This window comes from Triturus cristatus, chromosome 6 (assembly GCF_964204655.1).
Source record: "Triturus cristatus chromosome 6, aTriCri1.1, whole genome shotgun sequence".
Taxonomy (NCBI): domain Eukaryota; kingdom Metazoa; phylum Chordata; class Amphibia; order Caudata; family Salamandridae; genus Triturus; species Triturus cristatus.
Window position 1 is genome coordinate 374,372,915 of NC_140589.1, and position 288,358 is coordinate 374,661,272.

The following is a 288,358-nucleotide window of genomic DNA, read 5'->3' on the forward strand; positions in this document are numbered from 1 at the left end:
AAAAAACAGCCCCAAGAACCGCCACAGCAAAGCCTCAGGCAGAAGGACCTCTCAACAACACCCAGTAGCGAACCAGGAACATAAGCAGGGAGGACCAGGAAGCGGCCCACAGGGATTCCCAGTAGAGATCTCCTTGAACAAGGCCCAGGAGACAGACAGTGTTGTGTAGTTCCTATAAACCTATATAGGATATGCGTGTTTAGACCACATGCACTGCAGAATTGGTGTCCAGACTGATTCTAGACACCCCTACCGGGTATGTTAGCCTGTATACCAACTAGCTAACAGTGCCACTAGAAACCCATCTTACCAAGAAATGAATAGTTCTTGGCAACAATCAAACATGAGAACCCTCATCCCTCTGGACCGTGGAAACAGTGCTACTTGTTGCTCAGTCACTCGTGCTCACTTTGTCTCAGAGAGATACACAGAATAAACGGTGGGGACGTTTCTCAATAAGCATTTATTGTACCAGCGTCATTCTAGTGTAAAATAGGTGGGCTGAAACAACCATTAGACAGTAACAGAAATGAATGATTATAAGCACTAACAGAGTAAAAGGATGGTAGATTTCTACCGATTGTGCTAAAACAATGAATACAGGCAAGTATATAAAATACATGACAGTAAAATGCGTACTCCTATGATGCGACCCTAACTAGATGTACCTATTTGTACCTAGCATGTATATAGGTGTATAGCCAAGAATCCCTCTAGGTAAAGTTGACCCCATTACCTGAAGTGAGAGACTGTGGGAAACCGTCTTGGTCTCGAGATACACACCCCGCAAGGGATGTCAGACCAGTGCAAGCTGGATTGTCTGCATGCAGTAGCCTCAGCCTCTTGCGTCAATGTGTGGGAATGGAAGTCCTTTTTCTCATCTGACTATCTCAGCAAGATATGGTGTATATATACCCAAAATGCTACCCCCTGGGGATATACCTTGCTGTGTCATATTGGTCTAAGTTGACGGAAGGAATGACCCTTGTACATAGTTATTATGCAGGAGATGTTAGGCCTGCTGTGATTCCAAGAATCCTCATGCATAATGAATGAGGCTTAAGCTTTTTGGAGAAAACCCCATGCCATCTTTGCATTACCCAAACTAGGTAAAAGGTCCATACTAAGAACCGCTATGCAGTGTAATGGTAGGGGAGAATATAGGTGAAAGGTTAGGTGACTACCTGAGCCTATATTGGGGTACCTATATGGAACATAACACCCAGTCCTCATCCGACTAGATGACATACTGAAAATTCGAAAGTACGGCTAAATGTGGTATACAAAATAAGTCCATTAAAAATAGTACTTAAAAACATAAAATGTTCTAAAAAAAATACAAAAATTATTGCATGTGATAGAAGTCTGTACTAAATATGTTCGTATATAGAGTTCGAACAATGAGTGACTGAAAGCCATGCAGTTTAGAAAAAGTGTCTATTGTTTAAAATTCCAATTTTGTTTGTTTTTGAAAAAGGCCGAATTTTCCCAGCACACGATGAGCCAAAAGTTTGTGTCCTGGCTGGGAGATGCAACATCACCGTTCCTTGCAATCGCAGACGACGGTCCCTGCAACACCTCGCAGATCAGGTCAATCGAGCACCAATGTTCCTCCGTATTCACCACAGCCGTTGCTGGGAATGTACTAGTGTCTTTCAAGGCCTGAGTATTTGGTGAGGAGCCGGTATCCTTCCTGACAGGAGCTGAAGCATCCTATGGTGGCTCTAAGAATGCAGACATCGACATTGGGATACTGAGGACACTGCAGAACATGGGCCATTATCAGGTCCAGTAAAGCATCAATGTCCAGTGGCGCCATTGTTGGAAGTGTTAGACAGAGATCCAACACACATTCTTGTCCGCAGAACAGGCATCGGAGGGCATGCAGAATACAGTTGATCCAGACTGGTCTAAATGACAAGAACCAAGACTTGCTCAGTTCTCGAAGACGAGGTGTGCCCAGATGGATTACCATGCGATCACGGTATCGGCGCTCCAAAAGCGTTCTTTCCATATCCTTGGTGACTGGGACGTCCTTTGCGTAGCAGAAAAATGACAATCAGGATACTTGCTGTTAGAAACCGGATCAGCGGAAACCCTCCAAAAATGTTTCCGAATACAGAGTGTATGAAGTTGGGAATGACTCCGAGGATTGTCTGAAAGGTGCTTAACAGTCCTAATCTATGGTCTTAAATAGGTGGACAAAACACGTTGTATCAGACATGTTAAAGATACGTTGTACCATTTCTGTGAGATGGAAAGGGCAGTTTGTTCGTACTAGTGCCTGTATCTCAGCCGAGGACCTTGCAACCTGGCGCTCATAAGTTTCTCGGGCGGAAGTTTAAGGCACGGTTTGATGTAGAAGCATGGCTTTCATTTGGCTCAGAGTATCATACCGTATAAAGGAAATATTCAACGAAGGCCATAACGGGTCTTTCCTGACTGTATGGGTCGGTGGAAACAATACTTGCACACAGCAAGTAACCCTGGAGCTTACAGTGACAAGATATGCAATGCCCTGGAGCATCCCACAACAACCTTGATCATTCAGCATTAAGTAACTCCCATTTGAAAGCAGCTTGAACACCGGATTTATCACGGCATCTGGGGATCCTTTCAAGTGACAGAATAAGTTAGCAACTGAACCATTACAGGCCCGTGAAGCATGATATCCTGGCATATGAGAGATCCGCTTAAGCAATTCTCGCAGTTGGTACCGCTAAGGAACACTTCCATGTCCCTATTCTGACACTGAAATCTATATCGTAATTCCCAAGATTCCTTGATGAATTCCCTACCCATCGCATTATATCTACCTGCCTGTTCTTGTTCTAGTCAATATTGAAACTGGAAAGTTGTGACTGGTAGTGTTATATGGCCATGGATTAACCATTCTGTGGATGGTGATTCTGCCACAGTAAAAGGTAATTTGTCAAGTTTTTCGGTACACAGCATTGTATATTTTGCTCCCCTTTGTGCCATGGTAGTCTGTTTTTCAGTTCGATTGTATGCTGAAAATAGAGATGTACTGTTGATAAATCGCCAAGACACATAACCAGCACGCAATGATTGCAGCGTCCAGCTTAATAACATAATAGAACATAGTTGAGATTGTCCGTGTTGTAGTATGGATAAGTCCTGTTCTAGATATCAATAGCAGAAGATACAATGTTGCCCAGTGAATAAATCCTGGATCTTGATGTAGTCATACCATTGTCAACTACAGCTAATGCCTTTTCTAGGTTAATTCTATCTATTTCACAAAGTCTCTCTGCAGCGTCTTGTTGGGAGAGTTTCCAGAGTTCATTATTGACAGCCTAATAGAAACGTTTCTGATGTGACTTTCAGGGACCTAGTAAAAAAATCCCTTAAATCCACCTCATCTGAGAGTAAGGATAAGTGCTTTTTCACCTGGGACAGCATCAAGGTTTTTAGCCAATCCAGGCACAACTTCCCAACACTGTAGGATGTCACTACCCCCGGATATTCTCTTTGTACATATCGTGGGTCTGGCCTATGGACACTAAACCCTTCAGTTGTACCCCTGAATTTGATTGACATCTGTTTGGGCCAGTGGGCCAAACTAACCATCCCTTTCAATTGGGTTCTGAAGTATTGTACTGCATGATGTCATTTATTGTATCCCCGCCACATGATGTAAAATTGATGTGTGAAGGTGTAGGAATCCGAGGTGTGTTCAAATTATTGTTCTTGGCTAGTCCAAGACAGGCAGACTTGCACCTTTTTATTCAGATCTATTATTTGTTGCGGACTGAGACCCGCTCTAAATAGTGCTTCTGTTCCCTGAACTTGCCCTTCCTTTGAACCACAGACTGATTTTGTGTCTATAGTGTCCTTCCATAAGTCAAAACCCTGTTCAGACAGTTGGGCAATACAAAATAAATCTGTTTGGTGTTAGCATATTTTTCTGTGCAGGTGTAGGTGCAACCTTATAGTAATATGAGGTCGGGTCAGAAGTGTTAAGCCCTGAAAAATATGAACATTTCTGTGCAAATGTTTTCAAACTAGCTTTTGGTGGTGTCGGGCAATGTTCCCATTGGTGGTATCTGAAGATATTACGTGGGATACTGGATTTGTGTAAAAAGTGATGACCATAATGTTGATAACAGTACATGCTATCAAAGTCAGATGTTTCCTCTAACATTTCATTGTTTTAAAATACAGCGGATTGTTCCATATCAAACAACATATTATTTACAGTTTCAAAATCCCAATCATCAGAAAATTTACTGGAGTTTATGATTTAATTTAGAGAAATTTAAAATAAATGTGGTATTTTCAAAAAGTTCAGTGGGGCCAAATACATCATAATCAACCTTGTCCCGAACTGTACCATCAGGAATTGGAACAGCTGTAATGTTCAAGTGAAACAAGTCTCTTTGTTCACGGAGAGATGACCTATGAGGTTTCAGGACCAAGTTTGCATTGGATGCTGCAGAGCGTTCTGGGAGAGAATTTCCATTCACGAGTAAGCAAAAAACAGTCACTAGTCCAATCCAGAACAGAAAAAACAATATTCCAGTTATGATCCAGAGCTGGAGCCAGGGTGATACTAAGTAAGTCTTTTTCAGAAAAGTGTGGCATTCACAAATGTGTTGCTTACGGGAAACTGGAGCTGGCGTTGTCTCAGGTTCACTGGGATCAAGAGAGAAGGTATAAAAATCGAAGAAGTAGCCAGATGCAGTTCGATCTATCTTTGGTAGCTCAGCAGGTTGTGTTGAACTGGTAGGTGTCTCTTGTTGAGGCATATTGATGTAGACATCGGTATTAGGTTGAATTGATATTTGTCTTGCATAAGTAGTTTGAGGTTCTGGTTCCAGAGGATCGAGTTCCATTTTCATTGTTGGAAATTCCATCATTTCTTATTGTTGATTCTTCAAATGTTATGAGTTTGTCTGTCTGAACTTCCGGTATGGTATCGAGAGGAGAGAGTCGGCTACCCAGGAGCCCAGGAGGCCTACTATTGAGTTTCGGCCACATAGTGTGGTTTTGTAGGAGAGTAGGATCTGCACTTATGTTGCCCCCACTTTTTTTCTGATGTTAACACTGGTTTCTGGCTATAGTCTGGCTGGGACCCTGCTAATCAGGGTCCCATCCTCTCTGTTCTCTCTAAACAACTTGGAGTGCATATTAGATGCACTAGTGATTGGATACTGTGGTACCTTATGAGCCCCTAGTATATGGTACCTTAGGTACCAAGGGCATAGGTACTTCACAGGCCTACCAGGGGCTGAAACATGTATTATGCCACCCCTGGGAAGCAGACTAAATCTGACACCACACGCCTGCTACTGCAGCCTGGGTGAGGTAGTGTTAGCACTCCTCGCTGAGATATAGGTTCCCTATATCTCTCCTTACACACACATATAATCCTATCAGTCACCCCTAAGGCAGGCCCTATCAATCCTGAGGGCAGGGTGCTTGGTTTCCATGTGAGGGGGTGCCTCTGCCTGAGCAGGGCCCCTCTGTAGCTCTCAGAGTCCATTCTCTGTGGCTGTTTGTGATGCGGTTAAACCATATACTCTTAAGTGCATTATAACCTCGCGGTAAATGCTAACTCTGGGATGGCTGCATCAAAACATGTCGTGTTTGGTGTCAAACGCTTTGGAATCATACCCCCACACCAGTAACTGGTGTGGGAGTATGATCCCACCCTTCTAGAGGGATAGACATGTACCCACTGTGGAAACACGGTAGAATCCTGAAGAGCCCTGGCATCACAAAAGGGATACCACCAGTCACAGACACTGGGTTGCCCTCCTGCTGCTGACTGAAACTCGCAGTAGAGGAGGCCCAACAATAGGCATCCTGTCACAGGGAGGTGTAACCACCTCCCAGACAGGATTTAGTGTATTGGGGCTGGGTGGGTGCACTTCTAAAATGCTTTGAAGTCCTGCACTGGGGGAGCAGTAGGCTCCTCTGTGCATATGCCAGCTCAAACCGGTTCAGGGGTTACCTGCCCCTGCTCTGGCGCAAAACTGGACAAAGGGAAGTGGGTGTAGCCACCCACTCCCCTGACCCTCCCATAGGAGGGGTCATAGAGCTAGCCCCTCCCTTCCTTGTAGTATAAGTTAGGGAACCCTTGCCATTGCAAACTAGATATCCCTGGACGACGCTCTGAAGAAGAATCCTGGACCTTCGACGTTCCACTACCTCTGGAAGACTGAAGAATCTCCCTTGGAGTCAAGGAGTTGTTAAATGATAGCGGCAGTTTCAGTCGATAACCTTTCAAGTATTGCCTGGCGGTAATCGCCTCTCATACCACTCGATAATTTACCAATGAAAGAGGCAGGCGCCGGAGACTGGAAGGCAGGAAACAAAGTTTTATTCCGTCGGAGCCGAACACATCAGATCAGACAGCAAGGTATCGTCACGAGGTGCTCTAACTGCATCTCTGAGGCCTGGCCTCTTATACACACGTTTATGACTTTATTGCAGGTTTATCATACATGGCACATTCTTGAGATTGCTTTGGAACACGAAAGAACATCCCCGGAATCCCCACTTCGAGCTCGTTCCCACACATATCTACAGTGGAAGTCCCCACCCCATCTACAGTAGGAGATGGCTATCACACAGCTGGACATTCCGCCAATTCCCGGGGGTGTGTGCAACCGGCCGGGTCTCAGGGGGTAGGGGCTTTGATCCACTGTAATCCCTTTGATGTGGGGTGTTTCCCTTACAGTAGGGGCAATAAACTGCATCCGCAGGGCTAGGTGTTGGCCTGGGATCGGTTCGGACAATGGGGCGCGGAGGAAGGGGGTTATCAAAGAGATGCATGACCATGTATGGGATGTCGGTCAGGCGTGGGATGTGGTTCCATGGCAGGGTCGCGTAGAAGGAGAGGGTTTATGGCCTATGCATGAGAGAGCGGGGGTAGCCGGCGCGCGGGGGATGCTTGCAGCATCAGGGGAGCGCGCTGGCGATCGACAATGAGCGGGGGAGAGAGTGGGGTGCCTAAAATGGCGGCCGTGCGTTCGCTGTGCGTGGCGCTGGGGAGAGGCAAGATGGCGCAGATAATGTTTAGTTACAAGCTAAATTTTCACAGTCCTCCCTTTTAACATATCTCGCCAGCTTGTCTAGTTCGGATCTATCCCCATAATACTACGAATTTCCACCTCATACAGAGCTTTCATTCGCTCTGTTTCAAAGTTCAAAGTCTTAGGGCAGATGCAGTTCGTAAAAAGCGAACATAAAGGTGGCAGACACTGAATCCCCAAGCAACATCCACATAGTATCACAATTGGTATTAGGATAAATGAAAACAGCCTCCATCCCCAACTTTTAATAGTGTCCCAAAACCAGCTTCCAAGGGACCATCCCTCTTGCTCCTGATGAATCTCTGCGGAAAGTCTGTGGAGGTGTTCAATTGCTTTGTAGACTGAGGGTGAGTTATCCGGTACATAGGTACAGCAGCTGGACCCAATGATGCGGCATGCTCCTCCACGATCAGCCAGAACCACATCTAGAACGAGGCGGTTCTGAAGAGCCACCAGGCGGACGGCCTGAAGCTCAACAGTGTTGTTGGCGAGGATGCCAGCCGTAATGTTCATCGCCGTTTCGACTGCTTGGGTTAAGTGGCGGATGGCACGACTGTTTGCCATTGGACCCCAGAGCGGAACAAGACCTTTTACTGCGTCCATGAACTGCGCTCCGGTGGAGTCGGCTTGCACAATGTCTTTGGCACGTTTCTGTCGGTGATGGTTTGCTGGAGCTGTGGTAAATAATTTAATTACCGGAACTTAATTTGATGCGGAAAATCTATAACAATAGCTCAGTAAAATAAGAGGCAGAATCCGTGGTATTAGAGGTTCGGAACGGGCTTTATTCCAAAATCAATTTAAATTGATGAGCTCCATATTCCATCACCACGAAGGTTCAGGAAGTGAAGACCAACACTTTATTGATAAGTAATCACTTTTATACAATAGGCATTACAGTGAAGCAAATGCAGGAGGCGTAACAATTGATAGTAAAGATAAAACATACATGGGTAGCAAAAGTGGGCGTAACTGGGTGTAACTAAAGAACGTCATCAGGTATGATATCATAATAGGGTGGTTCCATGAAAGAATTTCGCAATGTCAGCAGAAATACTTGGCAGAAATGCGCGAGCAGCAGCATGACGTGTGATTGACGTGCAACTAGGGGGTGAAGGGGACTTGACATTTAGCTCTACATGTGGCGACAGAAGTCTGGAGGGTCAAGTCAACCTAATCCCAAATCATATCTAACATCCTATGTTTAAAGAACTGTGTTATCCAAAAGAGAGGTCTCTTAGAGTAGAATCTTATTCTATACTGACTATACTGACTATTAGTGCGTGTACAAGCGTCTAAGTGTCTACACAATATGCGGGGGCAGAAATCGTCCATAGTAACAGGGCTCTGAATTACTTGCATAAAGACAGAGAAGCCGGGCCTTTTGCTCGGTAGCTGGCAGAATGTTTACTTAAACTACTAGACAGGAATGCATTGGGCAGGGAGCGGAGCAGATAATTTCGAAGGTGAAATACAGTTTTTGGCAGGCAACAGGCTGATGTCAGGCACCGTTAGCTGCGCAGAGAATGAGGACAAAGTTCATGGATACAGATGCGAGCTCAGACTGGAGCTTTCAGAGGCAGAAGGCAAGAAAAGCTTGATGGCAGAATCAGGGCCTACTTGCCTGGACTGTAAAATGGCATAAGTGAACCATATAAAGCCGGTGGCCTTTCATACTTAGGAATGGAATATCCGGCCCATTCATGGCGGATCTGAAAGAGGACATGTTGACGGTGGACGCACATGTATTTGCGTCTTCATAACTGGAACTGGAGGGAACATACATGTACTTGTGATTTATACATGAAACCGTTGGGGTCCAAGATAGGGGACATAACTGATCATAAAAATCCATATTTCCACATTCCCTCCTTGTCCCCTACTTGCCCGTCAAGAGATATCAATCTTCATCAATCCGTTGATCTGTTCATATAGCATCATTTGTTCTTCTTTTTTCTTCTGGGATGAACGAAATCTTGGTGGTGGAATACACGATGTGGCACACAGACCACAGATCGCTGGTCCACATTGTAGGCATAGACAGCAACTGAATAATATGAGGAAGCCAATACCTAGGAAGGATAGGACCTTCCATCCAAAGGTAGATAATACACTCCAAAACCAACCGGACCAAGTCCAGGTGCCTGGATTCTGGTGTATCTGGCTTACAATCTTATGAAGGCGAGTTATAGCTTTATATACAGATGGCAAATTTTCTGGTATGAAAATGCAACAACTTGATCCGATGACCCTACAAGCTCCGCCCCTATCGGCCAGGATGACGTCAAGGACAAGACGATTTTGAAGCACAACAATCCGCATAGCAGACTGCTCTTCTGTTAAATTGCCTAAGGCGGAAATAGTTTCGTTCACTACTGCTTCAAGGGTTCTGGTTAATCTACGTATCAGCTTACTATTGGTAACTGTACCTATATAGGGAAAGAGACCTTTATTGAAATCTGTGTATTTTTCCCATGCGGTCTCAGTGTAATCGACTATTGGGAGATCTCTCCTTTCTCTATTGTGTACTAAATGAGTATTTCTGTGATAATCAGGAGGAGCTAGGAAAACAGGTGGCAAAAGGAATCCAATGTAGCAGGTACCATCCCAATCTAGAGGCAAACGTATATATGCCGTCTGACCACATATGAAGTAGGAATGGCGGGAAGCTCTAAATGTAGACTTGCCTTGATCACTAAATTCTATTACAGCGGTGCATCTACTATGGCCCATATGTATGGAACCATTCTTTCTTACACATAATTCACCTTTTACTGGAAATACTGACATGGCGGGCAAAATTGGAGTAGCTTCGGATTCGACATTTAGGATCATAAGATTAAGCGTAAAATTACCTAATCCATATACTTCATTTTCTAGATCAGTTCCTGTTCTTTTGGGAAGTCCCTCCTTGTTAGGGTAGCAGACTTTAAGTAAAACTAAGTTCAAATTTCCCCATACCCAGTTGTCTTGATAAACTGCAGAATTCGAATCTAGGGAATTAATTAAACTAAACCATGCTCCACAGGATCCATTGTGTGTGAACGGGTATGGAAAGAGAGGTAGTATTCCTTTATAGTTCTGATAGGGAGGGAGTCGACCACATATCCAACAATTTGTAGCATTGCTAACCTGATGGGAATGATGTAACATACTAATAAACGTGTTATTGCGCAGCGCAAATCTATAAGACAACTCATGCGGAGGTAATTCACTAAAAGAATGTTCAGCAGTAATATTATAAACATGTCTAGAAATAGGATAATATATGTGCAACAATATACTTGCAGTAATTATTAAAAGACTTAAGAAAAACAAAATTAATAACGTCACTGTGCAATGACTACGCAGTGATTTACAGTACGCATGTCGTTTCAGCTTTATCCTTCTGTTTCTTTCTCTACACAGGTCTAAGGAGTACATGTCAGAGACAAATTCGACCGATTCACCTTGGAGAGGACTTAAACAATCAAATTGCCTGACTTGTTAGACCTAAGTTTTAGTTTATAGAGTTCATGGTTACTCAGTTCAACCAAAGGAAGTTTTGAGTCAATCGGTGAAGACACGCAAGGTGTGTCGTTTACGTCTGACGGTAGTCCATGAAATTTCTTGATATGACTTGAATGTATCCAGCCTTTGCGACCTTCGATCTTCACGGCTGTCCTCGTCGTTAACAATACGAGTTGAGGCGACTTCCACCTAGGATCCAGTTGAGACTTCCGATCAAAGTTCCTCACTAAAACCAAATCCCCTGGAATTACGTCATGGGGTTTCACCTCGGTGTTGTCGGGAAAGGCTGCAGCTACCTGTGAACGACAAGATTGTAGTGCAGACATCAAGGAAGCCAAGTAATCTGTCAGCATATTACAGTCAATATCAGTTATTTTGCGTGGTATAGGCGTCCCCCACATATTTGGTGGTCTACCGAAGATCACCTCATAAGGGGATAGCCCTGTTCGAGAGTGTGCTACCATTCTCATGTAAAAGAGTGCAACGGGTAAGGCTACTACCCAGTCGACACCTTTCTCTCTACAAATTTTGGACAATCTAATTTTCAGGGTCTGATTATGTCTTTCCACGAGACCTGCTGCCTCGGGGTGTCGGACACAGTGAAATTTCCACTGATAGCCTAACAAAAGTGAAACGTGTTTCATTAGTTCGGATGAGAACGGCTGGCCGTTATCTGAGTAGACAACACGTGGTAAACCGTACCGTGGGAAGAATTCTCGAACTAACTGTTTGGCAGTAGTCGGGGCAGTGTAATCTGAAACCGGGTATGCCTCTGTCCAACGGGAAAGAGCACAGACAACTACGAGAACATATTTGAATCCTCGACATCGTTCCATCTGGATATAATCCATCTGGAGGACTTCAAAAGGGTGATCAGGAGGCTGAAATCCACCCTGTTCTACGGGAATGCTTTTTCCTGGGTTAAACTGACAACAGATCATACAGGTACGAACTTTTTGTTTAGCTGCTGCTCGTAAATGTTTGTTGAACCAAATGTGTTGAATGCTGTCTAGCATAGCTTTTTCTCCTAGATGCGCTGGACTATGTACAGTGTTAATAACGACTTGGACCATTGAATCAGGAAGGAACCACACAGATTTTTCCTTCGTCATCCATCCTTGATCCGTTTGGATCCCTCCTAATTCAGTCCATTTCTTTATTTCGTCTGGTGTAGCATGTGTCTGTATGTCGATTACGTCAAGAGCGGGATCCTTAACCGTCATACAATGTGTTGGCGTCGGGACTATTGTCTTTGTCATGTCGGATGTTCGAGTTTGAGCAGTCTGTTTAGCTGTTCTGTCAGCTAGATCATTGCCTTGAGAAATGATATCAGTAACTTTCGTATGAGCTTTACATTTCATAATTGATATTGCAGTGGGTAGATGTATTGCATCTAATAAGGCATGAATGAGGGGTCCGTGCTGAATGTGGGCACCGTGAGAAGTTAAATAACCTCTCTCTCGCCACAGCACGCCGAAGTCATGTACAACTCCGAATGCATAACGTGAATCAGTGTATATGTTGACTTTTTTATTTGCGGCTTGAATACAGGCTTGTGTCAGAGCGATGAGCTCTGCGGCTTGAGCTGACAAGGTATTTATGCAATTTGTTTCAACGATTTCAGTGTCTGTTGTGACTGCGTAAGCGGCCACTAGCTCTCCTGTACCTGTTCTCATACATGAACCATCTACATACAACGTCAGGTCTGGGTCTGACAATGGGACGTCTGTCAAATCTTGTCTGGGTTTCGTCGTGATAGTGATAACTTCAATACAATCATGTGCTAGTGGGTCTGTTCCATCTACAGGTAACAGTGTGGCAGGATTCAATGTACTACAACGTCTGATTTCTATATGTGGCTGAAACAATGTTAATTCGTAACCAGTAAGTCGTGCTATAGTCAAGTGTTGTGTTTGTGTGCGGTTCAAGAGAACCTCTACTGCATGTGGTACTTGTACTGTCAATGGATGTCCTAATACTATGGCATCGCTTTGTCTGATTGCTAAAGCTGTTGCTGCCACTGATTTCAGGCACGCAGGCAAAGCCTGAGCTACGGGATCTAATGTACTAGAAAAATAAGCACATGGTTTGTGTGATCCTGCTTGTTCCTGTGTGAGTACTGACAAGGCAGTACCTTCGCGTTCTGTAACGAAGAGTATAAACTGTTTATTGTAACATGGTGTTGCTAAAACAGGTGCTTGGCATAAGGCTTTCTTTAGGCTTTCAAAAGCCTGTGTATGTTCCTGAGTCCAAGGGAGAACAGTCGATGTGGCTGCCTCCTGTGTTGTCAATTGAATGAGTGGTTTTGCTAGAAATGCATACTGAGGGATCCACTGCCTACAATATGAAGTGAGGCCTATGAAAGCCCGCACCTCCTTTTGTGTCTTGGGTACTGGCATATTAGCAATTAGCTGGATGCGATCTGGTGTAAGCTGCCTTCCCTCCTTGGACAGCGAGTGACCAAGGTAAACAACTCGCTGGACACAGAATTGCAGCTTAGAAGGGGACACCTTGTGCCCCTTTTCGGCCAAAAATTGTAAAACCGTCAGTGAGGCTTTTTCACATTCAGGTTCGCTTCTAGCGGTGATCAGCAGATCATCGACATATTGAAGCAGGGCAGTGTTGACTGGCATGTGGATACTGTCGAGTTCTCGTTTCAGTGCTTGGCTATAGATGCTGGGGCTTTCGGTAAAACCTTGAGGTGCGCGTGTGAATTTAAAGCTACGTCCATTTAAACTAAATCCGAACAAGTATTGGCTTTCCGGATCTATTGGGACGCTGAAGAAGGCATTCTTGAGATCAATTACAGTAAAGAATGTTGCTTCGGAATCAATAGCTGTCAGTAATGAAGAAATGTCTGGGACTACGGGGTATTGTGGTACTATGCATTTATTTAATTCGCGCAGATCAATAACCAATCGATATACTGGCGGGGCTGTTGGATCGGTTCGTTTAAGAATCGGAATTATCGGTGAATTACATATATTGGAGTCAGTTTCCACAACCACTCCTTGGGTAATAAGCTTGTCAATAATTTGCCTCAAAGCCACTACAGCATCTGGGGGTAACTTGTATTGTCGCATTCGTGGAAGTACCACTCCTGCCTTTAGTGTGACTCGATATGGTGTAATGTTCATGCAACCAACATCTGTAGGGCCTTGTGCCCATAAATGTGTCGGTAAAGTCTGTAATCGGTGATCCATGTCTCGGGACACGTAGTGCCCTTTGAAATCACGTAAAAACAATCTTACTCCTTCCGGAGAACAACATATTATAGCTCCTAGAGCTTTCAAAGTTTTTATGCCTAACAAGTTTTCTGGACATGATTTAGTAAGCAATAAATCTGTAGTTCGTGTCAAGGGACCGATCGTAAGTGGAAGAGGCTGTGTTACTTCGTTAATGATAGGTTTTCCTGAAAAGCCAAGGGAAATATTCTGTGTGCCTGAGAGGGGTGCCCCTGGAACTTCACTACGTTTTATTGTTGTTCGGCTTGCCCCTGTATCAAGTAAGAATTTTCTATCTTGACCTAACAGTTCACTGTGTACATAAGGTCCTTCTTGATCTACAGGGACCTCAATAAGGGGTAAGCCAACTTCCCTCTCTAGGCTGTTTCATGAGTATCGTTGATAATCAGGATAGTCATACTGTGCGGTCTGATACATCTGTCGGGTCGTTGTTTGTGTGGCAGCAATAGGCTGCGGTGGTGGAGCTGGCATAGACTGTTGCGGAGCTGGCATGGACTGTGCATGCTGCGGGGCTCCTTGTTGGTTCTGATCCTGTCTAATTGGTCGTGGTCTTTCTTTTGCGTTACCTATGGCAATATTATGTTTTAAAACTGGACAATCGTGTACATAATGACCTGGCTGTTTACAATAGTTGCACGTCTCTTTTACAGGACCTGTTGAAACACTGGACTGTGTTATACCCTTCTTATGACCGTCGGCTGGCACTGTCTGGGAAACTAGCATTTTCATTTTCGTGTCTTTCATGCGTCTGTGTTCATGTTCTTGTTCTTCTCTAATTCTATTGTGATGGTACTGTAGCATTTGTAACATTTGTGACGGAGTGTTACCTTGCCAGGTACTCTCGAACTTCAATATTCTATTCTTAACTTGGGGCAAGGCATTTTCAACTAACTTTGTCACAAACAGATGTGGATACGACTCGCTACTTGCTTTTATTCCACTATTTATACCAAAACATTTCTCAAATCGGGAATAGAAATCACTAGTGTCTTCATCTGATTTTTGTTTACAGGCTGAGATTGCACCCCAATCTTCCTTTTTCGTAGTTAATAAACGTGGCAATACCTGTACTAGTAAACCTGGTAGTGCTTTGGTCTTGTCCCCGAGCCCTGAACCTGGACCTCGAGCTTTTTCTTCGTTTTCTAATGCTGTCCAATCTATCTTCTGGTCTCCCACCTCCCAATCCTTTTCCTTGAGTTTTTCGTAAATGCCCGCAGGCATTAATACCTTCAATATTGTCATAATGTCGGGGTAGGTATATTCTCCCATGAGTAACATATCTTTAATTTCACGGTGGAAACCCGCTGGGTCTTTGTCATGACTGGGTACCACTTTCTTCATTTCTAATAGTTCTATTTTGGATATGGGTATGTATACAAACACACGTTTAAACTCATTGTCATCACCCTTTATCGGGTGCACTTCTCGTAAGGGATTTTGTCTATCCATGTAATACGTCGTTCTTTCCTTGATGGGCAGTGAGACATGTTCAGGACATACAAAAAGAATGTACTGCCTTCTAGATTCTAGTATTTCTCTAATTAACTTAGTACCGGAACCTCTCCATTTATTCGTGAGTAATTCAGTCAATATATCTAGTAAGGGACCAGGATCGGAGTGTTGGCTTTTATATAATATAAGGAGTTGTTGAATCATATAGATACCAGCTAAACGCTGTTCATCTGGGGCGAGGTTCAAAAACGTATGCGCTAGTGTATCATCACCATATTTTCCAGGACTATCAACCCAGTGTACGGCTGACCTGGCTAATTCTTGTTCGTCCATAGAATCGAGTATATGATAACCCCTTCGTTCTCGGAGTAATTTGTCAGCGGCTTGGAATGAATGTTCGGGGGACCTTATATTTATTATGGGGGTTTGGAATTTTCTGTTATTATCTGGACGTATCGGACATATCGGATCAGTAAAGCATCTAGTATTATTGCAAGATCTTCCTCTACCTACATAGGCCATGGTTTCTAACTGTCCTGTTGGCAGTTCTACTTCTTCCTCATCCTCGGTTTGTTCAGGTTCGTCTACTGCTAATCTTTCTTCGTGTATTCGTTCTATTTCTTTGCGGATCTTTCGGCTCATAGCTACTATACATGATCGTTTATCGTGTCTCCCCTCTGATATATTCTTACCCCAAGTGGTAAGAATTTGCATTTCTTCCGGACTTACCCCTGGTTGATCTTGATTTCTGATCACACAGTTTATGAGGAAACGTAACAGTTCCCCCTGTATTTCCACTTTTTGGTACTCCATGGCTCTATTAATACTCTCAGGGTCTCGCCCTGACTGAACAAAATGATATATATTTTCTAAATGTGCAGTCATTCCTGGTAGCTTCCCTAAGTATATTGCAGCTCGTCGGATACGTAATGATGCCAGCATCATTTCGTCCCCTTTTCCGGGTACAGGGTCATATCTACAATCTATTAGGAGTTCCTTGAGCGTGTTGGGAGTTACTAGTTTGGGTGTACGTTGATGGGCTAATTCTTGAAAGGAAAGTTTATTTGTTCTGGGTGACGTAGAATAAATGCTTGATGCACCTCCGGTAGCACCACCTGGGGTGCTGGATGTGAAAGGATTCGTTGAACGGGATATAGCAACCATAGGTGTGGATGCAGATGTAGAAACAGATGTGCTTGCCGGAACTTGTGTTGGAGTGTGCTGTTGCGGAGGTACAGACGAAGGAGGGTCTTGGCGTTGAACCCCCTCGGCAGACGGTCTATGTGGCGCAGCGTTAGCATACTCGGGAGCTGCGTCGTCTAACTAAGAGGAAAGAAAAACATCTTCTGCGGATCTGGGATGCCCTTTGGGATGTACTTTTATCGGAAACAATGGGGGTGGCAAGTCTTTTGGTATCTCCGGAGTAGCCTTAGGTAACCCTTCGGCCAGAAGAGGATACATACCATTCACAAGGGCATTTCTTTGTCTGTCCGTTTGTTCTGACTTTACTCGATTACCTTCTTCAATTAATACACTTTCTCGAACTTTATTTGAATTCTCCTTTCTTTTCTCTTCCTGTCTGAGCGCTTTTTCTGTACGTCTATATGATTCTTTACGCCATAATTCAATGGCATCTTTCTGTGACTGTCTAGCTTTCTTCTTCCACAATTCTTCTTCTACTTTCATAATGCAATCTGCATCCCAGGTCCCAGCTGCGGGCCACCTCTGACTTTCTGGTAATTCCTTGGTGTAGTCTACCCATAGATCAAGAAATAATATGGCGTCTAGGCCATGTTTATGATACATGAAGTACCCTGGAGTGTCCCTAGGAGGAATGGGAACAGCTTCTTCGAGTACCCCTTTTCTAGTTGTGATCTGTCTTAATTTCGAAAAGAGCGGCATATTGAGAACTGATCTGATACCTAAGTTTTGAACACGTTTAATACCATAAAACACAATAATGAACAGTCATTCACACCACAGTATACAGAACGTATTTAAAACACTTTAACATTTAACATTTAAATGAAATAGACAATGATGGCCATTTAGGGAACTAGTCACTAAGCGTAATACTCGATACTAACTAGGTAATTCTGAATTATATACTAGACATACTTGATATACTGCTAAACAGTACAGATACACTGCTGAAACAGTGCAGACCGGATTTGTGTACCCAAACCCGTCTTGACCGGCACAACCTATGTGCACGTCAGAACGCCTCCCCGATAATGGTACTCACCGGGTAGCTCGGAACGGAAGGCCTCGGAACTGAACTGAACTTGAACCGGACTGGACTCGACTCGGAACTTCGGAAACTTCGGAAACTGGTGGGCCTCTGTATACCTCGGATCTTGCTCTCTCAGCTAGGCTCTGGTCGGGATACTTCGCACTTCTCACCGCCTCGTCTGGGTGTTGATCGCAGCCTCAGTTACCCCCGCTCGGCAGGAGGGAGATACAGGAAATCCTGTGGGTACGCATTGTTGTCCGTCCAGCTGTGACAGGAGACCGGGCCTGCAACGCACCGCCGGCGCGTGAGATGAGAAAGTGTCCCTGTTCGGGCGCCATTTATGTGGTAAATAATTTAATTACCGGAACTTAATTTGATGCGGAAAATCTATAACAATAGCTCAGTAAAATAAGAGGCAGAATCCGTGGTATTAGAGGTTCGGAACGGGCTTTATTCCAAAATCAATTTAAATTGATGAGCTCCATATTCCATCACCACGACGGTTCAGGAAGTGAAGACCAACACTTTATTGATAAGTAATCACTTTTATACAATAGGCATTACAGTGAAGCAAATGCAGGAGGCGTAACAATTGATAGTAAAGATAAAACATACATGCGTAGCAAAAGTGGGCGTAACTGGGTGTAACTAAAGAACGTCATCAGGTATGATATCATAATAGGGTGGTTCCATGAAAGAATTTCGCAATGTCAGCAGAAATACTTGGCAGAAATGCGCGCGCAGCAGCATGACGTGTGATTGACGTGCAACTAGGGGGTGAAGGGGACTTGACATTTAGCTCTACATGTGGCGACAGAAGTCTGGAGGGTCAAGTCAACCTAATCCCAAATCATATCTAACATCCTATGTTTAAAGAACTGTGTTATCCAAAAGAGAGGTCTCTTAGAGTAGAATCTTATTCTATACTGACTATACTGACTATTAGTGCGTGTACAAGCGTCTAAGTGTCTACACAATATGCGGGGGCAGAAATCGTCCATAGTAACAGGGCTATGAATTACTTGCATAAAGACAGAAAAGCCGGGCCTTTTGCTCGGTAGCTGGCAGAATGTTTACTTAAACTACTAGACAGGAATGCATTGGGCAGGGAGCGGAGCAGATAATTTCGAAGGTGAAATACAGTTTTTGGCAGGCAACAGGCTGATGTCAGGCACCGTTAGCTGCGCAGAGAATGAGGACAAAGTTCATGGATACAGATGCGAGCTCAGACTGGAGCTTTCAGAGGCAGAAGGCAAGAAAAGCTTGATGGCAGAATCAGGGCCTACTTGCCTGGACTGTAAAATGGCATAAGTGAACCATATAAAGCCGGTGGCCTTTCATACTTAGGAATGGAATATCGGGCCCATTCATGGCGGATCTGAAAGAGGACATGTTGACGGTGGACGCACATGTATTTGCGTCTTCATAACTGGAACTGGAGGGAACATACATGTACTTGTGATTTATACATGAAACCGTTGGGGTCCAAGATAGGGGACATAACTGATCATAAAAATCCATATTTCCACAGAGCCACATATGTCGGAGGAAGGACAAAAGCGATGTAGCAGGTGCCTCCCCAACCTTTCGGGAGCCAGGTGTAGGCCTTAGTACCACAGATGAAGTACATATTCAGGGAGGCAACAAAGGAGGGTGGATCAACCGAGTCCAATGTTTGGGTGATGAGGCAGGAGCTGTGGCCCACCAGCTGCGTTCCCAGGCCTTCGAGGCACACAAATCCAGTGATGTTGATGACGGATAGGGCCACTGTTAGGGTGGCGGCCGTCCGTTTCCGGAGGTAAGAGAAAGTGGGTCTGGCTGGGTTGTTGAACACTTGCATTTCAACTCGTTCTTTGGCAGGGATGTCCATGTGAAAGGAAGTGTTTGATCTCAGAGGACAGAAGGGGGCAGAAGTTCTTCCAGTTTTCTTCAGCCAGAACCCATGGTAGAAGTGTGACATAGTTCTGCCGGAAGTGGCATTGTCCTTGTAGCTTTCCTGCAGGAGGATTAGCCAGGCGAGGCAGGAGCCATGGACAGAAAAAGGTGAAAGGATGAAAGGGATAGAGTGTCCAGTGGCATGCGGTAGCAATCCACAGATCCAGCAATTAGTGGCGTTGGCAGCAAGATTGTGTTGGTGGAGCAACTGCACAAAAGAGTTATTCCAGAACTCCTTACGCCTTTCTCGGAGTTGGGGTGAAAGTGAGATCAGATGGTGTTCTTTCATGGTGGTAGGTTGAACGGTGGTCAGCAATGTCTTATGAGCGGGTGTACTCTCCTCCATGATCCAGAAGGTGACCACGAGGAGAAGGCAAAAGAGAAGGGTAATGAAAAGTGCAATAGTCTTTGAGCTGTGCATTCTGTCAGTCTTTGGATTTTTGTAGTGGATCTTCGGACGTCCGGTTGCTTCCATCATCTTCATGTTGGGCGCTTCCATCACCTTCGAGAGACTCGGTAGCGGGCAGAACCACAGACTTTGTTTAGTTTCTCTCCTGGTGGCCTTTGAGGTGACTAGGCTACCGCTCTGAGATTTCCACTTAGCTTGTGGTCTGCTTAGCCGAAGTTCTCTCCTTTCGTCGCAAGTTATACCCTTCCTTGGATGGCACGGTGGGATCGGGATATTTCACTAACTCAAGTGTCTCTGTATCCGGGTAGCGGCTCAGGGATGGTCGATCTTTGTCCAGAAGTTCTTCCTGGGCGGTGATGTTGTCCGTGGTCGTCAGGGTCGGTGATACCTTCTTGCAGTGGTGTGCATGCAGCCAATTGCGTTTCCCCTCCACTCGAAGAGCTGTTCGGGTGGTGATCAGGACTTGCAGGGGGCCCGTCCACCGGGGCTCCAGACTCTTGGTGCGCTGGAAGTTACGCACTAAGACAAAGTCGCCGGGTTGGATGTCGTGTCCGGGGCCCCTGGAAACATCGGGAATGGCTTGCAGCACCTGCTGATGGATAACAGACAACGTTTTAGTTAGGTTATACAAATAGTCAGACATGAGGACGTCCGGGACGTCGTGGATGGATGTTGGCTTTGGTGCAGCCCAAAGGTTCATGAGCCGCCCGAAAACAACCTCGTAGGGGGTCAAGTGGTGTTTAGTGGGGGTGGAACGCATTGATAGCAATGCTAGCGGGAGAGCGTCTGGCCATCTCAGTCCTGTGGTGGCGACTATTTTTGCTATCTTAAGCTTTAATGTGGCATTGTGTCGCTCAACCAAGCCTGCAGATTGGGGATGGAAGACCGCATGGAATTTCTGTTTTACACCCAACCCCTTTAAGATGAGTTGGATAACTTTGGCTACGAAGTGGGGGCCGTTATCGCTCCACAAAATTCGACAAAGGCCGTATCGGGGGAAGAATTCCTTCAGTAGTACTTTTGCGGTAGTCATAGCGGTGTTGTCATGGGTTGGGTAGGCTTCCACCCACTTGCTGAAGGCACACACAACGACAAGTACGTACTTCAAACCTTGGCACCTTTCTAACTGGACATAGTCCATTTGTAGGACTTCAAAGGGGTGATTGGGGACCCCAAACCCTCCCCGGGGTACAGCAGTTCCTTTCCCAGGGTTGTGTTGGAGGCATACTAGGCATTGTTGGACCAGACGTTTGGCTGAGTCTGGGATTTTGTCGTTGTGCCAGACTTTGGAGATGAGTTCAATCATGGGGGCAGACCCTATGTGCGCGGGGGAGTGTGCCATGGTCAGCATGGGGATCAAGTATGAGTCTGGTAGCAACCATTTGTTCAAGTCTTTAGTTCGCCAGCAACCGTCATCGTCCTTCAATCCCACCCGGGCCCATTCAGTTAATTCGTGTGGTGTGCTGGCTAGTTGGATATCCCTAATCGTTTCCCTAGCGTCCTTCCATTTCTCAGTTTGTGACCTGGTCACGTGCATACGGGTCGTGGACCTATTCTCGGCTGTGGTTCGGGCAGTAATGTCAGCTAGTGCATTTCCCTGTCCTACAATGTCTGTCACCTTCTTGTGTGCCTGGCATTTGATCACAGCCAGCCGTGTGGGGAGGAGGACTGCTTCGGTCAGGGCAGAGACTAGATCTCCATGCAGGATGGGTGTGCCATGGGAAGTCAAGAGTCCCCTCTCTTTCCATAAGAGCCCAAAGTGGTGAACTACCCCGAAGGCATACTGACTGTCTGTGTAAATGTTTGCGGTTGTCCCTGCTGCCAGGATGCAGGCTCGTGTGAGAGCAATTAGTTCCGCCGCCTGTGCGGATCGCTGTGTGATGCGGGCTGTCTCAACAACTGTTCGGGCTGTGGTGACTGCATAGGCAGCTGAGGTGGTGCCATCGGGGAGCTTGATGCATGAGCCATCCACCCATAGTTCTCCATCAGGGTCCGGGAAGGCAGTATCCCGGAGGTCAACCCTACTCTTGGTCTGTTCGTCGGTGAGGGTCATGCAGTCATGTATAGGGGACGCATTGGGGTCAGCGTCAGGGAGAGGTAGTAGAGTAGCTGGATTCAGAGTGGTGCATCGTTTCAATGTTATGTGGGGTGCAAGCAGAGTCTGTTCGTAACCAGTCAGTCGTGCGCTAGTCAGGTGTTGAGTCTTGGTTTGGTTCAGGAGGGTGTCAACCGCATGGGGTACCAATACTGTGAGGGGGTTCGAGAGCACGATCCCCTCACTTTGCTGGATAGAGACAGCAGCGGCGGCTACTGCTCGAAGGCAGGCGGGCAAAGCTCTGGCTACAGGGTCAAGAGTGGCAGAGAAGTAGGCACAAGGGCGTTGTTTAGGGCCTATGGACTGGGTTAGGACAGACAACGCGCATCCCTCCCTTTCGTGGGTGTAGAGGGAGAAAGGTTTAGTGTAGTCTGGGGTTCCTAGGACTGGGGCCGAGCAGAGGGCGTCTCGTAATTCTTTGAAGGAGGATTGACATTCGGATGTCCAGGGGAGGGGGAAGGGGACATCTTTAGCCAGCAGGGAAAGCAGAGGTTTTACGATAAGACTGAAATTTGGCAACCATTGTCGACAAAAGGAGGTGAGGCCTACTAGGGACCGCACTTGCTTCTGAGTTTTGGGAACAGGGGTTTCTAGGATGGTCTGAATTCGGTCAGGGGTAAGTTTTCTCCCGTCTTTGGATAGTAGATGGCCTAGATATGTTACTTGGGGTTGGCAGAATTGCAATTTCTTCCTGGAGACCTTGTGACCGTTCTCCGCGAGGAAGTGGAGAAGGTGAATGGTGGCTGTGACGGCAAGTGGAGTGGTGTCGGCCGCCAAAAGAATGTCATCGACATACTGTATTAACACCACTCCATCAGGTAGTTGGACTGCATCTAGTTGTCTCTTGAGGGCTTGGCTACTGGGACTCTCAGTGTAGCCTTGGGGTGCCCTACAGAATCTGTACGAACGGGCTTTTAAAGTGAAGCCGAACAGGTAGCGGCTGTCTGGGTGGATGGGGATGGAAAAGAATGCGTTCTTGAGATCAATAACGGTAAAGGTGGTGGCAGTGGATGGAATCAGGGTGAGGATGGTGGTGATGTCTGAGACCACGGGGTACTGAGGTATGACTACTTTGTTAACTTCTCGCAAGTCAACAATGAAACAGTATGCTTTCTCATCTCCCTCGCCTTGCTTCTTTACAATGGGTAGGATAGGGCTGTTACAAACATTACTGACTACTTCTTCTACCACTCCTGCATCGACTAGGGACTCGATGATTTCCACCAATGCCTTCTCGCCTTCGGGCGATATCCGATACTGTGGAAGCTTTGGGAGCACTGCGTCCGGTCGGACAGTTATGTGTACCGGGTCGATCACCATGCGCCCTACATCTGAGTCAGTTCTAGCCCATAGATGTGAAGGTAATGTGTCGAGTAGGGACGTGTCAGCATCGGTTATAGAGAGCATACGCCGTGTGTGACAGGGTCTGGACAGATCTGGGTTATCGTGCAGGATGACTCGAACTCCGTCTGGGGAGCATCTGATGGTAGCTCGAAAATGCTTTAGCAAATCAAGTCCCATAATAGCATCGGGGGTGTTGGAGGAGAGCAGAAAGGTCGTGTCAGTGGTGTTATCTTCTAAGTCAAAGGAGATTGGTGCTGATAAGGGGTTAGTGGAGGGCGTTCCATCGAAGCCTATTGAGGTTACGTGTGAGCCAGACAAGGGTGCCCTAGGAATCAGTCGTTTAGATAACGCACCACGTGTCGCCCCAGTATCTACCAGGAATGGAGATTTTGTGCCCAAGACCTTAGCAGTGACGTAAGGACCTTGCTGGTCAACACGGAGTTCGACTGGATCCCTCCCTTGCCCCTGGCGGTCCTATGCGAAGTCATGGGTGCTTTCATAGTCGGACTGTTGACACTGGTTTTGTCGGGGGCGATCAAAGGTGTTTGGTCTGCCTGGCCTGTCGTTGATGGCGTCGTTCGTGTATCCCCGTCCCTGTCCTCTATTTCTGGGGTCAGGTGCTGTGTCTCTGGGGTCCCTATTTTTGTTCAATTCCAGAAGGACCGGGCACTGGGATTTCCAGTGTCCAAATCCTCTACAGAACGCACATTGGTTCCCATTTAAGTCTCTCCGTCCGTTGTAAGGGGCAGGTGTATGGTCTCTAGGAGGTAGCTTTCTAGGGGCGATTGGTTGGTAATTCCCTTTGGGGGTTCCCTTCCTATGGTCACCCCTTGCAACTGTGCTATCATTACCCTCTCCTTCAGTTCCTTTTTCTTCCTCTCTGACGCCCTGTCGTTCTCGTTCTTTTGGTTTTCGTAGTATTGGGCCATCTGGAGGATTGCTGCGGGCTTTGAGGCTGCCCAACTACTCTCGCTGGTCTGTAGCTTCTGGGAGACTTCTTGTGACAGACCTTTCACATAGTTTTGGACAAAGAGGTGATGTCCGGTTGCAGTGGTCATGTCTTGGCCACTGTAATCGGAAAACACAGTCTCGAACCGAGAGAAGTATTCAGACACATCCTCCTGGGGTTTCTGGCGGCAAGCCGTCACTATCGACCAGTCTACCTTTCTTTCTGGGATTAGAGTCTTCAGCTTCTGTACAATCTTGTCTGGGAGCTCTAATATGGCTTTCGGGGGTTTCTGTCCTGGTTCTCGCTGTTTATCTATGGTATCGAGTTGTACCCAGGTATATCCGAACGGCTCAGCGTGGTCAACTTTTCGGATTTGTTTTCACACATCAGCCGGCAGACATAATCCGAAGAACAAGTCGATATCTGCTAAAGTCATTATTGTTGAGCCTAAGGCCGTACCTAGTTCGGTGTAGAAGGCAGTCGGGTTCTTTCTTAAGTCGGGTAGAGTTTTTCTAAAGGTCAAAATATCTTGTCGGTCCCATGGCTGGTAGACCCAATTATATACAACCCTCCCCTTCGCATCTTGGTGGTTGATGTCGTCATGTGTTCCCTGACCTCGTGGGGGGACCCAGTAGGGGGCAGCCTCTTTGATGGGCATCATGGTATCAGCCCTTCCTTCCTGTGGCTTTGTCGTTATGGGGGTTTCTGCTTTGGTTGTCTGTCCGTGTTCCTTAAGGTATCGATAGACCTCGAGTGTACGAGTGAAGAGGTTCGTCACATCGCCCTCTCCTTCTTCCCCAATGTCTACCTTCCTATATAGGGCCGCTAAGCCTTCGGGACCTTTATCGTGGTACCTATCCTCATATGCATTCAGGGCGTGATAACAAAGTCGTACGACAAAGTGTCGTCTGCGGCTGTCTGCATACGAGTTATATACGTCTGTTATATACTCCTCACTTTTCTTACGCTCCACTAGTGTCTTTACTATCTTGTCGATTCCTGCTCGTTCGTCCTTTGTTAGTCGATTCATTCTGGTGGAATCTTTCTTTCTTATCTCAGGGTCATCCAATGTCATTGCCGACGTTGTGTTCAGTACAAGAGGCTCGGCCGGCGCGGAGGCCGTGAGGGCCGAGGCCCCTGTACTGCTTTCGCTCGTGTTTGGGGGTTGTGGGTGTTGCACTACCGATTGGGAGGGTGCGTATGGAGGGGGCATGTAAATGATTGGGGGACCTAATAATAATTCGTCATTCGTTCGTTGCTTAGAGGACAACTCAGGGTAGAGCATAGAGGGGGTCCTAACAGCGTACTGGCCTGAGGTTTCGGGCTCCTGTCTTAGTTTAGTTTCCCTTCTCTCCTTTATTTCTTCTTCTAACTTTCTAGCGGCAAGGTGAGCTGCCCTTCGTAATTCCTTTTCTGCTTTTACTTCTTCCCTCTTTTTCCGTTGTGTTGCTTCTTTGCGCCACATGCCGATACTGTCAAGCATAGTAGGCGTCGTTTTATTGTTACGCAGAGCCATTTCTAGCACTTCTATCTTATGGTCGTCGAAGGATCCCATCAGTGGCCACTGACTCTCGGGGTCCTTCCTTGTGTATTTATGCCATAGCTTGCTATAAGCTACGGCGACTAGTCCATATTTGGTGAACATGTCCTTATTAGGGGTGCCTTCCAGTGGAGCCGGATGGTCCACCTCTAATAAGCGGTCCGGGCAGAACCAACTACCAATCAGTAGGGAGAAGATAGGCATGACGGGTTTCAACGGGGACAAAAGTCAGCACTACCTATCTTTTCACTGCTTGCAAAGACTAGACAGAATATCTCTATTCCGCGTTATTTGTAAGCAGAGAATACCTCCAAAGAACCAATACCGAACAACTAGTGTTCGGACAATCAATCAATCAATCAATGGGGAGATAAAGATAGGCACGACGGGTTACAACGGGGACAAAAGTCTGCGTTACCTACCCTTCACTATTTGCAAAGACTAGACAGAATATTCCTATTCTACGTTATTTGCAAACAGAGAATATCTCAAAGAGCACTATTCTTCAAAACAATCAATGTTCGGACAATCAATCAGTGGGGAGATAAAGATAGGCACGACGGGTTACAACGGGGACAAAAGTCTGCGTTACCTACCCTTCACTATCTGCAAAGGGAGAGAGAGAGTATTTCTACTCCTCCCCGTTTGTAGACAGCGAATATCTCAAAGAGAACAATCAATGAGCAATACTAGTATTTCAGACAATCAATCAATTATTTCGCAATTTGTCGTGTTTCACGACCTTACCCGGACCGCGTGGACAGTTTCTCGTCTTCCGCCTCCAGCGCCCGATCGTCCTCTACCCTCCGTATTTGCCGCGGCACTCCTGATGGTTCCCAGTCAGGACCGTAGATCACTCGAGAGAGGTCTGCTCGGAACCAGTGAAGTTCGGATGATCGGCTGCCAGACGAGGGTCTATCGGGCAGGAGCTCTCCCGATCGTTGCAGTCGTTCACTCTGTCGTCAGGACCTCTCCCACTGGATCCACGTGTCGCTGATGGGCCCCACGCTTGGGACGCCAATTGTTAAATGGTAGCGGCAGTTTCAGTCGATAACCTTTCAAGTATTGCCCGGCGGTAATCGCCTCTCATACCACTCGATAATTTACCAATGAAAGAGGCAGGCGCCGGAGACTGGAAGGCAGGAAACAAAGTTTTATTCCGTCGGAGCAGAACACATCAGATCAGACAGCAAGGTATCGTCACGAGGTGCTCTAACTGCATCTCTGAGGCCTGGCCTCTTATACACACGTTTATGACTTTATTGCAGGTTTATCATACATGGCACATTCTTGAGATTGCTTTGGAACACGAAAGAACATCCCCGGAATCCCCACTTCGAGCTCGTTCCCACACATATCTACAGTGGAAGTCCCCACCCCATCTACAGTAGGAGATGGCTATCACACAGCTGGACATTCCGCCAATTCCCGGGGGTGTGTGCAACCGGCCGGGTCTCAGGGGGTAGGGGCTTTGATCCACTGTAATCCCTTTGATGTGGGGTGTTTCCCTTACAGTAGGGGCAATAAACTGCATCCGCAGGGCTAGGTGTTGGCCTGGGATCGGTTCGGACAATGGGGCGCGGAGGAAGGGGGTTATCAAAGAGATGCATGACCATGTATGGGATGTCGGTCAGGCGTGGGATGTGGTTCCATGGCAGGGTCGCGTAGAAGGAGAGGGTTTATGGCCTATGCATGAGAGAGCGGGGGTAGCCGGCGCGTGGGGGATGCTTGCAGCATTAGGGGAGCGCGCTGGCGATCGACAATGAGCGGGGGAGAGAGTGGGGTGCCTAAAATGGCGGCCGTGCGTTCGCTGTGCGTGGCGCTGGGGAGAGGCAAGATGGCGCAGATAATGTTTAGTTACAAGCTAAATTTCCACAGAGTGACTCCTCTGCTTGGCAGGCACCAAAACTTTGAATCAACGGTCGCAAACTTTCCCACTCCCGCCGGAGTCTGAAGTCCCTGCAGCCCCAGAAGTGGATTTCCTGACTTCTCCAAAGCCATCGTGAGTCCCCAGCGACGCTGAGGCAAGTGGACCCCACAAGTGACGAGGAACTGCAATACCCTGGTACCTTGCACTATTTTCGAGTGCAATCCCTTCACGACGTTCTACGAACTTGTGCAATGGGCCACGTGTGGTCCAAACCTCTAGCAGGGTTTCCACCGAAGATCAGAGGCCTACCTCGTCCCGAGTGACCATGGGCTCCTGGTAAGTGAATCCTCCCGAGGCCTCTTCGCGATCCCTTGCCGGCTGGCTTGTAGGTCCCCAGAAAACTTTTCTTCAAATCCAAAGGGCTCCCCTGGTTGCTCCAGGGCTGCCCTGACTTACCCTCGTTGGGTGAGTCCCTCAGACCTTGCTGGTCTGCACCGCTGACTTTTTCCACCTTCCACGAGACTTGCTGTTACCAAGGCTTGTTGGCTCCAATCTGGTCATCGACACCGCAGTAAGCTACAGACTTCGTGGGACACGCCGAATAAAGCTCCTGGTTGCCGTCGACGCCTCCTGGACCTCGTGGCTGAAGAGTCAAGACACCCTTGATCACCTGAAATCACCCGACGACTGTGGGCATCCAGCTTCCTTGCCCCGGGTCACTGCCCAGTGACTTTGAACACTGTCTCCTCTGCTTTCAGGTCTTCTTTCTCCTGAATCCAGCCTTGGTTTCCAACGGACACTTCTCCTGTCTTCACAAGCAGCAAGTCTTCTTTGGCTCCCATTGAAAACGATGCCGCGACCCGACACCAAAAGACACCTATGCACCCGGCTTCTCTGGGTGAGGTAACTCCAACACTACGGTGCTCCTGTGTGTGTTGGCTCTAGAACTACTTACTCTGTAAGTGACTTGCATGTAGACTCTCTCGAAGTATCCTAAAAGGTTAAAATTCCAACCGCGACTTGCTCCATTGGAGTCTTTTGGGATCCGCAGCTGTGTTCTCACACTGCATGCGTCTCCCGTGGGTCCTTTACTTACCTGCCTTGGGTGGATTAGGGAGGCCCCAGCGCTTCTGAAGGCCCTAGGCATTGTCCCTTCTCAAGTCGATATTCCTAAACCTCTTTTTTAGTATATGGTCTGGCACGCCCCTAGGGCCCCAGCCATATGTCTGCTAAATTTGTTGTGAAATGTTGATTTGTGCATATGTCCTTGACTTCTAATCTCATAAAGAGATTAGCAGAGAGTTGTTAGTAATAAATACATATATATTTTATATATATACCTGTGTGGTGTCCTTTCATTTAGTAATTCAAGAGATTATAAGGTAAACAAGCTGCTTTACATTCCTCTAAAGACTTAGCCTGAAGGCTGCTCTCCACAGCTACCACTAGGATAGCTTTCTGTAAAAGGTTGTCTTAAACCTATCTACCATAAGAGTCGAATTGTACTGGTGCAAGGTGGCCACTTTAACTAGTGACCAGCATATACCAGGCCAACTTTTCACATTGGTGGGCAGCGTGTGGAATTCCAGCTTGCCATTGTTTTACCAGAAAATCTCTATTTGAATTACTAACTGAAAACCACTATAGGTACTCAAGGTACATATAAAGTCAAGCTTAGTATCAACAAGTTCTACTGAACTTAGAGCTGTGTGTCATGGGATAGCACACTCTTTCTACAGCTCAAGCTAGGATCAGTAGGCCACAAACTAGTGTAGGTAGTACAACACTGCACAACACTAGAATGTCCTTAAAGGGTGGAGCCAGTGGGTCCACTCAGCCTCAGTATAAGGACATTACTTTCTTTTACTTGAAAGCCATGTGTGCTGCAAGGCACCTGAAGCTAGGACAGAGTCCCTCCACACTACACCTCATAGATCTGCTGACAGCAGATGATCTTAGATTAGCTCTAGGAGCTAATAGGTCTGAATCAGGGGGTGGGTCAATTACAGTCTCTGGGTCAGATGATGAAAATCAAGATGACCTGGACTCTGTGGTTGAATGGCCAGATCCACAAGGATCTGAAAAGGACAGAGGAATGCTCCCTAAGAGAACTGACAGAGTGGAGGAGAGGCCTAGGTCCCCTTCTAGGGAGTCTGACCACTCCTATCACTCTGGCAGAGAATCTGTCCAGTAGAGGAACTCATACTTTAGTAGAAGAGAGACCTCCTCTGAAAGAATGTACAAACTGCTGTAGTATGAGGAAGCAAGATTTGCCCTCAAAACAAAGCAGTTGGCATTAGATAAAGAAGCCTTTGAGCTCCAGAGAGCTTCTAGAAGAGAGGGTTTGGAAACCCCTGGTGGCAGCAACAGTGTCCCTAGAGTCAGAGAATACATTCCAGACCATAGGAACCTGTCCAAGGTTGTTGCTCCCTACCAGAGTGGAGATGATATCCATAAATGGATAACTGCTATGGAAAGGGCCTGTAGAGTACAACAGTTCCCCTAAAAGCAGTGGGCAGCAATCTTGTGGCTCTCCTTTTTAGATAAAGGTAGAGACAACCTCCTCACTGTTAGAGAAGAGGATGCTGATGATTATGAAGTCCTGAAGAGTGCACTGATAGATGGGTTTGGCTTTACCACTGAGCAGTACAGGTTGAAGTTCAGAGACACCCAGAAATCACAGACTCAGGACTGGACTGACTTTGTAGATTGTGTAACCAAGGCTCTAGAGGGTTGGCTGGTTGGTAGTGGAGTTACTGATTTTAAGGTATTGTATAATCTTATGATGAGAGAACAGATCCTTAACAATTGCCGAAACCAGTTGTTGCATCAGTACCTGGTGGACTCTGATCTGACCTCTCCCCAAGAATTGGGAAAGAAGGCAGACAAATTGGTCAGAACCAGGGTGAGGCAGAAAACCCAGAACCAAGGGGGTGACACCAAGAAGCAAGATCCCAAAGGCTCTGAGAAAGGTGGGGAAAAGTCAAAAGACCAGAAGTCTTCACAAGGGCCCCAAAAATCTGCATCTGGTGGGGATTCACAGTCTAACAAGGGAAAAGGTCAAAAGAAGCCCTGTTGCAAATTCTGTAAACAGAAAGGGCACTGGACTTCTGACTGTAACAAGCCCAAAGACCAAACCACCACCACTCCTGCCCCTAAGGCATCTGTTCCCCCTAGTTCAGCAACTGGTGGAGGTGGTACTCAGAATAAGGGTGTAGTAGGGTTGACCCTGGGTTCTGAAGTGGACTCTGGCCTAGTCAGAGTACCCACTCAGGCATTGCTGATTTGTGATGGAGACATTGATATGTCCTTCCTAGTGAGCCCCAGTAATCTGAGCAAATACAAACAGCAGCCTGTAATAAATGGCAAACAGGCTTTGGCATTTAGGGACACAGGTGCTAGTGTCTCCATGGTGGCAGAGGATCTTGTGGACCCAGGACAGATCATCCTGGGCGAAATGTATCAGGTTACCAATGCAAGCAATGTCAGGACCAACCATAGTCTGGCAGTTGTGAATTTCTCCTGGGGAGGGGTAACTGGCCTCAAGAAGGTAGTAGTCAGTGCAGACCTCCAGGTCGAATGTCTATTGGGCAATGATCTAGAGACTTCAGCCTGGTCTGAAGTAGAGTTATGGACTCATGCTGAGATGTTGGGCAAACCTGCAGAGGTATTTGCTGTGACCAGGTCACAGACCAAAATGCATCAAACTGAGCCAGCTCTGGATGTTACCCAAGAAGAGGAGCAGTAGGGTTAAGGCAGCGCCTTCCCCTCTGTCTCAGATCACAGATTCACCTCTTGAGGGAGGAGAAGCAGATCCTGAAGAAGGAACTGCCCCAGAGGGACTTGAGCCTAATCAGGGTGAGTTCTTGGGGGCAGGGGGACCTTCTAGGGAAGATCTGAGTAAGGAGCAACAGTGCTGCCTCTCTCTTGAACCCCTCAGACAGCAGGCTGCTGCTGAGGCTGCTGGGAGTGCTAGTGGGTCCCATGAAGTTTTTTGGGTTGAGGGACTCCTATATTCTGAGGCTAGAGATCCAACCCCTGGAGCAACTAAGAGGTTGGTAATACCTCAGAAGTTTAGGGGGTTCTCTTGACCCAAGCACATGACATCCCTTTAGCAGGACACTTGGGCCAAAACTAGACCTGGGATAGGCTTGTTCCACATTTTCATTGGCCACATATATCAGAGGACACCAAGGAGGGTTGTCGCTCCTGTGTCACTTGCCAAGCCAGTGGCAAGTCAAGTGGCACAACAAAGGCCCCCGATACCACTACCTGTGGTGAGGGTACCCTTTGAAAGGGTAGGGATTGACATTGTTGGTTCCCTTGACCCTCCAACAGCATCTGGGCACAGATTTATCCTGGTGGTTGTGGATCATGCCACCAGGTACCCAGAGGCAATTCCCCTGAGGACCACCACAGCCCCTGTGGTGGCAAGAGCCCTCATTGGAGTTTTCTCCAGAGTGGGTTTCCCAAAGGAGGTCTTATCTGACAGAGGTACCAACTTCATGTCAGGATATCTAAAAGCAATGTGGAAGGAGTGTGGTGTAACTTATAAATTCACTACTCCCTATCACCCACAATGCAATGGGTTAGTTGAACGTTTCAACAAAACCCTAAAGGGAATGATTAAAGGCCTCCCAGAAAAGCTTAGGCGAAAATGGGACCTTTTACTTCCCTGCCTTCTGTTTGCATACAGAGAGGTTCCACAGAAAGGGGTTGGCTACAGCCCATTTGAACTTCTGTTTGGGCATCCTGTAAGAGGTCCATTATGTTTGGTGAAGGAGGGCTGGGAGTTACCTCTCAAACCTCCCAAACAGGATGTGATGGACTATGTACTTGGTCTCCGCTCCAGGATGGCCGAATACATGAAGAAGGCAACTAAAAACCTGGAGGCCAGCCAAGAACTACAAAAAACTTGGTATGACCAAACGGCTGTGCTGACTGTGTACCAGCCAGGACAGAAAGTGTGGGTGTTGGAGCCTGTGGCCCCAGCAGCCCTCCAAGACAAATGGAGTGGCCCCCATACAATTGTTGAGCAAAAGGGAGAAGTCACCTACCTGGTGAATCTTGGAGCTCCCAGGAGCCCCCTTAGGTTGCTCCATGTCAACAGATTGAAACCATATGTTGACAGGGCTGACATGGGCTTGCTCATGGCAACTGATGAGGAACAGGAGGAGGAGAGTGAACCTCTCCCTGACCTGCTTTCACAGAACCCTGATGATGGTCAGTAGATGGTGTTGCTTGGGCAAGCAGCCTCACTGACCATCAGCAAACTGAATGCAGACAAGTTCTGCAACAGTACAGACATATGTTTAGCCTGACCCCATGTTAGACTACCTGGTGCACCCATGAGGTGGACACTGGGGTCAGTCTGCCTGTTAAGAATAAAATCTACAGGCAACCTGACCATGTCAGGGACTGTATCAGGACTGAAGTCCAGAAAATGTTGGAGTTAGGCGTGATTGAGCCTTCAGATAGCCCTTGGGCTAGTACAGTAGTCCTTGTGCCCAAACCTCATACCCAGGGTGGTAAGAAATAAATGAGGTTTTGTGTAGACTACAGAGGCCTCAATGCAGTCACCAGGACTGATGCCTACCCAATTCCCAGGGCAGATGAACTGATTGATACTTTGACCTAACAGGTGGCTACTGGCAGATCAGGTTAGCTGAGGATGCCAAGGCCAAAACAACATTTTCGACCCCTAGTGGGCAATACCACTTTGTGGTGATGCCCTTTGGTTTGAAGAATGCACCTGCCACTTTTCAGAGTTTGGTGAACAAAGTTCTGGCAGGGATGGAAACTTATTGCTCAGCTTATCTAGATGATATTGCTGTCTTTAGTTTCTCCTGGCAGGATCACCTGGTCCACCTCAGAAATGTTTTGGAGGCCCTGCAAAAAGCAGGCCTCACTATCAAGGCCACTAAGTGCCAGATAGGGCAGAGTCAGGCTGTGTACCTGGGCCACCTTGTAGGTGGAGGCCAGGTTCAGCCTTTACAGAGCAAAATCCAAACCATCAGGGAATGGGTCGCTCCAACCACCCAGACACAGGTGAGAGCCTTTTTAGGCCTGACTGGGTACTATAGGAGGTTTGTTAAGGGATATGGATCTATATTGACCCCCTTAAATGATCTTACCTCAAAGAAAATGCCAAAAAAGGTTCAGTGGACAGCTAGCTGTAAGAAGGCATTTGAAGACCTAAAGCAGGCCATGTGCACTGCCCCCATCTTACAGAGTCCAGACTACACCAAAAAGTTCATTGTCCAAACAGATGCTTCTGAGCTGAGTGTGGGAGCTGTACTGTCTCAACTGAATGATGAATGTCAAGACCAGCCAGTAGCTGTTATAAGCAGAAGGCTGACCCCTAGAGAGAAACGTTGGTCAGCTATAGAGAGGGAGGCCTTTGCTGTGGTGTGGGCCCTGAAGAAGCTGAGGCCATACTTGTTAGGCAGTCACTTCATAGTTCAGACTGACCACAAGCCCCTCCTGTGGCTCAAACAGATGAAAGGTGAAAACCCAAAACTTTTAAGGTGGTCCATTTTCCTACAGGGGATGGACTATACAGTGGAACATAGACCTTGGACCCAACATGCCAATGCAGATGGACTCTCAAGGTATTTCCACTTAGAACACAAAGACTCAACTGGTCAAGGTTAGTTTAGTGTCCCTGCGTTTAGGGGGGTGGGGTTGTGTAGGAGAGTAGGATTTGTACTTATGTTGACCCCACTTTATTTCTGATGTTAACACTGGTTTCTAGCTATAGTTTGTCTGGGACCCTGATAATAAGGGCCCCAGCCTCTCTGTTCTCTCTAAACAACTTGGAGTGCATATTAGATGCACTAGTGATTGGATACTGTGGTGCCTTATGAGCCCCTAGTATATGGTACCTTAGGTACCAAGGGCATAGGTACTTCACAGGCCTACCAGGGGCTGAAGCATGTATTATGCCACCCCTGGGAAGCAGACTAAATCTGACACCATAGGTCTGCTACTGCAGCCTGGGTGAGGTAGTGTTAGCACTCCTCGCTGAGATATAGGTTCCCTATATCTCTCCTTACACACACATATAAACCTATCAGTCACCCCTAAGGCAGGCCCTATCAATCCTGAGGGCAGGGTGCTTGGTTTCCATGTGAGGGGGTGCCTCTGCCTGAGCAAGGCCCCTCTGCAGCTCTCAGAGTCCATTCTCTGTGGCTGTTTGTGGATGCGGTTAAACCATATACTCTTAAGTGCATTATAACCACGCTTTGGAATCATACCCCCACACCAGTAACTGGTGTGGGAGTATGATCCCAGCCTTCTAGAAGGATAGACATGTACCCACTGTGGAAACACAGTAGAATCCTGAAGAGCCCTGGCATCACAAAATGGATGCCACCAGTCACAGACACTGGGCTGCCCTCCTGCTGGTGACCGAAACTTGTAGTGGAGGAGGCCCAACAATAGGCATCCAGTCACAGGGAGGTGTAACCACCTCCCAGACAGGATTTAGTGTATTGGGGCTGGGTGGGTGTACTCCTAGAGTGCTTTGAAGTCCTGCACTGGGGGAGCAATAGGCTCCTCTGTGCATATGCCAGCTCAAACCGGTTCAGGGGCTACCTGCCCCTGCTCTGGCGCCAAACTGGACAAAGGGAAGTGGGTGTAGCCACCCACTCCCCTGACCCTCCCATAGGAGGGGTCATAGAGCTAGTCCCTCTCTTCCTTGTAGTATAAGTTAGGGAATCCTTGCCATTACAAACTAGATATCCCTGGACGATGCTCTGAAGAAGAATCCTGGACCTTCGACGTTCCACTACCTCTGGAAGACTGAAGAATCTCCCTTGGAGTCAAGGAGTGACTCCCCTGCTTGGCAGGCACCAAAACTTTGAATCAATGGTCGCAAACTTTCCCGCTCCCGCTGAAGTCCAAAGTCCTTGCAGCCCTGGAAGTGGATTTCCTGACTTCTCCAAGGCCATCATGAGTCCCCAGCGACGCTGAGGCAAGTGGACCTCACGAGTGACGAGGATCAGCAATACCTGGGCACCGTGCACTATTTTCGAGTGCAATCCCTTCACGACGTTCTACGAACTTGTGCATTGGACCACGTGTGGTCCAAGCCTCCAGCAGGATTTCCACCGAAGATCAGAGGCCTTCCTCGTCCCGAGTGACCGTGGGCTCCTGGTGAGTGAATCCTCCAGAGGCGTCTTCGCGATCCCTTGCCGGTTGGCTTTTGGCTCCCCAGAAGACTTTTTAACAAATCCAAAGGGCTCCCTTGGTTGTTCCAGGCCTGCCCTGACGTACCCTCGCTGGGTGAGTCCCTCAGACCTTGCTGGTCTGCAACACTGACTTTTTCCACCTTCCACAAGACTTGCTGTTACCAAGGCTTGTTGGCTCCAATCTGGTCACCGACACCGCAGTAAGCGGGACACATCGAATCCAGCTCCTGGTCGTCGTCGACGCCTCCTGGACCTTGTGGCTGAAGAGTCAAGACACCCGTGATTACCTGAAATCACCCGACGACTGTGGGCATCCAGCTTCCTTGTCCCGGGTCACTGCCCAATGACTTTGAACACTGTCTTCTCTGCTTTCAGGTCTTCTTTCTTCTGAATCCAGACTTGGATTCCACTGGACACTTCTCCTGTCTTCACAAGCAGCAAGTCTTCTTTGGCTCCCATTGAAAACGACGCCGCGACCCGACACCAAAATACACCTATGCACCCGGCTTCCCTGGGTAAGGTAACTCCAGCACTATGGTGCTCCTGTGTGTGTTGGCTCTAGAACTACTTACCCTGTAAGTGACTTGCTTGTAGACTCTCCCGAAGTATCCTAAAACTTTAAAATTCCAAAGGCAACTTGCTCCATTGAAGTCGATTGGGATCCGGTATTACTGCTAATGAAAGGATACCATGAGTTCTGGTATATATGGCAGCGAAAACTATACCCTAGGTGGTACAATGCTCTATCTGGGGAGCTATCCCCATTGGCAAGCAGATTGTTAGCATTCTGTGTTGTTCTTGAGGGCTTGTGTGTGGAAATACTGCCTCTAGCTGGTTTATTTTTTTAGCTATCTAGAATGGCATTTGCTCACGTTTAGTGGCCATTCTACCAATAACTGCGTATAGTGTTTGTGGTGTAATTTTAGTAGTAGATCCCTGAATTTGACTTGTTTGTGCAGCCCTTGTTGGCTGAAGTGTGAGTATTCTCATCACAAAGAGTTTTATTATTTCTTTGTGAAGCTACTGGCATTGTGTCAATGTCTGGATGTGGTGTGGAAGCCACAAGGACGGGCCAAGTGGCTCCATCTCTTCCGAGTGTCCCTAGTCTTACCTTGTCTTTTGTGTGGGGGAGGGTGCCTTTAAACCAGTTTATATTGCTCCTGGTAGGTGAGCGGAACTTCAGTGTCTTCATACGTACAGTTTTCATTTGGTGTTTCATTTTCAGTGTAAGAATGAAATGTATTTGATTGTGCATCTGCTTGTGGGAACTTAATCCATAAATAGAATAAATACCTCTGTTCTAGATGACTTGTGAGCCTCAATCACGAAGGTTACTGTCTAACCCCTAGCTGTGACTCCATATTTTGTTAACTTTTGAGTAAGGGCATTTCTAACATTTTCTGAAATGTTGATTTCATCTTCCTCTTCTTCCCTGACTATAGCAGGCTGTGCTCGCACAGCGGCATTTTTATCAGCCATTTGTTGACGAAGATTTCTCATGGAAGAGTTTGAAGGAAACTGAGATAAGGTTTTATGCTCAATAGGAACTGTTTGTCCTTTAAGCTTGATAAACCTGCAGCCAATACATAGGATATGCCTACTCAGCTGTGGCGGATTGTGCCCTTTCCACTCCAAACGTCACTGGGGAAATGTGAGTAGGGGTCTCTGAGAAAAGCATGACTGAACTACTCAGATTTGACTGTTAAATAAGTACCAAACCAACGTTAGCGGTGCCATGTCGTGTATTCCCTATAAACCTACATAGGATCTGCGCGTTTAGAAAACATACACTACAGGATTAGTGTCCAGACTGATTTTAGACACTCCTACCGGGTAGGTTAGCCTGTATACCAGCTAGCTCACAGTGCCACTAGATACCCCTCTTACCAAGGAGAGAATAGTTCTTGGCAGGGCACGAGTCAGGGGTACACACGGGTAAATAGCGTCCACCCACTATTTTCACAAGGTGAACGCCGTCCACCATGCCAAGAATTTGGGCCCCACTGACTAATGTACTGAACTCGTCCTGGTGTAATTTCTAAACATCGGGACACTTTCAGCAGTGCCTGCACGTTGTCTGCTTTCCATCTACAAGAAGCAACAACGTACAGACTGGGGCGGGGCTTTCTTATTTAAGACTCCTGCTGGGCCCATAACAATGGCACAATCTGAGGGGTCATCAGGCCTCCTTTTGTTCGAGTCTCTTGGCTGGGAGCAGTCAGGAGCCTCACACCTGATGCAAATGAAACAGAGGGGAAACAAAGGCTCACACCTTGTTAGCACTTCACACTTCCTAAGAGAGGCAGCTTTTCATTTTGTTCAGTCCCTGTTTAGGAGATATGCATGCACTGTAAGAATGTGAGATGTGTTGGTCTTTTCCAGTATTTACATACAGCAAGTTGCATTTATATAGAGCTTACTACACCTGAGGAGGCGTTGAAATAATTTAAGTACCACTATTTTTTCTTGTATAGCCTTTCTCATCCCAATGCAGGGTGTCAGAGTGCTTTACATCAATATGTGCATATTACATATACAATCAATTATCTAAGTTTGTAAATGAATGTACAGGATGTGTTACATAAAACTGGGGGATTGCAAGGTGTAGAAGTCACATATCATCTTCCATAGCTCACTGTGCTATTATCCTCACAATGCGCTCAAACTTACACATGATTGACCTGCTAAATATGTATGTGAGGGCTTTAGATCTGATGTCACTTCTTGTGATGCCACTTCCTGTAAAGTCGTAGCTTGTGATGCCACTTTCTATGATATCAATTCCTGTGATGCCATGTGTGATGTCATGCGCCGTAATGTCGTGCGCCGTGATGTCACTTGCATACTACCTAACTAGGTTAGTCCCCCCACTTCTTTTTTTAGGACTTGTGCCCTGGTTCTTGGCAACTATCGAACATGACAACCCTGATCCCTCAGGATCGTGGAAACAGTGCAACTTGTTGCTCAGTCACTTGTGCTCACCTTGTCTCATAAGGATACACAGAATAAACGCTGGGGACCTTTCTTAATAAGCATTTATTGAACAGCGTCATTCTAGTGTAAAATAGGTGTGCTGAAACAACCATTAGACAGTAACAGATATAAATGATTATAAGCACTAAAGAGTAAAAGGATGGTGGATTTCTGCAATTGTGCTAAAACAATGAATACAGGCAATTATATCAAATACATGACAGTAAAATGCGTACTCCTATGATGCGACCCTAACTAGATGTTCCTAGGTGTACCTGGCATGTATGTGGGTGTAAAGCCAAGAATCCCTCTTAAGATAAAGACGACCCCATTACCTGTAGTGGCAGACTGGGGGACCCCATCTTGGTCTCGAAATGGACACCCTGCCAAGGATGTCAGACCATTGCGAGCGGGAGTTTCTGCATGCAGGAGCCTCAGCGTCTAGTGTCAGTGTGTCGGCATAGAAGTCCTTTTTCTCCTCTGAGTATTTCAGCAAGATATGGTGTATATATACCCAAAGTGGTACCCCCTGGGATATACCTTGCTGTGTAATGTTGGACTAGGATGATAGAAGGAATGACCCTTGTACATAGTCATTATGCAGGCGATGTCAGGCCTGCTGTCCTGCTATGATTCCAAGAATCTTCATGCATAATGAATGAGGCTTAAGCTTTTCAGAGAAAACCTGTGTCATCTTTGCCTTACCCAAACTAGGTAAAAGGTCAGTACTAAGAACCATTAGGCAATGTAATATTAGGGGAGAATATAGGTGAAAGGTTAGGTGATTACCCAAGCCTATATTGGGGTACCTATATGGAACATAACAAAAGACCCATGGTAGACCGATCCGCGACCGGAGCAGTTTTGCATTTTGGAGCCGCTTCATCGAGTTTCACGCCACATGAACTTGCCGCATTAGGGGAGCGGGCGCCGGAGCTCAGGTAGCTGCGTTTAGTCATTTTCTTTGATGCCTTCTAAACTCTGATCCGTGCGCCGTGCTCCCCTCATAATTGTCGGCGGCGTGCCCGATATTTCCCCTCAACAAATATTTTTGCAGCGCGGGTCTGAACTCGTTCCACCTTTTAAAAATGGGCAAATTTTCTTCTTTTCTGCTTTGGGGACAACTACAAGCTTAAGGATAAGACCATACATGCTTCTTTTTGTCCTCTCAAGGCCTGTTTTCTATGGTCATTGTCCTCATGATTAACCTGTTGTTTTTCATCACCGGAATACTTTGCGCACTGCCCTTTATGAGCATTAACGCTCCCACGTCTGGCTACCTTCCTGATGTATATATTGAGGTGGATTATGCTAAGCTGAGCCTGTCATATCAGCCAACAGTAACTTTCTAGTGCATGCATGTCACCATTACAATTGGTCGCAGTTATTGACTCTGGCTTTCGTTTGGGCATTAGTGGTTTTTGATGCTGAGCCACTGCTGTGTGAGGTGATTTTCAGAGGAGCTGTATCCATTATTGCCTTTTGCTGCCTCTTTCAAGTGTATTATTCTGCCTTTATTTTATGCTCATCCTCTGGACACTTTTTTTGTATTTTTACTCCTTGCCATATGGATCCATCTTCTTCTTTTGGTCATAAAAACGCTGCATCTAGTATGTCTTCTCTTTGCATGGACTCAAACCCTGTGGCCCCTCCCAAACGACACCAGAAAGAACCTAGTTTGCCTACCAAGTCTCCATTACTCATCACTCTGAAAGATCTCATGGAGGAGAGTAAGCTGATTCAACCCTTTGTGATTGAAACCAACGCTACCCTTCAGAAGTTGAATGAGAAATGGTCTAATCTAGATTCTAGAGTATCAGAGATGGAGCAGAGAATTAGTGAGATCCAAGATCTGATCCCCCAGGTTGCTGCCATGGCTAAAGAGATTACCCTTCTCAAAAAGCAAATGGTGGATTTAGAAAACCGCAATAGGCGTAATAATCTTCAAATTTATGGCATTTCTGAGGGGGAGGAAGGGTCTGATATGATCGCCTTCTTAAAGACACATATTCCCAAAATTGTTGGTCTCAAGGAAAGTGTTAATCCTAATCTGCAGCGTGCTCATCGCATTGATCCTAAATCTGGAGGTTCTTCTTCTTCAGTGTCAACAAATCGTCCCAGAGGAATAATCATTTTATTTCTGGAATATACTGAACTGTTAATGATCCTTTCAGCTGCCAAACAAGGAAAACAGATGTTATGGTCTGGTCAGAAGGTCTTCTTCTCTCAAGATGTTGCCTGTGCCACAGCAATTCGTCGCAAGGAATTTCTTTCTCTCCGCCCGGCGCTTCGTTCCATGAATGCCAGATACGGTTTGATACATCCTTGCTAATTTAAAGTCACTTACAAAGAGAGGTCCTACTCTTTTAACCGTCCTGAAGATCTAGGACAATTTATTTCTCGTCATAAAGGGGATGAGATGGACTTTGGAGGGTCCTGATCAACTTGTTGTCTATATTATGTCTTATGTTCTCTGAGTTCATCTCTTTCTTCATATCTGTTTGTAGATGTTGAAATTTTCCCAAAGTTTGTTTGGTATATTGGTCGGTTTTAACTGTTATTGTTTTTCTTTGTCTTTTTCCACAGATGTTCTCACTTTATGTTTGGACCCATTCCCCAGTTGTTTCCCTCTTCCCTGCACTTTCATTTTAATCCTCATGTTCTTACTTACCCTTGCGTATGGTAAGTGTTGAGTAGTTTTTCTCAGATCTGATATGTGGTTAATCCCTTTCATTGTTTTTTTCTCACAATTGGTTCCTTATTTTTTTTAAATCTATTTCTCTAGTATTTGGCTCTGGTTGCTCTCGGTTGTCCTGGTTGGTATTCTGGTTATTTATCCTGCTTTTCTTGACTGAAGTCTTCGGGCTTCTTGTCAGCTTTTCTTTGTCTATCATTTATCTTTTCTATCTTCACTACCTCTTTACTCTCTACTTACTGTCCTCTGACAACTTTTCTTCCTCTTCTGTAACGCATTACGCTTACTTATCTCCATGTTCCTCACCTCCTTCTTCTTCATTTTACTATACATTGTTCTTCCTGCTTTTCAATATGTATTCCTTGTTGTTATATTCAATACATGCATTTCTGTGTTTATCATATGTTTACTCTTTTTTTTTCACTTGTATCAAATGTTCCAGATATCTCTGAAATGCTATATATTGCTTATCCTTTTGTTTAATTTTGCTTTTTCCTGGTTACCATGACTGAAAATGTTCGTATTGTTTCATGGAATGTTAAGGGATTACTCAATCCCGTTAAAATACAGAGGTTTCTCACCCATTTGTCTAGGTTGCAGTGTAAAATAGCAATGCTTCAAGAGACTCATCTTACAGATAATGAGATTAACTCTTTTAAAAAACAATGAGTTGGATATGCCTTTTGTTCCCTGTCCAAGGTTAGAAAAAATGGAGTGATTACTTTGAATCATAAATCACTTTCCCTTGTTGTGGAAAAGGAAGAGAGGAATGTAGATGGCTCCTTTTACACCTCATTCTAAACGGCTCCCCCATTTCCCTCCTTAACATCTATGGTCCTACTGGTGTTGACGTACAATTTTGGAAGAATATGTCACATACACTCCACTCCTGTCCCGATCTCAGTCTATTAGTGGGTGGGGACTGTAATCAAGTCATGGATCCCTTTACAGATAGGAAATCTGATCCTTTATGACTACAATTCATTCGAGGGGTTTGGTTGACGCTTAGAGAATATCCCATCCGGACACATTAGAATACTCTTTCTACTCCCCTACTCATAAATCTTCCTCTAGAATTGATTATATCTTTCTGAGTCCTCCTCTACTGCCTAATTTAATTCATGCAGATATTGGGTCTATTCTTATTTCCGATCATGCTCCAGTTCAGATCAATCTTGATCTCCCTTCTGAATCCCCCAAATCACGTAGATGGTGCTTTAATAATTATCTGCTCAAGGACCCTAAATTCCTGGAAAGTTTCAAAGAGTTCTTGCCTGATTTCTTCCTGAGGAACGTCTCTCCGGAACTTCCCTCTTCCACTATTTGGGATGCCTTTAATGCTATGGCCAGAGGTTCCATTATTGACTATGTTGCCACTAAAAAGAAGCAGAGCACCAAAGAATCTGCTTCTCTACTAGTCTCTATTAAGCATCTAGAACATGCCTACTTCACGTCCAATAATGAAGACAACTTCAAAAATCTAATTCAAGCTGAGATGTCCTTCAATAAAAAATTGACGGAGGAGGCTTCTGGCACCTTACTTAAGATCAACTCTAAATTCTACAGTGGTCGTAATAAAGCTGGTAAGTTATTAGCTAATTATTTAAAGATTAAATCTCAACGCTCTAAGGTGGTTAAAATTACCGATACTAGAGGCGTTGATCATTTCAAAGATGATGAAATATTAGGATGTTGTACAGATTTTTACTTGATGCTTTATACTGCAGAATCTTCCCCCTCTGAAGCAGCATTGGATTCTTTCTTTGATGCACCCCCACGCATTCCTCTGCTTCCTGGTTGTTCAATATTAGAAGAGGACCTCTACCTTCATGAAATCAAGTCTGCCTTAGCCTTACTTCCAAAGGATAAATCTCCCGGTCCAGACGGCTTCACTACCAAATTTTATTCCTGCTTTTCCCAATTCTTGCTTCCTCACCTTTTATCTTTATTTCAATACTTTTTGTCTTCCAAGGAATAGCGTGGATCTTTTCTGGAAGCCATGATCTGTCTCATCCCTAAGAAAGGCAAGGATCCTTCTTCCTGCGCTAATTATCGGCCTATTTCTTTAATCAATTTAGACTGCAAGATTTTCGCTAAAGTCCTTGCCCTTCGTATTAATAAGGTTATTCCTGATTTAATTGGCTATGAGCATACAGGTTTTGTTAAGGGAAGAACGATTGCGGATAATTCAAGGACTTTTTTGAACTTCATACATCTTGCTTCCAAAAGCTCAACCCCGTTGCCAGCTATCACCTTGGACGCGGAAAAAGCTTTAGATCGTGTTCACTGCTCTTTTTATGATGCGTGTCCTTAAGTGGCATGGATTTGGCCCTACCATTTCATCACTTATCAGTCTGTTGTATTCTTCTCCCACTACTTCAGTTTTTGTTAATGGCCTTCAATCTCAATATTTTTCTCTCCAACGAGATACTCATCAAAGTTGCCCCTTGTCTCCTTTACTGTTTATTCTTTCCCTTGAGCCTTTTCTTCATTCTCTTCGGAATTCTCTTTCCTTTCGTGGATTTACTCATAAAGCTAATGAAATCAAGTTCACTGCTTATGCCGATGATATTTTGTTATTTATTTCTAATCCTTTTACATCCTTGCCCGCTTTTGTTGATCTTCTGTCTTCATATGCTGCCATTTCTGGATATAAGTTGAATTTTTCCAAGTCTGAGATCCTTCCGCTTAATAAATATTGTCTTAGTAGTATGTTTGAAGGGATGGACTATAAATGGAATACTAACTGCATTACATGTTTAGGAATAATATATTCTGCTGCAATTGCTACAACTTTTCTATTGAACCTGGATGAGGTTTTATCTAAAATTTCTGCCATGTTGGAGAAATGGTCCCCTTTATATCTGTCCTGATGGGGTAGGCTGGATACCTCCAAGATGATGATGCTTCCGGTAGAGAATTTTTACCTTTCTTTGTTACCGATAAGGCTTCCTTTAAATATTTTTAAGAACCTTAATAGTATATTGAGTAAATTCCTCTGAAACAATCGGAAAGCTTGTATTTCTCTTTCTGCTCTCTCTGCTCCTAAGGACAGAGGTGGGGTTAACTTTCCCAACTTTCACCGATATCACTCCTTATTTCTACTTTGACAAGCCTTACCCTATCTTTCCTCATCAGATGGTCCTCCTTTAGCAGTATGGCATAAATTAGAGGAATCGATTATTCATCCATTTCCCTTCTCTTTGCTAGAGTACAATGCTCGTCCTCCCCATTCTTTTAAATCTCCCACTATTTTATATCTTATATCTACTCTTTATCCGATTCTTACCAAATCACGTTCTCCTCTGCAGGTATTTTTGGATTCCTCTATTTGGCATAATAACGTCATCAAACTTTCCAACCGCATTTTTTTCTGGAAAGACTGGATTTTAAAAGGTGTTTTACAGTTTAAACACCTATTACATAATAAGCAATTTCTTTCTCTCAAGGAATTTCAGTCTAGATACAACTTATCCAGTTAATCTTTTTCTAAGTTTGATTCTTTAAGACGGATTGTAACTATGCAACTCTCTCTTCTCTCGGACACTTCTTCTTTTCTTCCTGATTCCTCTATTCAACCGTTACCTTCTTCCTCATCTGTTCGAGCTTCTCACATTTACAAATAGCTATTTTTCCCTCTATCTACTCGTCCAAAAAGCAAGATTTTTTTTTTTTAAACTCCAAAAGTATGATTGAACTTTTATGGGAATCAGATCTGCAGCACACTTTCTCTGTACACACCTGGGACTCTATTTGGGTTCGTATTCACCACATATTATGCAATGCCAGCACTACTCAATCACTTAACTATTTTTATCAGAGATTATTTTTAACTTCATTGGCTGTTTCTAATTGTAGCCCTTCCCTCTCCCCTAACTGCTGGTCTTGCAAAAATACTCCCGGTACATATCTTCATTCCTTTTTTCTTTGCCCTAATATTTTAATTTTTTGGATAAAAGTATGCAAGACTATTGCCTCTCTTTGTTCAACCACTTTCCCTTTCGATGTTTTTGGGTAGTTCCTCAATGCGCTGGTTGGGTGCTCGCAAAATAGGCTCATTTATAAATTTATCTATTGCCATTGCGTTTCAGGTTATAACATTGAACTGGAAAGATGCCTCCAAAGTCTCCTTTTCTGCCTGGTGGAATCTTCTATGTTACCATCACAGGCTAGACAGAGCCTTTGTAACCACCTCCCAGCAACTTATTCATAAAGAGGCCTTTTGGTCTCCTCTCACTAACTGCATTTCTTCCTCTGCATTACATAACAACGACACTAATTTTGTTTTTCAACCGCCATGATTGCTCTGTTCATTTCTTTCTATTACGTGCTTATTACAGGATAGTTATACTGTTTATTGTATTTTGTTATTATATTGTCATTGGACAGTTCTACCAGTATTTAACATGTGATTGCTGATATCTGTTTCTTTCTTTCTTTTCCCTTCTTTCTCTTTCTTCCTTATTTCTTTTCTTTCCTTTTTCTGTCTTTCTATCTCATAAACAAAAAACAAAAATGCTATTTTTATTATGGTACTCTTTGACTTTGTTTTCCTTTCATATTGTTTTGTTCTTGTAATTAAGTATTTGCATCTATTGTTATCATTGGGATTAGTTTTTATTCTCTCTTTTATGTTTCTGTACTGTATTTTCTATATATATTTCAATAAAGCTTTCTAAACTCGAACTCTAAGATAGACAGATGTGTCCAACCACCCAGGGTGGAGAGAGAAGGCTAATGACCAGATCGGACAGGACCAACAGTGACAAACAAGACGTCACAGCAGCAAAAAGATGCAGTCTGTGCCAAATACAGCAACACCACACGTCGGACAACCAACGTCGAGAGAGTAGAATTCACCCCAGACCCAACAACCGGGGGTAAAGTAGGAAACACTACATTCCGGGACTGGAGGACAACCGAAGGCAGAAGCCCAGGATCCGAATGCAACACAATACGGACCGGCAGGACCCGGAAGAACGGAGGAGAGCACAGAAAGCACCCCAGCTCCCCAAACTGACCCGCAGAAACGAAGGCCACCAAAAATACTGCCTTCATAGTGAGGAACCAGAAGGCCACAGACCCAAGGGGCTCAAACTGACCCCCCATGGATGGGACCGCAACACCAATGGAAGAACCCCGGATGGCGCGAGGCAAACTGCCCTAGGACGCTGCAGGAAACTACCCAGAAGCAACCCGGCCACCAAGGATCCAAACCATTCAACAGAGGACTGCGGAACGCCCGCAAGGCCTCCCAATGAGCCCGAAGAGTAAAAGGGACCAGGCCCAAGGCAAAGCCATAAGAAAGGAAAGCTAACACCCCTCTCGGGCCACAGAAACAGAGGCAAACTCTCACAGAAACACACCAATGAGAAAAAAGAGGCCCCCATTGGTGCGAACAAGACAGAAGAGGAGCCTGGAGACAAGTGCCGGAAGCAACACCAAAACCATCACCCCTAGGGATTCACCCCTAGACAGCAGACTCAACAAAACCAGAGCCAGGCCTGAAGATGACACAGAACCCCCACAGGAAGTGGAGGGCCCCGCAAAGGGCTAGGAAGAACCGGGAATGCCCAGCACTCCAGGACTGCCAATTCCCTCAGCAGAGGAAACCAAGGGCGGTGAACCCAGCCGAGTACTACCAACAGAAGAAACACCCTGTCCAGGTGAATCACGCACATAACTCGCGCAAACAAAGGAAACAGAGAAAAAACGTAAAGCAGGGAGCCCGGCCAACGTAGCGACAGTGCATCCAGCCGCCACGCACCAGTGCACGAGAGGAGAGCGCAGAGGCAAGGGAAGTGAGCAGGGAACTTGAAAGCAAACAGAGCCACCGACTGGCACCCAAACCGAGCCTGCTACAGAAGGGACTTTGCTGCCTACAGGGATATGGAAGCCATGGGAGGAAAGACCCCGCCCAAGGGAACCGCCACGCAGGTTACCCTCCCCAGGAGAAAAACAGCCCAGAGCGACAACACCCCCACCCCTGCCCAGGACAGAAGCACCTGTGCAGGGAACCAAAGGGAGCGACCCCAGCAACCCCTCAGGGGAATGAGGCAGCCCATCACCACCTGAGTGACCGTCCAGTCAGAAACAGGACACCCCCAGAGGGTTGGGGCAAAGCCCAGACAAGCCAAAGGAACAACCTACATATCCCGGAAGCTGGACCAGCAATTTGCCTACAAACGATACTACCGACTCTGCACAGACCGGGAATCCAATGTCGCCCCCCTCAGCACTCAGGCTGGCAATGCACGTAACCACCCGGGAAGGGGACACTAGAAAAGGAAGACCTCAGAAGAGATTGGATATCACCAACCCAGAGTGTACCGAACCTGTGGAGACACAACCACCGGCAGAACGGAATCCACGGAACAAGGAAACAACTGGGACAAGAAAAGGTTCACCAGTGGGAACAGATGAAGACGTGCCCAAGGAAGCACACCAACAGCTGCAGCCATCAACCCTGCAACCGCAACCCCTGACGGACAGTGGTGGAAACCGAGGCCAGAAGACAACCCAGATCCCACCCCTCAAAGGCGTCCCCCACCCGTCAGGAAAGAACACCATTCCCTTGACCAAGTCAAGGGGACCCCCGATAAACACCAAGTCCTGGGTTAGAATCCAGATGGGCCAAATGTGGACGAACCGGAAACCATAACGGCCCAGAAACACATAGACCCTCCAGTTGGGAAGACCCCCCTTAGAGAAAGATGAGGCAGAGAACAGCCAGTCAACAAGGTATGGGAATACCCGAAACTCTTACCCGGTGGTGGACCCCGACCGGTGGGCCACCCCCATCGCAAAGACCCATGGGGTAGAAGACAAACCAAAGGGGAGTACCTGGAATCGGAAGAGCATGTCCCACACACAACTGGAGGTAACAGTGAGACGGAGGGGGGCAGGCACATGGAGGTAGGCAACCAGCAGGTCCCAGGAAGCCAACCCAACCCCCTGAACCAGGAAGGGAAGAATATCCTGCAAGAGAGAAACAAACGTACCCTCAGTAAATCCAACACTGGACGGAAGTCCCCAGAAAACGAACGGAGGACCCTACCAGCAAACAGGAACCGGACGATGGGTCCTGCTTGAGAAGATCCTGAATACCTGCCAACTGTGCCTCCCAAGTAGGCGTGGCAGAAGACAGGTGTGTCAAGGTAAACCTCCAGAGGGAGGGAGAAGAAAACAACCGGGAATGTCCTTTCCCAATCCGCTTAGCCTACAGCATCTGTAATTCCCAGGCAGTATCCCATCCAGGTACTAACCAGGCTTAACCATGCTTAACATCAGAGAACAGGTACATTCAGGGTGCTATGGCCGTAGGCAGAGCCCACGGATCAAAGACTTAGGCCATTCAGGTCGTGATGAGAGGCAACAGATGCCCCATTATCAGAGCTCTGACAACCGGAACCCGAGCATGAGCAGGTCCGCGGGGGCAAAAGCAGCCTGCCAAGACCGGGATTTGGCAGAGAACAGGGTGCCGCGGCCGTGAACCCCATCCATGAAAGTGCAAGCCCCTCTAGGAGCAGAAGTAGAAGCAAAAGCCCACATGGGACTGAAGAATCAGCCCAGGGAAGAATAGAATGGTGCCAACAGCCTCCTGCCCTCAGCAAACCTGAACACCATATCCTCCAAGGAGGAACCAAAGTCAGAAAAAGGGAACCCGCAATGCAGGGCCAAATATACCCAATAAATTCATAGACACGGCCCGTGATCTACAAAATCAAAGGTCATGCGACCAGCGCTACAAATGAAAACCATAAGTGCAGATACCCAGTACAGAGAGTACCTGTTTGCCCCCCAAAAATGCCAACGTTCTGCCAGAAATTGCATTGCAGCAGAGCCGAAGAGGGAAGGAAATCTCCATTACAACAATAATGAAGTGCATGTACTCAGTACCATACTAACTGCACAATGAAAACACTGATTGAGACCACAAAAGATCTTAGGCAAAGTACCAGACTCCCATCTGCAAGGTCTTACCGAAATACAAAAGGAGATTTAGTGAACCATTAGGAATATGAGCAAGTCAGAAGGTGGAGGGTACGGGTAGTCACCACCAACTCGCTATGCAAAACGAGAAGAAACAAAAGATATGTGTCCACAATCGTACATACCAAGCAAAGAAAAAATACCAGCACCCCACAGAGGGTGACAACCGAATCACAAAAGGAAAACCGTACAGGAACCAACAGTAACATATGGAGAGAAGCAGACTGTGGGCCGCAGGACCACCGCCCACCCCCCACTCCTCCATGCTCTCAACCCAGACAAAAAAAACACACCTTGTACTTTCCAGCTTGGGAAAGATATTGCAAAGGCAGTGGCACGCCATCCATGGAGGGAGACCATGCATACATTCCCCGTCAGTCTCAAAGGGTCACAATTGCCATTTGCCCAATAAATAACCAATAGGTAGGCCAGACTGCGAACCCCAGCACATGTGCAATGTGAGACATGCATACCGCAAAAAAAACACGACAGGGTTGCAAAACAAAATGCTGTAGTGCACTGGGCCCATCAGAGGCGCCACCCAGAATATCCTGCAAGAGAGAAACCCTGGAGGAAGGAAGATCGGAGATCGTAAGAACCACCGGTCGCCCAACCGCAACATCAGGAGACATGTTGGAGAGCGTCTTGCGCCCCATGACCCCTCAGAGAGACGGCACGAAGGCAGAAATGGGAATGACAAACATACCGGGAAAAAGCCGCGCCGGTCAGCAAACATAGCTGCATGCTCGCAACCACCATTGGAGCAGAGACGTGGGCAAACGGAGGTGAGCCCGCAAGTGCAGAGCCGCACAGAACGGCAGATTCCCATGCTGCCAGAGCCCGCTAGTGCACAGCAGAACAAAACAGCAGAGCCCAAAACTGCCGGAGCCCAATAAAGCAGGGTGGAAAGAAACAGTAGAGCCCCATACCGCCAGTGTCTGCTATTGCAGGGCAGCCACAGAAGCAAACAGCGCAAGGGGAGACACTCTTGACACCAGTTGGTAGCCATGAGGCGTGGGGGGAAGGGAGGGAAACCCAGAAAATGAGCCTGCTTGCGCAGGACCTCCTCCCCAGGGCCGTGGGATCGGCTAGAGCAGGACCTCGCCCTCACTTACCTGAAACGTGCTCTGGAAGAGTCTGCTGCGCAGAACATAAGAAACAGGTAGTGGGATGGGTCGACCCTCCCCTTATACTGCGTCAAGGGTAATGGTGGTTGGCCATGTGGGGAGGGAATTTGCTTTGGGGGGTACTGGGGTGGAGCTAAAGCTCACTACGTAACTCTTGTGGCGAGGAAGACTTACGAGGAGGTAATGCTGAATTTTCTACCAGCTTTTGTAAACGTGAATAAACTGCTGCCATTCAAACACCACATAAGTCTTGGTGTCCATAATTGAGAGGAAAGTGAAGGGCAGGGAGGGCCCATGGGATGCTTGCACACTGGGGAGGGAGAGGGGTTGTTAAGGGCTTCAGATCTCTGCTCTACCCACCTACTGTGCTGCAGCCCGAGCTGCAGCAGCTTCAGCTGGATTTGTAGCGGATGTGTGTGTGTGCATGACTACAGTACTTCACAGGTTATTCAAAGGCCTTTTAAAAGTAGAGGAGGCTTTGTTAGGTCTCGCCTAGGCAGCGCTTGCGCTGTCTCTTTGAGACAGCGTTATCTGGGATATGGGTTTGAAAAAACACCCATCTGTTTAATTGGTTTCTGTGCTGTACTTTTGAAATGATGAAAACACTGAGTAGTCCCTCTTTTTGGAATTTTGCATCCTGCCATCAGGAATGAACCTCTTACATGTGTTCTTACTGTTCAGGCTATTTATACTTTGAGAGAACTCTTTTCTTTGTTGGGCTGTGTCTTTGCCACTTAAGCGGTCTGTTTACTTGTGTAATGAAATGTACATGGCTTCATTTGCTTGCCCTCTGACCCTTGATCACCCCATGTCTCCGCCCTGTCATAACACTGCTCCAGGCCCCCACCACCATTGGAGGCCACTGCTGTTTTGGTCAGGACACTGCTTTTCTTCCCCGACACTGCTCCTGGCATCCACCACCCTTCGGAGGCCACTGCTATTTTACATTTAATTTTATATTTCTAGTTGGCCACTGCTATTTTAAATTTCAAGCTTTTATTTATATAGTGCTGGGGGGAGTTAAACAAGCTCCCCAGCTCTCACCACTGCACCATATGTTTTCCTTAGCTAGGTTGCAGGGTGCAGTACCATATCTGGCCAAAAGAGGTCTCACGGGACACCCAGTGACAGCCTGTGGTACTGCACCCTTACAGCACTGCTTGTTCAATCTGTGAGGAGCCAGAAATTCAAAACTGCATTTTGATTTGATTCTCTGCTGACGGGTTCTGAAATCTGGAAGCCATCGGCTCTTAAGAAAGGCCTTGTATGACCATTGCCAGTCCTTCACGTGGCACTGCAAGTGGTATCTGCACGGTGGCCCCTGTAAGTATTTAAGCACATGAGCATTTTTCTGTGTCTCACGAGTTGATACAGTGGAAGCGTTGGGGGATTTTTTGTCAGTTTATCTATCCACACCAATCACTATATCATATCAGAAGCGTACCTCTAATGACGGGTCCATAAGTCATTGTCACACAATTAGCAATATCAAAGGCCCTCCGATTAATCTTTGGTAGAGCTAAAAGGGACTAAATAATGAAAGACTGAATGCTATTTCTCCACGAGGACCTGTAATGAAGAAACACGCTAAACATTAGTCATTACAAACATCTCCAAATAAATCAGTAACTCAGTAATGAAGATAAACACTATTCTTTCTATTAGTTTTCTTGTTATTTCATAATATGAATGGTCAAGCACAAATACAAGTTAGAATGTCGTAATTCGGTTCACAATAATCACCACAGAAAATTTACAAAAACAGAATTCAGGTATAGAAGAGTGAGAGAGAGAAAACATCAGTGAGACAAAGATTCATTTGCAAGATGAAATACTAATGCACAGCGCGCAATTAGTCTGAAAAGCTAACTCCACGTCCGTTAGAGTATATCAAAGGCAGCATCACCAGCCGATGATATGCAAAGTCTTTAGGAAAGTGTCTTAGGTACCGCCGGATCTGCCAGCCAGAGGATCAAGAATCAGCGCAGCGTGCAACAGGACTGGTCACGAATCTTGTGAACGAGACGAGGAACACTTTCCTACAGAAACCTTTATAGTATGCTACTTCCTTTCTTCAACTAAAATGTTGCTTTCTCTCTCATCAGCAAGCCTCTTCATTGGTTTTTCACCATGGCCCGACCATCTTCTGACAGTGACTACTATTTTCTAAACACTCTTTGTCTAAAAATTGTACAGCTTCCAGGAGAGGAAGAAGGAATAACCTAGATACATTTGCATTACTAAATTTAGCAATAGTTACATTCATCATTCTACAACCCTCGCCTAGGCAGGAACGAAATCTTAAGTTTTATTCTGAAATAGGCTGAAAATTTGCATTCTAAGGAAGTATTTGAAACAATTTGGAGGACAGAAACTCTAAGGAAACACTTGATACATTTTGAGGGACGGGAGGCACGGAAGCACATCCCCTACCATTTCTTAAAGCCTACATTTATTTTAGCAAAAGAGAGCATTATTTCTAAACGCATACACTACTTTCACGAAGAATAAAAGCAGATTCTTTTGTCGTTTATTTTTCTCCAGTTAGGAAGACAGAATAACATTCAGTTAGCATTATTCTCATCATAAAATCAAATTATTGTGTCTGGTGCACATTTCATGTTGTACACTCTCATGCTATTGTTAATACTCCTGCGCATTTTAGTAACAAGCATTGGCATAGCCAATAGGTCTCGCCTTTGGGACCTTATGTGTTTAGCCAGAACTTTTGGCTAGGTTGTAGAGCATTGTGGCTGCTGTGCATCATGTTGAAAAGTTATAATAAAACGTGTTAAGCATTTTTGTTACCTTTATACAAACCAAGGCGATATTATATGCAACTGAACAACCTGATTAAAAATAGATTTTAACATAAAAAATGTGTTCTAGTTTTTTGGTACTTCCACTGCTGGCAACTTCTTCCTGCCTGTTCTCATGCTTGCTTGTTGTAATTGTTTTGTTATGGGGGAGCGGGACATAAATAACGGGGAGTGGAGGTTGGAAAACAGTAATTTAATTAGAACACGAGAAGCGGACAGACACTAGGGGAGAATCAACCGATTTCAGATTCCGAGGGCAGACTGACGTGATGCTTAGGTGATGTTTAGGTGATACTTAGGTGGTGCACTGATGCAAAATGGTGGTGGTGAGTGATGTTTGGTGCTCGGGTGGTGCCACTATATGGTGTGGATTGGAGGTACGTTGTGGATTGTGGAGTTGAAATATGTTTGGTGTGTAATTATGTGGTGTGTATTGGAAATGTGTGGAGTTGAATTGTGTGGCCTGGAACTGTGGTGTTGAGTGAAATTATGCTTAGTGAATTTGTGTCATGATGTGGAGTGCATTTATGTTGATTGGTGGTATGTGGCATAACGTGCATTTATGTAGTGTGTATTTATGTTGCATTGAGTAGAGTGCAATTATGTGGTGTGTAATTATGTGGCACTGAGTGGTATTATGTGGAGTGTATTTATGTTGCATTGAGTAGAGTGTAATTATGTGGCATGCAACTATGTCGCACGGAACCAGTATTTTGTGGAGTGTATGTTGCATTGAGTAGAGTGTAATAATGTGGCGTGTAATTATGTGGCACAGTGGTATTATGTTGAGAGTATTTATGCTGCATTGAATAGAGTGTAATTATGTGGTGTGTAATTATGTGGTACTGAGTGGTATTATGTTGAGTGTATTTATGTTGCATTGAGTAGACTGTAAATATTTGGCGTGCAATTATGTGGCACTGAATGGTATTATATGGAGTGCATTTATGTTGCATTGACTAAAGTGTAATTATGTGGCATGTAATTATGTGGCACTGAGTGGTAATATTGGGAGTGTATTTATGTTGCATTGAGTAGAGTGTAATTATGTGGTGTGTAATTATGTGGTACTGCTTGGTATGTGCAGTGTATTTATGTTGCATTCAGTAGAGTGTAATTATGTACCATATAAATAGGTGGCACTGAGTGGTATCATGTGAAGTGTATTTATGTTGCATTGAGAAGAGTAATTATGTGGCATGTAATTATGTGGTATTTTGTAGAGTGTATTTATGTTGCGTTGAGTAGAGTGTAATTATGTGGCATGTAATTATGTGGCACAGTGGTAATATGTGGAGTGTATTTATGTTACATTGAATAGAGTGTAATTATGTGACGTGTAATTAAGTGGTTCTGAGTGGTATTATGTTGAATGTATTTATAATGCATTGAGTAGAGTGTAAATATGTGGCATGTAATTATGTGGCACTGAGTGGTATTATATGGAGTGTATTTATGTTGCATTGAGTAGAGTGTAATTATGTGGTGTGTAATTATGTGGCACAGTGTTATTATGTGGAGTGTATTTACATTGCATTGAATAGAGTGTAATAATGTGATGTATGATTATGTGGTACTGAGTGGTATGTGGAGCTTATTTATGTTGCATTGAGTAGAGTGTAATTACGTGGTGTGTAATTATGAGGTACTGAGTGGTATGTACAGTGTATTTATGTTGCATTGACTAGAGTGTAATTATGTGGCATGTAACTATGTCACACTGAGTGTATTTGTTGTATTGAGTAGAGTGTAATTATGTGGCGTGTAATAATGTGTCACAGTGTTATTATGTGGAGTGTATTTATGTTGCATTGAATAGAGTGTAATCATGTGACATGTAATTATATGGTACTGAGTGGAATTATGTGGAGTGTATTTATGTTGCATTGAGTAGAATGTAATTGTATGGTGTGTAATTATGTGGCAGTGAGTGGTATTAAGTGGAGTGTATTTATATTGCATTGAATAGAGTGTAATAGTGACATGTCATTATGTGGTACTGATTGGTATTATGAGGAGTGTATTTATGTTGCATTGAGTAGAGAGTAATTACGTGGTGTGTAATTATGTGGTACTGAGTGGTATTATGTGGGGTGTATTTATATTGCATTGAGTAGAGTGTAATTATGTGGCTTGTTATTACGTGGCACTGAGTGGTATTATGTGGAGCGTAATTATGTTGCATTGAGTAGAGTGGTTATGTGGCATGTAATTATGTGGCACTAAGTGGTATTATGTTGACTGTATGCTGCATTCAGTAGAGTGTAATTATGTAGCATATAAATAGGTGGCACTGAGTGGTATTATGTGGAGTGTATTTATGTTGCATTGAGTAGAGTGTAATTATGTGGCGTGTTATTATGTGGTACTGAGTGGTATGTGGAGTGTATTTATGTTGCATTGAGCAGAGTGTAATTATGTGGCGTGTAACTATGTCGCACTGAGTGGTATTTTGTGGAGTGTATTTTTGTTGCGTTGAATAGAGTGTAATTATGTGGCATGTAATTATGTGGCACAGTGGTAATATGTAGAGTGTATTTATGTTACATTGAATAGAGTGTAATTATGTGACGTGTAACTAAGTGGTACTGAGTGGTATTATGTTGAATGTATTTATAATGCATTGAGTAGAGTGTAACTATGTGGCGTGTAATTATGTGGCACTGAGTGGTATTATATGGAGTGTATTTATGTTGCATTGAGTCCAGTGTAATTGGGACATGTGTATATGTGGTACTGAGTGGTATTATGTGGAGTGTATTTATATTGCATTGAGTAGAGTGTAATTATGTGGCATGTAATTATGTGGCACTGAGTGGTATTTGGAGTGTATGTTGTATTGAGTAGTGTAATTATGTGGCATGTAATTATGTGGCACTGAGTGGTATTATTTGGAGCGTATGTTGCATTGAGTGCAGTGTAATTATGTAGCATATACGTATGTGGCACAGTGGTATGTGGAGTGTTTTTATGCTGCATTGAGTAGAGTGTAAATATGTGGCTTATAATTATGTGGCACTGAGTGGTATTATATGGAGTGCATTTTTGTTGCATTGAGTAGAGTGTAATTATGTGGTACTGAGTGGTATTATGTCGAATGTATTTATGTTGCATTGAGTAGAGTAATTATGTGGCACGTAATTATGTGGCACAGTGGTATTATATGGTGTGTATTTATATTGCATTGAAAGTGTGCAATTATGTGACGTGTAATTATGTGGTACTTAGTGGTATTATGTTGATTGTATATATGTTGCATTGAGTAGAGTGTAAATATTTGGCGTGCAATTATGTGGCACTGAATGGTATTATATGGAGTGCATTTATGTTGCATTGAGTAGAGTGTAATTATGTGGCATTTAATTATGTGGCACTGAGTGGTATTATTGGGAGTGTATTTATGTTGCATTGAGTAGAGTGTAATTATGTGGTACTGAGTGATATGTGGAGTGTATTTATGTTGCATTGAGCAGAGTGTAATTATGTGGCGTGTAACTATGTTGCACTGAGTGGTATTTTGTGGAGTGTATTTATGTTGAGTTGAGTAGAGTGTAATTATGTGGCATGTAATTATGTGGCACAGTGGTAATATGTGGAGTGTATTTATGTTGCATTGAATAGAGTGTAATTATGTGACGTGTAATTAAGTGGTACTGAGTGGTATTATGTTGAATGTATTTATAATGCATTGAGTAGAGTGTAAATATGTGGCGTGTAATTATGTGGCACTGAGAGGTATTATATGGAGTGTACTTATGTTGCATTGAGTAGAGTGTAATTATGTGGTGTGTAATTATGTGGCACAGTGTTATACTGTGGAGTGTATTTACATTGCATTGAATAGATTGTAATAATGTGATGTATGATTATGTGGTGCTGAGTGGTATGTGGAGTGTATTTATGTTGCATTGAGTAGAGTGTAATTGGGATGTGTGATTATGAGGTACTGAGTGGCATTATGTGGAGTGTATTTATGTTGCATTGAGTAGAGTGTAATTATGTGGTGTGTAATTATGTGGTACTGAGTGGTATGTGCAATGTATTTAGGTTGCATTGACTAGAGTGTAATTATGTGGTATGTAACTATGTCACACTGAGTGTATTTATTGTATTGAGTAGAGTGCAATTATGTGTCACAGTGTTATTATGTGGAGTGTATTTATGTTGCATTGAATAGAGTGTAATAATGTGACGTGTAATTATATGGTACTGAGTGGTATTATGTGGATTGTATTTATGTTGCATTGAGTAGAGTGTAATTATGTGGTGTGTAATTATGTGGCACTGAGTGGTATTATGTGGAGTGTATTTATATTGCATTGAATAGAGTGTAATTGTAACGTGTCATTATGTGGTACTGATTGGTATTATGAGGAGTGTATTTATGTTGCATTGAGTAGAGAGTAATTACGTGGTGTGTAATTATGTGGTACTGAGTGGTATTATGTGGGTGTATTTATATTGCATTGAGTAGAGTGGTTATGTGGCATGTAATTATGTGGCACTGAGTGGTATTATGTTGACTGTATGTTGCATTCAGTAGAGTGTAATTATGTAGCACATAAATAGGTGGCACTGAGTGATATATTTTTTTAACTTTTTTTTATTATGTGGAGTGTATTTATGTTGCATTGAGTAATTATGTGGCGTGTAATTATGTGGTATGTGGAGTGTATTTATGTTGCATTGAGTAGAGTGTAATTATGTGGCGTGTCATTATGTGGTACTGAGTGGTATGTGGAGTGTATTCCTGTTGCATTGAGCAGAATGTAATTATGTGGCGTGTAACTATGTTGCACTGAGTGGTATTTTGTGGAGTGTATTTTTGTTGCGTTGAGTAGAGTGTAATTATGTGGCATGTAATTATGTGACACAGTGGTAATATGTGGATTGTCCTTATGTTGCATTGAATAGAGTGTAATTATGTGACGTGTAATTAAGTGGTACTGAGTGGTATTATGTTAAATGTATTTATAATGCATTGAGTAGAGTGTAAATATGTGGCGTGTAATTATGTGGCACTGAGAGGTTTTATATGGAGTGTACTTATGTTGCATTGAGTAGAGTGTAATTATGTGGTGTGTAATTATGTGGCACTGAGTGGTATTATTTTTAGTGTATTTATCTTGCTTTGAGTAGAGTGTACTTATGTGGCTTGTAATTATGTGGTACCGAGTGGTATGTGGGGTGTATTTATGTTGCATTGAGTAGAGTGTAATTAAGTGGCGTGTAACTATGTCGCACTGAGTGGTATTATGTGGAGTGTATTTATGATGCATTGAGTAGAGTGTAATTATGTGACGTGTAATTATGTGGAACTAAGTGGTATTATGTGGGGTGTATTTATATTGAATTGAGTACAGTGTAATTATGTGACGTGGCACTGACTGGTATTATGTGGAGTGTATTTATGTTGCATTACGTAGAGTGTGATTATGTGGCATGCAACTATGTTGCACTGAGTGGTATTTCGTGGAGTGTATTTATGTTGCATTTAGTAGAGTGTAATTATGTGGCTTGTAATTATGTGGCATGATGGTAATATGTGGAGTGTTTTTATGTTTCATTGCATAGAGTGTAATTATGTGACGTGTGATTATGTGGTACTGAGTGGTCTTATGTTGAATGTATTTATGTTGCATTGAGTAGAGTGTAAATGTGTGGCGTGTAATTATGTGGCACTGAGTGGTATTACATGGAGGGTATTTATGTTGCATTGAGTAGAGTAATTATGTGGCATGTAAGTATGTGGCACTGAGTGGTATTATTTTGAGTGTGTTTATCTTGCTTTGAGTAGAGTGCAATTAGGTGGCTTGTAATTATGTGGTACCGAGTGGTATGTGGGGTGTATTTATGTTGCATTGAGTAGAGTGTAATTATGTGATGTGTAATTATGTGGAACTAAGTGGTATTATGTGGGGTGTATTTATATTGAATTGAGTACAGTGTAATTATGTGGCGTGTTATTACGTGGCACTGAGTGGTATTATGTGGAGTGTATTTATGTTGCATTAAGTAGAGTGTGATTATGTGGCGTGCAACTATGTTGCACTGAGTGGTATTTCGTGGAGTGTATTTATGTTGCATTTAGTAGAGTGTAATTATGTGGCTTGTAATTATGTGGCATGGTGGTAATATGTGGAGTGTTTTTATGTTTCATTGAATAGAGTGTAATATTGTGACGTGTGATTATGTGGTACTGAGTGGTCTTATGTTGAATGAATTTATGTTGCATTGAGTAGAGTGTTAATATGTGGCATGTAAGTATGTGGCACTGAGTGGTATTATTTTGAGTGTATTTATCTTGCTTTGAGTAGAGTGTCATTATGTGGCGTGTAACTATGTCGCACTGAGTGGTATTATGTGGAGTGTATTTGTGTTGCATTAAGTAGAGTGTAATTATGTGAAGTGTAATTATGTGGAACGAAGTGGTATTATGTGGGGTGTATTTATATTGAATTGAGTGTAATTATGTGGCGTGTTATTATGTGGCACTGAGTGGTATTATTTGGAGTGTATTTATGTTGCATTGAGTAGAGTGTGATTATGTGGCGTGTAAATATGTGGCACTGAGTGGTATTATGTTGAGCGTATGTTGCATTCAGTAGAGTGTAATTATGTAGCATATAAATATGTGGCACTGAGTGGTATTATGTAGAGTGTATTTATGCTGCATTGAGTAGAGTAATTATGTGGCATGTAATTATGAGGCACAGTGGAATAATATGGAGTGTATTTATATTGCATTGAATAGTGTGTAATTATGTGACGTGTAATTATGTGATACTGAGTGGTATTATGTTGAGTGTATTTATGTTGCATTGAGTAGAGTGTAAATATGTGGCGTATAATTATGTGGCAGAGTGGTATTATGTCAGGTGTATTTACTTTGCATTGAATAGAGTGTAACAATGTGATGTATAATTATGTGGTACTGAGTGGTATGTGGAGTGTATGTTGCATTGAGTAGAGTGTAATTGGGACATGTGATCATGTGGTACTGACTGGTATTATGTGGAGCATTGAGTAGAGTAACTACGTGGTGTGTAAATATGTGGAGCTGAGTGGTGTTATGTGGAGTGTATTTATATTGCATCTAGTAGAGTGTAAATATGTGGCTTGTAATTATGTGGCACTGAGTGGTATTATATGGAGTGCATTTATGTTGCATTGAGTGGAGTGTAATTATGTGGTACTGAGTGGTATTATGTCGAATGTATTTATGTTGCATTGGGTAGAGTGTAATTATGTGGCTTTTAATTATGTGGCACAGTGGTAACGTGGAGTGTATTTATGTTGCATTGAAATGAGTATAATTATGTGACTTGTAATTATGTCGTACTGAGTGGTATTATGTTGAATGTATTTATGTTGCATTGAGTAGAGTGTAAATATGTGGGACTGAGTGACATTATGTGGAGTGTATTTATATTGCATTGAGTAGAGTGTAATTATGTGGTGTGTAACTATGTTGCACTGAGTGGTATTTGGAGTATATATTGCAATGAGTGCAGTGTAATTATGTAGCATATAATTATATGGCACTGAGTGGTATTATGTGGAGTGTATTTATGTTGCATTGAGTAGAGTGTAATTATGTGGCGTGTAACTATGTTGCACTGAGTGGTATTTCATGGAGTGTATTTATGTTGCATTTAGTAGAGTGTAATTATGTAGCTTGTAATTATGTGGCATGGTGGTAAGATGTGGATTGTTTTCATGTTTCATTGAATAGAGTGTAATTATGTGACGTGTAATTATGTGGTACTGAGTGGTATTATGTTGAATGTATTTATGTTGCATTGAGTAGAGTGTAAATATGTGGCGTGTAATTATGTGTCACTGAGTGGTATTATATGGATGGTATTTATGTTTCATTGAGTAGAGTAATCATGTGGCATGTAAGTATGTGGCACTGAGTTGTATTATTTTGAGTGTATTTATCTTGCTTTTAGTAGAGTGTAATTATGTGGCTTGTAATTATGTGGTACCGAGTGGTATGTGGGGTGTATTAATGTTGCATTGAGTAGAGTGTAATTAAGTGGTGTGTAACTATGTCGCACTGAGTGGTATTATGTGGTTTGTATTTATGTTGCATTGAGTAGAGTGTAATTATGTGACGTGTAATTATGTGGAACTAAGTGGTATTATGGGGGGTGTATTTATATTGAATTGAGTAGAGTGTAATTATGTGGCGTGTTATTACGTGGCACTGAGTGGTATTATGTGGAGGGTATTTATGTTGCATTGAGTAGAGTGTGATTATGTGGCGTGTAAATATGTGGCAATGAGTGGTATTATGTTGAGCGTATGTTGCATTCAGTAGAGTGTAATTATGTATCATATAAATATGTGGCACTGAGTGGAATTATGTGGAGTGTATTTATGCTGCATTGAGTAGAGTAATTATGTGGCACGTAATTATGTGGCACAGTGGTATTATATGGTGTGTATTTATATTGCATTGAAAGTGTGCAATTATGTGACGTGTAATTATGTGATACTGAGTGGTATTATGTTGAGTGTATTTATGTTGCATTGAGTAGAGTGTAAATATGTGGCGTATAATTATGTAGCAGAGTGTTATTATGTCAGGTGTATTTACTTTGCATTGAATAGAGTGTAACAATGTGATGTATAATTATGTGGTACTGAGTGGTATGTGGAGTGTATGTTGCATTGAGTAGAGTGTAATTGGGACATGTGATCATGTGGTACTGAGTGGTATTATGTGGAGCATTGAGTCGAGTAACTACGTGGTGTGTAATTATGTGGAGCTGAGTGGTGTTATGTGGAGTGTATTTATATTGCATTGAGTAGAGTGTAAATATGTGGCTTGTAATTATGTGGCACTGAGTGGTATTATATGGAGTGCATTTATGTTGCATTGAGTAGAGTGTAATTATGTGGTACTGAGTGGTATTATGTCGAATGTATTTATGTTGCATTGGGTAGAGTGTAATTGTGTGGCTTTTAATTATGTGGCAGAGTGGTAACGTGGAGTGTATTTATGTTGCATTGAAATGAGTATAATTATGTGACGTGAAATTATGTGGTACTGAGTGGTATTATGTTGAATGTATTTATGTTGCATTGAGTAGAGTGTAAATATGTGGGACTGAGTGGTATTATGTGGAGTGTATTTATATTGCATTGAGTAGAGTGTAATTATGTGGTGTGTAACTATGTTGCACTGAGTGGTATTTGGAGTATATATTGCAATGAGTGCAGTGTAATTATGTAGCATATAATTATATGGCACTGAGTGGTATTATGTGGAGTGTATTTATGTTGCATTGAGTAGAGTGTAATTATGTGGCGTGTAACTATGTTGCACTGAGTGATATTTCGTGGAGTGTATTTATGTTGCATTTAGTAGAGTGTAATTATGTAGCTTGTAATTATGTGGCATTGTGGTAATATGTGGATTGTTTTCATGTTTCATTGAATAGAGTGTAATTATGTGACGTGTAATTATGTGGTAATGAGTGGTATTATGTTGAATGTATTATGTTGCATTGAGTAGAGTGTAAATATGTGGCGTGTAATTATGTGTCACTGAGTGGTATTATATGGAGGGTATTTATGTTCCATTGAGTAGAGTAATCATGTGGTATGTAAGTATGTGGCACTGAGTGGTATTATTTTGAGTGTATTTATCTTGCTTTTAGTAGAGTGTAATTATGTGGCTTGTAATTATGTGGTACCGAGTGGTATGTGGGGTGTATTTATGTTGCATTGAGTAGAGTGTAATTATGTGGCGTGTAACTATGTCACACTGAGTGGTATTATGTGGAGTGTATTTATGTTGCATTGAGTAGAGTGTAATTATGTGATGTGTAATTATGTGGAACTAAGTGGTATTATGTGGGGTGTATTTATATTGAATTGAGTACAGTGTAATTATGTGGCGTGTTATTACGTGGCACTGAGTGGTATTATGTGGAGTGTATTTATGTTGCATTAAGTAGAGTGTGATTATGTGGCGTGCAACTATGTTGCACTGAGTGGTATTTCGTGGAGTGTATTTATGTTGCATTTAGTAGAGTGTAATTATGTGGCTTGTAATTATGTGGCATGGTGGTAATATGTGGAGTGTTTTTATGTTTCATTGAATAGAGTGTAATATTGTGACGTGTGATTATGTGGTACTGAGTGGTCTTATGTTGAATGAATTTATGTTGCATTGAGTAGAGTGTTAATATGTGGCATGTAAGTATGTGGCACTGAGTGGTATTATTTTGAGTGTATTTATCTTGCTTTGAGTAGAGTGTCATTATGTGGCGTGTAACTATGTCGCACTGAGTGGTATTATGTGGAGTGTATTTATGTTGCATTGAGTAGAGTGTAATTATGTGACGTGTAATTATGTTGCATTGAGTAGAGTGTGATTATGTGGCGTGTAAATATGTGGCACTGAGTGGTATTATGTTGAGCGTATGTTGCATTCAGTAGAGTGTAATTATGTAGCATATAAATATGTGGCACTGAGTGGTATTATGTGGAGTGTATTTATGCTGCATTGAGTAGAGTAATTATGTGGCATGTAAATATGTGGCACAGCAGTATTATACGTAGTATATTTATATTGCATTGAATAGTGTGTAATTATGTGATGTGTAATCATGTGATACTGAGTGGTATTATGTTGAGTGTATTTATGTTGCACTGAGTAGAGTGTAAATATGTGGCGTATAATTATGTGGCACAGTGTTATTATGTCAGCTGTATTTACTTCGCATTGTAACAATGTGATGTATAACTATGTGGTACTGAGTGGTATGTGGAGTGTATGTTGCATTGAGTAGAGTGTAATTGGGACATGTGATTATGTGGTACTGAGTGGTATTATGTGGAGCATTGAGTAGAGTAACTACGTGGTGTGTAATTATGTGGTACTGAGTGGTGTTATGTGGAGTGTATTTATATTGCATTGAGTAGAGTGTAATTATGTTGCATGTAATTATGTGGCACTGAGCAGTATTATTTGGAGTGTAGGTTGTATTGAGTAGTGTAATTATGTGGCATGTAATTATGTGGCACAGAGTGTTATTATGTGGAGTGTATGTTGCATTCAGTAGAGTGTAAATATGTGGCATGTAAATATGTGTCACTGAGTGGTATTATTTAGAGTGTATGTTGAATTGAGTGCAGTGTAATTATGTAGCATGTAATTATGTGGCACGGAGTAGTATTATGTGGAGTGTATTTATATTGCATTGAGTAGAGTGTAAATATGTGGCTTGTAATTATGTGGCACTGAGTGGTATTATATGGAGTGCATTTATGTTGCATTGAGTAGAGTGTAATTATGTGGTACTGAGTGGTATTATGTCGAATGTATTTATGTTGCATTGGGTAGAGTGTAATTGTGTGGCTTTTAATTATGTGGCAGAGTGGTAACGTGGAGTGTATTTATGTTGCATTGAAATGAGTATAATTATGTGACGTGAAATTATGTGGTACTGAGTGGTATTATGTTGAATGTATTTATGTTGCATTGAGTAGAGTGTAAATATGTGGGACTGAGTGGTATTATGTGGAGTGTATTTATATTGCATTGAGTAGAGTGTAATTATGTGGTGTGTAACTATGTTGCACTGAGTGGTATTTGGAGTATATATTGCAATGAGTGCAGTGTAATTATGTAGCATATAATTATATGGCACTGAGTGGTATTATGTGGAGTGTATTTATGTTGCATTGAGTAGAGTGTAATTATGTGGCGTGTAACTATGTTGCACTGAGTGATATTTCGTGGAGTGTATTTATGTTGCATTTAGTAGAGTGTAATTATGTAGCTTGTAATTATGTGGCATTGTGGTAATATGTGGATTGTTTTCATGTTTCATTGAATAGAGTGTAATTATGTGACGTGTAATTATGTGGTAATGAGTGGTATTATGTTGAATGTATTATGTTGCATTGAGTAGAGTGTAAATATGTGGCGTGTAATTATGTGTCACTGAGTGGTATTATATGGAGGGTATTTATGTTCCATTGAGTAGAGTAATCATGTGGTATGTAAGTATGTGGCACTGAGTGGTATTATTTTGAGTGTATTTATCTTGCTTTTAGTAGAGTGTAATTATGTGGCTTGTAATTATGTGGTACCGAGTGGTATGTGGGGTGTATTTATGTTGCATTGAGTAGAGTGTAATTATGTGGCGTGTAACTATGTCACACTGAGTGGTATTATGTGGAGTGTATTTATGTTGCATTGAGTAGAGTGTAATTATGTGATGTGTAATTATGTGGAACTAAGTGGTATTATGTGGGGTGTATTTATATTGAATTGAGTACAGTGTAATTATGTGGCGTGTTATTACGTGGCACTGAGTGGTATTATGTGGAGTGTATTTATGTTGCATTAAGTAGAGTGTGATTATGTGGCGTGCAACTATGTTGCACTGAGTGGTATTTCGTGGAGTGTATTTATGTTGCATTTAGTAGAGTGTAATTATGTGGCTTGTAATTATGTGGCATGGTGGTAATATGTGGAGTGTTTTTATGTTTCATTGAATAGAGTGTAATATTGTGACGTGTGATTATGTGGTACTGAGTGGTCTTATGTTGAATGAATTTATGTTGCATTGAGTAGAGTGTTAATATGTGGCATGTAAGTATGTGGCACTGAGTGGTATTATTTTGAGTGTATTTATCTTGCTTTGAGTAGAGTGTCATTATGTGGCGTGTAACTATGTCGCACTGAGTGGTATTATGTGGAGTGTATTTATGTTGCATTGAGTAGAGTGTAATTATGTGACGTGTAATTATGTTGCATTGAGTAGAGTGTGATTATGTGGCGTGTAAATATGTGGCACTGAGTGGTATTATGTTGAGCGTATGTTGCATTCAGTAGAGTGTAATTATGTAGCATATAAATATGTGGCACTGAGTGGTATTATGTGGAGTGTATTTATGCTGCATTGAGTAGAGTAATTATGTGGCATGTAAATATGTGGCACAGCAGTATTATACGTAGTATATTTATATTGCATTGAATAGTGTGTAATTATGTGATGTGTAATCATGTGATACTGAGTGGTATTATGTTGAGTGTATTTATGTTGCACTGAGTAGAGTGTAAATATGTGGCGTATAATTATGTGGCACAGTGTTATTATGTCAGCTGTATTTACTTCGCATTGTAACAATGTGATGTATAACTATGTGGTACTGAGTGGTATGTGGAGTGTATGTTGCATTGAGTAGAGTGTAATTGGGACATGTGATTATGTGGTACTGAGTGGTATTATGTGGAGCATTGAGTAGAGTAACTACGTGGTGTGTAATTATGTGGTACTGAGTGGTGTTATGTGGAGTGTATTTATATTGCATTGAGTAGAGTGTAATTATGTTGCATGTAATTATGTGGCACTGAGCAGTATTATTTGGAGTGTAGGTTGTATTGAGTAGTGTAATTATGTGGCATGTAATTATGTGGCACAGAGTGTTATTATGTGGAGTGTATGTTGCATTCAGTAGAGTGTAAATATGTGGCATGTAAATATGTGTCACTGAGTGGTATTATTTAGAGTGTATGTTGAATTGAGTGCAGTGTAATTATGTAGCATGTAATTATGTGGCACGGAGTAGTATTATGTGGAGTGTATTTATGTTGCATTGAGTAGAGTAATTATGTGGCATGTAACTAGATCACACTGAGTGGTATTTTATGGAGTGTATGTTGCATTGAGAAGTGTGTAAATATTTTGATGTGTAATTATGTGGCACAGTGGTATTATGTGGAGTGTATTTATGTTGCATTGAGTAGAGTGTAAATATGTGGTGTGTAATTATGTAGCACTTAGTGGTATTATATGAAGTGCATTTATGTTGCATTGAGTAGAGTGTAATTATGTGGTACTGAGTGGTATGTTGGGTGTATTTATGTTGCATTGAGTAGAGTAATTATGTGGTGTGTACCTATGTCACACTGAGTGGTATTATGTAAAATGTATTTATATTGCATTGAGTAGAGTGTAATTATATAGTGTGTAGTTATGTGGCACAGTGTTATTATGTGGAGTGTATTTGTGTTGCACTGAATAGAGTGTAATTATGTGGTGTGTAATTATGTGGTACTGAGTGGTATTATGTGGAGTGTATTTATATTGCATTGAGTAGAGTGTAATTATGTGGTGTGTTATGTGTCACTGAGTGGTATTATGTGGAGTGTATGTTGCATTGAGTAGAGTGTAATTATATGGCACTGAGTTGTATTTGGAGTGTATATTGCACTGAATGCAGTGTAATTATGTAGCATATAATTATATGGCACTGAGTGGTATTTTGTGGAGTTTATATATGTTGCATTGAATAGAGTGTAATTATGTGGCATGTAATTATGTGGCACAGTGGAAATATGTGGAGTGTATTTATGTTGCATTGAAGAGTGTAATTATGTGACGTGTAATTATGTGGTACTGAGTGATTTTATGTTGAATGTATTTATGTTGCATTGAGCAGTGTGTAAATATGTGGTGCATAACTATATGGCACTGAGTGTTTATATATGTAGTGTATTTATGTTGCATTGAGTAGAGTGTAATTATGTGGCGTGTAATTATGTGGCACAGAGTGGTATTATGTGGAGTGTATGTTGCATTGAGTTCAGTGTAATTATGTAGCATATAAATATATGGCCCTGAGTGGTATTATATGGAGTGTATTTATGTTGCATTGAGTAGAGTGTAATTATGTTCTGTGTAACTAGATCACACTGAGTGGTATTTTATGGAATGTATTTATGTTGCATAGAGTAGAGTGTAATTTTGTGGCCTGTAATTATGTGGGACAGATTATATTATGTGGAGTGTATTTATGTTGCATTGAGTAGAGTGTAAATATGTGGCGTGTAATTATGTAGCAGAGTGGTATTATATGGAGTGCATTTATGTTTCATTGAGTAGAGTGTAATTATGTGGTACTGAGTGGTATGTTGGGTGTATTTATGTTGCATTGAGTAGAGTAATTATGTGGCGTGTACCTATGTTACACTGAGTGGTATTATGTTAAATGTATTCATGTTGCATTGAGTAGAGTGTAATTATATGGTGTGTAATTATGTCGCACAGTGTTATTATGTGGAGTGTATTTGTGTTGCACCGAGTAGAGTGTAATTACGTGGTGTGTAATTATGTGGTACTGAGTGGTATTATGTGGAGTGTATTTATATTGCATTGAGTAGAGTGTAATTATGTGGCATGTAATTATGTGGCACCGTGGAAATATGTGGAGTGTATTTATGTTGCATTGCAGAGTGTAATTATGTGACGTGTAATTATGTGGTACTGAGTGGTTTTATGTTGAATGTATTTATGTTGCATTGAGCAGAGTGTAAATATGTGGTGCATAACTATTTGGCACTGAGTGTTTATATATGTAGTGTAGTTATGTTGCATTGAGTAGAGTGTAATTATGTGGCGTGTAATTATGTGGCACAGAGTGGTATTATGTGGAGTGTATTTACTTTGCAGTGAATAGAGTGTCATAATGTGATGTATAATTATTCGGTACTGAGTGGTATGTGGAGCGTATTTTGCATACAGTAGAGTGTAAATATGTGGCGTGTAACTATGTTGCACTGAGTGATATTTCGTGGAGTGTATTTATGTTGCATTTAGTAGAGTGTAATTATGTAGCTTGTAATTATGTGGCATGGTGGTAATATGTGGATTGTTTTCATGTTTCATTGAATAGAGTGTAATTATGTGACGTGTAATTATGTGGTACTGAGTGGTATTATGTTGAATGTATTTATGTTGCATTGAGTAGAGTGTAAATATGTGGCGTGTAATTATGTGTCACTGAGTGGTATTATATGGAGGGTATTTATGTTCCATTGAGTAGAGTAATCATGTGGCATGTAAGTATGTGGCACTGAGTGGTATTATTTTGAGTGTATTTATCTTGCTTTTAGTAGAGTGTAATTATGTGGCTTGTAATTATGTGGTACCGAGTGGTATGTGGGGTGTATTAATGTTGCATTGAGTAGAGTGTAATTAAGTGGTGTGTAACTATGTCGCTCTGAGTGGTATTATGTGGAGTGTATTTATGTTGCATTGAGTAGAGTGTAATTATGTGACGTGTAATTATGTGGACCTAAGTGGTATTATGTGGGGTGTATTTATATTGAATTGAATAGAGTGTAATTATGTGGCGTGTTATTACGTGGCACTGAGTGGTATTATGTGGAGAGTATTTATGTTGCATTGAGTAGAGTGTGATTATGTGGCGTGTAAATATGTGGCACTGAGTGGTATTATGTTGAGCGTAAATTGCATTCAGTAGAGTGTAATTATGTAGCATATAAATATGTGGCACTGAGTGGTATTATGTGGAGTGTATTTATGCTGCATTGAGTAGAGTAATTATGTGGCATGTAAATATGTGGCACAGCAGTATTATACGGAGTATATTTATATTGCATTGAATAGTGTGTAATTATGTGATGTGTAATCCTGTGATACTGAGTGGTATTATGTTGAGTGTATTTATGTTGCATTGAGTAGAGTGTAAATATGTGGCGTATAATTATGTGGCACAGTGTTATTATGTCAGCTGTATTTACTTCGCATTGAATAGAGTGTAACAATGTGATGTATAATTATGTGGTACTGAGTGGTATGTGGAGTGTATGTTGCATTGAGTAGAGTGTAATTGGGACATGTGATTATGTGGTACTGAGTGGTAGTATGTGGAGCATTGAGTAGAGTAACTACGTGGTGTGTAATTATGTGGTACTGAGTGGTGTTATGTGGAGTGTATTTATATTGCATTGAGTAGAGTGTAATTATGTTGCATGTAATTATGTGGCACTGAGCAGTATTATTTGGAGTGTAGGTTGTATTGAGTAGTGTAATTATGTGGCATATAATTATGTGGCACAGAGTGTTATTATGTGGAGTGTATGTTGCATTCAGTAGAGTGTAAATATGTGGCGTGTAAATATGTGTCACTGAGTGGTATTATTTGGAGTGTATGTTGAATTGAGTGTAGTGTAATTATGTAGCATATAATTATGTGGCACGGAGTGGTATTATGTGGAGTGTATTTATGTTGCATTGAGTAGAGTAATTATGTGGCATGTAACTAGATCACACTGAGTGGTATTTTATGGAGTGTATGTTGCATTGAGAAGTGTGTAAATATTTTGATGTGTAATTATGTGGCACAGTGGTATTATGTGGAGTGTATTTATGTTGCATTGAGTAGAGTGTAAATATGTGGTGTGTAATTATGTAGCACTTAGTGGTATTATATGAAGTGCATTTATGTTGCATTGAGTAGAGTGTAATTATGTGGTCCTGAGTGGTATGTTGGGTGTATTTATGTTGCATTGAGTAGAGTAATTATGTGGCGTGTACCTATGTCACACTGAGTGGTATTATGTCAAATGTATTTATATTGCATTGAGTAGAGTGTAATTATGTAGTGTGTAGTTATGTGGCACAGTGTTATTATGTGGCGTGTATTTGTGTTGCACTGAATGGAGTGTAATTACGTGGTGTGTAATTATGTGGTACTGAGTGGTATTATGTGGAGTGTATTTATATTGCATTGAGTAGAGTGTAATTATGTGGTGTGTTATGTGGGACTGAGTGGTATTATGTGGAGTGTATTTATGTTGCATTCAGTAGAGTGTAATTATGTGGTGTGTAATTATGTGGCACTGAGTGGTATTATGTGGAGTGTATGTTGCATTGAGTAGAGTGTAATTATATGGCACTGAGTTGTATTTGGAGTGTATATTGCACTGAATGCAGTGTAATTATGTAGCATATAATTATATGGCACTGAGTGGTATTTTGTGGAGTTTATATATGTTGCATTGAGTAGAGTGTAATTATGTGGCATGTAATTATGTGGCACAGTGGAAATATGTGGAGTGTATTTATGTTGCATTGAAGAGTGTAATTATGTGACATGTAATTATGTGGTACTGAGTGGTTTTATGTTGAATGTATTTATGTTGCATTGAGCAGAGTGTAAATATGTGGTGCATTACTATATGGCACTGAGTGTTTATATATGTAGTGTATTTATGTTGCATTGAGTAGAGTGTAATTATGTGGCGTGTAATTATGTGGCACAGAGTGGTATTATGTGGAGTGTATGTTGCATTGAGTTCAGTGTAATTATGTAGCATATAATTATATGGCACTGAGTGGTATTATATGGAGTGTATTTATGTTGCATTGAGTAGAGTGTAATTATGTTCTGTGTAACTAGATCACACTGAGTGGTATTTTATGGAATGTATTTATGTTGCATAGAGTAGAGTGTAATTTTGTGGCCTGTAATTATGTGGGACAGTGGTATTATGTGGAGTGTATTTATGTTGCATTGAGTAGAGTGTAATTATGTGCTGTGTAACTAGATCACACTGAGTTTTATTTTATGGAATGTATTTATGTTGCATAGAGTAGAGTGTAATTATGTGGCCTGTAATTAGGTGGGACAGTGGTATTATGTGGAGTGTATTTATGTTGCATTGAGTAGAGTGTAAATATGTGGCATGTAATTATGTGGCAGAGTGGCTTATATGGAGTGCATTTATGTTTCATTGAGTAGAGTGTAGTTATGTGGAACTGAGTGGTATGTTGGGTGTATTTATGTTGCATTGAGTAGAGTAATTATGTGGCGTGTACCTATGTCACACTGAGTTGTATTATGTCAAATGTGTTTATGTTGCATTGAGTAGAGTGTAATTATGTGGCGTGTAATTATGTGGCACAGTGTTATTATGTGGAGTGTATTTGTGTTGCACTGAATAGTGTGTAAATACGTGGTGTGTAATTATGTGGTACTGAGTGGTATTATGTGAATGTATTTATATTGCATTGAGTAGAGTGTAATTATGTGGCACTGAGTGGTATTATGTGGTGTATGTTGCATTCAGTAGAGTGTAATTATATGACACTGAGTGGTATTTGGAGTGTATATTGCATTGAGTGCAGTGTAATTAAGCATATAATTATATGGCACTGAGTGGCAATATGTGGCGTGTTTTATATTGCATTGAGTAGAGTGTAATTATGTGGCGTGTAACTATGTCGCACTGAGTGGTATTTTGTGGTGTGTATTTTGTTGCATTGAGTAGAGTGTAATTATGTGGCATATAATTATGTGGCACAGTGGTAATGTGTGGAGTGTATTTATGTTGCATTGCATAGTGTAATTATGTGACATGTAATTATGTGGTACTGAGTGGTATTATGTTGAATGTATTTATGTTGCATTGAGTAGAGTGTAAATATGTGGCATGTAATTATGTGGCACTGAGTGGTATTATGTGGAGTGTATCTATATTGCATTGAGTAGAGTGTAATTATGTGGCGTGTAATTATGTGGCACTGAGTGGTATTATGTGGTGTATGTTGCATTCAGTAGAGTGCAATTATATGGCACTGAGTGGTATTTGGAGTGTATATTGCATTGAGTGCAGTGTAATTATGAAGCATATAATTATATGGCACTGAGTGGCAATATGTGGAGTGTTTTTATATTGCATTAAGTTGAGTGTAATTATTTGGCATTGTTGGACCCGGCCTCGTGGCGTGGTCCTGACTTCCCGGGGGTTGGGCCCGTTCCCCGCCCTGGCCTCCACGGGCTACCCGTTCGGGCCGCACGAGGTCACCTACACCTCGGGGCTCCACCATTTTGTTGCCTGCCACGTGACCCTGCACACCAGTCCTCATGACTCCGCTCAACCCGGCCTCAGCCCCAGCAAGGCCCAGACATTGAGGCACCAAGAACTGGCCAGGGGGTATCACGTGAACACCTCATCGCCCTGGCGGAGGGCGGTATCGATGGGACCCCCAACCGTCCCCACACACCGAGGTGCGATCGGCCTCCATCTCTCCTGGGCCGGGCGCCTCTCCTGCTGGGCGTCTGGCCGCTCCCAACCCGGCCTCTCCGCCCCCCGGGCGCAAGGGTCCGGACATCAAAGGGCTCCAGACCTATATCTGGGGCGACTCCGCCACAGACCGGCAGTTGTATCCCGGAGTCGAGAGCCCTGCTGATTGAATCGCGGCCGACCCTACGGAGAAGAACTCTTGCTTGAAACCACCACGAGCCCTGCAGACTGCGTCGCGGCTCCTTCTTGCTGAAACCTTGAAGCCCCCCGGAACATCGGGGCCCTGCTGACGCTGTCGCGGCCCAACCTCGCTGAAACCTCCCTCGGAGCCCTGCTGACGACGTCGCGGCTCGAGCTGAGCAGAAACCATCTTGAGAGTCCCGCTGACCTGGTCGCGGCTCCCCACGAACTGAACGCCAGAGCCCTGCTGACGCCGTCGCGGCTCGACCCCTCCAAGACCCGGAGGTCCTCCAGCTTGAGGATAAGAACTGGGCCCCAGGTACCCTCGTACCAAGCTCCTGCCAAAGACTGTCCCGCTACCCCTTCCCTCCTAAAAGAGACACTGAGACTTTTGCGGATCCCTTGATCCCCTTTTTGTGTAAATATTGAACCCGTAACCTTTTTCGTGCTGATAAAGAATTGCTCGTCTTGAGACAACCTCCTTGAGTCCGGTGTGGTGGTGTTACTGTGCTAGTACATAATAGGAGAAGGATCTCCCAGGAGGCTTCTCCGCAGCACTCGGCTACTTCGTACAGTGTGGGGGCCCCCCCTGAGTGGTCTCGCCGACTCCTCGGGGCCCGCCTTCCAACATTTGGTGGCCAGCGACGGGATCCGAGCCGAACGCAGTACGTACCAGCCAGTAACCCACTAGCTACCCATCCAGACAAACAGAAGTCATGAGCAACCAAGAAAACAACGCGACCACGGAGTTCCAGCCCGAACGGTTGGAGGAATACACGCACAAAGAATTGAAACAGTTCTGCAAGGACAAGGGCATTGCAACCACCGGCCTAGGTACCAAAGAGGAGATGCAGAAAGCCCTGAGGACCTGGCTAGAGGCCGAGGCAGGCCCCTCCCAGGACGAAGGTCCCCTGCCCCTGACTGTGGCCACATCAACCGCACCGACTCCGGCAACCGGAGGAAGAAACAGCCTAGAAACCGGCCTCTCCGAAGAGGAGATACGAGAGCGGGAGAAGGTCCGGAACCACGAACTAGAGCTCGCACGACTGCGGCTGGACGGCGAACTCCAGCTGGCGGAAAAGAAACTGGCCCTAGAGCAGCTACGGCTACAAGAGGAAATAGAAGAGAAGAGACGGCATCGAGAGTTGGAGGAAAAAAGACTGACCCTTGAGCACGAGCGAAGTCTCAAAGAGCTCGAGATCAAGGCAAAGAAAGGGGGGACTGACACCCCCAGTAATAGAGACACCCTACCGCCTGCCGAAGCCAAGGTACATATCCCTAAAGATGTCGTCAAGGAGTACTATAAGAATGACGACATCCAACAATGGTTCAAGGCATACGAGGTGGCCATGACCTCCCATCGGGTGCCCCGAAAGGACTGGGGCGCCGGCCTGTGGGGTCGGTTCCTTAGTGAAGGTCGAGACACACTGCTCCAGCTGCCAGAGGAGGTGATGACCTCCTACGACCACATGAAGGAGGCCCTGCTCACCCGCTACGGGCTAACCGCGGAAATGTACCGCCAGCGGTTCAGAGACTGCAAGAAGATCCCGGGTACTACCTGGGTGGAATATGTGGACTTTTTCAGCCGGGCCCTAGAAGGATGGATCAAGGGTAGCAAAGTCACCACCTACGGGCAGCTGGTCGACCTCATTGTTTGGGAACATCTCTCCAACAATTGCTTCGTGGAGCTAAGGCAACACCTCCTCGACAGCAAGATGACCGACCCACGAAAACTCGCCGTCGAGGCCGATCGATGGGTCAACACCCGAGTCCCCCGGAACTCGATGGGGGAGTACCAGAGGAACCCCACCGGACCTCCCCGCCAACGCGGTGGAGGGGGAGGGCCGAACAGGAACCGGGACCCCCCCGCCGGGGCCCCCAGGAGCCCACCTCGAGGGCCGCCGCAGCAACACCTCTCCCCGAGCCTAGCCCGAAGAGGGGCGACCCCAGCCAGAACCGGACCACGGCCCCCAGTAACCTGCTACGGCTGCCAACAAACCGGACACTATGCCAGCGATCCGGTCTGCCCCCTGAACCGAAGAAGCGGGGCCGGCCCCTGCCCCGACAGCTGGCGGCCGCCGCCCTGGGGGAAGGAGAGGAAGAAGAAGAAACCCTCGACCGAGGAACCACCGAATGGGAGCCGGCGGCCATGTCCCTGGTCTGCCTGGGCAGCCGAGAAATGGTGCCCCGCACACCCATCCCAAGCAACACCCAGAAGTACCAGCAGCAGGTCACCATCAATGGACGACGGGCCGAAGCCCTTCGTGACACCGGCGCCAGTGTCACCGCTGTCCGCTGCCACCTGGTGACCCCCGAACAGATCCTACCCAATGTGCTGTGCCCCGTCCGGACGGCCGACAACAGCGAAAGCCTGTGCCAGATGGCCCTGGTCCCCTTCGAGTGGGGAGGGGTGACAGGCCTACTAAAAGTGACTGTCCGCGACGACGCACCAGTAGACTGCCTCCTGGGGAACGACCTAGAGAGTTCCCCCTGGGCTCAAGTGGAGCGACGAGAGCACCTCCGAATGCTGGGACTATCCGAATGGGCCTGCGCCATCACCCGGTCCATGGCCGCCCAGGCCCCCCGCTCGTCCCTGGCCCCCGGTGCCGCCCAGCCCGAGGGGCTCGCACCACCCCCCGCCTGCAGCGAGGGGGAGGCGGACACCGACACTGGACCTACTGAACCCTCCCCCGAAGAGATTGCTTCCCTCGGCGCCCTACCAGAACTTGCACAATGGCGCCACAAAGGGGGCCCCACCCGAGAGCAGTTCCAGCAAGAACAGCAGTCCTGTCCCTCTCTCGAAGGGGTCCGACAACAAGCGTCCGCACAAGCCAACGGGGACCAGACCGGCACCCACTGGGTCTACTGGGCCGAGGGCCTATTGTACAGTGAACAGAAAGTGGCAGAACTCGGGGCCAGCCGCGTGTTAGTGGTCCCCCTCCGCTTCCGGGAGTTCCTTCTCAACCTGGCACATGACGTGCCCCTCGCCGGACACCTAGGGCAAGACAAGACTTACAGCCGTCTGGTGACCCACTTCTACTGGCCCCGGATGCGGAGGGACGTGGACAACCACTGCCGGTCCTGTCAGACCTGCCAAGCCAGCGGGAAGACCGGGGGTCGGGTCAAGGCCCCCCTCCAGCCCTTTCCAGCCGTCAGCACCCCGTTCGAACGGGTCGGGATCGACATCGTGGGGCCCCTGGACCCCCGGACCGCCCTGGGCCACCGCTTCATCCTGGTCCTCGTGGACCACGCCACCAGGTACCCGGAGGCTGTCCCGCTAAGAACTGTAACGGCCCCCGTGGTGGGCCGGGCCTTAATGGGAATCTTCTCCAGAGTGGGATTTCCCCGCGAAGTGGTGAGCGACCGGGGCACAAACTTCATCTCCAAGTACATGCGGTCCCTGTGGCAGCAGTGCGGGGTCACGTACAAATTCACAACCCCCTATCACCCTCAGGGGAACGGGCTGGTCGAGCGCTTTAACAGAACCCTAAAGGGGATGATTCAGGGCTTGGAAGAGCCCCTCCGGCGGAGATGGGATGTCCTACTACCATGCCTCCTGTTCGCCTATCGGGAGGTCCCGCAGAAGTCCCTGGGGTTCAGCCCGTTTGAACTATTGTACGGACATCCGGTCCGCGGACCCCTCAGCCTGGTCAAGGAGGGCTGGGAGACGAAGCTCCAAGGCGCCCCTCCTGACGTCTACCGATATCTCCTGACCCTACGAAACAAGACCCGCAAGTTCCGAGCCATGGCCGAAGCCAACCTCGAGGCCAGCCAGGAGGACATGAAGCGGTGGTATGATCGGAACACCTCTACAATCGAGTTCGAGCCAGGCCAGCGAGTCTGGGTCATGGCCCCTGTTGAGCCCTGCGCCCTCCAGGACAAGTGGACCGGGCCCTTCAAGGTGGTGGAGAAGAAGAGCCCCGTCACCTACCTAGTCGACCTAGAGTCCCCCCGGAACCCCCTCCGGGTTCTACATGCTAACCGGCTCAAACCCCACTTTGCCCGGACCGAACTGAGCCTGCTGCTGGCGACCGACGAGGGGGGAGAGGACGACTCCGAGCCCCTACCCGACCTCTTGCAGAACGACGTCCACGACGGATCCATCAAAGGTGTCCAACTCGCCTCCTCCCTGACCCCGGAACAGCGTATCGACTGTCAACAACTGCTGCAGGACTACGCAGCCCTCTTCTCCCTCACCCCGGGGGTGACCCACTGGTGCGTCCACGACGTCGACACCGGGGACAGCCCCCCCGTGCGACACCGAGCCTACAGGGTACCCGACCGAGTACGGGCATGCATCCAGGCCGAAGTAGCGAAGATGTTGGCCCTCGGGGTCATCGAGCCCTCCGACAGCCCGTGGGCCAGCCCTGTCGTCCTGGTACCAAAGGCCGCAGCCCCAGGCCATCCCCCGGAGTTACGATTTTGTGTAGACTACCGAGCCCTGAATGCTGTGACCAAGACGGACGCCCATCCTATACCCCGGGCCGACGAACTCATCGACCGCTTGGGGTCCGCCCGCTACCTGAGCACGCTGGACCTCACCGCCGGGTACTGGCAGATCCAGCTCACCCCCGGCACCCGAGAAAGATCCGCCTTTTCTACCCCTGATGGGCATTACCACTTTCGGGTGATGCCCTTCGGCATGAAGAACGCCCGGCCACTTTTCAGAGACTCATAAACAAGGTTCTGGCCGGGCTCGAGGCCTTCAGCGCGGCCTATTTGGATGACATTGCTGTGTACAGCAACCACTGGGCTGAGCACCTAATTCACCTCAAAGCCGTCCTGGCCGCCCTCCAAAGGGCCGGGCTCACGATCAAGGCCAGCAAATGCCAGATCGGCCAAGGATCGGTGACCTACCTGGGCCATCAGGTGGGAAGCGGTCAGGTGGCCCCCCTCCAGCCAAAAGTCGATGCCATCCAGACATGGGAACCCCCCACTACCCAGACCGCTGTGCGGGCCTTCCTGGGCCTCACTGGATACTACCGGCGGTTCATCCGGGACTATGGGAGCATTGTTGGGCCTCTCACAGAGCTCACCTCGAAGAAACAGCCCAAGAAGGTGCACTGGACTCCCCGCTGCCAATCAGCTTTCGAGACTCTCAAGGCAGCGATGTGCACTGCCCCTGTGCTCCAGGCCCCTGACTACAGTAAAGAGTTTATCGTACAGACAGACGCCTCCGAATATGGGATCGGGGCCGTCCTGTCTCAGGTTGATGAGAAGGGACTCGACCGCCCAGTGGCCTTCATCAGCCGACGGCTGCTGCCCCGGGAGCAACGATGGAGCACCATCGAGCGCGAGGCCTTCGCCGTAGTGTGGGCCCTTAAGAAGCTCCGGCCCTATCTCTTCGGTACCCACTTTCGGGTCCAGACCGACCACCGGCCCTTGCGGTGGTTAATGCAAATGAGAGGCGAGAATCCCAAGCTGCTGCGGTGGTCCATTGCCCTGCAAGGGATGGACTTTTCGGTTGAGCACCGACCCGGCAATGACCACGCCAACGCTGACGGCCTGTCCCGCTTCTTCCGCCGTGACGAGGAGAATCCCCAAGAAGATGGGTGACTCTCCCTGCCTTCGGCTGGGGGGGACGCCTGTTGGACCCGGCCTCGTGGCGTGGTCCTGACTTCCCGGGGGTTGGGCCCGTTCCCCGCCCTGGCCTCCACAGGCTACCCGTTCGGGCCGCACGAGGTCACCTACACCTCGGGGCTCCACCATTTTGTTGCCTGCCACGTGACCCTGCACACCAGTCCTCATGACTCCGCTCAACCCGGCCTCCGCCCCAGCAAGGCCCAGACATTGAGGCACCAAGAACTGGCCAGGGGGTATCACGTGAACACCTCATCGCCCTGGCGGAGGGCGGTATCGATGGGACCCCCAACCGTCCCCACACACCGAGGTGCGATCGGCCTCCATCTCTCCTGGGCCGGGCGCCTCTCCTGCTGGGCGTCTGGCCGCTCCCAACCCGGCCTCTCCGCCCCCCGGGCGCAAGGGTCCGGACATCAAAGGGCTCCAGACCTATATCTGGGGCGACCCCGCCACAGACCGGCAGTTGTATCCCGGAGTCGAGAGCCCTGCTGATTGAATCGCGGCCGACCCTACGGAGAAGAACTCTTGCTTGAAACCACCACGAGCCCTGCAGACTGCGTTGCGGCTCCTTCTTGCTGAAACCTTGAAGCCCCCCGGAACATCGGGGCCCTGCTGACGCTGTCGCGGCCCAACCTCGCTGAAACCTCCCTCGGAGCCCTGCTGACGACGTCGCGGCTCGAGCTGAGCAGAAACCATCTTGAGAGTCCCGCTGACCTGGTCGCGGCTCCCCACGAACTGAACGCCAGAGCCCTGCTGACGCCGTTGCGGCTCGACCCCTCCGAGACCCGGAGGTCCTCCAGCTTGAGGATAAGAACTGGGCCCCAGGTACCCTCGTACCAAGCTCCTGCCAAAGACTGTCCCGCTACCCCTTCCCTCCTAAAAGAGACACTGAGACTTTTGCGGATCCCTTGATCCCCTTTTTGTGTAAATATTGAACCCGTAACCTTTTTCGTGCTGATAAAGAATTGCTCGTCTTGAGACAACCTCCTTGAGTCCGGTGTGGTGGTGTTACTGTGCTAGTACATAATAGGAGAAGGATCTCCCAGGAGGCTTCTCCGCAGCGCTCGGCTACTTCGTACAGTGTGGGGGCCCCCCCTGAGTGGTCTCGCCGACACCTCGGGGTCCGCCTTCCAACAGGCATGTAATTATGTGGTCCTGAGTGTTATGTGGAGTGTATTTATGTTGCGTGTAACTATGTCGCACTGAATGGTATTTTGTGGTGTGTATTTTGTTGCATTGAGTAGAGTGTATTTATGTGGCATATAATTATGTGGCACAGTGGTAATGTGTGGAGTGTATTTATGTTGCATTGCATAGTGTAATTATGTGACATGTAATTATGTGGTACTGAGTGGTATTATGTTGAATGTATTTATGTTGCATTGAGTAGAGTGTAAATATGTGCCATGTAATTATGTGGCACTGAGTGGTATTATATGGAGTGTATTTATGTTGCATTGAGTAGAGTGTAATTATGTGGCATGTAATTATGTGGCACTGAGTGGTATTATGTTGAGCGTATTTATCTTGCATTGAGTAGAGTGTAATTATGTGACCTGTAATTATGTGGTATGTGGGTTGCATTTATGTTGCATTGAGTAGAGTGTAATTAAGTGGCGTGTAACTATGTCGCACTGAGTGGTATTATGTGGAGTGCATTTTTGTTGTATTGAGTGGAGTTTCATTATGTGGCGTGTAAATATGTGCCACTGAGTGGTATTATATGGCTTGTATTTATGTTGCATTAAGTAGAGTGTAATTATGTGGCGTGTTATTACGTGGCACTGAGTGGTATTATGTGGAGTGTATGTCGCATTCAGTAGAGTGTAATTATATGGCACTGAGTGGTATTTGAAGTGTTTATTGCATTGAGTGCAGTGTAACTATGTAGCATATAATTATATGGCACTGAGTGGTATTATGTGGAGTGTATTTATGTTGCATTGAGTAGAGTGTAATTATGTGGCTTGTAACTATGTTGCTCTGAGTGGTATTTTGTGGAGTGTATTTATGTTGCGTGGAGTAGAGTGTAATTATGTGGCATGTAATTATGTGGCACAGTGGTACTATGTGGAGCGTATTTATGTTGCATTGAATAGAGTGTAATTATGTGACGTGTAATTATGTGGTACTGAGTGGTATTATGTAGAGTGTATTCATGTTGCATTTAAAAATGAATATCGCTCTAAATGGGTCTGTTTGCATTTGTAGCAAGCTTTCCATCCTTTCTCACATCTCCTTAACACTGTGCCTGACTTCTTGGAACCTGTGTTGCTTCTGAGGCGCAAAATAAATCTTTTAACAATTGGATTCTATGCCCGTTTCTTTACATTTAAGACTGTTGCACTTGTTGCACAGCTTTAAACACCGTTCTCCCCTAACATTAAACGTTTTAGTGTTTACTTTTTTTAAAGGGGCTTTTTGAACAGTTAGGAGCTCTAAGCAGCAAAAAGGGAGAAGAACAAAGTTAAAACAAGCGCGGCCTCGAAAGCGGCCATGCTTTGTTTAATTAGTAACATGAGCCAAGATAACGATAAGGGAGGAATGCAGCTGGCACAATGCTCGCCGCTGCTCGCTCCTGAGACCCCTAGTAAAATGTCAGAGGAAAGGCGGGCCATGCACCCGTCTTTGGCCATTTGCATGCTTGTATTATTGAAAGTCACTCACAAATGCCAATGAAATGTGTGGGAGGAGTCCGACCCACACGGAGAAGTCTCTGGGAAGTCTGGAGTGTTTCCAAGAGACCCACTCCTATACAGCGCATGCGCGCTGCGCTAGGCTCGGCCTAAGAAGCATGCATTTGGGTGGATTTCATCGAGCAGATTTTATTTACAAAAATCGTGCTCCATCACGAACCCATCAGCCTAAAGATGGGAGAGGCTTGGGCCACACCCCCTGTCATCAGCGCCTTCTAGAGCTCAGGGTTTGTGCCAGCAGATCACAGGTTTTAGCTTGACCTCCAGCGGACACCACACATTATGGATTGCAGAATACTTGCCACCACTTCTGGTCATAGGACTTTGGGGATTCTGAGGGCCGCTGTCTGCAGCCTGCACCTCATGAGTAGATGTGCTATGAAATTTGAAAAGATTAATGCCTGAGCGCCAGGTGCTCGTAGTGTGAGGGCATTTAAAATGATGTGTTTCTGGGGTTTGGAGGAACGAAGGACCCTGCCCTTCTAACAATTCCAATTCACTGTGTGTGCACTCTGCACAACAGGTTTATTTTCCTAGAAGATAGCTGAAATGATTTCTATTTGTGCTGCAAGCTGTATATGTGTATTTTATTGATATGTAAACATTGCGTGAATTGCCCAAATTCCCCTGTTGCGGACCCTTCTCACTAACACTGGAGCCTAGTCCTTAAGCAGACTAGTTATTTATTGTCGATGTTTTATATTGTTTTGGTCCTTGAGCTGCCCGTGGAACAATTATGTTGTTATATTGAAGCACCCTCAATCACCTGCAAGTAGAGTAGAGTGTAATTATGTTGCATGTAATTATGTGGCACTGAGCAGTATTATTTGGAGTGTAGGTTGTATTGAGTAGTGTAATTATGTGGCATGAGCCAAGATAACGATAAGGGAGGAATGCAGCTGGCACAATGCTCGCCGCTGCTCGCTCCTGAGACCCCTAGTAAAATGTCAGAGGAAAGGCGGGCCATGCACCCGTCTTTGGCCATTTGCATGCTTGTATTATTGAAAGTCACTCACAAATGCCAATGAAATGTGTGGGAGGAGTCCGACCCACACGGAGAAGTCTCTGGGAAGTCTGGAGTGTTTACAAGAGACCCACTCCTATACAGCGCATGCGCGCTGCGCTAGGCTCGGCCTAAGAAGCATGCATTTGGGTGGATTTCATCGAGCAGATTTTATTTACAAAAATCGTGCTCCATCACGAACCCATCAGCCTAAAGATGGGAGAGACTTGGGCCACACTCCCTGTCATCAGCGCCTTCTAGAGCTCAGGGTTTGTGCCAGCAGATCACAGGTTTTAGCTTGACCTCCAGCGGACACCACACATTATGGATTGCAGAATACTTGCCACCACTCCTGGTCATAGGACTTTGGGGATTCTGAGGGCCGCTGTCTGCAGCCTGCACCTCATGAGTAGATGTGCTATGAAATTTGAAAAGATTAATGCCTGAGCGCCAGGTGCTCGTAGTGTGAGGGCATTTAAAATGATGTGTTTCTGGGGTTTGGAGGAACAAAGGACCCTGCCCTTCTAACAATTCCAATTCACTGTGTGTGCACTCTGCACAACAGGTTTATTTTCCTAGAAGATAGCTGAAATGATTTCTATTTGTGCTGCAAGCTGTATATGTGTATTTTATTGATATGTAAACATTGCGTGAATTGCCCAAATTCCCCTGTTGCGGACCCTTCTCACTAACACTGGAGCCTAGTCCTTAAGCAGACTAGTTATTTATTGTCGATGTTTTATATTGTTTTGGTCCTTGAGCTGCCCGTGGAACAATTATGTTGTTATATTGAAGCACCCTCAATCACCTGCAAGGACAGAGGGGCTAGTGCAAAAAGTGCCAGTCCTTTTTATGGTGGGAGGGAATTCCTTTAGTTCTTTGGGCTATTTGCCGGGTCTCCGATACCGACTGTTACAGCTTATTTTGTTTTGAAAATATAGATTTTTGTGCGTGTACTAGCTTTATTTACTGTCCAGAGAAAACATTTAAAAAATATAGTTCACTCTCCTCCAGCCGTCATTGGAATAAACATAGTGCTATATGAAATAATCCCTACTTACCTGGAAGGACATAGCGGTTGGTGCGAATTGGGACAGTCCTTAATTATCCGCGCCGTTATTTTGTTTTGTTGTGATAATTTATAAACAGTTGTTAAAGGTTTCTCTCACCAGGCCACCACTAACGACTGGTTCCACTATTTTGCTGTAAAACAAACATCTGTGCGTGCGTTGGCTTTATTCTCTGTTCGGAAAAACATATGTATTATACATTTTACAGTTTTAAAATCCCAAAGTTGAAATTAATAAATGCAAAAATGAATGTGATATAAATTGCCCCAAATGGTAGCCTGATCTTGTTTTTTTAGCAGCTCCTCCCATTTGCTTCCGTGCAAAATAGAAGGCTGCTTTCCTTTCTATTTTTATTTATGTATTTATGTTTTGCACTGCATTTCTGTTTGGGCCATTAAGGTTATCTTTTTCCAGGTGTACGATCCCAACTGTTATAACCTATCTTTGTTTTGAGGACCAGCCTGGGCAGGTAGGGACTTGAAGCTCCCCCCACTCTCCGCTCATATTTTTTATTGGCTTGTGTTATTGGCCACTATAAACTATGGCTGTTCATTGGTCAAAAGTAGACCCTCCTTAGTACCGCCTTGTCTCATTTTGTAACCTTCCATGGCGACACCCCCTGTTACGTGTGTTGTTACTTGGTAGGCTTTAATTACAGCCTCCGATCACTATTTTCTCAAATAGCGTTGTCCTGTTTGCTTTTGCAGGTAGGACTCGCTCTCTGCTAATGCTTGATTTTTTATTTTTTTGGGCACACATTTGCAATGCAAAAGGTGTTGTATTTGCGAGAGTTTAAGCTATTGGCATTGTAAATGACAATGCCTTTTATTTATCTGTTTTAAAAACAACACATAAATAAAAGGCATTGTCATTTACAATGCCAATAGCTCAAATTCTCGTAAATGCGAGACCTATTGCATGGCAAATACTTGTTAAAATAGACTTCTGAGCGCGTGTTGGCTTTCTTAATAGTGTAAATAAAACATATACTTCACTTTTTTTATTTATAAAGTTAAAATAATTAAAAAGCAACCTGGCTGTGATATACATGGCCACACAGTTCCACGAAACACATCTCCAATACACACCACATAATTCCACAGCACACCACATACCTTCAATACACACCACAAATATCCACATCATACCACAAAAGTTAACAAACAGTACATTACATAAATCAACTACACAACATGTCACTGCAAAGCACACAATGCCATTCCACATTAACTCCATAACACACATTCTCACTCTGCATAATTCCAAAACACTTAATACCATTTATATAACATCCACATAATTTCACAGCACATCATGCCACATATTTCCACTACAGAACTTAACACCACACCACACAATTCCACAACAAACAATTACAATACAACACATTTCTCCCTTCCACTTTCACCAACCCTGTCATCTCTCCCCCACACACCCAATGCACCTCTCATTTTCCCCTTCACACTACCATTACCCCTTTTCATCTCGAAATCCCACTGCAACATCTCATCCCTCCCTCACACTCCCTGTCTCCTCTCTATACTGCCTGATCACACATCCTACCTTTCTGCACCTCCTCACACACTGATTAGTCCAGGTACCGCCCCGGATGCTCCTCCAATTGGTCCCACCATATCTCTCTCCCACCTCTCTCTAGCTCTCTCACGCACTATTCCCACCTCTCTCATATGGTTCACTTCAAGCTTCAGACACAATTTCTTTACCAAACCTTTTCAAGGCTCTCCTCCTCTTCTTAGTTATGCGTCTGTAGCCTGCTGTACCCTTCTTTCTCACTCTCGCACCATTTTCTGCTCCTCTGTCTGTAGTTCATTCACCACTTCCTCAACAAACTACCTAGCCTTCTCTATCTTCCCTTCTATCTATTCTGTGCAGCTCTCACCACTATGTAATCACCATCCCACATAATTCCACTACACACCACACAATTACACAACTAAAAATTCCAATTCAACTTACATACTTCCACTCAACGACACATACATCCATTCTAAAACACATGGGTAAACAACATTGTCATTTACAAGGCTAATAGCTGTAACTCTCATAAATGCGACACCTATTGCATTGTAAATGCTTGTTTTTTAATTGCTTCTTGTGCCCCTTGCTGTCTCGTGCTCTCTTCAGCCCTGCTTGCAAGGTGTCAATTAAAGCCTTGGTAGGGACAGAAAAACAGGGATGAATGGCTCCATTAGCATCTCTCTCCATTGACAGATACACTGCAGTAGTACCTTGTCACACTCTTAACTGCTACAAAGGAGATGCCATAAGAGTTTAAAAAAAATATATAAATGAGCAAGACTGTTACATAATAATATTATATTGGCATTTCTATAGTACTTCCCTAACCCTTGTGAGTCCCAAGTAGCTGTTACATCAATATTAATGAGATAATATAAATGATAATGGCTTTTTTTTTCTTAGCACCTTGAAACCATTCATAACATTAGGCACTATTTCAACAGAATCTTTAATGAAAAAAGTTATATTCAGTCGTCAGGTTCTAAAAATGATTTTTTTATTGGCCCAGCCCTCCACGTCCATCTGCCCTTAATGATTACAGGTAATTGTTGCGTTTAGCTAAGTGTATCGTGGTTGCTGTAGGCCCCTGTTCCTTTGTAAGGAGCATGTTGCCCTTTCCCTCTATGGAAGTTTTGAGGGGGATTGGATACATTTATGGGCCTTTTAACTGCCCAAACCACTGGATTTGCACCTCTGAAGGTTGGTACCCTTCATCTCATACCAAAATAGTTCAAACATAGGCCACAAGTCACTCACAGGCTTCTATCTATCCATACATTAGAATCAGTCAAGAGCAACCTGTCTCTCACTCCTTTTCATCTCAAATTGATGCATAAGAGCAGCAAAACCACACAATAGAAGCACATCTCTGATCGTCACATACAATATATATGCACCCTTTGGGCATTAAACAGGTACTAATGAGGTGCCCATAACAGTGTTAGGAGTTGTAACAAGCATGCAATGCAATCGGTCTCGCCTTTGGGACCTTATAAGTATTTAGCCATGCAGTACATCATACTGGGTACTGCAACATCTACTGTTCTTTAACATGGAATTCTTTCCAAAGTTGGGGGTTGCCTAAAGCAACATATTTAAGGGGAGAATGAAGAATGAAAAAGGTATTATTTTCTTTCACCTGCTCAAAATGTCGAGGGTCACTGGTGATGGGATTAATCAGATAGGGCAAGCTGAGAGTGTGCGTGAGAGAGCTTTAGCAAGAGTGTGTCTGTGTAGGTGAAACTGTGTGTGAGAGAAGGGAGGGGGTGTCTGAAAAGCATGTGCAAGACAAATGTGTGTGTGAGTATAAATTGGGTGCGTGTGTTTGAGAGAAAATGTGTGCATGAGAATTTGTTTGATAAACAACTTAAGAAGCATCATATTTCAGTCCCTTTAAAAGCCAAGTTTACTCTAAGAGAGACCTGAAGGTTTCTGAAATGCTGCAACCTGTTTCTCCTTATTTCACACCCATGGTTAGCAGCCCCCACTAAATAAATCTAGGAGACCCCAAATAAATCTTCTAGGAATTTTCCAATATAAAGTTGGCAAGTGATTGGAAGAGATCGATTGCAGCGGCACATGAGAGGGCCAAGGACTCAGTTTTAAAGAAATTGAATCCTTCGAAGAAAAAGGTCAAGAAATCAGGCGAAAGGTGCAGCACGAGACTGCAATTTACAAATTCTGAAGCCAGATGTCCAGATTTCATTAAATAAAGTGGCTGCTGTAAGACAAATGGACCCATCGGAGAGCGCAGATGAATACAGCACACAGGTGTGTACAGCACACTAAGGGTACAGGGCAGGTTGAATAAAACCCCTCCTGGATGGGCACATTCATACCAGTACCGTGACACACCCGCCCCAATCTGCCTCCAACACCCAGAAGCCACTGTGTTTAGCAACTGCTAACCCATATGGAGTGGAGACATAGGGCTCCTAGTATGAAAAACACACTAAACATGCTACTTTTCGGAATGTTATTCCGGACGTAGGTGCTACACGGTTGGCACTACACTCATAAGCAGGGCTTTAAGTGGGATGATAAAAAGGGGGGGGCTCAAATGGGTATGGTCGATGTAATTAAGGGCGTGGCTTCAAAACACAAACTAAATATTGGGCTTAGCATAGTGTGTCGCCTGACTGGTATTTTGCTCCCTCTGTTATTGCCTCCACATATATAACACAACAAGTAAAATTACACCTGCAACAAGCCAGGAGTATCTGCTTTGTCATTGGTTGTTAGTTGTATAAGATAAATAAACAACAGCTATTGCATTGTTGGAAATATTATAAAAATCCTTTAGTTCTGACAGGAGACTGAGAAAGAACTAGTCTCTTTTGAGTGTATCTATATATATGTTTGCACAATTGTCCCTCAGCTCTGAGAAGAGTGCAAGGGTTCAGCCACGGTAGAGGACAGCGCTCATACCTTATGCAGATAGCCACGGGTGTCGCCTAGGAAGGTGATTGTGTGTTCGTGCTCCACAGCAGTCAGGTGGGTGCCTGGGTGCTTCAAAATGGCAAATGCCCCCAGAGGGTGATTAATTCCACACATGAGCAGCCATGCATGCCGAACTGTTCTCCCTTTCCTCCAGGATGTATTTCTGCGCAGAGATGATGAGAACGTCTCCCATAACCTCTAAAACCAGCTCCATTTTATTGCAACTCCTTGGAAAAAATCAAAAGTTCGCAGCCGGCAACGGAAGACTCGAGAACCACAAAGCCTAACGCAGTGCTCGATGAACGGAGCCAACAAAATATTAGCGTCTAACTGAACACTGTAACTGCTGCCCAGCAGAAAAAGAAGAGCACAGAATTTGGTTGGCAGAGTCCGGCCCTCCCGTTTTTTTATTGCGCTTTTTTCAGCAACAAATGAGCCAGTTAAAGCGACAGTACTGCAAAGAGCACACAATGTGCCGATGGGCTCAGGCAGCTGGGCATAATTTGCAGACTCCCGAGCTCTGGTTATTGTTTTGCCCTTGGCGCTAGGGTCGTGGTCAAGGACCTGGACAAAGGTAGGTGAGAAGCAGAAAGAGAAAGTAGTTTTCATTAACCTCCACGCTGAATGTTGCAGGAAAGCATGTCGTGCCTGCAGTAGGAGAAAACTAGAGTAGAAAAAAAAAAGTAGTACTTACAGACTTAAAAAGACATACTGTGTAACAACCGAAGTAAAGGGGCCATTAGCCATGGGAGGTTACAAATGAAGATAAGGAGGGACTAACAAGCCAATTACTAATCAGAAGCCAGCCTTTACGAAGGACAAAGACACAAGTCAATGAAAAATGTGGGCGGGGCTTCTCTTCCATACTCTACTACAGCAGATCGCCAGAGCAGCGCATGCATGCTGACTCAGGCTCGACCTGAAAATGGCAATGTAATAAAGGAATACCATCACAAAAAGAGTCACATTATGTTGCACAATTTGCTTCTTCCTGCAGCATAATTTAGTCAATGCTGTCACATATTTTGGTCCTCTCTGTTCTATGGGAAATCAGTTGTTCTGAGAGTAAAGCTCAGTTGGTTAATATGGAGGTGGGCGAGCCAACAAATTAACAGGGCGAGCTGAGTCAGAGCCGAGCCAATAGTCTGGCTTTGCTCTTAGAACCTATGCACAAGCTGAGCACTGAAAATGTTTGCCATGAAAATCATGCACCAAACATCATATAAAATATGATAAAGTCTCTTCAAAATTTAAAAAAGCATTGCACTGAGAAGTATTTATTAAAAGTGATATTTTTAAAACATGAACTTAGAACCATTCCTGTCCTGACAGTTGTCACGTGAATTCTTTATGCAGACCACATTCTTATAAATAGAGCAACATTATAGTCTATTAACTGAAACAGAATAGGTTTTGTAAAGCTGGTACTCTGAACTCATTCATATGCAATAGTGCAGAAAAATTAAGATGTGTAAAAAAACCAAATATTTTCGCCTAAGATCTCACAATTTGGTTAAGCGGAGACGCCATGATTAATCCAGGTTTTCTGATTTCACTGTACAAATCAGCAATTAAATTGTTATTTATTTGTCTCTTCCTTTTATCTCAAATGTTAATGTTTTGTTTTTATCTTTTTGTGCATGGAGTGGAGGTGGGAGGCAGAAGCCACATGAAAGATCGGCTAGTTGTGGGATTGAGATTCCAACAGGACCCTGGCCTCACCCAGGGCCAGGCTTCAGGCTCAAGCCTGCATGAGCTTTCAGTGGCTCACCCACCTCAAGGTAAATATGATTAATTCAGATAGCTGTACATATAATTGATTGGTGCACTTGGAGCACATGACTTGTGTGTGTATAGATCTATGAGGTCCCAGCCTGGGGGTGAAAGCACTGTGAATAAGTTGGACAATTTAAAAAGTATTACAGGCTGCACACAGTATAAGATAGACTGCCACAAAATGTGCAAAAAGGTTTAAGGGGAAACTTAATAACTTTATTCCCCAGGCTTGTGTCACAAAAATAGTGCTACAAACTTCGGACAAAGGTGCCAATTACGATCCGGTAAAAACCGGGTACGAACCGTCGGACGGAGCATATTCTCCGTCCGACGCGTACCCGGTCGTAAAAATATACAAACATGGAATTACGATTCGCACGGGAACACCATTTCGGTACGAATCGTAAAAAACCCCGACCGAACAAAATAAACCTACAAATGCGATCCGGGAAAGCGCCGACCTGACGTTGGGACGCTCGCAGCCTGCCATTCACGAACCAGGAATTACGATTCCCACCGACGTCATCCCGCACGGTGATTATTTTCCGGCTGCCAAAAACTGCCAGGAAATCAGGACGACGCGAACAAGGACTACCAGTACGCGACGGACAGACAGGACGACGCAAACAAGGAGGACCAGTACGCGACGGACAGACAGGACGACGCGAACAAGGAGTACCAGTACGCGACGGACACACAGGACGACGCGAACAAGGAGGACCAGTATGCGACGGACAGACAGGACGACGCGAACAAGGAGGACCAGTACGCGACGGACAGACATGGACCCGAACCTACGTGTCATCCCGGCCCTCATAGCAGTCGACCTCCTGTACAGGTTCCGACGCAGACGCCGCAGAAGGTCAGAACAACTAAGGGAGGGGGGAAAGTGGGGTGGGGTGGGGGTGGCAGGACCAGGGCAGGCCACAAACCCCCCACCAAAGTCACACAGCACACATGCCCTGGACATACCTGACTCCCATGCCCTGGTCACTACGAGGGGGTGGGGGCGTGTCCAGCTAAGCCAGCGACCGCCACAACGGAAGTCCGTCACGACGCGAACCGGCAACACAACAGACAGGTACGTCCCGTACCCACGCCTGAAGAGCGTGGGTACGAGTCGTACCACACCCACGTCACCCCAACAATGGCGGGACGGCTCATACCCACGTACGGCCCGCACAAGCATTCCATAGCATGGGTACGGATATGTACGGACCGTACCCCCACCCCCGTATGCATGGAGCGTAACCCCCACCCCAACAGTGTACGTACGACCCGTACCCTCACACGCATACGTATGGAGCGTACCCCCACCCCAACAGTGTAAGTACGACCCGTACCCCCACCCGCGTACGTATGGAGCGTACCCCCACCCCAACAGTGTAAGTACGACCCCCACCCCCACCCGCGTACGTATGGAGCGTACCCCCACCCCAACAGTGTAAGTACGACCCCTACCCCCACCCGTGTACGCATGGAGCGTACCCCCACCCCAACAGTGTAAGTACGACCCGTACCCTCACCCGCGGACGTATGGAGCATACCCCCACCCCAACAGTGTAAGTACGACCCCTACCCCCACCCGCGTACGTATGGAGCGTACCCCCACCCCAACAGTGTAAGTACGACCCCTACCCCCACCCGCGTACGTATGGAGCATACCCCCACCCCAACAGTGTAAGTACGACACGTACCCTCACCTCAAATGCATGGAGCGTACCCCCACCCCAACAGTGTAAGTACGACACGTACCCCCACCTCGAATGCATGGAGCGTACCCACATCCGTGCATGTCATGAGCGTACATATTGTGAAATTGGAGAGGTGGGTGCAGAGTCCTCCCAGCAGTGCCCTGAGACAGGAGGGGTGGGTGCAGAGTCCTCCCAGCAGTGCCCTGAGACAGGAGGGGTGGGTGCAGAGTCCTCCCAGCAGTGCCCTGAGACAGGAGGGGTGTGTGCAGAGACCTCCCAGCAGTGCCCAGACACAGGAGGGGTATGTGCAGAGTCCTCCCAGCAGTGCCCTGAGACAGGAGGGGTGTGTGCAGAGTCCTCCCAGCAGTGCCCAGAGACAGGAGGGGTGGGTGCAGAGTCCTCCCAGCAGTGCCCTGAGACAGGAGGGGTGTGTGCAGAGACCTCCCAGCAGTGCCCAGACACAGGAGGGGTGGGTGCCTAACACTCCCAGCAGTGCCCAGAGACAGGAGGGGTGGGTGCAGAGTCCTCCCAGCAGTGCCCTGAGACAGGAGGGGTGTGTGCAGAGACCTCCCAGCAGTGCCCAGACACAGGAGGGGTGTGTGCAGAGTCCTCCCAGCAGTGCCCTGAGACAGGAGGGGTGTGTGCAGAGTCCTCCCAGCAGTGCCCAGAGACAGGAGGGGTGGGTGCAGAGTCCTCCCAGCAGTGCCCTGAGACAGGAGGGGTGTGTGCAGAGTCCTCCCAGCAGTGCCCTGAGACAGGAGGGGTGGGTGCCCAACACTCCCAGCAGTGCCCTGAGACAGGAGGGGTGTGTGCAGAGTCCTCCCAGCAGTGCCCAGAGACAGGAGGGGTGTGTGCAGAGTCCTCCCAGCAGTGCCCAGAGACAGGAGGGGTGTGTGCAGAGTCCTCCCAGCAGTGCCCTGAGACAGGAGGGGTGTGTGCAGAGTCCTCCCAGCAGTGCCCTGAGACAGGAGGGGTGTGTGCAGAGTCCTCCCAGCAGTGCCCAGAGACAGGAGGGGTGTGTGCAGAGTCCTCCCAGCAGTGCTCTGAGACAGGAGGGGTGGGTGCAGAGTCCTCCCAGCAGTGCCCAGACACAGGAGGGGTGTGTGCAGAGTCCTCCCAGCAGTGCCCTGAGACAGGAGGGGTGTGTGCAGAGTCCTCCCAGCAGTGCCCAGACACAGGAGGGGTGGGTGCAGAGTCCTCCCAGCAGTGCCCTGAGACAGGAGGGGTGTGTGCAGAGACCTCCCAGCAGGGCCCAGACACAGGAGGGGTGGGTGCCCATCACTCCCAGCAGTGCCCATGGAACGCAAAGGGTGGAGTAGTCACAGATACCATGCCCACAAATGTCAGTCAGGTGCACAAAGACCCTGCAGTACATGTACCACATGTGTGCGAGGCTGTGAGTATACGCATGCATAGCGCAGAAAAGAAAACATGTCCACATGAAGTCATGTCAATAGGCCACATACACAAGTCCAATGACTACCAAGGATGCCACGAATGATGCAGGTGGAGACATCGCTCAGCATGCATGTGCAAAGGTGAAGGACTAGGTCACACACCCAGCTAATGGACACACAGCTCTGTGCTAAAGTCAGGGGACACCCTGCAGGGAAGAAGTCAGGGTACACAGAGGAAGGAATACACCTTGGGACAATTGCAACATGCAGCAACTGCTTACATGAATGGAGAAAGGTAGCTAACACCGTGTGAGGCACACAGATCCCAGGGTCCCCCCTATGAGCAGCACACTACTACATTTCCCACACACCCAACACATGACCAACACCCACAACCATGTAGCAGCCCCACCAACAGCAATGCCAGCAATGCAGGAATGTTCCAAGGGTAAAAAATAAATAGCTTTATTCAGCATGAGCAAAAAACTAGAATGACATAAGTCCAATATTAACAAAGGCCATAGGGCAGTCCAGGAGTCCCAGCTGGATGGGGGACACAGTGGGATGCGTGTCCCCTATGGGGTGAGGGCATCATGTGGGGGGGAAGAAACAGGCACCGCAGGGACAGGAGGGTGAAGGGTAGGCATCGTGGATGCAGGGATGGAGGACTCCACCACAGGGGGTGGGGCAGGGCCAAAGGCGGAGGCCAGGATCTCGCTGCACACCTTAGCAAGGTCCTCCAGGGACTCCCCTGCACCCAAAGGAACCACAGGCCCCAAGGAGGGGGGGGTCAGAGGGATGGGTCGCAGCGCCACTGGGGGAGGGTGTGGACAGGGGGGGGGGACTCAACCACCCTGACCGAGGACTTCCTTGACCGCTTGCGTGGTGGCGTCACTGTGGGGCTCAGGGACAGAGCGGCCATGAAGGAGTCTTTGGGGGAGATGTGGCCAGGAGAGCTGAGGGGAGGGGATTTGGAGGGAGTGGATTGGGTGGAATGCGGACTCCCACTCTGGCTGCGTGTCACACGTTTGCCCCCCGACCCAGTGGGTGTGCCTACTGCACCCTGTGTGTGCGTGTCAGGAGGTGTGCGGCGGACCTTCCCTGCTGGTGTGGTGCCTGTGTCTGTTGTGGTGGGTGCATGCTGACGTCTGGGTGTATGTGGGACAGGCATGGGAGTGGGAATTGTGGAAGGAGCAGGGGTAGGGGGTGGGACGTAGCGCTGCAGGAGACCCACTGCTGCAGTCAGTGTGGAGTCTATGGACCTCAGCAAGTTGCGTTGGTCAGCCTGCGATGAATGAATGCCCTCCAAGTATGCCTCCATGTTGTTGAGGACCTGGCTGTGGCCATGGAGGACATTAAGGATCGCAGTCTGACCAATCTGCAACTGCCGCTGGATGTCCACAGACTCAGCATTGGCGGCAGCATTGGAGACAGGGGCAGGGGGTGCGGTGCCTGGCAGGAAGGAGACATGTGGTGACCGGGCACGTTGGGAAGGGACACGAGCACGTGGGAGGCGGCTGATGCCAATGGAGGGGGCGGTGCCAGATGTAGGGCTGCTGTCAGATGGTGGTGCAGCCACCGCCCACTCGGAGTGATCATCCTCGGACCCGTCAGCTTCATAGTCTGTTGTGCCAGTCGACAGGTCCCCGGGTTCACTCTCCACCGCCTCTGTCCCACTCGAAGTGCCAGCCCCGATGTCACCGCTGGCACTGGTGCTCGGTCCCTCCGCGCCGTCTGTGTCCATGTCTCCCTCCGTGTCCCCCGACGATGCTGTGGGCAGGGTGAAGAGACAGAAAGTTATCATACACCTGTATACATATGTCACATGAGTCAAATCTACGTAGGTTACAGTGCATAGCCTGAAACAAAGGAAGTGTTACATCTACATAACAAGGTACATATGTAGGGCATGCAAGACACAGTTTTTTGACCCACCATGCCATTGAAAATCCATGGAGAGCATGACACAATAGCAAATGAGATGATATGGAATTTTGACTGAGGAGCAAGGCCCTGGGGACAATCCAGCACTGCATCTGCACCACACAGCGTGGCAGGAAATTGGGATGAGCAGCGACCAAATCCAGGAACTAGAGGCACATGCAGCATAGGTAATACTGAGAACATGCCCACCCTGACTGGCACACTGCACCTTGAGTGTATGTCCAGGCAAACATCACACACTGGCCAGTCCTAGCAAGGAGATATCAGGTCTTGACATGTCGGACATGCCCGCACCACCCACCCCCTACATGAGACAAATCAATGGAGACACAGGAAGCACGTACATCTCTTAGTCAGGGTGAAATACACATGGGATGCAAAACTTCTATATTGCACACAAACTACCCAAGGTGCGGCTGTGCAAATTATCATGTACAAATGGGCAGCATCAGATGATTGCAACAAGACACAAAGGCAATGGCCACCGTGAGTATGTAATAGGAAAATCAGGTCAGGCTGTACAGTGGACACTTGCAATACATCTCACGTCAATATACATGTTGCCAGGGGACAATGGCACAGAGCACAACCTATGCTGTAGACACAGAGATTGTCGACATTCTCGGATTACACACATGATACCTAGGAAAAGATGCCCCTGGGGACAGTAGTGGCCACACAACTCCATGCTCCTGAATGGGAATGACTGCAACACACGCTAACATCCCTGCACTATGCCTAACGCACAATCATGCACATCATGTCACAGGCCACCACATGGGACATGCCTGCTGGAAGGCCTGGCACTCGAGAGATTAACTCCCATGTCTGGACTCAGCATTAGTGCCAACTGACATGGAACCCACAAGTCCAGAACTGGACAGGGCACAGGCAAGGTCACAAAACCTGTTACACACCACCCCCACACATGATGCTGCAGGCATTGTACACTTGGAGAAGGTGTCAGGCTACATAACCTTGTGATGGAGTGACTACACACAGACCAGGGAACACATTGCAAGGAGGGGAAGGGAGGCAGGAGAGCACTGCAATACTGTGGGGAACAGGATCTGCACAGCACCATAAACCCTGGAAGTGTATCCATGGAACAGTGCACTTACAAATGCTGGTGAAACACAACAAACACACACATGTACCTACCCCCTTCCGGCTGCTGCATCTCCTGTAGGCGCCTGTCCAAGTCAGGAAAGACCACCGCCAGCACACGTTTCTGGATGTGGGAGAGACGGCGGCGCCCGCGGTTCTTATGGCTCTCAGGTGAGTCCCCCAGCAGGACCCGTGCGATCCTCCGCGTCCAGCACCGGATATCCTGCCAGCGTTTCCTCACCTGGGGCAGGCGCCGCTTCCGACCATCCGCACTCCTCATGGCGCTGACGGCGTCCAGCCATATCTTCTCCTTGGCAGAGGCGTCTACCTGTGAGGATGGACAGGTGACACTACATCAATACACCTGGCACATGTCACAGGGACACAGATCATAACACATTTGCTGTTTCCAACAAGGCATAGTATGCATCCAACGCATTGCACCTTTGTCATAGGGACATGATCCTCTGGGGGAAGGCCAAAAGTAGTACGTGCCATTTAAAGGACACAGGTGGAATGAGGGCAACTACACAAGCAATGCTCCAGGCTCACACTGTGCATCACACCCACCCCTCCTGTCTCAGGGCACTGCTGGGAGTGATGGGCCCCCACCCCTCCTGTCTCAGGGCACTGCTGGGAGGACTCTGCACCCACCCCTCCTGTCTCAGGGCACTGCTGGGAGGACTCTGCACCCACCCCTCCTGTCTCTGGGCACTGCTGGGAGACATCAGGCATTCCCCCCCCTGGGACCCCCCCTACAGTACATAGCATGTGTGTCACACCTGGACACAATGGCAGAAGTCACAGTCACAAAAAAGGGACACAGTCTGTGGCAGTGGACACTGCACTCACCTGATAACCTGGTCGCCCATACAGCATGGGGTACCGTGGGAGGATCACAACCACCAAAGCCATGTTCTCCTCAAGGGTGAATGGCTGCGACCTCTCCACAGCCCTTGACATGGTTCCAGGGAATCAGTAGCAGCAGCTGGGTCGTGGAATACAGAGATGTGCAGGCAAGTGCTCCCTCATGGGACCTGGCTGCCTTATATCTGCCTTGCTGGCCCATCTCATGCACAGGAGTACAGAGTGATTGGTCACTCACATTAGCATCCTATGTTTCCTCCAATCCCTTCAAACCTAGCAGTCTGTGGGTTCTCTATCGGTTTCATTCTCCTGCATGATGTCAGCCCCACAAACACATTGCAACAAAGTAGAAGAATTCCAACTGACTTCTGCTGTGCACCTTCCAGAACAAAATCGAAATTTGAACTTTGTCTCCATGACAACCAGCATGCATGTAGGCCTTAATACTTGTCCCTCATGTGTCCCCTATGTAATTTGGAGCTTCACACACAGGTACGTTGCGTTTCGGGGCCCTAGGGCACCCCAAATGCATTGCAACGGTCCGTACACGCGTGCCTACGTTCACTATCACTCTGGGTGTCCTCGCGTATGCGTACTCGTAGTGGTACGGGCCGTACACACGCATGTACGCTCACTATCACTACGAGTATGCATACGCGAGGACACCCAGAGTGATAGGGAGCGTACAGGTGCGTGTACGGCCCATACCACTACGAGTACGCATACGCGAGGACACCCAGAGTGATAGGGAGCGTACAGGCGTGTGTATGGCCCGTACCACTACGAGTACGCATACGCGAGGACACCCAGAGTGATAGGGAGCGTACAGGCGTGTGTACGGCCCTACCACTATGGGTGTCCTCGCGTATGCGTACTCGTAGTGGTACGGGCCGTACACACGCCTGTACGCTCCCTATCACTCTGGGTGTCCTCGCGTATGCGTACTCGTTGTGGTACGGACCGTACAAATGCCTGTACGCTCGCCATCACGATGGGTACACATACGGCAGCACTCCCATAGTGATATGGGAACGTACACAGGCCCTCTTAGCAGCAGTACGGCGGTTTTCACACATCACCGTGGTGATAGGCAGCACACAGGTAGGAAGAGGGCGGACATACTTGTCCATGGATGGACATACTTGTCCATGGATGGACATACTTGTCCATGAATGGACATCAAGGCATCGTCTGTGCATTACTACATGTGTGGGGCACAGGTGTGACAGGCTGTGATGTGGAACATTACTCCTGAGTGGAGAAGGCACCAGATGTATGATGAGATGTGTACAGATGTACTGTGTGACGGTGCAATGTGTGCCAGGCATGCCCTTGACTCCTTTGACATGTGTGCATGTCGTACTGCACACTTGGGGTGAGCGTCACTGGCATGGCATGGGCACCAACACACGGAAGTGTCCCCTGATGCCCGGTACAGGGGTTACCACACCTGCCTTGTCACTACCCACGGTGCACAATGTGACAATGTCATGTATGTGTGGGGGCTTCCCATCAGGTTGATGTTGGAGCACCCTCTAAAGCTGCAGCTGTTGCAGCAACCAACATGTGTCTGTGTGTAGATTGACAGTGCACTCACTCTTCCTTGTCACTTCCTAATTACTGCAGAGCGCCGCCTCTTGCCCGACCAATTCCGGACTTGGCTGCCATGCGGGAGAATTACAGCATCCGTTGCTACCGCTTCACCCAACCGTTGATTCTGGAGTTGACGGCGAGACTGGCACCACACCTGCAACCGCAGCACAGGTATCCTACGGCACTGACACCCCAGCTGAAGGTAATGGCTGCCCGACATTTTCTTGCCACGGGTACCTTTCAATATACCATAGCTCATGTTGGTGGCATGTCCCAGAGCATGTTCTGCCGTGTGCTGCATGATTTCTTAGAGGCCATGTTGATTCACCTGGATGACTTCATCAAGTTCCCAACCCCTGAACAGTTGACTGCGGTCAAGCGTGGATTCTATGCCCTGGGAGGGATGCCCCATATCATTGGGTCCATAGATGGGACACATGTAGCTTTGGTACCACCACACGCACGGGAGGTAGCGTACCGCAATCGGAAGCACTACCACTCCATCAATGCCCTTGTGGTGTGTCAGTCCAACATGGTGATTTCACATGTCTGTGCTCGTTTTCCAGGATCAGCACACGATGCCTACATCATGAGGCGTAGCAGGATGCCTGAAATGATGATGCAGCTGCGCAACGAAAGAGCATGTGTTGTTGGTGGGTACAGTCTGTCTGTCCTGTATTTTGCATAGCCTACCAGCACGACCGCTTCACCAGTACTAACCATGTCCATGTGCTTCCCATGTAGGGGACGCTGGCTATCCCAACATGCCTTGGCTGCTCACACCTCTCCGCAACCCCATCACGCCGGCCCAGCTCCGCTACAACACCGCCCATGGCCGGACAAGGCGAGTGATAGAGAGGACGTTTGGCCTGCTGAAGAGCCGATTTCGGTGCCTCCACAAGACCGGCGGCGCGCTCCCATATGCCCCTGCAAAGGTCTGCAAAATCTTCATGGTCTGCTGCATGCTGCACAACATGGCAGTTGAGAGAGCTGTGCCACTCATCCTGGATCAACATGACGAGGACCATCCACCCGTGGAGGACAAAGGGCTTGGCAATGGGGCTAGTGATGTGGAGGATGTGGAGCCGCAAGAGGACATCCGGACTCGGCTCATACGCGACTTCTTTGCTTAGTGGTGAGTACCAGTGTCTGAGTGTGCACGCAATGGTCCCCGTGTGGCATGTGTTGTGATGTGTGTCTCCACCTGCATGTATGGCACGTGAGTCAGAGGTGTGTGTGGGTGTGTCACTGGAGTGATGGTGGCAGTGATGGTTGTATTTCCCCAGTCATAATTGTGACCTAGCATGTTGTCATCCATACATGTGTCGAGTAAATGCACATGCAAGTGGCTGTGCTTTTTGTGGATGACTTCTTGTGTGTCTCTCTTCCCCAGGTACTTACGCATGCCGTCTGCTGGTTGCATTGTTGTGGCTCTGCTATTCCTCATGGACACGTCATCGTGGGCTGACTCAGCGTTACAGGCACGGACACGTTTGGAAGTCTCCATAGGGTAAGGGATGCATCAGGGGTGTATTGGGTGTGGCTGTTGTTCACGATGTATGCACACTGCCCCTGTCGATGTTTGGTTCCTCTGCAGCCATGTAGCATCACCATGGGACACGACATGCAGCTGTGTACACCTGAATAGATGGCCTGACTGGTTGACAGTCATCAGTGATGGGATGGTGGATTGTGATGATGGCATCAATGTGTGTGACACTGCCCTCGGACACATACGGTTAGCATTGGCTTGACATGGTGTGGGACTTCCACATCAGCGGATCTATGGTGTATGGCAGGCTCTCCGTGAGCAGCTGTGGGTGTTTAGCTGTTAGCCGACAATTGTGTGCCAGTTCCATGGCTAACACGCATTTGTGCTGCAGAAGGGGGGTGCCAGTGTTGGACCCACATGTTCCTCCACAAGATGTGTTCATGTGTACTTCAAGTTGCCTCTGCAATCCCGAAAACATGACTAATAAAGGTGTCCCTATGCCTCCAAGGTGCCTCTTCTCAGTCAATGCTGGTGTGTTGCCACGGTGCATCCAGCATGTGTGGCATGGTTTTTCCGGATAGTGGCTATGTGTCGATGTGTCGAGTAGCAAGATGCAAGCTGTGTGTGTGGGCTGAGACTGTGTATTGGGCATGATGTCCATGACTGTGTGGGTATTGTGACATGTGCCATCCCCATGCATCCAATGTTGGCCAGGCCCCCATTCTCTGCATCCACCGGACTCAGGCTTGCAGGACATGGTTCTGCCACCTGTCTACACATACCTGGGTGCCCCCCAGGACACTCCACATGATCCCTGACCTCTGCGCATGACTGTTGCTGTACTCAATGTGTCTGTCAGCACGGTTGTGCGGCCACCCCCTCAGCTGGTTGGGCCCATCACGGGTGTGTATGGTGCTCCATGTCTGTCTTGCCTAATACACTGTGACCCGTGTGTCCTGTGCCAGACTCAGGCCCCAGGGTGTGGATGGTTGAAGTCAAAAGGGAACTCATGCATGTTTAGACTTTACAACACACATGTAAGGTAATAATGCAACCAGCAGGCATCTTCTCTTCATGGTGTGATTTTTTATTTGGGGGGGGGATAAAGTGAGGGGCTTTCCGGGAGTTTGGAATCCAAAGTTCAGTAGGGGAGTTGGTGTCCTTGCCATTGGAAATCCTCATAGTCCATGCCACAGTCTTTGTCAACATTGGTCAGAGAGTGACCAGCAGGGCCATGTGGCAGAGAATGTCTCTTGATGCTGTGATGTTGTTGCTCCAGTGGGCCAGGTGCCAGGCCAGGTGTCCTGGGAGATGGTGATGTAGCGCCGACCCTCACGGTCCTTTCCCTGGACGACCCGGCCTCCTGCGGGGACCCTCAGCAGCAGGCCGTGAGGATGTTTGGGATGCTCCGTCGGATGTCTCCTCCTCCTCCTGATCCCTCCCTGTGGGTGGTGATGTTCTACGCCGTCTGGCACAGGGAGGGTTGCCCATGTTGTCGGCCATCCGACGGAGTGTATCGTGAATCCCCTGGAACACCGTCACTTGCTCAGCCTGTCTGTCCTCCATCCTCCGTTGGTGTTGCAGTAGACAGGCATGTTGCTCCGCATGTTGCTGGGCCTGCTGGGTATTTATCTCATCGAGGGTCCCCTTGATCTCATTGAGGGTGGACACAACCTGGGCCATGCCCGTGGTGTCCTGCCGGTATGTGTCCATGATGTTACGGACATGGGCAAATACCGGTTCCCCAGCCAACTGGTCAGGCTCGCGCCTCCGCCGTCCTCCACTCCCACCACCCCTGCCCACTTGCACCTGGCCTGCCCTTGTGGGTACATCGGGTCTCCGGGACCCCTGAGGGGTGGCATTGGCGTTGTCGCCTGCCTCCTCCTGGGTGCCCGGGACACCGTGTCCCTCCTGGCCAGCCTGGCTGCATGGTGGTGGTGGGGCAGGGATCCTGGGTGTCTCCTGGGATGTGGCAGGAGTGGGGGTGGTGGTTGGCACAGTTGTACCTGACGCAGGTGCTGCAGGTGGTTGGACACCAGAGGGGCCAGGTCGGTCGGGGTCGTCCACAGAGTGGTGAGAGTCGTCGCTGCCGGTGGGATCGGGCTCCCGCAGATCCGGGTCCTGTGAGTCTTCCCCCCCAGTGTTGGTGGGTGAACCATGACGTTGACCTGTGTGTGAGAGAGACAATGTTAATTTTGGACCATGCAACATCCATGTTTCATCAGTTTCAAAGTTGGCACTTTTCCTCTTGGAATTAGGATCTGTCTTGCATTCCACTCACAGTGCACTTGTGCATGGGTGTGTCCCTTGGGCACCACTTTGGCCCCTTTAACTATGTGTGGCACAGTCTTACTTGCTGCGTCAAGTGTGACTGCAGTCAGCAGTGGAGTGGGCAGGTGTGGCGAGCCATGCATTGGCGCCTTCCGTGTAGCACTGTACATGTGCACATGGAGTGGATCCACACACTTATATAATGCACGCAGTCTACCTGCTGACGAGCAGACATTCCCACACACCACACGGCTGATTTGCTCTCCCTGTGTCTCCCTCCCTCTCTGTCCCCCTCTCCCTCCCTCTCTGTCCCCCTCTCCCTCCCTCCGTGTGTCAGCCTCCTCCCTCTGTCCGTGTCCCTGTGTCTCCCTCCCTCTCTATCCCCCTCTCCCTCCCTCTCTGTCCCCCTCTCCCTCCCTCTGTGTGTCACCCTCTGTCACCTGAGCCCAGCTTCCTGGCCACACACTGTTAGCAGATCTTTGAATGGCCCTTGGCTTGTTGATGTGCGTTTGTTTCTGATCTCCAGGCACCCATTGGGTGTAGTGTGTGTCTGTGCGCTGCTGCTGTGGTGGTGTGTGCTGCCACTCTTTCACAATGTTGGGTGTTCATTAGCTGCTGTCATGTGCAAAACAGTGCCTTCACCCCCATGTGTTGATGCAAGGCGTCCGCCATTTGCTGGAATATCTTTCCTGTGTGGCTACACACTGTTTGTCTGGCTGTGACCTAGGCCATATGGGCAGAGGGCATTGTTGTCTGCTTCTGAGTTGCACTATGTGATTTTTGGGGCCCACCCTTCCGCCATCCGGGTTACCGTGTCATGTGTTGGTGTCTTCTGTGGCCTGTGACTTGACATTGTCCAGCTGGGTGCATGGGGCATGGTGGCGGCAGTGGCATGTGCGTGTTCATGGAGTGTGGTTGAGTCATGCGATAGGTTGGGGTGGTTGCGTGCCTGTTAGTGATTTTGGTTGTGGATGACGTGCCCCCCATGTGAGGTGCGTTGTTTGTGTACTCACCCGGGTCTCGGAGTCCTCCTAATCCTTCGACTGCCTCCACCGGCTGTATGGCCATCACCCTCTCCTCCCAGGGCTGGTAGTGTACGGGTCTGCGGGAGGGCCCTCCTCCAGTGGCGTTGGCCTGGTTGTGTTCCTCGAGCATCTTGGCTCGGACCCTCCTCCGCAGGTCGTACCACCTGGCTTGGCATTCATGCCTGGTCCTTCTGGTGTCCGCAACAGCATTCACAGCATCGATGATGGTCTGCCACATGGCTGTTTTTGCTGCCATGCTGGTGTTTCTGACCAATGTTCCAAAGAGCTGTGGCTCGACTCTGAGGATTTCATCGACTAGAACCTCCAACTCTCGGTTACTGAACTTTGGATTCTTGGTAGTGGGCATGGTGAGGGGTGTGGATGGGGGGGTGTGTGGATGGTTGTGGGTGTGTGGGTGTGGTTGTGCAGGTGTGTGTGTGTGTGAATGTGATGAGGGGGTGTTTGTGAAGGTGGTTGTGTGAAGGTGTGCAAGTGTAAGGTGTGGTGTAGCTTGTAGTATGGTGCTGTAGGTCTGTGGTGTCTGGCAGCAGTGAGTCTGTTGCAAAGGCTCATGGTTTGTGTGTGTGGGCCCTTTTTATTGGTCCATTGGTCGGTGTGGCTGTGTTTGAAGTTTGGGTGGGTGTGTTATAAGGAGTGGTGGTGTATTGGGCCTCTGTTTGTTTTTGGCAGTTGCAGGTCAGTGAATGTGTTATTTTAGTGGTTGTTGGACATGTTTAGTGGCTTTGTGCCATTCGAATGGTGTATTCTTGTGTTGTTTTGTTTTGTCCTGGTTGTGTACGTGCGTTTTTAGCGTGTGTACGGTGTGTACATGGGCCATTTGGTTGTACGGTGCTGTCCTTGTGTGTGGCTTGGTACGACTCGTACATGCGGTCGTGATGTTGGGGCATGGGGTGCGCTCCGTACTTAAGAGGTTGTGGTGGGGGTTCGACTCGAACGTACTGGGGTGTCCATTCAGGGGGGTACAACACGTACAGGGGTGGGGGTTCGACTCGAACATACTGGGGTGTCCATTCAGGGGGGTACGACACGTACAGGGGTGGGGGTACGACTCGAACGTACTGGGGTGTCCATACTGGGGGGTGCGACACGTACAGGGGTGGGAGTTCGACTCGAACGTACTGGGGTGTCCGTTCAGGGGGTACGACACGTACTGGGGTGGGGGTACGACTCGAACGTACTGGGGTGTACATTGACGGTGGTACGACACGTACAGGGGTGGGGGTACGACTCGAACGTACTGGGGTGTACATTGACGGTGGTACGACACGTACAGGGGTGGGGGTACGACTCGAACGTACTGGGGTGTACATTGACGGTGGTACGACACGTACAGGGGTGGGGGTATGACTCGAACGTACTGGGGTGTACATTGACGGTGGTACGACACGTACAGGGGTGGGGGTACGACTCGAACGTACTGGGGTGTCCATACTGGGGGGTACGACACGTACAGGGGTGGGGGTTCGACTCGAACGTACTGGGGTGTCCATTCAGGGGGGTACGACACGTACAGGGGTGGGGGTTCGACTCGAACGTACTGGGGTGTCCGTTCAGGGGGGTACGACACGTACTGGGGTGGGGGTATACTCGAACGTACTGGGGTGTACATTGACGGTGGTACGACACGTACAGGGGTGGGGGTACGACTCGAACGTACTGGGGTGTACATTGACGGTGGTACGACACGTACAGGGGTGGGGGTACGACTCGAACGTACTGGGGTGTACATTGACGGTGGTACGACACGTACAGGGGTGGGGGTACGACTCGAACGTACTGGGGTGTACATTGACGGTGGTACGACACGTACAGGGGTGGGGGTACGACTCGAACGTACTGGGGTGTCCATACTGGGGGGTACGACACGTACAGGGGTGGGGGTTCGACTCGAACGTACTGGGGTGTCCATTCAGGGGGGTACGACACGTACAGGGGTGGGGGTTCGACTCGAACGTACTGGGGTGTCCATTCAGGGGGGTACGACACGTACAGGGGTGGGGGTATGACTCGAACGTACTGGGGTGTACATTGACGGTGGTACGATACGTACAGGGGTGGGGGTACGACTCGAACGTACTGGGGTGAACATTGACGGTGGTACGACACGTACAGGGGTGGGGGTACGACTCAAACGTAATGGGGTGTCCATACTGGGGGGTACGACACGTACAGGGTTGGGGGTTCGACTCGAACGTACTGGGGTGTCCATTCAGGGGGGTACGACACGTACAGGGGTGGGGGTTCGACTCGAACGTACTGGGGTGTCCATTCAGGGGGGTACGACACGTACAGGGGTGGGGGTACGACTCGAACGTACTGGGGTGTCCATACTGGGGGGTATGACACGTACAGGGGTGGGGGTTCGACTCGAACGTACTGGGGTGTCCATTCAGGGGGGTACGACACGTACAGGGGTGGGGGTACGACTCGAACGTACTGGGGTGTCCATACTGGGGGGTACGACACGTACAGGGGTGGGGGTTCGACTCGAAGGTACTGGGGTGTCCATTCAGGGGGGTACGACACGTACAGGTGTGGGGGTTCGACTCGAACGTACTGGGGTGTCCATACTGGGGGGAGCGACACGTACAGGGGTGGGAGTTCGACTCGAACGTACTGGGGTGTCCGTTCAGGGGGGTACGACACATACAGGGGTGGGGGTACGACTCGAACGTACTGGGGTGTACATTGACAGTGGTACGACACGTACAGGGGTGGGGGTACGACTCGAACGTACTGGGGTGTACATTGACGGTGGTACGACACGTACAGGGGTTGGGGTACGACTCGAACGTACTGGGGTGTACATTGACGGTGGTACGACACGTACAGGGGTGGGGGTACGACTCGAACGTACTGGGGTGTACATTGACGGTGGTACGACACGTACAGGGGTGGGGGTACGACTCGAACGTACTGGGGTGTCCATACTGGGGGGTACGACACGTACAGGGGTGGGGGTTCGACTCGAACGTACTGGGGTGTCCATTCAGGGGGGTACGACACGTACAGGGGTGGGGGTTCGACTCGAACGTACTGGGGTGTCCATTCAGGGGGGTACGACACGTACAGGGGTGGGGGTACGACTCGAACGTACTGGGGTGTACATTGACGGTGGTACGACACGTACAGGGGTGGGGGTACGACTCGAACGTACTGGGGTGTACATTGACGGTGGTACGACACGTACAGGGGTGGGGGTACGACTCGAACGTACTGGGGTGAACATTGACGGTGGTACGACACGTACAGGGGTGGGGGTACGACTCAAACGTAATGGGGTGTCCATACTGGGGGGTACGACACGTACAGGGTTGGGGGTTCGACTCGAACGTACTGGGGTGTCCATTCAGGGGGGTACGACACGTACAGGGGTGGGGGTTCGACTCGAACGTACTGGGGTGTCCATTCAGGGGGGTACGACACGTACAGGGGTGGGGGTACGACTCGAACGTACTGGGGTGTCCATACTGGGGGGTACGACACGTACAGGGGTGGGGGTTCGACTCGAACGTACTGGGGTGTCCATTCAGGGGGGTACGACACGTACAGGGGTGGGGGTTCGACTCGAACGTACTGGGGTGTCCATACTGGGGGGTATGACACGTACAGGGGTGGGAGTTCGACTCGAACGTACTGGGGTGTCCGTTCAGGGGGGTACGACACGTACAGGGGTGGGGGTACGACTCGAACGTACTGGGGTGTACATTGACGGTGGGACGACACGTACAGGGGTGGGGGTACGACTCGAACGTACTGGGGTGTACATTGACGGTGGTACGACACGTACAGGGGTGGGGGTACGACTCAAACGTACTGGGGTGTACATTGACGGTGGTACGACACGTACAGGGGTGGGGGTACGACTCGAACGTACTGGGGTGTACATACACGGGTGGGGGTGTACATACACGGGGGGTACGTCTCGGACGTACGGGGGCGGGGGGGGGAGTTGGGCGCGTATGCGGGCACATGTCTCCATGGTTGCTATGGGAGTTCGGTGCGGACAGAGTTTTTTCCATACGGTTGTGACATCGGACGCACGGGATGGATCGTGATTCCTCGGTCGGACTTCACCTTTCACATTTGTACGGTACATCGTCCGAGGACGTGTCGGACACAATTTCCGACCCGAGGACGTGTGGGAATTCATTCCCGATGCGGTTGGTATGGTCTTTTTACAATGCGAATCGTGATTGCCAGTTTGTACGGCACTTGTACGATTCGTACGGTAAAAAGACCGGATACGAGTCGCACAGGGAATTTTTTTACCGGATCGTAATCGGCACCAAAGTGTTGTGCTGGAATTTACTTTCCAACACACATCCTGATTTGCGTTGGAAATGTACCTAACTTAAAGCAAAGTATAGCTAAGCTCTACTTTGCAGCAATTGTATGTTGCATGGGTTGTATCTGGGCATTCCCATTAGAGGTGGGAGGGCCAACAAATTAACAGGGAGAGCCGAGTCAGAGCAGAGCCAAGAGTTTGGTTCGGATCTTATAGTCCATGCAAGAGCCAAGCCCTGAAAATATTTGCTATGTAAATCATACAACAAATATCATGTAAAATATGATAAAGTCTCTTCAAAATACAAAAATGTGTATTTCTTTAAGATGTGCAAGCTTTGACATTAACAGACCACGTTAAAGACCTTCTCCAAGAAGTACTTGTTAAAAGTGAGAATTTTTTACCATGGGTAGTCTGAACTCAGATATTTGAATGTGCTTTCATAGGCGATAATGAAGGAAAAAGATTTTTGGTGAAATAAAATATTTGCCCAAGAACACAAAATTTAAGCAGGAAAGCCACAATTTATTCAGGTTTTTTTGGTTTCAGTTTTTACAAATCAGCCAGAAATGGGTATCTATTCATCTTTTTATGTTAAGGCTTTATTTATACCTCCTAGTGCATTTTTCTCCAGTTTTTGAAATATAGTGCAAATGTGACCTGAAGTTTTATATTAGCACCAGGTACATTGCACAAGATCACATGCATTGTTTATTGGCATGGGGAGATTAAGCGATAGGCCCGGAATCACTGGATGCTGAGCTGACGCCGAGACTCTAACCTGGTTCTCCAGATCCACAGTCAGCAGTTCTGACTGTAACGCCACATCCTGGGTAGAGGGAGGGTGGCAGGCCAAAGCTCAGCTCGTTATGGGCTCGAGGTTCCAACAGGACCTCAAGCAGACCCAGAGTCAGGGTTCAAGCTTGAGCCTGTCTCCAGCTTTCGGTGGTTCGCCCACCTATAATTCCCATACAGCCGTCCATGGTTTTTAATGCAAAGCCTTATTTATTAAAAAAAAAAGTGTACCTACATGAGGCAGGCATAAAGAATGAGCAAAGTTTGTTTTGCTCTAAACTTCTTTAACTTCATGCACGTACAGCACTTTACAGCATACATTTAGTGGTAAAAATATTAAACAATGTTAAAGCATAGTTTTTGTACAGAAGGGTACCCTTCCACTACAAAAACCTATGCTTGACATTATACACACACACACATGCACTAAAGTGTATGGTTGTGTGCATTGGCGCAAGGCAGCTAAATGTGCACCAGCACAGGGACAGACAAAACTGGCTTCATACCTTAGTAGATATGGTGCTGGTTTACTCTCTCCCATCGATGCAGGAAAACAACTTTGGTTATAATGCTGCATTGTATCACAACTTACAAGTTTGCCCCTTAATGTTTAATGTGCTTTCAAAGATTATTTTCTTTAGTATGAATCATTGAGAATGTACCTAGTGCGGTATGGAAAGCAAGATGGTGACCACATAGGTTCACCGCGGCCGAGCTCCCTCCCTAGCTTCCTCTACCCCCTCTTGCCTGCTTGCGTATCTGGTGATACGACTGCACTGAAGTACCTCCCGGTGTGGGGTGTGAGACTGCAACGGCATCCCAGCACTGCAGATTTCTTCAGGGGGTGTGTCGGCACACTGACGGTGCTCTTGGAGCGGCTGACCCAGTCGTGCTGTGGCGTCCTGAGCTGGTGGGCGGGCCTCGCCAAAAGAATCTCCGGATCCGCTTCAGACTCTTCCTCTGGGTCAGACTCCTATGTACTGCATGTGTCACACATTATGGCTCCTAAGACTGTCAAACACCCTAAAGAGAAGGGGGCGCACTTTCTTCTTCAGCACGGGCTGCTGCACAGGCGCAGGGGACAAGAAAGGAGTCTCCCCCAGTCCACACCTGGGAGAGTGCAGGTAAGCCAATAGATTCTCGTACTGCAAAAAATTGACTGGAGAGTATGGAGTATGGGTGCAGGGAGAAGGAGGAATTTGCCAGACCGCTCCCAGGTTTTGGCTAAAAAGCCTGGAGCGCTTCAGGCTCCCAAGGAGGGGGTTTCTGGCCCTAGTAAAGATAGTCATGTCCCACCTCAGCCAGAAATCACTGAATTTTTCAGGATTAAGGATGCAGTGGGGGGTCAAAACCGCCCCCCAGCAAATTGCCAAGGATCTGGAAATTGACAAGCTAGGCCGCAGCGCGTCCCTTGTAGTTGATGACCTCGCTGGGGTGCCTATGGTGCTACTGGAAGGGACTGAAGTGGTAGATGATGGGGGTTCTTTTTCATGTGCATCAGGGCAGCCTTTACAAAGGTCGATAGGCGAACAGGGAGAGGTGGCTAGTAAACCCAGAGAGAAGATCCAGGGGACCCCAGGCAAAGAGTACAGGGTTATGTATGTTCCTTGACCTGTAGCTCTTGGAGGAGCCATGAGCAATCCTGATTACAATACAGAGAATAATGGCCTGGCATTGGAGAACCTTACATCCGATGGGGCTGATAAATTTTTCTCGCTCACAGATGACTCTTGCTTTGAAGACTGTAATTCTGGTCTCTGTGAGGCCGGGGGCAGTTCTTCAACATCTGGCTCCAGTACACTTGAAGCGCCTGAGACAGCCCTTAAATGCCAAAAGCACCAGAAGAGCTCCAAGGGCAACACAGACTCCCGAAAGAGCAGGGAGAAGCGCACCATCAGTGGCGGGCTGAAATGGGACTATTACCACACGAAAATACTTGTGACGTCAGAGATCGCACCCGCCCAGACCGAGACTGCTCTGTTTGCACCACAGGCTGTGGGGGCAGTAACCATAAATCCCACTTTGGCCCTGATCCTTGTGTTGACCAAAGAGCACCGCGCTGAGACTCGTGTGGATTGTAAAAAAGCCAGGCAGGCTACGGAGAAACTGGAAGGTGCCATCCGTAAGGTCAGGAAGGCTTGCTTTGAGATTGGCGAGCGGCTTAACTACATAGAGGAGAGAACAACTGTTGTGGAGACTGAGTTGGAAAATGTGAAATAGCAGACTAAGTCGCATGATGCCCAACTGACAGATGTCCTGTGGAAGTTGGAGGACTTTAAAAATCGGCAGAGAAGGAATAATCTTTGTTTTCTCGAGATTGAAGAAGGCCTGGAAGGGGACGACATCCAATCCTTTATGCTAGAACTTCTTTAGGATGCCTTTCCCTAACTTTCCGCATGGAACTGGAAGTTTGAAGTCCAAAGGGTCCACCGGTTTCCATTTACCCACTACAAGTCTACACTTGCCAGGAGAGATCAAAGGCAGACGAGGGCTATTTTAGTATTTTTTGGTAATTTCCTGCTGCGTCAAGCCATTTTTCATGCGCCCTGACTTCTGCCATATAACGATAGATCACAGGTGGCACCTGCGGCAGATTATCAAGCCTTATCAAGATGCCGGCTTTGAGGCCTTTTTGCTGCCAGCAGCCAGATTGAAAACAAAAGTTAGAGGGACTGTAAAATTCTTTACTTCCGAAATACAAGCCAGAGACTATCTTGGGTGGGCTCTGGCAGATAGAAGTAATGTGTAGCACATTGGGGTGTCTCCCAGGTAGCACTGAGCTATGCTTATTTTAGGAGGTCTCTCTTTCGCACTGTTTGGTAATCTGTATTACAGTGCATGTGTATTAGAGGAGGGGGTGCTTTATGGAGTAAGGAGGGTCAGCGGCTCTATGGCTTCCTTTTTTGTTTTTGTTTTCTCTTCTTTTCTTTCTGGCTCTTTCTTTGGCGTTATAACACTGGTGGTGTGTGGAGCCTGAGGTGGAGAAGCGGCGCCGACTGGAAAAGCAGACGTCGTACCCGGAGCCGCCAGATGTCGACTTCCGGCGGCTCCGGAGTGCGATCCCCACTCCCGACCTCCGGTGCTCCTCTCCTCAGGTTCCGGCGACTCCGGAGTGCGACCTCCACTCCCGACCTCCGGCACGATTCTCTTCAGGTTCCGGCGACTCCGGAGTGCGACCTCCACTCCCGACCTCCGGCACGATCCACCTCGGTCTCCGGCGACTCCGGAGGGCGGACTTCACTCCTCCGGCGACGCCGCTCACTCGACCTCGGGTGACTTCCTCCTCGACCTCTGGTACTCTCTACGACCTCCGTCGGCGCCCTCTCTCGACCTCTGGCGGCTCCGGGTACGACGTCTGCTTTTCCAGTCAGCGCCGCTTCTCCACCTCGGGCTCCGGGTCTCTAGGCTTCTCGACGTCGGACTCCAGGAAAACCAATAATCAGGTCAGGACTTTGCTGTTCTTTGCTTCTGAGGCCTGTTCCTGCTGTCCAGGTCCTTAAGATGGTTTTTCTTGCTTCTTCCCACACAGGGCTCCAGGCTGGGCTCAGTCAGTAGGGACTAGTATCAAGGGTGGGTTTATGGACCCCACTCCAGACACAAGTTTCCACCCCTGCTGCCTCACTCCTTCCTCCTTCAGGTTTCTGCTGCTCTCTCTTCACCAGTCAGGTGCCAACTGCCAGCTCCAACTGCCAACTCTCTGTCTTAGCTTCCCAACATTCTAAACCGCCTCCAACTGTCACAGGGCTCCAGAATGTTGCAGAAGGTTCTAGTAGGTTCCAGTGGGTTCTGATGATGTCACAGGTGGCCACCATTTTGTGATCCAGGCCCTCAGACAGAAGTTCCAGGGGTAGATAAAATGGCTCCCTGAATCTGCATCAATACTAAAAAGTCTGGTGGTTCCCAAAAAGGAAAAATTCTAACAGGGTTTGAGGCAAAAGTGGGACAAAATAAATAATGATGAGGAGGGACCACCCAAAGGGCTGACAGGTCTAACACGCGTCCCCCCAGCTGAAAGTGGGGAGAGCTACCCAACCCCTTGGGAGTTCTCATCACTAAGGCGGAAATACCTTGAGAGACCGTCTGCATTGGCGTGGTCCACTCCAGGCCGATGTTCCACCTGAAAGTCCATTCCCTGTAGGGAAATAGACCACCTCAACAACTTAGGATTCTCCCCCTTCATCTGCATCAGCCAACGAAGGGGTCTGTGGTCGGTCTGAACCAGGAAGTGCGAGCCAAACAAGTATGGCCGCAACTTCTTCAGAGCCCATACCACTGCAAAGGCTTCTCGCTCTATTGCACTCCACTTCTGTTCCCTGGGAAGTAGTCTCCGGGATAGGAAGACCACGGGTTGATCCAGACCCTCTTCATTGAGTTGCGATAACACTGCCCCAATGCCATGTTCTGATGCATCCGTCTGGACAATGAACTCCTTGGAAAAGTCTGGGGCCCTTAAGACCGGGGCCTCGCACATGGCTTTCTTCAATCTCACAAAGGCCTGCTGACAAGCCTCTGTCCAGACTACCCGTCGAGGTTGTTTCGTGGACGTAAGCTCCGTGAGGGGGGCTACAATGGTACCGTACCCCTTCACGAAGCGGCGGTAATATCCTGTGAGGCCCAGAAAAGCTCGGCCCTCAGTCTGTGTCTTGGGGGGTTCCCAGGCCATGATGGCCTCGATCTTCGCCTGGAGGGGTTGCACCGCTCCCCTACCCACCAAGTGTCCAAGGTACACTACCGACCCCTGCCCGATCTGGCACTTGCTGGCCTTGATCGTCAATCCAGCTTGTCTCAGGGCCTGGAGGACAGCTTGCAGGTGACGCAAGTGATCCTCCCAGCTGTTACTGAAGACGGCTATGTCATCCCGATAAGCAGCAGAGAAACTCTCCATTCCGGTGAGGATCTGGTTTACCAGGCGCTGAAACGTGGCAGGTGCGTTCTTGAGCCCAAAGGGCATCACACAGAACTGGTAGTGGCCATTGGGCGTGGAGAAGGCTGACCTTTCCCTTGCTCCATCAGTCAAAGAGATCTGCCAGTACCCCGAAGTAAGATCAAAGGTACTTAGATATTGGGCAGCTCCCAGCCGGTCAATCAATTCATCCGCCCTAGGGATCGGATGAGCATCAGTTTTGGTTACTGAATTCAGTCCCCGGTAGTCCACACAGAACCTCAGTTCCGGTTGGGCACCCGGTGGTGCAGCTTTTGGTACTAACACCACCGGACTGGACCAGGGGCTGCTAGAAGGTTCGATCACTCCTAGCTCCAGCATCTTAGTGACTTCACTGTGAATGCTGGCCTTCACCTTGTCTGACATCCGGTAGATTTTGGACTTCACAGGTGGGCTGTCTCCTGTGTCCACGTCATGGACGCACAGGTGAGTCCTACCCGGGAAAAGGGAGAACAACGAAGAGTACTGTCCCAGGACCTGGCGGCAGTCCTCCTGCTGTTCAGGAGTTAGAGATGGGGAGAGAATCACTCCCTCCACCAACCCATCCTTCTCTTGAGACGCAAACAAATCGGGGAGAGGCTCGCTTTCCACGTCCTCTCCTCCGTCAGTCACCATCATCAAGATGACTTCGGGCCTCTCGTGGTGGGGTTTGAGGCGGTTGGCATGCAGCACCCGTAGGGGCTGACGAGGGGTCTTCAGGTCCACCAAGTAGGTAGCCTTACCCTTCTTCTCCAACACCTCAAAGGGTCCTGACCAGCGATCCTGGAGGGCGCTAAGCTCTCCCGGTTCGATCACCCACACCTTCTGGCCAGGCTCCAACTCCACCGGGTGAGCGTTGTGGTCATACCACGCCTTCATTACTGCTTGGCTGGCTTCCAAGTTGTCAGAAGCTTGCTTCCACAACTTAGCCATTTGGCTTCGGAAGGCCAGCATGTAGCTCACCACGTCCTGGGGAAGCTTTCTGGGAGTTCTTTCCCATACGTCTCTCACCAGGTTGAGAGGTCCACGTACAGGGTGCCCATACAGAAGCTCGAAGGGGCTGAAGCCCACTCCCTTCTGTGGCACTTCCCTGTAAGAAAAGAGTAGACAGGGTAGGAGGACGTCCCATTTCCTCCGCAGGCTTTCAGGCAGACTTCTGATCATGCCTTTCAAGGTTTTGTTAAACCTCTCCACCAGACCATTGGTCTGGGGGTGGTAAGGAGTTGTGAACCGGTAGGTCACTCCACACTCCTTCCACATCGCCCGCATGTACGCTGACATGAAGTTGGCCCCCCTGTCGGACACAACTTCCTTGGGAAAACCCACTCGGGTAAAGATTCCCATCAGGGCCCTAGCCACAACAGGTGCTGTTATGGTCCTCAGAGGTATTGCCTCTGGGTACCGTGTGGCATGATCCACCAGAACCAGGATAAACCTGTGACCAGCTGACGTTGGCGGATCTAACGGACCCACAATGTCGATGCCCACCCTTTCAAAGGGGGTGCTAACGACAGGAAGTGGTTCCAGGGGAGCTTTCAGCTTCACCCCTGTTTTCCCACTGGCTTGGCAAGACACACATGTCCGGCAGTAGGTATCGGACGACACTTTCATCTGAGGCCAATAAAAGTGTGGGACAAGACGGGCGAAGGTCTTGTCTTGCCCCAGGTGTCCTGCCAATGGGATCTCGTGAGCCAACTCCAGAAGGAAGGCTCGATAACATTGAGGGACTACCAAGGCTCGTGACGATCCGTGTAGGGGTGCCTTGGGTTCACTGTAGAGAGGCCATCCTCCCAGTAAACACTGTAGTTCCCTTCAACGTTCCCTGCTGCCTGGGCTTTGGCCTGACGCCTCAGCCCCTCAATGGTAGGGCACTCCCTCTGGCCCTGGCAGAATTCCTCCCTGGACGGGCCTCCCTCCACGTGCCACTCGGCCGGGATGGGTAGGTCCTCCAGTTTGGTAACATCCCCCACCGCAGACTCCTGGTCCACCACCTCCGGTGGCCTATCCGTCCTACGGGGTGTGGACGCCGAGGCAGGCTCCTCCTGTCCTCGGTTCTTCCCTTGACTGGCAGCTGGCTGGGCCTTTGTTCCAGGCTCCAGCCGAAACGAACTCCCTCTCCGGGTAGTCGCGGGCCCTGTGCTCACACAGGCCCAGTCAGGTGTACCCAGCATCTCAGTATGAGTCCGGTATTCCACCTCCTTCCAAGCATTGTGCTCCATGTCATTCCCCAGTAGACAATCGACTGGCACGGCAGGGCTTACGGCAACTCGAAGTGAACCTGCAACACCCCCCCATTCAAAGGGAACCTCGGCCACTGGATAGTGGCCTGTTCTGCCGTCAGCCATCGCGGCTGGGTGGAGTACATCGGGAAGTACCTGCTCTGGAGACACCAGTTGGCTACGTACCATAGTCATACTGGCTCCGGTGTCTCTCAGAGCCTCCCCTCTTTGGCCGTTGATGGTGACCCACTGCCCATACTTTACAGTATTTGCGGGCACCTGGATCTTAGGAACCATCTCCCGTTCTCCCAGGGACACTAAAGTGACACCCGCCCACTCCCTTCCCTTAGTTAAGGGCATCTCCTCCCCGAGCACTACACTAGCTACTCCGGGGGTCTTTCCTCCAATGGGAGGGGGTGGTCGTTTCAGGCACTTCGGATCTCCCTTATAGTGTCCAACGCCACCGCACTCGTAGCAATGGACAACCCTTGGCTGCTGACTCTGGCCAGGATTAGGGTTTCTGGGTGGGGTAGCCCTAGGGGTGAATCCTGTTCCCTTTCCTTGGAAATTATTTTGGGGGCCTTTGGAGAACTCCTTTTTCTTTTCCCCTCCCTCTTTCTTCTGGGGGGCGCCCTGTCCGGCCTTTTGAGTATCCCCTCCAGTCCCCCTTGTGGACACCCGGGTACTAGCCCAAATGTCCGCCTCCTCAGCAAGCTTCCGGGGACTGGTCAGCTTGCTATCCACCAGGTGTTGACGCAGTTCAGGGAAACATTTCTCGAGCAGGTGTTCCTTCAGTACTAGATCAAACAACCCCTCGTAGTTCCTCACTTCACTGCCCTGAATCCAACCCTCTAGTGCCTTCTTTGCATAGTCCAGGAAGTCCACCCAATTCTGTGTGCCCAGTTTGTGACTACCCCTGAACTTCTGTCTGTACTTTTCGGGTGTTAGTCCAAACTTTCTAATGAGCGCCAGTTTCATGGTGGGGTAGTGGGTCTGCTCATCCTCCTCGAGGGCCAATAATGCATCCCTCCCAGCTGGAGGCATGTACTTGTACAATCCCCCTCCCCAGTACTTCTCTGGAACCCCATGGGCCCTTAACGAGACCTCATAGGCCGCTAGCCACTTGGCGATATCGTCACCCGCCCCATAGCTAGCTACAATGTCCTTTGGCAGGTAGGGTTTGGGTTCCCTGGTGTACTCTCGTTCTTCGCTGCCACCATTAGGTACAGGGTGTGCCCCGATTCTTAGGATCTGTAGATCTATCTCTTTCAGCCTTATCTCATGAGCCATCCTCTGTTCCTCCTTCTCTTTCTCCAGCCTTGCTAAGTCCCATGTGAGCTGTCTTTTCTCCCTCCGATCTGTTAACTCCACTTCAGACAAGCCACCGCTAGAGGCACTGCTGCACTTCCTAGAAAGTGTCCTGGGCCCCGCTGACAGGTTCCCCACCTCAGGTTGGTACAAACCAGCTCCCTCACTGTCGGGCTCTCTATCCCTGTCCTCCTCCTCAGCCTTGCTTTCTCGTCGTGCCTCCCCCAAGCCCTTAAGCTGGTTTGGAGTGCACCCTTCTTTGCTCCTGGGGGACAATACACCCCCTCCCGCTGACAAAACTCCCTGAGTTGGGCCACAGTGTACGTTTCTAAATTCTCCAGTACAAACTCCATCTTGCCCACTCAGGTCAGAGGACAGTTATTTGCAGTAACTATGCAGGGGGGTACCTTATATAATACCTCCTCCCACCACCAGAGTAAATTTGGAAAAACAAAAACTCACAATTAGGAAGGCCGCTTTGAGAAAACTCCCGGTGTAGGCCTATGGACTACCCACAGTTATTGTCGAGTATACGTAGGCACAGCTCTATCCCACCACTGAACACCAATCATGTTGGAAAAACACACTCCCACACTGGAAGGGTGGTGGTGTTCTCCTAGACACACTGTGGTAGCTTGGCTCGAGTGGTCAGGAATCAGGCACCGTGCTAAGTATACGTCATACCCATACAATAACCATGCGTGCATCCGTTCCAAAAACGACTCTACACCGTAAAAATTATGAAAATATCTCTCTTTATCTTCTTTTTCTCTTAGTTGCTGATTAAATAAATAATAACACAATCACAATATACCAGGCTTTTTCTGTGGAAGGGCACGTCAAATAAATACTGTCTTAATGATTCAATAAATAGGGGAGATCATAAATAATTAAGGCATAAATATAAGTGCATTACATAACAGGCAATTAAATATTTTGAGGCAATAAATACTGCAAGCCAATAAATATTGTGCGACAATAAATACTGTGGAACAATAAATACAGTGATGCAATAAATAATTAAAAGCTGACAGTGACACTTATAGAATCAGATCACATTTAGATTACTATGGACTGATTTGGCCCAGTCACAGCTTGTGGTTAGGTGGATGGCTTGAGGGTGTCTACTCCCTGGCTTGGACAAGGCTGAGGCCTAAACTGAGGTAGATCAAGGGGGGGGGGGTTCTAGAGATCTGGCTCTCCCACTCCACACAACCCCTCTGTTTTAGTCTCAGCTCACCCATGGTACAATCAAAGCTGGTTCCAGCACCTCTCTAGCCCCTAGGGTAGTCTCTCAGGATTCCACAGGGCCTTAGGCGCCCTCTATTCCACTTACTGCCCTTTTTCTGAAGCTCCGACGCCGCTGGAGTCGTGTCGACGCCGTGAGGCGGTTCCGGTTCGATGTCGGCGGCCTCGGCGCAATGTCAGTTCTTGACGACGCCGGTAGGCGGTTCCGGTTCGATGTCGGCGGCCTCGGCTCGATCTCGACCTCCGGTTCGATGACGTCGGGCAGTCTTGGCTCGATGTCGACTTCGGGCGGCTCCGGTCCGATGGCGACCTCAGGTTCGATGACGTCGGCCGGCCTTGGCTCGATGTCGACTTCCGGCGGCTCCGGAGTGCGATCCCCTCTCCCGACCTCCGGTGCTCCTCTCCTCAGGTTCCGGCGACTCCGGAGTGCGACCTCCACTCCCGACCTCCGGCACGATTCTCTTCAGGTTCCGGCGACTCCGGAGTGCGACCTCCACTCCCGACCTCCGGCACGATCCACCTCGGTCTCCGGCGACTCCGGAGGGCGGACTTCACTCCTCCGGCGACGCCGCTCACTCGACCTCGGGTGACTACTTCCTCGACCTCTGGTACTCTCTACGACCTCCGTCGGCGCCCTCTCTCGACCTCTGGCGGCTCCGGGTACGACGTCTGCTTTTCCAGTCAGCGCCGCTTCTCCACCTCGGGCTCCGGGTCTCTAGGCTTCTCGACGTCGGACTCCAGGAAAACCAATAATCAGGTCAGGACTTTGCTGTTCTTTGCTTCTAAGGCCTGTTCCTGCTGTCCAGGTCCTTAAGATGTTTTTTCTTGCTTCTTCCCACACAGGGCTCCAGGCTGGGCTCAGTCAGTAGGGACTAGTATCAAGGGTGGGTTTATGGACCCCACTCCAGGCACAAGTTTCCACCCCTGCTGCCTCACTCCTTCCTCCTTCAGGTGTCTGCTGCTCTCTCTTCACCAGTCAGGTGCCAACTGCCAGCTCCAACTGCCAACTCTCTGTCTTAGCTTCCCAACATTCTAAACCGCCTCCAACTGTCACAGGGCTCCAGAATGTTGCAGAAGGTTCTAGTAGGTTCCAGTGGGTTCTGATGATATCACAGGTGGCCACCATTTTGTGCTCCAGGCCCTCAAACAGAAGTTCCAGGGGTAGATAAAATGGCTCCCTGAATCTGCATCAATACTAAAAAGTCTGGTGGTTCCCAAAAAGGAAAAATTCTAACAGTGTTTGAGGCAAAAGTGGGACAAAATAAATAATGATGAGGAGGGACCACCCAAAGGGCTGACAGGTCTAACAGCGGGGTTGTGAAGGAGGGCCTGGGGGGGGGGGGGGGGCCTGGCGGTGTCCGACACCATCTTCATCGCACAGACCTGCGTGGTCTGGCTGCTTTCAGTGGTGAGGGGGTGGGGGGACACTTGTCGGGGGAGGGGGGTTTGTGTAGGGTGGACTGGGGGAAGGGTGTTGGTTGATTTGGCACTTAAATTGCAGCAAGGTTTTCTAAGTTTGTTTGTTTGTTTATTCAGCTGTACTAAAGGACAGGTCACAGTGTAAACGTGAAAGCAGCTAGAGGAAAATGCCCCAGTGTTATGTAAAGCAGGTTTTCTTGAAATTCGGCCCAGTCAGGCGGGGCCTTTGCCTGGCTCCTGTTAGTCTTTGGTGGTCAATAGTGTTGATCAGAGCAGTATCTGTGGCGGGTGGCTAAGCTCTGTATTGCCACTATCAACATTTGTGGCCTAAATGATCTAAAAGAAGACAGGGTTCAAGACGATCTCCGATTTCAAAGAGCAGACGTGTATTGCCTGCAGGAGACCCACATACCCCGGAGTAATAGTGCTATTTTGAACTCTATAGGGCTGAAGGTAGCATGCCATACAACTCAGGATGTCAGGACTAAAGGGGTTGCCATCTTAGTCAAAGTAAATACTGTTACATCTGGTCGAAAGGCGGCAGGCAAGCATGGCAGATGGGCGATATTGGAGTGTAGAGCTGGCAACGGTTCCTTTACACTGTGTCAATTAACACCCCAGTCTAAGATGACCCTGGCCTATTTAATTTTTTAGCTATTGAACTACCTTCTTGGCCTGCACCATATATAGTGTGTGGGGACCTAAATTTAAATGGGTCTAGAGGGGGTCCTGGGGATAGCAGAGCTTGCGGTACTGGGCGTAAACCGCAAACATCTAGATCTTTAAAAGAAATTCTGAGGGATATTGGTTTAATCAATGTCTGGCCCAGTCTGAAAGCTCCTGAGCCTGGATACACTTATTATTCAGCCCCCCATGGCAAACTTGCCAGGCTGGATTCTTTTTTGGTGCCACTGGTTTTGGTCAAGGTGGCCCAGGTTGAACTCTTTCCCAGAGCAATGTCTGACCACAACTCTATTGTACTTGAACTCCCTCTTGATGGATTAAGAAGGGTGGTGAGAAAATTTACTTTTGAGAGGGCCCTTCTATAGGACCTAGAATATGTGAACCACATGAAGGGCTGAATCCCGTAATATTTTAAGACTAATAAGGGTAGCTCCTCTCCTGGAATGGCTTGGGATGCCTTCAAGGCTGTTGGAAGAGGGGAGACCCCGAGGTTCAATATGGCTAAACAAAAGCAGGGCCAGGGGCAGAATAAAGAACTATATCAAAAACTCAGTCTTCTGGAAGCAGAATTGATCAGCGCGAGGGGGAGCGATCTGATCCCAGTGCTGAATTTAATAGCTATAACCAAGGAACGCCTGAATTAATCTACCGCAGAGAAAATTGCTGGGAGGTTCCTGGTCAAAAATCAGGAATGCTATAAATATAGCAAACGCGTGGGGAGTCTCCTCGCAGTTAGGGCAAGGCAACAGCAAGCCGCAGGGCATATTAGCCAGATAAGGAACATGCAAGGCAGCAAGGTAACAGATCCCGCTGAGGTTAGAGAGGTGTTTAGGGAATTCTACTCTGATCTTTATAAAGCCTCACCCATAGGGTGTTCTCGCGTCTCTGAGGTACATGGTGACTCAGGTCCCTGCAGTAAAATTACTCAGGAGGAGAGATCCCTATTGGGGTGGAAGAGTTTCAGGGGGCCCTTCAGACTCTCCCGTCAGGAAAAGCTACAGGAACATACTCTATCCCTCTGGAATGCTACAAGTGTATTTTTAGAGAGAAACTTATCAGGAAATGCTGGGGCTGTTTAAGGAAGTTAGAGATGGGGCACTCCCCCCAGGCTCCTGGTGCACTGCTAATGTTGTTATGTTTTTTTTTTTTTAAAGGTAAGGACCCTACAGCCCTGGGCTCTTATAGGCCAATCACACTTGTAAACAGTGATGTCAAGCTGTACTATACATTTTTTTCAAGTCAGTTAGGTAGTGTAATACAGCACCTACAGGTACATGCATAACCATTTTTGCGAGCGCAAACAGTGCGATTTGCAAAAATCTGCCGTTTGCACCCACAAAAAGGCTTACTGCGATGCATCAACCTGTCAGCCTCTCGCAATTTAAGAAGTCGCAAATTATTGCGATTGCATTTAAGGAATTGCAAATTGCGATTCCTTAAATGCAATGCATGATGGAATCGCAAATTGCGATTTTGCTAATAGGGGGCGCAAATTAACATCAATTTGTCCTTGATTGTAATTTGCTAAAACTTTGAAAAATGCACTAAAGTGCTCTTTTCAACTTTGTAAGTTACACACACACATGCCCTTGGGGCATGTGTGTGCGCAACATGTGTGCACAGATCAATTTCAGGGGTGCAACAGGGTGTCCTTTTGACACCCTTGCACCCTTGAAATTGCATGCACAATTTGCGAGTACCTATTGGTACTCGCAAATTGTGCATGCAATCTCCCATTTATTCCTGTAGCCCCATAGGAATGAATGAGAAGGCATTCCTTAATTGCGACCTGCAATTTGCGAGTCGCAATTAAGGAATGTTTGGGAATCGCACATTTTATAGCGATTCCTACATGCATAGGCTTTTGCAATTTCTTAATTGCGATACCTTAATAGTCGCAATTAAGGAATCGCAAAAGCCTACATTGATGCATGTACCTGCTAGTGTCGGCCCGGCAGCACAGATTTATCCCGGGGAGAGGGACTGGGGATAATTTGTGGTGAGTAATTTCATTAATTGACGTCTGGGAGGCCCTCGCGAAACCCTTGGGTGTTGCCTTGCTCGACGCCAAGAAGGCTTTCGAGAGGGTGTTGTAGGACTATGTCTGGCTGATTATGGAGGCTAATGGCCTGGGAGTGTCATTTATTAATGCAATCCGGGCACTGTATCTCAACCCCACCATTCTTTTACAAATAATGGGAGGCAAGACAGAGCCTTTCTCGAATGAGAGGGGAAAAAGGCTGAGCTGTCCCTCCTCTCCTCTGCTATTTGCACTGTACATAGATCCCCTTCTTAGGAGGTTGGAAGCCCCTCTGGACATCCCTCCCATCAGTCTACAGGGCTGGGATACTAAAATGTTGTCCTGTGCAGATGACGTGACAATAATCACCACTGACCCAGACCAGGCTCTCCGTTCAGTGGAAACAATAGCGGAAGAATTTGGAAATCAGTCAGGATTTCTGTTAAACAGAGCTAAAATCCAGGTATTGATAAACAAGTACACGTCTTTCTCCGATAGCAGGATTGTTGAGGAAGCTACATATCTATTAGTCAGCATCACAGCAAGAGTGGAATGTATAGTCCATTTAAATGTGTTCTCTAATATGGAAAAAACCAAGAATGATTTTAGTCGATGGGATAATCTGAAACGCTCAATAATGGGGAGATGCAAACTTGTAAAAATGATGGTTTTCCCAATGTTTTTCATACTGTTCCTCTGGAGGGTCACAATGACTAGTTTAAATTAATTGAGAGATTGGTGGCTAGATTCATCTGGTCCTACGGGAAGACGACGCGGCCTAATGCATTCCTGTGCCTAACCAGATATAGGGTGGGTTGGGGGCTCCCCAATTTTAAGTTATATTATCTAGCTGCGCTCTGCATTATTACGGCCCTTTATTTATTAACAAGGCAACTGAAGGAGATATGCCAGGCTATCTGCCCTCAATTTATGAGTTTCTGATTGGGGCAACCGCTAAGGGCTGTCTGTCTGAAGTTTTTTGAGCTGAGCTACTTTAAAAGAACTTGTTTTAAGACTTACTGCATTTCCAAACTGGGCAGGTGTTCGGAAAAAACTGGAGGTGGGCAGATATAGTAGGTATACTCCCTTGCTCAGGAACGATCAGCTCCTCAGGATATTTCAAGATAACTGTTTGGGAACTAGGGGGCGTTCTCAGTATTGGGGATCTATTAGCAGGGGACCATATTACGTCATTTGAAGTGGTTAGGGGTGAATTTGATATTGGGCTCAGAATTTTAAAAAAATATTTACAGTTGAGGGATTTTCTTTTGAGGAAGGTTGGGGGTGTGGCTGGTTTTGTGCAGATTCCCTTGATGGAAATGCTAACAAAGGGTATTGGCTCCTCAATCTCGCAATTATATGGTTCTTTGTTGCATGAGGTCCCGGATGATCTGGAAAAGCACAATGAGAAGTGGCAGGCGATGCTCGATCTGTCAGATTCTGGCTTCCTGAAATCACTTGAGCTGGGTGGGTAATTCTGTGTAGATCAAATCTAAAATGAGAACATTATAAAACAATTTTCGATTTGTATATAACACCAGCAAAAATTGCTAAATGGGGCGGGATGTGGGGATTTGTTGCTTTAGATGCCATGCATCTAATGAGGATCTGGTTCACATGTTCTCCACTTGCCCTAGCCTAAAATCACTCAGCTTGGAAATAGTAGGCTTTTTAGTCCTTAAAGTTAATATCTCCCCATCACCTCAGCTGATGCTGTTGGGGGTGGATGAATCAGATAGAGGGGTTGGAGAAGGTCTAATTTTGATAGCTATGTCGGTTTTTAGGCTCTCTGTGGTTTCAGCATGGCTTGATCCTCTACCCCGACCTTTCAGCAATGGAAAGGCACTTCCTACATATCGACAATTTAGAAACGGCATTTTGGGGGCATGGCTAAGCCGCTAATGGAGTGAGACACACTTCTTCGTGTCTCTGCACCCCGCGGCTTACATTTTAGCTATCCTGAGGGATCGGGGCTGGTGTACCCCCACTTTCAGCTTCCAAAATACAATAGGAGGCGAGGGGCGTGGAAAATACCTCACTGGCTCCCTAAGAACAGACCTGATCTTGTCTCGTGATCCCTTTGTCGGACAAGGCCTGCCATCTTGGGACTTGCTTTGCAGGCCTGGAGTGGGGGGCGGAATTCGGGAGACAGTCTCCCTGCATCACCCGAGCCCCGGTGACTGCGCCGCTTTAAAATCCTGGTGGCGGTGGCTGGGGAGTGCCTCCGTCCTTGCTGCTTGCTAGAGACTTTTGCCCTGCCGAGCGTTGGATGCGGCCTAGGGCCTGTGCAAGGGCCTGCTGTGTCGTTTTGAGCAGACGGGGCCTCCCTCGTCATTGAGCGGCTGCCTTGCCTGGGGTTTCTGCCCTGCTGTAGCTAGTGGCTGGCACTGCGCCGGCTGGGAGACCTTCACTGCGGCTGGGGGCTGACCCCCTCCTGTGAGGCCCGGACTATGCATGCCCCGGCTGCCCGTGTTGCCTTCGGCTCGGTATGCTGAGCCCTTCCCATCATCCAGAGTCTGGAGGAGACTGCTATGATGCACCCACATCCCTGGTGCGTGGAGGAAACCTGCACCTTGGGGTGCATCACGGGGTGACCCAGGGATGGAGCCAGGTCCGCTGCATTGCTTGATGCGGTCGGGCCTACTTCTGAACCACCACATCCATCTGGCCCCTGCTGCACGGAAGTGTGGTGCTTGGTGAGTCACCAGCTTGGGGTTTTCCACTGTGCTAGAGGGCCTACACTCTGCGTCGGGGCCCTGATTGTGCCTGACACCACTGCTCTGGACGCCCACTGCTTCGGTGGGGGCCTACCTCCGGTGCTATGTGGCCCATAGGGTTGTGTCCTAGGGCTGGGCTTGCTGCAGGAGGACTGCAAGAGGACTGGTTGCCATTACCAGGGGGCCCTTCCTGGGTGGTGCTTTCTCCCCTCTGGACTGCAGGCAGCTACCGGGGACTCACTCGGTCCCTGCTATTGGACTTTGGATGTTTTCATCGGCAGGGGGCACCTATCAAGGCCGCAACCATTTTCTGGTGGTAGGGAGCGATCAGCTGCGGGTGTAGCGCAGCAGGCTTGGCTCCCTCTACTTGCCGCTTGGTCCCCGCCTGGTCCTTTTGCATACAGCCTTACCAGACTCTGATCTCCCTGGAACCCCGGCCGCCTTCTAAGCCTGGAGACCCCCGACAACCTGGACTATCCAGTGGAGCTGTCATCGTGTCACCAGGGGGGAAGTCCGATCAACTGTAGGACCGTGCGGTGAACCTGGGGCCTCCCTCCTACTCCCGATCTGTTGCAGAGCCTCCATCTATTTCGACTGAAAGTATCAATCATGGCCACAGTTAAATCACTACTGTCCTCCTTCTGGGTCTGACCCTGCTACAGAACTTCACTTGCTCTGGGCAGATGTGGGGCGCATTTCCCAGGAGTGGTGGGCCTGGGCGGCGACCCTACAGCCTGCTGAAAGGGGTGTGCTCCCAGAAATATGCTGCGTACCAAAGCTTGCAAGGAACCCACATCAACCCTAATGAAAGACAATCCAGTCACTTTCCTGTGGCTTAAATCCGGCCCCCCCAACCCCTGTCCCCATGGAGTCCATCCCAGAGGTGCGGGCTGAGCTGATAACGCAAGCATATATGAACTCCTTCCTCCAAGAAATCAAAAACGGAGATTGGATCTCTCAAAACAGAATTCAAGACTTGTCTTAAGGAGCTGAAGAGAGACATCACAGAAATTGGGGAGTGAGTAGATGACCTGGAGTGCACCTTAGATAATCGGACGTAACATCAAGAAATCCTCTGGAAGAGAATGGCGGCTTTGGAAGACCAGCATAGCAAGCTCCAAATCAAGCAAGAGGACTTGGAAAACAGAAGTGGAAGAAAAAATATCTGAATCAGAGGGGTACATAGGGGAGTGGAGGGTTCAGACATTATGGCCTTCACAGCAGACCGGCTTAACTAAATCAGAGGCGATGATGATACCTCCCCGCCAGCCCTGGACATGGCCCACTGAGTTGCCGTGCCACCGGGACGTCCAGACCTTGTACCGGATATCCTCACAAGAGTACACTTCTTCACTGACAAGGAGACGATTCTGAAGGCCTCGCGGTGGAAGATGGAACTAACTCACAAGGGGCACGCCATTCAACTCTACCAGGACATCGCCCCGGTAACACTGCACCGCCGGAGGGATTTCAAGACAATCGGAGACAAGTTACAGGAACTAGACATCAACTATCACTGGGGCCACCCTTTTGCCTTGATCTTCACTTGGGAAGGCAGACGCCAAGTAATGCGCTCCCTACGAGAGGCCAAACAGCTCCTACAGCTCCCAAGGCTAGTCCGCCTCCGCCACTCGCTTCCTCTAGGGAACCCACATACCTGGAATGCTCCACGGTGACTAGTCCATGGAGGGGAGCATGAGCCAGGGAACAATCTTCGGCACAAACCAAACAGGTTATCATAGAGCACCTATGGACTCTGGACAGAAGGGGGTCACCTGTCCACTCCTCGGCGCCCTTTGAGTGACACTCTATGCTCCTCAGCCATACCTGACCCATAACCTACATGTCTTTTCTAAATGTACCCTCAACTTAACATCCTTGGCTCACCTCCCTTGAGGGGAGCCATGCCCAACTCCTACATCTAGAAATGATGCCTCCCAAAGCATTCGACCCTATCTGTCACCGGAGGCCCACAATGAACAAAAATGGTTACAACAAGGAAACTTTCCCCTTACCCTGACGCAGGCTGGCTGTGGGGGACGAGACCCCAACATTTATATGAGTCTTTCTCTCTTGGCCCGCCCTGTCCAGCCCTGCCCAAGGGAGAGTGAAATCTCTGGAACGGCCAGAGCCCTTTCATCAGAGCCTTCCCTGGACTGGAAAGGATGCTGTTGGCCCTGTTGGCCACTTGCTATTGATGATTCGCTTTTATCCCTTCTCTCTTTCTTTTCCTACTTTCACAAGGGATAGGGGTGGTAGGAAAACTCAAGTTGGTCGGTTTCAGGGACTGTTTCACATTAGGATCACTGAGACTCCTGCCCTTGGTTACTAGCCCTGGCCTATGCTCCCACAAGCTTGTTTGCCCCTCTTCTTCTACATACGCACGGGCTGTTAGATTATGCTCACTGATGCTCTTTAACGTCATGTAAAGTTAGCATGCGCTACGCCATTTACTTTAACTCTGCCATTTCTAATGTAGTGTTCAAACCCAATCCTGTTAAATTCCGAGAAATGCCCCATGCTAAGTTTCATCTCTGTAACAAAGAATTGTCCATGCCAGAGCATAGCTTTCTTTCAGCAAAGGTCCTCTCCTACCTGTCTGGCAGTTTGATCACAGCCCAGGGTGGAATGACCTTCAAAGTGTTCTGAGCTGTACAAGATACGAGAGTAGAAACCTTTTTTTTCCTTTGCGCTGTTCATCCACATCTGTTTGGAAAATTCCACTGTGGCTGTGGACGTTTTATGGGTTGACCATGCAATGCATATAATATATAATGTATCTTTATGCTTACTGTTCCTTAGTTCCATCTGTAGCACTCTCTCAGGACTGTGGAACTTCGGGCCTCCGCTCTGAGCGTATACAATAAATGATTATTGGTGTATATTCTCCGCTGTTTCTCTAACTCTCCATTTAGCATGGAAGGCTGAGCGGTGGTGAGTGGTGACCAGGGTGGCCCGAATTGTGTCACGTCGTTCAGTTGGCGCCCGAACAGGGATTCCTTCGGGGCATGACCCATCCATTTTCCACAGACGGAGGGTAGGACGAGGACATCATCAGGTCGGACCGACGGCTCGGGGATCCCTGCACGAAGAGATATGTTTCTCTCAGCTGCTGCCTCTGTCCCATCTGAAGGGTGCCAAGCCCAGCGGTCATCCAGACTGGAGTCCTGAACAGTGAACCCGTGATCTGACTGTTTGGTCTGAAGAGTCGGCAGTGGAGAATTAGTCTATCGATGCGCCTGACACCAGGTGAGTCTGTTTCAGTTTATGTGGCACCACCATAAATGGGTTTTGTTTCACCATTAGGACTATTTTGGTGAAAAGTGTTTGCAAATACTTTGCCAGGTAAAATAAGGGCTATGTTTCTCTTTTCTTTGCAATGCCTGGTTTCAGTAAGATTCTAAGTTTGTGCTGTTATTGTTGTTCCAAAGATGCACGGTTGGAAGAAGCCCAGCCTGCACCTCCTAAAGGTACTCCTAATTTTGATGTGTACCTAAAACATAGCCTTGGCCCTATTATGTTTCTAACGTTATGGCACAAATATATAAGGGACAATGCAGAGTTGCAGTGGCCTTTGACAGGCTCTTTTGACCAACAGAAGATAGCGTTTCTTCAGGAACTGTTTTTTAAAAGACAAAGTTGACAGTCTATGTGTGAGACCGGCCTCGTGGCGTGGGCCCTCCCGACCAGCAAGCTACCCTGCAACCACGCCGAACCTCGTTGATACAGCCTTCTGGCTCCCGTGGACCAACCTCCCGAGGGCCGGCCAGATCCCCAGCACGCATGCCCGGCCGAGGGAGAGCGAAACCCCCCCCAAACCAGACCGAGAGGCGCCGATCCTGTCACACCTCTGGTCTCTCCCCCGAGGGAGGTTTCGATCGACCACCAGGCTCCCGGGGAGCAGGCGCCTCGCCCGCTGGGTGTCTGGAGTCTCTCCCGGACCCACCTGAACAGATCAAAGGGCCGAGCGTCAGGAAACCCCGACACACCGCCCCCCAGGCACCAAGACCCCTCTCCGCGAGGACCCCGGACTTCAAAGAGGAGGGGGAGTATAACAAGGGGTGCTGAAGGGACGGGAGACAGAGAAGACCTGGACTGACGAGAGCCTGCTGACCTGGTCGCGGCTCGATCGCTCCCCGAACCGAAGAACGCTACCAGAACTCTGAACCATCTGAGCCCTGCTGACGCTGTTGCGGCTCCCCGAACTCTGAACCATCTGAGCCCTGCTGACGCTGTCGCGGCTCCCCGAACTCTGAAACCATCTGAGCCCTGCTGACGCTGTCGCGGCTCCCCGAACTCTGAACCATCTGAGCCCTGCTGACACCGTCGCGGCTCCCCGAACTACGAACCTCCGGTGCCTGCTGAGTGACTCGCGGCCCGCTCCTCCAAGAGAAACGGCAGAGATTGCCGAGAGAAGCAACATCCCCTCAGCTCGAGGATTGAGAGCTGTGCGCCGGATACCTCGCAGAGACACTGATTCAAAGACTGTCCCGCTACCCCTTTTCCCTCATCACGAGATCGCTGCCGCTTGTGGCATCAATTCTGCACCTGCCTTCCGGATCATAAAGATCCCTGATAACTACCGATAAAAGTCTCTTGTCTTACAACGAATTACTGTGTGGTGTCCCTCTATCCGAAGAGAGTAAGCGCAGCGTGTGCGATCCTAGGTACGAGACCCTTCCAGGAAGGGCCTCCCCGCTCTTGCTCGGCCTAACTCTGGGAAAGGTGGGTCTCCGGGTGGTCAGGAACGCATTCCGAAGCCTCCCCGGGGAACGCCTTCCAACATTTGGTGGCAGGCGACGGGATCCGAGTCAACACCTAGAGATCGTGCAGTAGACGGCGTACGCACTACCAAGAAGAAATGGAAGGAGAAACTTCCCTAGGTGCCGCAGGCACCAACCCGAGCGCGACATTCCAAAAGGACCTGTTAGAATCTTATACGCACCGAGAACTGAAACAATTTTGCAAAGACCTTGGAATCGCTACCACCGGACTAAGCACGAAAGAGGACTTCCAGGGGGCATTAAAAACCTGGGTCGAGGCGGGAACTCCCCGGACACAAACAGAAGGAGAGCCACCCAACGAACCACGAAGCACCCCGGGGAGGAACGGCGCCCCCGAGGGGGGCCTATCCCCAGAGGAACTAGCGGACCAAGAAAGAGGTCGCAACCACAAACTAGAACTAGCAAAATTAAAAATCGAAGGAGAGCTAAAACTGGCGGAAAAAAAGCTGGCGGTGGAACAGTTACGCCTACAAGGAGAACTCGAGGAAAAGAAACGACAAAGAGAACACGAAGAAAGAAAACTCCAACTGGAGCACGAACGTAGCCTGAAAGAGATCGAGCTCAAAGCAAAGAATGCGGAGGCCAGACCCTCGGAAACCCAACCCCTCTCCTCCACCGTGGAACCAAAGGTCCACATCCCCAAAGACGTGGTGAAAGAATACTATAAGGACGACGACATCCAGCAATGGTTCAAAGCCTACGAAGTCGCCATGACCTCCCACTGAGTCCCGCAGAAAGACTGGGGGGCTGGGCTGTGGGGCCGGTTCCTGAACGAGGGGAGAGATACCCTGCTGGACCTGCCCTCCACGGTGATGAACTCCTACAGTCACATGAAAGAGGCCCTAGTAGCCAGATATGGGCTCACCCCTGAAATGTACCGGCAACGGTTTAGAGACTGCAAGAAGATACCCGGTACCACCTGGGTGGAGTACGTGAACTTTTACAGCCGGGCCTTGGAAGGGTGGATCAAGGGCAGCAAGGTCTCCACCTTCGAGGAGCTGTTCGACCTAATCGCATGGGAACACTTGTCCGCTAATTGCTTTGTAGAGCTGCGCCAGCACCTCCTGGACAGCAAACTCACAGACCCTCGGAAACTGGCCGTCGCGGCTGACCGGTGGGTAAACACCCGGGCCTCCCGGGGCCCCGTGGGAGACTACAGTCGCCACAGTCAGGGACCCCCCCGCCAGAGGGGCGGAGGGAGTCAAGGCCGGCCAAGGGAACTCCCGGGGGGATCCCCGCTCAGCCCCCCCAGAGGACAACCTCCGCCCTTTCCAGCTCCACCTCCGGCCAGCACCGGGCCACCGGGGACCCGAGTGAGGATCACCTGTTTCCGCTGCCAACAGACCGGACACTATGCCAGCGACCCTCAATGTCCCATGTACCAGCGAACCGCCACAACAACCCCACCGGCTCGACAAATGGCCTCCGTAGCCCTGGGGGAAGAGATGGAAGACTCCGAAGAATGGGAACCAGCCGCCATGGCCTTGGTCTCCCTAGGGGACCGGGAGATGGTCCCCGGAACGTCCCTGCCCGCCAACACGGAGAAGTACCGACAGCAGGTAACGGTCAACGGTCACCGCGTCGAGGGCCTCCGGGACACGGGGGCGAGTGTCACGGCGGTTCATTGTCACCTGGTCTCCGAAGATCAGATCCTACCCGGCGCCTTTTGTCCCGTCATATCGTCAGACAATTCCGAGAGCCTCTGCCGGATGGCCCTAGTCCCCTTCGAATGGGGGGGGAGTCACCGGCAAGTTAAAGGTGGCGGTCCGAACCTCCCAGCCCGTGGACTGCCTCCTGGGCAACGACCTTGAGAACTCCCCGTGGGGACAAGTGGAACGAAGAGCCCATCTCGAGATGATGGGCCTACCCGAATGGGTATGCGCCACAACGCGCTCAATGACTCTCAGAGTACCTTCCTCCGAGGGGGGAGAAGCCATGCCGCTAAGCACCGCCACCATCCCCGAGGTCCAGAATACGCCACCAGGGGCCAACGACCCCCTCCTGGACGAAACGACTGCTCCCGACGAAGGGTCCGTGCCTTCCGACCCCGAATCCCTGACCGAACTCAGGGACCTGCCAGAACTGGCCCAGTGGCACTGCGAAGGGGGCCCCTCCCGTGAAGAATTCTGCCAAGAACAATCCACCTGCCCGTCCCTCATTGGACCCCGACAACAGGCCGAGGCCCAAGCAGCAGGCGACCGGACCGGCACCCACTGGGTATACTGGGAAAACGGCCTCCTGTACAGCGAACAGAAGTCGGCCGAGTTGGGGTCGGCCCGAGTACTAGTGGTACCCCTGCGCTTCCGAAGTCTCCTCCTGGGCCTGGCCCATGATGTACCCCTGGCCGGACACTTAGGCCAAGATAAGACCTACCAACGACTCGTCACCCACTTCTATTGGCCCAAGATGCGAGCAAATGTGGAGGCCCACTGCAAGTCCTGCCCCACGTGCCAGGCCAGCGGAAAGAGTGGGGGCAAGCGCAAGGCTCCGCTGCAACCCTTCCAGTCGTCAGTACCCCTTTTGAGCGGGTAGGAATCGACATCGTGGGACCACTGGACCCCAAGACCGCCCAGGGCCACCGGTTCATCCTCGTCCTGGTGGATCATGCCACCCGTTACCCCGAAGCCATCCCTCTCCGCACCGTGACGGCCCCCGTGGTAGGCCGGGCATTGATGGGGATCTTCTCCCGCGTGGGGTTCCCCCGCGAGGTCGTGAGTGACCGGGGTACGAACTTTATCTCCCGATATATGAGGTCCCTCTGGCAGCAGTGTGGAGTATCGTACAAGTTCACCACCCCGTACCACCCCCAAGGAAACGGCCTAGTCGAACGCTTTAACAAAACACTGAAAGGAATGATCATGGGCCTCGAGGAACCCCTACGCCGGAGGTGGGACGTCCTCCTCCCATGCCTCCTGTTCGCCTACCGGGAGGTTCCACAAAAATCCCTGGGGTTCAGCCCGTTCGAACTGCTATATGGACACCCCGTCCGGGGACCCCTGAGCCTGGTCAAGGAGGGTTGGGAAACGATTCCCCGGGGGACCCCTCCGGATGTGTTCCGATACATCCTGGCGCTCCGCAACCAGACCCGGAAATTCCGAGAACTCGCAGAGGCGAACCTCGAAGCTAGCCAGGAAGAGATGAAGCGCTGGTATGACCAGAATGCTACGCTGGTCGAGTTTCAGCCGGGCCAACAAGTCTGGGTCATGGCCCCGGTGAAACCCTGCGCCCTCCAAGATAAATGGACTGGACCCTTCAAGGTGGTCGAGCGGAAGAGCCAAGTCACCTATCTCGTCGATGTGCAGTCCCCGCGGAACCCCCTCCGGGTTCTCCACGTGAACCGCCTCAAACCCCACTTTGTACGGACAGAATTGAGTTTGCTCCTGGCCACCGACGATGGGGCCGAACAAGACACCGAGCCCCTTCCAGACCCCCTGGGGGCGAAAGAGACCGATGGTTCCGTGGAGGGGGTGAGGCTATCAACCACCCTCACAGCCCAACAGTCCGACGACTGCGGCCAGCTACTAAGGCAGTTCGCGGACCTCTTCTCCCTAACCCCTGGGGTCACCAACTGGTGTGTCCACGACGTGAACACCGGCGACAGCCCGCCAGTGAGACACCGGGCCTATCGGGTCCCTGATCGGGTCCGAACCTGCATCCAGACCGAGGTGGCGAAGATGCTGGACCTCGGGGTGATTGAACCCTCCGACAGCCCCTGGGCCAGCCCGGTAGTCCTGGTTCCGAAAGCGGCTACCCCGGGTGTCGCCCCCGAGCTGAGGTTTTGCGTGGACTACCGAGGGCTCAATGCGGTCACCCGAGCGGACGCTCACCCTATCCCCCGTGCCGACGATCTCATTGACCGCCTCGGGGCCGCTCGCTACCTCAGCACCTTCGACCTGACTAGTGGATACTGGCAGATTGCCTTCACCGAGGGAGCCAAGGAGCGCTCCGTCTTCTCCACCCCGGATGGGCACTACCGCTTTAGGGTGATGCCGTTTGGAATGAAGAATGCCCCGGCCACCTTCCAGAGGCTGGTGAACAGTGTCCTGTCTGGACTAGAGGGGTTCAGCGCAGCATACCTCGACGATATAGCGGTATTCAGCTCCCAATGGACCGAGCACCTCCAGCACCTCCGACAAGTCCTGCTGGCTCTGCGCCAGGCCGGCCTCACCATCAAAGCCAGCAAATGTCAAATTGGGCACGGCTCCGTAACCTATCTGGGGCACCAGGTGGGAAGTGGGCAGGTCGCCTCCCTCCAACCGAAGATCGACGCCATCTTGTCCTGGGAACCCCCCACGACCCAAACGGAAGTCCGGGCCTTCCTGGGCCTCACCGGTTACTACCGGAGGTTTATTAAGAACTATGGCAGCATCGCAGGCCCCCTCACAGAACTAACCTCCAAAAAACACCCCAAGAAAGTACACTGGACTCCCTCCTGCCAGAAGGCGTTCGACACCCTAAAGGCCGCCATGTGCGCGGCGCCGGTGCTCAAAGCACCCGACTATGCCCAGGAGTTTGTGGTCCAGACGGACGCCTCGGAACACGGCATCGGGGCAGTCCTCTCCCAGTTCGACGACAAGGGCATAGATCGGCCCATAGCCTTCATCAGCCGAAGGTTGCTGCCCCGAGAACAGCGGTGGAGCACCATTGAGAGAGAGACCTTCGCAGTAGTCTGGGCCCTCAAAAAGCTACGGCCCTACCTGTTCGGAACACACTTCCGAGTACAAACGGATCACCGACCCTTGCGGTGGTTGATGCAGATGCGAGGGGAAAACCCCAAGTTGCTACGCTGGTCCATCTCCCTCCAGGGGATGGATTTCACGGTGGAACATCGCCCCGGGACGGACTACGCCAACGGGGACGGCCTGTCCCGATTCTTCCGCTTCAGCGAGGAGAACCCCCAAGTGGATGGGTAGTTCTCCCCGCCTTTCAGCTGGGGGGGGCACGTGTGAGACCGGCCTCGTGGCGTGGGCCCTCCCGACCAGCAAGCTACCCTGCAACCACGCCGAACCTCGTTGATACAGCCTTCCGGCTCCCGTGGACCAACCTCCCGAGGGCCGGCCAGATCCCCAGCACGCATGCCCGGCCGAGGGAGAGCGAAACCCCCCCAAACCAGACCGAGAGGCGCCGATCCTGTCACACCTCTGGTCTCTCCCCCGAGGGAGGTTTCGATCGACCACCAGGCTCCCGGGGAGCAGGCGCCTCGCCCGCTGGGTGTCTGGAGTCTCTCCCGGACCCACCTGAACAGATCAAAGGGCCGAGCGACAGGAAACCCCGACACACCACCCCCCAGGCACCAAGACCCCTCTCCGCGAGGACCCCGGACTTCAAAGAGGAGGGGGAGTATAACAAGGGGTGCTGAAGGGACGGGAGACAGAGAAGACCTGGACTGACGAGAGCCTGCTGACCTGGTCGCGGCTCGATCGCTCCCCGAACCGAAGAACGCTACCCGAACTCTGAACCATCTGAGCCCTGCTGACGCTGTCGCGGCTCCCCGAACTCTGAACCATCTGAGCCCTGCTGACGCTGTCGCGGCTCCCCGAACTCTGAAACCATCTGAGCCCTGCTGACGCTGTCGCGGCTCCCCGAACTCTGGACCATCTGAGCCCTGCTGACGCCGTCGCGGCTCCCCGAACTACGAACCTCCGGTGCCTGCTGAGTGACTCGCGGCCCGCTCCTCCAAGAGAAACGGCAGAGATTGCCGAGAGAAGCAACATCCCCTCAGCTCGAGGATTGAGAGCTGTGCGCCGGATACCTCGCAGAGACACTGATTCAAAGACTGTCCCGCTACCCCTTTTCCCTCATCACGAGATCGCTGCCGCTTGTGGCATCAATTCTGCACCTGCCTTCCGGATCATAAAGATCCCTGATAACTACCGATAAAAGTCTCTTGTCTTACAACGAATTACTGTGTGGTGTCCCTCTATCCGAAGAGAGTAAGCACAGCGTGTGCGATCCTAGGTACGAGACCCTTCCAGGAAGGGCCTCCCCGCTCTTGCTCGGCCTAACTCTGGGAAAGGTGGGCCTCCGGGTGGTCAGGAACGCATTCCGAAGCCTCCCCGGGGAACGCCTTCCAACACTATGTTTAACTCCCTTCGTACTTGGTAGAAGGAGGCCAAACAGAGGCGATTGAAAATGGAGAAAGATGTCAGGAAAAGACATATGTAGACCCTTACACAAAAGGCTGTAACTTACGATAAAGACAAGCAAGAGATAGGAATAGAACGCGAAGCCAGAAGATTTTGATTGCACATTGATAAGTCCTATATGGCTCAGGAACATGGTGGTGCTTTTATGGGGACTTTGTAGGATACCCGACCACCGGCACCATATGCCCCAGAACGGGTATATCCTGTTGTTCCCCAACAGCAACAACAGTCAACACCAGGTGCATCAGTCTCTGAAGCTGCTACACCTATGGCCCCAGTCAATGTACCCCCTTCCATCGCAGCATATGACTGCGGCAACTCCCGTTACTCCCGTTACAGTTACCCATCCTTCATCAACACTAGTTACTGACACACCAGCACGCGGCCCGGACAATAGAGATTTGATGGGATTTAGGGAGCGGTTAGGTCCGTTAATGCGATCGGGAGTGGGGGAGGAAGAGAAGAAAGTAATAGCAGAACAGGCAATACGGTGGGTTCGCAACACCATTTACAGTCTCGAGGACATATGGCAAGTGGTTCGAGACTTCGAACCCTTTTTACAGCAACATGTCCTTAAACATATGTCCGCCGTACTAATTGACCTCTGGCGTACACACATCAAAACGGAAGCACCCCAAATACTATTTCATATTAGTGAAGGCGTTTATATATTTAACATGGAGCCGGCCCAAGTGTTCAGGAACATTTCAACTCTAATTACTTATAGAGGCACACTACATGATAAGAGTCCCACTCAAATAACTCAGTTCCCAAACTTGAGAAGTTCACCCCATTTACCATGCGGAGGTCCCTGCAGTGACGGATCCGCATGGGGTGATTACTAGTCCGGCTGTAGCAGCCCTATTTCAGGAACAATCGGTTTATACTCCATGGAAAAGAAGTGAAGTTCTGGCCCTAAAGGCTACATTGCCTAATCTGACGAAAAATCCTACTGCTTATTATAAAGAATTGACAGAAGCTGCCTCTTCTAGTGTGATGACTCTTGTGGATATTGAAATGTTTTTTGGCCTACTCGTCCCAGTTGATATTTGGCAACAGGTCCATACTCAAGACCATATTGCCGAGTTGGGCGAAACAAGGGATGTGATTAAGGGTTGGGACAGAGATAGAAAGCCAGGCGACAAACCAGATGCTGAGTTGCTTGCCTTACCCGGTCGCATAATAACATACATGCAAACACTCATTCCTCCCAAGAGAGTTAGTTAGGACAGACTGACTGCCTGCCTGCCGGCAGATGAAAGATGAAAGTGTTTCAGATTTTTTTACTGAGTTTGAAGAGACGTTTTTGGATTACAATGGGCAGGATATGTCTACAGAGAGAGGAGTCAGTCTATTCGTTGATAGGTTTGCCTCTAATCTTCTTCCCAAAATAATGTCTAGACTTCAAGTATCTGAAAGCACCTGGTCTACGTCTTCCCCTTCCGTGATTCTAAATATGGCCCAATATTACGAGCATAGGTATAACGAAGCGAAGGACAAAACTGATTAAAGAAATAAGGATTTGAAAATGAAGGTATTATTGCAACAGTCGTATCAAGGTGACTGTAGGAGAGTAGGATCTGATTCCTATAGTTACCCCCACTTTTTGCTGATGTTTCACTGTTTTCGACTTAGACTGGCTGGGATCCTGCTATCCAAATTGATTGCATGTACTTTAGGTACACTGCAGATTGGATTCTGTGGGTACCCTTATAAGTCTCTAGTATATGGTATACTATGTACCTAGGGCATAGGTACCACAGCGGCCTCTCCGGGGCTGCAGCATGTATTATGCCACCCCTGGGAGACCATTCAAAATGACACAACATGCCTGCTACAGCAGCCTGTGTAAGGTGGTGTATGCACCCCTTACTTAGATATAGGTTCATTATATCTACTCCATATCACTGCACATATAAACCTATCAGTCACCCCTATGACAGGTCTTATCAATGCTGAAGGCAGGGTGCTGGGTTTTATGTGAGAGGGTGCCCATGCATGAGCAGAGCCCCTCTGCAGCTTTCGGAACCTATATTCCGGGGTTGTTTGTGATGCAGCCAACCATATATACTTAAGTGCATTATAACCTTGCGGTAAATGCTATCTTTAAAAAGGCTGCATGGAAACATGTCGTACTTGGTGTCAAACACCTTGGAATCATACCTCCACGCCAGTAACTGGTGTGGGAGGTATGATTCCACCCTACTAGAGAGAGAAATATGACAACACCGGTACACCCGGTACCAGCTTTACAGACCCAGGCATCACAAAATGGATGCTGCCAGCCACAGACACAAGTCTGCCCTCCTGCTGCTGGATGAAACTCTGGCAGGGGACGGCTGGACAATAGGTTTCCTGTCACAAGCAGGTGTGACCACCTCCTAGACAGGCTTTAGTGTATTGGGGCTGAGTGGGTGTACTCTGAGAGTGCTTTGATGTCTGCACTGGGGAAACATTTGGTGTCCCTGTGCATAGTCCAGCTCAAACCGGTTGCAGGAGCTATCAGCCCCTGCTCTGGCATGAAACTGGACAAAGGACATGGGTGTAGCCACCCCTCTGTCCTGACCCTCCCATAGGTGGGTCCCCAGAGTTTGCCCCACCCCTTCCTTGGGTATAAAGTAGGAACCCCTGGCTACAGGACTTTAGATTTACCTGGATGAAACTCTGCTACAGAAACCAAGTACTTCAACTATCTACACTATGTTGGATGACCGAAGAATCTCCCTTGGAGTAAAGGAGTTACTTCCCTGCAAGTCAGGCACCTGAAACGCATCTGACTGGTTTGCATCCACGCAGCCCCTGAAGGACTCTGAAGATTTTGCAACACAGGACATGGGTTCCCTAGCTTCCTCGAGGTCGGCTAGTGCTCTCAGCAAACCTGAAACCTGCAGCCCTCGTGGGGATCATGCAACCCGTACCTCTGGACACCGTACACATTTGCAGCAGCATATGCTTTTTGGCAATCCCTGAGGCCGTGCTCTGGGCTACTTGTAGTCCAGACCCGAGCATTGATTCCACCGAAGATTACTGGCCTACACTCCACGAGTGTTCTGTGGGCTGGTATTTTGTGATTCCTCTCGAGGTCCCTTCACGATTCCTGGTCCGTCGACCTGTGGGTCCCTGAGAAGGGAACTTTAACTTTCAGTGGGCTTTCCTAGTTGCTCCAGAAGTGCCCTGACTCTCCATCGCTTGGGGAGACCCCAGGACCTTGCTGGTCCACACCGAAGCATCTTTTCTCTGATCGCATGGGTTGCAGTTGCCAAGGCTTGTTGGTCTTCAATCCGGATACTAACCCCCCAGCACTCGTGGGACAGCTCAACTGCGGGCTTTGGTTGTCGTGGACGTCTCTTGGTCCCCGTGGCTGCAGAGTCAAGCTTCACCTCATCTCACCTTAAACACCCGACATTGGTGTGCCTTCGTCTATCGTGCCCCTGGTCACCCTGAAGTGACCCAGACTCTGTCCCCTCTGCTTTCAGGTTCTTATCAGCTCCGATCCAGGCTTGGATCACACCGGACACTTCTAATCTTCCCGGCAGCAGCACTTTGCATCATCACGCCATTGACGAAGATTCCCGACACCATTTGACACATATGCACCCGGCTTCCCTGGGTTAGGTAACACGAGTACTCCAGTGCTCACATGGGTGCTGGCCTTAGAACCTTCTAAATTTGAAAGAGTTTGCTCAAAGTCCTCTCCTAAGTGTCCTTAATCTTTAAAATTCCAACCACGACTTTCCCATAGGATTGTACCGAGTTCGCGGCTGTGTTCTCACACTGCACGCATCCCCTGTGGGTCCCCTGTGTCACTACCTTGGGTGGTTCCCTAGGGTCCCAGCGATTCTACGTGCTCTAGGCACTGTGTCTAGTCAAGTTGTGGTTGTTATACCACTTTCCTAATATATGGTTTGGTCTTCCCCTGGAGCCCACTGTGTATTGTGCTATTTGCTGTCGTTCTAGTGTATTAATATTGTGTTCCTTGTTCTCTAATCTCATAAAAAGGTTAGTAGAGAGTGTTTAGAAATGAATACATATATGTTATATATACCTTGTGTGATTCTCCTTTCATTTGGTCATTCAGGAGCTTATAATCTGGTAAACCAAGCTGCTTTACATTCCTTCGAGACTTAGCCTGAAGGCTGCTCTCCATAGCTACCACTAGCATAGCTTTCAATAAAGGTTGTCTTTAACCTAATCATCAATTAGGGTCATTTGGACTGGTGCAAGGTGCCCACTATAACTAGTGGACAGCATATACCAGGCCAACTTCTCACATTGACACTAGAGGTCGGGGACCCCAATGACAACTTCCACACACTAGACAGCCACCCATGACACCTTTGGGACAGAACCACTGGGCTTATTGTAAAGAATAAAGCTACTGGCGTAGCCAGTGCCCTGTACTTTTGCAAAATGTTTTGTCCACTAAAGGAAGGGGTTCTAGAAACAGGGGCCATGGGACCAATAGGCAGCAACACAGTACTACTTCTGTAGGTCCGTTCCAATAATTATTTTGATGACACCAGGGAAGGACAGTACTGCAACAACGATTATGACATTGATGACGTGACAGGGATGTCTTTTAGCTAGGATAGCCAGGGACAGGGTAAGGGACCAGTTTAGATCCCTGTAGGTCAGCGTGCCTCTTATGTCAAAGTGGATTTGCAGGGACCTACTAAGGAATTCTTGGTTGATACAGGTGCCACAAAGAGCTTTATTTCTCAACACCTGGTCCCTGGGATGGCCCTGTCGGGCCATAATAATGTTTCAGTGGGTTTTTCAGGAGTACCGGTTGTGAGCCCCATATCGTGCCCTCTTGCTCTTACTGTTGGTCCTTTTACTGTGGATTTCTCATTTCTTTTGACATCTAACTGTGGTGAAAATTTAATGAGCTCGGACTTACTAAAGAAGTTGCATGGTACCATGTATTGTTTGCCAGATCTTGTTTATTTTACCATGGGTCCTGACGTGGGTACTTGACAGTGCCTATCTAAAGATACTCCCCTTCCACCTGAATTTGATCTAGTACCATCCACATTATGGGCCACCGGCTACACTGATGTAGGTTTATTGCACATACCCCCAGTTTCTATACAAGTGAAGGACAATGGCATATTACCATGCATTCCCCATTATACGATACCAAAGGCAGGAGAACAAGCTTTCCTTAATATTGTTCAGGACCTCATATGAAAGGGGGTTGTCGTGGAGACCACTGGTAACGTATGCAATAGTCCTATACTTCCGGTCCTCAAAAGGGAGCACTTAGACTCTCCCAACAGTGCTGGTGATGTATATAGTTTTGTGATTGATTTTCGAGGTCAATAAAATAGTGGTCCCACAATTCCCAGTGGTTCCCAATACCACCACACTTTTAATAATGGTTCTGTCCATCGCAAAGTTTTTCTCTGTCATTGATTTGAAAAATGCATTCTTTAGCATTCCCATACACCCAGACAGCAGGTATTTATTTGGATTTTCACTGGCTGGCAAAAGCTTCCGATTCTGTAGGGCTCCTCAAGGCTATACTGAAAGTCCTAGCATTTATAGTCAAGCATTGAAAGGTCAATTGGATTCACTCTCACTTCCTTCAGGCAATGCATTGGTGCAGTATGTTGACGATTTGTTCATTGCTTCTGATACTGAACAAGGTTGTAAAGATAGTACTAAAATTATTGCTGCACTTGGCACACCATGGCCACAAAGTTTCTCTTTTGAAATTTCAGTACTGTCGACAGGAGGTCACTTATTTAGGTCACCTTTTGTTGAAGGAGGGTAGGAGGTTAACGCCAGGATGCATCAGTACCATTAATAATATGCCCTGTCCACAGACTCAAAAGGACGTGTGTGCTTTTATATGCATCACTTCCTACTGTCGACAGTGGATCCCTTTTTATTCCTTACTGATTAAACCTCTGCTTGCATTAACAACAAAAGAAGTCCATGAGCCTTTACCTTAGATGCCAGATTGTCGGCAATCTTTTGAAGAATTAAAAAATGTGCTTTGCTGTGCTCCAGTACTAGGCACACCTGATTATAACAAGCCTTTTGTGCTATATGTCCACGAGATGGCTGGTTGTTCTTTTTCTGCCTTGACTCAAAACATTGGCGCTAGATAGAGACCTTGCGCTTATTTCTCTGCTTTGCTTGATCCTGTCGCAAGTGCCCTCCCGAGTTGTCTGTGAGCGGTCGCGGCCGTGGCCACTTCTATCAGACAATCTGCTGAACTTGTACTCGATACTGACCTCACAGTTATGGTACCCCATGCTGTGGACACACTTTTGAATAAAACAAGGACACAGCACCTCACCAGTGCACGTCTTAATGGCTACGAATTGACATTGTTTGCCAAACATATTAGGATCAAAAGATGTGCCACTCTGAATCCAGCCACGATACTACCCCTCCCTTCCGAGAATGATGCAATTGACAAACATGATTGTATTTTTCAAACAGAGGAAGAGATGTTATGTTATGTTATGTTAAAAAGACTTCTATAGCGCTCTGTTACCCAGAGGTGTCCTGGCGCTGTACACTATCCACCTGAGATTAGCCAGTGATAATGCTGACAGGAAAATTTATATGAATAACCAGGTCTTTATAATTCTTTCCTAAAGGAAAAGAGCTCTGTAATATTCCTAAGCTTTAAAGGCAGACCGTTCCAAGCCTTCGCGGCACAATGGCAAAAACTCCTGCCTCCCCAATTAGCTTTATTAAAGCGGGGGAGGGTAACTAGGTTAGCCTGAGCCGAGCGTAAATCTCTTCCGGGAACATACCACTAAAAGGCATGTTTCAAAAAATCAGGGCCAACTCCACTGAGTGCCTTAAAGACAATACACAGTGCTTTAAACGATCTAATCAGGGCGGCCAGCGGAACGACATACACATTAAACAGGGTAGGGCTAAGCGAGGACCCTTGTGAGACACCACAGGGAAGAACGAAAGGTCTTGATCTGTTACTACCTAGATCTACTGTTTGAATTCTATTGGTCAGAAACGACCTAAGAAGATCCCAGGCCTTGCCTGTAACCCCGGCCGCAGATAAACGGTCCATCAAAACTGTATGATGGACCGTATCAAAAGTGGCCGAAAGGTCCAGTAAAATAAGAATGGCAGCACCTCCCTGGTCTAATGCTTTCCTGACCTCCTCGGTAGATTTGATCAGCGCCAATTCAGTGCTGTGTTCAGCACGAAAGCCGAACTGAGTCGTATCAAGCAAGGAATTGGCTTGGAGGAAAGAGCTAAGTTGACCATTCAGGGCCTTCTCAATCATTTTCCCAGGGAAAGGAAGCCGAGAGATGGGCCTTTAGTTACAAGGGTCAGATGGATCTAGGTTGGGCTTCTTTAAGAGGGGGAGAATAGAAGCTATTTTCCAAGCACTCGGAAATTGACCATTTTCACAAATGGTTGCAAACAGAGGAGTAAGAACTTCCACACTTACTTCTGGGACCAGTTGCAGGGTGGAGACTGGACAAGGGTCCAAAGGGGAACCAGATCGAATATCAAGTAATAATTTAAAAACCTCAGACCGGTTTGGTGGAATAAAACGATCTAATGTTAGGCTGTGCTTAAAATCATTAGAAGGTTGAGTTGAAGCATCCTCCGTGGCATCAGAGGGCGTGAGGGAGAATGAAGAAAAGATGTTTCCTACCTTTTGCAGGAAGAAAGCAGCCAGAGTCTCACAGAGTTCTGGACTACTTTCGGTTTTAAGACTAACGGGAGTAGTAAGTCTAGTAATTGTATTAAACAAGACCTTTGATGAGGGTCCAGCCTTCTTGATTTGATCTCCAAAGTATAGTTTCTTAGTTTGAAAGACCAATTTTTTATATTTGGAGAGACTTAATTTATAGATCTCTTTGTCGTAGATCTCATATCTTTCCCTCCATTTGCGTTCAAGTTTTTTGCATTCAATTTTCTGTTTTTTTAAATTTTCCGAATACCAGGGGGCAGATGGCACTCTCCGTTTAAGGATACATTGTTTGCCTGGCGCTAATTTCTGACAGGCAGAGTCTATCCATTCCGTGTATGTGTTTGTGTCTGACTCAACGTTTAACGATAGAGCAGGCCCTGAAATTTCCAACAAGTTCCCCAGTTCCCATTTATCAATGTTTTTCCAGTCCCTAACGGTCGTGGACACCTTAGTAAAGGATCTAGAAGAATGACGATTAGTTGTTTTAAGGTCAAAAAGAATCGCTGCATGATCCGACCAAGTGAGAGGGACCCTTTTGGAGTAGGTGAGTGAGGGATTATTTGAGAAGATCCCATCCAAAGTATGGCCTGCCAAGTAGGTGGGATCTGTCACTAATTGCTTAAGATCCCCACCACTGAAATCTGCTGTAGTCTGATATTATCAGTGTCGGTCAGGTCTTAAAGATAAAAGTTAAAGTCTCCCAGCACCGTAAGAGACTTGTTACACAGCCCTTCCTCCAATAGTGTGCTAATTGAATCTAAAAACCTACCCTTGGACCCAGGGGGTCGATATAGAAGAATGGCATTAAAAGTATCGTGGTCTGAGATTTGCATATTAATGGACACTGTCTCACAGGCCGAATTAGAGGCCTTGGTAAAGGTGGCCTTTAAAGTTTTATGGTATATCACTGCCAGACCACCTCCTTTTTTGGTAGGTCTGTCAAGTGTATAACATATGAAGCCGGAGGGAGTGGCATTAACGAGATCGGGGCCCGAAGATTTATTTGTCCAGGACTCCGTTATGAGGGCTAGTTTAATGTTATAATTTTCCATAAGTAAAGCACATTCTATGCTGTGCTTAATTAATGACCTTGCATTAAGAAGAAGGCATTTCAGAGGCTCATGCTCAGAAAAGGCGGTTATGCCACTGAGAGTTATGCCCTCCGCAATACCTGAGTTCTCCCCAGACCATATGTTGTAACATATATGACATCGCTCAGTTTGTAATCTTCTGATACTGTCAGGGTTGACCCGGGGGCAACTGGCTTTACCTCCTGTTGGATCCCAGCTCAGCAATTCCTCCCTGGAATATCTTCTGCTAGTGAATGGGGGAGGGCCAGGGGAAGTGGCCCTAGGCCCGGACTTAGCGCGGACAGGCGAGGAGGGGCTTGCCTTTAGCGCGCCTTCGGCGCGCTGGCGGCGCGCGTCCGCTGTGCGTTCGCGGCATCGTAAGATTTATGCCCAAGTCTGTCCAACCACTGAAGCGCTAACCGCCAGCAGTCAATCAAGATGGCGGTGAGCAGTGACTAATTCCCCTTCCGGCCCCGCACTAACACAACTTCACAGCGAGAGCAGCAATGAGTAAAGTGCAAGTGCAAGGTTCAGCGATTTATGTGCAAATCACGCTCAAAGGTTAAAATCAACAGTACATCAAATGAGCTTAAAACGAAAGATTAATTAAAAGAGTTTTAAAAGTTTCAGCAGTTTCTCAGTCACCAGCCTGACGAGCATTTAACGCAGCTTCATCTGAGGTGGTAGCGCGGCGCGATCGCACCAGCGTGAGATTTATGCCCAAGTCTGTCCAACCACTGAAGCGCTAACCGCCAGCAGTCAATCAAGATGGCGGTGAGCAGTGACTAATTCCCCTTCCGTCCCCGTACTAACACAACTTCACAGCGAGAGCAGCAATGAGTAAAGTGCAAGTGCAAGGTTCAGCGATTTATGTGCAAATCACGCTCAAAGGTTAAAATCAACAGTACATCAAATGAGCTTAAAACAAAAGATTAATTAAAAGAGTTTTAAAAGTTTCAGCAGTTTCTCAGTCACCAGCCTGACGAGCATTTAACGCAGCTTCGTCTGAGGCGGTAGCCCGGGTAGACCTGACTGATGTTCCCTTATCTGATCTCCAAGGAGAACTATATGTCGATGGCTCTTGTTTTAAATTACCAGATGGCACCACGACTGCAGCTTATGCTATCACTACATTGCGCACAGTCTTAGAGAAATCATCAGTCCCCTATCAATCTGCCCACGCAGCAGAACTTGTTGCCCTTATACGAGATTGTGAATTAAGCGAAGGATTAGCTGTCAATATTTACACGGATAGTCAGTATGCATTTGGGATCACACACAATATTGTGCGACTGTGGGCAGAGAGGGTTGGTTTCTTACCGCGCATGGTACTAAGATACAACATGGACTTCTGATACTACGATTATTGTCTGCACTAGCAATTACTAAGAGAATGGCTATCGTGAGGTGTAGTGCCTACAAGAAGGTGACAGATGATGTAGGTAAAGGGAATGTTTTTGCTGATCAGACAGCCAAAGAGACGGCTCAGAGTAAGATGAAGAGAATGTTTGTTGCAGGCCCAGCTAGATGGGTTCCTGAGAACACTATGTTTGATAACACAGTTGAGAGTGTGAAATAGATACAAAGTGAGGCCACGATAGAAGAATTAGCTGTGTGGCAAGAGAGTACAGCACGTTTAGATGACGTAAGGATGTTGGATTGATTTGTCCGGAAAACAGAAATGGATGTTACCCGATACATATGTACTCCCTGTGGTTACTATGGCTCATGGCCCAGCCCATATCAGTACCAAGGGTATTTTTAAATGATTGGCCCCAGTTTGGTGTAATCATAATATTTCCAAAACAGCTACACACCTTGTGAAAAATTGTATGATTTGTTTGATGCACAATCCTGGAAAAGGTACCCCACACAATGGATTAGTTACTTACCTGTAATCCTAGTTCTCATCCAGGGGTATACTCATCAAAGTCATAATCTATGAATAATCCCCGCCCATGTGCGGGATCCCGGAGCATATAGAAAATACATATATATAAATATATATATATATACATATGTGAAAACATATAAATGCAGCCTAATAATGTTCAAAACATGGCAATGCTGTAAATTACATATTTTTGCATAGTAGTGCCCCCGTAACCCGTAAGGAAAAAAGGAAGCATCAGGCAAATTATAACACAGCACTGCTTTATTGCCATAAAGCAACATGTAATTGTAGGCATTCGCCAGTAGGCTGCAGTAGAGTATCAAGAATCCAAGAAAACTGACACCTTGCCTTTAAGGCATTAGAGTAGGGGGACCGTGCCTTTAAGGCCTGCCCGTGACCCCCTGCTCCCATGATGCACTACAGGTGACAGTTGGGCCAGTTCTTTTTGGCGGTGCCTCCGCACCTGAGTAGATCTGCCTTCCATACATCACTTATTTAAAGAGAAAACATTGCTCGTCCGGGGAGGTGGGTGGGTCGCTTATGACTTTGATGAGTATACCCCTGGATGAGAACTAGGATTACAGGTAAGTAACTAATCCTTCTCATCCAGGGGATACTCATCAATAGTCATAATCTATGAATAGAGTAGCAAGCCCATACCCAAAGTCTCGCGGACGAGCAACAAAACAGTTAAAACATACATTAAAAGACACATCTTGCATTACAGTTATGCAAATAGGTTCCTCAAAGAGGCCTGCCCCACCTGGGCGTCGGCCTGTGCGTCTGAATCTAGGCAATAATGGCGCGTGAAAGTATGGACTGAGCGCCATGTAGCCGCTTTACAGATCTCAGACATGGGAACGTTGCGAAGGAGTGCTACCGTAGAAGCCTTCCCCCGAGTAGAGTGTGCTCTAGGTTTGCCCTGCAGAACTTTGTGGGACAGTTGGTAAGCCAAAGCTATACAAGAGACAATCCATCTAGAGATAGATCTCTTGGCCGCAGCCAGCCCGGTATTAGTGGGTCCATAGTTAACAAAGAGCCTGTCTGACTTTCTAAGAGTAAGGGTCTTAGCTAGATAGAATTTCAAAACCCTCCGGAGGTCAAGAGAGTGTAGAGCTCTCTCCGGGGGTGTGGTCGGCTGAGGAAAGAAGGTGGGCAACGTGATCACCTGATTAATATGGAAGTCCGAAACCACCTTGGGCAGGAAGCTCGGATGAGTACGGAGCACCACCCTATTAGCATGAAACACCGTGTAAGGTTCCTTGCAGCAGAGGGCCTGAATTTCACTAACCCTACGGGCCGAAGTGATGGCTACTAAGAAGGCAGCCTTCCAGGTCAAATGTTGCAAGGAGGCCTTATGAATCGGCTCAAAAGGACCTCCCATCAGTTTAGAGAGAACGATGTTCAGTTCCCAGGAAGGGGAAGGAGACCTCACAGGTGGGTAAACTTTCTTAAGCCCTTCTAAGAAATCCTTTACCACTGGCATCTGAAAGAATGAGGTCTGGGTAGGAGACTTCCTATAGGCTGTAATAGCAGCTAAGTGTACTCTGATGGAAGAGTACTTTAACCCAGACTTCGCCAAGTACAGTAAGTAGGGGAGAATAACCTGTTCTTGACCCCGGATCGGATCAAGGGTGTTATCTCTACACCAGAAGCAGAATCTTTTCCATTTAAAGCCATACGACTTCCTCGTGGAGGGCCTCTTTGCCTCCCGAAGAATGCTCATACAGTCCGGTGGAAGATCTAGATGTCCGTACTGGATGAATTCAGGAGCCATGCCGTCAAGCGGAGGGAGGGGAGATTGGGGTGGAACACTCTCCCCTTGTCCTTGGTCAGCAAGTTCGGCAGGCATGGCAACCTCCTCTGTGGTACCTCCGACAGCTGGAGTAGATCCGGGTACCACCACTGCCGGGGCCACTCCGGTGCTATTAGGATCATCCGAGTTCTGGCCCTGTAGAACTTCTGAATCACAGCCGGGATGAGAGGGAGAGGAGGAAAAGCGTAAAGCAATGTCCTCGACCAGCTGATCAAAAGCGCGTTCCCCTGCGACCCCCGTTGAGGGAACCTGGAGGCGAAGACGGGGCATTTTTTGTTGTCCGCGTCTGCGAACAGATCGATGTCTGGTATGCCCCACAAGCGGAAGATGTCTTGAGCGACGCCTTCGTTGAGCACCCAGTCGTGCGCTTCGACGAAGTCTCTGCTGAGGCCGTCCGCCTGCACGTTCAGGGTCCCTGGCAGGTGAACAGCGACGATCGTCAGGTTTCTCGCCAGAAGCCATTTCCAGATTGACTGGGCCTCCAGAGACAGGACCCGTGATCTGGTCCCTCCTTGCTTGTTCAGATAGAACATAGTTGTGGTGTTGTCCGTCTGAACCTGAACATAGTCGGTCTGCAGGGATGGGTACAGGGACTTGAGAGCGAGATGGACTGCTCGTAGCTCCAAGAAGTTGATGTGATAGCTCTGCTCGGTAGCGGACCAGAGACCTTGTACTTGAAGCCGGCCCATATGAGCCCCCCAGCCCTGCATGGAGGCGTCTGTGACCACCGTCTGTGTCGGAGGCGCCTGATGAAATGGGACGCCGTGAAGCAGATGGGAGCGCTTCATCCACCACCGGATGGAATCTTTGGCGGCTTGATGAAGGGTAATGTGATCTTCCCAGCGGCCGGTCCTCTGCGACCACTGATCCTCTAGGTCTTGTTGCAGAGGACGCATGTGCAGACGTGCGTTGGGCACGATGTAGATGCACGAGGCCATGGATCCCAGGAGAGATGACACTTGTCTGGCTGTGGGATATTCCGTGCTGAGAAGCGTGCGGCTTTTTTGCAGCATGGAGGATAACCTCTCCTCCGAAGGACACACGCTTGCGCTTGAGGAGTCTAGAGAGGCGCCCAGGTAGTGGATCCGCTGAGTTGGATTGAGGATCGACTTCCGGTAGTTGACCTGAAGGCCCAACGAGTGTAGAAGGTTTAGGCAGAACGAGAGATGACTCTGGAGTTGAACCGGGGTGGAACTTTTTAAGAGCCAGTCGTCTAGATATGGGTAGACGAATATCTTCCGTTTGCGGAGAAATGCAGCCACCACCGCCATGCACTTTGAGAACGTTCGTGGCGCGGACTTGAGGCCGAATGGCAGGACCTTGTATTGATAATGTTGGTGAAAGATGCGAAATCTGAGAAACTTCCGATGTTTCGCTGAGACAGGAATGTGGAAGTATGCATCCTGTAAATCGATGGCACACATCCAGTCCCCTTGGTGTAGATGTGGGAAGATCTGGTGCAGTGCTAGCATCCTGAATTTTTCCCTTCTGAGAAATCTGTTGAGTAGGCGGAGATCGAGGATGGGTCTGTAGTCTCCGATCGCTCCTCTTTTCTGAACAAGAAAATACCGGGAGTACACTCCCCGATTTCTCTGCCTGTTTGGAACTTCCTCTATGGCGTTTTTGGAGAGGAGAGTGGCAACTTCGTCCTTTAAAAGCTTGTTCTGGCTGAGAGGGAGTGGCTGTTTCCGTGGGGGTACCTGCGGAGGGGGAGATTTGAACCTCAGCAAGTAGCCACGCTCTACAATACTCAGCACCCATTTGTCGTTTGTAATTGTATTCCACTCTGCCAGGTGAGCGGTAACACTTCCTCCCACCGGAGTGGCGAACGAGTGCGGAGGAAGTAAGTTTTCACTGCTTGGGAGGTTGCTTGTTAGAGGACTGCTGCTGTTTAGCATTTCCTCTTCCTCTGCCCCGGCCCCTTTGCTGAAACTGGGACCTCTGTTGGTTTTGAGAGGACCATTGGGGCGTTTGAACGCGCTGGTGAAAGGCACGTTTGTCGCCCTGGCGAAAGCGCTTGCGGAACTCTTTGCGTTTTTCCAGTCCCACAGCCTTTACAGTGTCCAATTCCGTTTTCATCTTGCTCATTTGGTCGTCCGCATGAGCTCCAAATAGCGATGATCCATTAAACGGCAGGTTAAGAATCCTTTTCTGCGCATCTGGTTTGAGGGCTGTTAATCTGAGCCAGGCCGAACGGCGGGAGCAGATGCCATGGGAGTAGCCATGCGCGGCTAGGTCTGATGCATCCGCCGCTGCGCTTATTACTTGGTTGGCCACCAGTCCGCCTTCATGTAGGATCTCCGTGAAGTCCTGCCTGTCCTCCCTAGGCAATTTCTCCACGAATCTGGCCAGGGAATCCCATAGGGAACGATCATACCTCCCTAGCAGGGCTGAAGCGCTAGCGACCTTCATGTGCGCGGCAGATGTGTTGCACATTCTCCTGCCGTAGGAGTCCATAAGCTTGCTGTCCTTCTCAGGGGGGACAGAAGCAGATATTGAGGCTGAGTGAGACTTCATGGCCGCCGCCACTATCACCGAATCCGCTGGCGGGTCCGCCCTCAAGAATAAAGGGTCCTCGGCCGGAGCCTTGTACTTCTTTGCTATTCTCGAGGGGACCGAGCCCGCTGTAGCCGGTGTAAGGAACGTGGCCATCGCTGGTTCTAACAATCCTGGCACCAACGGGAGCAGAGGTCTGGGAGCTGACCGATGGTGTAAAGTGTCAAAGATCACAGAAGTGGGTGCCTGAGGGGCGTGCAGTGCGATGTTCAACTTTTGCGCCCCTCTACCCAGGACGTCCGAGAACGTTATAATGTCATCCACCGGGGACACTCGCGATGGAGGCGTGGATGAAAAAGTAGGGGAGTAGTCCCGGACTGAGGATCTTGTGGATGCAGTCCCAGTGGACGACCTGGTGCGTCGCCTCTTGTGGGAGCGTTCGCTTTGGTGAGCCCTTGATCCTGATCTGCGCTTGGACGGAGATCTTGGACGTTTTGGCGCGGTGCGACGGTCCCTGGAACGAGACCGGCGTGGTGAAATTGGCCGTGGATCCCTCGGAGGCGATTTACTCCTGCGCGGTGGGGAATACATGCGGGAGTAGTCCGATCCCGGACTCCGACATGCGGCAGCGCCCACATCTCGTAACCAGCGCGGTGACAGTCCAAACCGCTCTGGAGCCTCGGGTGATCTTTCTGGAGATATTTGCACGATGTGCAGTCCCGGAGATGATGACTGTTCTCCTGGGGACCTCTCCGCGGGCGGTCCAGCCTTCGCCCTCGACGTCGAATCCCTTGACGTCGACGACGTCTGCGTCACCATCGGCAAGTGTGAGGTATGCCGTTCTGGTCTCGACGCCGGTCGTGGAGACCTCGATGTCGATCTCCTCTTCTCTGGCACCTGACGTCGGCTAGATGACCTCGACGTCGGCCGTGTCTTCGACGTCGACCTCTCTCGCCGTCGACTGGGCGACTTCGTCGTCGACCTCTCTCGCCGTCGACTGGGCGACTTCGACGTCGACCTCTCTCGACGTCGACCGGGCGACTTCGACGTCGACCTCTCTCGACGTCGACTGGGCACCTTCGACGTCGACCTCTCTCGACGTCGACGTGGTGATCTTGACGGCGACCTCTCTCGACGTCGACTTCTTGACGTCGATGTTCCTCTCGACGTCGACCTTCTATGTCGCCGAGTGGGGGTAACCATCGACGGCGACCGGCCCACTCGCGGCGGAATGTACGTCGCCGCATCTCTCAACGTCGACCCCCTCGAGGGTGGCGGAGAGTGTCTCGACGTCGACGGAAGCCTCGACGTCGACGGAGACAGTTCAGATGTCACCAGACTAGCAGCCTTCGAGCCCGAAGGGCCGCCTCTCGACGCCGACTTACTTTTGCGCGGCGGAGACTCTTGATGGTGGGATGAATCCCTTGACGCCGAAGTTCTCTGCCTCTTCGCCGGCATCCTCGACGTCGACGGCGAACCTCTTGGACTCCTGGTCTTCTTGGAGCCCGGGGAGCTGGTATGTCGCCGTTTCTGTACTTGCGTAGCTGAAGAAGGTGGTCTTGATGAGGAATGCTCGCCTTCACGACGGCTTCGTTCCTTCTCCAGTCTCGCATGCAGTTTAATGCGCTCTCTGTCCCTCAGAGTGCGCTTTGAGAACTTCTGGCAGTGGGGACACTGGTCAGGATCGTGTTTTGATGGTAAACACACAATACACACCGAGTGTGGATCCAACAGTGCCATTTTATTACCACAAGAAGGGCATTTCCTAAATAAAGGAGACATTCTGACTGGAAAAAAATTGGAAAATTCACTGGAACCAGCAGAATTAGCCCTTATAAGCCAGAAAACGTCGAAAAAAGCTAGAAAAAGCTGTAATTCAAAATTTCAGTCAAAAAACTGAAGAGCTCAAGCTCCAGGATCCTCACAGAAGGAGCCGGAAAAAAGAACTGGCCCAACTGTCACCTGTAGTGCATCATGGGAGCAGGGGGTCACGGGCAGGCCTTAAAGGCACGGTCCCCCTACTCTAATGCCTTAAAGGCAAGGTGTCAGTTTTCTTGGATTCTTGATACTCTACTGCAGCCTACTGGCGAATGCCTACAATTACATGTTGCTTTATGGCAATAAAGCAGTGCTGTGTTATAATTTGCCTGATGCTTCCTTTTTTCCTTACGGGTTACGGGGGCACTACTATGCAAAAATATGTAATTTACAGCATTGCCATGTTTTGAACATTATTAGGCTGCATTTATATGTTTTCACATATGTATATATATATATATTTATATATATGTATTTTCTATATGCTCCGGGATCCCGCACATGGGCGGGGATTATTCATAGATTATGACTATTGATGAGTATCCCCTGGATGAGAACTGGTAATTTTGCACCACCTACATTGCCTTTTGAGGTCCTTCAAATGGATTTCATTGAGCTAGGACATTGTTACAATCTCAAGTATGTTTTAGTGGTCATATGTGCATATTCAGTAAATGGGTGTAGGCTTACCCTACTAAGGACAACACGGCTATCACGACAGCAAAGATACTAATTAAAGAGTTTTTCCCACTTTTTGGAATGCCCGAGTTATTTGGAGTGACAATGGCTCTCATTTTTTTTAATGGAAAAGTGATTAAGTTAATATGTGATGGCTAGCACATTAAACAGAAATTCCATGCCGCCATATAATCGGACACTGAAATCAAAATTAGCAAAGATTCAGGAGACGACGGGGTTGCAATGGCGAGATGCTCTTTCTTTGGCCCTTTTGTCCACTAGAAAGACAGCACATTCTAGAACAGGCTTGTACCCTCATGAGGTCATTTTATGCCACCCAGCAAATGTCTGGGGGGTCCCTCGGCCTAAAAAGCTCTCTGATATTGAATATCCTGTATTGCTTGATTACCTTGGGAAATTGACGGAAAGTTTGCGTTCTATTCACTAACAGGTGCAAGACTCCTTACCTCCTAAGCCAGAGGGTCCCAGCCACATTATCCAGCCCAGTGATTTCATTCTCATTCGTAATTTTAAGAGGAAGAAAAATTTGGAGTCCAGATAGAAAAGTCCTGAGCAAGTCCTTCTGGCTACACAGACGGCTGTAAAGGTTGCTGGTCGAAAGAATTGGGTCCATGCGACCCACTGCAAAAGTATACCGTTGCCGTTGCCTTATGACCAGAGGGTCAAGGAGGGAATAGGAGACGTTGAATGTAAGCAGGTCCCCAGATTTGTGCCTTTCAGTGATGCAAAGTTGATTTGGACCCAAACAGACAAGGAGAATGATGATGTTTTGAATGAGGCTGTTCCTCCAGAAATACGAGCTAATCTGGAGTCTCTGTTCCGTGATCACACAGTGCCTGGAGCACTGTGCCTCGCACAACTTACGTCCTCGGCTGAGGAAAAGAAAGACTAGGGATGGACTGCACAAGGTAGGAAAGTACTGAGTAGCAGTACCAATGTGGAAATGGAATAAATAAAAGAGTTGCATCTGTTTTGCTTTTGTTGTTTGAACATTATAGAAAGTATACTTTGGAAAGTATACCACGTTTATCGACGTGGGATAGATTAGGAAAGAGCTTGGGACGGAGCAAGCTCCACCGCCAGTGCTCAAGGGCGCCCACTGATGGACAATAGGAGCCTGTACCAGTGAGGCTCTGACAGATTCTGGGAACACTTATATTCCTTATCATTTTTTATGCTTCTTCATTCGTTCAATTATGCATCCCTTTGGTAGGCAAATTAATGAGGAGAATCAGCCAATTACCCCTAGACAACGCAGTGTGATTTGGTCTATGCAAAGTAAGATTGCGTGTGTCATTGCTCTGGTAACGGTGGTAGTAATAGCATGTGGGGTATCATGGTTCTTGGAAGATATACATAGTGTACCCACACTCCACATAACTGAACAACTTTCCATGGGACGCAACAGGAAGGCTGGCACAAATAATGTGTTTGTGAATACTCATAAAAGATTCTTTGGGAAGGGGACCGCCTGCTATCCTATACGATCTGTCACTAGCCTTTGGACTCCATACACATTGTCACTTGCTAACTACACATACACTCGGCACCCACAGTTTGTGGAGGTAAAGGGAATGTTCGGATCTGGTTACCCTATACCATGTCTGTACCACCGAAAGCCACAGGGTGAGGTTTACCCTGGCTGTGATCACAACACTTTTTGTGATCATTTATTATTATTATTTTTTAAACAGATTTTATTACAATTTTCAAATTGGTATATTCATCTGTTACAGTAACAACACGGCAGGTTACAGAACATAAAACAAGTAGTAACATCACTTTGGAAGTACATTTAGTATATCTAAGCCACCTTAGAATTACCCTCCCTCGCCCACCCTACGAAAATTCTACATTATGCTAAAATCAGTCAACGCTCACTGCCATATTGTTACTTATCCTAAATCTATTCTTTCCCCCCCAACTATTCCCTCCCAACCCTCCCATCAGGCATGTCACATATAATCAAAATTTGAGTTGTAGTTTGGGTCTGTTATTAGTTTAGGTGCGCAAATGCATCAAAAATCATATGTCTCGACCGAAGCTACAATGATGGTGGGGCGCACTACGCAGACTATCCTGGGTCACCATAGCATGATCATGGGGGCAAGTTAACTAATCTACTGCTTCAGGTGTTGCAGTCAGGGAAGTGTTGTCGCCAGCAGCCTCAGGATTCTTCAGGAGCGCTACCAGTGCCTCCCACGCCCTTGCTGCCACCAGGGCCCTCTCACTGCCCACTCTTCTTGCTAACTACAGCCAAACATTTGTGATAATTTTTATGTGGAAGAACAGAAAATAACTCTTGTGGGTTGTCATTTTGAAGAACTGATGATACCCCGGGAGGCTGGTTACTATGCTGCCTTTTGCGCCATAGTGAACTTTACAGATACTTCTTTGTACATTAATTGTTCAGGGACAATTCTGTTTAACAACACCGTTTCCCTAGAAAATAAATTAGATCCAAGTACTTCTGGAATGAATTCCAGATATGCTTCAGTGAATTATGAGGGGCCCACCCAGGGTTTTACTTTCTATCCAATGGGACTTATTCAAATGTCTACAACAGTATTGATGATGTGGCTGTCAGAATGGTACTGCCTTTAGGTGTGCCATGTAAAACTGTCCGACCTAAAACGAGATGGGTAAAAAGGACACTAACAAAAGAATTCTGTAAAGGGGTAACAGAGTTGGAACTAAATAGCTATAGCAACGGTATAACATTTGGATACATCCTGTCCTCCATATTTACCTTGGGTGGAACTGCTATGGCCAGGGGTGAGAAAGCTAGAGACTATTGTGGATGTAATTTGCAGATTCTATCTAACTCTACACAGGTGGCTTTGGTAGATATTACTACTCAGTTAGAAAGTATGCGGATGTACTCGGAACAGACTAGATATGCAGTGGATTTTATGTTGGCCAAGAATGGTGGAGTTTGCGCAATAATTGGCGACCAGTGGGTTACGGGTATAGAGAATTTGGAAAAGAACATAACACAGCACATTAGGGATATCATTGATAATATCAAAGGCATGGAAAGTGGAAATTGGAGTTGGTCTTTCCTAGGTGATTAGGGTTGGATCCTAAAGGACATAGTTTATTTGGTAGCTGTATTAGTACTCTGTTGTATTCTCATTCAATGTTTCCTGTTTTGTTGTTCTTATTGTACCACTGCTTTAACACCCAAACAGAAAATATCTGCTTCTGACAAAAATCCCGCTATGATGTTACAGAATTATATTGAAGATCTTACGAATATAGATGAGGGGATATTTGAAGACACCTCACTTCATGCTGTCTCTCTATTACACATCTCCTGTAAATAGTGCCCACAGCTCCACCTTGATTATGTTTACTTATGATGTTGTATTCACTAATACTGATGTCATAGTTACCCCCTGAATATGTGCTTGTCATATCTACTTTCTAAATAGAAAATATCTTTAGCTCATGCCAAAAGGATGGTTTGTTAGATTATGCTCACTGTTGCTCTTTAAGGTCATGTATAAGTTAGCATTCGCTACGCCATTTTCTTTCACTCATCCTGTTCAATTCCGAGAAATGCCCCTTGCTAAGTTTCGTTTCTGTAACAAAGAATTGTCCGTTGCCAGCGCATAGCTTTCTCCCGCAAAGGCCCTCTCCCACCTGTCTGGCTGTTTAATCGCAGCCCAGGGTGGAACGGCCTTGAAAGTGTTCTGAGCTGTACAAGATACGAGAGTAGAAACCTTTTTTTTCCTTTACCCTGTTCATTCACATCTGTTTGGAAAACTCTACTGTGAACGTGTTATGGGTTGACCATGCAATACATATAATGTAACTTTATGCATACTGTTCTTAGTTCCCTCTGCCGCACACACTCGAGACTGTGCTGACGGGGCCCCGCTCTGAGCATATAAAATAAAGGACTAATGGTGTATATTCTCCACTGTTTCTCCGACTCTTCATTTAGCATGGAATGCTGAGGTGGTCAGTGGTGACCTGGGTTGCCCGAATAGGGTCACTTCCTTCAGGGCGACGTTAACCCATGCAAACTGTCGACAACACTGGGGGTTGGCGGCTGCCCCGGGGGAAGACTCCCTTCGCAGATCAAAAAGGCGCCACACGTAATCTTTCCTGATTCTAACAATGGGTACCACCCATTGGCGTTACCTGCTCCTGCAGGAGTCAGATATCATATTTCTACAAGAGACTCACCTTCAACACTCAGACACACACTGCATGGCATACCCAAAATACCCGGTGCAATATCGGGCGTCCTCCACGACTACGACCGCGGGGGTAGCAGTCTTGCTCAAAGCTTTATCTAGCCGGGGGACACCAAGGGTGGTGAGAGACGAGGAGGTTCGGTTCATCAAAATTAAACGGCACTATGGTACACGACCTTTCACTATCCTTAACATATACGTGCCCAGTCAAATACAAGACCTCTTTCTCAGGACCGTATTCAGAGAGCAGGTGGCGCAGGACGGAAACCAACTAATCCTAGGGGGTGACTTCAATCTGGTCTGGGACCCCAACTTGGACCGTAGCTCTAACTCGTTCCAGGGTACTGGGGCGATGTCTGCAGCACTGAAGCGGACCCTCACTGACCTGGGCCTTATAGACTTGTGGCGATATCATCATCCTGGACAAACAAAAGAAGGAGTATACCCTCAAAGGTGATTCTACTGCTTAGCAATTAGAGAGGTGCGTTGGGGAAAAGAAAGGCAATTCCTTATCTTGTAGAAGACCCCTCACTCACCAACCTAGTTGGTGACATGCTTCATCATAGGGGTCCCACCCGGACAACCGAATGTCATCCGGGTGTGCTGCGACACCTAATTACAGTGGAGCGGGTTTCAGTTTTTTTGATGTGAGTGCAAGTGCAAGGTAGTGAGTTAAAAATTGATCAGTATTAACTCTATCTAAAAAGAAATTCTTTAATCGTGGAGCTACTGGACAATGTTTAAAAAAAATTAACGAGATACCATAACAGGTTAAATTGGCCCGCGGTATCATCAAAAAGTGAAGTGATAATTGGTGAAAGTAGGTCTACATGTTTCAACCTTGGTGGATGGTATCCAGGTTTTCATCAGGACCAAAGCTAACCAGGGCGGTCTACACACGCTAAGGTGTACCCTACCCTTGGTTAAAATGTAAAAAGTCCTACTGTGTTTATCAGCGGGACAATCCTTGCTCGAATTTCATAAGGAATAATTACCTGTTGGAAAAAAGAGAAGGAAAACAGTATATGCACACCTGTATATGTTCTGTACACATCATAGTTTCAAGCTCCTCTCAATCATCAAGCAAAAATGGAATGTGGTAGTGCATAACTAAACACAACAGTCGTACTATGACGCCATCTTCAATGAGTGCATATGACCGTAATCAATAGTGTTTCGCAAAAGGTAAACACTGGACCGGGCTTCCATTCACCCGTAATCACTCCGTGTGTCAATGAATCATACAGGTGATAGTATGGCACTCACCAGGTAAGTACCGGGGTGCACATAAAAACGTGACGAGTGGTCAGGTGTCTAGCACGGATGCCATTCCTCCCACACGAGAACAGACATAGCCAGTATCAATTCCATACCGACGATAGTGTGCTAAGTTTACAAATAAAAATACTTCACAACACGGTGTAACACACGGTGAACATGCGTGCATGGGCGGAGAAAAAGGCGGCAGAGCCGTGAGGGAAAGGAAAGAAAGAAGGCCAGTCTTACTGGTAATGCGAAAGGAACGTGCCTCGAGGTTGCAGAGGCCACGTAAACCGGTCCTCCCACAAACTAAAAAGAGGAGGATAAAACAAGGAAGATTAACGAGAGACAGCGAACTTGCTGTGTGGAGCCCACCCACAAAATCGGAAGGAACTTACTTTGTGAAAATGACGGGTAGGATAGTAAACCTAGAGCCGTGGACCGCAAACGCAACCGCGTCTCGACGAATTGCCGAGATAAAGCTGGGAGTGGTAGCGGAGAAGAAGTAGTGACAGATTGCCTACGATTGGAGGGCTAAGGACCAATCAGCAATCACTGATGTCGACGGGAGCCAATAAGGGAACCTCTATGGGAAAGGAAAGGGAATCACACTGAGAAGTCCAGTGTGATTCGTTGCTAGGGACGCTAGCAAATCTGAGGAACACACATGGAAATACCCGGTGTAAATGGAAGTTAATAACGCTACATGATTAAAAGAGGCAAACTCACGGTGGGAGTTGCGGGCGCTAATGTTAGACAAAACACATGGGTACACAAATCATGTAAAAAGCAAAAAAGGGCCAGAGAGGTGTGTAGACCTGGAGTGCTGGGTAGAAAGTTCCCAAACTAGATGTCTCTAAGCAATTATGGGAAGGCATCATAATGGTAAAAGAGACAGTGGGGTCCAGGGAACAGACCAATTGTCGGGCAAAGAAAAACCCCAGAGACTAAGTGGGTGTGCAAATTGAAGAAACCGGATTACAGTTCCATTATAACGGGCGGCCACATAAAAAGAATAGCAACAGCAGAATAACAGGAGAAGGGGGAGAAAAATATGCCATCAGACAAACAAACCAAGCATTCAGTTATAATGCAGTTTAGCGATGGAAATATCAATGTTAGCAGCAGTTGATCAGATACTGAGCAAACTATTTTGGAAGGACAGAGTTCCATGGAATATTGTCATTCAATCCGTTTTAATGGGTAGAGAGTCTATAGACCCAGCGTTGTTCTTTTTCAAATAAACGCTCATTCAATTTCTCTCCTGTTTTGATTTGTTCGATTATAGTCCATTTTAAATCATTGGTTGTACGGCCTTGTGCAAGAAAATGTTCTGTTAATTTCGTCATTGATTTTTTACACCGGATGGTGCTGCGAGGTTCACAGATTCGTTATTTGATTTTCCTGCTTGTCATCCCCACATATTGTAAGTTGCAGGGGCACATAATCCTGTAGACTACGTGTGTGCTGTTACAGTTTGTGTGCGTTCTTAAAGTCCATACCTTACCAGGTTCCAGTTGTAGGGTTTTTGTGTTTTCAGTAAGGTGGCAAACGCTGCAGTTACCGCACTTGTAGTGTCCAGTGATTTCGGGTAGCCCCCATGCATTGAGGACAGTAGTTGGTTTTGTAGAAGTTATCATTTTGGGACGTGTATTCACCAAAGTGTCTCGTAAACTTCTGGATTTCTTATATGAGAACAGAGGTTTTTCCCAATTCAAATTGCCACTATTGAGGATTGACCAGCGTTTGTTGATGGACTTCGAGACCTGATTCGATATATTATTATATGTGGTCACGCAGGTCAATGGTGAAGTGGTATCTTTATTGATGGTGTCTTCCAACAATGCCTCTCTAGGTTGATTGCGTGCCCTTTTCTGGCACTTGTCGAGAATCATTTTTGGGTAGCCCCTAGATGAGTTTTCCAGTGAGGTCCAGGGCTTGCTTCTTGTAGTCCTGGGTTTTGCTACAGTTACGTCGTAGTCGCAAGTATTGGCCATACGGAAGGTTTTCTCGCAAAGGCCTCGGGTGAAAACTTTCCAACCTTAGTAGGTTATTTTTCGCTGTCGGTTCGTAGTGGGTCTTTGTCTCCAGACGATCGTTTTCTTTTGTAATTTCAACATCCAGAAAAAGCCGCCTTTTTCTCTGCCCATGCACGCATGTTCACCGTGTGTTACACCGTGTTGTGAAGTATTTTTATTTGTAAACTTAGCACACTATCGTCGGTACGGAATTGATATTGGCTATGTCTGTTCTCGTGTGGGACGAATGGCATCCGTGCTAGACACCTGACCACTCGTCACGTTTTTATGTGCACCCCGGTACTTACCTGGTGAGTGCCATACTATCACCTGTATGATTCATTGATACACGGAGTGATTCCGGGTGAATGGAAGCCCGGTCCCGTGTTTACCTTTTGCGAAACACTATTGATTACGGTCATAAGCACTCATTGAAGATGGCGTCATAGTACGACTGTTGTGTTTAGTTATGCACTACCACATTCCATTTTTGCTTGATGATTGAGAGGAGCTTGAAACTATGATGTGTACAGAACATATACAGGTGTGCATATACTGTTTTCCTTCTCTTTTTTCCAACAGGTAATTATTCCTTACGAAATTCGAGCAAGGATTGTCCCGCTGATAAACACAGTAGGACTTTTTACATTTTAACCAAGGGTAGGGTACACCTTAGCGTGTGTAGACCGCCCTGGTTAGCTTTGGTCCTGATGAAAACCTGGATACCATCCACCAAGGTTGAAACATGTAGACCTACTTTCACCAATTATCACTTCACTTTTTGATGATACCGCGGGCCAATTTAACCTGTTATGGTATCTCGTTAAATTTTTTTAAACATTGTCCAGTAGCTCCACGATTAAAGAATTTTTTTTTAGATAGAGTTAATACTGACCAATTTTTAACTCACTACCTTGCACTTGCACTCACATCAAAAAAACTGAAACCCGCTCCACTGTAATCAGGTGTCGCAGCACACCCGGATGACATTCGGTTGTCCGGGTGGGACCCCTATGATGAAGCATGTCACCAACTAGGTTGGTGAGTGAGGGGTCTTCTACAAGATAAGGAATTGCCTTTCTTTTCCCCAGCGCACCTCTCTAATTGCTAAGCAGTAGAATCACCTTTGAGGGTATACTCCTTCTTTTGTTTGTCCAATTTGTTCTAGGGGATTAGGAGTACCCCAAGCAACAATACCCTTCCTCTCTTTTTGTTTTCCTGATATCATCATCCTGACATGCAAGATTACTCTTACTACTCCCATGTCCACCACACATACAGCATTGATTACCTGTTTCTCTCATACTTACATTTGTACGGGGCAGGGAATCTGCCTCTATATCGGATATCTCCATCTCTGATCATGCTCATCTGGAAGTGCTAATACATGGACTTGCCAGTTCGACCCGCCTCACGCCCCGGTGGCGGCTACCCACCCATGCTTTGCGCGACCCTTTGGATGTGGTGGAGATTTGTACAGAGATCTTAGCCTATTTCACAGCGAATGCCTTTCCTGAAACCCCCTGCTCTGTCCTGTGGGTCACCATCCAGGCGACAAGCTGGGGGGGTCAGTACGTCTATTGCGATAGTCGGGAGGCCAGGTTGGTGGAAGCTGGCTTGACCAGTGACATAAAATCTTTGGAGAAACTAGATCACTCGACTCCTTTCAGGGCAAATAAACCGTGCCTAGCTATACTAAGGGGCCATCTAAGGTCCCACAGGACAAACAGGGCGGAGCGAGCATTGCTAGCACTAAAACAGACGTACTATGACGGAGGGGACAAGGTAGGGTCCATCCTTGCGAGTAGACGGAAGTGGCGAGAAGCAAGGGCACACATTGCAAAAGTTAGGACAATGGACCAGACCTAGGTCATATCAGAACGAGACAAATTAAATGCCTTCCACACCTTCTACACCACTCTGTATGATAGACACACTCTCTTCTCTCAGCCTGGCCGTGGACCCCCCCGGATAAACAACATTCACAGGCTTTAGAAGCGTCTATTACCCTAGCTGAGCTCCAATGGGCATTAAAGGACTTACCTGTGGGCAAAACTCCGGGCCCTGACGGACTCCCAGTTTACTTCTACTGCATGTTTCTACCGCAAATGCAGGACCAGTCGCTGCAACTATTTAACTCATTGGCAGACATTCCCAGGCTCACTCTCACAATGGCAATGGCAGAAATAGCCCTCATCGCTTACCCAGGTCTACACAGAGATCTTGGCCAACCAACTGGAGCCCTACATGCCCTGATTGATCGACCCGGATCAGGTGGGGTTCATTCGCCAACGCCAAGGGGCAGACAGTGTGCGTCAGCTAGCCCACTTGGTGGAAAAGGCCTACCGTCGGGACATCTCTGCCTGCTTATTGTCACTCGATGCTGAAAAAGCATTCGACTGGGTGAATTGGGTCATTGTACTGGAAGTTCTTCAAAAAATAGGGCTGGGACTGATAATAGTCTCTCGAATCATAGCATCATAGGCCACCCCCCAGGCACAAGTTAGGGTCAGCGGCCAGCGTACACGCCCGATATGTATACGTCGAGGCACCAGACAGTGATGTCCGCTCTCCCCCTTACTATTTGTTCTTGCGATCGAGCCGCTAGGGATTAACCACTCAAAAGATGTTCATGGTATCCCCTTCGGGGCTACTGAGCATAAAATAGCACTGTTCGCGGATGACCTTTTACTCACAGTGACGGCACCCAGGACCTCACTCCTGGCACTGTTACCATCCTGAGAGTGTTTGAAGTATCCTCAGGCCTTAAAATTAACCTGGCCAAATCATAGGTGTTGAACCTAACGGTCCCTGGAGAGGACATCCTGGAACTGCAATCCCTTACCCCCTTTCAATGGGCACCAAACTCGATTCGTTATCTCGGACTAAACTTGCCCTGCTCCCTGTCAACATGGACTCAGGCAAACTGGCTGGAATGTAGGGGGACTGTGCTGGAGGACTTATGCGTCTGGAGGTCACTCATGCTTTCCTGGATGGGACGGATTAACGCAATTAAGATGACCTTAGCAAGTCTATATCGGGAGGAATGCAGCAGAGATTTCCAAATTAAGTTCTCATGTTGCCCAAGGATAGAGGGAGGCTGGCATGCCCTAATCTCTTAGAGTACTACTGGGCCTCACATCTTCGGTACATTTTGGAGTGAGTGGTTTACGAAAGCGAGAAGCTCTGGCTCCATATGGATCGGGCAGACCCTGTAGACCACTCTGGAACCTAGCTTGGCTCCTGCGGGGTTCCCGCCCTCAGAGTGCCTATATAGCTATTCCTACAAAGACAGTACTGGCCATCAGGGACAAAATCCTAATCTCCAGGTGTTTCACCTCTTTTCCATCTCCCAACACACCGTGGCGCGTAATCCAGATTTCCTCCAGCCCTGCAGCCACAGTTCTTCCCGGCTTGGACAAAGGGAGAATGCCGCAGAGCCAGGAACCTCTTTGAAGGCGATAAGCTAAAAACGTTTGATCAGTGCAAGAGAGAATTATGTCTCCCTGAGGAGGCTAGACTACAATACTATCAGCTCCGCCACTGGCTACACACACCACTGAACACTCAAGGGGCAAGGAGGCCTTTCACCCCTTTTGAAACACTAGTCCACTCATATGACAGCTCGCTGGGCCTTATCTCCAGCACCTATAATGTACTACAGCGCTGCATGCGGGTTAGGCCCCAAACATTCCAATTACAATGGCAGACAGACCTAACAGACGAGGTTACCTTAAAGCAATAGGAGCAACTATGGCGTGATATACCGAAAATATACAACAGCATACCCCAGCTGGAAACTGCATACAAACTCATGGCACGATGGTACAATACCCCCCAACACCTACATGAGATGTACCCCACCTCTACGTCTAGCTGCTGGCGGTGGCAAGCTGTGGAAGAGAGTTTTTTACATATTAGGTGGACCATCCCACCCCTAACTTTATATTGGAAAGAGGTGCTAAGCCACATCAAGGACACCATAGGCTTCACCATTCCTAGTAGCCCCACTGTCACTATCCTAGGAATCAGGCCTTTGTCGCTCTTAGCTATGACTCATGCGGACTGGCACCTCATCTTGCACATGCTTGGAGCAGCCAAACAACTAATAGCCCTTTATTGGAAAAAGCCAAGTGCACCGCCTGTGGTTTACACGGCTCTGGCACTGGAAACAGCATTTACAGAGCTGTCGGTACAACATGGTGCCATTACAACGCGGTCAGTACAACAATTGGGTTGTTACCATGCATACCATTACAACCCAAGTCATTACAACAACTTGGTGTAGGGGGCTTTAGGTGGTGGATTTAAAATCCAACAAATTCCCTACTTTTGCACAGACTGGAGTTGGAATAGTAAATTATACTATTCCAAACACCAGCGCCCCCCCTACACCAAGTCGTTGTAATGACTTGCGTTGTAATGTTACACGTGGTAACAACACGGTCGTTGTACTGATTGCTTTGTAAAGGCATGCGTTGTAACATCATATATTCCTCTGGCACACCATGACGATGGAGCTGCTCACATTCTGAATGACACAGACTAAACCTAAATTCACAGGCACGTGGCAGCCTCTGTTGGACAACTTCTCTAAATTAGAGCATACATGTTTTACCTCACCTAAGCTTCGTCCCGTTCAATTATTTGAAGACGCTCCGCTAACTCAGTACATTGACGCTAACCACAAGACTATCCACCATGACACTACAGGGAGCCCGACACCCAGCCCTTAACTCTTGATAGGAAGTATTGAGACCCTGCCCCCTGAAATACCTCCCTAGTTCACTCCCTTGTATCGCTTTGTTCTTCGCTACTCTCTTTCCTTGTTCTTCACTTGAATGTTTCCCACTACAGGCAGTGGTTGACAGCAGGATCCAACTGAATACTCAACTACTAAGTGAAGTATAGTAAGAGTGCCATTACTGAACCAGTGTAATCATATGATGACGGCTGTATCTTATGTTGAAATCTGTTCATTACTTTCATGTGTAATATAATATTGAAAACTTTAATAAACAGATTTGAAAAGAAACCGCACTTTACGAATGAAAAGGCAAGAGGGGTAAAATTAAAGGGAGTACGATCTGGGGGACAGTCTTGACCTGGGTCTCTCTGTTTAAATAAGCTGCAGGGTTTTAGGCTGTCACAGCATTGGGTTAGTGCCCGGAATGAATTAATTTTTAAATCTGCACCAATCTCCTGTTGATTTCTATTTATGGCTAACTTAACAAATTTTGTCATTTTGTAGTGTATTTATGTGAAACTTAATGCTGCAATTTTATTTCATCAATAAAAAATGGTTATAAATAAAAAAAAGAGAATGTATCTAGTGCAAACCTTTCAACAACTGGTAACAACCTTAGAAGGCCTTTCTAAAAATAGAATAACTCTTTGACACCAGGAAGCTTTAGAGATTCTATGAGATCTTCCAAGGAAGACCTTAGATTTGCGTGGCAACCAACCATCACCCACACTCATCTCATTCTGGATATTTCACTATACTGAATTTCTGTTAGCATCTCACAAGCCGTTGCCATTGTTCTCATTGTTTCAAGCATTTTACGACATAGGGTACTCTGTGTTTCACTCTGCAAGCTTTATGCCTTTCCATGACCTGTCACACAAGCACTACATCTAGTTTTTGCAAACATGTTGCACACACACACGCGCACACAGACACTGCATCTTTTTTGAAGACATCTCACATACTAGGCTTTATGTATCTGTTTTTTCACATCAGGTTTTTCACATTTGTAAAGCATTTAGCTCCAATACACTGCAACACAAAGTGGGCAGAATCAACCCAAGAATGCAGAAACAACATGGGGGCACGAGTGCAGGAGAAGCAACTCAGAGGGCAAGTGGCAGAGAATGCTAAAATGGTGAGAGCAATGTGGAGACACAAAAGGTGCTTGCAGTAAGTCTAACCACGGGCAGTCACTCCGGGTAGCATTCCAACCCATTCTTCTTTTGCCCACCATGCCACCTCAGTTTAAACCCAGCCATTGCTGGAGCGGGTAGTACAAAATTTTGTATACCCCCCATTCTGCATGTTTATATTAATCTGAATAATTAACTAATAGTAATATTATTAATTCGTTTGAAGTGGAAGACTTACCAATTATATTAACAAAAGAATTACACATGGGATTTGCATTTTGCATGGCTAAACTAATTGTATACTAACATATGTACGCATATTAATGTTAGAAAATTTGAATATTGCATGATATAAGTTGCTTTTGTGATGTAATTGTAAGTTGCGCATCACTGAGTGAGTATAAACGTTTTGAATGTTGCTATTCTGCTAGATAATTACTTACACATAAGGGAATTAGTGAGGGTTTAACATTTTATTAGCCATTTCTATGTTTTAATTAACTTTTTGTGTTTGTTTTGCTTAAGTTGACCATTTGTGCCTTCCTTAAGATGGCTGACTGAGACGTACAACGTGACTGCTGCTGTCTCACGAGGTTCTGGGTGAAGTGCGCATGCGCCACCGCCAGCAACAATGGCCTCGTCCTGACCCCAGGAGAAGATGTTCCTACCAAGGACACTCTGGGAGCTTCGCCAGGACTACAACAATGGACTGTCTTTAAAATCGGAACCAGCAAGTGTGATGACTTAATCTTGCGGACTATGTCAGAACTTTTCGAGTGACCCCAAATCCACCAATGAGGGCTATCTAAAAACTCAATCTAGATACATTTTGACATTAGTTTCATTATAAAAGTAGGTAGACAAAGTGAATTAGAAATCTCCTTCTTTTTAACGAACTTTGATTTCCTGACGTTATGCTGACGGAGAGGACGGTGACACTGCTGGACAGCTGTTATCCTGAATCTATGAGAGACTGAATTGCGGCCTGACTTTGATGAATTTAAAGATTTTTCCATGACTTGACTGACTTAGAGGACGACTATTAGCCAGATTAGGTAAATATAATGTTCTGCGGTTTGGACGATGATTTTCTAACAATTTGCAATTTAATTAGATAAATGATGTTTGATTAATTGAAAACCGTGTTGTGTCGATTATTTGAAGAAACTAGAATAAGAGAAGAGTATAGATAAATGAATTGAATCACTAAATCATATATACAAGTAACTGATTCATCACCCAATGAGGGGAATATCACAAGGTTGGAGTAAATAAAGTATTCAATGCATTTATGGTTTAGGTAAAGATATTTGTTGGACCCGGCCTCGTAGAATGGCCCTCCGTGCCCCCGCACCACCGAAACCTGGTGCCTGCAGCCCAAGCACGCGGCCCAGCCGACCTTTCCCACCAGGACACCTGCACCAACCCCGGACATCCCCGTCCATGGCCTCTCTCCTTTCGGCCACCCCGGGCCCGCGTGCCCACTCCCTGCAACAAGATGGCCGCCCGGCCCCAGCGCGACCCTGGCCTCAAGGCGCCACTCCGGCTGGAGGACATCACGCTTCCAGGGGATGAGAGAGGGAGGAGCAGTTTCTATCGCACCTCTGAACTCCCCTGGGACGATGGGTTTCGATCGGCCCTCCGGCCTCCCTGCGGGCTGGCTCCGTGCCTGCTGGGTGTCTGGGACTCCTCCCGACCCGGCCCTGAAAGGATCAAAAGACAATAGCAGGAAACCCCGACAAGCGGCCCCCAGGTGACAAGACCCCTGCCTGCGCAGACTCCGGACATCAAAGCGGGGTCGACCTATAACAAGGGGTGCTCTGAGACTGTCCGGCAGATTCGACGCTGGAACAACGAGAGCCTGCTGACGTGGTCGCGGCTCCTGGAACTGGACCCCACCTGAGCCCTGCTGAGTGACTCGCGGCTCCCTGAAGATCGTAAGACCTCCGACTTGTACCTGAGCCCTGCTGAGTGACTCGCGGCTCCCTGAAGATCGTAAGACCTCCGACTTGTACCTGAGCCCTGCTGAGTGACTCGCGGCTCCCTGAAGATCGTAAGACCTCCGACTTGTACCTGAGCCCTGCTGAGTGACTCGCGGCTCCCTGAAGATCGTAAGACCTCCGAACTTGTACCTGAGCCCTGCTGAGTGACTCGCGGCTCCCTGAAGATCGTAAGACCTCCGAACTTGGACCTGAGCCCTGCTGAGTGACTCGCGGCTCCCTGAAGATCGTAAGACCTCCGAACCTGTACCTGAGCCCGCTGAGTGACTCGCGGCTCCCCCAGACTCTCACGGTCCCGCCGGACCCCGACTCTGACCACGTATCCCCCAGCTCGAGGATTGTGAGCTGTGCGCCGGATACGTCCCTGCTTGGAACCGTTACCAGAGACAGTCCCGCTACCCCCTACCTTTCCGAGACTCTTGAGCCCGTGCTCACCTTGTACATATTTGCAGTGATACCTATTTGATAAAGCTTGTTTCTGAGAATACCCAGTGTGGTCTCTCTGTGTCGTGTGGTGCCAGAAGTACGATCCTAGTTGCGAGATTCCTCCCCCTGGGGAATCTCTCGCCAGTGCCCGGCTACAATACAACACGGGTGGGACTCAGGGAAGTCAGGACCCCTTTCCGGGCTCCTCTGAGGTCGCCGTCTAACATTGGTGGCAAGCGACGGGATTCGGGCCCATCACCTAGAGATCGTACAGTGAACAACGGACGCACGACCAACAAAGATGGCAGAAGGAAGCGCCATGAGCTCCGCAGAAACCAACGCCAACAGAGTGTTCCAGGTGGAGCATCTGGAAGAATACACACACAAAGAGCTAAAACAATTTTGCAAAGAACTTAAAATAGCTACCACTGGCCTCAACACTAAGGAAGACTTGCAGAAAGCACTGAAAACTTGGGTGGAGACCGGGGCATCCCGCCCGGAAGGCACGGGGGAGCGCCCCGACGAAGCCGAACCCCCTCCAAGTGAAAGCAGCAACAATCAGGTGCGAGGCATTGTACCAGACGGGGGCCTATCCCCGGAAGAACTCGCGGACAGAGAGAGAAGCCGCAGTCATGAACTCGAGTTAGCCAAGCTCAAAATCGAGGGCGAATTGAAGTTAGCGGAGAAAAAGCTAGCGGTAGAGCAAATGCGCGTACAAGGCGAACTGGAAGAAAAGAAGCTCCAACGGGAGCACGAAGGAAGAAAGCTCCAACTAGAGCACGAACGCAGCTTAAAAGAACTCGAGCTCAAGGCCCGAAATGAGGACGGGAGGCCCTCGGGGAACCGAGAGACGGCCCCCCCAGCGGAACAGAAGGTCCACATCTCCAAGGATGTGGTCAAAGAATATTATAAAAACGATGACATTCAGCAATGGTTTCGGGCCTACGAGGTCGCCATGACCTCCCATCGGATTCCACAGAAGGACTGGGGGGCGGGGTTGTGGGGGCGGTTTCTGAGCGAAGGAAGGGACACCCTGCTCGACCTACCCCTCTCCCTGCAGACCTCCTACAGCCACATGAAAGAGGCTCTCCTCACAAGATACGGCCTCACCCCAGAAATGTACCGCCAACGGTTCCGGGACTGCAGGAAGATCCCGGGCACCACCTGGGTGGAGTATGTAAACTTTTTTAGTCGGGCCTTCGATGGGTGGGTCAAGGGCAGCAAGGTCACCACCCTTGCCGAACTCACTGACCTCATGTTATGGGAACATCTGGCTGCGAACTGCTTCGTAGAGCTACGTCAACATCTGCTGGATAGCAAGCTCACAGATCCCCGGAAGCTGGCTGTGGAGGCCGACCGCTGGACCAACACCCGGGTCTCCCGGGGCATGGTAGGAGAGTACCCCCGAACCAGTCAGGGACCACCCCGCCAGAGAGGGGGAGGGAACCAGGGAGGGCCGAGAGAGTCCCAGCCTAGCCCCCCGAAGACACCACCTCCACCTTTCCCGGCGCCCCCCCCACCAGTAACAGGGCCCCCTGGGAGACGAGGACACCGGGTGACCGTCACATGTTTTCGTTGCCAGAAACCCGGGCACTACGCCAATGACCCAGAGTGCCCCATGGCCACCCAAGTCACCCCCGCGAGACAGATAGCCAACGTAGCCCTGGGGGAGGAGGTTGAGGAAGCCGAGGAGGGGAAACCCGCCGCTATGGCCCTAGTATCCCTGGGAGATAGGGAAATGATCCCTGGTAGCCTCCTACCGTCCAACACACAGAAATATGGGCAGCTCGTCAAGATCAATGGCCACCAGGTAGAGGCCCTGCGGGACACCGGGGCCAGTATCACCGGTGTCCTCAGGCACCTAGTTCCCGAGGAGCAGATCCTCCCCAATGTCTTTTGTCCCGTAATCTCTGCAGACAATAGGGAAAGTATGTGTCAGGTAGCCCTGGTGCCATTTGAGTGGGGAGGGGTGATAGGTAAACTCAAGGTGGCCGTAAGAACCTCCCAGCCGGTCGACTGCCTCTTAGGGAACGACCTGGAGAGTTCTCCCTGGAAGCACGTAGAGCGCAAGGCCCACCTAGGAATGATGGGACTCCCCGAGTGGGTGTGTGCCACCACCCGATCTATGACAGCCCGACTCACTCCCCGGAGAGAAGTCGAGAGCATCCCGGTCAAAGAAGCTCGTACCGTCCCCGCCGAGGGTCCTCCCGTTCCCCCATCGGAAGGATCCGTCGCCAGCGACGAACCCGCACCATCCGACCCCGCCCCGGTCCCCGAGTTGGGGGATCTACCCGAGTTGGCCCATTGGCGCCACGAGGGCGGGCCCACCCGGGAAGAATTTTGCCGGGAGCAAGCCACCTGTCCTTCCCTGGTCGGGCTGCGGCGCCAGGCCGAGGGCCAAGCCGCAGGTGACCAGACCGGAACGCACCGAATCTATTGGGAAAATAACATCCTGTATAGTGAGCAGAAATCAGTGGAGCTGGGATCCGGACGGGTACTGGTGGTACCCCTCCGCTTCCGGGATTTCCTCCTGGGCTTAGCCCACGATGTCCCCCTCGCCGGTCACCTGGGTCAGGACAAGACCTACAGCCGTCTCGTGACCCATTTTTATTGGCCTAAGATGAAAGCAGCGGTAGAGGCACACTGCAAGTCCTGCCCCACGTGCCAAGCCAGTGGGAAGAGTGGGGGGAAGCGCAAGGCTCCCCTCCAACCCTTCCCGGTCGTCAATACCCCCTTCGAACGAGTCGGAATCGACATCGTGGGGCCACTGGACCCCCCCACCTCCCAAGGTCACCGTTTCATCTTGGTCCTAGTAGACCACGCCACCCGCTATCCAGAGGCTATTCCCCTGCGCACCATTATGGCCCCCGTGGTGGGCCGGACCCTGATGGGGATCTTTTCCAGGGTGGGTTTCCCCCGCGAGGTCGTGAGCGATCTCGGAACTAATTTTATATCAAGGTATATGACGTCCCTGTGGCAACAATGTGGGGTGTCCTATAAGTTCACCACCCCGTACCATCCCCAAGGGAACGGCCTAGTAGAGAGGTTTAATAGGACTTTGAAAGGGATGATCGCTGGCCTAGAAGAGCCCCTCCGGCGTAAGTGGGACGTCCTGCTCCCCTGCCTCTTGTTCGCTTACCGGGAGGTCCCCCAGAAGTCCTTAGGGTTCAGCCCGTTTGAATTACTCTATGGACACCCCGTCCGAGGTCCCCTCAGTTTGGTTAAGGAAGGGTGGGAGGCAGCACCCCAGACCACCCCCCGAGATGTGTTCCAATATGTCCTGGCCCTCCGGAACCAGACCAGGAGGTTCCGAGAACTGGCCGAAGCCAACCTGGAGGCAAGTCAAGAAGAAATGAAGCGCTGGTACGACCAGAATGCTACTCTGGTCGAGTTCCAGCCGGGCCAGCAGGTGTGGGTCATGGCCCCCGTGAATCCTGGCGCTCTCCAGGACCGATGGACTGGGCCCTACAAAGTGGTTGAGAGGAAGAGCCAAGTCACCTACCTGGTGGACGTCCAGTCGCCGCGGGATCCCCTCCGGGTCCTGCACGTGAACCGCCTCAAGCCTCACTTCGTGCGGACAGAACTGAGCCTCCTGCTGGCCACCGATGACGGGGCAGAAGATGAGTCGGATCCCCTCCCGGACCTCCTGTGTGTCAAGGAGCAGGATGGCTCCGTGGAGGGAGTGAACCTCTCCCCAGCCCTCACTGCCCAGCAACAAGCGGACTGCCGCCAGCTCCTCAGACAATTTTCTGACCTCTTCTCCCTGACCCCCCGGGTCACCAACTGGTGTGTTCACGATGTGGACACCGGGGACAGCCCGCCGGTGAGTCACCGAGCCTACCGGGTTCCTGACCGGGTCCGGTCCTGTATTCAAGCCGAAGTCTCGAAGATGTTGACCCTGGGGGTGATCGAGCCCTCTGACAGTCCCTGGGCCAGCCCCGTGGTCCTGGTTCCGAAGGCAGCAGCCCCCGGTGTCGCCCCCGAGCTCCGGTTCTGCGTGGATTACCGGGGGCTCAATGACGTTACCCGAGCCAATGCCCACCCCATTCCACGAGCCGACGAGCTCATTGACCGACTAGGGGCCGCCCGGTTCCTCAGCACTTTCGACCTCACCTGCGGCTACTGGCAGATTGCGCTCACCGAAGGGGCCAAGGAGAGGTCTGCTTTCTCCACCCCGATGGGCACTACCGCTTCCGCGTGATGCCCTTCGGGATGAAAAATGCCCCGGCCACTTTCCAGAGACTGGTAAATAGGGTCCTGGCCGGGCTAGAACAGTTCAGCGCGGCCTATCTGGACGACATCGCTGTCTTCAGTTCAGAGTGGAGTGAGCACCTCCAGCACCTCCGGAGAGTGCTAACCGCCCTGCGCCAGGCAGGCCTCACCATAAAAGCCAGCAAGTGCCAGATCGGGCAAGGATCCGTAGTCTACCTGGGGCACCAAGTCGGGAGTGGCCAGGTCGCTCCTCTACAGCCAAAGATCGACGCCATCCTGGCCTGGGACCCACCCATCACCCAAACGGAAGTCCGAGCCTTTCTGGGACTCACGGGCTACTACCGCCGATTCATTCAGGGGTATGGCAGCCTGGTCGGCCCTCTCACGGAACTCACGTCTAAAAAACAGCCAAAGAAGGTGCAATGGACGGCTGCCTGCCAGGAAGCGTTCGATGCTCTAAAAAAGGCCATGTGCACGGCCCCCGTCCTCCAGGCTCCCGACTACACCAAGGAGTTCATAGTCCAGACCGATGCCTCCGAGCATGGCATTGGGGCCGTCCTGTCCCAAGTGAATGATCAAGGCCTAGACCAGCCCGTCGCCTTCCTCAGTCGGCGGCTGCTACCCTGAGAACAGAAGTGGAGCACCATAGAGCGCGAAGCCTTTGCCGTGGTCTGGGCACTCAAGAAACTACGACCCTATCTGTTCGGCACTCATTTCAGGGTCCAAACTGACCATCGGCCCTTGCGATGGCTCATGCAGATGCGAGGAGAAAACCCCAAGCTACTGCGGTGGTCAATCTCCCTCCAAGGAATGGACTTCACCGTAAAACACCGCCCTGGTACGGACCACGCCAACGCGGACGGCCTCTCCCGGTTCTTCCGCCTCAGCGACGAGAACCCCCCAAGGTGATGGGCAGTTCTCTCCGGCTTTCAGCTGGGGGGGACGCGTGTTGGACCCGGCCTCGTAGAATGGCCCTCCGTGCCCCCGCACCACCGAAACCTGGTGCCTGCAGCCCAAGCACGCGGCCCAGCCGACCTTTCCCACCAGGACACCTGCACCAACCCCGGACATCCCCGTCCATGGCCTCTCTCCTTTCGGCCACCCCGGGCCCGCGTGCCCACTCCCTGCAACAAGATGGCCGCCCGGCCCCAGCGCGACCCTGGCCTCAAGGCGCCACTCCGGCTGGAGGACATCACGCTTCCAGGGGATGAGAGAGGGAGGAGCAGTTTCTATCGCACCTCTGAACTCCCCTGGGACGATGGGTTTCGATCGGCCCTCCGGCCTCCCTGCGGGCTGGCTCCGTGCCTGCTGGGTGTCTGGGACTCCTCCCGACCCGGCCCTGAAAGGATCAAAAGACAATAGCAGGAAACCCCGACAAGCGGCCCCCAGGTGACAAGACCCCTGCCTGCGCAGACTCCGGACATCAAAGCGGGGTCGACCTATAACAAGGGGTGCTCTGAGACTGTCCGGCAGATTCGACGCTGGAACAACGAGAGCCTGCTGACGTGGTCGCGGCTCCTGGAACTGGACCCCACCTGAGCCCTGCTGAGTGACTCGCGGCTCCCTGAAGATCGTAAGACCTCCGACTTGTACCTGAGCCCTGCTGAGTGACTCGCGGCTCCCTGAAGATCGTAAGACCTCCGACTTGTACCTGAGCCCTGCTGAGTGACTCGCGGCTCCCTGAAGATCGTAAGACCTCCGAACTTGTACCTGAGCCCTGCTGAGTGACTCGCGGCTCCCTGAAGATCGTAAGACCTCCGAACTTGGACCTGAGCCCTGCTGAGTGACTCGCGGCTCCCTGAAGATCGTAAGACCTCCGAACCTGTACCTGAGCCCGCTGAGTGACTCGCGGCTCCCCCAGACTCTCACGGTCCCGCCGGACCCCGACTCCGACCACGTATCCCCCAGCTCGAGGATTGTGAGCTGTGCGCCGGATACGTCCCTGCTTGGAACCGTTACCAGAGACAGTCCCGCTACCCCCTACCTTTCCGAGACTCTTGAGCCCGTGCTCACCTTGTACATATTTGCAGTGATACCTATTTGATAAAGCTTGTTTCTGAGAATACCCAGTGTGGTCTCTGTGTCGTGTGGTGCCAGAAGTACGATCCTAGTTGCGAGATTCCTCCCCCTGGGGAATCTCTCGCCAGTGCCCGGCTACAATACAACACGGGTGGGACTCAGGGAAGTCAGGACCCCTTTCCGGGCTCCTCTGAGGTCGCCGTCTAACAATATTCCTTTCATGTCAGCGTTTGGAAACTTATCCCTCTAGGGAAGCAGATCAAGGAAGTATGAGTGTTGGTGTTATGGGCCCCACCAATGAATGTATTTGAGTGAATTTGTTATTGCGGTATTTGGTCTGTGACGAAGGGGAATTTGATGTTCCACGCTGCAACACCATATGCAAATCAGTCTTAAACCTGCTTCAATAGGAACAGTCCACTCTGACCTACCAGACCAGGTTCTCCATGAACCAGAAGACACATCAACAACTCAAGACCCATTTCATCCTTATTGGGGCTCTTCAGCCAGGTGTTGCTTGGTTCCAGAGGCACAGTGAGCAACGGACCAACATCCAGGCATACCGTTGGCCATGTAGTGCATTACATAAAAACACACAAAAGGTGACGAGAGAAGTGCTTGCAGTAGGTTTAACCAATGGCAATCACTTGGGGTAGCATTCCAAATGATTGTGCTTTTGCCCACCAGGCCAACTCAGTTTGCACCCAGCTATATGAAAATCAGTCTTGACCCTACACTAGCAGGAGTATTCCAAACCAAACTGCCAGGCCAGACCCTCCCTGAACCAGAACATAGCCAACCCAGGAACGGTTTTGCCCTGATTTTGCTTTTCATTTTTTTGAAGTGTCTCCCTGGTCCCTGACTCTGGGAGGGCCTGGGGAAGGGTCATTGCAACAGAGAGTGAAACTGATCCAAGGCAGACACTGGTAAAACTCAGAATAGAGGCTACAGTTGAGCAGAGGCCCAACATTAATTCAGTGGGTTTGTGCAGGTGTTTGTCATGAGTTAGAAGACAATGTGGAAGCTGATGGATGAGGCAAAAGAGCAGCAGAAATGAAGAAAAACAGAAGGATGGAATGAAATAGAGGTGGATATAATGAAGCTGGGGAGGAGGGCAGCTATGGAGGCGAGATATTAAGGAGCGAAAAATGAGGTGTGAAGACAGGGATACGAAGTAGAGAAAATAAGGAAGGTAGAGAGACAGGGTAAGAAATGAACAAGGAAATACGAAGGACAGATTGGAAAGAAAGATGGGAGAATAGAGAAAAGGAGAAAAGATAAGAACAGGGATTGGAAAGTAAGAAAAGGTACTGGATAGCAAAGGAGAAAAGTAGGATGGACAAAAATAATGGAAAGATGGAGAGGAAAAGATTTGGGAGGGGATGGGGAAATTTGATAATAGAGAGAAGGAGGCATATGTGGGGAGGGTAAGCTATGGAAGTGAGATAGAAATAGGAAGAAGTGAATGAGCAAGAAAGGGGGAGAAAAAGAAAGAAAAGGGAGTGGGGTATAGAAAGGAGAGAAAAAATGAAGGCGAAAGCAAGAAGGAAAGAATGATAAAACAACCAAGAGGCGATAGGTAGACCAAGAAGTGACAAACAAGGAGGTTGGATCCAAGGAAAGGAATAAGATGAGAGAGAAGCATAGTCAACCTATGGATTTGATAGGGTAAGGGCGGAATGAGAGAGAACATGGGGATTCGGCAGACTTTGTGTAGAAAGAAGCATAGGACATAGATTAAAAAGAGGAGAGAGACTGATGGGAAAATGGAGCAGGGTGGAAATAAAGAAAGAAAAGTGGGAGTATAAGGAAGAGCAAGGAGAGACAAAAACTGGAGAAAGGCAATAAGGACAAACTAGGAGATGAAGAAGAAGCAGACAGGGATAAGAAAAGGTGCGAGGAGAAGATAAGAGTGGCATGGAGACAGCAAATAGAGAGGAGTCATAGGTAGAATGATTAGGGCACGAGATGCAGTGGCACCATGCCCAGAGGTGCAAGGAGCCCTCTGTGCCTCAGTAATGCGTGTCTTTTAATACCAACCGAGAGGCGTGGGGGGTCATTTTTTTCTGATTTGCATGAGGGCCTATGGCACCCCTACTATGCTATTGATATTGGTAGCCTGCACACCGCACATACTTGCATATTAAGTTGTTGATTATCTTCAGTGCACGCAGCCTTAGCTGCAGTGCACAAAGCACTTATTGACATACATAGAGGAAATAAATTAGCGGGAACATTGGCCAAGACACTCCATGAATCAGTAGTTCCAAACTGTCGCGAAAGGTGCTGGAGGGTGAAGGTCAACAGAAAGGCATGCAGGACAGAGACGCGAGATGGGATACAGGACTAGCGCCACCCAATCCCATCAACTCTCCCACTCTTTTCTCTCAGCAAAGCAGGGGTGCCTAGGCCCGTTCTGCAGGAGATCAGTCAGAGTTTCTTACCCCAGGTAGGGTGGGGGTGGGGGCGGAGGCTTCCCAGGCCCGTAAGGGACGCGTTTGGTCAGTGAACGGAGCCCAGGACCAGAAACTACACCCCGCGGCTGGAGCTATGACCCGGGAGCTTCTTAACCTGGGCAGGCAGTGAAGACCTTCATGTGCCTGTAAGACCCTGTCCCTGGCACTTTGAGATATGTCATGCCAGTGAAGCAAGCACAGGGGCGGGAGCTCTGACCCGAGGCTTGGTCAGACCTTCTTGACCTGGGCAAGCAGGGGAGATGTTCTCGGGTTGGCGGGATGCTGTGCTGGGCACTTTTGAACACAGCAGTCTGGGGAATAGAGCCCAGCACTAAGGGCTTCCACTCCAAGGCTCACCAGAGCTCTCTGCAGGACCCTGTCCCAGGCACTTTGTGATACAGCGGCTGGTGAATAGAACCCCAGGGTGGGGGGCTTTCACACCCGGACCTGCTGGAGATCTGACCCGCATCCTGGTCAGGGCTTCTTAATCTGGGCAGGCAAGGGAGACGTTCCTGGGCTGGCGGGACCCTGTCCTGGGCACTTTGGGACAGACCAGTCAGGGCAATGGAGGCCAGTGCTGGGGGCTTCCACCCCAGGGCTCTAACCCTTGGGGCCCGTCAGAACTTCTTAACCCTGTCAGGCAGGAGAAACCTTCCTGTGCCGGCGCAAACCCGTCACAGTCACTTTTGAACACAGTGGGCCGGGGAACGGGGCAGTCAGATCACGTGACAATAGCATTCCAATTAGCGGCCATTCCTGAATCAATAGCTACTGGTGACATGGAAAGATCTGTTGAAGAGCTTTTGACTGAGATTCTAGGCAACAATCCATTTTGTATTTCATGTGGCGAGAGCCCCCTGGGCCGCTCCGCGGCTGGTGCTGGGATCCCGGCCCAGAATAATAGGGATCGAGATGGCACCTATCATATGTCACATGAGCTTTGAGACTATCGCTTTTCTGGGGCTGACCTTTCTCTTTTTCCCAACTTCTCTTTGCAAGTACAAGATGCAAGGAGATCCTTTTTGCCTGTAAAAAAGAAACTGCAATCCATAAACATAGAATACTGTTCTCGACTACGATTTGTTTTAAGAGACAGGGCTCACCTATTACCAGATCCTCTGCATGCAATGAAGGCTCTGAAAAAGTTGCCGGCCCATATAAGACTGGGGAGGGTAACGTTAAAGTTAGAACAGGAAATTCCACAATGGAAGAAAATGAATGGTTTCATTCTTACATTGTGCTGCTATCTAATTGTGCCTTAGTCTGTAATGTTTTTCTTTTTCATTTGAACTTGCTGTTTTTAACTTATTAATAATGCATAGTGTACCTACCACCTGGAAGCCACTAGTAGTAACACTGAGGTTTATCTTAAAAAGGGGTCAGTAAGTCTTCTAAAGAGGTGCCGCGCTTTCTCAGTGGTGGAGAACAGAGCAAAAAATAGAGATCTTGTGCTCCTGGTGGGAGTATACAATATAAATGAACCACATATATTGAATTAAGAAATGCCGCCAGTGGTTAGGAAGCCACCTGATTAAAAAGGAGCGCGCACCAGTACACTGGGTTCTGGGATTAGAGTCCCACTGCTCTACTTGCCCCCATGCATGGTCCGCACTTTGAGGTTTCAGTTTGAGTTAATTTAATGCTGGGAGGGAGCATGATATTTTATTGCTCTGTGGGGAATGCAGCAGGGCCGACGCTAGGCATGGGCAGCTTCCCAGGGCCCCGCGCTCAGCCCACCAACATGGGGCCTTGCAAAAGTGTTTCCCAGTCTTAGGCCTCACACCTATGGTGTAGCACTGCAAGGCCCAGGGAAAGGATGTATCTCCCCTGGGCCTCGCACGCATGTGTAGCGCTGCGAGGAATAGGGGAAGAGGCCCACTTCCACTGTGGCTGCTAAACCCAAGAGAGGTGCCCCTTCTCCCCTGGGCCTTGGAGCCCCAGACATAGCTGTGAGGCCCGTCTGTATTGGTCAGGTTTGTCCTGTGAATGAAGATCCAGACCACTTCCTACTCAAAGGCAAAACGTGATGCCCATTATTAATGGGCATCACATTTTGCCTTTAGTAGGAAGTGGTCTGGATCTTTATCCCGCATTTTAGCGCCTGGCAGTTTTAACCATTTAAAAAGACAAGCTGATGAGCTGTGAAAGAGATGCTTGTAAGTGGCAGAAAGGAAGGCTTTGCAGCACAGGAGGGGGTCATGCTCCTTGTGAGGTCAGGAGCACCTTCTGTAATTTAGATGCAAATAGCCTTGAACGAGTAAATGAAACCCATGTTTTCCTGCAGTTTTTATATAGAGCAAACTCAACCAAAAGGTATTGGAGTGCTTTACATGAGCACCTATTACATTTCATAAGGACATATTCCTATTTAGGTCGAGCCTAGACCGCACTTGCACTGTCTGGAAGATCTGTTGTATGTACTTTGTGGGATCTGGAGATCAGCCCTAGGATTTGTCTGCTTTCCGCCTTTGCTTAGGGACTTTTTTTCTGTTCAACTGCCTCTAATTAACTGTCTTGATAGAAAATGATCAGTAGAGGTCAGTAAAACACCAGACTTGCTTTCTATTTTATTTTTTTATTTTTCTGGCAACTGCCTCTATTTTAACTTTCTTGATAGAAAACGACCAGCCGAGGTCAGTAAAATACCAGAATCACTTTAGCATTCCTTAGATTTCAGGCCATAGAAACTTATATTCAACAAGCACCCGTAGTCAATATAATATTTTTCAAATCTTGTATTTTCAGTGATATGACAACCGAAGGGACTGATTTTATATTAAAAACAGAGCTTTGGACATTACAATTTCCCGCTGATAGGCAGTATTTCTCTTCATGTGTCCCATACCTGCTGTGTTCCGCAGTTTGGTGCTTACTTTACCTCAATGTTAAAGAACAGTAAATATTTCAGCACCCAGGCTAATGTGCTGCATATTTAAAAATTCCTATAAGGTCCCAAAGGCGAGACCAATTGTATTGCAAATGCTTGTTTAGATAGCGAGAGATTAAGTGATTTACCCAGGATCACAGGATGTTGGGCCAAGACCAGACTCGAGCCTGATTCCTCAGTTCCAATGTCGGCAGCTCTTACCTCAACCTCCATCTTCTCCCCTCCTCTACCCATGCTCAGGCCCTGTCCAGGGAGTACGCTCTTAATATCTATTTCATACATGAAGCCTGTTTCAAAGTGCTGCCATATTGTCAAATCAGTGGATGAGTCACAGGGAAATAATTATTTGTCCAGGATAAAACAGTTGGTTACATTAGTAGACCTAGGACTGCATTGCACTCCTACTTGGGGAAAGGCTAGATATTTACCACTATATTGCATTTACATGACTATACCATGCGACTGGGCACCCTCCATTGTCTAAGGTAATTGTCAGCCATTTTTTAAAATCACACTGACTAGTAGTTTTTACATTGAATGCAAATGCTCCCAATCTTGACAGAAAAGGAACAGCAGCACAATAAGTTCAGGAACGTGTTTGCCCAAGAGCACACAATTTGGCCAAATGGGAGGCCGGGATTAAAAACTACATCTCCTGGTTCCACATTTCCAACTAGTCCACCAGGCCACAGCTGGGGTGACAGTGTTTCTTTTGGCAAGGCGAAGAGAATCGTCACTTTGTTATGGGCTTCCCAGATTTAAAACACAGTCTTTATTTCCATCATGAAGCTGAGATTAGATGTCAAATATCCATGGCTAAAGCGTACGCACTGGACCACATCCTGTGGCAGAAGGTACTTACTCGACTTTGTGAATGGTAGATACTGATATTTACCACTAGGTCTCAAAGCTTAAGATTATTTAATTTCATTTAGGTATCAGAGTTAATTTTCTCAACTTGTTGTTCAAAATGTGCAATAGCGAACAATCAAGGCTTACTCCAGGAGGTGGTAAAGGGATTAGAACTTAAATATAGTGTGAAGAGTATGTAAGGGCACACCTGTGTTTACTGCAGGGACGTTATGGATGAACACGGTGCTAGTCCTCAACTTCCCTCACCCACCTCCTTAGCCCAACTATGTCAAAGCCAAAGAGGGAAGGCAGGAAAGGAGGGAAACAAAACAAGGGAAGAGAGAAGGGGTAGATGTCCGCTGGGTCTTCTGAGAGGGTCTGATACAATCCAAAAAAAAAAACATAACGTGAGTGCTAAGTATGGGTAAGACAGGATGTATATATGGTCCTTCCTAGTTCCTAAGGGTTACATTAAATAGGAGATACCATTACGTGCGAGGAAACCACTTCCCAGGGACAATAGAACAGCTTTACTGTTTAGAAGGAGGGACACGGGTTAGTAGGAAATAGGACTGCGGCAGTGTTAGACCTGTCAGCCCTTTGGGTGGTCCCTCCTCATCATTATTTATTTTGTCCCACTTTTGCCTCAAACCCTGTTAGTATTTTTCCTTTTTGGGAACCACCAGACTTTTTAGTATTGATGCAGATTCAGGGAGCCATTTTATCTACCCCTGGAACTTCTGTCTGAGGGCCTGGAGCACAAAATGGTGGCCACCCATTGTCACCTGTGACATCACTGGAACCTACTAGAACCTTCTGTAATATTCTGGAACCCTGTGACAGTTGGAGGCGGTTTAGAATGTTGGGAAGCTAAGTCAGAGTTGGCAGTTGGAGCTGGCAGTTGGCACCTGACTGGTGAAGAGAGAGCAGCAGAAACCTGAAGGAGGAAGGAGTGAGGCAGCAGGGGTGGAAAGTTGTGCCTGGAGTGGGGTCCATAAACCCACCCTTGATACTAGTCCCTACCGACTGAGCCCAGCCTGGAGCCCTGTGTGGGAGCAAGCAAGAAAAACCATCTTAAGGACCTGGACAGCAGGAACAGGCCTTAAAAGTAAAGAACAGCAAGTTCCTGACCTGGTTACTGGTAACTTCCTGAAGTCCAACGTCGAGAAGCCTGGAGACCGAGGTGGAGAAGCGGCGCTGACTGGAAAGCAGACGTCGTACCCGGAGCCACCAGAGGTTGAGAGAGGGCGCCGACGGAGGTCGCGGAGAGTACCAGAGGTCGTGGAGGAAGACACCTGAGGTCGAGTGTGCGGTGTCGACGGGGGAGTGAAGTCCGCCCTCCGGAGTCGCCGGAGACCGAGGAGAAGCGTGCCGGAGGTCGGGAGTGGAGATCGCACTCCGGAGTCGCCGGAACCTGAAGAGAATCGTGCCGGAGGTCGGGAGTGGAGGTCGCACTCCGGAGTCGCCGGAACCTGATGAAAGGAGCACCGGAGGTCGGGAGTGGAGATCGCACTCCGGAGCCGTCGGCAGTCGACATCGAGCCAAGACTGCCCGACGTCATCGAACCGGAGGTCGACATCGAGCCGAGGCCGCCGACATCGAACCGGAGCCGCCCGAAGTCGACATCGAGCCAAGACTGCCCGACATCATCGAACCGGAGCCGCCCGAAGTTGACATCGAGCCAAGACTGCCCGACGTCATCGAACCGGAGGTCGACATCGAGCCGAGGCCGCCGACATCGAACCGGAGCCGCCTACCGACGTCGTCAAGAACTGACATTGCGCCGAGGCCGCCGACATCGAACCGGAACCGCCTCATGGCGTCGACACGACTCCAGCGGCGTCGGAGCTTCATAAAAAGGGCAATAAGTGGAATAGAGGGCGCCTAAGGCCCTGTGGAGCCCTAAGAGACCATCCTAGGGGCTAGAGAGGTGCTGGAACCAGCTTGATTGTGCCAGGGGTGAGCTGAGACTAATACAGAGGGGTTGTGTAGTGTGGGAGAGCCAGGTCTCTAGATTCCCCCTTGATCTACCTCAGTTTAGGCCTCAGCCTTGTCCAAGCCAGGGAGTATACCCCTCAGGCCATCCAAATCTCTACAAGCTGGGATTGGGTCAAATCATCCCATAGTACCTCAGGAACGTGAACTGATTTTCAAGTGTCACTGTTGGCTTTTATTATTTATTGAGAGCACTGTATTTATTGTATTCATCCTATTTATTGCCTCACAGTATTTATTGTTTCACAGTATTTATTGTCGCACAATATTTATTGTCTCGCAGTATTTATTGCCTCATAATATTTAATTGCCTGTTATGTAATGCACTTATATTTATGCCTTGATTATTTATGATCTACCTTATTTATTGAATCGTTAAGACAGTATTTATTTGACGTACCCGTCCACAGGAAAAGCCTTGTGTACTGTGATTGTATTATTATTTATTTAATCAGCAACTATGAGAAAAGAAGATAAAGAGATATATTTTCAGTATAATTTTTAAGGTGTAGTGTCGTTTTTGGAACGGATGCACGCATGTTATTGTGTGGGTATAACGTATGCTTAACACGGTGCCTTCCTTACCTCTCGAGCCAAGCTACCACAGTGTGTCTGGGAGAACACCACCACCACCCTTCCGGTGTGGGAGTGGGTTTTTCTAACATGATTGGTGTTCAGCGGCGGGATTGAGCTGTGCCTACGTATACTCGACAATAACTGTGGGTAGTCCATAGGCCTACACCGGGAGTTTTCTCAAAGCGGCCTTCCTAATTGTGAGTTTTTGTTTTTCCAAATTTACGCTGGTGGTGGGAGGAGGTATTATATAAGGTACCCCCCTGCATAGCTTCTGTAAAAACCTGTCTTCTGTTCTGAGTGGGCAAAATGGAGTTTGTACTGGAGAATTTAGAAACGTACACTGTGGCCCAACTCAGGGAGTTTTGTCAGCGGGAGGGGGTGTATTGTCCCCCAGGAGCAAAGAAGGGTGCACTCCAAACCAGCTTAAGGGCTTGGGGGGAGGCACGACGAGAAAGCAAGGCTGAGGAGGAGGACAGGGATAGAGAGCCCGACAGTGAGGGAGCTGGTTTGTACCAACCTGAGGTGGGGAACCTGTTAGCGGGGCCCAGGACACTTTCCAGGAAGGGCAGCAGTGCCTCTAGCGGTGGCTTGTCTGAAGTGGAGTTAACAGACCGGAGGGAGAAAAGACAGCTCACATGGGACTTAGCAAGGCTGGAGAAAGAGAAGGAGGAACAGAGGATGGCTCATGAGTTAAGGCTGAAAGAGACAGATCTTCAGATCCTAAGAGTCAGGGCACACCCTGTTCCTAATGGTGGCAGCGAAGAAAGAGAGTTCACTAGGGAACCCAAACCCTACTTGCCGAAGGACATAGTAGCTAGCTATGGGGCGGGTGACGATATCGCCAAGTGGCTAGCGGCCTATGAGGTCTCGTTAAGGGCCCATGGGGTTCCAGAGAAGTACTGGGGAGGGGGATTGTACAAGTACATGCCTCCAGCTGGTAGGGATGCATTATTGGCCCTAGAGGAGGATGAGCAGACCCACTACCCCACCATGAAAGTGGCGCTCATAAGAAAGTTTGGACTAACACCCGAAAAGTACAGACAGAAGTTCCGGGGTAGTCACAAACTGGGCACACAGAATTGGGTGGACTTACTGGACTATGCAAAGAAGGCATTAGAGGGTTGGATTCAGGGCAGTGAAGTGAGGAACTACGAGGGGTTGTTTGATTTAGTACTGAAAGAACACCTGCTCGAAAAATGTTTCCCTGAACTGCGTCAACACCTGGTGGATAGCAAGCTGACCAATCCCCGGAAGCTTGCTGAGGAGGCGGACATTTGGGCTAGTACCCGGGTGTCCACAAGGGGGACTGGAGGGGAAACTCAAAAGGCTGGACAGGGCGCCCCCCAGAAGAAAGAGGGAGGGGAAAAGAAAAAGGAATTCTCCAAAGGCCCCCAAAATAGTTTCCCAGGGAAGGGAACAGGATTCACCCCTAGGGCTAACCCACCCAGAAACCCTAATCCTGGCCAGAGTCAGCAGCCAAGGGTTGTCCATTGCTTCGAGTGCGGTGGCGTTGGACACTATAAGGGAGATGCGAAGTGCCCGAAAAGACCACCCCCTCCCATTGGAGGAAAGGCCCCCGGAGTAGCTAGTGTAGTGCTCGGGGAGGAGATGCCCTTAACTAAGGGAAGGGAGTGGGCGGGTGTCACTTTAGTGTCCCTGGGAGAACGGGAGATGGTTCCTAAGATCCAGGTGCCCGCAAATTCCGTAAAGTATGGGCAATGGGTCACCATCAACGGCCAAAGAGGGGAGGCTCTGAGAGACACAGGAGCCAGTATGACTATGGTACGTAGCCAACTGGTGTCTCCAGAGCAGGTAATTCCCGATGTACTCCACCCAGCCGCGATGACTGACGGCAGAACAGGCCACTATCCAGTGGCCGAGGTTCCCTTTGAATGGGAGGGGGTAGCAGGTTCACTTCGAGTTGCCGTAAGCCCTGCCGTGCCAGTTGATTGTCTGCTGGGGAATGACATGGAGCACAATGCTTGGAAGGAGGTGGAATACCGGACTCATACTGAGATGCTGGGTACACCTGACTGGGCCTGTGTGAGCACAGGGTCCGCGACTACCCGGAGAGGGAGTTCGTTCAGGCTGGAGCCTGGAACGAAGGCCCAGCCAGCTGCCGATCAAGGGAAGAACCGAGGACAGGAGGAGCCTGCCTCGGCGTCCACACCCCGTAGGACGGATAGGCCACCGGAGGTGGTGGACCAGGAGTCTGCGGTGGGGGATGTCACCAAACTGGAGGACCTACCCATCCTGGCCGAGTGGCACGTGGAGGGAGGCCCGACCAGGGAGGAATTTTGCCAGGGCCAGAGGGAGTGCCCTACCCTTGAGGGACTGAGGCGTCAGGCCAAAGCCCAGGCAGCAGGGAACGTTTAAGGGAACTACAGTGTTTACTGGGAGGATGGCCTCCTCTACAGTGAACCCAAGGCACCCCTACATGGATCGTCACGAGCCTTGGTAGTCCCTCAACGTTATCGAGCCTTCCTTCTGGAATTGGCTCACGAGATCCCATTGGCAGGACACCTGGGGCAAGACAAGACCTTCGCCCGTCTTGTCCCACACTTTTATTGGCCTCAAATGAAAGTGTCGTCCGATACCTACTGCCGGACATGTGTGTCTTGCCAAGCCAGTGGGAAAACAGGGGTGAAGCTGAAAGCTCCCCTGGAACCACTTCCTGTCGTTAGCACCCCCTTTGAAAGGGTGGGCATCGACATTGTGGGTCCGTTAGATCCGCCTACGTCAGCTGGTCACAGGTTTATCCTGGTTCTGGTGGATCATGCCACACGGTACCCAGAGGCAATACCTCTGAGGACCATAACAGCACCTGTTGTGGCTAGGGCCCTGATGGGAATCTTTACCCGAGTGGGTTTTCCCAAGGAAGTTGTGTCCGACAGGGGGACCAACTTCATGTCAGCGTACATGCGGGCCATGTGGAAGGAGTGTGGAGTGACCTACCGGTTCACGACTCCTTACCACCCCCAGACCAATGGTCTGGTGGAGAGGTTTAACAAAACCTTGAAAGGCATGATCAGAAGTCTGCCTGAAAGCCTGCGGAGGAAATGGGACGTCCTCCTACCCTGTTTATTGTTTTCCTACAGGGAAGTGCCACAGAAGGGAGTGGGCTTCAGCCCCTTCGAGCTTCTGTATGGGCACCCTGTGCGTGGACCTCTCAACCTGGTGAGAGACGGATGGGAAAGAACTCCCAGAAAGCTTCCCCAGGACGTGGTGAGCTACATGCTGGCCTTCCAGAGCCAAATGGCTAAGTTGTGGAAGCAAGCTTCTGACAACTTGGAAGCCAGCCAAGCAGTAATGAAGGCGTGGTATGACCACAATGCTCACCCGGTGGAGTTGGAGCCTGGCCAGAAGGTGTGGGTGATCGAACCAGGGGAGCTTAGCGCCTTCCAGGATCGCTGGTCAGGACCCTTTGAGGTATTGGAGAAGAAGGGTAAGGCTACCTACTTGGTGGACCTTAAGACCCCTCGTCAGCCCCTACGGGTGCTGCATGCCAACCGCCTCAAACCCCACCACGAGAGGCCCGAGGTCATTTTGATGATGGTGACTGACGGAGCAGAGGACGTGGAAAGCGAGCCTCTCCCCTATTTGTTTGCGTCTCAAGAGAAGGATGGGTCGGTGGAGGGAGTGATTCTCTCCCCATCTCTAACTCCTGAACAGCAGGAGGACTGCCGCCAGGTCCTGGGGCAGTACTCTTCGTTGTTCTCCCTTGTCCCGGGTAGGACTCACCTGTGCGTCCATGACGTGGACACAGGAGACAGCCCACCTGTGAAGTCCAAGATCTACCGGATGTCAGACAAGGTGAAGGCCAGCATTCACAGTGAAGTTACTAAGATGCTGGAGCTAGGAGTGATCGAACCTTCTAGCAGCCCCTGGTCCAGTCCGGTGGTACTAGTTCCAAAAGCTGCACCACCGGGTGCCCAACCGGAACTGAGGTTCTGTGTGGACTACCGGGGACTGAATTCAGTAACCAAAACTGATGCTCATCCGATCCCTAGGGCGGATGAATTGATTGACCGGCTGGGAGCTGCCCAATATCTAAGTACCTTTGACCTTACTTCTGGGTACTGGCAGATCTCTTTGACTGATGGAGCAAAGGAAAGGTCAGCCTTCTCCACGCCCAATGGCCACTACCAGTTCTGTGTGATGCCCTTTGGGCTCAAGAACGCACCTGCCACGTTTCAGCGCCTGGTAAACCAGATCCTCACCGGAATGGAGAGTTTCTCTGCTGCTTATCTGGATGACATAGCCGTCTTCAGTAACAGCTGGGAGGATCACTTGCGTCACCTGCAAGCTGTTCTCCAGGCCCTGAGACAAGCTGGATTAACGATCAAGGCCAGTAAATGCCAGATCGGGCAGGGGTCGGTAGTGTACCTTGGACACTTGGTGGGTAGGGGAGCGGTGCAACCCCTCCAGGCGAAGATCGAGGCCATCATGGCCTGGGAACCCCCTAAGACACAGACTGAGGTCCGAGCTTTTCTGGGCCTCACGGGATATTACCGCCGCTTCGTGAAGGGGTGCGGTACCATTGTGGCCCCCCTCACGGAGCTCACGTCCAAGAAACAACCTCGACGGGTAGTCTGGACGGAGGCTTGTCAGCAGGCCTTTGTGAGACTGAAGAAAGCCATGTGCGAGGTCCCGGTCTTAAGGGCCCCAGACTTCTCCAAGGAGTTCATTGTCCAGACGGATGCATCAGAACATGGCATTGGGGCAGTGTTATTGCAACTCAATGAAGAGGGTCTGGATCAACCCGTGGTCTTCCTATCCCGGAGACTACTTCCCAGGGAACAGAAGTGGAGTGCAATAGAGCGAGAAGCCTTTGCAGTGGTATGGGCTCTGAAGAAATTGCGGCCATACCTGTTTGGCTCGCACTTCCTAGTTCAGACCGACCACAGACCCCTTCGTTGGCTGATGCAGATGAAGGGGGAGAATCCCAAGTTGTTGAGGTGGTCTATTTCCCTACAGGGAATGGACTTTCAGGTGGAACATCGGCCTGGAGTGGACCACGCCAATGCAGACGGTCTCTCAAGGTATTTCCGCCTTAGTGATGAGAACTCCCAAGGGGTTGGGTAGCTCTCCCCACTTTCAGCTGGGGGGGACGCGTGTTAGACCTGTCAGCCCTTTGGGTGGTCCCTCCTCATCATTATTTATTTTGTCCCACTTTTGCCTCAAACCCTGTTAGTATTTTTCCTTTTTGGGAACCACCAGACTTTTTAGTATTGATGCAGATTCAGGGAGCCATTTTATCTACCCCTGGAACTTCTGTCTGAGGGCCTGGAGCACAAAATGGTGGCCACCCATTGTCACCTGTGACATCACTGGAACCTACTAGAACCTTCTGCAACATTCTGGAACCCTGTGACAGTTGGGGGCGGTTTAGAATGTTGGGAAGCTAAGTCAGAGTTGGCAGTTGGAGCTGGCAGTTGGCACCTGACTGGTGAAGGGAGAGCAGCAGAAACCTGAAGGAGGAAGGAGTGAGGCAGCAGGGGTGGAAACTTGTGCCTGGAGTGGGGTCCATAAACCCACCCTTGATACTAGTCCCTACTGACTGAGCCCAGCCTGGAGCCCTGTGTGGGAGAAAGCAAGAAAAACCATCTTAAGGACCTGGACAGCAGGAACAGGCCTTAAAAGTAAAGAACAGCAAGTTCCTGACCTGGTTACTGGTAACTTCCTGAAGTCCAACGTCGAGAAGCCTGGAGACCTGGAGCCCGAGGTGGAGAAGCGGCGCTGACTGGAAAGCAGACGTCGTACCCGGAGCCACCAGAGGTTGAGAGAGGGCGCCGACGGAGGTCGCGGAGAGTACCAGAGGTCGTGGAGGAAGACACCTGAGGTCGAGTGTGCGGTGTCGACGGGGGAGTGAAGTTCGCCCTCCGGAGTCGCCGGAGACCGAGGTGAAGCGTGCCGGAGGTCGGGAGTGGAGATCGCACTCCGGAGTCGCCGGAACCTGAAGAGAATTGTGCCGGAGGTCGGGAGTGGAGGTCGCACTCCGGAGTCGCCGGAACCTGAGGAAAGGAGCACCGGAGGTCGGGAGTGGAGATCGCACTCCGGAGCCGTCGGAAGTCAACATCGAGCCAAGACTGCCCGACGTCATCGAACCGGAGGTCGACATCGAGCCGAGGCCGCCGACATCGAACCGGAGCCGCCCGAAGTCGACATCGAGCCAAGACTGCCTGACGTCATCGAACCGGAGCCGCCCGAAGTCGACATCGAGCCAAGACTGCCCGACGTCATCGAACCGGAGGTCGACATCGAGCCGAGGCCGCCGACATCGAACCGGAGCCGCCTACCGACGTCGTCAAGAACTGACATTGCGCCGAGGCCGCCGACATCGAACCGGAACCGCCTCACGGCGTCGACACGACTCCAGCGGCGTCGGAGCTTCATAAAAAGGGCAGTAAGTGGAATAGAGGGCGCCTAAGGCCCTGTGGAGCCCTAAGAGACCATCCTAGGGGCTAGAGAGGTGCTGGAACCAGCTTGATTGTGCCAGGGGTGAGCTGAGACTAATACAGAGGGGTTGTGTAGTGTGGGAGAGCCAGGTCTCTAGATTCCCCCTTGATCTACCTCAGTTTAGGCCTCAGCCTTGTCCAAGCCAGGGAGTATACCCCTCAGGCCATCCAAATCTCTACAAGCTGGGATTGGGTCAAATCATCCCATAGTACCTCAGGAACGTGAACTGATTTTCAAGTGTCACTGTTGGCTTTTATTATTTATTGAGAGCACTGTATTTATTGTATTCATCCTATTTATTGCCTCACAGTATTTATTGTTTCACAGTATTTATTGTCGCACAATATTTATTGTCTCGCAGTATTTATTGCCTCATAATATTTAATTGCCTGTTATGTAATGCACTTATATTTATGCCTTGATTATTTATGATCTACCTTATTTATTGAATCGTTAAGACAGTATGGTTATTGTGTGGGTATAACGTATGCTTAACACGGTGCCTTCCTTACCGCTCGAGCCAAGCTACCACAGTGTGTCTGGGAGAACACCACCACCACCCTTCCGGTGTGGGAGTGGGTTTTTCTAACAGGCAGTAAGCAAGAAAACCAAGAAAAGAAATAAGGTACAGACCTTAGTGAAAATCATTGTAGAAATAGTAAGCCCCAAAATGAAACAAACACTAATTCCCGTACTCCTGTAGGTAGGGAAAAACCAAAAAACTCAATTCCCTTATCAGGAGAGGACACAGGACAAAAGATTTTAAAAAAGGCAGGGAGCAAAACTGTATAATTCGCACTAGCGAAGAGCAACGTTACTTCGCAGTTCTAATTATGCTTTCTCGCTTTTACAGAGATTGGAGAACAGAAGAACCTCATAAAGTGGACAAGAGAACAAGGAACCATGAGATAAGTGCTATACCACTTTAAACATAATATGCAATTGCCCAAGAAACAAAGAAACCGTGATGCTTTAAAAACCCTTGCCTAATTCTCTGTATTGCAGAATCAGAACAATAAGGGGTTAAGCCCAACAAGAACACTGGAGCTGCAGAGTATCCTAGCAACAGGGAGCAGACATCAAAGCCCCGGAAGAATAGTCAAGGACCCGGAAGCAAAGGAACACCACAGGAGGCAGCAACACGAAGAAGCAAGAAGAATCCCAGACGACAAGAACTGAAGGACGGGCCAAGTTGCAGGTAAGCAGGGAACACTTGAACAGCAGTGGGAGGCCTGGCGGGATCCGAACTGGAACGCAAAACGCATTATTAGCGTGGATCCCGTCCTTTTATGCTGCAAACGCCGCCCCCCGGTGCCGTCAGGGAATGGCGGGCGGGGCTCTCAGCTCAGCTCTCCAGCGCGGGTGACATTGGGGCGGCGTCAACCACGGCGCCCAACAGTTCACCCACCCAAAACACCCCCCCCCCCCACCGGTTTGGGTTTGAACGGATAACAGCAATGGAACAAGCGAACCAAACAAGGAGCATGGACATTAGATGCTGGTTCCCAAGAACGCTCATCAGGCCCGTAACCCTTCCAGTGAATCAGGTTTTGCAACCGATGACGTACCCTACGGGAGTCCACAACATAGGCCACCTCATACTCAGGACCATCATCCACCAACACAGGAGGGAGTTGTACAGGAACAACAGTGCCAGGGGCAACAGGCTTCAACAATAACACATGGAAGACTGGATGTAAACGCAGAGAGGCAGGTAAGTCAAGTTTCACAGATACAGGGTTCACCACTTTAGAAACAACATAGGGACCAATAAAGCGGGGCTTAAATTTGGTCGTACCCTTAATTTGGATGTTCAGATTGGACAACCACACCCTGTCTCCTATAGCATAAGCAGGAGGAGGTCGACGATGTTGATCTGCTCCTTATTTGTACTTCCTCTTGGCCTTGTCCAAAGATTTTTTAGCGGAAGCATGAGTATCCTGGAGACGAGATACCAATTCACGAGCAGCCGGGGAAGTAGAAGGCGATAAAGGCAAAACCAGACCACAGCGAGGGTGAAACCCATAGGTACAGAAAAAGGGAGAGACCCCAATAGTAACATGTTCACTGTTATTATATGCAAACTCCGCAGTCCATAAAACCGAATCCCAATCCTTCTCTCCTTGTAAGAGGTGACACCTCAAATATTGTTTAATACATTGGTTGACCCTCTCTGTCTGACCGTTGGTCTGGGGGTGATGAGCCGTAGAGAGATGTACATCTAGCTCCATCATGCTATTCAACCCTTTCCATAAAGGGGACACAAATTGAGGGGCCCTCTCTGATACAATGACGCAGGGTAAGCCATGAAGACGTACCATCTGTTGCAGTAAAAAAACACAGGCTAGTTTTTTGGAAGTAGTCAAATTCTCCAGGGGTGAATGGGACATCTTGTATAACATGTCAATTACAACAAGTATGACAGTATGCCCTAGCTTAGTAGGGGGCAGTTCTACAATGAAGTCTATAGTAATGGATTGCCATGGGGTAGGAGGAGTAGGTAGAGGGGACAAGAGACCAACAGGTACTTGGTGGGTACTTTTGCTTTGAGCACAGATGTAACAACCTTGAACGTACTACCGGTCATCTTGGTTCATAGGCGGGCACCAGAAATGCCTCTTAAGCAGAGCAAGGGTTTTTTTATATTCTGGGTGGCCTGCTAAGGCCTGTGTATGACACCAATCCAGTGCTTTTGTTTGAAGAGACTGAGTAGGGAGAACTAAGCTGCCTTGAATAAAAACAAAGTTGTTACTTCTGACCTGTATGTTTGGTTTCAAGGTTCCTGAGTTCTTGTGAGTCGTGTGCAAGAGCTACCTCTTTCATAAAAGATTCTTCTGAGAAGGTACCCCCCAAAATTCAATCAGGGTTCAGGATACAAGGTGGGGCTTGCGTGCTCATCTCATCTCGTAAGCCGTAGCCAAAACGGGATAGGGCATCAGCCTTGCCGTGTTTATTGCCAGCCTTAAACTGAATGACATAGTCAAAGTCAGTAAAAAAATGGGTCCATCTCAATTGTCTCATAGATAAGGCCTTAGAAGCCTTCAAGAATTGCATATTTCCATGATCGGTGATAACCATTACAGTGTGCAAGGCTCCAAGCAGGTACTGATGCCATTCTTCGAAGGCTCTCTTTATAGCCAGTAGCTCTCTATATCCCCCACAGAGTAGTTTACTTCAGCAGGTGTTAGCTTATGGGAATAGTATGCCACAGGATGTAGATGTCCTGTCTGTCTGTCTCTCTGAGACAGCACTCTTCCTATGGCAACTTGGGGGGCGTCTTTTCCAAAAAAAGGCTGTGAAGTGTCAGGATGCGTTAAAACAGGGGCTGTAACAAAGGCCTCTTTTAAACAAGTAAAAGCCTTTTCAGCTTCTGGAGCCCAATGGAACGACATCCCCTTTTTTAAAAGTTCAGCGATGGGGACTGTAAGAGCTGCAAATCCTTTTATAAATCGCCTATAAAAATTGGCGAAGCCCAGGAAGCTCTGCACTTCTTTTACTGAATGAGGAGAGGGCCATTTCGTGATGGCAGCAACCTTTTGGGGATCCATAGACACCCCATTTTTGACAAGACAAAGCCTAAGAAGTTGAATTCAGGAACATGGAATTCACACCTGTACAGGTGGTTATCTCTGAGACGGGTTAGGACACTCTTCACATGTCTGACATGTTCTTCCACCGACGAAGATTAGATCAGGATGTTGTCAATGCAACCAATGGTGTTTACGTCTAGGGTCTCTCTTAGATCATCATCAATAAAGAATGAAAGGCGGCTGGGGCATTACACAGCCTAAAGGGCATCACTAGATACTCATACAGCCCGAATTTTGTTCAGAAGGCCATCTTCCATTCATCTCCCGCTCGTACTCGAACCAAATGATACGCCCCTCTCAGATCTAACTTAGTAAATATAGAGGCCGATTTCACTTGGTCGAGCAGGGTTTGTATCAGAGGCAATGGATATCGATTCTTTATAGTCACATCGTTAAGAGCTCTGTAGTCGATGCATCACCTAAGACGCCCTTCCTGTTTAAGTATAAAAAAAAGAGGGGAGGATGCTGCAGGTCGAGAGGGACAAATAAATCCCTTTTGCAGCATGTCATCCAAATATTCCCTCAAATACGTGTTTTCTCTTTCGGTCAAGGCATATATACGACTACACAGGATCTTGGTACCGGGTACTAAGTCTATACAACAGCCATACGACCGATGGGGTGGCAGAGTGGATGTTTTTTCTTTGTCAAACACATCCTTGAACTCCTCATAACAGTCATCTAATGTAGGTGCTGTACAATCAGTGCTACTAGCGACTTGTTGTAATGCTGTAGGAGACTCAAGGCAACAGTTCGTGCAATACTCGGAAGCTAAATCAATAGTATGGTTTTCCCAGTTGATGTCAGGGTTGTGTTTTATCAACCGCGGAAGACGGAGGATAGCTTGGAACTGTGGTGAGCAAATAATATCAAAACGAATAGTTTCATGGTATTGCTCTAAGAGTAGCACGTCTAACTCTATGGTGGCATGTGTAATAGGTCCAGACTTCATATGACTTCCGTCAATGGTCTTGACGATGTCTATGGTGCTCTTCGGTTTTGTAGGGATAGGCATGTTCTCGACCCAGGCTGAATCAATAACATTTCCAGTGGCACCAGAGTCAAGCATGAGTTGCACGGCAATCCTTTGGCCACCCCAGCTGAGCTGAGCAGAGAGAAAAAAGTGTTGTAGAGGATAAGAAGTAGGCCCTAACCCTACCAAGTGGGAGACCGGTAAATCTGTCCCACCTGAGCGATCCATCTTCACCATGCTCAGGCAAATCAGTTTCCCGACTCCATACGTTTGTGGTGTTTAACTCTGCAATTCCTGAGAAAGTGCCCTGATTTGCCGCAGTAAAGACACAGATTGTTGGTCTGTCGTCTCTGCCGCTCTTCCTGACTCAGGGGCCCCTTAATACTGCCTATTTGCATTGGTTCTGGATCCTCCACTGGCTTCTCCATATCTGGTTTCCTTTCTCTAACACCAAGATACTTGGACTCTAGGCGTCCTTTCTCTCTCTTTCTCTCATGTAAGTGGTGATACAATTTTACGACCAAATCAATTAAAGCATCACAGGTTTGAGGAGGGTCGACCACTTGTGCCAGCATATCCTTTAACTCATCTCTTAAGCCTTTATAGAAAAGAGCACTACGTTTGGCTTCAGGCCAACCAGCTTCGGCCACCAATCTGTTGAAACAGGAGACGTAAGAGATTAAATCCTTAGACCCTTGCTTAAGGTTCAACAACTCAGTGTCTACAGACTGCATAAAGGAATGTCTGTCAAATAAACGTCTTAACTCCTCCTTGAAGGCCCGGTAATCATATAATAGAGGTTTGTTTCTATCCACTAAGGGAATTGACCATGTGTCGGCTGTTCCACCCAGGTACAATAAAATAAAAGCCACCTTGGATCATTCAGTGGGGAAACAGGAGGCCTTGCACATAAAATGCAACTGACACTGATTGATGAATGTGGCAAACTTGGCTGGATCACCCATAAACTGTTCTGGGTGGGCTAAAGGGATAGAAGAAGGTGTAGTGATGTGATATACTGGAGGAGTAGTGCTCGGAGGGAGATGAGATGAGATGAAAGAGGTAGCATGAGAGCCTGAAGGCTGATCAGAAGGGAGCACAACCCGAAAGGCCTGCTGTAGGGAATCAACTCTAAGAGACAGGGCCTGGGCTTGCTTCTGTAGATTCCTTATCATACCAGCCAGGTCTGCTAATGTTATCGGATGTTCCTTTATGACGTCCAGGCAGTAAAGTAAACATGGGCTTCTAGTTCTGTAAGGGCTCACCTTTGTTTACTGCAGGGACGGTATGGATGAACACGATGCTAGTCCCCAATTTCCCTCACCCACCTCCTTAGCCCAACTATGTCAAAGCCAAAGAGGGAAGGCAGGTAAGGAGGGAAACAAAACAAGGGAAGAGAGAAGGGGTAGACGTCCGCTGGGTCTTCTGAGAGGGTCTGCTACAATCCTAAAAAAAAAAACATAACGTGAGTGCTAATTATGGGTAACAACAGGATGTATATATGGTCCTTCCTAGTTCCTAAGGGTTACATTCAATAGGAGATACCATTACGTGCGAGGAAACCACTTCCCAGGGACGATAGAACACCTTACTGTCTAGAAGGAGGGACATGGGTTAGTAGGCAATAGGACTGCGACAGTAAGCAAGAAAACCAAGAAAAGAAATAAGGTACAGACCTTAGTGAAAATCACTGTAGAAATAATAAGCCCCAAAATGAAACAAACACTAATTCCCGTACTCCTGTAGGCAGTTCGAATTATGCTTTCTCGCTTTTACAGAGATTGGTGAACAAAAGAACCTCATGAAGTGGGCAAGAGAAGAAAGGAACCATCAGATAAGTGCTATACCACTTTAAACATAATATGCAATTGCCCAAGAAACAAAGAAACCGTGATGCTTTAAAACCCCTTGCCTAATTCTCTGTATTGCAGAATTAGGACAATAAGGGGTTAAGCCCAACAAGAACACTGGAGCTGCAGAGTATCCTAGCAACAGGGAGCAGACAGCAAAGCCCCGGAAGAACAATCAAGGACCCGGAAGCAAAGGAACACCAAAGGAGCCAGAAACACGAAGAAGCAAAAAGAATCCCCGACGACAAGAACTGAAGGACGAGCCAAGTTGCAGGTAAGCAGGGAACACTTGAACAGCGGTGGGAGGCCTTGCGGGATCTGAACTGGAACACGAAGCACATTATCACTGTGGATCCTGTCCTTTTATGCTGCAAACGCCGCCCCCAGGTGCCATCAGGTAACGGCGGGCGGGGTTCTCGGCTCCACTCTTCAGTGCAGGCGTCATCGGGGGCGGCGGCAGCCACGGCGCCCGACAGAGTAGTCAAGCTTGATGAACTCAATCCCTAGCTGAGTTTTCTTTTAATATGGCCTGCTTTAAAAGGAGGGATTTAGAATAAAATCCCCCAAATCCACTATGTGACTCATAGTTCCCCTGTTCCCCAAGACACAGCTTCTGATGCCTCTGCACCCGTAAAGTTTCTCCACATGTGCAGTGTGTCTGCAAAGGCACAAATTGTCCTGTGAAGTGATAATGGAAAATTGGTCACCCTACTTGGCCCTCACAGCGATGTCTGAAGACCAAGGCTGCGAGACCTAGGGAAGGGGACTCTCCTGTTTTGGGCCTTGCAGCATCAGACCATGGATGTGATGCCCAGGGCAGTAGGCCACATCCAATAGACCTTGCAGCACTAGACTACAGCTGTGAGGACAAGGGGATGGGACCAACCCCCCCTGCCCCCGCCGGTCTGGATCATAGTGGAGTAGTTGAGAGGAGGGAACACCCATTCCCTGGGCTTACAGTGCTACACTATTGCTGCAAGGCACAAGGAAGAAGGCCTCCTTATTCTGGGTCTCCTCCCCTTGGTCTTGCATCACTAGACCATGGTTGCGAGGCCTAAAGGATTGGAGGCTCCTACACTACACCTCGTAGCCATGGTGGAGTAATGAAAGACCTTGCAGAGGGCCCTTCTTCCCTGGGCCTTGCAGCCATAGTTCAGTGCTGTCAGACCCATGGGTAATGGGCTCCCTCTCCTAATTCTCTCAATGCTACACCCTGAATTATAGAGCCAGGAGAGGGGGGTGACTCGTGTAGGACCCCACCCGTGGGCCCAAATATTTGTCTCACAGCATTTTACCCTGGCCCTCTGCATGGGTCTATGTCAGGGGCATAGCAATCGGTAGTGCAACAGGTGCAGAGGCACGAGTCTCAGGGATAGAAAAAGTCAAAATCTTCACAAATTATGGCTTTACTGTACTGGGCAGCCAGTGGACGAGGGTGAGGGGAAACTTTTACTTTGCACCATGGCAACATTGCTGTGGTTCTTCTCTCTATTTTATGGGCTTCACAGCCATGTGCCAGAGCTGTGAGAACTGGAAGAGACCCTCTCTTCCCTGGCCCTCGCAGCCATGGCTGGACACTCAGGGGAGCAGGCACCCACCCATGAGCTTGGCAGCAGTGGACACCATGGTTGTGAGGCCCATGGGTCCTCTATCAGAGGGTGTAGTTAACAATAGTGCAGCAGGTGCAGTTGTACCTGGGCTTAAGTATGTTAGGGACCTAATGCACCTAAATTATGGCTGGGTTTTACTGTCTGGCATCATTTTCTTGCATCAGGGCTGATGGCTACATTACTATTATGCCACTGGTTCCTTCTCCCATTCACCGCACATCCACGATCCAGAGCTGCGGAGTTCAGACAAGGCCCATCCTCCCTTAGGCCTCACAACCATAGTCTAGTGCTGTTAGGCCCAAGTGAGGGTGTCTGCTGCCCTGGGCTTTGCAGCACAGTTCCTGGATTCCATGCCAAGGGCAACAGGTGCCATCTGAAGGCCGTTCCTATCAATAGTGTCAGAAGTGCAATGGGACCATGGTCTAGTGGAGTTATGGGCTCAATGCACACAACTTATGGCTGTATTTTACTGTCCAGTCAGTGACCAAAGGGTAGTGAGAAGGAACGATTAAACCTTGCTTGCACGATGGTGCATGGCAGCATTGCTGCACCACTGTTCCCGCTCTCTTGTGCCCCGCAGCATGATCCAGTTCTGCAAGGTCCAAGAGAGTCCTCCTTTCTCCTGGACCTCAAAGCCATGGTCCAGTGCTCTGAGGCCTACCAAAGTAGAGTGGCAGGGTGCAGGATTGTTCTTCATTTTTTTTTTATAATTCTTTTTATTAACAGCTTGAATCAGTGTCACAAGGCAAAGCACAATACAAATCATTTTACAGTCTCGTACCCCCATGCATACGTGAAGTCCATATATACATGCATGTTAGGTTTAAGTTCAGATTTTATCCTCCTGTCTACGTTTGATCCTTGTGAGTTGGTAGTTTGGGCGGGGAACAGATGTTCCCTCTATATTCATTCCAGTCCGGCCACACTTGAATCCACTTTTTTGGAAATCCCCTGGCTATGTATACAGTCTTTTCATGGAACATACACCAGTCCATATCTTTCTTCCAGACCAATACTGTAGGTGCCTGTGTTTCCCCCCACTTCTGTGCAATATTACGTTTCGCTATCATCAGTCCCAAAGTGACCCAGGTGATGCGTGTACGATTTAGGTCGGTGGGTTCCCACATATTTAGGAGGTACCTTTTCGCTTCTACAGTGATGTCTTGTGGGAGCAACTCGCTCATTACTTCATGTACCTTCCTCCAGTATCTCTGTATGTGTGTACATTCCCATAGTATATGGAGAAAGGTTCCCTCCGTGCCACAGCCCCTTCTACATGCACTATCGCCTGCCCTCCCCATACGTACCAGACCCGGCCCCGTGATGTATATACGGTGTAGGATTTTCAGCTGCACCAGCCTCAGCGTGGCTGCTATAGCCGCTTCACGTGGTGAGGTGATAGCTTTCGCCCACTCTTCATCATCGAGCATTATGCCATCCCTTTCCCATTTTCTCGGAGCTTCAGGAGGGGTTCGCCGTAGTGGTTCACAAGCTTTTTGTAGGTAAGCGAAATGGCCTTCGTTGGCAGATGGTGTCCAAAATACGGTCCTCCAAGGGGGAGGTCTCCGGAGGGGTTACACCCTTTTGGAGACAAGACTGCAGTGCATGTCGCACCTGCATGTACCGAAAGTATTCTGTAGGGGCTAGGTCATTCTCCTGTTGCAAGGCAGGAAACGATTTAACCTCCCCCTTCACCCAGAGATCACCAATTTTTGAAATACCTATAAGGTCCCACTTGTCGAAGCCTCTAGTTGACCAAAGATTTCCGAGCAGTTCAGAGTACCACAGCGGGGTGGCCAATGTCACCTTTCGGTCCCAGCCCAGGCTTCTTTTAGCTGCCAGACATATTTGCACCTAGTGTCTCGTGGGCCCGGTCAGGTGGCGCCTCCCCGCAACGGAGTAAAGCGCTCTATTATAGTTTCCCCCTGGTAGTAGCCACCGATCCATAGCGTAACCCGGGTCATTGGCTTGTCTGTACGTACCATGATTAATGGCTGCCAAGTGTGCTGCCCAATAGTATTTCTTTAGGTCAGGAAGGCCGATTCCACCATCGTACCATGTAAGATTCAATTTGGGCAGTGTTATGCGGGGCTTCCCGCTCCAGAGCAAGCTCCGTAGCAGGCTTTCAATTTCTTTAAAATAACTTGCGGGGACAAGGTCTAGCGAATTCTGCAACACGTAGAGAAACCGGGGGAGGAACATCATTTTGAATAAGGTTGCTCTTCCCAACAGCGAAAGCGGAAGTGCCTTCCAGCGTTCCGAGTCACTCCTGAGTCTCCGTAGGGGTGGGAGCAGGTTATGAACATACCTACTAGAGGGGTCAGCTGTGACATAAATACCCAGGTATTTGAAGCCCTGCGTCGTAATCTGTATTGGACAGTACCTAGGTAAGCCTGTGAGTGGCCCGCGAAGAACATACAGCATAGACTTAGCTCAGTTGATCGAGTATCCCGTGTACCTGCCGAAAACGGCATAGATGTCTAGTACCGCAATCAGGGAGGCTTTTGGAGAACGTAGAAACAGCAGTATATCGTCAGCATATAACAATATTCTGTCCTCCCACGTATCCGCCCATCTAAGTCCTTGATTAATATTTGTTCACAAATCAATTTTGAACCAAAATGGTGTGGCGCGCAGGCGCTCATGTTAGGTTTCAAATTAACATAACCAAATGCTAGATAGATAAACAAATACAATAAAGATAATGAGGACATGATAACCAAAGCAACTGCACATTGTAGGCCATCTCTCATAGGATAGGTTGCCCATGGAGAAACCAAAAGAGGGAATACAAGAAACTTAAACATAAATAGTGCTATAAACATGGAGATAACAAAAGCCAAAAATAGAAAAAAGAGTAAACAAATGATATACTGTATGGGTTTTAGACCTCACCCAAGTTCAGATCCTAAGGAACATCAAATAAGATAGGGAAGCGATCACAGGATGGGCTGTAAGGGGAACCACTACGATAAGTGTCCTAAAACGGGAAAAACATAAGAGAAAAGAAGCACCCATTAAAGAATCATTTAACCCAGGTTGTGCTTGATTTGTACAAGAGAAACAAAACAACACCTGCTTGCCTTGCAAGTTGAGCGGTAGAGGCTCAGATCGGGAAAGCTTCAAGATCGGTAAGCGCCCCTAGTTCTGTTCGTTAGGGTAGTTAATTCCATTAACTGCTTGCAAGCTAGATGAAAAATAGAATGACACAAAAATATAAGCTAAAAATAGAGATAAAAATAAAAAAAGATCCTGAGCAATGATTGTAAAGAGCTATTGTCTGATAGCCGAAAAACCTAAAGGGACAGAATCTGAAGGCTACCAATTCATAAGTTATAAATTGTCCTAATAGCGAAAGTGCTGATGTGAAACAGCTGTTTGCTAAGATCTAGGATAAGGCGTCGTAGTGGAGACGTTAAAATGGGGATAAGAATTTAATTTCCTAATGTGTCTGGACAATAAAAGAAGTGATGGCAATTTAGGTAGTCTAGTTGGAGCTTGAGGCGCCCATTCTCAAACTAAATTAGACATGAATGCAACTAAATGGATACATTTCAAGACAGCAAAAAATCGCTAATTGCTCGCGGCTTCAAATTAGATGTCGGGAGATTCAGTCATACCATAGGATCCGTTGCGCGATGATAGGAGGCCGACTGGTCACGTCGCGGTATCACAAGGATCTTAGGAGCAATATATCCCGAGAGCAGCCGCTCAAGTGGAAATGTTGGGTATTGACGGGGCAATAAGGTTGAACTGAATGAAAGATGATAAAAGAATGTGATCAACAAACCTTGTTGCTGTACGAATAACCCAAAACAAAACACTGGGTTTTTATTCAAAATCAAGTAAGTATCTAAACTGTCGTTACAGGTGCTAGGGAGAAAAAGGAATCTACGCGTCTAGTTTTTTACCTCATAAATAGGTTCCTGATGTCTCAAGCCGATGTGGGGCAGGGATAGCGAGGTTCCGAATGAATGGTTACCGTAGCAAGTAACCGCGCGAACGGCGGGTGAAACACTGGGTCTTTAAATACAAACGTCAACCAATGAAAGGACAACAAAGCTATGTCGTCAATGAGCATGTGATATTGACTTCAGCATGATAACGCCGATTGGTGCTCTGAGTAAGTCGGGAAGATAAGAGAAACAATCTATTGGTTCCCTGTATGGTGCGATACATTCATCAGCCGGGGGAGAAGGAAAACGTCGTCTCAGACGTATTCAGGATGCACGCAATGATGAAATGAAATAGATCTGTTTCTCAAAAGACAACACAAAAGGTTCATAAGATGGAATCGAATCAGAGGTAGAACAGCATATTAATGTGTACCGTCGTCCGAGGAACCACCGCAGATCACTCACAGATGTATGCCTCCCTCCTGGGCACAGTCCGTCCTCGGCCCTCCTTCAACCTTCAGCTGTGCCTCGATGCAGCTTGGCGATCTAGTGGGCTCACCTCGTACCTCGCTCTAGGTATGTCCCTGCGTCTGTCGTGGTTTTCCGCAGCGTCAGGGCAGCAGTCCTTCCGATTCCCGTTCCAGCCCCAGCCTCCGCCGGTCAGCAGCTCCGTTTCTTGTCGGAATGAGCTCCGACGCCAGTGGTCTGCTACTTTCGCTCTCTCACCCCGCTCTCACTGGTGCAGGGGCTAGCTCCCTTCACGATGTACAAGGGTCAGCAATCCCCCGTGTTAAGGCTTCGGGTAGGCTCAAGGCATCCACCGTTTGCTGCCCTACTTTTCCGGGCCGCCCCCGCACTCGAGTCCCTGGCTTTCTTCGACGAGCAGGCCGGGATTGGGCGCTGCCGTATCTCCGGTTCTTTCGGTCACTGTTGATCGATCTTTGGTGCTAAGTGTTCCGCAGGGCTTCCAGAAGCCGATTCTGGCCTCAGGGCACGGATCTATTTATCGGATATGTGCGGGGAGAGAAGGTCGGGCGCGGAGAGTTTCTAACCTGCGGCCATCTGAGAACGCCGCTTGGCCACGCCCCCTGTTCTTCATTTTAGATGATTGTCCTGGATCCTACTGCAAGATCCTGCTGGATGCCAAATTTTCAACTGTATTTGCTTGCCAAGGGATTGGTGTAAGCAAGCAGTATAATCAATAGGTGGTGCAAAACAAATAGATTAGCTGGCAAGCCTGGGGCAGCCCATCCCAGTGGTATGCCACAGCACTGACTCTGGGAACAACCACTATGCAGAGGTCGCCAGCATTTGCCAACATGACAACTGGGAGGTAGAACTTGTACTGAAGGACTAATATAAAGTATTTCCATGTATAGAACTTAGAAATATGTATACTTGTTTTATTAGTTTTAATATTCATGTTTTATTGTTGTACTATTATGCGCACCAAGAAAATTGCTTCTTGCAAAGCCGCTCAACGATAGTCAATTGATGGGACTGCCTGCAATGTCAATTCCTGTGATTTCACACTGTATGCAAATTAGAAGGGCCCCACACCTTCCCTTTCTCCCTGGGGCCCCAAACGTCCTAGGACCCTCCCTGGATTGCAGTGTCGGTGGGGCCTACAGAGCTAGAGAGCAATGGAGGAGTATACAATAGCTGCAAACTGCGAGTCTCTTCAGAAAGGCACACTTAATCACAGTAAACAAATTACTTGCAAGTTAGGTTTATAACGCTATTCATTTTAGGATTCAGATAATAGCATGGAATATCATAGTTTTAAATGATAATAGAAAGGTATGCAATACGCTAGCTTATTTAAGGAGGCCCTCTATAGAACTGCCGTTTCTCCGGGAATAACACTCTAATCTATTAAATCTAACTAAAGTTCAGAGAGGTCCGTTGTACCTCTTCCTTAGCAACCACACGAGGGGGTTCTACTTGAGATTACACAAGGATGTGGAATATACTTAATAGAGTCTATTAGTGACCCTGATGGGAGATATATAGTGGCGCGTATGGTGAGCCATATTATGACAACCCACGACTTTACTGTGATCTACATTATGTGCTTGTCAGATTTCATTGCAATAGGATAAATTGACGGAGATGTTAATTGTATTTTAAATACTCTGCAACTAGATGGACTGGCAGCCCTAGACGGCAATCAATGGCTGCTTGAGCAGTATTTTACATTATGGAGCAGGAACGACTACCTGATATTTGGAGACACAGGGGAACCTTGTAGAAAAACGGTGCACATATTATTCTCTGATGCATAATTTATATTTGTGTATGGACTATATGATTCTATTGAAAGATTTTGGGGCATATGTATGATTCCAAATTGCGATCGCAAACGCCGAAATTCGCAGAATTTAGACGTTTGCGATCGCAATTGGGCTCAGTGGTATGTATGAAAGAAAAACTGCCTCGCAAAATAAGGAATTGCAAAGTTTGCGATTCCCTATTTTGCGATTGCATTTAAGGAATCGTAAATAGCTATTCCTTAAATGCAATGTAAGAAGCACAGAAAAAGTGCAATTTGGCCGTAAGGAATAGCAAATTACCACCAACTTCAAGTTGGTGGTAATTTGCGATTTCTCTGAAAAATTCACTTTTTTGCATTTTGAAAAGTGCCATGTGGCGCACATACATGTCCTTTTGAAACCCTTGCACCCTTGAAATTGCATTCTCAATTTGCGATTCTCTGATTGAGAATCGCAAATTGAGAATGTTGTCCCATTCATTCCTATGGGTCTCTAGGCCCCTAGGAATGAATGGGGAGGTATTCCTTAATTGCGAATCGCAATTTGAAATTCGCAATTAAGGAATATGTAGGATTCGAAAAATTGTTTGCAAATCCTACATACATAGCGTTTTGCGATTCTCAAATAGCGATTCACAAAAAATCCCAATTTGAGAATCGCAAAAGCAGAGTTTGATACATATGGCCCATTGTCCCTTGGGCACAGTTCTGCACTCGCCTGGCACATACATGCTCTAATCATCCCTCTGTATTGCTTCTTAGGGCTTACTTGACTTTGTATTTTTATCTTGAGATTGCTACCTAGTCAAATAATTTGTTTTCCTTAATGTGGGTTCAGTTGTGGTACATATGTGGGAGGCATTTAGGGCCTAAATACGTGGGATTAGTGTTAGCAAACCATCTGGTGTTCTGAACCCAATATGCTACAGGCTCACTTAAGGTACGAGATAGATCTCGAGCGGTCTCACTGGCAGACTAAGAATGAACTCTTCTTTGCCTCATTTCGTTCTAAGCTTAGTGACTTGTATTGCATACCAGACAGAAAAGAAAAGTTTGGGGGAAAATATGCTGTTGCCAGAAAATATGGTGAGAGCGAGAACTGGGTGGGTAGTACCGTAGCACGTATTTTGCACTCCAGATGGGATTTCACATTTGTAGGAAGCTGACTTTGTATACACTATACAAAAGTAAGGTATAGTGTGCACAGAGTCCATGGATCCCCAGAAGTATAATAGAGGCTAAATTAGGTAAGTACTAACAACTCTCTTTATGGTAGTGTGGGATAATGTTTAGCATTTATTGTATTCACTCAATTAAGAATCCAGACCAATTGGGTAAGTAAAAAAAAGGTGTACTTGTATTTTATTTCTAGACCCAAGCAGGACTTAGTACAGGTAGGTAAAATATACTTTCAATTGTGAACCTTTACACAGAAATGCAAATTAGGGTGGATTTGCAGTTGTTACAGCTTTGTATCACTATAAAATGCAGTTTGAATTACACAGTATTACTTTCATAATACTTTTAAGTTACTTTTGGAGTACTGGGGGTGGTAAGCCTAGATACCACACTTTAGGATCTCACAATACAAGGTAAGTAAGGCTTTTTATACTTTGCAGTTTAGTTCTCTTATCACCATACAAACATTAGTTCAACAATTAAAACATTTTAGGCCCAAAATCTCATAACATGGGCTCTTATGGGAGAAAAAGTGTTATCAGTTTCTCAGGTAAGTACACGACTTACGAGTGGGAGTTTTGGGGATTAGGACTGATAGGACCGCATTCTTGCCTACCTGATTCTCTCCAAGAATCCTCTCAGGTCGTCAGGATCTTTTTATCTGCTAAATAGTGTAAAGGGGAGGAAACTCAATTCTTAATACATAATCACCAGAATCAAATCTCATTTAGGAAGGACCACTGACTCCGAATCTAAAATGTATAGGATTTTATTACAACCAAAAATAACTGCACATACAGACACCTTAGCACAAGGTGTAGAAGATAAATGGGCACTAGAACAAACGCAAACCTACGCAAGAGTCTCATACGGCTCAGAACAAAAAGAATAACAAGGTCTAGAAGCATAAGAAATGCAATGGTCAGTTCAATGTCTACATTAGGAATCATTAGCCTGAAAGGAAATCAGTTAGTCTTTCCCTACTCTATCTCTAAGGTGACATTCCTACTTAGCATTTCTCTCCCATTTCACTTAGTCAGAGCTCGTTCTAAGATGCTCCTTCTAGCTCCCCATTTAAACCTCAACTGCTCAACCCACGGGGCACTGTCCCTAATACAAAATCCCAAAAACGTAGAACACGCCCTTCGGCACACCTCTCCAGCCAGGTCTTCTTCCAGTACTTTTCAGTGAAACTTGTATTCCATCCAACGACGGTTAGCTTGACCTTGGGTCCCAGGCACCTTCTCCGCTGAAAGTATCATCCGCACATTCCGATGTACTCCCCTGTTGGCTTCTCGTACCATCCTAACTCCTAAAACAAAGACCTAGTCTAACTAACGAGCTAAATGTCCTTGTACCTGCAACAGAAACATGGGAACAAAAAACGTTTCTCTTCTCTAAGATTTTTCCATCATCTTGTAACCCAAAACCTTTACCAAGGGGAATCATTTTTGGCCTAGAACGTTTAGCTAACACAAGAAAATGAACAGGCCTTCTCTTTAAACGTATATGCGATCAGGCCTTTACACTGTTAAACACTCCTAAATCACACTCTAAGCATTAGTTTCATCATTCTTATATACGTGAATAAGCAAACCTGCACATGTAATTTTAACATGCCACACATTTAAACTAACACATTGCATTACGAAAAAATCAAACATTATGCAGTGACTGAAACACATTCACAATAATCTGCAGCATTACTCTTTATGAAAAGCATGGTTACATTTCTAATCACCTCTATGTTAAACGATTCTAGTAATACACTTCTATAGCACACTTAACCTACATCGATTAATATGTGGGTGCTGACTAACAGTGAATATGATGCACCCCTACAAATTTTAGAATAACGTGACGCTCTATCAGATCCCCCCCCCCTTTGATGACACATGTCATCACACAATTTACTCCCTTGGAGAAAGAACCGACCTAAACAGTACTTGTTGCCTTCCTCCCCCGTCGGAATCTCTCCATATTCTTGATATTCTGATATTGACTGTCCTGCAGTCTAGCCTTTCGCATTTCACTCGCTCTGAGAGCTCTTTCAATTCTGTTTCCTCTGTACCACTTGTAAGCTCTGATGAGACCCCACAAGCAGATCACACAAACCACAACAAAAATGAGAGGTTTTAGCACAAATCCAAGGAACCCCTTTCCCAAATTCGCAAACCATCTTCCCACACGACCAAATCCTTTACCAATCTTCTCCCACACACCTTCTTCAGTAAAATCTTCAATCTATTGATGAATCGTGGTAATATTATCTATATATCTCTCCAGATCCTTGCTATTATCTGGAATATATGTGCAACATTCCTGAACTTTCAATAATTTACAGACGCTGCCCTCTTTTGCCAATAATACGTCTAAAGCAAGGCGATTCTGCAAAACCATTGTCCTTATTGATAACATCTCTCCATCCACCAATATCAAAGACCTTGCTGTATTCATTGACAACTCATCCATCACAGTCACCAACCTTCTGATCTTCACATCATTTAAAACCACACCCAAACTCGGTATCATTGCTCCAAAAACATCACCAAACACTGCTCCCGCACTCACAGCTCTCCTCGCTCTAGAGTGATGTCCAGTCTCCAAAAGCTCCAAATCTTCTGCATGATAGATTTTTGGGAAGATAATGGCCAAATAACATGTACCATACCATTTTGCAGGCAACCTTACATAGGCATTCCTTCCACACACATAATACACAGTTGGAATCACTTGCAGAAAGTTCTTAGCTGAATCTTCCATTGTAAAGATATGGTCACACGTACTTTGTCCTACCGAAACATTTCATAGTAGGTCTGAGGACGTCTTACACACAACTTCCCCTTTTGCACCTTTTGCACCTGGTCCAATGCTATGGGTCCATAACTCCCTTAGATCTGTGTAATCTCTCCTCATCAGTCCAATCTACTGGACTATCTCCTGTATTTCATGTCTGTGCTAGTTTTCTATATCTATCTTCTACTTGACCTACAAACTTCTTCTCTGTATCCGAAAATGAACATGTCAAATTATGTCGGTGAGCATAAGCCATATCCAGTTCCAAAGACGGTATGAAATACTTCCGGAGTCTGTCCTCTGACTTGTAATAATCGTATTTATTCAAATGCTTGTAAGCTGGAACTTCAGGAAGTACTGCATCGTAATTGGAAAAGAAATACTCAAACTGACCTCTCTCATAAAAGATACTAAGCAACAAGCTACAAGAAATTCCATACGTCAGTGGAAGATGATGGTATGTAATACCCTCATCTACAGAAGAAGGTAGCTGCATGCACAGATAGCAATCTTTCGCATCTATCGCATCCACATATTCGTACAACAGTTTTGCATACACATTAATCTTAAAATCACTTCAAGATATATCTATGTGAAATCTACGACTCTCTTCGAGTAGTAAAGCTCTTTTAGCTCCTATAGTAACCTCCTTCTGGCTAGAGGTGGTAGGTGTAGGTGTCCCCTGTGCCTCCCCCTCCTGCTCATGTGAAACGATATATGAGGCTACAACTATCACTAAACCTATAAGCGTACCTATCACTAATTTAGCCCTACGGGGAGTATTTCCAGCATCTGCCATTTTTGCAAAGTTCTCAAAGTTCTTGACTTGACAGCAACAATTAAGAGTCTCTTTCTCCTCCAGATGTCGCTTGTCAACCAGTTCAAACGATATTTCAAAAGCTGGGATTCCCCTTGTAGCTTTCAGTTCCTTATTTACACAGTCCACAAAAAGACTTCCCTAGCCCTCTTTTGTCGTCTTGACGGAAAGTCCCTACATTTATTCTTCTTTCACTCGGGCCTAGGTTATCTTTTTCTTTGGACTTTTATATACAACAAAGTTCACCTTCAGTCCAGAATAAGATTAGCTCCCAAAATCTCTAAAACACGTTGCAAAAGTTCAAGACGAAGCACCACTAATTCTTGATACGGTGGTACAAAATCAAAAGTTGGAAAAACCAGCGTCTCCAGAATCCATTCACGAATCTTGCTCAGAAGTGGTGGACTCTGAATATTGAGAGTCAGTATTCCTTCGATTTCCACTCCTGGAACCAACAGCAGCACGTCTATTTTCAGATTCGGAGAATCGCTGACCAGTGTCAAGGACCTCAGTCTCCATGTGCTCAATACTCCTGGCATCAGGCACAGCGTATGTCCACTCTGGTGAGGCGTACCTTTGACACGGCACTCTTGTTCTCCTGAATCGTCTCAAACTAGCTCGAGCTTGCTCTTCGTCACCTTGTTCAGATTCAGACTTTTCAGAAACTGGGGCAAGATCTCTTTCAGGTGCTAATCTCAAGTTCAGCCGTCTCTGACTCACGGGCCAAACTCTTCCTGCTTCTGTGGCACTTCTGCTCTCCCTTGGGGTACCCTGTGCACTACTTCCTTCTTCGGCAGAATTTGACTCTACTCCTCCCACAACAGCACTTTCTCCGTCTGAGTCAAATTCGGAACTTCGATTTGCACAACCCCTTTCAACTCGATCTAGTGCACAACCAACTGCATCAGCAACCCTCACACCTTGGCTTGCCCTCTCAGATGACCCTGCCACCTCAGCTGGATTTTCATTCACGAGAAGGGCTGTATCTTCCAAGGGTGCTGGAACTCTGCGGGTATGGGAGGCATGTACCCGGTTCGGCAGTCCCCCACACTTTTCTGCCGTGTTCGTGACCAGTATTACCTGGTACGGACCACGCCAATGAACATCCAGGCAACTCTTCCTCACATGTTTACGCACAAGCACCCAATCTCCCAGGCACAAGTCGTGGCACAGGTCACTTGCGGCTGGAACAGTTGTTGCTTGCACCTGCTGGGACACAGAATGGATTACGTCAGCCAGTCCCTTACAGTAGTCGAGAATCAAGTCATCAGTGATGTTAATCAAAGCAGTAGCAGGTATCGCTGGTAATCGCATTGCCCTCCCCATCAGGATCTCGTGTGGTGACAACCCTGTTATCCTATCAGGAATACTACGAAGGCTCATGAGGACCAAGGGCAGTGCGTCAGGCCATTTCAGGGATGTCGAAAAGCACACTTTCGCCATCCGTGCTTTCAAAGTCCCATTAACTTGTTCCACAATCCCAGAAGCCTCTGGTCGATAACTGCAATGCAATCTCTGATACACATTCAAGGCAGCACAGAGCATTTTCATGATCTCACTATGGAAGTGTGTCCCTCTGTCCGAATCCAAAGAGGTCGGAAAACCGAACCTAGGAATAAGTTTCCTCAACAACAGCTTAGCTACAGTGAGTGTGTCACACCTACGTGTTGGGTTAGCCTCCACCCACCTTGAAAAGACACATACCACAACTAAGATGTACCTCAACCCATTACACTTCGGCATCTCCATAAAGTCCAACTGCATCCTATTGAAAGGCCCTCCTGACCTCCCAATGTGACTCAAAGTTACAGCAGTTCTCTTTCCTGCATTCATCTGCTGACACGTAACACACCTCTGACATACAGCTTCCGCAACTGCACAAAACTTTGGATTGTACCATGTCTGTCTGAACACTCGCACCATCGCATCTCTGCCAAGATGTACTGCACCATGTATCAATCTTGCCATTGGACTCAACAGACATTCTGGCAACACAGCTCGTCCATCACTCGAAAACCCACACATCCACATCTTCCTTCTCACATCCTGGTCGTATCCAGCTATCTCGTCCTTGATCAGTGACCTCATATTGCAATCGCTTTAGTTCCTCCAATGTATCGGCCATGGCTAACATCATGCTGAGATCGGTTCTTTCTTGGCTTTCTCCAGTGCACCCTCCAGTAAATATGCATCCTTGTTCTGCACAGAACCGGGCAACCTCATCAGCGTGATTATTTCCTAAAGACACAAAATCACTCCCTTTAGAATGGGCTGAACATTTAACAACTGAAATCTCTTTCGGACATTGTAATGCTTCCAACAACTGTCTCACATATTCCCCATTTCTGATGGGTGAACCTGAAGATGTCATAAACCCTCTCTGTGACCATAACTGTCCGAAGTCATGAACAACACCAAACCCGTACTGACTGTCAGTATAAATCGTTATCCGAATCTGATCAGCAGCCAAACAGGCATGGGTCAAAGCAATAATTTCAGCTACCTGGGCGGTGTGTAGTCCTTCTAAACAAGCAGCTTCAACCACTCCTGTGATGGTACATACAGCAAACGCTGCTCTCAATCGACCAACATCGTCTCTTAAACATGAACCGTCCACAAAGAAAATCTCATCAGGGTCAAGGAGCGGTTCATCAACAATGTCTGGTCTCGGTTTGGTGCATAGTTCAGTCACATCGAGACTATCGTGATCCTCACAATCTTCACCATCTGCATTTGGAATAGCCATCAATGTTGCCGGATTTCAAACAGAACACCTTTTCAAAGTCACATTTTCTGCAGCAAGTATAACTTGCTCGTAATGTGTTAACCTGTTGTTCGTGAGGTGCTGTGTTTTAGTCCTTGTCATCAACAATTCAACAGAATGTGGCACATAAACTGTAAGTGGATGTCCCATTACAATACTCTCGCATCTTTCAATACTCACACCTGTTGCAGCAACGGATTTAAGACATCCGGGCAACGCAGAAGCTACTGGATCTAAAGTAGCTGAAAAGTAGGCAACTGGTCTACCGATACCTTCATGATTCTGAGTCAGGACTGACAATGCACAACCTTCTCCTTCGCAACAGAACAATGTGAATCCCTTCTTGTAATCAGGCATCCCCAAAGCTGGAGCGGAACACAGGGCTTCTCTTAGCCTCAAAAATGACATCAAGCAATCATTGTCCCATGGTACCGGATCACTCACATCCTTGTGCGTCAGCCGTTGCACAGGCTTCACTTCAAAGAAAAAATTGGGAATCCATTGGCGACAATAGCCAACCATCCCCAAAAACATTCTGACTTCTCTCTGAGTGGTGAGCACAGGCATATTCATGATAGCCTCAATTCGATCCGGTGACACCTTTCTCTTGCACTTCTCAATTCTGTGACCCAAATACTGTACTTCACTCAGACAGTTCTGCAATTTGTTCAGGGACACCTTGTGTCCATTTTCTGCCAAATGATTCAGTAAAGCAATGGTATCAATTCTGCAAATGTCTTCAGTTTCTGAAGCAGCGAGCAAGTCATCAATGTATTGCACCAGAACGGAGTTCTGCGGCAACACAAGACTTTCAAGATTCTTCTTCAAGATCTGATTAAAGATCGATGGACTCTCTGTGTACCCCTGTGGGATACGACACCACGTTAACACGCGGTTCTCCAGCTGGAAAGCAAAAAGAAATTGGCTTTCCTCATGGAGTGGGATCGAGAAGAATGCTTGACACAGATCAATCACTGTAAATCACTCAGCTTCACATGGAATTTGAAACAGGATCACAGATGGATTCGGTACCACCGGACAACATGGAACAACTATCTCATTGATTTTTTGCAGGTCTTGCACGATCCTGAATTTCCCAATCGGTTTCTGTAGTCCCATGATAGGTGAATTACATGGGCTACCCATGATCTCTTTCAGAATTCCCTGCTTGATCATAGACTCAATTACAGGCTTAATCCCTGCAATAGTTTCAGGTGACAAATTGTACTGGGGCGTCCTAGGAAATTCTACATTCGGCTTGACCTGAATCTTCACTGGCTCTACACCTTTGACCAATCCGATCTCCTCTCCACTAAGGTCCCATACATCGATTGACACAGAATCCCTCAAGTCAAGTGGAACCTCCTCCACTGTCAGCACCGGCTACATTTCTATACACACACGCTGATTCGCAACCTTGAAGGTCGCATCGTAATCCTTTGTTTGCACTTCAACTCCCTTCGATGTGCAATAAATGGTGCAATTCAGCTTGCACAACAGATCTCTTCCTAACAGGCATACTGGTCTTGAGTCACACACCACAAACTGGTGTCGATCTCAGAATGTTCCTATTCTCACAGGAATTGGCTCTGTCAATGGGCTAGTCAATTTCTTATTTGCTACACCAACAACTTGGATTGATTGTCCCGAGAGGGGTAGGTTAGGGACTACTGCTGATCTTACAGTAGACCGGGTAGCACCAGTGTCAGCAAAAAGGTGGTAGGGTGACCATCAATTTCTGCTTCCACAAATGGTCCCCTCTGGTCTACCTCCAAGACTGCTCCAAGTGTGCAGTCTTCCTCCCCTCTCAGGCACCGTCATGCCAATGGGTCTGGACAGAACTCCTCACACTCTTCGAACAAAGGCATCTGTTGATAAGTCCGAACTCCTTGCTGAACATTTTGAACCATAGGTGGCTGAGGAACTTGCACCTGCGGACTACTAATCACCCCTTTCACCATCCTAGGTCTAGTCACAGTGGGAACTACTTCGGGTACATGTACCTGAACTATCTCCACTTCTTGCTGCACCTGATTTATTGGATTCAAGGGACACTCGCGTTTCCAGTGTCCAACCTGGTGACAAAGATGACACGCAGTGGTCTTTTTCAATGTCGCCACATCCATCCCTGTCTTGGGATCAACTGACTTGGGTCTTCCCTGACCTTGGAAATTCTGATTTCCTCCTTGGTTATTTTCCTGCTTCCTTCCTAACGTCCCTCGACTAGGCTGTCCCTGAGCCGTTTGCATCTGAACAAGCATCAATTTATCCTTCAACTTCCTGTGCTTCGATTCTATCTCATCACTACAGTACCTGGCATACCGCAAAATCTCATCCACCGGCTTATTCTGCCAGCAAATCAAATGTTGCTGTATCATGAGACTAACCTCTGGCCTCAATCCCAACACAAACTTCGAAACAAACTGTCCCATGTCCTTTGTATCCAGGACATCTAATCCACTGTACTGCTTAAAGGCCTGCAAGTGTCTTTCATAAAACTCATGCACTGTCTCTTTTGGCTCTTGCACTGTCTGGTCTGTTTTGACCCAATTAATATCCTGAGGTGAAATTTTCGACTTCAGCCACATAATCACTTGTTCGAACTTCTTCATGACTATGGGTGACGTACCATTTGAAACAGGATCCCTGTCAGGCTCTGATGTTCGCCACTCAACAGCAATTTTACATGCCGACCATAAATCACTCGGAACCACGATGTCAAACAGCGTGTTCAAATCAATCCACAACACCTTTGAAATCTTGACAAACCGATCAAGCTGCTTGTACCACTCAACAGGCTTTTCCCTCAAGCACATGCACGTATCCTCCATTCTGAACCTCTCGTAAAGGGAAATTTCCTACATACATCATCCCCCCACCTGGAGGCGGCGTCTCTCCTGTCGTCCTTTTAGAACTCTTCTTCTTAGACCACCTTTCTTCCTATTTGTCAAGCATGATCCATGCACGCATCGCTATAATCATATCCTTGATATGGGTCCTCAATCCCATGACCCTTTTCTCTTCCAATTCCTGGTCGCTATACTGCAATCTATGGCTCCCTTGCAATGATTTTGTTTTAGATAGATCCACATCATACTTCTTAGCCAATTCTGACAACTTCTCATGTGCAGTTCTTGCCTTGCGAGTCACATCTTTCGCTACAAAAAGTAACTCACCTTGCTCGTACATGTACGTTCTTTCAAGAGGCAAATTTTCACTTATTATCTCATCTACTTCTGCTTTCAACCTTACAACATCTAACATCTAACGTTCTCCCTTTCAAGGCTCCCTTCAATATTTCTTGGCAAGCTGCCCCATTCCGTTCATCATACTCGCATTCCTGTTCTCGAGGTCTATTCTCTTCTGTCATGGTCCTAGAGATTGGTCTGTTTCCTGAATTGCCTCGCTCCTCACTCTCTACCATTCTTTCACACTGATTCCTTACAGGAGGTACCCACATCCTCAGATCCGACCTTGACTCGGCCAAAGACCTTGGTCTTGCCGATCTCGCATCCACCTGTCCCCTAGAGGAGTCTGCTGTAGCTGGCAATGGCGTACTCCATTCGATCACTGTTCCATTTCCCTCTACCACACTCCTCGATCCTACAGCTGACTGTACTGAACTCCCAACCCTCTCTTGATCTGGGTCGTAAACTGAGACAATGGGTCCAATGGTAACCGGTACCTTTAGAGCATCCGGTAACCTCACACCTTACCCAACCTCTGTGCTTGCTACAAACAGATTTTTCATACCCTCAGTTCCTGTCGAGATTTTCCCTTCTACTCTCACCTCTGACTGAGTCTGTAATCCACTAGTCCCTTCTGCTTGAGCCAACTTCCCTTCATAGGAATCAGGATTGTATGGAGGTGGTCTCTCAGACAGTAACCTCTCTACTAGACTGTCATCTGTATCACTGTCGCCGTCATCTGCACTCTTTGACTTATCACTGTCTGTCTTCTCCAGTAGTGGGTACAACCTGTCCCCCTCAATTGTTTGTACTCTCCACCTCTTTTCTTGTGCATCCCACCTCGCCTCCTGGAATGTCTTAATTGACTTCTTCACCCTTTCTTGACTTCAGTCTCTTTGCCTGTCATGTGCTGCTCTAATCCATGCATGCAATGCCTCAAACTGAGTTGGTCTCGGCAAAGGTCGCAACAAAGACATTACAGATTTCAACTGATACAACACTTCCAACCTGAAAGAGCCATATCGTGGGAAAGCTAGTTCTCCCTTGCCATGAGTCATTTTATGCCAATTTTCAAGCCAGATTATAGTATGCAACCCCACATTTCTTGCCATATAATGCGGCGGAGTATCCTCGGGAGGGGCTTCTTCTCCCCCTCGAGTAACCACCTTGTCTGTTTGTCACCTCTACATAATTCTCAGAAAACCTTAAAACATTTCATGATGAACAATTTTCAAATGCACACAATATTTTCGTTCCCTTCCTGATGTCAATCCACCAATAGCAGCGCGACTCACACCAACCGACCAATCGCAGCGCGACACTTCTGACGTCACTCTTCCTCCGCTCGCAGCAGTTCCCCTCCTTCACAATTCATGTCTCACCCTTGCATTCGTCCCATTCATACGCTGAAATAACTGTTTGTCCCAAACAAGTTACTTCTCTGACTGTCCGTCCACAGTCTCTCGAAGTTGTCGACCTCAACTGGCAACTGTCTGTCCGCGAAACGACCGGACAATCGTCTCTCTGATAGGTTTCACTTACTCAAATTCCACGTACAACAACCCGTGACCAGCGTTGGTTCCTCACGCACTCACACATTCGCACCCCCTATCTCGGTCCGGGTAATCGATGACGTCTCAAGATCCCCTTTCGGTGGTCAACAACATCTACCGAGGGTGTCTTCGACACCACAATCACTTAAGCTACTCGTCGAGCCTAAGATTTTCCCGGGCTGCGCGCGCTCACAGCCTGATCTCACAATCACTCAACACTCACTCCAACTCCGCAAGACATCACACAATCAAATCAACACCGCAATCTACAACATCTCCCTGTTCATACTCACTCCTCCACGAACTGCTGCTTTCCGCCGCACCGCTACTCTCCATCAATCTCCATCACCTGCCGTCATCCGCTGCTCGCCATCCGATGAGTCACCATCACTTGGCTTCTGTGGGCCTCTAGAATCTCTTATCCTGATCTAGATCTCCCCTCACTATCAGAGATAACCATCCTTCTCTGCTACCAACTGATAGGACCGGATTCTTGCCTAACTGATTCTCTCTAAGAATCCTCTCGGGGCACCAGGATCTTTTTATCTGCTAAATAGTGTAGAGGGGAGGAAACTCAATTCTTAGTACATAATCACCAGAATCAAATCTCATTTAGGAAGGACCACTGACTCCGAATCTAAAATGTATAGGATTTTATTACAACCAAAAATAACAGCACATACAGACACCTTAGCACAAGGTGTAGAAGATAAATGGGCACTAGAACAAACGCAAACCTTCAAATAACAAGCTCTAGAAGCATAAGAAATGCAATGGCAGTCCAATGTCTACATTAGGAATCATTAGCCTAAAAGGAAATCAGTTAGTCTTTCCCTACTCTATCTCTAAGGTGACATCCCTACTTAGTATTTCCCTCCCAGGCAAGAGAACAAAAGGTGTCAGAAGTGAAGACTTCCTAAGAAGTATATTCACTTAGTCAGAGCTCGTTGTAAGATGCTCCTTCTAGCTCCCCATCTAAACCTCAACTGCTCAACCCATGGGCCACTGTTCCTAATACAAAATCCCAAAGACGTAGAACACGCCCTTCGGCACACCTCTCCAGCCAGGTCTTCTTCCAGTACTTTTCCAGTGAAACTTGTATTCCATCCAACGACGGTTAGCTTGACCTTGGGTCCCAGGCACCTTCTCCACTGAAAGTATCATCCGCACATTCCAATGTACTCCCCTGTTGGCTTCTTGTACCATACTAACTCCTAAAACAAAGACCTAGTCTCACTAACGAGCTAAATGTCCTTGCACCTGCAACAGAAACATGGGAACGAAAATCTTTTCTCTTCTCTAAGGTTTTTCCATCATCCTGTAACCCAAAGCCTTTACCAAGGGGAATCATTTTCGGCCTACAATGTTTAGCTAACATAAGAAAATGAACAGGCCTTCTCTTTAAACGTATATGAGATCAGGCCTTTACACTGTTAAACACTCCTAAATCACACTCTAAGCATTAGTTTCATCATTCTTATATATGCGAATAAGCAGACCTGCAAGTGTAACTTTAACATGGCACACATTTAAACTAACACATTGCATTACGAAAAAATCAAACATTATGCAGTGACTAAAACACATTCACAATATTCTGCAGCATTACTCTTTATGAAAAGCATGGTTACATTTCTAATCACCTCTATGTTAAACGATTCTAGTAATACACTTCTATAGCACACTTAACCTACATCGATTAATATGCGGGTGCTGAATAACGGTGAATATGATGCACCCCTACAAATTTCAGAATAACGTGACGCTCTATCAGGATCAAGGTTCCCGAAGGTCTAGATGGGCACTCGAGTTGCACCACCAGCTGCGCTGGGGCAGCCAGGTGCAGAGTGCAGGGGCCCAATGTTAGCCAGTGGGGCTAAGAGGGTCTTCTGTTTTGGTCTGCTGACGAGCAGGCCACTCGGGTGTGGGGGCGAAGCTCCTGGGGTTAAGGTCAGCACCCAGGGGCCAACGACCGGCACTGGAGCTGCACCACCAGCGGCACTGGGGCGGCCGGGTGCAGGGTGCCAAAAAGACGTCCGGGACTTTGTGCTTTTTATTGGAGACCTTCGGTTCTGTAAAGTTTCTGCAGGCTTGGACAGGGAGACTTCCGGGAGGCGACCACCGGCTGGAGGGGTAAGTTGGGATCTTGGGGGATGCCTGGAAACCGTCGGTTGGGCCATCAAAGGCAGTGGGGCATCGGGTGCAGGGGTGTCTTCTGACGTCAGGTTTTTTTAACAGCTCTGGTCCTAGTCAGGGGACCCTTCAGGTTAAGGCTGCAGGCGTCGTCTTGAAGCTTGAGGGGTTCGGGGATCACCAGATCCCAGGTCAGGATCACTGGGGAGACCCTCTCATGGTGTTGGGCCACTTAAACATGGGCAGTTGGTGTCAGGTGCATAGTGGTGCAGAATCGCGGAGTCTCCTGGATCTGGATTCTGGGCTTGGATCTTTGCGGAGGAAATCCGGTGCTCACGGGAGACACAGTCTGTAAGGTTTGTGCAGGGCTGGTCCTCCAGGCTCTAGGGGGCTGCTGGCTGCTGGACATGCCGGTTTCTTTGCTGTTGGCTGGTCTGAGTCAGGACAGGACAGTATTGCTGGGGCCAAAGCAGTAGGTGTTCTCTTCTTCCTGGTCAGCACAACTCTTTGTTCCTTCTTCTTTCATCCTCGAATCTGAGGAGGCAAGATTCAGGGTTGCTTAAAGGGGTGTGCAGGTCAGACTAATAGGTCCCTTCCTTGGGGTGAGTACACCCCCTATTATGCCAACCTCCAGTGGGAGGGGGGCATGAGCCTCTCCCTGAATGGCTGGGTCCCCTCATGTTCAAGATGGAGGGGACTGAGATGTGTGCTTCACCTCCCCTCCCCCACCTGAGGGGTGGGGTTGGCAAAGGTGGGCACACCTCTCCTCCTAACTTGGTTTTCCCGCCAATTCTCCTGCCCACAGTGGGGGCCAGAACTGTTGGGAGATAGTTGCTGGGGGCAGCAAAAGGCAGGGACAGTTTCAAAAGGCGGCAGGCCTTTGAAGCTTCCCCTTCATGGACCCAGCCCATCCTGGGGGAGGAGGCATGACACCTCTGCCCATGATGGGCTTTATTTCTGGACCCAGAGAGCAGAGGCTCTCTACCCAGGGGTCCAGAAACCTGTCTGGTGGGAGCAAATGGCGGGCAGCCATTCAGGAACCACACCAGGGCTGGTTGATTTTCAAGGGGCATCTCTAAGAGGCCCTCTGAGTGCTTTTTACATTACATCCCACACTGGCATCAGTGTGGGTTAAATGTGCTGAGATGTTTGCTACCAAACTTCCCAGTTTTTAGTAAAGCCATTATCGAGCTGTTGAGTTCGTAATTACCAACTTCCTGACCATATACTCTTTATGGCTCGACTACACTTACAGTGTCTAAGAATGGACTTAGACACTGTAGGGGCACAGCGTTCATGCCACTGTGCCCTCACCTGAGGGCTAGTGCACCCTGCTAGAGGCGTGACTTACCAAGGCCTCAGGTAGTGGGTTGCAGGCATGGCACACAGGGATGTAGGGGCACAGGGTTCATGCCACTGTGCCCTCACCTGAGGGCTAGTGCACCCTGCTAGAGGCGTGACTTACCAAGGCCTCAGGTAGTGGGTTGCAGGCATGGCACACAGGGATGTCGACTCTTCACTTTTCTCTGCACCAAAACACGCAGCCAGCACTAGCAGTGTGTGGGTGTTAAGGAACAGGGTCCCTAAGGGTAGCACAATAAGTGCTGCAGCCCGCGGAGGGGAGAGTTACTGCTGTAGCTGGATGGTATAGTTATATATGCAAGGGAGTTCAATCTAATGTTGATCCTGAAACAAATGAATATTCTCATTGATCTCTGTCCTATGTAAGCTGCTACCAAAACACGCTGTCAAAATGTCAATAAGGACTGTTTACAATGGGAATTGCAACTAGATAAGATAGGACTGGTGCTGATAATATGTATACCATGTGAACCACAATGCTGGATTAATAATTGAAATATCAATAAAGATTGTGTTTTAAAAAAAAAGTGCTGCAGCCCTAGGAGGCCTTCCTTGGTCACTGTGCCCTTGGTACCCATGGTACCTTTTACAAGGAGCTTACCTGTGGTTAGGGGTGTTCCAATTGGGGGTACAAAGGTACAGCTTTGGGAAGGAACACAGGCCCTGGGAACCTGGTTGGCAGGGACCCAGCTCACATCAAGTCAGGTTGCATCAGATGTTAGGCAAAAAGTGGGGGGTAACGATGCAAAAAGGGGCACTTTCCTACAACATGTCTTTGATCATCCCTGGGGCGCGCCCGAGAGCCTGGCACCAGGTGGCCACCATCTAACGAGGCTTTACCGGCAGAGGAATTAATTTGGTATTAATCTCCACCTGCAGGGCGTGGTGGACTTGGCAAAGTGGCAGCCTGCACTTCCTACTGTGAAAGGGAGCTACTGAGACCACCGACCTCATGGGATGTCTCGTCTTTGAGGGAGGTGGTGAGGAGAGGTGAGCCTGATATGGGGCCTGGCCGTAGCTGGTGCACGAACCGGACCCTAGCAGCCGGAGTGTCTGGGGTACGCGTGTATCCTCACCCTGCCTGGGCGCCATAGTTATCTATCACTGGGGTGCTGTTCCCTGCGCTGTGCACTCCTCTGTGCATAAGTCTGTTTGGTTTCAATCCATCAAATTGTCCTTTTGTGAAATCATTTATGAGTTGTGTCCCAATTGTATTTGTTGTTTTCACTTGTTTGTGTTTACTTTGTGAATTTGTGCAAATTGTGAAGTGTTGTCCTTCTTTTCTTGTGTAAAATGTTAATGAAAATATTAATGAAGAAAACCCATAATGATCAAATGATTAGATCATCTTACTAAAGATTCTGATCTCAGTCTGTTAAACAGTTGACAGCATATTAAAATGTACAGCTAGGTACTTCTTTTTCTCATACTTTTAGGAAGTGGGCATTTCTCTGCTCTGTGTGTCTACAGCCAGTCTCCAATACACGCCTAGGGTGGGTGACAGCTACACTTTGTGCATTCCCTCTAGATAGCCACAAACAAGATAGGTCTGACAGAGAACTCATCTGCATTCTGATAGCTCTTCCTGGGCAGGAAGGGGGAGCTGACACACCTAAATAGTCAGAGTCCTGTTTCCCACACAAAGGGCTCATTGCCACCTACTGATAGTCTGGAGCCAGAGCTAGAAAGCAGTGGCCTGTGTGTACTTCAAAGAGCCTTCTTTAGAATCACTCCCACTTCAAAGGCACAAATGGGTATAATTACTGGGGCTCTGACTCTACCAAGACAGTACACTACTAGACCTATGAAGAACTCTACCGGGATTAAAGACTGCTGTACTACAAGGATTGCCCATATGCTTGACTGCTGCTCTGGAAGAACTGTTTTTCGGCTTTCCTGTGCTGCCCTGTTGATCTCTGCCTGCTGTTCTGATCCATCAAAACCAACCCATTGACGACTTTGTGCCGATCAGAACTGTAGCATCGCCCTTCGATGCTGATGCATCTGCCGCTCGACCACATCGCTTTGACGAACTGCGGAGCTCAAGGACTGCATGGCTCGCTGACGACGCATCACCTGCATCGTAAAGGGGTTTGTTGATGAAACCTTAATCGACTGCACGCATCGGAACTGAGGCATTGCAAGCATCCACGGGATCGACAACAACACACTGCTTCCTTTACTCCTCGCATCAAGTCCAATGTGGACGCTTCCCCCATCCAAGGTACTTTTTCAGCCGGACCTGCGTGAGTCCTCTAGCCTACCTGCCCTCCATCGCAGTCGGCCTGAACTTCAGATTTACCCCAGTCTATTGCGGTTCTACTTATTGAATTTTTATTGCTCTGGTCGTGTTTTACTCATAAAAATATAATCTATTTTTCTAACTTTTTGTTGTGGTGGTTTCATTGTGGATGTATGACGTTACAACGCACACTTTTACAACGCATGCACTTACAACGCATTTTTTACAACGCACAATCCATTACAACGCATGACATTACAACGCAGGACACTACAACGCATTTTTAAAAACTACCTTTACAACGCATTTCCATTACAACGCATACTACCTTTACAACGCATACCATTACAACGCATAATATTAAATTGCATTTAAGGTAAGTATTAGATAGTATAGGGGTAAAAATTACTATTCTAACTCCAGGGGGTGCAACAGTAGGGTAAGTGTTGGATAGTATAGGGGTAAAAATTACTATTCTAACTCCAGGGGGTGCAACAGTAGGGTAAGTGTTGGATAGTATAGGGGTAAAAATTACTATTCTAACTCCAGGGGGTGCAACAGTAGAGTAAGTATTGGATAGTATAGGGGTAAAAATTACTATTCTAACTCCAGGGGGTGCAACAGTAGGGTAAGTGTTGGATAGTATAGGGGTAAAAATTACTATTCTAACTCCAGGGGGTGCAACAGTAGAGTAAGTGTTGGATAGTCTAGGGGTAAAAATTACTATTCTAACTCCAGGGGGTGCAACAGTAGGGTAAGTGTTGGATAGTATAGGGGTAAAAATTACTATTCTAACTCCAGGGGGTGCAACAGTAGGGTAAGTGTTGGATAGTATAGGGGTAAAAATTACTATATTATGCATTGTAATGGTATGCGTTGTAATGGTAGTATGCGTTGTAATGGAATGCGTTGTAAAGGTAGTTTTTAAAAATGCGTTGTAGTGTCCTGCGTTGTAATGTCATGCGTTGTAATGGATTGTGCGTTGTAAAAAATGCGTTGTAAGTGTAGTGCGTTGTAAAAGTTGCGTTGTAAAGGTTGTTCCCCTTTCATTGTGTTATTGTGTGTGTGATGCACAAATACTTTGCACATTTCCTCTTTAGCTAAGCCTAACTGCTTTGTGGCAAGCTACCAGAGAGTGTAAACAGATTATCTTTTAGTGTGAATCTAGCTTACCCTGACTAAAGTGATGGTTTCTGCATGTACAGGATGCATATTCTGACAACCAGAAAACCTATTTCTAACAATTGCCTTTTGGCTCCATGTTAAAAGGCCCCATGCGGAAATGGACACTGTGTTGTTTACTGTGCTGGCGAGGGATGGACTACATAGGTGCACCCGACTGAAGAGTCTATTTGCACCAAATGCCACCCTTGCTAAGAATCCTGTGCTCCTTGCCTTGGCAGAGGAGGGCGCTTGTCGCCAGTTGCAGCTACAACAGCTCCTTGCACTAGGAGACCTCTACCCAGAGGATTGATTCATTAGTCTGCAACACATACTGTCTAACCCATCCCACACACCTCTCGACGTACTATAGAATTTACTCTGCAGTGCATAAACTGCACAATATATTCCCGGAGACCGCTCAGACATTGCACATACTTGATACGTTTCGGTCTCCTATCTGAAAGTTTTAATCACCGAGACCATCTTCAGGACCAAAGTTGCACCATGTATTCCCTCGATAGCACGAAACCTTTTTTAAACTCTTATTATCGCTCTTTAACCCGCCAACTCGCCAAATAATCCGAGCTGCTCGGATTATTTGGCGAATTGTACAGGGGAAGTTGAGCTGGTGAAGAAATAAGAAATTGATTACAGACTCAAGAAGCGCAGACGCTAGTTGCCGTTTTCTTGCCTCTGCGGTGGAAGACCGTTAAAGAGTGATAATAAGAGTTTAAAAAAGGTTTCGTGCTATTGAGGGAATACATGGTGCAACTTTGGTCCTGAAGATGGTCTCGGTGATTAAAACTTTCAGATAGGAGACCGAAACGTCGACGCCGTGACACTTCTTTGTTATAAACAACTTTCATTGGATGTCTTCAGATATTACAAGTGTTCAAACGAAGTATTTTCGATATATGACCAACTGTGGATGGTGCATATGTGTATAAAAAAGTGTCATTAACTACTGCTTATATGTGTTGAAGCGACACAGTAATTTTTTGTTGCCATTGTTTAAATGAAAACTGTATGTTCCTTTATTGTACATAAAAAGATTTTTTGTATCAAATTACTGAAATCTACTGAAATATTCAAAAACAATATAAAAGATGAACTGTGGTCACTTTGTAAATTGTTTCCTTATCTGAGTTGTTTGAAATGAAGTTCACTACGGTGACGTTCTGATAATGAATATAAGTTGAGTAAATCCTCAAGGTTTATTATTGTTTAGACATATTATACCCAATCCCTTGGGGTTAAGTGGGTTGCCCTATTGTTTTGTATACCATTTCCCATTCAACATAGGTAGGAGTGGATGCAAGCATGTGTGATCTGGTGCCTTATCCTCAAAAATGGTAAGTGTTATCATGCTAACCTTGATTTATGTATATTGTGCTGAGAGCCCTCGCTATGCTAACCTCCTTCACTGTGACACCCCAGGCCCTGGGTGTACATCGCAGCCCCTTTGGAAGTGGAGCTGCTGTTTTGTTCCCCCGCAAAAGTAATCCAAAAGATGAGCTGGGTTTTTGTTCTCTTGCGAAGTTGATCCAGATATCTTGTGGGTACTAACTTTAGTTGCTGAGTGCTTGTTATCTGTGCATTTCATTTACCCCAAAAATTGCTCTTCTCCTATTTTATTGTTTGAGAGTTGCATTCCCCTCTCTGTTAGTATGAGGCCTCCATACCTTAGGCCCTTTGTTGTAGCAGACACCAAGTTCCAGTTTGATTTTACTGGCAGCCTACGCAGAACACATATCATGTTCAAATTAAAATTGTTGGCCAAATGTCTATCTGCACATACTTGTTGAAAATGCCTTTCTCGTCAGCTTTTTTTCAAGTAACCCTGGCTACACAGTGGTAGGCGGAAGTATGTAAATGCTTGCTGAACTTGACAACAGATTATGCATCATGTAATTAAATGCTTTTTCAAAAAACATAGGTGGCTCTGTGAGTTAGAGGGTCATCCTATTAGTAATCTGCTGGTTCAGAGAACTGAACCTCTGCACCGGGTTAGGGTCACAGTGAAAAGACAACCAAAGGTCGCTTAGAGACAGAGATCTGCCAGGTTCCTGGGCATGGACAATGGTTGGTATAGCCCCGAAAATTAAGAAACGTGAATTACTGCTATAGCCTTACATTCTACCCCAGATGTTAATTAAAGTTATATAAAGAAATAGCCGAACATGGCTGCAGCTTTTCCCTCCTCTTACCAACATCAGCTGCTTGTAACGTATAGTTAAAAGCAAACATTACACAAGTTAAAGATGACAGACCTGGGGCGTGGCCAGGCTACCGACCAGGATGGCCGCGTAGCTCTGAAGCTCCGCCAAATCGCCTGACATCCTGGCTCTATCCTGAATTAAATGGTGAAATCCTGCCTATTTAGCACTGGTACTAGCCCAAGGGCGACTCGACGACGCAAACGTGGACACTCCGGCACTGAAAGGCCCGTTGAAGGCCAAGATACAGCGTGTGGTGCGCGGCTGCTGCGGCCAGGCTGACCGTGGTCTGCCTTGCCTGCGAGGGAGCGCTGTGGGCCCCATATCGGAGTAGTGGCGGCGGGATATGAAAATTGGAGAGACTCGGCGCAGTGTGCAGCCGGTGATGTCTCTACATCCTGCGGCCTGGGGACACAGACTCCCTGAAGTGCGGAGACCGGGGCGGCATACTGCGCTGAGTGCAGACGTCGATTGAGGAGTGCTCCAGCCCTGAAGATCGTTAAACAGGAGCAGACCAGCGAGTGCTGTCCAGAACCGCTGGCTCTGGTGGTGATCCAGCACCTGAGCAACCTGTCTGCTTTACCCCCAGAGCCCCTATGGCCACAGGGGCCGCAGGTGAGCCTGGGGGCCGGCCACTCGGCAGGGTGGGTCGGTAGGGTGCGGGCGCCTGGGGAGATCGGGGTGCGGCTGGAGTCACATCCGGAGACTGCATTGGCCCCTGACAGACAGGAGGGTTGCCAACCGGCATTACCGATCCCTGGGTTGGGGTGCGGCCCAGGCCCCTGCGGAGGGGTGGCTGCTTGGAGTGTATGGACCACGCAGCTACTCTGGGCCTTTAACTTTGTACCTCACACCATCTGGCCTCACTTCCAGCTACACATTGTGCGGGTCCTGCTGATCGCAGGTGAGCTGCATGAATTGGACTGCAGATAACGGGAATCAAGCCTTCCTTGTTCTATTGGTGACGCAGCTGGGCCAGTAATAGTCCCCACATAACAGTTGGTCACTAATAACTATAGCTGGGGAGCAGCTATAACACTAGTGAGACTTAGCGTGTGTCATGTTGTGGAAGGACCCTAAGCAGAGGGTATTACAGTTTTCTAAATCCAGCGGTCCCACGGCAGAAACTGGTCCTAATATGGCAGAGGAGGGTCTGGAAACTGCCCGTACGGCTAGTGCCCCATCCAACTTAGAAGCAATCATGGCAGAATTGCATGCAGGATTTCGGTCACTAGATGGCCGATTTGACACACCGGAGAAGAGACTGGACACTATGGGAGCCCGACTGGATGTCCATGAGCACCGCTTGGACACTGCAGAGGGCAGAGTCTCAGACTTGGAGGATGGGGCTACACAATCCGTCAAATGGCTGGGCCGGATGGAGAAAATCCTGAAGTCGGTGGCAATGAAAAATGAAGATTTGGAGGCGAGAAGCAGACGCAGTAATTTGCGTATTGTGGGTGTGGTGGAATCCACCAATACTGGCAGAATGGATCTTTTTGTTGAATCACTACTCACTGATCTATTCAGAAAGAATGCATTCACATCCACCTTCTAGTCGAGAGGGCACATCGCTCACTTGTTCTTTGACCCAACCCGGGTGCCCCACCTAGACCGATCACTGTCCGCGTCTTGAATGTTCATGACAGGGATACAGCGTTGCGTCTAGCACGTGAGGCTGGCAACTTGTCCTGGCAGGGGTCCATGATAACACTCTTTCTGGACTTCCCTGCGATGGTCCAAGAGGCATGGCGGAAGTTCGCTGGAGTAAAAGCGACCCACTGAAATCTTGGCCTCAAATACGGTATGATCTACCCTGCCCGTTTGAGACTGGATGTTGATGGGAAGTCCCGGGTGTTTGATACACCTACAGCAGTCCAAGAGTTTTGCCGAGACTTTAAAAGAACTGGTGGTGCCCCAGGTAGAACGCCCGCTGGGGGCTCTCCTCTGCAAAGTGGTTTGGCGGCCAGTGTAGAGCTGTTTACCTCGGACTGAACTGCCTCATTGAATTATGGCACGGTGGGACAAATGATCTTTATGATTTGATTGATCTAGAGCTGTTTAACAAGAGTTTTTTTTGTTTTAAAAGGGGATGCAGGGTCGCGTGGTTTGGCGAGGCGTTGCCTCCCCCCAGGTGTTTATCGCCACTGATTGGTTACAAGGTTCAAAATGCATATTTTTGTTTATGGTTCTTCATTATACATTGGCCTCACGCTACTTAATGGGCACGCTGACGCGACCGTGCAATGCTGCTTTCCTAGTTTGTTGAGCTGCGTTAGAGCGATTTTAATGATTTTAATGCTTTTATGTATTTTGGAACGCTTTTCTTCTCAGTCACTGGATGTTTTAAATCGCCCTTACCACACTGTCTGCTGCATTTACCGTTGCTGCTTGCCTAAAACTTCACTGATTAGGAGGGAATTGGGAGAAGGGAACAGGGCAGCCATTACTATTAAGTTTGCGGGCTAGTTGTTCCTTTAGCCTCACACTACTTAATGGGCGAGCTGACGCGACCGCGCAGCGCTGCCTTTCTAGTTTGTTGAGCTGAGTTAGAGCTCGCCAGGGATTTTATTGATTTTAATGCTTTTATGTATTTTGGTACGCAAACAAATGATGGATGGAATGCTGAATAAATCATACATTCACCCCCAGTCAAGAGATCTGAGTTAAATCCAGCGTTCTTTTGCTCACCATGCCACCCCAGTTTAGACCCAGCTTGTTTCCAGTCCAGGGAGGACCTGGCTTGGCAGTTCGTGCTGGACTGTTCCCATTGGGCGCAGGGTCAAGACTGATTTGCATATGGCTGGGTCCAAACTGGAATGGCATGGTGAGCAAAAAAACGATGGATTTAGGGCCAGATCTCTGTGTTGGGAAGAATTTATGACATTGTTCTGCATTCTGTCCATCAATTGTTCTTTTTGCATTTATCACCCCAAGTGAGACGGGTATGCCCAGACGTGGGTCCTGTGCTCTCCATGCAGTCACCGAAGGGGCCCGAGGCGCCTTCCATGCCCTGGCGATATCCCGCTTTGCTAATGTAAGGCCCAGTCGCAAAAGATGTCGCTTATAAACATTACCCCCAATACCCTCCATGACATGCAGCATTGCCAGCCGTGGCGTTCGCGGGAGTTCCCAACCCAGAACCTCCGACAGACAGGCAAACACCCCCCTCCAAAACCGGTCCAGGGAGAGGAAATGCCAAGTAGTGTGTATAAATGTGCCTTCTTCTCGGCCACATCTAAGGCAATCCGGAGCAGCAATCATGCCCGCTCGATACAGCCTGGCCCGAGTGAAGTAGACCCTATGCAGATATTTGAGTTGTATTAGGCGCAGGCGCATTGCTATAGCCGCTTCTCTAGGGGCCGTCAGGGCTTCCCGCCAGTCCTCCTCATCTAATGCACCAATGTCTGTCTCCCAATCTCCCCGCAGCTTCTGAAGCTTCGTAGAACAATGGATAACGAGGACCTGATAAATCCTGAAGATCTTCTTGGTCTCTAAATCCCCCATGAAGAGTCTCGCTTCCAAAGGACTAAACTCGGGGAGGGATGTCAGGCCCTCCAGACTAGGGGACAGTGCATGGCGAAAATGGAGATATTAATAGAACTGTGATTGGGGCATAGAAAATTCCCTTTGTAGGTCCTGGAATGACTTAAGCGTCGTACCATTCAAAACGTCCCCCAAAGTCGAAATGCCAATATCATCCCAACCGCGGAAGCCCCTTAGAGCCACCAGTTCTGGGAAGCGCCCATTGTTCCAGAGAGGGGTCTCCCCAGTCAAGACATTCCACCAACCCATACGACACAACGCTTGCTGCCATATCAAGAAAACCACCCGCGTGGCCGACGGCATGGCGCTGCGCAAAGGCGCCGAGTATAGAATCGTGTGCAGTGCGTTAGACCCCATAAACAGCCGCTCCAATGCGTACGCCAGATCCCTCCTATCGCCATACCACCACTCGTTGAGGACAAGGAGATGCGAGGCCTGATAGTAAGACTGGACATCTGAGGACGCAATTCCTCCGCAATAAGAGGATAGAAAACATGTTCTAAGTGCCACACGTACGTTGCCTCCTTCCCACAGAAACTGCCCCAATACAGAATTCACCAACCGGAACCATCGAGGCAGGATCAGATATGGGTGATTTTGCAACTGATAGAGTAGCCTAGGCAGCGCTACCATCTTGAATATTGCCGACTTGCCATACAGGGTCAGTGGCATACGTGACCAGGTCTTGAGATCCGTGCAGACCCTCTCCCACACCAGTGCCATATTGCGCTCCCACGAAATAGCCTGTACCTCCGAAAGGAACACCCCCAAGTATTTCAACCCACCAGCAGCCAACTAAATAGCGCTCGCCCACGCGCCGGGCCTCGAGCGGTCCCCTAGAACCCACAGTGTAGATTTGCTAGGATTCATAATGAGTCCTGACGTCTCCCCAAAGATCTGCAGGATCCGTAGGAGCCGCGGCCCCGACGTGTCCAGCTCCATAAGGAAAAATAGGACGTCGTCGCATACAATGCGATTCTGTCAGATACCTCCGGGCACCATTCAAAGCCTCGGACCTGTGCATCCACATGTACCCACGCCGCCAATGGCTCCATAGCTAGTGCGAACAAGTATGGGGATAGGGGACATCCCTGCCGTGTACCCCGCTGAATCGGAAAGATAGTAGAGGCCGCCCCCGCCACCCGTACCGTCGCCGTCAAATCCGTATATAGGAGCGTAAGATAGGAAAGGAAGCGCGGGTCCAGGTTAAGTCTACGTAGTAATGCAAACAGGTATAGCCAGCTCAGAGAGTCAAATGCCCTGTCCATGTCTGCTAACAGGACCGCCGCCTGTTCCCCTGTTTGTCGAACAGCCGCCACTGCTACGTGTGCCCGCCGTATGTTGTGTCTGGTGGCCCTCCCGGGCATGAACCCAGCCTGATCAGGGTGTATAAGAGTCGATATGTGTGGCAGAAGGCGATTAGCCAATGCCTTTGCCAGGATCTCAGTCCCACACTTTTTAATGTTTATGTGACACCTTTGGTGGCCCTGATAAGATCCTTTGGGTTCCAATTGACATCCTACACAGATGACACGCAAATATTGTCACTCCGAGTTGGGCAAGAGGCAGAAACAGACTGTATGAAAGCGGTCAGCTCATGCTGTCATCAAACTGCTTGAAACTCAATTCAAGCAAAATGGAGTTCATTATATTTGGCAATAACAGGAACCTCTGGACGCCAGACTGGTGGCCGGAGGATTTAGGAACCATCCCTGAGCCGACTAAGAAAGTAAAGAACTGGAGGGTTATAATTAACAACAGACTCACCTTAGGAGACCAAGTAAATGGGGTTGTCGCAGGGAGTTTTTACCTTCTCAGAATTATAAGGAAGATAAAGTCCTTTATACCAGTAAACAGTCTCAGGACAGTGGTCACGGGGCGCTCATTATGTCCCGGTTGGATCACTGCAACAGTCTCTATCTAATTATCCAAATAAAACACCTTAACAGACTCCAACTCGTGCAAAATGCATCAGCCAGATTGCTGACTGGGACACCCATGTTTGTCTTGGTCAAGAAAGAACTAAAACAGCTTCATTGGCTCCCTGTCAAACAACGGACCCAATTTAAAGCCCTTTGCACTGTTTTTAAGGCCCCCCTCAGCTGGCCAGACCATCTGAAACAGCGTTTTTAATGGTACATTCCCAGAAGGGCCCTCCGCTCCTTGGGAGCAAAAAGAGTGATCGTACCCTTGGTCAAAAAAGCAAACTGGGGTCGCAGGAGTTTTATTACAAGTGCTGCAAGGTCCTGGAATGAACTTCCATTCCACCTTAGAAACTCAACCGAGCCCCTCTCGTTCAGGAAGGGTCCGAAAACGTTGCTCTTCACCATAAAGCCTTCCTTCATCTCAGTAATTCGATAGGCAGTGACCTGCGCCAGGACACACTTGCGTAACCATTGCACTTAAGTACTTGAATTAACATAAAATAACATTATCTGGGGATGTTAATGTTGCGTTTTTCCTATTGAGCAAAGGGATATGTCCCTGCGATGGGGTCTGCAGGGATGGGTTGGGGGAGGGGGAAGGGAAAGTTTGTTATTGCATTGAAGAATTGATAATTCTTTTCTTTATCCTTAGTAAAGGGTACATAGATCTACAGACTGTATTTTGGGGTACATTGTTAGATGCTCCTCGCGATGGCACATGACAACTTGGCAACTCATTTTGATTTGAAGCTCCTCTCCTGGAATGTGCGGGGGTTAAATAATACTAGGAAAGGGAAGCAGGTACTGCACTAGATTCAAAGATTCAAAAATACTTTATTCGGTTTAAAAGACAGGAACCATGAAAGCAACAACATCAAATTACAAGTACAATTTGCACAGGGAGAATATGAGAAAGAAAAGGATCTAATTATATTTCATCAAGACCCAATGTTTTCCGAAATTTAAAAACATATTTAAAAAGCTTAAAACTACAGTAACAGTTAGAACAGTGTCCATTCTCTGAATTTCTAAAAAAGCTGGGCGACATTTATTTATTTTCAGTTCTTTAAGAAATGGAATAATGTACTTCCTACGTGGTAAAGTATAAAATTTACAAAAGAATAAAATATGGATGTCAGATTGGGGCGAAGAATCATCACAGGGACACAAGGACAAATTAGGCAACCATGAATTCATTACTGGAAAGGATAAAAGTCTAAAAACAATATTTAATCTAAATCGGGTCAAAAGAAATTGATCATAATTTGACATCGGCAGAGTTAAATATGGCTGTACTTTGTTACTGGTTAACAAAGGAAGATGCGAGGTTACAGTCTTTTTCTTCATTTCCTCTTTCCTTCTTTTTTCCATGAGATATTCCATACAAAGCCTAGACAATAGGTTCCTGGATATGTTGCCTATTGAGAGTGGGTCTTCAAAATATTGTTGGCAACCAATTTTATCAAAAAAAGATTTAACATAGTTTAACCAGTCTAATCTACCCACATTTTCCAGTTTTAAAACATCCTGAAGGATGGCCCGATTCATAGTACACTCATTAGTTGTCCATACCCTATGCCACAAAAGGATGGGTTGTAATCTGATTATATCAGAAATATAGGGTAGTTCAAGTTCAATGTGGCAGATGTATGTCGCAACACTTTGAGGTACTGTCAGGACATACCTCAGAAACCTATTCTCGGCTTTTTGGATTGGGTCGATATTGGAGTACCCCCAAAGACCCGAGCCATATGTGGCTACCGATGTGCACGTGTCTTTATAAATTGTTAAGATTTCTTTTATCGGTTTCTTACCCAATTTTTTAATAAAATTCTTTAAGGCCATTATCGTTTTTTGGAACAATAGAGTTCTGGCCTTAACCGCACAAGTCCACGCCCCAGTTTCATGGAACAAGACGCCAAGGTAGGGGAAAGTGGAAGTAATTTCCAAAGGAACATTGTTCAAAAACATTCTTTTTGTCTGCTTTCCAGGTCTGTTACCGCAGTTCATTGAGAAGGTTTTACTACAATTGACTTTTAAATCTAAGCTAGACATAAAAATCTCAAACGATTGTATCAAATTTTGTAGTGCCACAGGGTACCGAAGCTGTGGCCCCTGAGTATAAATCTTTCAGAAAGCAAACAATGGAATCTTCCACACCTATCTCTTTCAAAAGTGCCTATAATTTGACATGTGATACACAGTCGAACGCCGATGAAAGGTCGACAAACGTGAGATGCAAGCGTTCGCCCTTTATCCTTGAATACTTAGATTGTATGATCATTAAATTTAGGCATTGTTCGACAGTGCCAATGCCCTTTTGAAATCCATATTGTAAGTCGCTCATTATTTCATTCTCCTCAGCCCAGGTTTGTAATCTTACCAAAATGATTCTCCCAAGGATTTTTACAGATGAATCCAGAAGGGAGATTGGTCTATAACAAACACAACATTGTCTATCTCCCTTCTTATAAATAGGTACAATGACCGAGGTAAACCAGGACGGGTTTAAACCCCTTGCCAGTGCTGCGTTAAAAAGTTGCACTAGCATTGGACCCCAGATCTCAGTGTTTGCTTTATACAAGTCAACGGGGATCCCATCAGGCCCTGCGGCCTTACCTCCCTTCATTGCTTTCAAACCCATGTTGATTTCCTCCGGGGGTTATTACCAATTTTTCGACCCCCGACTCCTGTATTGTCCCTTATAGCAGGATCTATGGTATGGCATTCATCTTGAGACCTATAAAGATTTGAGAAATGCGTCACCCAGTCCTCCTCAGTGATAGCGATCTCAATTCGCCCTTTGGAGTTATCATAGAGGAACGGAGAATTAACGGCCCTCCAGAATGCAGACGCATCCTTTAGCTGTGAAGCTTCACATAACACTTCCAGGGCCTCCTTTTTTATAGCATTTTTTCTTATTTTTTAGGGCTTCATTATATTTTTTCCTGCAGCCTCTTATTTCAATAGGATTTCGGGGTATCCTATGAATGGCGCTTTTCAGGTCAGATAAAGACCTGGTGCAGGCGTTGTCAAACCAACTTTTCTTACCCTTTGCCCTAGTCTTAACCTCCACCCATAGATTTTTCTTAATAGTGGAAGCTATTAAATTGAAGTGCTCAATTATCAGCTCACTGTTGGACTTTTCATCCAGACAGATATCAAAACTGTTTGGGCAAGCATTCAGCAACTTACCTAAAAACAATTCCGGGACAACCTTACCCCACTTTATGTTGTAACCATTTTGTCTACCAAGGGCCACATCAGGAACTGTACATACAGAGGGCACGACCTCATGCCAATCAAAAAAAGGGTTTTCAGCCTCCATTATTTGGGGCAGGTGGTCACTTACAGGCAGCTCCATGATGTTTGACTTGATAAACTTATGGCTGCAACTATTTGAAGCAATGATAAAATCAATGGTGGACAGTGCTCCTCTTCCGATAAATGTGGGCACAAAGGTGGTAGGTTTTTGGGCGATTTCATTTATATATCCCAAATCATACATGAACAATATATCGTTTAATAGGTCCCCAATCAGAGAATGATCAAAATGAGTTAAATTTATCTCCTGCTCTATCGAAAGACCACACGTACCCTGTTTGCCTTTTTACAGAGTTTGCAATTAAAATCCCCCCCCATAAAATCATAAATTCCCTGTCGGTTTTTTCTATTTCATGTTGTATGTCCTCCCTCAGCATTATTAAGATGCTAGGGATTTCTTTCCTTGGAATATTATTATAGAAATTTATAACAAGAACATTAAATCCTTTCTTATTTCTTAGGGTTATTAATTGATAAAAATTAGATTATGGGGTAAACCAAATCTTATCGCTGGTTTGAGACCAAGGTAAGTAAACCACCCTTTGCTCTTCCATGATTGCCTCCCACAGCCGGGGTAAAGAGACTTCTATAACCGTTAATATACACTGGGTCTAAGGACCAGGTTTCTTGGAGAGCCAAGATGTCATGTCCATCTATAACAGTTCCCCAGGATGGATTATTAATTCTCTCCCTTAGTCCTGCCACATTCCAAAATAGGAATGTGCAAGTTTTCCTTATTTCATTAGTTCCAAGGTCACATAGAAATCCTTTATCCCTTACCTTCTCAGATTGCTTATAGCAGGGTCCTCCGTTATATCCCCCTTCATTTAAATCTAGTATATTCAAAGCCTTACAACTACCCTTCCTGATATCAGCGTAAGTCACACTATGGACGGATTGTACTTGCGTATGGTCCTCAATACAATCGCGTGGCCTCTGTTCATTAATTTTCTCCTTGATTTTATCAGTGTGCCCCCCTAAGACTAGTAATTGACTATTGGAGATGTCCTTCTTGTGTCAATCCACACATTCAAGACCGGAAAAAACATCAAACCGATTGTGGGTTGAAATATTATAAACAGGCACAGCGATGCCTCTGTTATCCCACAGATCATTATTTCCACAATTCAGGCCTCGAGTGGAGGGATAAGGCTGCCTAGGGTGGGGATTAAATGGGCTATATGGTTGCACAAAAGGGATCCGGCTGTAACCATGATGGTTGAAAGCAGACCTATTGACAGTCTGCCTTCTTTCCTCCTGATTCATACGATGTTGGGCTGGAGAATATGGATAAAAGTAATTAAGGTAGTGTGTAGAAATGGAATCACTACTACTTAAATCATACCAGTCCCCGATATGTCTAACTGCTCTTTGATCTTTAAAATTAACTATAATCACATCCCCTTTTTTGTCTTTAGGGCGGGACCCCAACCAATTGCAGCGCCTGACATGTAGGATTTCCCCATTTATGTAAGCAGGCAAAGGTCTATTATTACAGAGCCAATAAATGACTTTATTCCTTAAAGCTTGATAATCTTCCCTGTTCTCAGAAGGGAGCTCAGGGACGCCCGCCATAACAATCGCGTAGGGGGCAGCTTCTGGTGGTAAATCTACTGTACAGTGGGATTGCCGGTTTTTATTGGTGATGTTCCTAGGCTCACTATCCTTATTGGCCTTATTCTGTGTTAATACTGATTTTACTTCTGAGGTCAGATTATCTACCATATGATCACCTGCTTTACTTTGTGGTTGCGTCCTATGGGCAGGCTTTTTCTTCAGCGATGGCGGTGTTGACACGTTAATAGGGGAAGGACAGGATGGCATTTGTCTAATCTGGCTAGATGTTAGGGTAATGGGAGGACATGATGGAGCAGGTATTGTAGCTATCATCACTTTTGCAGGTAATGTACTAGGATTTAAGTTATTTAATCCTATCGCCAAACCAGAAAGTGAAAGTGTATTATCTGCTACCTTTTTCTCAATTAAATCCAGGTGCGTATTAATCATCATGATGTTTTGCAGAAGGGGCTGCATTAAAGATTTTACTAGGTGCTCAATTTTTCCCAAAAGGCCACCCTCACCAATAAAGCAGTGAGTGGCCTCTAAGAGCGTTGTGAGGGGGGTCATTTGGTCCATTGCATCCCTCAAAATAGAGGTTGAGTTCCTCTGCAGATTTTCAGTTTGCCACTTTAATCATAGACCTCCCCCACTTTTCTTACATACAGCCTCAGGTGAAAGCTCAATTTTTGAATTTGAGGGGGAAAATCTAGGGAGATATGATGACCCTTCGTCATCACTACTAATACGGAAACTCAACAAGGACTCACAAGCATTATCAGGCGTACTTAAGGGGGAGTCGTCAATACAAAGGCTAGCCGAGACTCCCCCCATATCCTCCTTAACTCCAAAATTAGATAAGCCAATAGGTTCTGTTGAGAAGTTAGTTAGATTATTCGTCAATGATGGTACAGACCCTGATTCCCCCAAAGCGGAGCTTTTTCCCAGTGATAACTGCGTTAGGGAGCCCCTTGTATGGTTAGATGTTGCTACTCTTTTATGGTCATGCTTCCCCCCCATGTCTCCGTTTAGCTTTTTTAAATTTTCTTTTCAGTCTTACGGATGACGATGCGTGCACTGGATCAGCCCTAGAATTAACTGGCTGACCTGCATGCCCCTCATCATGCACCTGGGCTGAAACCAATACAACTTTCTTTACACTAGTGATTGGATTACTAGTCGCATGTGTATCCACCAGTGAGAGAGGCGCCTCTTCGGATAACAATATTGGGGTCTCCTTGCCCAGAGAAGCCCTTCTATCATTATTGATCTGGTTCACCTTCTTAATCAGATAATTGTCCATTGTGCCCATCCCATGCAGAATATTGTCATTTTTACCTTTGGCCATCAGAACAAAGTTGTTACTGGCAACAGGAAAGAATTAAGTATGTATACGAGATAATGGCACGTGTACTAACCCCCAGTAATCGACACTATATGCCCCAGTGGTTGTACATACATGAGCTCGCTTGCAGACTCAGATGGACGGACCACGCACCGCCAAGGTCTCTGGCCCAGGCCAGGCTCTTCAGGCCTCTGAGGGCCACAAAGGGCCCGCCCTTTGCCCGGGAATAGCCCGGCGCCACCCGCGCACGGCCCGCGACGCGGAGGGAGCCGCGATCTTTTGTGCGCCTCCAGGCGCGTGGGTGGCGTCAGAGGCCGCAAAGGAGCCTGGGGGCTGTAGTCTCCCCCCGCTCTCGGCCGCGAGGTGTAGTGGCGGCGGTGGGGAAGACACACAGCGAGAGGGAGCCCAGGAGTGGCGGCAGCAACACTAGCACGGCAAGGCAGCAGAAGAGTCCCCCAGCAGGTAAGGCGAAGCTCTGGCTTTGAAGTATCTGCATAGACATCATGTCGTCGTGGCGTTCCTCCAAGAAATGCACTTGTCCGAATCTACGATAACGCCTTACGCGGCCTCCTTGGGCCCCCACAGATATTTGCTAATTATAGTTCGTACGCCAGGGGCACCACGGTGCTTATACGTAAGAGGCTTCCATTTCAATTCTCAGGGTCTCGCATTGACAGGGAGGTGCGCTGCGATCTGGTGAGGGGGCATCTAATGGACCATAAGATAGCCTTTGTCTGCATATATGCTCCGAATGTAGATGATCCAGATTTTTTCCACGCCCTACACGCACAAATTATACAGCTAGATGTGGACTAAATTTGTATGGGTGGGAATTTCAGTCTACTACTAGACCCAACGAGGGATGGTACTTCTGTGGTGGCAAAACCACACGCGCGCTGCGCCCTGTCTGAATTATGTTGCGAACTTGGCTTGGATGTCTGGAGTCATTGTAGACCTGGCAAAGTGGCGTACACGCACTATTCGGCCCCTCATCAGACTTTGACGCAACTAGACTACTGGCTTGTAACCCCAGCGTTGGCCGCTTGGTACAGGGCAGTTCAACATTTACCCAGAACTCTATCGGACCACTCTCCGGTCGTTTTGACACTTAGGGTCCCAAGACTAGAAGGGTGCGAGAGTCAGATGATGTATTTTGTGATGAGATTCGCATAGCGATGATTGAAAACTTCGACACCAACACTGGCTCGGTCACCTCATGGGCTACGCTTTGGGAGGCCTTAAATGCCTACATGAGAGGCCTGTGTATTTCCAAACACGCAGGGGTCCTGCGAGACTTGAGAAAGACGCTCAAGCGGATCGAGGACCAACTGAGTACACTAGATCAGGAGCTGGTGGAGAGTTCTGATCAGGAAAAGCTAGGCCGTAGACTATTGCTGTTAACAGAATTCAGAGAATCTGCAGAGCGCGAAGCCTACTTTTTGAGTTAATATGCTATGGCACGCCGATATGGCGAGGGTGAGCACCAGGGCCAAACACTTGTGAGGCTGCTGCGACCCTCAGTGGGGTGGGCGTGTAATGCTGCGCTTCACTCTGCACAGGGGCAGTTGCTCACTGGCACCCCTGATATCCGAGAGCAGTTTCTCAGCTATTATACACATCTCGTATAACGCACAGTGACGAGGAACGAAATGCGTATTTGGCAGAAGTAGCGGTAGTATGGCTCAAAAAAGCTATGCAACAATTCCTGGCGGAACCATTTTCTAAGGAAGAAAAAGTAAGTGCAATTGACGCCATGAATGGTTCTACGGCTCCGAGTCTCAATGGCTGCACAGGTAACTTCTACAAAGCCTACAAGGACATACTTGCCCAATATCTTCTGGAAGTACATGATTAGGGGTTGGAAAGGCGGATACTACCTCCCACTTTGGGCGCAGCGGTGATCATATTACTCCCAAAACCAGGTAAGGACCCGCTACTATGCGGTTCCTATTGGCCCTTGTCATTGTAGAACCTAGATTATAAGAGACTGGCCAAGATGATAGCACTGCGATTGACCCTGTTACTTGATCGGATAATCTCGCCTGTGATGTCGGGATTTGTGCCTCACTGGTCCACAGCTTTGAACCTCCGAACACTATTTGCCACTATCAACAGGATAGATCCCAAGACGACAGCGGCAGCCGTACTATTAGACGCCCGAAAAGGCCTTTGATTCCCTCAAATGGCCCTTTTTCTTGGCAGTCATGAGAAAGATGGGTATGCCAAAGGGCTTTATTGAGCTTACTGTATTACTCTATAGTGGAAGAGGTGTGGCACAGCGGCCAGGGCAAATGACTCCGGAACCCGGGGGTTCACGGTTCGATCACCGGCGGCAGATCAGCCGAGCCCAGCACTATGTGACTCTGGGCTTGCTTAATCTTCCACAGGGCCCCCAGCACCTTGACACCTTCAGGTAATTGTTTGCTGTTGGACCTGGCCTTTTTGGCAGGTTCATCCCTAAACTTTTTGCATTTATCCTGGCCTTTTTCCCTATGTAGTGTTAGTAGTTTTAGGCCTCTAGGCACTTTCGCCCTGTATCCCAGTGTAAAGTGCGTGCGCTCTGTGTTACATGTAGTGAGACTGGCCTGCCCTCCCATAAGAATGCATGGGGGATATGTGTATCCATGGTAGATCCCGATGTGAGAGGAGTGCAGGGGCGAGTTTGGTATGTGCGAACTCCTGAGAATAAATGCTGCGCAATGGTGTGCGCAGATTTAGTGTGACTGGTGGAGAAGTGCCACTTCTAGAAGTTGGCATTTCTGTGTGCCGTGTGATGTGAATTGCCTGTCTGGCTTGTGATTGGCAGGAGCTGAAAGGGCTGGGAAATTCCAGGAGCCAGGGTGAGTCTGCCTGGTGGTGAATGGAGAGATCTGCATGTAGATGGGAGGGAGGAGTTGCACCTGGGTCCTGAATGGGGCTGGGCCTTCCCTTCACAATGCTGGCTCCACCTCATGTGGTGCGTCTGATGTCCCTGGCCTGTCCTGTGAATAGAGAAGGGGAGCTGAGCAAAACAAAGTGCTCCTGAACCAGTTGTATCTGGTTCTCCCCTTGCTCTACAGTTGCAGAACAAAGGAAAATGCTGTATAAAAGAAGGGGCTGTGACCCCATGAAAATGTTCTTGTTTTTGACTTGAAACTACCAGGGGTGTGCTGCTGCTGGGGCCCAGGGGAAGGCTTGCCTTCCAGGACCCAGGACCTATTTCTGCCTCCAGCGCCCCGTGAGCGCTTTATTTGTATTTCCCCCATAACAAGGGGGAATGAGTGGGTTCTGGGCAGCGCTCAGCTGACGTCTTTGTCCCCAGAGGGAATCCCCAGCGTAGGGATTCCCCCGTCCTGCCTGTAGCGGGAGCCCACCCCGCTTGTCTTCATCTTTACGTGCGCAGGTGCCCACCCTGCGTCTTCGTTTTTGTCTTATGATTAATGCGGGTGCCCACCCCGCTTGTTTGAGCCCAACGTGGGTGCCCACCCCGCTTCTACTTTTGGTTTCGCTCTCGAGGGAGCCTACCCCTCATTTGCCATTCTTAGAATCACCGCGGCGGCCCGAGTCGCGGACCGGGCGGAAGTCAGGCAATGATATGCCTGACGGCGGGCGGGACTTCCGGTTTTGAGAAGGAAGACCCGCGCACACCGCTACCGCCGCCGGAGAAGCTGCCCAGGAGGATGAGGATGGCGCCTGCCCATGCGGGGCTTCCCGTTGCTGAGGGAGAGCCCCGCGGGCGCCAGCCAGTAGTAATGGAAGGTGGAGGGGGCGCGAGGCACATTGCCGGTGCCTGCCCCCACCGCAGGTGAAGAGGAGCGGAGTCCCCCTTGAGCAGCCCGGTAAGTTAAGAAGGGCTGGGGGGCTCCGTAGGTGCTTTGTTAGTGCCGACAGCGGCACTGTATGGACAGCAGTGCTGAGTGGTCCCGCCAGGGAGCGGGCCACTCCAACGAGGGGCGTAATGATGTTCTCGAGGGCCCAGAGAGGCCCATGCTTCTTTCCGTGGTGCGGTATGGAGTCTGGGCGGTCCCACCAGGAGAACGGGCTGCTCCAACATGGAAATTTGTTTTAAAGGGCCCCCGGGGGGGGGGGGGGGGGGTCCCGAGGGCCCGTGCTGCCCCACATTCGGCATGACGGTTTTAAGAGCCTGTGCGTGGCTCCATCGGGGGCCTGTTTATTTAAGGAGCCGGCGCGCTCCAACAAGGGCCCAATCGTTTAGGGGTCCCTGAGGGCCACAGTGCTTGGGGGCATGTTTTGTTTACAGAACCCCGTGTGGCTCCAACATGTTGCAGTATTTATGTACAGAGCCCCGTGTGGCTCCAACGTTGGGCATATTAGTTTCAAGGGCCATGGAGAGCCCATGCCTCATAATTAGGCTGTCCGGAATTCGGTTTAAACCGAATGTGCCTGACAGTACCCTACCGGATGAAAATCAGCTGACCTGGTTTAAACCGAGTGTCACTGATTTTCATAGTTGTAGTTGTTTCGCATTTTGGCCACTTGATGGAGCCAAAGCATTACGAACCATCGGCCTGCCTATGGTGGCCTGGCGCGAAGGTGTCAGTGGAAAACACTGCTTTTGCACATGGGGAGGTGTGAATGGCCCAAGGGCCAGAGCAACACCAGGCCCCCTGCTTGGCTCACGTGGGGGCCAGGGAAGAGGAGCTGTTGTGGACTGCCGGCTGTCTTACTGCGGCCCACCCGACTACTTCACAGGTCTTTAAAAAGACCATTTACTTAACGAGGGAAAAACTGCTGTTTTAGGGTAAATCTTGCTTTAAAAAAGCATGTAATACACGATTAATAGGAAAATATTGGCGTTGAGAAAGAAACGCGGCAATTAAATATGTTTCAAATTTAAAGTCGCATTGTAGGCAAGCTTCGAAGTAATAGACCTAGTGGCTAACCTCAAGCTTTTAAAACAACTAAACCGAGGATAGTACATGGCACATATGGTCTAAGCTTGAAGCATGCTGTTTGCCAGAGGCGCAATTAGAGCCAAATTTCTGGGGCGGGGGGGGGGCTTAATCTTTAAGCAATAGGCAGAGTGGAGCTGCAGGGGCTCTTAGAAGGGGTGAAACAACAGCGAGGCCTCATTAGCATGCAAATGGTCTTTTAAAGACCTGTGAAGTGCTCGGGTGCGGCTGTGTGGGTGCCCAGGAAGCTTGAGGGGTCCGGGGCTGAAGCCCTTTGAGTCCAATGGATGTTGCGCGCCTGCTGTTTGCACATCAAAGGCCAAATGCGGAAAGTAAGCAGTGGCTGGCTGGTTCTTTAGTGAGAAGAGATTTTATCAAGCGCTGTAATGTTGTTGGAGTTGCCACACTGAATGGGTTTTAAGACTGCGAATTGCGGAAGATCACAAAATGTTACGGTGACGCTGAGTGTCAAATGTGTTTCTCTATTTGCAAATGTATCAGCTCTGTCTGTAATGCCACACACTGTTCGATGTTTCGTACCCATTGAATCGAAACTGTGCCCCACAATGCAGTTACACGCACTGCATTTTAAGAATGAAAACGCCTGCAAGTAAAATTAACAAACTCCTGCCAGGGAGTGTTGTCAGGCACAAGGGGAGGGTAATCTCACTGACCCCTACTGCTCACACCCCCTCACGCACCAAAGGGCTCCTGACATCTGCGAATAAAGCCCACATTAAAGAGGCCAAGTAACAGTGACTCCCTCCCCTCGGTATTACATGACAATGTTTCGATAGATAATGATGTCACTCACTCGTGCTCTGGTGTATTTCCTCTCCACATCTGGCGTTGGTTACCAAAAACAGATTTGATTGCAACATTATTTTTTATTGATAGCTGCTCCAACTTGAAATAAACATGATTAAAAAATAGTGTTATTTGTAACCCAAGACAAGCGTGCGCCGAGTCAGGCCATTAATTGAAAGTAATGAGACAGGACAGCGCAGAAAGGAGGTGCGCACGGGCAGAGGGCACTTTTGTTTAAAAGCATCAATAAATCGGTCATTGTCAGTTACTGGTCATTCCGTTTTGCATGAATTGAGCTAGGCCAGCGTAAGAGATTGAGCATATTTTTTAAATTATACTTGAATCATAATGCTCGCTGCATTAGCCTCTGCATCAAGAGCGGGCTGGCTGTACTGTGCATCAGGAGTTTCCAGGGGAGCTAGAAGGGTTGGGGGCCGGTTTCCTGGCTGTACTGTGCATCAGGAGTTTCCAGGGGGGCTAAAAGGGTTGGGGGCGGTTTCCTGGCTGTACTGTGCATCAGGAGTTTCCATGTGGGCTAGAAGGGTTGAGGGCCGGTTTCTTGGCTGTACTGTGCATCAGACATTTCCAGGGGGGCTAGAAGGGTTGGGGGCCGGTTTCTTGGCTGTACTGTGCATCAGACATTTCCAGGGGGGCTAGAAGGGTTGGGGGCCGGTTTCCTGGCTGTACTGTGCATCAGACGTTTCCAGGTGGGCTAGAAGGGTTGGGGGGTCCGTTTTGTAGCAGTGCAGCTGTTTTAAAAGTACTGCACTGTTTTCAGGCAACAATAAAAGTGCCAAGATAACTATGGTAATTAACATACCTGCTGGAGAGAGATTGGAGTTTTGTCTGGTGGCAGTGTGGAGTCATCTAAGGTAGCGCGGAGGGTTACTATGTCTGCTGCAAAGACTATGTACTAGGCGGATCACAGAGCAGTATTTTATTTGCAATGCTCAGTGGGTACTGCTTTTGTCACAGAGGTCCGCTTGTGTAGGAATAAAACTTAGATGGAAAGCGCTCCAATGTTGATTATTAATTTTATATACAGTCAAATTTAGTTGAAGGTATTGCAGCAAGAATATGATTATTTGTGGCACTCCAGGATGTTGTTAGAGAATAAAAATCAACAGCTGAATATAAGTTACTATGAAGACAATAAAAATTCTAAATTAATTAGATCCGTTGTAAGAATCAACCAAAAATGTAAAAAAAATGTTATGGCAATTATTGATTCATTGGACTTTCGTATTTATTGAGCTGGAACTGTGCCCCACAATAGTCACACGGACTGCATTTTAAGAATAAAAAAAACATACTGGTATAATTAGCGCGCTGTAAGATGTGAAACAGTTAATTACAAAATAAACACACACACAAACGAAGTGGCACAAACTGCATTTGAAATCAACAGACCTGAAGTAGATGCTTTCCCATTTTCAAAGTTGGAATCTCTATACCATATCCTTGCAACAAAAGTCCACATAAACAAAAAAAATGATGGGGCGAAGAAACACAGCTACAAAAAAACATCCAGTAACAAGGTGTGCCTGATTCTAAAAATAAGCATTTGCAATGCAATAGGTCTCGCATTTACGCGAGTTTGAGCTATTGACATTGCAAATAACAATACCTTTTATTTTTGTTTTTGTTTTTAAAACATAAATAAAAGGCTTTATAATTTACAATGTCAATAGCTTAAACTCTCATAAATGTGAGACCATTTGCATTGCAAATGCTTGTTAAACCTGAGCTGCAGAATCAAAGGACAATGGAAAGTATTTCATGACTGTATTAAGTGTCTGAAATGTAGAGCAGTATACAATTTCTGAAGAAAAATGGAAAAAGCAATAATAAAAACAAAGCGTTCCATAAACACCGGTAAAACACTGTTTCAGTTGTTTTTTATGGCGCGAAAATGAGTAACCACTGAAAAGCACTGTTTTTTTGAAGTATTGAAATCACTGGAAAACACTGAAAAAACACCACCAGAATTTACCAAAAATAGAAACTGAAAACAGGAAAGCCTACTCATAACTAACTTTCCCAGCTGCCCAGCAAGTAGTGGGCAGCTGCAACATTTAGGTCCTTCTTTTCTTCAGGGGCATGTTGGTAGTCAGGAGTGAGATGCACTCCTTTGCCCCATCCTTTCACAGCTGCGCAGTACTTAGTGCCAACTGCTATGTTTAGGTTTGCGCAATTGCGCACCCCAGACTCCTGCTGCCTAGGCAGCAGCCCTGACTTTGTGGAAATAGGGCATTTGAGCCCCTTTTCTGGGATGGCCAGATGGCCAAGGGGATTGTTAGGTTTATAGGGCGCCAGGCCCTACTGTGATTTTGGGTGCTAGGAAATGTGAATCATGTAGAATGATTTACGCACCCTGTGTTGATACCTCTAAATGTGTTTGATGATTATGAGGTTGGTTCACATGTGATGGTTTAGGCTAGTGAGAGTTATTCCCTAATGTAGTTATGCTTAGGAGGTTAGGGTCTAATGTGTTTACACTTGTGAGAGACTTGCATAATGTGTTTATGCTGATGAGGTTGGCGTACAATGCGCTTGGCGCCTAATGTGATACTATGCATAATGTGGTTTATGTTACAGGCTGATGCGAAGTACAGTGGTTACCAATAGTTACTGGTTGTGTTCTCTGTTTATGATAAATTCTACATTTACTAAGTTCACTTTGTGATGGTACTGACAGTGGTCCAGTGGGCCCTCTCAGGTGTAAATAATCCCTTGTAAATATGACCTAGTGCCAGGTGGCACCCTGTTTAATGTGTGCTTCTAATGTGTTATGATAATACAAAGGCTATTTTTATATATAACCTGGTGTGGAGTTTCTTTTGTGGTGGGCCTGGGATGTTGTTGCTGTGTGCGTGCGCAAATGCTTTACACATTGCCTCCGTGATAAGCCTGACTGCTCGTGCCAAGCAACCAAGGGGGTGAGCATTGGTTATCTTTGGCGTGTAACTTCCTTGCCCTGACTAGAGTGGTGGTTTCTGCCTGGCTTTGACACACGCCTTAGCCAGCCAGAAATCCCATTTCTAACATTTGCGCTTTACAAATACTGGACATTCACATTCACATCGCCCACTGCCAGGCTTAAGTTGAACAGTACACTCTCTCCCCAGTTTCATCTGACACACGGCACCAGGCAAGGCTGCCCGCTATCGCCACTACTTTTTTATTATAGCACTAGACCCCCTCGTTCAGCACTTACATGAGAGACATTTGCACGTGGGCTCCAATTTAACACTGGACCACTATTGATATCCCTTTGTACAGACGACGTAGTTTTATACGTCCGTCAACCACAAGAAAATGTAGATCCTCTAATAAGAGAGGTTGGTCGATTTGTCATTTTTTCCAGATTGGCCATAAATTGGAGGAAATCGGAAATATTTCTGTTGACTCCAAGTACGCATAGATGGGATTGTGACTTCCCACTTGCGTGGTGCAGTGGTACCATTAAATACCTGGGAATAAACTTGCATCTGGAGGTGGAGCAGGTAGTGCGATTAAATTATGGTCCCGCGATACAAACCCTAGAACAACAGGTAGAGCGCTGGATTGATCCCCCTGTCTCGCTGGCCGGAAGAGTGGCACTTATTAAAATGATCGTGCCCCCTCGTTTCCCACTTCCCAATAGTTTTTTTTTCAGACACTCCGCTCCCAGTTTATCAGATTAGCGTGGGCTGGAAAGAGAGCAAGGGTTAGTTGGGATACACTGACCTTACCATATGAAATTAGAGGGCTGAGGGTTCCGAATTTTCAAATCTATTACTTAGCGGCACAGTGCAGTTTTGTACATGTCTGCTACCATCCCGATGCGCGCATACCCTACTCCAAGCTTGAGGCGGACCTGGTGAGCCCAACCCCACCTTAAATCTGTTCTACCCAAGGGATTTCCCAGATACCCACGTTATATACAAACTGTATCGACAACTAACTGGGCTTGGTTGAAGTTGGCGCTGGTGACCGGGGTGCGCACGTTATATTCCTCAGCAATCCCAATTGCCAGTAACCCATGGGACTCTCTCTGAAAACCTTTGGTGATCTGTTTTCTGTTGGCAACATATTTCACAGTGCAGAAGGGGAGAGGTTCAGTGAAGCCTCCTTCATGGATAAATTCATCCTTAATAGATTACAGTGCGCGCTGCGAGCGCAAATCGCTGAATTTCCCCTAGAGCCAGGGTAATTTCTACCTTAGACTACTTTGATCACTACTTCTGGGGGGGGGACCATCTAGTTTCCAAATTATACAAACTCTCTATGTCATTAAATCCGGATAAAGATGCCAAAATCTGGGAGGTCTGGGGGCGAGATTTAGGACATACTATTGAGGACTCTCCGTGGTCCTTTTGTTGCTCACAGAATAAGGAGATCTCTCTGAACAGTCGGCACAAGTTGCTTCATTTTAAATTTCTGTGGGGGGCATACATGTCGCCGGAGAAACTTCACTCAATAGACCCCACAAGACCACATGCGTGTCCCAAGTGCGCAGCGCACTATGCGGATTTTGTGCATGTGACTTGAAATTATGGGAAAATTACCGATTATTGGAGGGCGGTGTATGTTATTTTGGGCCTTATGACGGGACTAGACCTACATCCCACCCCGCAGGTAGCCCTTCTAGGGAACCTTAGAAACATCCCTAAGCAGTTGCGCCGATACACATCTATGGCACTATTGTTAGCAAAACGGGAAATAGCTATTTCTTGGGGAAACAAGTGTATTCCTACCACCAAGGCCTGACTAAATAGTCTTAGTTATTGCAACACAAATAGTGACCTGTTTGCTACTACTCTGCCTGCGAAATCCAGTCCTAATGATATATGGGGCCTTTTAAAAACGTATTCACTAGAGACTGCGCAGGCCTCCTCAACACAGCCACCACCTGGGATAGTTCCTAGCGGGTTGAGATTTCCATCTTTTTCTCTGTTCCGGCTGTTCAAGCACGTACTGCATGGCAGATGACCTGAGGAGAGAGTGGTGGTTTTAGACATACATGGAGCTTGATAAAGTGTATACATAAAGAGAATGGAATGTCAAACTTATCTTGTATTGTGCTTTTTATTATTGATGCACGGTAGACTGTACCTGAGATCTGTTTGTTTATGACAAAATGGTAAATGAAGTTTAAAAAAAAAAAGATGACAGACCTCTCTGTGAACGTGCATCTATAGTCTTTATAGTCTTTTTTTTCTATATCTTTTTATTGCAAACATGCTCAGCAGAGAAGAATTGCCTTCTGAACATTTCGAATAACATTGCACTATCACTACAACTGACAGAGACCAACCTTGCATATCAGTAAATTATTCAAGAGTACAAGAGCTCTTGAATGGCCCATAGACAAACACCCAAACCGTGCCCTCATTCTCCTCATCAACATCAAAACCCCCTGTACGCTTGCCATGCTCCCCAGATCTTTTCCCACTTTTTTGGACAGCCCCTGCTTTGATAGACTATCTTTTCTGCCCGTAGGTACCAGCCCAGGTCAGTTTCACAGTCACGGAGCCCCAGGCCCTCGCTATATTTCTATTTGCCACCCCGACGTCAGTGCTGATACTTTGGCCAAAATAATCAATAAAAGCCATTTCACGTCCATAGGTCCCCCCTGGGCTTACACCTCTGCCATTGTCTGCATCACCCAGTCCAAAATATTTGTATCACTGGGCACTGCCAAAGAATTGTGGAAGAAGGGACCCTCCCTGCCACAACCCCGCAGGCATTTTAAAGTGGGTGATCTCCCAAGTGTCACCAGCCTAGTCCTGGGGTAATAGGAGCGAGGAAGAACGTGGAGCTGTACGAGGCAAATTCTCACCCGAATGGCCACCTTCTGAGGACTCTCCAGGGTCTCCTACCATTCCTCATCATTTAGCTCCCTGAGGTCCTCTGCCCAGGCCTCCCTCAGTGTCCCCAAAGGATCTGGCAAACTGTTGACCAAGTTACGGTATATTGTGGATATTGCCCTGTCAGGAATAAGTTCAATCAACAAGCGATCTTACAGGCGATCCTCCAGTGGGGAGGCATCCGGCAACTGTTCTTCCACTCAAATATGCCGCACCAGGGCATGCCCCAGCTGGAGATATCTATACCACTCTGAGTCGCTTACTCCTGACCTAGGACGTCAAATGTTATAGAGGCCTGATCTCACCAAACATCCCCCAAATGTTTTATTTCCAAAAGCTTCCACCTGCAAAAGCCCCGCAACCCACACACACCTCCCCAAGCAAGTCATTGCACCAGAAGGGGGTCATAGACGTTAATCACCCCCTACCCCCAAAAAGCCTGTAGCCTCATGCCATGCCCTGACTACCGCCTGCGTATGATGTGGTAACCCTTTTGGCATCCTCCCTTGATATAGGTGTGTCTCATAGCCCCTGCACCCCATAACCTGCGTGTCTACCCGGTATGCCGGCTCCTGCTGGTCCCCAAATACCCATTTGTTTACCACGAGGAGTTCGCTTGCCCAATAATATTTGGTATTGTTCAGGATCCCCAAGCTGTCCTTGTAGACCCCTCCTCTGTAGCTTGGCTAGTGCTATGTGCAGCGTTCCTTCCTGACACAACAATGTGCGGACTTCGCTCTCAATTTTACGGATAACGTCCTTAGGGACCTGATAAGGTGTATTTTGGAGTACATAAAGCACTTGCGGCAGAGTCATCATTTTATAAAAGGATGCCTTTTGCACCAGAGTCAATGGAAGTGTGTGAGAAGGTGGCCTGATATATGTTGTCCACTAGTTCTAGTGGGCACCTTGTATCAGTCCAAACAACCCCTTATGGTGATAGGTTAAAGACAACCTTTATTGAAAGCTATCCTAGTGGTAGCTATGGAGAGCAGCCTTCAGGCTAAGTCTTGAAGGAATGTAAAGCAGCTTGTTTTACCAGTCTATAATCTCTTGAATGATCAAATGAAAGGACTACCACACCAGGTATATATTCAAAATAAATGTATTTAGGTTAAAACACACCCCTCTAGTCTCTTTATGAGAATGGAGTTCGAAGTACTTTGTTTACAAGTTAGCAATTATCAGTAATAGCACAAATATACGTTTGGGCCCTAGGGGCGTACCAAACCATATACCAAAAAAGTGGTATAAGAACCATGACTGGAATAGACACAAGGCCTAGAGCCTGTAGAATCGCTGGGACCCCAAGGAACCACCCAAGGTAGTGACACAGAGGGCCTACGGGGACTGTATGCAGTGTGTAAACACAACCGTGGGATCCCGTTAGCTTCTATGGGCAATGTCGCGGTTGGAATTTTAAAGATTAGGGACACTTAGAATCAAGTCAGGACCAAACCCTTTTGGACCTAAGAAGTTCTAGGGCTAGCACCCACGGGAGCACCGGAGTACTCGAGTTACCTCACCCAGGGAAGCCGGGTGCATAGGTGTCTTTTGGTGTCGGGTCGCGTCGTCGATTGCAATGGGAGCCTGCAAAGAACTGCTGCTGCCGTGAAGAGGAGAAGTGTCCAAAGAGATCCAAGCCTGGATCTAGGATGGAAGGAACCTGAAAGCAGAGGGGACAGAGTCTGGGTCACTAGCCAGTGACCTGGGGCAGGATGGACCAATGCCCACAGATGTCGGGTGCTTCAGGTGAGTTGACGGGTGCCTTGACTCTTCAGCCACGATGTCCAGGAGGCGTCGACGAAGTCCACGATCCGGATTCCAACTGTCCCACGAAGTCTGTCGAGTGCTGCGGTGCTGGCGACCAGAATGGATCCAACAAGCCTTGGCAACGGCAAGTCACTGGAATTCAGAGAAAGGACTGCAGTGCAGGCCAGCAAGGTCTGAGGGACTCACCCAGCAAGGGTAAGTGAGGGCACGTCTGGAGCAACCAGGAAAGCCCAAGCAAAAGAGGAGTTGTCTTTGTGGGGACCTGCTAGCCAACAGGCTAGTGATCGCGAAGGAGCCTCAAGCGGTCGCACTTGAAACTGGCCCACGGGTCACTCGTGGAGTGGAGGCCAGCAATCTTCGGTGCAGGAGGTGCTCAAGGCTGGGGATACTCGGAGCCCAAAGCACAACTTCGAGGAGGACCAGGAAGATAGTGTTGCTGCAGGGGTCACGGTTCCACGTCACCCACGATAGCCACGGGCCTCAGCTTTGTTGTGGTCTCAGGGTAGCCTCGGGGAAGTCTGGAAATCTACCTCTGGTGATGCAAAGACTTTGGCGTCCAGTGGGAGCTTAAGTGATGCAGACCGGTCAGTTGCTTCTTTGGTGCCTGCTAAGCAGGGGAGTCACTCCTTGACCCCAAGGGAGATTTCTTCAGTCTGCTAGTCAGGATAGAACGTCGAAGGTCCAGGATATATGTTTCAGGGTTTCGTCCAGGGTAATCTAAAGTCTCAAGGACTGGGTTCCCATACTTATACTAAGTTTGGGGGTTGGACATACTCTAGGGACCCACCTTTGGGAGGGTTTGGAAAGAGGGGTGGTTACACCAATTTCCTTTGTCTAGTTTCGCCCCAGTGCAGGGGCAGGTAGCCCTGCAACTGGTTTGAACTGGACTATGCACAGGGACACCAAGTGTGCCCCCAGTGCAGGACTTCAAAGCATCAGAGAGTGCTCCCGCCCAGCCCCAATACATATCTGCCTGTCTGGGGAGGTGGTTACACCTCCCTTCGACAGGAAACCTATTGTCCAGGCCTCCCCTGCCGGAGTTTCGGTCAGCAGCGGGAGGCCAGATCTGTGCCTGTGGCAGAGGCATCCATTTTGTGATGCCAGGGCTCAGGAAAGTCTTACCGGGTTAGACCAGTGTGAACATGTCTCTCCCTCTAGAAGGGTGGAATGCTACCCCCGCCGCCAGAACTGGCGGAGGGGGGGTGTAGTATTCCAAAGCGTTTGACACCAAACACAACATGTTTTGATGCAGCCAAAGTTAGCATTTACCACGAGGTTATAATGCACTTAAGAGTATATGGTATGGCTGTATCACAGAACAGCCATAAGGAAGGATTTCTGAAAGCTGCAGAGGGGCTCAGCTCATGCTTGGGCACCCTCTCACACAAAATCAAGCACTCTGCCTTCAGGATTGTCAAGGCCTGCCATAGGAGTGACTTATAGGTTTATATGTGTCTGTATATATATGTGGATATAGGTAGTCTATACCACTGTAAGGGGTGCAAGCATACCCTTACCCAGGCTGCAGTAGCAGACCTGTGGTGCCATTTTGGAGTGCTTCCCAGGGGTGGCATAATACATGCTTCAGCCCCTGGTAGGCCTCCGAGGTACCTATGCCCTAGGCACATAGTATACCATATACTAGGGGCTTATAAGGCACTCCAGAATCCAATTAGATATGTACCTAATGTACATGCTAACCATTTTAGAGAGGAAGCAGCTAGGCTGTGGTCCTGATTAGCAGGGCCACAGCCAGACTAAGGTCGAAAAACAGTGAAACACCAGCAAAAAGTGGGGTACCCATGTGAAGCAGATCATACTCTCCTACAAAGTGTACCTCAATGCTCAATATTCCCCTTCAAGTCTTTTCAACTGTGACATGAGATTTTTGGCTAAAACGTTCCGGGGCTCTCTAGTGATATATATCCCAAGGTACTGGAAACCGTCCATACAGAGCGGCACCTGGCAGGATCGGGGGAGCGTCACCTCCCGCAGCGGACAGATCGGTGACTTCGACCAATTAATCTGATAGCCCGAGTAGCCACCGAAGAGATCAAGTATGTGTAGCACCCTGTGTATGGAGGAGGGCGGGTTGGTCAGGTAGAGCACTACATCATCTGCGTACAGTGATACACGCTCCTCTCAACCTCCACCCTAGCACACCCCTCACACCAAGGGATCCTGCTGTATCCAGAACGCCAAAGGCTCAAGGGCCAGGTCAAAGAGCATCGGGGAGAGAGGGCACCTCTGCCTAGTGCCTCTCCGCAGTAGGAAAACCTGAGACACCACTCCATTAACCCACACCCTCACCAACTGCTGATGATAAAGAAGCTGAACCCAATTGCAAACCGCAACAGGGCAGCAAACAGATAGTTCCATTCAATACTGTCGAAGGCCAGCTTTGCATCCAACGACATTGCCACCCGCAGTCAGATTCCCGGTTCCGGTCTCATGCAGCACCCCATACAGATGGCGCAGGTTCAATCGGGTACTTAGGCATAAAACCTGACTGGTCTGGATGTATGAGTTTTGTAATTACCGATCGCAACTGGGATGCCAGAATCTTTGCCAAGACTTTAACATCAACATTAAGTAGGGAAATAGGTCAGTATGATTCACACTCTGTAAAGGGCTTAGCCATTTTGTGGATAACCACTATTAGAGCAGTCCTCTGGTCCAGGGAAAGACTCCCTTCCTCCATCGCCCCATTGAACATAGCGATCATGTGTGGCGTCACCTTACTCAACATCCCTTTATACAATTCCACCGGCAGTCCTTTGGGTCCGGGTGCCTTGCCTAACTGAAGGTCCTGCACCGCCGTCACAAGCTCACCCTCCGTTAGATCAGCCTATGATGCATGCCTGTCATTTTCATCGAGTATGTGTATGGGCGAATCCCGCAAGAGGTCAACACAGTCAGAAAGGGACCGGACCCCTGTAGATTTATACAGTTCCTCATAGTATTCAGCAAAGGAGTCAGCTTTAGCCGAACTAGTGGTCTGGAGCTTGCCTAATCTATCCTTCACCTCTAGGACCCAGGAGCGATCCTGATCCCGCTTCTTAAGCCAGGCCAAGAGCTTGCCTGCCTTGTCCCGATATAATAAAGGCAACACTGCATCGCCAAGGCATGTGTACCGGCCATCCGCTCTGCCAGGGCTTTCAATATATGCTGTTTGAGGCGCAGCTGATGCTTCAAGCCCTTCTCCCCATAACGTACAAGACTTGTCTCCAATTGCATAATCTCCTCCTCAGTCGCAGAGCAGGCCACTCTATGTACCCTTTTCACCCCCGATCAATGCCTCGGCCTGGCCCCGTAGTACCGCCTTAAAAGCCTCCCGCACCACACACTCGGATTCAACAGAGCCAACATTTTCCGTAAAGTACTGTTCCGCCCCTTCCCTAAGCTGTTGTCTAATCTTCTCGTGTTTTAGGTACCATGGGTCTATTTTTGTGGGTGGGGAGAAATCTTTCGTGGGACCTCCTAGGGTCACTCCAACCGGCGAATGATCTGAAATACCTCACAGATAATGATAGGCTTCCCTAAAGGAACTAACATTGCCCAAATGGCTGCAGAGATAGTCCAGCCGAGAAAAACTACTGTGGGCTGGGGAGAAATACATGCATTGTCAGAGTTGTGGATGTTGTAGGCGTCGGAGGTCAGCATACCCAGTAAACCCCCTTATGATGCAAGAACACCAATTGAATAACCCTCAACACCCCCTCCCTACATCCCTGCATTGTGAGCACAGAACCGCCCACCACCCCAACTTGTTAAATGCCTGCTCCCCAAAGTGAACAACTGAAAATATGGGTGGGCCATTCCGCCCCACATGCCCAAACTGGCAAATGTCCTTCCCTAAAATTTGATATTCTTGATGTGCCTTATATGTTCCATACCAGCATCCAGATCGGGGTGCACCACAAGTCCAACCGGTCCAGGCATACCCCTCTCTCGGTCACCCACCTACTTCAACGTCACCATAATCATAGGAAGGACCCGGCGTGCATCCCAACCCAAGCTCCCCACCTCAAGTATGTAGTGTACCCCTGCCCGGAACATGCTCACTTGTCCAATTCTGACCTCTGATGCCTCCGACTGTCAGGGAGAGGCCCGACCCTCAGCGTGTCCCTGGTGTCTAGCCTTTGTTTCTTTCTGCTGCACCACTTTCCAGCCCTACAACAAGTTCCAGACCTCCTCTGGAGAATTGAAATGCTACATCTTGCCTTCAGAGATGACCCGGAGTCTGGCCAGGTGAAGCATCATGTATTTGAGTTCCTTGTCATGCGGTACTCGCTTGACACCCTCAAAACTGTGTTGCTGCTTCTGCACCTGGACCGTGAAGTCCGGGAAGAGTTGTATAGTTTCATTGTTGACATGTACGTCACCATGAGCTGAAGCTGCCTGCAGGATTGTATCCTAGTCCCTATAGTTGAGCCCAACACCCAGTGGCCCTCTCAATCGAGAAGAATTTGGACATGTGCTTGGGATGGAGAGTATGAAGGATTAGGTCCTACAAAAAAAGGTCTACACTGGGTCCTTCCTCCAACCACTCGAATGTTATTCCTGTGGGACCTCCCTTCCTGGCCTTCCAACTCGGCCGCTATAGTGGCATTTTGTTTAGTCAGGGTTTGCACTTGCTCCTCCAGTCTCTTTGTCATGGACTGAAGGCCACTAATCTGAGTTTCCGCCATCTTCACCTTGTCAGAAATATTACTAAAGTCTGCTCTCAAGAGGCTGACAACGATGGTGACAGCGTCGAGGTTATGCTCAATTGTATTGCGGAGCCCCTGAATTATTTCTCTCAGGCACGGTTTGCCATTAGGTAAAGCAGGCTGATGCGCCGGAGTACCAGCCCCGGTCTACTCCTATGTAACTCCGCCCGTGGGAGGTCTCGGCACCATGCACTTATTCACATTGTTAAACTGTGTAGGTTTCAGCCCTCGATTCCGGACCATGTCCTCCACCACCCCACCAATTGGTCCTGCCCACCATGTATTGTATGGTAGGGGATCCTCAAGGAGCTGTTGAACTCACCATGTGCAGGCATAGAATACCAGGATCGCCTGTAGTGTGAATCCCCCGTGTTGCTCTCCCTTCGCAGGCACACCGGGACAGCCACTATCTCTGGGTCCCGTTAGGGCAGCATAATGGGCCCCAATCCGCCACCGTGCTCCTTCCCAAAATAGTCTGCATCCACACTGGGGCCTCCGCCATTTCAGCACGACTGGTCTATTGTCACAGTGCCTCTCGGTGAGTTGGTCTTCTGTGCCTCCAGACACTAGTAAGTGGTCATCTAGCACCCAAAGATCTTAAACAATTCTTATGCAAAGCCCCGTATGCGAAGGCCTCTCCTCACCTCAGTGGCCAATTCTGTCCAAAATGGGCCCTGGGCTCGACTGGCACTGTCTACGTTCACCACCCCATGAGCTTGCCTCACTGCTATTGCACCCCAGGGACCAAAGGCCCTCAGCCACCCGACGCATTTCTTCACACAGGCACAGCCCCACTTGCTTAGTCCTCCAGCCAGTGTTCCATTGGCGGGTCACTAGCAACGCGGCGGGTCAACAGCACCCCGCCACGCTACCAGCGCACTTCAGTCACCCTTGGTTGTCTCTTCACACAGACGCAGTTGAGGCCTCCAGGTGTCTCAATCTCCACTCCGGAGTGCGGCAGGCCCCACACAGCCCATACATGATCCCAGGCCCAGACTGCTCAGCCTCCGCCCTTCATGTCCTCCTCCCTACTCCACAGCACTGCTAAGAAAGGCCTCCGCTCTCGTCCTGGAGACACTGATCAGGAGCCCTGATAGCCGCTGTCCTCGGTCTGCACCTCACGTTGCAGGCCGTTGAGGCACCTCTATCAGCCATGTGGTTCCGGGATCTTCACCCCGAGGAGACGGGCCCAGCTCCCTGAGTGCCACCAAATCAATACCATCAGCTGGGACCCTCTGCAGTGAGGCCCCTGCTGGCCGTCAGCAACTCTTGAGCCGTGGTTCTTGCAGTTCGAGCCCCATGGCCTACACCTTGGGCCATTGCCCGGCTGGCTCCCTCTCTGCCTCCACGCGGTTCCCGGAGTGTCTTCACTTGCACACACACCGGTCCTCTCTCCAGACCGGTAGTCACCACAGGATCGTCACCAGGCACAACACTGATCCGGTAAGTCTGTTCCAGCACTACAAAACTCAGATGATAGTGGATGGGAAAGAGTCGGTCGTCTGTAGCTACAGAGCCGCTCTAAAGTGTGGCCATTACTGTCGGAGGTTAGCCGCACCCTGTGCACACTTATTCTTATTCATGAAACCAGTGTTGCAGCAGTTTAGGGAATATCCAAATATCTAAGTCAAGCGCAAAGGGAAAAATATGTGCTTATAGTAAAGACAGTTATCTGTTGTATGGCAATAAAACTGTCCCTATCTTCATGCCTTTAACATTAATGCCAAAAACATAGATTGATTTATAAACAATGAATGTTAAAAACCATAAGGCAATTGGGGGGCGTGGCTTGAGTCTGGAGAAGTTGTCCGCTTGAAGTGGGAGCTCCGACAGCCGAGAAGACTCTCCTGCCATAAAGAGTTGAATCCTCCTGCATCCACCGTCCAAAACGGCATAATAACATGCTGCACAGACTCGTTTATGTTCAGCTGCACTCACATGCCCTATAACTGCTAATTTGCTGAAGAAGTCAACATTTTCATCATTAGCAGTGATGTGGGGAAAATGGAAGAGCATCAAGGGCTGAACAAGGAAGATATGATCTGTAGCCTATTCCTCACAATCCTCAATAACAATTGAGATAAGGCACTAAGGTAGGGTGCATATACCCCTGCTGCATCCTCCGCCCCGCCGACCCACCAAACGATTATTACCCATCTACACCATCTCTAGTCCGTGAGACCTAGTGGATTGGAGACCCACCATTTAATTAATATGGCAGCATCAGTCTCTCTGAAACCAGATCTGTACCCCTTACATCTAAGTGCACCGTCACCTAAACTGGGCCTGTGTTTACATCAGTCGCCTCAAACAGTATATCATAATTTCACTATAGTGCAGCAATCGCTACATTGACACTCACCAGCCTTCCGCATCAAAGCGATACCCACGCCTTCACTGGATTGCCCGCTAGCGAAATAAATAACCATAACACCCTAGCCCACGTTCAACTTCAATCTGTCCGCTTCAAGGTACTGACAGCAGTGCATAGCTACAGAGAAGTAGCCGGCATTGTAATCCGATTAAATAAACAGAATAAATTGATTAAACAGCAGAGCTTATCTCCCCACTTGCTGCCGCCTCCCAGTGGCCCAGCGACGTTGCAGCCATCTCCCCGCAGTTTGGCTGTTGGAGAGCAGCCATTCTACCTGAATCTCCTACATGATAGACTGCCGACAAACCCAAAAATAATCCAATAAAATGAATCTAAACAAAAATCATTAAATAGCAGCGCATACCTTCCCACTTGCTGCAACCGCCCAGTGACGTTGCGGCCAAGCTCCCCGCGGCCCAGCATTTAGAGAGCAGCCTGTCTAACAGAGTTCTACTGGAATATCCTACATCAAAGACTGGCGATGGAGAACCTACTGCTGCGGGCCTTCTGCAGCCCCTGACAGACCACTCGATAGCTGAGGGGTGGGCTGCAGGATTGAAATGCGGTGGGGGCACTGCTGGAACTCCAGAACGCCGGGCCTCCTTGTAGGTGGCTCACTGGCCTTACTAGGGCGATCATCGCAATTGTAACAAAGCCCTCATAAGCATCAACTGGCCAAAATCTAGATAAACACTGCGCACTAAGCACAGGAATGAGAAAGACGGAATAAGCCCTCCACATTAAGGCCAGAGAGAGACCTACTTTCTTGTTTGATACACACCAGGAAAATTCTAGAAAACTCTAGTCCAACAGAATCCAGGTACTGGCAGCAAATTATGGCACATAAATAGGTGGACCCAAAATAAAAAGCAAGCTACAAGCAAAATGGGCAAACGGATAATGAGTAATGAGAAGCAAAATGACTACATGAGCAGGCATGCTGACTGGCTTCCCATTGCTTCAGGAAAGGTGGGGAAAGGTTTTTCATTTCACAAATCTACAAAAATAACAATACCAGGGCACATTATAGTGCAGCTGTTTGCAAGATTATCGGAGACCAACTGCGCCACCCAACCAATATTGATCAAGACACTGTGGCGATCTCAGCAATACTAGAAGATAGCCAGAAGCGAGCATAGAGCATAAGCACAAATACAGTATACGGTCTGCAAAATGTGGAATAATCGATAAAGAATACAGGCCCAAACACAGGCCCAGAGCCGGTGGAGAAATTGTGAAGTCAGGCAAAGTCAAAATCTGCAGAGAAAGTAAGTCTGAAAGATCACATCGTCACTAACTGGAGAAACAGTGCAACTTCCTAAAAATCGAATCCTCAACATAATGGCTGACAAAAAAGAACCCAGAGATACAAAAGACCAGAAAGAAACTAAAGACCAGAAAGCATCCCTCAGAAGGGCAAAACAAGATCTACTGGTTGGAGACTTACCTGTCAAACAGAAACAAGGACTAGATGTAAAGTAAAACAAATTGACTTGATTCTCCACTACCTTTCCTCCCTCCAAGAACTGGCTCAAAGCACCAAACCGAATACTGACTTCTTACAAACTGAAACCTCAGCCATGCGAAAGGACCTCAAATCCCTGCACTTAGAGAAGCTGAATCAAGCATAAGTGCACTGGGGGATGAGAACCAAAGATAAAAAATCTGCCCAAAGCACAAACAAACGAATCAAGTTCCTCTACAGAGCCATCACTGACCATGAAAACAGGAATAGAAGAGGGAATCTGAGAATCTTTGGACTACAGGAAGGGACAGAAAGCCAAGCGCCATCTTGCATCTCTTTCATAGAACCACGGATTCTGCAAACCCTTGGCATCAAATTCAAAGACCGTTCGAAATCGAAAGAGCACACAGAGTGCCCACAAGACCTATCCCGGGCGCAAAAAATCAACAACCACTCATCTTGAAGCCTCACAAATTCCAGCAATCTGAATCTATATTAGCACACATGATGAAGACTAAATCCCTATTGTGGTACGACAACAGGTTTGAAATAGCTCAAGACTTTGCCAAAGAGACTGTCTTCAGAAGTAAAGGCTTTTTAGCCCTGCAAAAATTTACTTACAACTATAAATATCAGTTTCTCCTTCATCAGACCAGATAGATTCAGAATCTCAAACATGGGAAAGTCATTCGTCATCGAAGAAACCTATGAACTCGAAACCTACATATCAAACTAGCAACAACAATAGATGTCTTTGTAGTTCCTCTACTTCACTGGCCCTGCACAATGACTGTCCCAACATTCTTCTCTTCTTGGAGTGATCAGAAAATACCAATGAGGGGATCTCCACACTACCAGTTCTCTGTTACAACTCCCATTATTGTTAAAGCTCTGCTGTTCTATGTTAATCTGTTGATTTAGGTTGTATCAATGTTGGTCAATGCTGATCAAGCTTAACCTCTTATTACATCAAGCACTAAGCAACATGACCACAGCGCCTTACTCTACCTACTCCACCTATACACCAGCATACCTAAGCATACCTGAACACAACCACCCTAAGATAACCACTCAACGCAAGCCACTCTAAAGTACACTCACCTAGACAACACAAGTACAACCCCATCGAAGGGAGATGCTGCCATATCATAATGGATCTCTCCCTAAGCAAACCTAAGCGTACCTAAACACAACCACCTTTTGATAGCCACTCAGCACCAGCCACTTTAATATCTCCCCCCCAGTTTCACAACCATATCACTCAAACCACATTGCAACACAAGAACTAGCAACAACACATAGCATAACAATAAAACCATAATGCCCTCTTGTATACAAGATGTGTGAGTTTAGTCTGCATTTACTTAATAATGTCATCGGCAATTGTTACCAATTTTAACCCAATGAACAGAATATATTTCACTACAGAATTTTAATGCAAATGATAAGCTAGGATTGTTCCATTTCTTTCCCTCTTGGGTCTTTTATGCTTTTTTTAGACATGAAGCTTAAAATAGTAACATAATTGGCGCTGTCATGAAATGTATACTGCAGCATTGTAGAAAGGTAATGCATGTGCTAAATGTCATAAGAAATCACTTACAACACCTGTCTGAAATGTATGGTTAAGCAGGTACTTCAACCAATTTTAGCGTACTGCCCTATCAACAGAATGGTAACACTTGAAAGCTCAAACCTCTTGCACGTCAGCATTAATTTACCTGTAATCTCAGCCGGTCTTCTTATCATCTCCTTTGGCTGTCACGCCTCACAATACTCTATAGATCTTATCACTTAATGTTAAAGGCCTTAACTATCCAGTAAAAAGTAGTACAATTGTTGAATATTCCCACAAACTAAAAGGAGACATCCTCCTGCTCCAAGAGACCAGAATAGATGAAGACACAGCCCAAAATCTCCTAAACAATTGATATTCAAAACTGGTCTGCTCACCTGACTCAAACAAAAAGAATGGTGTCATCACCATCTTTACCATATCCGCAGTAATAAAAGTAGTCAAAAGTGCTAACGACTCAGAAGGCAGATGGGTCATCTCACAAATTTGAGAGACTGCCAGGAACTTTATATTGTTAAATTATATGCACTCACTGCTGATTGCCCCACATTTTGGATTGTTCTGAATAAAAGAATACATGAAATCCCAAATAGCTCTAGAATCCTACTAGGAGGAGACTTCAACCTCATCATAGATCTAGCCTTAGATAGATTATCGCCCTGCAAATTCAGACCAGGGAAATCCCATACACAAAAGGCAAAATTAATGACCACGCATAACCTCGTGGAGATCTGGAGACTTTTCAATCCAACAGGCAATGAGTTCACTTTCTACTCGAACCCGCATAATTTGCACTCAAGAATAGACTACCTACTCACTAATCAGAAATTAATTCGCTCTTGTTAGAACCCAGGGAGTGAGCCAATTTTTATGTCAGATCACGCCTGCATTTCGGTTGATAGCACTGTCACTAACTCCCAAAACCCAGACAGACTCACCAACCCGCTTTTAAACTACCCCTCTTGTAGAGAAGAGATACGCGGCACATCTGTAAACTATTTAAAAGAATATACAACTCCAGACATATACCCTGAAACCGCCCGGGAGGCAATGAATGCCACTATCAGAGGCAAAATGATTAGTACCATGACCCACAAAATAAATCTGCCAACAAAGCCCTGGAAGAACTGGAAGTTAAGATCAAACAATTAGAGTGCCTTCTTATCACCATGCGCTCCATAGAAACATTAAAAAACTGAAACTCTAAAATACCAGTACAATAAGCAAGTGAGCACACGCCTGTGTGAATAGCTATAAAGCGACAAAACTATGCAAATTTAATAACGGCGGGACAATTCTTGCCATCTACCTAAAAGTGTAAAGTCAGGGTGCCGTGATTAACACCATCAAAAACAAAGCAGGCAAAACCGAAACTGAACTTAAAAATAAAATCGCAAGTTGCTTTCCCCATTGCTACAATAAATAATACAACGCAGACAGACACCCAAACTTTGCAGACTGCGCAAACTATCTCACAAACATAAACCTGTCCTAACTCACGGATGCTGACCAAATCCCTCTTAACAAACCAATAGAGACAGAAGAAACTTAGGGCACGATCAAAACTATAAAAAGCCCCGAGCCAGATGGCTTTAGTGGCCACTTCTATAAAAATCTTTAAAAACCCTTACTCATGCCACAACTAAAATCCCTTTTCGATTTCTACAGCCATAGTGGCACAACAGGCCCAAACTTTATGGAAGCGATAATCTCAGTTATCCACAAAGACCCCTTAGGCACTAAAAATTACAGACCAATCTCTCTACTTAATGTAGACTGCAAGATCTATGCAAAGTTCCTGGCCACAAGGTTAAAAAAAAGTCTTCAATCTCTAATCCACCCCTCTCAAATGGGCTTTGTAAATGGGAGATTGCCTAGTGACAACATAAGATTGTTCGCACATGTGTTAGAAAAGTCTCCCCTTCTTAATTCCCCTGCAATGGCCGTGGCCCTGGATGCTATAAAGACCTTTGATAAGGTCTCCTGGCCTTTTTTTAGATCAGTTATCTGGAAATTTGACCTTGGGTCCTCTTTTGAACAAATGTTGTTCGTACTCTATGACAACCCCTCTGCCAGAGTCGTCAGGGTTAATAGCTCCCTCTGAAAAATTCAATCTCTCGCATGGGACTAGGCAAGGATGTCCCTTTCACCGCTACTCAATCTCCTAGCTATAGAATTTCTCATTTCAGAAATTTGCCACAACCCATCATCAGAGGCATTCCTTTTCACTCCGTAACACATAAAGTCGCAGCCTATGCAGACAATGTCCTCATCTTTTCTGAAGAAGCAGAAACAGCCATCCCGGAAATCCACAAAATAATCTATACCTACTCCTATGCCTCTGGCTACACTTTCAACAATCATACCCACCATCATAACACAGATCTCAAATGGCAAAACCTCCACTTGAAATACCTAGGCCTTCACCTAAGAAAATCCATCTCCGTGTCCCATGCACATTCTGAAAACATCTAGCTGAAAGTAAACAAGACTTAATTGAAACATGGTCCCCCGAACACATGACATGGTGGGGAAGGCTATAATGCACAAAAATGCTAATTTCTCAATAAGTAAAATTTATCCTCAATATGTTTCCCCTTCAACTATCAGATTCTTTCTTCAAAACACTAAACAAATGCACCACTCAATTCATCTGATGCAATAAAAAATTCAGAATCGCCAGTAAAGTCCTTTTACTTAACAAAGAGAAAGGAGGTGTAAACCTACCCAACTTTAGTGAGATGCAAATGGCTTTCCTACTTAAGCAAGCCATAAACTGGTTTATTCCGTACTCCCTCTTCTACCTCCGCTATGGACAGAAATTGAGAAAGACCTCTTCTGACAATTTACTCTAAATGCGGCCTTCTCAATGACCCACTTTAAACTGCAATACTCCTTAAACATTCTTAGAGACCCATTGTCTGCTGTAAAACTACTAGACAAGATGTGCAATTCGTGTTAAACACTCCCCATATGCATCTATCTGGCACAACTCACTAACAAAAGTCGAAAGTAAGACCCTCCACTGGAACTCATGGACATCACACAATATTCTTTATATCTAAGATGTCATCAACAGAGACAATCCCATCCCGTTCTTCCTACTTCAAGCCTCTTCAGGTATCCCTAGTAAGGAATTTTATAAATTCCTAAAACACAAAGTAGCGATCAATTGCAACCAACACTTCAGAATTCCTCAGCCCCCAGGTATACTTACAAAACTTGACTCACTAGCCACTCAAACACACCATGCCTAAAAAATGTTCAAGATTCTCCAGGAATTCAGTTCCAGCCCCATTCATAAATGCCAAAAGAAATGGTAAGACTCATGCCATAGAGAATGCTATTCCCACCTAACTGACAACAACTGGTCACAAATCTGGAGGCATGCCACTAGACTGAAGATTTCCCCAATTATGCAAATACTGTTTATTTACACAGAACCTTTTGGACCCCTGCTATACTCCACAAATTAGGCCTTCTTGACTCAAACAAATGATGGAGCTGTTCCTCATGGTAGGCGACCTTGACCACATGATCTTCTACTGCTCCCTACTCAAATCGTATTGGGAAAGCATCACCAAAACCATTAACTATATCATCCATGGCAAGGTACCGCAAGACTCAGTTTTAATCGCCCTAAGCCCCTGGGCACTCCCCAACCCCCCTCCACTCAACACAACTGAACCATTTCTATTTGACTTGCTACTCACTCTGGTTGTTAAGATGATCCTCTGTGATTGGAAAGATTTCAAATCTATATCTTATCACACTTGATGGGCCTGAGTTTTCTTTCTTAGGAGCGTGGACAACATCATCCTTAACCAAAATTTTGACCATGTTAAGTCAAGACTCTTATGGTCCCCGTTAGATGCTCATACCCAAACGAAACCATGCAAACTGACCACCCTGGCTGAATCTTGGGATATCTTCTGCACTCTCCTTCTCTCCCTCATTTACACTCTCTCTTTGAGAAATAAATTTCTCCTAGAATAACAGAATGCTAGAGAAAATACTAGGAATCTTTTCCTTTTCAACCAGTTAACTTTCTGCCTCATGTAGCCACATCATATGCCGATCCACAACGCCTAAACAGTAGAAATACTTCACCTGTCTGACGGTCTAAAACGTGAGAATTAGAACTTTCTATTATGTCTTCTGGTTCTCGTCTGTCCCATTCATTTGTTAATGTAGGTTTTGTTTTATTGAAATGACTACTTAGATGTTTTAAAAAAAAACATGAAGGCAATGCATGCCAGCGATTTAGTTCCTCTCTAATTTCATGTTTTACTTAATTTTGCACTCCCTAAGAGTGTTAGCGATTTCATCATGTTGTATTGCTGTAATATTTTGATCATCTTATTACTCTTGTAAGTTCATACTTTGAGTCATGCCAGTTGTTTGAGGGGCTTGGATTGAGAGCTCTGAGGCTGAAGGCAAAGCAAAGTGCCTGTCACACAGAACAATGGTCATGTATTCCAGTTGGTATTGAAATTCTATGAAAATGTGTGTGAAGATGGTACACAGAAGTCAAAATATTTTCAAGTCAAAAGGTAATAAAGTGTTTTATATATGAGTGAGTTCAGTATATGTTTGGAAGTGGTGATGTCAGGGAAATGTGAGGAAGTGCATTTGGGAAAAGTGCTAAGAGGGTGCTGTAGAGGAAAGAGGCGGTTGAAGATGTGCAGATGGACAAGATGTGCAGAGAAAAACATGAAGAGCACATAACTGATGCCCAAAACTCCTTCCACAGGCCTCAATGCTGTTTAATTAATTGACTCACAATTTCAGAAGTGAAACATTTTCATTGTTAATTTTTTTAAACAAATCATTGTTATTACTCATTTATCCAAACCAGCTAGCAACTACTGACAAAGCCAATTGTACTGGCATGTTTTAGGTGTATCTCAGTTGTTGTGTTATACATCTAAATGCAATTACATCTCAGAGAGAAACCAAAATAACGGTTGGGTGGTACACTATGTGATTCTGAAATGTATTTTATATGTTGCCTTTTAGAGAGCCCCCACTATTTGCATCCCACTTAAAGACCTGTCTGCACATATTTCTTTATGACTGATTGCAGCCAGCCGCTGTGGGTGATTCCAGAAGCTTGATTAGAGGATTTTCTTCCAAAGTTGATGCTGCATACAGTGTTAGACACTTGCAAAGACACACACTTTAAATGGCCTGAAGTTGCCACGCTGTATAATTTGCATATTACAGTGACTATTGAACACATTAATGCAGCAAGATATGGGGCAGTTTTTAATGTGTTTAATATTTCAAGACTATACATTCCCACTGCTTTATAAGCCATGCTTTAGCACTAAATTCATTTGCTTTAAAATCTACCATTTGCCAATCTTTTCTGAATCTTTCTCGGGAGGAGATCCCACTCTGGACCCCACGTTTGTCCATTAAGCTTGCTCGTGTCGGACGCTACATATGTCATACCCAACCTTTACACCCCACCACTTTCAAATGTCACGAGCCATCACTACGAAAAGGCTTTTTATTCTGTTGATTGGGAGTTCATATTTCCTGTAGTAGGCAAGATAGGGGTTGGTAATGGGTTTGTCCAGTTGATTCATCTCCTTAATGCGGATTCCACAGCTTGTATTCAGGTTAATGGTTGTATCACTGATCCTATTATGGTAGATTTGGGCAAGCAATTGGAGTGCCGTCTTTTCCCTCTTTTATATGTAATAGTGTCAGAGGCAGTGTTATGAGTGATCATGTAGGGGCACACATGCTGAGTTCTTAGATTCCCAGGCTAAGCACATTTATATCATCAGCCTATGCAGATGATCTTTTACTATATATCAATGACCCCAATATTAATCTATCACCAGTTTTAAAGAAACAGGATTTTTGCAGGTTTATACCCACTTCTGCCCTAATTCTGACTACTGAGTACTGGTGTGAGGGCTCTGAAAGCCCAGAGCCCTGCTAAACCGGACTCAGTACATGTGCTCTGACCATTAAAATGATGCGTGTTTAATTGGCTTGTCCCCAATTGGCATAGTCTTAAGTTATTTGCAAGTCTCTAGTATATGGTACCAGGGGTACTTAGGGCCTGTAAATTTAGAGTGTCCCTCAGGGACTACAGCACTTGTTGTGCCACACCAAGTGGGACAAGGTAAAACATGGCTCCCAGTCTGCTACTGCTAAACTGCTAACTTGTTTTAAACTGCTAAATTGACTTTGCCATTTAAGGTAATAAAAAAGCACAATCCTCCATTGTTAATATATGTAAATCAAACCTAAGGTAGGCTTAATGAGCCATTAAGCAGAGTGCTTGCTGTATGTTAAAAAGTGAAATGTATTTTCAAATGTTCCAACAGTAAAAAAAAAACAAATTAGTGTTTTTACTGTTGAAAGGCTAATAGGCCTATTAGCCAGTACGTAATTACCGGCGAACACCTCAGCCCTGCTAACTTCTGAATAAGACTATTGAAGTTGGTACTGTAAAGTATCAAAAGAATCAGAGCATCAAATCTGATTTAACGGTTTAATTGAATTTAATGTCTCTGGTGGGCAAAGTGCAACTTTAGACGTTGCTACTTCAGTTGTCCAAGGTTTCCAGTGCCCATTTTCTGTTGTCCTCGGGTCTGTCCTGCTGACAGCTTTCTGCCCTTCTTGGAAAACGTGCTAACGGCTCTCATAAAATATATTAATAGAGGGCTCCCACTGGCAGAAAGACACACGGGTGTTAGCCGGTGAAGCTGCATTCAAAGGGCAAATGGGGAACACTTGGGAGAGGGGTTGCTCTATTGTTTAAGTATACCGAGTGGCACTAGGGACAGGGAAAGAGAAGCTACTTGTCAAAAGTGTAGCTCCTTTGGTAGCCACAGCTCCAATTTAGGGTGGGAGTACTGGACGCTGAGAGAGGGATTCTGCCATGTTGGGAGTGGGCAGAATGGTGCATCTTGGGATAGGCATATGCCACACTTCCCACGAAGTGGTCATCTGGAAAAGGGACCGGGTGGCCTGTTGGCTACCGGCGGTATCCTACCCTGAGGACATTTTCTCAACATAAATAGGGCACCCTGGCACCCAGGACTCAGATCTTGCCTGCATATATGAATTCAACAACATATAACATAAATAATGTGACTTTCGTGAGTCAAGTGACATGAAGTGAAAGGTGGTATAGTGAATGAAATATATAGATTTCATTTGCACAAATGACTGCTGCTAGGCTCTGGTAATCTGCAGTCTGACTCTGCCTGATTTGCCCTCAATGAGTTCTGGGCCTTCGCAGATTGTTGGCAGCCACTTTTGGGCATCCACATGCATCAGCGTAGTGCATTGATCAAGAAATGCTATGTCTGCCTGTTTGGTGCTACGCAAATAAATGATGGACAGAATGCTGAATAAATCATACATTCACCCCCAGTCAAGAGATCTGGGTTAAATCCATCATTCCCATGCTCTCCATGCCACTGGAGTCAAGCTATCCTGGCTTATGAGGGCTGGAAGCCCAAAACCGGTCCTAGGATGCTTGTTTCCAGTACAGGGAGGACCTGGCCTGGCAGTTCGGGCTGGACTGTTCCCATTGGACGCAGGGTTAAGACTGATTTGCATATGACTGGGCCCAAACTGGAATGGCATGGTGAGCAAAAAAACGATGGATTTAGGCCCAGATCTCTGTCCTGGGGTGAATGTATGACATTGTTCTGCATTCTGCCCATCAATTGTTCTTTTTGAATATGTCTGCCTGTTCGAGCACAGACCATCATGTTTGTTGACTTTGCGAAAGTCGTAGCACCCGAAGGCTGTCACTGCGACCCTGTGCACTCGGCACACATCAAGGAAGGATGGGTGTCTGCCCTCTGTGACTCCAATAACATCATCGTATCCAACAAGGGGAGACTCCTACAACGTGGGTCCCGATTCTGAGGCCGACGGCCTGCTGCAATTTTCCAAGAAGGTACTGTGCACTCCAGGACTTACGAGGTACCTGCCACCCACCACCCCGAAAGGAGCATGTAGATCTGTCTCCTGCAAACTTGACATTGCATTTTAACTGTAATACCTTTGGAAGCATTGCTTCTCGCTGACCTAGGGAGAAAATCTGTTCCCTATCCACAGCATTAGAATTTCCCTTAAAGTGGACAACTGATCCGGCTTGTTTTTTAGGTATCCACGTATATAGACACCCTGTGATTATAATTAGCAGTAACTACGGGGTTGCCAAGGATAACTTATCTGATGATATTGCCAGATGGACACATTATCATTAGCTAGTCTCATGGCTGTTAGGAAAATGGTGGTGCTACCTCATCTACTTTATCTATTCTTTTTTTCTTTGATAAACAACTTTATTAGGTTTTTGAATTGCCACCGAGTGGCTAACAAGATTAAGGCACAGGGTAATTTTCGGGTTACACATACATAGACAAACAGTGGACACAGCCAAGTTCTATACAGTAGTGAGTCATTGAGTCTCTCAGGGTCTACATTAGGAGCGATACGGATCACAAGTGCAGCCATTTTCCCCATACCCGCCCGTGTTTTGGGGGACAACCTCTGTCCTCAAACACCACCCTCTCCTGTTGAGCGCACCAATCAACTCTGCGCCACCACTTTGCAATGGTACGAGGGGTGGGGCTTACCCATTTTGCTGCAATGTCGCATTTGGCAACCAAGAGGGCTGTGTTCAGAAAGGCTTTCTCGGCCCTGGTGCCACCAACACCCTCCAATATCCCCAGGAGGATCAGGTTAGGAAACACAGGAGCTGCCCACCCCAGGGCCTCTGTCAGTTTATTCATCACCTTCAACCAGTATGTTTGTATTAGGGTGCAACACCAAACCATATGGAAAAATTCCGCACCAGGGACTGCACGTCTGGGGCAGGAGGCATCAGGTTTGAGGACGGCTCTGTGCAGGCATTAGGGGGAAAGGTATGCTGCGTGGGGGTAGTAGGTCTGTATAGGTTTCAGTCTGGAGGAGATAGTGAGTTTGCGGGTTGCCATCTGGGTGTCACACCAGTCTGCATCCTCCAGTGTGCCCACCTAGCCCTCCCACAGGGTCCGTAGAAGACAGAGTGTGTCAGGGGAGTTTATTATGAGGGTACAATACATTTGGGAGACACCGCCACGTCTCAAGTGGGTTGAACTCTGGGAGGAGGTCAGGCTTGCTTATGTGGGCCTGAAGGGCATGTCGGACCTGAAGGTATTTATAGAACTGGGAGTTTGTGAGGGCAAACTATTTTTGTAGGTCAGCGAAGGAGTGCATGTGGGTCCCCACCCAAACATCCCCGAGTTGAGAGATCCCGATGCAGTCCTTGGTCCAGAAGCCGGCGAGCGAGGCCACGTCCCTCAGCCAGGTGCCATGCCATAATGGGGTTTGTTGTGTAAGTCTATCATTCCATTGCATTTGGTGTAGGGCGGCACGCTAGGCTAGGAGTACCACTTGTGTAACCGTGGGCATGTGTGAGGGGATTGGGGCACCATATAGTAATGCTTGCAGAGTTGGGAAGTTGAGCCACGAGAAGTTGGGAGTCTAAGCGGTAGAGGTAGAGATTAGATATGCCCAGTCCGCCATCATTGGGACCTCACTGACAGTGGGTGAATGATAACCTTTGTCGATTGCCTCGTCACTGAAAGGTGCTGATGTCACCCTCCAGTCCCCCGGAACCAGGACTTTGGGATAGGGAGGGGAAAGTTGAGGAAGCTGGGTAAGATCCATCATGTTGTACAGGGCTATCCAGCCCATCTCTTTAAGGGGGAGATTTAGCAATTTGGTCAAGTCTGCTTTGGCTTTCCGGATCAACAGTTGTAGATTCAGGACCCAGGTGAGTTTCGGGTGGAGTGCCACCTATATGCCCAGGTATTTGAAACTCAGCCTGCGGAGATGGATGGATACCTGCCAATCGAAGCAGTCCCTTGATGGGGCCAGGGAAACCAGCACACTTTTGGCTGGGTTCGCCCTGAGACCCGAAGCACGCCCAAAGATCTCGATCAGGAGGAGGGAGCGCGGGCAGCTCTGTGCTAAGTCCTCTAGATATAGGAGGACATCGTCCTCGTAAAGGGCAATCCGTTCCTCGTGATTGGTGTCCCATCGCCATTCCTTGTGCAACTGATCACCATAAATGAGTTGAGCTAGGGACCCCATCGCTAAGGTGAAGAGGTGGGGGATAGGGGACAGCCCTGCCTTGTGCCACATCGGATAGGGAAAGTGTCGGAAAGGACCCCATTCACTCACACTCGGGCCAGTGGGTAGGAATAGAGCACATCGACCATGCCTCAAAAACGTGGGCCAAGGCCGATCCGGGCTAGTATTTTGCAAAGGTAGTCCCAGTCTGACTTATCAAACACCTTCTCAAAATCAACTAAGAGCAAGGCCAGTTCAGAGGGTAAAGAGAGGGGGTGGGCTAGGGCCACTTGTAACCAGCGGATGCAATGTTGAGTGCTTCTTTGCGGAATAAAGCCACATTGATCCGGTGGGACGAGTCTGGGCGGTACCCTTTTCAGTCTATTGGCCTGGATCATGGCGAAGATTTTGGGAGTGAAGTCCCCAAGAAGGGGTAGTTGGAGGGCAGTGGCTTCCTCTGGATCGAGGAGAAGGCGGTGTTCCAGACAGATGGCTTGGACTTCTAATTGAGTGATAATGGAAATGCGTTTCCGCTCTTGTGACCTAACCAAGCCCCTTGCGAAGCCCCGGATGGTGGCTATGCTGGCGGAACAGAGTGTACTCACTCGGGCCACCGTCCCGGAGTTGGTTGGGTTGGTAGGATTGAAGTTCTTCTCTTAGGGCGTGGAACAAGGTTTGATAATGCAAATACCACCCATTGATGCGCCACATGGGTCTCTGCATCGTGTGGCAGCCACCCATGTCAAGGAGCGGTCTGAGATCTCCCTGGGCAGCATGTCGATGCGTGTCAGTGTTTGACAGTCCAGGGCAGGTAGGAGAAAGAGGTCAATGCGTGAGTGCGTGGGGTGGGAGGCAGAGGTGTGTGTGCTGTTGGAGCACCGGGTGCCTGGATCGCCATGTATCACAGAAGCCCCAGGCGGACATCCAATCCGTAAGAAGTCTGGTTCCAGGACATCTAGAGGTAGCGGGATCGGTGGAGTTGCGGGTCGGTGCCGGGACTGTGTTAAAATCCCAATCCAGCACGATGAGGCCAGTCAGGAGGCGGGCGAGGAGCACTGACCGGTCAGCCAGGCAGTCCCACAGGGCGGCCAGAGTGACGTAGATGGACAATAACAGCACCACCCGCCCCTCCAGGGTGCCCTCCACTGGTATGAAGCGCCCCTGGGAGTCACGAGAGACATGGGACACCACCAAAGGGAAGGAGTAGTGGAGAAGAATGGCGACCCCCCTCGCCCCATGAAAACCCCACATGGAAGACCCTGTCATAGCCTTTGCAAGAGAGGAAGGGACATGTTCAACCTGGAGGTGCGTTTCCTGCAGGAGGACTTCTGATGTTGCAGGGATTCTGCACATACACAGAACTATGCACAGGAAAACAGGACCTCAGTGTATAGGGATGTACCTTTCTACCACCTTAGTACCGAAAAACCCCAAAGCAACTAGCTGTAGTGTTTCATTCATTCTCCTACATAATCACAAAGCTATAAATGATTAGACAACCCAGAACACAACACTCCCGACTCTCCCAGGAATCACGGTAGCAAGACATACCCTTTCGCTCACTCACTCTTACTTGTCCACAATAAGGATTGTCAGCGTTACTGTATAGTTCAAAATGTTTATTTTAACTATTGTGCTCTATAATGCAGTATACGAGCCACTACCAGCAGCAAAATGCATGAACCTAGAACAATTAGCATTGTTACAATACCATAGAATATTAAGGGGGTTGGCATCATATACAGACAGTGGAAAAAGGACTATAAGGCCTAACCACCCTCCCCTTGGTAAGTTGAGATTTATTATATAAAGGAAGATCTTTGGGCTTTGTCAGCAGACCCCATACCTTAGAGCCTAAATGGTAGGTTTACATCATAGGAACAGCATAGCCCTTCTCCAAGGAAAGATCTCTCTCCAAGTGTCTGTGAACAACATGCATGCCGGTACTATCAAAGCACGAGCTCTCCAGCAGTGAAGCTATGTTTAGCATGTTTTGTCTAGGTGCTAGGGACTGACCAGAACAGAATACCAAGGGGCATGTTTATCGACCTTGCACATCGTGTTCAGACTAAACTTCAGGGACAGCAGAGAATGCAGAAAGCATACAGTTCTCATGTGAAAGGCACAAACGGAGTCTTGCAAAATAAAGTCATGTAGTAACGTGCGCAAAAGCAGCATTATGGCAGCAGAGCTCATGCTAACTTAGCAATGTCGAGAATGACCCTAACAGCCATATAACATCCTCCCCTTGGTAAGGTCGTAATATGTAGACAAAAGACTGAAACAGAGTTCAAAGTTAAGCAGAGACCAGAAGCGCTTGAAAAAAAAACTAATTATGGGGAAAACAAATTTTGTACAAATAATTTTTTTTAGGTGATTACAAAAAAAAATCATTTCAAGAAAAACTGAATTAAGAATGAGGTGGAAAATCCATAAAAGTACGTGAGCTCAAGAATGCAATTTGTTCCAAAAGGCCATCCCTAGCGTTAGTAGAAAAAAGGGATGCCATCCAATTAAGTATGTCGAAGGAACAGACATGCTCCTCATATTGTGAAGCTTCCAAGAGCATATCTGGACAACTTGCGTGATACTCAATGACACTTCATTATAAGAGGTTCTGCGCAGTCGCGCAGCTATCCCATTCAGCCAAGATCCCAAGTGCATCAGCATGCGCCATGTTGCCATTCCCAGAACAAGCCTGCACATGGGCCTCTAAGGGACCCATTAACTGGTGGAAATCCGGGACTGTACATGACGTGTTAAAGAGCAATAAATCCAAAGCCCAATAGAAAGGGCACCGCTGACAGTAGAACCCAGGTTGCACACAAGTGAAGTAGGCAAAGTGAAAAGTCAATCCATAACTCACGCTAAGCGTCGCTAATGGCAAGCATCCAAAAAGTTGTTGCATTGGTTCATGGTACATTTGCAATTGGCCTGGTATGTGCATGACCACAAGATGAGCAGCCATTGCGTAGTAGAAGCAGAAGGATCAGTATTCCACCCGCAAGTGCCAGTAACGAAAAAAACTCTCCGAAGACGCTAGAAAAATTAGAATGAATAAAAGCTGGTATTACTCCAAATATCGTCTGAAAAGAAGTCACGAGGCCTGATCCCACATTCTTAAAAAAATGAGCAAGGCCTTTGGTGTCAGACGCATTAATTATTTGATGTATAAGCTCCCCAAAGTGAAGTGGGAGGTTAGTGTTCAGAAGCGACTGAATCTCGCTAGATGTCCTAGCCTCCTGCAACTTGAAGGTCTCTAGAGCTGAAGTGAGGGCCACTTCCTGTTGAAACAATAGCACTTTTAGCCTGCTCAATTTGTTGAAATCTGTTTTCAAAGTATGAATGGAAGGTCAAATTTAACTATCTGCTTTTCCATGAGGGGGTGGAAAAAGCACATTGCTACAACAAGTAACACGTTGTGAAACTGTTACTAAATACGGGATCCCTGCCCGTAAACCACAGCAGTATTGGTTATTCAGAATAAGATAACTGCCGTTTGTAAGCAATGTAAAAGCAGGAATTATTGATGGGACGGGAGTTCCTTTAAAAAAACATGCAAGATTAGGCACAGATACATAACAAGCGCCGTCCAACTTAACATGTTTACAAACCAGGGAATGCCCTACTGTAGAATCGCAGTCCTCCCCTGTTAGGAAAACTTCCTTATCGTCCCGTTGACATCTGTAAGTAAAAGGAAGGGACCATAATTCATCGAGGAACGCACTACACAGAGGCTCAAAGCGACCTATGGGAAAATGTTGCATACATGATTTAAGCTGAAACAATGAGAATGGGAGAGATATGACCCCATGAATTAAGCAAACAGCCGAGTCTGTCTCCGCCACAGACAATGGCGAAGGCTCCAATTGTTCAATGTGTAATAGCGTGTATGTAGCATCTTTCATGGACATAAATTGCTGTTTATCAGTCAAATGAAAAGGTGAAAACAAAGCAGAAACATTTAAATAATCCCACTGGACTTTTCCCATTTTGAGAGTCTGTAGTGTCCATGCAAATTGCATTACTTATCTTAATTGATTTTGACCATGATACAACACAGATACATCATTCTGAACAATATCAATAACAGATGAAACAATATTATCCAAGGTGTAAATGCGGGAAGACAGTGTACTGATGCCATTGTCTACCACAGCAAGAACGTTTTCTAAATTCGCCTGATTTATTTGACGCAGATGTAAAGCTGCTTCTGCCTGCCAAAGTTTCTAAATTTCATTGTAAGCTGCATGGAGAAAACTCCTATTTCTAGGTGCTCTAGGACCTAAGATAAAATCAGCCAAATTAATGTCGCTTGACAAGTTGTTTTACTGACGACAAAGCGGAATGTTCCAACCATTGTTGGCACAATATACCCACGGAACACATGGTGACTGTTTTTGAATTTGGAAAACGAGGATCCGGTCTAGTCTAGTGTGAAACCAGGTGTTACTTTATAAAACCGTAGTTGACATGCGAACGAACTTGTTGGCCAGACCAACTAACCAGATTGGTCAATTTCAGAAATATTAAAAGTGTCATTGGTAAACAAAGCTTGTAATACATCGATCGTATAATCAGTTTGTGCGCACCAACTGTCATATTCCGCTAAGGAGGGGATATTCAAATGTTTAGCAGTTGCTAAGCCAAAACAAGTGGTCTGGTGTACTGTATCATTTAAAAACAAAATTTGAGTCGGAATCAGGCAGGCACGATGCTGAGCTTCAGTACCCTGAACCTGCCAAGCTTTAGTGCCCCTAATTTAATTTAAATCAATAAATCTTTCCAGTGATCATAACCTTGTTTGGCCAATTCAGTTCTAAAGGAAATGGAATAGATTAATTTAGTATGGGTAAGAATAAATTTGGGTTGCGATGAAGAATGCAATTGAAATAAATAGGATTCTGGATTAGAAGTGTTATAATCGGGGAAGTAAGCAAACTTAACCCGAAGTGTTTTCAAACTCCCTTGGATGGGAGTTGGACAATGTTTCCATTGAGTGTAATTAAAGACAGGTCATAATGTGCTTGTTTTGTGTAAGTAGTGATGCCCATAATGTTGATAACAGAATAAATCAGCATAGTTGGCAGAATTTAAATACAGATCTTCAGCATCAAAAGCAGCATAATACATCAAATCAGAAAACAATGAATGTACAGCTTGCACGTCCCAATCATGGGAATATATGTACTGTGTTACCACATCTCCTAAGGAGACGTGAAACGTATGGTATCTTGAGGACCTCTGTCGGGCCGTAAATTTCAAAAGCTACTTTATCCCATACAATGCCATCTGCAACTGGGAAAGCCGAAATGTTAACAAGACCTTGATCACATTTCATGATATGGGACGATATATGAGGTGCCAGAACTCCATCGACCAAGTTCACAGCAGAGCAGTCTGGCAAATGATACCTATTGATCAGTAAGAAAAACACTGTCACAAATCCAATCGACATGAAGAGGAAAATCAGAGTAAGTACCAACCAGATGTAGGTCCAAGGTGGGACCAGGTAAGTCTTTTTGAACCAAGAAATAAAAATACACAATTTTGTAGGTGGACGTGTCAATGTGGAAGACGAGGAGAATGAGTCAGAAGAGAAGCTGGTATGATCTCCAAAGTTACCACTTGCACTCATGTTTATTAGAGGGGGTAGGGCGTCATCAGCACGATGTTGTCGAGGACTGTTTGGCACCTCACTAGTGAACTCATCTGTAGGGTATGTATACTCAACATCTGTATTGGAAGAGGATGGAGGCAGACCAGGCGAAAGGTCAATAGTAGTATCCATCACTCCCTTGTCCACAAATTGCGTTGTATGTAACTGCAGGCGTGACATTATTCAGAATCGGCCAGAACGTGTAACTTGATATTGTTCACTGAGATGTATCTGTTGTCTTTGCAAACAGGTAAAGGTGGTAAAGTGACTGTACGAGTACAGTTCAATCCAAGTACTGGAACCAGTGCACGATAAGATGAACCAAATTCTTTTTTGTTCTCCAGCTTTTCTCGTACCAGATCTCCAATCTTAGGAAGCCAGCCGGCTACCGGAATCAGCAGTGCTGCATCTTTGGAAGAAGGTAAATGTTCAGTTGCATAGCTGTCACGGGTCTTTTGTGGGTCCTGTAACATAGTAGAATGATTATCTACGTCAAAGATTGCGGCAGCCGCCACAACCTCTAGACCATCAAGGTCTAGCACAAACATTTTAATGCCAAAGAGCATTTCTTATGGGGTCCGCCCACCCAGAGATCTTCTAGGGAGATTATTTAGTGCACGTTGAACCCCATACAAGTGGGCCAGCCAGTTTCTGTCAGTACCTAAGACTCTAGCTGTCAAAGATTGCTTTAAGTCACGGTTCATTCGCTCCACTATGTAATTGCCCTCAGTGCCTATATGGAGACGAAAACTGTACCTGCACCCCCATTGACATCATCGCGTCCTTGTACGCCTTAGTGGCGAATGCTGGACCTTGGTCAGAATGGAAGGTGCCACACACAAACATCCCGACAAAGACAAGCAAATCTCTAGTGACATTTCGAGCATCAGCACTGCGTTGTGGCCAAACCCATAGGAATCTAGTGCATGAATCAACTGCGACTAAGATATATTTATATGCAGTGCCAGAACAAAACGGACCGCAGTGATCAAGATACACACAGCCAAGAGACTGATTGGATTTACACAGCTGTGTTTGTGGTGGGCGTGAGACCGTGGATGGCTTCATTTGTTGACAAATGTCAAATAAAAGTACATAATTACGGGTCTGTTTATATAAACCACGCCACCAGTAACGTTGCTGTAAAATAGAAATTGTTGCAGACACTCTGGCATGTGCAGAAGCTATGCCTTCGTGTGCAGCAATTATCAAAGCAGGTCTGCGGTCCATGTTGGGAATCAGTCGATCACCAACAGTTGGAATTTTAGCATAAGGAACTTGTTTGGGAGATAAATTATAAGAATGCTTTGAAGGGAAGCCCTGTTGAGGAGCAGTTCCATCCTTCGTAGCAGCTATTGCTGCCAAAATTTCATTATCAATCTTAGTCATGGACAGTGGTGGCTGGTGACATTTGAAAGTGGTGGTCATAAAAGTTTGGGATGAGTGCCCTGTGGCGAGCAAGCAAACCTGACCGTAATAAAGAGGGTTCAGGGGGTTCTCCGCCTGAGAAAATTTTGAAAAAAGACTAGGCAAATGGTGTATTTAAAAGCCAATCTGAGAAACGAAGAGGGTTAATAAAGCAAATTGTGTGTGAAAGAGTAGTTATGAGCCATGCCATTAATAAAGAGATTTCATATGATAATGATGTGGGTAACCGGCTGTTCAGTATAACCACAGATCTTCATAACAAACTTTGAAATAATAATGCTGAAGTTTGTCATAGAATATTCATTGCTACCAGCACAGGAATGAACAGAAGTGGCACCATGTGTTACTGCAATATTTGAATCTAGGGTTTTAGATATTGCTGCAACTAATATTTAAAACATGAACACACAAAACGCAATCACTGCAGGTGATTGCTGTGGTGCTAAAACAACGTGCTTTTTTCTGTTTGCTGTTTATTTCATGAATACATGTGCAGTTTAGGCAAGAAGCAAAAAACTAAGGCTCATCGGATGATCGGAGTCCGCAAGTGCGTACATGAAAAATAAAAAAAATTGGTGGTGTAATGCTCAGAGAAATAGAGACAGACAGACATACACTGACGCACACGCTCGTGCCAATCTCAACGTAATATGCCCCACAGTCTCTGCCTTTGTGAATATTTCTGAAGGGCAAAGGGGCCTAATTTGACAGCAAGGTGTCACCAAGCTCGTATAAAGGCCTTGAAAATTGCTACTGCCCACCCTTATTTACACACAGATAATAACCTGAAGCAAATCCCACCAGTATGTCAGACAACTCGGGCCCATCCGGGAAAGCCTATTTCAGACTTTACATAATTCTTTGAAAATGGAGTTAAAGAGATGGGAAAGTGTCACTCATCCAGACACAGAAGAGTGCATGGTTTTTGGATTAGGCGCGTGCTACGCACAACATTGTTTTGTCGACTCAATTTCTGTCATGCAGACATGAAACACGAGAAAGGGGGTCCCTCGGCTTGTGAATAAAAAAAGTGAAAGCATTTCATGCTCTGCTTCAAGATCCTAATGGCGCTGCAAGCAGTCTGTGTTACAAAACTACACTAATCTGTCACGGATTCACACGCAATCAAAGTGTGAACAAACACACCAGCAGAGAGCAGGCAGGCTGATACAAACAGTCTACCGCATGCCATTACTATAATATTGTATGATACGATACAGTGAGTGCCCAGGCTGCCGCACAAATAGACTAACTATTAACTAGCAAGTGGCAGCGGCACCTGAGGAGCTGTCGATCCAGCTCCCCACTGCAACAAAGCAGCCGCTGCGCAAGCATATGGCGCCTTGACACCCATGCAACAAGTGCACCTATCAAGGAATATGTGATGCTCAGGCCGCCTTCAACCTATATATACGTGGCGCCAGTGTGTGCAGATGATTTTGGAAACGTTTACAGAAACAAACATGCATAATTCTTTACAAGAACATTCTCACAATGAGGAGAGTCGGGGGGGTCGCGCGGGGGTGAGGGCCGGGGAGGTGGGGTTTAAATAAAATAAAAATAATCTTACCTAGTCCGCGCCGCCTCGGGTCCGTTGGCACCTTCAACAGCCGCATCACTGCGTAGTGCTGGCAAGTGAGTGGCAGCCCCTCTCAGCCAATCCTGGTGCTGAAGCAGCGCCAGGATTGGCTTAGGGCACGGTTACTACTTGCCCACCTGCCCATTAGGAGACCGAGGTTTGAGCCTTTGCCTGAGCAGGCACCAGTGTGCATGACTGGGCACAGGCGAAAAATTCGCAGACCTGACCCACTCATGCACACTTGTGCTGCTGCCTGCCCCTGACAATGCCTGTCAGTCAACATGACGCCGGACCGCCCACCCCTTCAGACTCTGAAGGGGGTGGGCGGTCAACCGTCATGCTGACTGACATGCATTGTCAGTTCTCCCTCTGCATCTCTGAACGTAAGTAAACTGAGGGTTTACTTAAGTTCAGAGACGCCGAGGGAGCTGCGGGCATGGGCAGCTGGTGGGGCAATGCCCCAGCGCCCTAATGGATGCACTGCTGCTGGTCATGGACCTTGTAACTGCTGCTACGGAACACGTGGCTACTGCATCTTTGGCTGCTCTATCTGCCAAAGAAATTACCAACAGCATGTGTTCCCACACGCTGATGGCCATTAGTATGGATAACCTGTGTGAATGGGAGACTTTTTTAAAGTTCTGCCACTCGAACCCAAAGCATTTTATGCTTTATTGCGCTGCCTTTAGAATCTCTATAGTCATTTTGTGACCAAAAGAATAAGTTGTCATTAAAAGACTGGACACAATAGTAAGAATAGCATACAATAAGAGTATTCACATTAGGATCAGAAAACTCAAGTGCAAGAACAAGAGTACACAGCTCTGCCAATTGTGCTGTACTGTCCCCAAGTGCATGCGTATGCACTATGGAAGACTCAAATTCTCCATTGACAATTGTACCAGCCACAATAGCGCAAGCTGCTGAATAAGCATGTTTAGAACCGACTGCCTGTTGAGCCAATCCATCGGTATAGATGATACATTTGTACTCATCCAAAGGAAGCAACGACAGTGGAGGAGGATGAACATGTTCATACTGCAAAAACTCCTGTGTCTGAAGAGCAGGTTCAAAGATAAACGTGAGATCAGCCAATGTCAAAGATGTAGCCCATTGAATCCAACGTTGATGTAAAGCCTTAGAGTTTGGTACACTCGCCTTAGTTACTGCTTCTAAAGCAGGGAGAGGTGTGACCATAAGAATGCATTTTTCCTGCACCAGAGCGCCATCTGGACCGCTGTTAAAACCTTTTCAGTATTGGAAAACCACATTTCAGCTGTTGTGTATAAATGTAATTTGTTAGCAATAGGTACTGTGTCATCCTCGTTGAACGTCAAGTAAGTGAAGCCCTCCGTCCCTGGTACTATACGTATTACCAGGTTCTTGGTATTATCATGCGTCATCAAGCAGTAAGTAGCAAGCAAATTTGATTGCAAAGATTGCAGAATTGAGGTATGTTCTGGAAGCCAGCTGGCCGAAGAAAATGTAGGTTGTACCAACGCATATAGCGGTTTGATACGCTGGGCATAATTGGGAATGTATGTCCTCCCGAAATTCAAAAATCCCAGCAGAGACTGAAGCTTTTTCAGTGTAGAAGGAGGTCACAATTGTGCACATTTCTCCAGAAAGTGGGAGCTAACCCCCTACCTTCATTGTTGAGCTCGTAGCCCAAAAAGAACTCCACAAAATATGCGTTGTGTGATTTTGTAAAATTGAATTTGTATCCATAGTCGGCAAACAACAAAATAATGCGGTCAACTTGGAAAAGATGTGGCATCAGTTCATCATCCGTCAAATAAATGTCATCAACGTACGAGAACGCATCAGGGTTTATGCTATGTAGCAAAGACACAACACGTGCAGTAAAAGCCCTGGGGCTAATCTTATACCTCATAGGTAAATGTGTAAATTTTTCTCATTTCGGACGGCAGTGAAGGCTGTCCAGGCACTGCTCTCAGGAGCCAAGTTGTGACTATAGAAACCATTAGAAATGTCCAATGTAGTTTTATATTTTTTACGAATTAGTGTGTTCACTAACGCAGATAATCCAAGACAATGCGACACGATCCATCAGGTTTTGATACCGGAAATAGAGGATTATTCATCGGTGATACGCAGAATTCAATCACTCCTTGATGCTCCAACTGAGTCAGAATATCACAAACGAGAGCCCTAGCTTCTCGTTTGTTTGGATTTTGCAGCTGTGGCATAGACCGTAACGGAATCTCATGTGCCGGGTAATCTTGATCCCAGCCCACCTGATTACGGCACACCGCTGGGGCAAGTGCCAAAGCCCACTCAGCTGCAAAAAGCCTTTGCATGTTCCTCAGGGACATACCGCGAAAAACTCAAAAGTATCACGTCTTCCCCTTTTGGAGCACCTTGCACAAATGGTGGTGGCCAATCTGCCTCTGCTAACAAAATGTCATATGAAGAGGTGAGATTTTCCCAGAAAACCGCTGTGATTGTACGCTGTATATCACCTTCAATTTGGAAGACTATTTCATAGAGTCTTTCCGGGGGGGCAACTCGTATCTCTACTGTAATGCATGTATTAGTTGCTCTCACCTTCAGACAGGGACGCAATGCCTCCCGCACTATGGTAACCTCCGCCACGCTGTAGAGCAAAGTCACTGCCCATGTCCAGTCTAGAAGACGTGTTCTCACCGTCTGAGGCATATTTCCCTGTTAAAGCTGCAACTTTCTTCTTCTGATACAGGGGTCAAAAACAAGGCAGATCCTCTTGCTTGGCTTTAACGTCAAACTGTCAAGGTTGATCTCGTCCCTGTTGTGTGGGCTGACGTTTGCCACAATCCTGGCGTTCTCCACCACCGACTTGACAAGCCGATGTGTCCTGTAAAGAACGAGGAGAGTGCTGATCAGGGACTTATTTAATCTATCAGGAGTCTTAATTTACACGCGGTCGCGCAAGTCATAAGTACGCTCAGAAGACTCGGATGTCTTTGAACCAGCAGGCGAACCCTGCTTCAGTCGTTGCTGCCCCTGTTTTTTATTTCTTCAGTTCTTTTTAGGAAAGAACGGGTGCCCATCTTTATCAGTCTGGGCCTTTTGTTGACCTTGATTTTGAGTTTGAGTGTAAGTTTGAGTAAAAGGTTTGATTCCCAAACTATTGCGCCCTATTGATTTATAAGCTTTAGTAATAATCTTTGGCAATTAGCATCGCTTGTCTGCGTCTGCCACAGCCTCCAAGCGTTGTCCCACTGGTAAGCATACAGCATCACCCTTAACATTAGCAAGGATCATATCGCAAACAATGTCGAACACCCCCACCAGTCTCATTCCCAACTCCAGGGCTGCTTCGGCCCCATGTTCCTCCTGAACACGCTTGATCACGGATGGGAGAACGGTCATTGAGGGGGTGCCGAAACACATCGAATATACCACTGCAAACACTTTACCCCAAGTGTTACAATCAGCTAATTTGGGAACCAGATTTTTTGGTAGACTTATTGTCAAAATCCAGTGCTTCTCCACAGGTGTGGTATTTGGAAAAATAGATTCGAGTTGTCCAAATTTCTCAGCAAGCCAATAAGAAAGTTCATCCTTATTCTGAGGACCCTTGCCAATTATGGAATTAACAATTAAAGGACTGATGGTCAGACCACCAGGTGCAGGTGGTTGCGCAGCAGCGCCAGGTGGTCCCACCTGGAAGTTGCACGTCATGAACTGAATACCAGCTCTATGTATACATATTAAAGAAGTATGTAATACGCAAAGCTCAATGACTGTAGCAGTGAGATAATTGGGGGGGGGTACCCAGCCAAAACGGGCCAAGTGGCCTCATCTATTGATAAGGGGCCTAAACGAACCAGAGTCATTGGGTGTGGAAGGGCACCATTAAACCATATTTAGTGTTGCCAAGCTGTCTATACTCCCGCAGAGTCGCGGTGGCAGTATACTCGTGAAACAAATGTTCTGTCCCATCGACTGTCGGAAAGGTGACCCAAGAATAAAATACCTGGAAGCAGACTGCTGAATCCACTTCAACAACAAAGATTAGCGCTACACCAGCATCAGGTACTCCATATTGAGTTAGACAAGCCCTGAGCGGTACGCGGTTAGGAGGCACAATAACAACTGTCATTATCAATAACAGAAAACAACAACCTATGCGTGGCAGTGCAACAAAAGGCTAAAAGAAAGAGAAAGACCTTTTAAAATTCAAGCTTGAAAAACCTATATAAAATATCACAATATAGGAGGCTACACCATCACAGCTGTCTCCGGAAACATAAGTGAGGTGATTGTGGACAAGCACAAGCACAACTCATGAGTCTCGCAGATAAGAACCAGACCAAACGTTGACGGTGCCATGTTGCGGGGATTCTGCACATACACAGAACTATGCACAGAAAAACAGGACCTCGTGTATAGGGGTTGTACCTATTCCCACCTTAGTACCCAAAATCCCCAAACCGACTAGCTATAGTGTATCATTCGTTCTCCTACATAATCAAAAAGCTACAATTGATTAGACAATCCACAACACACGAATCGCAGTAGCAAGACATACCATTTCACTCACTCACTCGTACTTGTCCACAATAAGGATTGTCAGAATCACTGTATAGTTCAAAATGTTTATTTTAACTATTGTGCTCTATAATGCAGTATACGAGCCACTACCAGCAGCAACATGCATAAACCTAGAACAGTTAGCATTGTTACAATACCATAGAATATGAAGGGGAATGTCATCATATACAGACAGTGGGAAAAGTACTATAAGGCCTAACCACCCTCCCCTTGGTAAGTTGAGATTTATTATATAAAGAAAGATCTTTGGGCTTTGTCAGCAGACCCCAAACCTTACAGCCTAGATGGTAGGTTTAAATCACAGTAACAGCATAGCCCTTCTCCAAGGAAAGATCTCTCTCCAAGTGTCTGTTAACAACATGCATCCCCGAAATATCAAAGCACGAGCTCTCCAGCAGTGCAGCTGTGTTTAGCATGTTTTGTCTAGGTGCTAGGGACTGACCAGAACAAAATAACAAGGGGCATGTTTATCGACCTTGCACATCGTGTTCAGACTAAACTTCAGGAACAGCAGAGAACGCAGAAAGCATACAGTTCTTATGTGAAAGGCGCAAACAGAGTCTTGCAAAATAAAGTCATGTAGTAAAGTGCGCAAAAGCAGCATTATGGCAGCTGAGCCCATGCTCACTTAGCAATGTCGAAAATGACCCCAATGGGCATATAACACTGGTAGGTGGCGGTGGACAAATGTGAAGACCCCTTGACGCGGTCCAGCAGACAGTTAACGTTCCATTACATTTCCTTTAACATCAATGGGTGGGGTCAAGGGTTGTCGCTGGATGGGCTGTATACCCGGTGGCAGCCACGGGGAAGGCCTGCATGATTGTGAGGTGGGTGCCCGGGAGGCTCTAAAAATAGTTTGAGTTGCTGGTCTATGGATGCCTGCAAGAGTAGAAAGCGTGTTGGTGCCTATAGGGAGAGAAACATCTTGAACAGTCAACACAGAACAAAAACCCCACCTCCCAACTCCCACCCCACACTTCTACCCTAGAAGCATCTGTCGTCCAAAGGATATAGAACATTTGAATTAAAATAGGTTTGCCATGATAGTTCTACAGCAGGGGTTGGAGAGAACCAAAGTGAAGGCAGGATTTAGAGCGCCAGCTGCTACGAAAGTGAGAATGCAAGGTCCGGTTGAAGTAGAAGTGTCACTGGGCTGCTGTCTCGGTATAGGCTGAAGGAGGCCCGCATCGCTGTTTCAGGTTGTTTGGTCCACGTCTGAGTCCCAGACAAGTACAGGACTGCGGGAGAAGTCCGAGTCCAATTGGGGGGGTGTAGTTGATTTCAGGGAGGGGGACGATGGGTGTGTCACATTTCCGGAGTCCGGGATCTTCCTTTGGATGGTGCAAAATTGGTTTAAAGGTACCCTAAAAGACACTACAGATGAAGCTGGACTAGGTCCTCTCAGCAGTGAGGGAGCAACTAGGTCAGTCTTAGCCGTTTATGCACCATGCTCAGACATAACAAATTTGACTGTAACATACCTATGTACATTGTACACAGGTCTAGTCAGAATATATAGATGTCTGGCACTGTTCATCATGCAAACAATGACAGTAAATCCTGCAAGGACTGCTCAAGCTGCACATATACACCTAGAATTAGTACAGCCACCATCAATGCAGTCCGGGAAACATTTCCATCAGACAGGAGGAAATTCCGCTCAGGATTGCCCAAACAACAAATCAGTTTGAAGCAGTGTTTCCCCATATGGGACCCCAACAACTTAGAATTCTCCCAATATGCTTGCCAATGGGGATAGCTCTCCCAGTGGAAGACTGCGCCACTTAGGTACAGTTTTGCTGCACACACATTAGCTGTTTTGCCAGAAGTGGTTTAACAGATCCAAGATGAGTACGGGGCAGCCCTGCCCTGGATTTGAGGATGAAACTGATTGACTGTGTAGGAAAGTGCCCCTTTTTGCATGGCTGCCCCTCACTTTTTGCCTGACATCCGATGCAACCTGACATGATGTGCCCTGGGTCCCTGCCAATGAGGTTCCCTGGGCCTGTGTTCTTTCCCAAGACTGTCCCTTTGTACTCACAACTGGCACATCTCTGGCCACAGGTAAGCCCCTTGTGAAAGGTACTATTGGTACCAAGGACACTGTGACCAGGGAAGGCCCTTTAGGACTGCTGCACCTGTTGTGCCACCCTTAGGGGCCCTGTACCCTAACACCCACACACTGCCATTGCAGGCTGCGTGTTTTTGTGCAGCGAAATGTGAAGAGTCGACATGGCACACATCCCTGTGCTATCTACAGTACGATACGGAGCTCACTAGGATATACGGGTGTTTGATATCAGACGAGGGTCGTCTTTTGAAGACAACAAGTAGGTTTCACTGTTGCAGCCCATTCGGGTGGGCGTTTGATGAGCATGGTTTACATACATGACGACTTATGTGGCATACAATTTTTTGATTTTGTTTTTTTAAGGCAGCATACTTTTGCTGGTTTCCAATCTTAGCTCAGGCACAGGTGAGCATTTTTAGATGCATTGACTGCAGTTTTAAATGCCACGGGTTTGAAGTTAGGTTGAGATGTTTAATCACATATTACCTAGCGATTTTGACACAGGGTGATAGAGGTGCACTTTAGGTGTGTCAAGTTTGCGATTGCTGGTCGGTGAGCATGACAAACAATATTAGCACAAGATTGATGTTGGGACCTTTTGGTGTTTATCCCACACTCCTATTTTTGTGAGATATTATTGTGAGACATGACTGAAATGTTGTCACTCAGAATCATTTATGTTAAAAGACAATCTTGCATTACTTTCAGTATTCCCCTGATGAAGGTATTCTACCGAAATGCATTGGGAGATGTAAACACTTCAAGAACTCCACTTGTATAATGAAGAATATGAGAAAATGAGAATACGAAGGAAAAGAAAATAAACAAGAATATATTGTTCATTATCTGATTCATATGTTTCTGTTATGTCACTTATGACGAAGAGGTTTGGTGTATATTCGCATGGAGCAATTGATATACATGTTGAATTACATTAAATTATATGTTACGTAGAATTATGTGAAGAAAAATACAAGTTTGAATACATTACATCGCACCGCGCGGGCAAGTGAATAGTGCGCCCCATACACAAACAGGTCTTGTTTGTGTTTTGTTTATGACACATCCCTGTGTGCCATGCCTGCACCCCACTACCTGAAGCCTAGGTAAGTCACCCCTTTTGCAGGGAGCACTAGCCCCCAGGTGAGGGTACAGTGGCATGAGCCCTGTACCCCTACAGTGTCTAAGTCCATTCTCAGACATTGTAAATGTAGTAAAGCCATTAAGAGTATATGGTCTTGGAGTTGATCATTACGAACTCCACAGCTCCATAATGGCTTTACTAAAAACTGGGAAGTTTGGTAGCAAACTTCCCAGCACATTAAACCCACAACCCACACTGATGCCAGTGTGGGATTTAATGTAAAATGCACTCAGATGTCAGTGGCGTAGTGAAGCACACTCCTCAGTCCCCTCCATCTTGAAGATGA

General features: G+C 47.6%; 1 long non-coding RNA gene across 2 annotated transcripts; it reads right to left on the reverse strand.

Annotated features, from left to right (window-relative positions):
• Positions 1-196,707: 196,707 nt before the first annotated feature.
• LOC146817184 (uncharacterized) lies at positions 196,708-203,785 on the reverse strand. Of its 2 annotated transcripts, XR_014962951.1 has the most exons (5): positions 202,712-203,785; positions 202,421-202,553; positions 201,884-201,987; positions 201,696-201,780; positions 196,708-196,786 (listed from the first exon to the last, which is right to left on the reverse strand). It is a non-coding gene; the product is annotated as an uncharacterized LOC146817184 (long non-coding RNA). The 2 variants fall into 2 exon arrangements; XR_014962950.1 differs by lacking the exon at positions 196,708-196,786 and having other exon boundaries at positions 199,497-201,780.
• Positions 203,786-288,358: the final 84,573 nt, after the last annotated feature.